General features: G+C 42.5%; 1 protein-coding gene across 8 annotated transcripts; it reads right to left on the reverse strand.

The window, feature by feature from the left end:
- Positions 1-37,278: 37,278 nt before the first annotated feature.
- celf6 (CUGBP Elav-like family member 6) lies at positions 37,279-188,941 on the reverse strand. Of its 8 annotated transcripts, none has more exons than XM_049565999.1 (13): positions 188,611-188,941; positions 177,200-177,282; positions 86,847-86,895; positions 74,546-74,674; positions 70,497-70,576; positions 60,624-60,797; positions 59,555-59,702; positions 58,051-58,200; positions 57,179-57,241; positions 56,513-56,590; positions 50,645-50,788; positions 45,282-45,431; positions 37,279-39,181 (listed from the first exon to the last, which is right to left on the reverse strand). In XM_049565999.1, exons 1-12 carry the CDS (start codon positions 188,858-188,860, stop codon positions 45,304-45,306), a joined length of 1,476 nt encoding a protein of 491 aa, XP_049421956.1. In that variant the 5' UTR covers positions 188,861-188,941; the 3' UTR covers positions 37,279-39,181; positions 45,282-45,303. The 8 variants fall into 8 exon arrangements, with proteins under 8 accessions (XP_049421956.1, XP_049421978.1, XP_049421947.1 ...); XM_049566021.1 differs by having other exon boundaries at positions 56,513-56,593; positions 60,654-60,797; positions 74,546-74,671; positions 188,611-188,940; XM_049565990.1 differs by having other exon boundaries at positions 56,513-56,593; positions 74,546-74,671; positions 188,611-188,940.
- Between the last annotated feature and the right edge of the window lie 44,165 nt (positions 188,942-233,106).

The following is a 233,106-nucleotide window of genomic DNA, read 5'->3' on the forward strand; positions in this document are numbered from 1 at the left end:
CCTTTCTAGTCATCTAGTGACCACTCAAAGCGCTTTTTACACTACGAGTCACGTTCACCCATTCACACACACATTCATACACTGGTGGCCGAGGCTACCATACAAGGTGCCACCTGCTACTCAGTTTTAACACACTCACACACCGATGGAACAGTCATCGGGAGCAATTTGGGGTTCAGTATCTTGCTCAAGGACACTTCGACATGCAGCCTGGAGGAGCCTGGGATCGAACCATAGTCGCAATCGCACATTTTTATCAAATCGTGTAGCACTAGTTACCGGGGCCCCGCCCTGGAGCCAGGCCCGGGGCTGGGGCCCGTGGGCGAGCGCCTGGTGGCCGGGCCTTTGCCCATGGGGTCTGGCCGGGCCCAGCCCGAACCGGCTACATGGGCTCGTCCCCCTGCAGGCCCACCATCCGCAGAGAGATCCGGAAGGGTTCGGTGCAGTGTGCATCAGGCAGCAGACCAAGGCGGGGGCCTTGGCGGTCTGATCCTCTTGGGACATGGAATGTCACCTCTCTGGCGGGGAAGGAGCCGGAGCTTGTGGAAGAGGTTGAGCGCTACTGGCTAGATATAGTTGGCCTCACCTTGACACATAGTTCCGGCTCTGGAACCCAAGTCCTTGAGAGGGGTTGGACTCTCAACTTTGCTGGAGTTGCTCCGGGTGAGAGATGGAGGACTGGGGTGGGCTTTCTGATAGCCCCCAGACTCTCTGCCTGTACACTGGGGTTCACCCCAGTGGATGAAATGGTTGCGTCCCTGCACCTTCGGGTCGGGGAACAGGTCCTGACTGTTGTCTGCGCGTATGCGCCAAACAGCAGTTCAGAGTACCCGCCTTTTTTGGAGTCCCTGGGACGGGTGTTGGACAGTGCCCCGACCGGGGACTCCATTGTCCTGCTGGGGGACTTCAACGCTCACATGGGCAATGACAGCAGGACCTGGAGGGGCGTGTTTGGGAGGAACAGCCTGCCTGATCTGAACCCGAGTGGTGTGCAGTTATTGGACTTCTGTGCGGGTCGCAGTTTGGCCATAACTAACACCATGTTTGAGCATAAGGATGTCCATCGGTGCACATGGCACAAGGACAGCCTAGGTTGCAGGTCAATGATTGACTTTGTAGTCGTATCATTTGACCTGCGACCACCTGGTGGTGAGTTGGATCAGGTGGCAGGGGAGGACGCCGCGCAGACCTGGCAGGCCCAAACGAGCAGTGAGGGTCTGCTGGGAACGCCTGGTGAAGAACATGTCAAGATGAACTTCAACTCCCACCTCCGGGAGAGCTTTGACTGCGTCCCGAGGGCAGAGGGGGACATTGAGTCCGAATGGGCCTTGTTCTGCTCTGCCATTGTCGAGGCGGCTGTTGTGAGCTGTGGTCACAAGGCCGTGGGGGCCAGTCATGGCGGTAAGGCTGCCGTCAGACTGAAGAAAGAGGCCTACAGGGCATGGTTGGTCTGTGGGTCTCCAGAAGCAGCTGACGGGTACTGGTGGGCCAAGCAGAGCGCAGCAGCGGCAGTTGTGGAGGCAAAAACTCAGGCGTGGGAGGAGTTTGGTGAGGCCATGGAGAAAGACTATCGATTGGCTCCAAAGAGGTTCTGGCAAACCGTCCGGCACCTCGGGGGGGGAAGGCGGCTACTTGCTCACATTGTTTACAGTGGGGGCGGGGAGCTGCTGACGTCAACTGGGGACATTGTCGGGGAGGAAGGAATACTTTGAGGAGCTCCTCAATCCCACCAACACGTATTCCAGTGAGGAAACAGAGCCGGGGGTCTTGGGGGCGGGTCGTCCAATTTCTGGGGCAGAAGTCGCGAGGTAGTGAAGGAACTACACGGCGGCGGAGCCCCGGGGGTGGACGAGATTCGCCCTGTATTTCTCAAGGCTCTGGATGTTGTAGGGCTGTCCTGGACACGCCTCTGCAACATTGCGTGGACATCGGGGGCAGTGCCTCTGGAGTGGCAGACCGGGGTGGTGGTCCCCATCTTCAAGAAAGGGGACCAGAGGGTGTGTTCCAACTACAGGGGGATCACACTCCTCAGCCTACCCGGTAAGGTCTACACCAGGGTGCTGGAGAAGAGGGTCCGGTCGATGGTTGAACCTCGGATTGAGGAGGAGCAATGTGGTTTTCGTCCCGGACACGGAACCGTGGACCAGCTCTTTACCCTCGCCAGGGTGCTGGATGGGGCATGGGAGTTCGACCAACCAGTCCACATGTGTTTTGTGGATTTGGAGAAGGCTTACGACCGTGTCCCCAGGGGCATCCTGTGGGGGGTGCTCCGGGAGTATGGGGTTGGTGGCCCTCTGCTAAGGGCCGTCCAGTCCCTGTACCGAAGAAGCACGAGTCTGGTTCGCGTGGCTGGCAGTAAGTGGGACCTGTTCCCGGTGAGGGTTGGACTCTGCCAGGGCTGCCCTTTGTCACCGGTTCTGTTCATAACTTTCATGGACAGAATTTCTAGGCGCAGCCGAGAGGTGGAGGGTGTCAGGTTTGGTGACGGGAGGATCTCGTCCCTGCTCTTTGTGGATGACGTGGTCCTCCTAGCTCCATCGAACAGTGACCTGGGTGACCCAGTGACCTCCAAATCTGAGGCCATGGTCCTCAGACGGAAAAGGGTGGATTGCCCACTCCAGGTCGGGGGGGAGGTCCTGCCTCAGGTGGAGGAGTTTAAGTATTTTGGGATCTTGTTCACGAGTGGGGGTAGGATGGAGCGGGAGATTGACAGGCGGATTGGGGCGGCGTCAGCAGTGATGCGGGCGCTTAACCAGTCCGTTGTGGTGAAAAGGGAGCTTAGCCAGAAAGCGAAGCTCTCGATTTACCGGTCGATCTACGTTCCAACCCTCACCTATGGTCACGAGCTCTGGGTAGTGACCCAAAGAACGAGATTGCGAGTATAAGCGGCCGAAATGAGTTTCCTCCGCAGGGTGGCTGGGCTCAGCCCTAGAGATGGGGTGAGGAGCTCGGACATCCGGGAGGGACTCGGAGTAGAGCCACTGCTCCTCCACATCGAGAGGAGCCAGTTGAGGTGGTTCGGGCATCTGGTAAGGATGCCTCCCGGACGCCTCCCTTGGGAGGTGTTTCGGGCATGTCCAACCGGGAGGAGACCTCCGGGCCGCCCCAGGACACGCTGGAGGGATTACATTGCCTGGCTGGCCTGGGAACACCTCAGGGTTCCCTCGGAAGAGCTGACGGAGGTGGCTGGGGAGAGGACTGTCTGGGCTTCTTTGCTGAGGCTGCTGCCCCCGCGACCCGGACCCGGATAAGCAGAGGATGACGATGACGACGACAACGATGACGACAACTACAACAAAAATACATTCAGTTAGTTATGATTAAATCACAGCTCATCCAATTTAGATATTAAAATTATTAACCATATCACTGTTAATCATGAAGTCCTACTTTATTTATATTATACACTGCTGCTTATATTGCTGATCTTTTTCCTGCATACTTTTGCATATATACTTCTTTAATCGTCAAGTATTCACTCCACTCATGGCTGCTGTGGGTATGTGTCAGTGTTTGTGCACTGTACCTTTTTCCATTCACCTGCACCTTCTTTCATCCATGTGCATTATCATGTTTGTGCCGGAGTGTGTGTTTGTGTGTGTGTATGTGTGTCTCACTGCAGCGCTGTCTGTCTGCCTTTAAAGAGGCTGTGAATGATCTTATTTAGTGTGCGCTGATTGCTGCTTTAACCTGGCGGCCACGCTGGCTGCTGCTGCATTAATAATCGCAGGGAGGCAGGAGAGCTGGCGAGGCCCGCACCTTGTTCACCGCTCGCTCGCTCGCTATCTCCACGGCACCAAGGAAAGAGCCAGCAAACAGCAGGGGAAGTGTGGCGGAAAATTACAGTCTTCACATGCCAGCCAGGAAGGCTGCTGCTGCTGCTGCTCGGTGGGGGCCAGTGCTGTGTGAAGAAGACAGAGGAATTGGGAGGACGGTTTAGTGTATAATGTCTATGTGGAGGCAGAGGGGCGGTGTGTGTGTGTGTGTGTGTGTGTGCGCGCGAGTGTGTGTGTCTTTTTCAGTAGTGTCCATTTTTGAACTGGTTTCAACTGAATATCCGACACTTCTGCCCTCTCTTCTTGAAGGAGTTTGAGATCAGGCTTCTGGTTTGAATCCAGATTCAGTTTAGTTTGCCAGTTTATATTCAGACTTGGGCTCAAAGTTACTTTTACGATTAAGAAATGGAATAAGAATGAATGTAGCCAGTGTATGTGAGCGTGTACACTGGTGTTCATGACGTTTTGCCTCTTCCATATTTGTACAAACTGATTTAGTATGCTCCTGTTTCCTCCCACAGTCCAGAGACTTGCAGGTTGTGTGAATTGGAAACTCTTGGTGTAGGTGTGAATGTGAGTATGAATGAGGAGTTCTACCAATGCTTATTAGCCCTACGATAGACAGCCCGTCCAGGGTCTACCCTGCCTTTTACCCTTCACATGCTGTGTTATACTCCACCCCCCACAACCCTGCACAGTACAAGTGAAAGTATATGGATGAACAATTTGTATGTAAGTGAGTGGGTGTGTATGTATTCATGTGTGGCATGTAAGGGGGGAAAAGGAGGGAAGGAAACACGAAAAAGCAGAACATGGCGACAAAGCGGTCCACCAACAGACCTCCTTTGTGTCAATATTAACTAGACGGGTGGAAACTGCTGCCCTTTTTAAGCATGGCCAACAATTCCCTCTTTCAGTCCGGTCCAGACGACATTTTGATTGGTTGTGTGAAGATTAAAGCTTTGCACTCTCTGCCAGGGAGAACAGTATAATTGATATTTCAGCTCTGGGCAAACTTGCTCTCGCAGGCCAGTGGCTGTTTCAGCAGAAAATTAATGTTAGCACAGCTTGGCGGCAGAACGGTCGGCATGTTTCAGGAAATATACTTTGAGTTGGGTCTCTTTGGTCCACTGGCTTCTGCTGCAACTCTCTGTGTGTGAAATGAACATCTTGTGTCAGGAAAATGCATGTACTTTTATACCTTTTTAGTGTACGTGTGTGTGCGACACCCAAGTATTTTATCGCATATTTAAAGACCTGGGGTAATGGCAAGAAAGCCTAGAGAGCCTCACTGCTATAAGTGAAACTAGAAATGCTCCTCTAATAGCTCTCACTTTTGCTCCCTGGTCTTACGATTGCAAAATGTTGCGATAAGATGTCAAGAACTCTTCAAAAATGAATACAACAAGAGTCTGAGTAGGATGTGATCAGTCCCAGTGCTCCTCAGTAATATCAAGTTGCTTAACAATGAGGAGCATCTCTTGTCTACTTCATTAACACATGTATCATGCAGCCCGTCTGAAGAACATAAAAATCGACCTAGCATGAAACAACGCCGGAGTCCTCGTTCCGATAGTACCCTCATGGTGCACTTGTCCTGAATGGGCCATTTAAGTGGACACAGGGGATTAGGCAGATGATGGCAGCCGAGGTCCTCATATTGGTGCAGTGTGACTCGGACCACATTAACAGGACATTAGTCTCATTTCCATTCCGACGGCGTGCGCTTCCACACAACACTGGAGAGCACGACCAAAATCATTGTGACCCTCACGCTCCAGCCTTTCATTTCCTGTCGCCATTCAAACCTTCCTTATCTCTCTCTCCCTCTGTTCTCCCGTTTTCCTTCTTGCCCTTTCTCTGCCGTCTGCCTTTTTCTTTTTTTTTTCCCCCGTCCTTGCCCCTGTACACCCCATTCTCTCCCCTCCGTCTCTTCTTTTTCTTTCTTTCCTTCTTGTTCCACATCAGCGGCCGGGTGAGGCCTCTCCCCGTCACGCTTGGCCGCACTCCCCTTAATTACCATGTATTCTTCTTTAGCTAATAAAAAACGCTGATGAAACCGATTACATGGCAGCGGGGCTTTGTATGGAGTTGGATTTAGGCACGGATGGAGAGTGAGAGAAGAATAGAGAAAGAGAGGGACATTGAAAAAAGAGCGATAAAAGGAGAGAGACAGTAGGGGAGTAGCAACAGAAAAAGCGGTAGACAAAGGGGTTGTGAGAGATGGAAAGAGGAGAGGGAGAGGAAGGGAGGAGTAGGAGAGAGAGACTGAAGCAGCAAGAATGGAAACGATGGATGGAAATGGGAAAAAAATAGGAATGGTTTGGGCAGTAACCCGTTTGTTGTCTTTGTTGTTGTTTGGGTCAGAGATGCTTTAGGCCCTGAGGGAACTTCCTCATCTTATCACAGTGAGCAGACGGCTGGCACATCTTTCTCATTACTAGCCTCTCAGTTATAGATTACTCCTGCCTTACTCCTCTCCCCAGCCACAGGCAGTCTCTGTTACAGTCTACAGAGCTACGCTTGCACCAAACGCAGTTTGAACTCCTGAATATAGACTTTGCCTTTTTTCTTTCCCTTTCATGAGCATTAAGTCACTCTGTCTGTTGTGGTTTCAACTGCAACCAACTGTGGCTTGGAGGAGAAAATGAATTAGGGCTTCTTACTTGATTGAAAGGACTGAGAGGAGCTGGTAGCTGCTTCATGATACTCTTTCTCTTTGCATTATATTGTGTCCCTGCTCAGCTGGATAAAGTAGTGCTTGTTCAGTTTCAAACTTGATACACTAGCACTTGTGTGTAAGACTTTAAGTTTCGACACATGCAGAAAAACAGCAGAGGAAGCTCTCACTGTTGCAGCAATTTGTCTGTTCTAGCAGTTGAGGTAGAACTTGGTAAATGTGATTTAACACAAGCGTGAAAAGTCTTCCTCGTTTTGCACTCTTTAAGGATTGCGTTCCAATAATGAAAGATTGGCTACTACAACAAAGTGACCCCCAATGTTAGAAAATGGTCACTGCTAAAATACAGATACCACATACTTGCTCTGATGACAATTTTTACTATACATATATATATATATATATATATATACATATATATATTTAATATACATATATAATCTGTGGGGGAGGAATCCCCTTTTCCTAATCAACCAGTTAGAACACAAAGTAAAACCTTTGTTCCCACCGCAAGTGCAATTTTCTGTATGCATATCTGGACCCATTAGCAGCAGAAAAGTGCTACACAACAACCGTTGATGCACACAAATGCTTCGGAACAAGCTGTGCCATTACTGGGTTGTTGTCCTATTTCATGACCCCTTTTCAGTGAATACGGAAGCCCTGTGAGGCATCCTCCACATTTACATTTTAATGTTTGCAATTTGTAAACATAAATTGAAAATGTCAGAAGCTCAATAGCTAAATGGAGATAAGTAAACACATCATTGAAACGCTGTGGCCACTTAAAGTCGGACACCCATTCCATACAAAAGCCGAAAATTATTAGGAGGAGGAGAAGGATGAGGACGAGGTAGAGGAGGAGGAAGAAGACAAAGAGGAATAAGAAAGAGAAAAAGAGGGCAGGGGCGCTTTAATTCGCACAGCACGTACTTGCCGAGGGGGTGAGACGATTAGGTTTGTGATGAGAGGCAGCAGTGTGACGGAGAGGGCATGGGGGGTGTCAGGATGAGCGAGGATGAGGGAGATGAGAAAGAGAGAAGTATTATCTTGCTGTGCTTTCAGAATCCCACACATGCACGTGCAAAAGCACCCATGTAGATACATCCGCATGCACTTACATCACTTTGTGCATGGTTATGACCACATGCATGCATGCACAGAAAATGTACACCTATGCACATAATGTACACACTTCCTATCACTTTCTTTCTTTCACACACAGGCACACACACATAGGCGTGCACACAGTCAGTGAAGAAGAGGAGTCAATGCAGTTGGCACCTGGTTCCCCTCTCTGCACACACATTCATCACTCAGTCGTGGGCTTGACAGAACCCTCTGCCCCACAGGCCATGGGTCCACACATACACACAAACATACGCACACCTTTACACTTTAACACACACGCACACACGAGGAAGGTAGAATGAGCAGACATCAGCAGTACCATCAAGAAATAAAGCTGCCCACAGGCCAGAGAGCTGCACATGAACACACATATGCTGTTGCACACTGTCAATAAAATATTTTCCAAGATGCTGTAGCATTTTTAGATTAATCACCACATTGTAAGTATGAAATGATATTGTAACTACTGAATAGGTGTACAGAAAGGTTTGTGACTTAAATGACTAGTTTGGCATTTTTGGTAATGCACTTATTAGCTTTTTGTCAAGGGTTAGATTAGAGGATTGATCCCACTCTAATATCTATTTGTTAAATACAAGGCTACAGCCAGCAGCTAGCTAGCTCAGCTGAACTCAAAGACTGGAAACAGTGGGACACAGCTAGCCTGTGTCTGTCTGAAGGCAACAGAATCCAACTACAAGAATTTCTAAAGCTCACTCGTGAAAACATTTTATTTTACTTGGGTTGGCATAGCCCCACCTTTAGCATACTGACATGAGAAGCATTTGGGTGCATTTTGAATTGAATGATTTACATGATGAATTACCTTAGCAAGACAAATTATTTTGTAGTCCAACACCCAACGTGAGTGAAGCAAAAGCCCAAGTGTGGGAGGAGGTCAGTGAGTCTATGGACATGGACTGGGGATTTTGTTGAGTGGTTGAAAGAGCACTTTGAGGAACTCCTGAAACCAATCAACATGTCCTCTGTAGAGGAGGCAGACTTTGAAGACTCAGGGGAAACCTTACCCATTCCTCTGTCAGAGGTCTCTTAGTTGATAAGAAATCTCCTCGGTGGTAGGATACCAAGTGTGGAGGAGATTCACCCTGAAATGCTGAAGGTTCTGGGCATTGTTGGGTTTTCTTTCTTTCTTTCTCAGATGGTGTTGTCCTTTGTAGGCGAACCTGTTTGTGATCTTCATGGATAGGACCTCAACACACTGCTGAGGGGAGGAGAGTGTCTGGTTTGAGGAATTTAGAATCATCTGCTTTTGCAGATGATGTGGTTCTGTTGGCTTCATCAGACCATGACCTGAGGCGAGTTGCAGTTCATTGTGAAGTTGGATGAAAATCAGCACCTTCAAGTCTTAGGCCATTGTTTTCTGACAGAAAACAATGAAGATTGCTCACTCCGGGTTGAGAGTTTGTTGCTTCCCAAAACAAAGAGTTCAAGTATCAAGTATCTCAGAGTCTCCACAAGTGAGGGTAAAATGGAGTCTGAGATCGATAGGCGGATTGGTGTGGCATTAGCAGTAATGCGGGTGTTACAACCTAACAAGGTGGAGAAGAGGGAGCTGAGTAGAAAGCCTTCAATTTACCAGTCGGTCTACATCCCAGCCCTCACCTACATTTATGAGCTTTGGGTAGTGACTGAAAGAATGAGACTGTGGATACAAGTGGCCGGAAGTAGTTTCCTTTGTAGGATCAATGGGTTCACCCTTTGAGAAAGGGTTAGGATCTCTGAGCAGAACCACTGCTCTTTTGTGTCAGTAGAAGCTAGTTTATGTGGTTTAGGGTTTGATCAGGATGCTCCCAGGGGACCTCCCTTTGGAGGTTTTTCAGAAAAGGGGTCCACCCAGAACACACTGGAGAGATTATATATGTCAACTGGATTTGGAATGCCTCAGGATCCTCCAGAAGGAGCCGGAATACAATGCTAAAGAGCGGGACGTCTGCACTACGTGTTTAACCTACTGCCACCACAACCCAGCCCCAGATAAGTGGCAGTAAATGGATCGATGGTTGAACACTCAAACACCTCTTTCAGACAACCATAGTGACCATAGGACATTTGCTGTTCATCTGAATGGGCCAACATTTGTTATCCAGCCTAAAATGAAATCAAACCCAGTCTTCAGGATGACCTGAATCATTAAAGATTGTATACTCAGGGTTTGGTAAGAAAAATGATACAGTTAGTTTGGAATCACTCACCCCGTTTGGGAGCCAGTTCATCAGATTTACTTGATTTTGCAGTCTTAAGCCTTATTTGCACAGGACTTCCTTGGAACCTTGTGGTATAGATATTAACCCCCTACATCTGTGCTTCGTGTGACTCATTCGCACGAGATAAGCAAAGTCTGTACTTTACTCGAATTTACAGACATTATCCACTGGATATGATGTGTACAGTCATTTGTAACTCTGTAATTCTAAATCTGGAAAGAGGCAGAAATGAGTGGTAGCGGAAACAAAAATCTTTAATATTACCCCAAATTGCGGAGGAGCCGATTTGCATGGGACTAATATTATCACACGACCTGTGTGTTTGGCAAAATATGGGAAGTAATTTGCAGTGGAATTTTCACTCGCATGGTATTAAGATAACAGACGACCTCCGCAGTTATTATAATTTACCAGAGGTCTCCAGGTAATACTAGTCCTATGCGAATAAGGCTGTGAATTTCCAGACGCAACATATCCTACGATGCATTGTAACATCTGTGTTGTCAATCATAAATTCTGATTTTCTCAATCTAGAATCAATTGAGTAGATTTTTCATGATTTCTAAAATGAAGAATACAAATCTCATAAAGCTGTCTCAGTTTGCCTGCACCTCCACGTTCAGCAAATGTATCTGTATGGTCCTGATGTGTGTTGAACTACACCAGCAGCCCCAAGGTCACATGTGAACAGCAGTGACCAGGGATTAACGACATCAGGTTTAATGTATTTGTTACTCTGCCCCAAACACATGGTTTATGTGTGAAAGTGGTTGCACACACTCGGCAGTCATCATGGGAGGCAAATGTCATCTCACAACAGAGGAAAGACAAGCTGTTATTACTCTGAGGAATGAAAGAATATAAGAAGGATTGTCTTTCAGAGAAAAACTGTCAAAAACCTTCAATATCTTTGAGTGCTGTGGCTTACACCATTAAAAGGCATCCAGAAAATGCCAAGAACTGTACTAGAGAAGAAAACTGGAACTGTATGTTGAAACATCTACACTGCTAGGATTAGTAAAATACATAGTTTATAGTCTGGTAGTCCTTTAAGATATTTATATATATGTGTGTAATTTACAATTCGCGAGTTGCTTGAAGTTAGGGCTTAAATACTGGATTTGACTTTATCTCAAATATTTGATGGTGAAAACCTTCTGTAGTAAACAGGTACATTGACCCTCTCTGTCTCCTAGACACACACACACAGGCACCAAACACAATTTGCTCAACACACAGCACATGTTTACTCCTGTCCTTCATCTTACAGGCAGTTGAATTTAGCTAATAACACAAGCACACATCAAATGAGTAATGGGCTGTCTTGCATGAGCTATGGCCATGTTACCTTTATAACTTGTTCCTTGCTGCTGTCTGCTTGATAAAAAATGGCAAACAACAACAAGTACTGGGTTCTCCAGCACACACGCTGGTAAGTAACTCCATTTATAGTAACAAAGTGGATTTAGAGGGAATCATTTCTCAAAACCTCCCACGTCCTCTCATAACCAGTTTTTTTTTTGTTTTGTTTGCAAGCTGAGACCACTGGATTACAAGGCAGGGAGAGAGTTACAGCTTTTTTTTTTTTTTTTTTAACTTGAAACTGCCGCATTTGCAAATTGCCTCTGATACCTGTGTTACACAGCCAAACCTCATTTAGTCTGGAATTTCAAAATTCATCATTTGATCATAGCAATAACTTCCACCATCATGTTTTCCCTCTTCTGTTTCAACTGGCCACTCTTTGGTATGTATGATGGGTAAGGTTCCCATCTCAACTAATCAAGTTTAGCAATTTTTTTATGAGCTTTGTGCTGCTTGGACCAGCAGAGATAAAAAAAAAAATAATGATAATAAAGCCCCTTGAGTTCACTTAAGTGCAGCATGATGCATTGATGTCAGTCAGCAGAATAAAATGGGTTTCCATTTGCCCCCATGGGTCCATGTAACCCACAAAATCCTTCCATTGTATTTATGTGTCAGTCCATGTGGTTTACAGCTGGTAGTTTGTCTGGAAGACAACAGTGTGTAAATGAAATGGAAAAGGCTATTACTGTTTTCTTGAATGATAAAGTCAATAGCTGTGTTTTGCAAAGTAAATGAGGGGATAAGGACGATCCCAGAGGTCTTACGGTAAATATAAAATATTGTAATAAATGTATTTAATCTTCCCTTTTTAATTCAGCACCACAGGCACTGGGAAGAATATTAAATGGTTAAGCCTGAAAGAATACAGTATTAAATGCTCTCAAAATGTCACTGGTGCTACCAGGCGTTTCATTGTCAGTGTATTAACCTCTCTTGCGATAAGTGTCAAAGAGGCACTGCACACCATACTCTTGAGTAAAATTCGCAGATTTTTGACATTTCACTGCATTCAGTCTCATCAGCTGACCTTTACTTGAGATCTTTTACTCTTCTCACAGCATGTAAATCCAGTCAGTGGTGTATATTATCCCGAAGAGTTGCTAGATCATGATGTAAAATAACACCATTAATATAAACTGTCATCATCAATAATGTAGGAGACCAATGCTTCTAAGTAATCAGGAAATTAAAGCTTTCACAAACAATGCTGTGGAAAACAGTATTTCAAATTATATGCAAATTTATATTTAAAGAAAATCATGACATTAAATAAAATCATGAGTGACTTGCCATGCCAACACTTTGCTATCAGCAGGGAAAATACATTAAAATGATGTCTCACCCTAATCATGCAGTACAAGCATAAGGAAAATTTGTCGGCTTTCTGTAATACATTAGACCTTTTCTTAAAGTGCAACTTGAGAAAATTACAAATGTGCATGTATGCGAAGCTTTGCCTAAAGAAGTGCATTTGTGTGTCTCTGAATGTGCTCATTTGAATGTGAGCACTTGTGTGCGGATTGCAGTATTAATGGACGTTCCAGTACATTTGGTCTGACGCCAATGGACCCAATTGCTTAGCATGCCTGCAGGACATTAATTGATGGCCGGGTTACGCTTCCTAATAAGTGTCATAAATAACGGTTTAGCAGGATGAGGGGAAAAATCTCAAATACATTAACCACTGCGTTGACATCTTAATGGAGATTCAACTGAGATGTGATCAAGTGGAATCCGTCAAGTAGGAATCCATTAATGCGGGGCTGAACCCTCCGCAGCGGCAAACTGGTGACAGCGATGACGGGGATGGGACAGACCAGCTTTACTGCTGCTCATGTGTCACTCGCAGCTTTAATGGACAGCCTTGTCAACATCCTCATCCCCACTCACACATGGCCCTCCACCAACACAGCTGTTGAAGATCTGTCAAACCTCCGTGTCAGAGAGCCACACACACCCTCCCAAAAGTCACTGATGGAGACAGTAAAAACCACGGGCCGTTCACTGGCAGCATCATTGATTTTATCCCCGAATTATTGTTGAGGACACACCATGCCTTGCATACCAATGGCAGGCCTTTCACAGGCAGACAGACAGGAGGGTCAAATTAGCCCCAGGTTGCCACAGTTTTTGTTGTGGGAATGGAAGTTGGAGAAGCAAGCCCTGGCAGCTTTGTGCGGCGATTTGTCGTCGAGCACAGGCATGCACACACAGGCGCACGTACACACAGTGAATTCATAAAAACGCACCCACACACAGTTTGCCAGATTCACCTCCGTATCGGGTATGCAGCCAGGAAGCTCATCAGTGGAATTGCAGGTTTAGCCAACTGAGGATTTTTCTGTGTAACCAAGCCTCAAATGAATGGTATGAAAAACCTCTGAGCTCCCACGATATACTGTAAGCGGTATGCGACTCAGCAAAGGTATGAGCATTAGTCCATTGTTACGGCTATATTACAAAGAAGGGTGTATAATCAAGTGCACATGTGGGAGAGAGCCAGAGTATGCATATATGTCTTTTGTGAGTGTGTTTTTACATGTGTGAATGGAATTCTGGACGTGTGTAAGTGCATGCTTGTTTACATGTTAGTCGTGTGTGTGTGTGTGTGTGTGTGTGTGTGTGTGTGTGTACGTACATGTATGCACTTCCTTGCAAAAGTATTCACCCCTCTAGGCATTGTTCCTATTTTGTTGCATTACAACCTGTAATTTAAATAGATTTTTTTGTGAAAGACCTTCAGAAACAGTCAAAATTGGTGAGGTGAAATGAAAATCACAAATAAAAAAAAAAAAAAGATTAATAATAACTGAAAAGTGGTGCCTGCACATGTATTCACCCCCTTTGCTAATAAGCCCCCAAGTAAGACCTGGTGCCACCAATTACCTGTGTGCAGTCTAAGTGTCATATGATCTTAGTACATACACAAGTGTTCTGAAAGGACCCAGAGTCTGCAGTGCCACTAAGCAAGGTTAAACAGCAAGAAAGTGGCAGCAGTGGAGCCAGGTCAGGCTCCGAACAGGTCAGGGATAAAGTTCTGAAGACGTACAGATCAGGGTTCGGTGCAAAAAAAAAATCTGAAAGTTTGAACATCCCACTGAGCGCCATTAAATCCATTATTACAAAATGAAAATAATATGGCACCACAACAAACCTACCAAGAGAGTGCCAGCCACCAAAACTGAAGTACCAGGCAAGGAGGGCATTAATGAGAGAGACAGCAAAGAGACCAGAGATAACCCTGGGGGAGCTGGAAAGCTCCACAGAGAAGACTGGAGTATCTGTCGATAAGACCACTTTGAGCTGTACAGTCAAAAGGGCTGGGCTTTATGGACGAGTGGCAAAAAAGCCATTGCTTAAATCAATAAATAAAAAGATCTTTGTAGTTTGCCAAAAGGCATGTGGTAGACTCCCTAAACACATGGAAGACAGTACTCTGGTCATATGAACCTGAAACTGAACTTTCTGGAGAGCTCCTTGGACTGATTTCTTTTGCTCAGTGGTATCTCTTGCTTAGGGGTGCTGCAGACTTTGGGGCCTTTCAAAACAGGTGCATATATACTAAGATCATGTGGTACTTAGATTGCACACAGGTGGAGTTTCTTTACCTAGTTGTATGCCTTTTGAAGATGATAGCAGCAGGTTTTATTGAGGGGCGCCTTGGCAGAAGAATCCGTTTTAACATCTGGAACCTCCCGTCTACAACGGGCTTGAGACGCGCCCTTGTTTTGAGGACTTGGCTCAGATCTTGGCAAAAGGGGGTGAATTCATATGCATGCACCACTTCTCAGTATTTATTTTTCAGACTTTAAAAAAAAAGTTTTTCTCTAAAACAATTTTACTTGCGTTTTTTTTTTTTGTGCGTAGGTCCTTAAAAAAAATTTCAAATAAAAATACATTTAAATTACAGGTTGTAATGCGACAAAATAGGAAAGAAGCCAAGAGGGGTCAATACTTTCGCAAGGCACTGTACGTCTGACTTAAGATTAACATTTCTTCATTTCTTTCTTTGCTGCTGTTACTGAAACAGAGATTTGTTTTTACTTGTCCCTTTTCAATGGGGTGTTTCTTGAGGGAAACATATTAATATAACATATTCGTAGTTTACCTTTTACAGAATAAGGGTGAAAAAGAGCAGGAAATCTGCAGGGTAATGATGCTGGCGTAGGACGTCTAGAATTTGTAGTTGATAGTTTTTTATACTTTTACAAGGAGTTGCCAAATACAGAAATTTTGTAATTATACACATAGAGGTAGAATTTAGGGCTGCAACTAATGATTATTTTCATTGTTGATTAATCTGTTGATTATTTCCTTGATTAAAAGATTAGTTGTTTGGTCTATAGAAATAGTGAAAATGTGTTTCCCAAAGCCAAAGATGATGTTCTTGAAAGCATTGTATAGTTTGCAATCCAAAGATATTCAGTTTACTGTCATGGAGAGGAAAAAGGAACCACAAAATATTCATATTTAATGTGCTGTAATCAGAGAATTTTGACTTTTTTTCCCTTAAAAAATTACACAAACTGTTCAGTCGATGTTCAAATTAGTTGGCGATGGAAACTGATGCAGCTCTGTTGGACAGGAGCTGCTTTTTACATTTCAGCAGTTTTTTTTAAATTTTTTTTCAGTATAGCATTACTGTTAACATAAATCAGATTCCTCAAAGTAACAGTGCGTTTATTTCAGCGAACTATTTTATTGCCTTGTTGCCAGTCTCTTTCAGTAAAGGCTAAAGAAGTGCCATGCTCAGCTCTTCCCGCAGAGTGGTGGATGTAGTCTATCATTAGCCTACATACTGTCTTGACAGGTGCTTTTGTTAAAGGAATTCCCTCAAGTTTATCAACTAGTCCTCTGAAGTTTCTATTGTAAATGTGCCAGTGTTTAGGAGGTGAGTTGAACCACTGCAGTGACAGCCACCATAGGTGCGTACGTGTGCCAGCGAGTGTGCATGCCGGTGTGCGTGTCTGTATTTGTGCTTGTATGTGCATGGAAATGTCTATTGGGGCCTGTGGGGTGACAGTTCTGCTCTCGGCAAGTAGGTAATTAGCATGCATTATTCAAATGAAAGACGGAGGGAATGAGGGTGGGGACCTGTCCACCTGGTTGTCAGCACTGGAGCCTGTCTCGTTCAGCGCCACTTACTCCGCACATTTGGAACATCAGAGCGTGTCTCTTGTCAATGTATTACCCTCCTCCCAAGCGTGGGGATAATGCTCTTTTGCAGGGCCCCATTATGAGGCGAGATATGATCGAAGTAAGCCAAAGTCAAAGACGTTTAATCTTTAAATTGGAACAAAAATGCCTGTTGTCCACATTTACATTTAAGTCAGATCAAGTCAATTTTATTTGCGCAGCACTTTCGGCAGAAAGGTCTGACAAAGTACTTCACACAGCAGCAAAGGGCATAAGTAGACAGGCATTCACATTAAAACAGAGAACACTCAACACATCCTGACCTGCAGAGCTTACAGTATGACACTGAGGTCCCATCTAAAGGTGGCGGGATACTCAAGAGGCCAGCCTGTAATCAAGCTGAGCTGCATATAAATGAGAGGTCACAATGCACAAACACCTGTATCATCTTATCCATCATAATAGCTCTGCAATAAATCCTACCTTTGTGAACCTTATATGCTTTTTTTCCCATGTCAGCTCTGTGGTAATATATGAAGCTGTAGCTTGTGGTCCTGCTGGATTACCGTTTATGCTTCTCTTCAGGTGACTCAGTTATTGTGTCTGCTCCCCTGCACTTACTCACTGAGGCTTTGTATTGTAGCTATTGTTGGTTTACTTAAAACTCCATGGCAGCAGAGATGCAGGAAGCAGAATTGGAAACGCTTTCCCACAAGGCAGCAGAAGCAAATTGTGATATTTTAGACCAATTACGGACTTTCATGCACTGGGATCTGGTGTGTGAAGAACTCTCCTCGTTCAGCCAGCAAGTTCCTGCAAAAGGCTGGAGCATCTGTATCTCCACGAGCATGTCCCTTTGTTAGTGTGATTGAGCAAAATTTTGTTTCCGCAGCAAGTACACTGGCAGCTAAAGAGGCAGAAATACTACATTGTACTGAGAGATATGAAAACCGCACTATAGAATATCATGGAAAGTGTCTGCACGCACCTAAAACATTGTTTTTTATAATAAAACTCTGTGCACATGCAGTATTCTGACACATACACACACGCAGTGCCCCATGATACTGACTTTTGGCAAGGTTTTCAACATATTACTCTGATCCCCCAGTGCTCCTATCTCACCACAGCCACGGCTGGATTATTATCTTCAGACTCATATTTTAGCCACAGATGAGTCATTAGCACCTTGCCTTATCTCCCACCCGCTCTCCATCCCCACCACGACGCCCCTCCAGGAGTGGCCTCTGTTTACTTAATTGATCAATTAGCTGCCTGAGAAGGCTCCCTCTCCTCCACACGTCCCATTTAGCCAACATTTACATGTGTCAGTTTAATTGTGTCCCTATCTGCTCTCCCAAATTATTTACCTGCTCACTCACCCACGCCGCAAAGCTCCCATTGTCCCCAGGTGACTGATCGTCTGACTGGAATGGCAATGTGTTGCCTGGATCATAATTTGACTTTTTTTTCCACTGGAAAATGATGTCAAAACCAAGGCCAACATCTAACCAGTAATCACTGCAGTATTAACCAGCACGCTCCCTCAGACTCTCTCTAACTACAACTTTGACTTGTCAACTTGTTTGTTGTACAATATTTGAGCATCACTCACCGTGTCCTTATGTTTCAGCACAATACTGAAGTAGAATTAACGGTGAGTCCTGAATGTGGACAGACGTGGCACCAAAGCCAAAAATATATCCCCAAATGAAAACTGCAGAAACAAAACATTGCAGAGGAAAGTGATTTCGTGTCGGTGGCTGACTTTATACAATACCCTTTTTTCCCAATAACTATTCAGCCATGGGTCTGCTGGCCTGAGGTCCTTTTCCAGTGGGTTGACTGGGCATGAAATCAGACTGGCATAACCCTCCTCTCCCATAGTGGATTTACACGATTTACATACAACAGTCTTTTGATTGTGCTGGACCACCAACTAATCCTTTGTTCCCAGGAGGGCTTCAGCTGTACTTTGTCCACTCTGTATCTGTCACAGACTCTTACTGCCCTCGAGTGGTGGAAGGCCATATTACATTATGGTGTGGGAAATAGGTTTTCAGTAGATTGTATTTGTTGTTGCTGATTCACACTAATGTTAGAAAACAGTCCTTTTTTAAGATCACCAGATAATAACAGGGATATTAAAGCATTCAAATTATTTCTAAAAGGCCTGAAAAATCCTGAAATTGCTTTCAGGAATCCACAATTAATGTGCACTAAATTACACTGTGTTACATTACACTGCATACAGTACACTGACATATTCATGTAATCATGTGGGGTCCTAGTTTTATCATATGAAGTCAAGACATTGTACATTGTGCTTATAATGACGTCAGGGATTCTCTGACTCACCCTTTACATAATGTCCCGTTTTTATCTATGAGGCTGTGATCATGTGTACTGGGCAATTAATATAATTTAATTGTTTTTTTTATATGTACATGCATATACTGTATATAAATATTTGAATTTCATTAATAGTAAATGTTGTTTCATCTTGTACCATTAAGCAACCACAAGGTGGCAGTAAATCACTGGGACTGATTTTTCTTCTGTGCAAATCAGACCTGTGGCTCCTGAAACGCAGGGTCAAAGATGTGTGTGTGTTTTTTTTCTTTCTTTTTTTCACTGGAAACAATAACAAATACTGTTTTAATATAGTTTTTTTTGTATCAACCCTTCCACATTTGTGTCTGGAAGTGTTGCACCCTAATTTGAATATTGTTACAATTTGAACTTGTATGCTTCATCATCTCTAATCATTCACAAGATTTGAGAGTGAGTGTTCTCTTTGCATCAGAAATGAAAAATAAACACACTGAAGAATGTTTGGCTCTGGACAGGCTCTTTACAAAAGCCCTCGCCCAACCAAGCTTGGAATTATTTTAATTTCAAAAAGCAATTTGGTTTTGTTTGTATATTTTAACTCATCCTCAGTCCTTGCAGAACAGTCTGCTCTTGTATGAAATGAACAAGAAATAAACCATTATATATTTAAACTACAAAAAAATGGCCAGTGACAGCTAAAAAGAAAACCCGCCTTCAGCCAGAATCTGAAACTGTAAGATCAGTTTGTTCCTTATGAATCATGGACTGTAGCTCAGAGGAGTTTGTCCTGTTAGTATAAGGTCATGTTTCCACTCCTGTCCAAGTGTCCTTGAGGAAGACACGGAGCCCCAACCTGCTCAGGGTTTCTCTGACTGAACTTCCTTCAGTCTCCAGGAGACAGACGAGAGTCAGTTATGATATTTGTGGAGACGTCAGTGTGAGGGAGGTTAACCACAAATATAGAATCGTATATTGGTTGAATAAAATAACACAGTACATAGCATAGAAGCACATATTATACAGTTGTATAGTCAGGGCTGGGTGGTGGCAGTGACATTGAAGTCTAATAAGTTAACTTTAATCAAAATTTGTCACATTATATCTTTGATTTCCAAACATTTTTTTCTTTAAATTAAAGATTGTGTTTTAGTAAAACATTAAAAATATCACTCTATATCACTTCAAATTGATTGATATCAATATGTGTGTATATATATATATATATATATATGTATATATAGAAGTATGTAAATATAAGTATATATGTACAGTACGCAATAGTCTAGTATAATGATGATGATATAGTATAATACATAATAATGATAATGATATGCTATGATGCATCATATCATATATTACTATATGGTACCATACTGTAATTTTAGAAAAGAATAAAACAATGAACAAAAAGAGTATGAATGAAGATAAGACTATTTTTTTCCCAGTAACATCCCCCATAGGTATAGAATCATATGGTAAGTAGTGTAGCCTAGCATAGTGTGATACAGTATAGTACAATGTAGTTAGAGTTATAGTTTGTATAAAAGAAGTTCAAAATGAAAGAGATAAAACCAAGAATAAAGAGTAAAACAGATATTTTAAATTAATTAGAAAAAAGTTAAGATAAATATGTTGATAATAACTGGAAGGATAAAAGGATATTGTTAGCTATTCACTATGAGTAAGGTATAACATTATAAATGTTGTACAATATGGGGTAAAACAGTATGTACAGCTGAAACAATTAGAAAAACAGTACAGTTAAAGAAAACATATAGTATAACATTATAATAATACTGTTGTGGTTATTATAACATAGCACAGCATGTTGACAAATACTCTATTTGACTTTACTCTGTGTGTGTGTGTGTGTGTGTGTGTGTGTGTGTGTGTGTGTGTCTGTCTGTGTGGTGATGGAGGCAGATGTGTATAGCAGTGTAGTGTATGTGTCCAGCCATAGTTAATTGCATGTCCTCTTGTAGTTACCTGAGGAGCTTCAGTAATGATCATAGCCAACACAAGACAACAGAACTTCACCTGTTTAGCATGGAGTTGAGACAGCAGTGTTGGAATGTGTGTGTGTGTGTGTGTGTGTGTGTGTGTGTACATCAGTACTCTCAGTTGAACACTGGCGTGCTAATGGTAGGGACCTCTGTCAGATTCAGGCCCCCATCACAAGCATCCAGCCATCAGGGTTCAAGCTAGATCTGCCCATTAACACGGAGGCCGGAGGATGCAGGCTATCCACACCAGGGGAGAGAGAGCGAGCCTGACACAGAGCGGGTCGCTCTCCCACAGCATGCGCACCAGCCTGCACTTTCCAAGGACATTACGGCTCCATTCCACCCGCTCTCCGGTGGCAGGCTATCATTAGTGCGCTTGCGAGAGCCCAGAGAGGTGATAGCAGGGGAATTGTGGGCTTTCATATCCACAAGCTGGTCCACAGGATGCCAGGCAGAGTGTGGTAATTTAGCTCAGAGGTGATGGAAAATAGTGGGTTAGTTTAATGACAAGTTTGTGTGGCCATGTAAAAGCACTCATCAGAGAGTGGGCGATAGAGAGAATGGGTGAGAAGCACCAAAATGAAGAGAGAGAAGGGACTGTGTCAGTGTGTTTTTGAGTGTGCATGTGTGTGCTCTTTTCTTATTAGGGCTCTGTTTTCCTTTTCCAGTAGTGTGCTAGTTTACATACCGATTTTCAGAGGGTTTACTGTTTATTTAAAAGAAAATAAATCAGTGAGATGTCAGGGGTACAATATGAACTATCCTCTTACATTTTTTTCTTTTGATTATATTAATTTACAAATTACCAATGTTGGTAATTCAGAGGAAAAGACAGAAATACAGAAAAAAATAAAAGGGTTGATACTCTTCTAAGTTATGCAATATTTTACTCTACTATTATACTTCAAGTCACAGATCAGTCTGAAAACAAAGCAGTCATGTGTATCCACGATAATGTACTCTGACTGATGTTAATGTATTAATTAGACTGACATTATTTTAAGAGCAAAATCCATTTATAGTTCCCTGTAAATATAACTTGTTAAAGCTAACAAATGACTCATGATTTGATGATTAAATGGGCTTATGGCAAGCAAAGCTCTTTTTGATTGCATTTTTAAATTGGAATAAAATGAGTAAATATCAAATTAATAATGTAAATGGGTAGTAGAGTCCATAACTGTTTACCCTTTATCCCACAGAAAGCACTTCAATTCATAAAAACAGTTTTTCTGTGCTAATCTGCCGGCTAATCTTTTCTAATCTACATCAAGATAAAGTATAAAGCTCACGGATAAAAGCGTAAATGAATAAAGTCACCATTTATAAACGTTAGTGTGCCCTGTGTTGATGCATTGTTTATTCATGCATCTCATTCACTTTGAATTTTATCCCTTAAAAAAAAAAAAAAATCAATCCTCCATCTCTGTCTCCCTTGGCAACAGGTTATAATCCATAGTTACGAGGAGCGGTTGCTAGGTGCGTTGCCGAGATACAGACCCTTCTCTCCACTGGCGCTACGTAGGAGGCCACCGGGTCCTTGATGATGGCAGAGAGATGAGGGACGGGTGAAAGGATGACAAGGGACAGGACAATGAGGATAGGAAATAGACGCACACACACCTGACAGAGGCTGTGCGAGCAGAGGCACAAAGACAGCGCAGAAGAAAGGCTGAAAATGAGAGCAGAGAATGAAAAGTAAACACAAAAAGGATAATGTAACTGTCTAAGTGGGCAATCTGCACACCTCCATTTTCCACAGCCACATTTTAGTGTGTGCCATTTCTGTGTGTGTTTGTACGCATCTGTTTCTTTGTGTGTATTTGAGCAGCGTGTAAAAGACGGGAGTGACAGTGGGAAAGAGATGGAGATGGGGAATCTCCTTTGACTCCTTGAAAAGCCTGCTATTATGTTAAAAAAGAAAGATAAAAAAGGTGCACTGATGGCTTCAATCACTGAATCCTTTGTGTGCAGGCTTTTTTCCTGGGGAGTGGAGAAAAAGTGAACAAAAAACATAACAGGAAGGAAACTTTGAGTATCTGCAACATTTTCAAGTGAAGTGTCTTCTGTTGGACATAAATGAGAAAAAAGCATTATCTTCACCATGTTGGTATTACTTGGATAACAAATAAAAAATCCAAATATATGTTTTGCCATTTTGAAACTGTAATGATGATGCCAAGAGTCTTAAAAGGACGTCGTTTTTGGACGTGTTAGGCTTTTTCACATATTCCCACAGATGTTGCTCACAGAGACAGTAACAGCTCTCTGTTTATTCAAGCTCATGGCCATATAACCACCTGAGTTACACAAGCTGTCATTTTTTTTCAAAGGCTGATCCGATTAGTATGGTGATGATAGAAACCCATGGGAGTGCTTACTCCTCACGAGTTTTCTTGTTGGTTGATAGAAAGAGTGTTCTTTGGTGCTGAAGCTGCAGGAGCCATCTGCCGCTCCCAGCGCAGATTATCCCCGGCCTCTCCCCCAGGGGGCAGTAGCACCGTGCACACGACCACTCGGCACACTTTAACTCTGCCCCTAGATCAAAGCCACAGTGCCTCTGCAAGCCAAAACAGCCACCATCACCCTCTCATCTGTCTACCTCAGGACAAGTTTTCAGCAGTTTTATATATATATATATATATATATAAAATAGGATATTAACATGATGTCATAGAATGAGACCTCAAAAGCAAAAGCTCTGAGCTCGCTTTGAGTAGGTAGTGCAGCTCTGCCATGCCCGTCGCTTCTGACAGTGTTATTAGGAAGATAATTCTCACAAGCAAATAAACAGTGTGTAACACCCCGGTGAATTTTCCTTTTAGGTTGGGTTATTGTGTGTGTATTTCACTGATATTGTGTCATCTGGTGAGGGAGCGAATATCAGGGTTAGTTAGAGGTTAGGCATTTGATCTCCTTTGAGAGTGCAACTGAGAGCGTTTATAGATGCAACTCTTTACATTCAGTTAAGAATAGAAACACCTACAATCATCGCTGACTGACAGCGGCTGAAATCTAAAAATGTAGCATCACATTTGCAGTTCATAAACACCTAATTTTGCGAGTTGGTTGAATAACCTCTCTGCACCCTCACGTCTCTGTTTCACTGAATTTCCCTCCAGACGTAGGTAATTCGAGAGTCATAAAGGCTTGTAAGAAGTACTTAAAATGTTCTGCAATTTGTTATTATTAATGAAAGTTAATGGATTTGAAATCTCAATTGTCGGCTGCCTATTGTGATTGCTTTTGGTGTCTTAATGTGCCCAAACAAAAAAAACAAAAAAAATGAAAAAAGAGAAATTAATTAAGTGCTTATTAGTTTGTGATTTGCACTTTCCTCACTGAGAGAAAAGGAATCAAATTAAGGAAAGAAACTCTGTAAAAGTCTCAGGGTGGCAAGAGACTGCTTTACTACTTTGTGGTAAATAGCTTATTCTTCTTCTTTTTTTTCTTACTTAGTGGAAATGCATTGTGAGAGGTGATGCAAATGGCTTTGGATTAAAGATGGACCTCTGGCTCAGAATCTGTCCTTCAGCTCAGCAGCCTCTTCATACTGTAGACTTTGCTTTGAGGAGAGACCCCTGTTGGTTGATTGGAATGACTTCCCTAATTGGATTCAATTCCTAATTGAAACGTAATAAAAATGCATCAGTAGACGTGGCGCCAACAATTACCTCATGCAAATCTCTTGATGAATTGACGTGAGGGGCGTAATTGCAGCTGTTAAAAAAATGCATTGATTTCTCCTGGAATAACATCAATTCAAATCAGTTCACACTCACGCTTCAACCTGCGAGCTGAAAGCATTTGTCACCGCTCAGTGTCCCTGTTTGGAGGTGTACAGAAAAAAAAATGGAAACATCTGCAACCTGTCACGTGGCTACATCAGGATGATTGTGCTTGTGCAAGACTTTGTATCAAATGCGCTACATCTATGCATATGCAATAAAGTGCTCTCAGTGCTTGGAGGAGGGAAACAAAAGGAGAAACGTCTTTGTTCTTTGTTTCTGTTTTCACTCAGATGGTGCACGGGTTATGACTTTCTTTGGTTTGTAGAGCAAACATATTCTGCTGGGGATGTAGCACAGAAATTCACACACACACACACACACACACACACACACACACACACACACACACACACGGTTGAATACAATTGAAATAAAAAAAAAAAGAAATGAAATCAGATACACACAGAAAGGAACTGTGAAGGCTTTGATTCTTCCCTCCACCAAATGTTCTGAACATTATCCGTCTGTCTGCTGATTGGGGGTGGCAGTCTAGAGAGAAAGGGTTAAAGCATCTTCTGAGTTATTGCCTGCCGCCGTAGTCATAGCAACAGGTTAATAAGTAGCTTCTCTGATCTTCCTCTCTTGCTGCACAGGTTGCTAAGATACAAATAGCATTGTGGACCCAGTGGACTGAACTGCAAACATCTTTTGATAAGAATGAACTTTAAACATTTAAAAGTAATGTGGAAGGCAAAGAGCCCTATATGCACCAAGGGATGTAAAAGGGAAAAAGTCCAGCATTACACCTACAACCAGTGTGATTGCATCTACCACATTTGACCTACCCAGGCCGAAAAAGGAGCACAGAAAAACAAAATTGAACACTTTCTAAATCCAGCTACCTCATACCTCGGAGGCTAGTGGTTGGCCCATGTCTGAAGGTAAACGGGCCAATCAGCTTTGGAACAGAGTGGCTGTTCCTAGACGCGTGTGCGAAACCAAGGGCAAATTAAAGCATTGCCTCCGAGTTGCATCATTCTCCCCTCACAGCTCTATTAGTAGGCTAGCCACAATGTCTCTTTACGAGAGCTACTCTCAGAGCAGAATTAGGCACACTTCCCTGCAGTGATATGTCTTTTTATGAACCACGCTGGCATCATGTGTGCCAGTTCCTAAAGGAGCAGTTGAATTACTGGGAGAAACACATGTCTGGATACCTCTATTCCTCGTAAGGCGACGTAATAGCAAAGCAGCAGTTAGATGTTGAACTTGTTAATGTGATTCTGGCTTGATGAATTTCTCAGACATAAAGATAAATGAAGATGTGAATCAGGATCGACGATGTGAATACTGATTTGAAGAGATGAAAAATAGGTGGTGTCCTCACCTTTCTGTTATTATCTCAACTTTTTTTTGTTCTCTGCTCGCGTCTTCCTCTCCCATGAAGTAATAGAAGCTGCAAAGTGCATCGATTCAAAAAGACAGACCATCCACACTGACACAACAAACGAACAAACAAACGGACAGCTTGACTGGAGGAAGCTGTGAGGCCGCAGTAGGGAGCACTGGAGTCGTTTTTGATGATAATGCCTGATCCCTCTGTTCTCTCTGTCACTGGGCCTCACGCTTTCACTTCAGCTCAGCTCAGCTGTCAGCCGGCAACGGCTACTCACTCAAGTGCTCGTGCGCACGTGCGAGCTCAGTCACACTCGCACAATAACCGAGGTGGCAGCATTGTGTGCATGCTTGTACATAATTATTACAAACTGTGATGGAACATATGATATGATAGACCAATGACAGTGTGTGTGTGTATCGTGTTTCAGAAATTAGTAACTATCCACGTGTGGTAATTTGGACGCTTATGAGCAGCAATAATTGTGTGTTTGTGTGATTAAGACAGTAATCAGAAAGTAATGACACTTCAGTGTGATTTATGAGAATGGATGAAATTTCACAGCTGAAAGGTGGCAGGTTAAACAACACTGACCCGCCAAATACCAAGAGAGATTTAAACAAAGGCAAGAGCTAATACATCAGCTAAACAAGGGGGGTTGGATAGAAGAGTGGGATGTGTGTGTCGCAGAGCTTTGGACAGCATGAGGTGTCTGGAGGTCATACAAAGCTTTTTAGACAAGAGCGAATGATGAGGTTACTGTACTTACTTGTAATGGGTGAAAACCAGTAAAAAAAAAAACGTGTTACGTGGAAGAAGACTATGCTCTTTGTGCTCTTGGTTTATTGAATGAATTTTTAAGAGATTTTGATGGCACAAGGGGCATGAAACTCAGTCACCACACGTAGTGGAAAAAAAGAATCACCAGATTTTTAGTTGCATGGCTTTAACTAAAACAGTTTTATTCTGCGTACATCTACAGATGAAAGCAACACTCTCCTCAATACCGATTAAAGGCTCTTCGCTCCCACCGGGCTCCATGCTGGTTTGGGTTCATTCAATCTCAGCCTTGATTACTCGATTGGACTCATTGATTGAAGGGGAACTTTAATGACCTATTATCTCAAGTGTTAATCAGGTGTCGACAGACAGCTCTGTGGGACCGGGCAGGGCTGAGGGCCAGAATGGACAGAACTTGCTGGACTCCTGCCGCTCGGATGAGTCAAGGGGTTGAACAGCACACAGCGCAGACACGCCGCTCGACAAGTTTCCCTCTGGAGCACAGTCTGTGCTCTGTGGTGACATCATCTTGAGTTTGCCCAGGTCGGCTATGACTCAGATGTTTTGGTGCCTTTTTATTTTTTTAACGCGCTCATTCTCACTCACTTTATCATCCCTTGTTACAGTTTTACAACCCTGTGAATTACATTTAAATAAGAGAGAAAGGAATTGAGATATAAAAATGGAGGGCTGTGCGTGCTCTTGATGTGTTCTCATTTTATTTTGTATCTGGAATATGTGCAGTTGGTAATATTACGTAAATTTAGAGGAACTGTGTTAACCTTGTGGGATATTAGCCATTGGAAAGGCCAGTGGTTTTACTAGGAATAAGGCCCATTACATTAAGTTAAGTTTCTGATTTTAGTTTGGAATGAAATCACGTACTTATTTGTGTATAATTCAGCCATATCCTGGATGTCATATATTTCTCAAAACTAGCTTCAACAAGAATTGAAATATTTAAATTATGGGGCATTTCAAAAATTGCAGAATCACTAAGGAACCTCTCTGTGTTTTGTTAATGCTTTGTTTGTTATGTCATGGCCATTTTCAACCAAAATTAGCATGTATATGCAGGTTTTGTAAATTTGGGAAAACATGCTAAAATAGGTGATTGACTCCTTTTCCATTGCCAGTAGACCAGAGCTGAGTTCAGGGCTCTGCAGTAGACAAGTTTGCCTCTCTGTTGTATTACTGGTGTGTCACGTTCGGCATCACAATGCACTGTAACAGGTTAGTAAACAGTAGAAAGCAGCATGGAGGCCAGTGACAATGTTATGGTTACTTCTTTATTTCTGTTACTCACTCAGTCTCTCTTTCAAACTTGGTGCTGTCTAATTTTGCATGTTGTTTAAGTACTGCGTGGACAAAGATGTATGATGTTTTGTGGTGGAGTGTCATTGCATCACACCGGGAATGTGGTGAACATCATATTTCTGTCAGTGCAGATCGGAGCTGATCAGAGCTGGAGTCGATAAATATCTGTGTGTACTGCAGAGTTATTTGTCCCAGGATTTAATGCCAGTTGTAACCTTTCCCATTGATTACAAAAGCAAGGTGTTAGTGGGTCCTGGTGAGTTTTTTTTGTCTAGTGTGAAAGTGGCTTTATATGGAAAAGTAACATGTATTTTGTTGGTATTTGTCTGCAAATCTAATTGTTGCCATATGTGGTTGTCTTTGTCAGGTTTTCTTGAAAAATAAACTGAGTTGCATTCGCAGTTGCCGTATTAAAGTATGGAAAGTAATCCTTGTAATTGAAAACCCTTGACAGTAATACGCAACTTTAATTTTACATGTAACTTAAATGTGTCCTATAAGACATTGTTTCTTCTGTAATAGTTTTTTTTCTGTTAATCTCATCAAATGCACTTCCTGCTGTTCCAATGATAAACAAAGAGACATGTCCAAGTTACACCTGTCTGCATCACCTTCCGTATCTCCAGCCCAAATCTCTTTTGTCCCTCCCTTCCCCACATCGCCCACTGCATCCCTCTCTTTAATTATCTCCCTTTTCAATCCCAGCATCAAGTCTCATCAATGCTTCTTAATTTCCATCAATACCACTGCAGCCTAAGCTCTCCACACCTGTCCAGTCACCATGGCAACCTCACCTCTGACAGCAACGAGCTCTGTAAGACATGGCATGCTGTATTCCCCTTGATTAGATATTGATTAAGCTTTTGTAATACATAATAGGATCAAAGGGATTGTGTAGCTTTGCTTACCCAGGTCGTCTTCACACTTTCATTTAGTTATAATCTTTTGTTATTTCGGAATCTGCATGTTAAGAGGGATGGGATTGAAATTTGTCACCCTTTGTCGTAGCCATCCAGAGCCTCCTTCAGGGAGCTTTTTTATATAATGATTTAAAAAAGGAGAGGAGAAGAGGAGTCATAAAGACTCTTCAATGCAAATGTGCAATTTAAAGACAGTGTTGACAGCATATTCAGGTCTCTGAGTGGCGTAGCTTATGCTTAGTGTTTGCAACATGTTTCCCATTAAAGGACATGCTAATAGGCCCGTTGGAGTGTGCAGAGGCTCCCGAATGCTTGAGTGTCCCTAATGGATGCAATGATAGATTAATGGGCGATAAAAGTCAAATGCTAAATGCATGGTAAGTGACAAGTGATAAGTCAATATGGTAAATATTTGTGTAGGACATAGTTAAGAAGTTGAAAGGCCATTATTCACGATTACCTAGAAACAAGCCATTTCTTGGTATAATGGGGCACATGGCATGAATTTAAGTGCGTATGAAAGTAATGGTCCGGAGTGCATTTTTGTCAATTATATCATTATATCATAATAGTGTCAGCTGAAGAATCAGGGAGACATGGCAGAATTGGTTCACCTCTTCATAAACCCATTGACTTGGTATTTTTAATCAAATGTTTAGTGTGAAGAAAGTAATATTGTTATGTTCACAATATTACACTTTCAGATTTAGCTGCCAGATTTAATTGAGGGTACAGTTTAGTTGGGTGTATAACGTGTAACATGGGAATTAGAAAAATAAAATCTGCTGTTTTGTTGTCACGAATGGGTAGTACTTTGGCTACCTGTGCAAAGCAGACTTTAAAACACTCAAAACATTGAACATGTTTTGATGTCACTGAGTCACACACTCACACTGCCCTTCCCACATTTGTCGATGCGAATCATGTAATTCTAAAATCCTGAAGACACTTGCTTGAGGACACTAGAAGGATTCAGATCTATCTTTTAACAACAGTTCTTTTTCTCATGTGTGTCTGTGTTATCAGCTGCAATATTTGAGCTTCATAAGACCACCCTATCCCAATCACCCATCACCAATAAAGTAAATACACAAAAGAAACACTCCAGCCAGACAGGAGCTTGTGTGTTTGTCAAATTTACACTGAAGATTTAGAGGGATATATGGCTGAGAGAAGTGAGAAAAACGATTTTTCCCTTCCCACACTGAGAGTGTAGGGGAGTCAGAATTGAGGATAAATCCGGGAACTGCAAAGAACCATGTTTGGAACAATCTGACCTTTTTTTTTTACAACTCAAACAAGGATAAAGACAACAAAATGTAATAACTTTCCCCTATCCAATCCATACTTCATGATTATCCCTCACTCCAAAACATTGGAAAAAATGGAACTGTCAAAAGAGTCTTGTTGTTCCATTTTCTTTCCCTTGGCCCCCCTCCTGGAGACAAACAAACAAACCCCTGTTAGCACATTTCATTAGCTTTAGGGGTTACAGAACAGATTGAGTATCGACAGTGGTGGCTGTCGAGGCTTATGGCTCAAAGGCAACAGTAGAGGAAAATCTCAGGGGTAGGAGATGCAATCGAAAGGACCAAAATAATTCAGCAGGACTCACTCGAGGAACAATCCAGTTTGTCATGTGGAATCATGGAGTGTCTGCCGCACAATGAGAAAGAGTCCCCAGAGACTCGGCACGGGAGTCAACATGTGAATAGCCAAGAGTTAGTGCCCCAACTGGCCACTCTTTGCCTTTTTTATCGCCTGCAAATTTAGCAACCATAAATCTGTTTCCACACCAATGCTGCTACACGGACGCACCAGAGAGGCCCATAAACAAGAAATGATGTTTGGTGTCTTGGGATGGTTTGGTCATTGATGCTCCCTCGGGTGTCATACTCTGCTCTGGGAACAATTACTGTCATGCGGTTTTGATGTTTTCCCTCTGTTGTGATGGACAGTTGCGGCTGCTGGAAATTGTTGAACCATGTTGATTTGCAACAAAACATGTTAGATTATCTTGCCCCGCTGTGCACAGGGAGGTTAGTCATGAGACACAATATTGTAAGGACTTTTCCTTCGGCTGTAATAGGTTTCGAGGTGTCTGGTGACTGCTGACCGACTCCGCAGGTTAATGAGGGAGGAGGAGACTCGGGGCCATAAAAAGGACACTGACCATAGGCTTCAATGTGACCTGACCCTCCTTATAGTAACATCTCTGTCGATAAAACGCAGCAGGAGGAAAACCTCTGATTAATCGATTGACCTCCTGCTTCTTATTCACAGAGGATAACCAGCAGCACCCATTGCACCTGATTTTGTTTCCACTGTAACACCTCTACGAGACAAGAGCTGAATATCCATTTCCCTTTAATCAATTCACAATTTATTCCCCTCCCTCTTCCAATCTCCCTTCCATTTATTATGCATTATTCGCCCTTTTTAAACGATTTTCTACTAACCGTCTCATCTAATTTGGTATTCGGATATGGTTAGCGCTGTTAGCTCAATTAATACAATGACATGTCCTAAATGCATTCTCCCCACAATTCAAGTGACAAGAGCACACCGACCACTTCACGTCTTTGCAAACGGGTCATGCATGCACACCATGATAGATCCAAACCTTCAGGAATTATTTAATCAAGCTACGTGAATAGATAAAAAAAAAAAAAAGGAAGGACAAAGCAGGCTCAATCTTCTACAGGACTGTGCTTTATTTTAGTCTAAGCAGAATATAATGAACTAGAGAACTACAGAGTTCAGGAGCACTATGGGAGATATCACCCCAAATCAGGGAAACGGACCCGAGCCGCCAACGCTATTTCAAATTACATCTCCGTTTCAAACAAAAAGAAAACAGTTTGTTCAAGTCAAATAATAAACGAAATGGTTATTCCATTCATTGTGAATATAAATACCCAAATATATTATGATTAATTAATTTTGCATGAGAACAAACAAAGAGGATGAAATCAGATAGTGAAGCTGGGAATGTAATGATTCATGATACAAAAAGATCCATGGTGCAAAATCACCTATGACTAAATGTGAATTCTTTAAAGGCTCTCATTGAATGCTTGATTGGAGCAAACTGCTCAGTTAGCTGAGTTTGTTTACATTTTGGTCCTTGTAACCAATGGAAATGGAGGTGGATGACCACGTCCTCATTTGTGTCAGAATGGGCTTGAGGCAAAACTGACTGTGGCGAAGTGTTGTCTTTACCTTTGAAGATAGAACATTTGGCATCCCTTCCTGGCAGAAGAGATATCGTATCTCAATGGGACCTTACTGGTTAAATAAAGGATCCCCAGAATACAGTGTGTCTGACCACTGCTCACAGGTAGTACTGTCAGAGAGAACAGGCTGGGTTTAAGGCAGAATTCCCTCCTCACATTAACAAATCAACCTGACTGGAGTAAAGCAACGTGGCGCTATCTAGGGTTGGTACGATGTCTTCAGTGGATGAAATCACATTAGGTAACAAACTGTTGGAAAAACTTCCCTTAGGTAAAAAACAGAGAAGATGCAAATCAGAGATATGTCAATGATTACCACCAACCCTTCAAAAGAAAGAACAAACAAACATAATTACATTGGACAGAAACAGACAAGAAGAAGAACATTACAGGAAACCATCCATGGCTTAAAGACAAGATATGACAGCATCGGTCTCAAAACCAGTCTGACTGCAAAGTTTGATTTTTTTTTTTTTTTTTTGTCTTTTTTTTTTTGGTCTTTTTTTTTCTCAAAACAACAAAAGGCCTCAAATGAGATTCTTTTTGAACATGCAATGCTGATTCATTTGAACTCAGTTGTGCAATGGACTCATTTTACGAAATCCACATGACCGGTACCATCAATCATCCTTTTACAGTGCAGTTTGTTAATTTTCGTATTGATTTAAGAGCTTTCAGTGAGCGAAAAAATCTCTTTGAGCTTGCCCATCCACAAGGGATTTCATACAGGGATTGTGCGGCCAAAAAAAAGAAAAAGAAATACAAGAAAAAGAAAAATGATCAAAGTATATCCGAATAAACCTCATGACAATGGGTCTATCCCAGCTTCAGCAGATAATAACAAAACAAAAGAGGGAAAATAAAGAGCCATTTACCAACATGAGTATAAAATCCCATTTTTTTTAACATACTTCACTATACAAGAAATAACATCATTTCATCTTCTGTTTTTGATAAATTATTTCATAGGTTCCTTCTCTTAGTTTCACTGAAATATATTAACTATTCTTTTAATTTTTTTTTTAAATGTTTGAACATGATCTATTGTACGGCCTATAAAGAAAGTTCAACAGAATTGAAAAATAAGCTATATTGTATGTACAGGAGTAACGCAGCTGTGTGGTCAGGAGAGCTGTGGCAGATTGGGTCAAGCTGGCAGGGGGTTCTGCTGGGTTCTACAATAATTGCTGTCTTGTTTCTCCCCTTCCTGCAGTCTCGGTCCTAACGATGTATATGTGGGTTCCGCCATGTGTATTAAATGTTTGATTCCAAAATGATTTATGTACATGTGTTGAACAAACTGTTACCTGGAGTTTCATTTTGTAAAACTACCATCCTTAAATGTTGTAAAGCCAAAACTTTCACTTCCAAAGAATTGGAAAAAGTGTCGTGGTGGCTGATGATTTTTTTTTTTCTCTTGTCGCACTGTCAAGCGGTAAGCATGCAGATGGATGAACTCTACTGTCACTGTCATATCTGTTCATCAGCCCCAATTGGACTAATCCAATTACCGCACAGGCGATCTTTCTTCTGTCAGAAAAATCATGACATGTCGGTGTACACAGAATCTTAATTAACGGATCACTTCGGGGCTGTGGCTTAGGTTTGACACTAAGTCAAATACTCTCTAAGCCTCGGTCCGACGCTTAGGGTTGTAGGATGCATGTTCAGAGCCCAAACTTAAGGGGCTTACAAAGAACTAAAACTCTCCTAGATCCCTGCACTGCTGTGGATACATTTTATAGTGACATCATTGTCCCACAGAGTTGGGCTTCTCAACACAAGCTGCTATACAACCTCCCTCTGTTTTTGTATTTTGTAGGCTATTTACATTAAGGAATAAAAAAAGTCTTTGTCTTCATTACAGTCAGCCATGATATTAACGGCACATCTCCAGCTATTCACTGTGCATTGTTGGGTGGAAGATGGCATCTTTTTTGTTTGTTTGTTTGTTTGTTACTTGTCGGAACTGGATGATGATACTATAAATCCAAAGCACAATTTGGATGGTTCATCAGCCCTTCTGCTGGCTCAGCACTCCCCGCAATTGGATGCGATCTCACAGCACTGACCTCATATGTGCGATTCTGCTCGACCTCCCTCAGGATCAGGGGTAAGGCAAGGCTCTGAACCTCTCCACTAATCATGACATCATAGCGCCTGATGCCCTGAGTATTGGGAGTGATTTTGTGGAGTTTCAGTTTAGCACACAGCACCCCCACCACCCAGTGCCTATTTCCACCTCCACCTTTTTCCATACCAAATCCCATTTCCACAGCGAAACCCTCTCTGCTCAAAGTGAGATGACGGAAAAGCTCTCTCCCAAAGCAGCTATTAAATGAGAGGCATTAATTTCTTCCCTCCTGTCCAACAGGTTCCTTTAATTATCTCTCCACTTTCAGTCAATTACATTTCACTTCCTTTCCTTGACAATCACTGCTATTTTAGGGTGAGTGTTATGCACCCAGGGGGTTGGAGACTTGTAGACATGCTCTAGCAGTTCTTGGCTCAGCCCACCATTGGCTGGAGCCCTCTAAGGATACATGCCCCTCTGGAGGACTGACCTTATGAGCGGTGGTGTAGTGGCAAAGGAGGAAATGGGTATATTGCGCATATACCCCCCGATTACTCATTTAGGGTTGAAGTGGGTACATGCGTCAGTAGCCAGGAAACAGATGGTCTTAATGCTAAAAGTAAGAGAACTGGCTATACTTCAAACTAAATCACTGATTGTGAGATGTTAATAAAAGCAATATGACCACAGAGAAGGGAAACTATATGCTCCTGGGGGTTTGGATATACTATTTGACATTGCCTTGTATGTTTGCCTGGCATGCTAAATGCTACACACTCACAATTAATTAAATTCATGCTAATTCCTTTAGGCTAAAATGCCAAGTTACATTTTCTCTTTGTAAATTAGAGGACAAAAATCAAATAGCATTTTGGCAGCAGCTTGGTGAGTGCCTGCTGGGTTGACATTTGTCATTGCTCTTAGAGGTGAAACATGGCCTGGACTCAAAACCAGATCAGACAGACAAAGGCTCTTGTCAATAAATGGGGAAATGGAAAGATCTGAAAGCAATCTTTTCTTGTTTCAGTAGTTCCGGAGCATGTTTCATAGCTATTTCTGTTTTTAATGCACGTCACTTCAGTAACAACCTCCCCCGGGGTGTAAAAGTAATAACAGCACCCTTGTTAAAAGTGTTGAAGTGCTGATTTCACATTGCCTAATTTAGCCCTGGCATAGCAGAGATGCTACATGAACACTGCACCGTTAGCCAAGCAGACAGCAGGATACTAGGCTAGGCTGGGTTTTGGCTCACTAGGGACTCAACCTGCCATTAGCTGTGGGAACTAGTACAGCAGCTGACATAAGACAAGGTTTATGTTCAGCCCGACAGAGCCTCACTCGCAGAACGTATTCTAAAGATGGCCGAGACAAGCACAGGAAATTTCATTGCTCATGGAACATTAGATTTCCCATCGATTAGTTCAGCTTCACATGAATAATGAGCACAAACGGTTTGCAGAACATGGCTTTGTTTTGACCTACTTCACTTCACTACAATTCATAGCTTCCTGCATTTCCACTTTATGTCCGATCAAGGGCTGAGGATAACTGGGTTTTTACTCTACTTTTATTTGAAAGCAATTTATTTCAAAAAGCTGTCGTTTTGATGGGCATCATTTTGAATCTGAACTACTGTGCTTCACAAATATTCTTTCAGTGTTGAACAATACTGTGCTTTGCAGGTGTCCCAGCAGGGATACAAGCAGGAAAAAGAAAGTGTGGAGCAAGTTATTTTGTAAAAAATTGCGGCATCTGAAGAGATGGTTGAGACACAATTACATTTTGAAAGAAAAAGCACAATGACACAGGCCTCAGTGCAGCTGCTTCTACAGAATTGAGGATTTCCAGCAAAAATTGTTGGGTTCGACCCAGTTTTAAGCAACTTTTGTTGCAACGCTTGTGCTGAAGGCAAAAGAAAATGATTTCATACATTTTATTATCCACCTTTCTCTTTTAGGTTTTGCCTAAAATGTCAATCTACTTTGCAATATTAACAGCTTGCTATGATATGGAAGGTTTTATTCCACATCCTCCATCGCCTCTTCGGGTAAATTTGACGGTATTATTGGTGCCAGGTCAGCTGTCAGCAGCCTTGCCAGGGAGTAGGCACAAACATAATTCTCTCTAATCTTCCTTCTGTCATCCATGTGCATGCAGGGGACCATCTCTCCCGTCATTTGGTCCAAGTGATTATCCCGGTGATTTTTCACTTGGTTGCTGCTAATGTATAGAGGCTGGTGATTACAGTGTGATTAGAGGGAAAGGTGAAATAGCATGTCTAATACGGTGCAGGAGATAATTGAAGGGTAGTGAGCGCCGACATTAGCCAGGTTCGAAAATGCTGTTCCAAGGGGAGAGCTGCTGAACAGTTGGGCTGAGGTTTGGAAGGGCATGGCTGCTCTTAGGACAGGAGGGGGGGCTAGGGGGGTACATGGCACGCTGTTATCAAATCAAGACCTTCTGCTTATTTAAATGACAAAGTAATACATTGAAGATTCTGGGATCTGCTGGCAGTCCCTCCTTCAGTGATTTGGAATGGATTTGGAATAGAAAGCTGGAGAAAGAGGGAGGGCAGCAAGGAGGAGAGTCTCAGTAGTAAACAGGAACTGGTTGGACTGGAGCCTAAGGTACCAGACTCCAGTCCTGTTTGAACCCTTTAATCCTGTTCTTTGAGAGCATGTAGCACCGATACAGTGTTTGTCACCAGGAGCTTGATTACAGCTTCTAATTTTCTGGATTAAGTCGCTGGGCATCCGTTTAAAGGATCTCGATGTCATGTTTGGTTGTTGACTTCCTCTCTTCACCTCCCTCTCTCCTCCTTGCCTAGCCATGCCTCTTACCACCAGCTGCCAGGGCTCAAAGGGCTGGTGTACGGATGTGAGCTGGTGTTCGACAGAGAAAATTGGGAAAGTGTTCAGAGTGACTGAAACAGCATCGCTCCTCCCTCTAGACTCATTCCAAACATATTGATCTGCTTTTAGAGAAGAGCCCACATCCAGAGCTCTAAAACAGTCAAAATAAAGGCTACGGGGCTCTAAATCAAGACCTGACGGTACTGGAGTGCTTTACTCTGTCCTGCCTGGCGTCGGTGTCAGAGAGGCTACAAGCGAGCTGAGTGATGGTTAAGAGTGACTGTTGGATCTAATTTAGATGTAGTCTGTTTAAGCAGTACCCCCCCCCCATAGGCTCTATGTATAATATATGAAGAAAGCAGGTCAGGGAACATGTTAATAGTGGAATTTACATTATATTTGACAGAGCTAAATGAGCTCTAAAAGCCTGCACTCCTTTGCCATCAATACAGTAAATCAGGTTTGTCTTCAGGGAAATGTGTCTTTGTACCTGCCAAGAGACAAGAGGCAATTTTTCTCAATCTGGAGTTTTGCAGCAGCTCCAGTGGACACACATATCCTTGGCATGTCACTCACATAAGTCCTGTTTGTTTACAGCAGGCGTACTTTGTTTTTTGACAGAATTCCATAACGCCATAAGGGCCATTTCGTTTGTATGAGTTCATTCTGCTGGCAGTTTCAGTAGCTGTCACCTCACTCCTCCCTCGCTGTTGCCCTCATGACCATCCATTTGTCCATCTCTCTTATAGTAGAACCGTCACCCTTTAACAATTTGTGGCTTCATAATTCACACTCCTTGTTGCAATACAAAAGGTCAAGAAAAAAAAGAAAGAAAGAAAAAAACAAACAAACAAAAGACACCCCATGTCCATTTTGCTTGGTCTTTACAGTGGATTGTCGCTTGAACATAAAGGCCAGTGAGAAGCCTTAAACGTCTGCACCCTGTCCAGCACAGGCATTTTAAGTTCTGTCTTTTTTTTTTCTCTCTTGTCATTCTTTTTTTTTCTTCCAGAACAGTCTGTTCATAGCTGTCAGAGAGTGCAGTGACTTATACATCATGATGAGCGAGATATCCAGTGGCTGATACCTTAACATCCAAGAAAAAACAGAATCGTTGCGTACAGGGGCAGATGAATGTTTTCCTCGTCTCCCCCCTTTTGCCCCCTTTTCTTTACGACTTCAAGTATTTTTTTAAACAACAGCAAAAGTTAGCAAATCTACATTTTTTTTTCTAATCTACTTTACTATTCTACAACCTGGTGCTAAATCAGCATCCAGAGCAAAAGATCAGCCCCTATACTACGATTCCATGTCTTTTTTTATACATTATTTCCATTTTCTTTTATTTGTACTTACAATAGGCCACTGGATATTGATTTAATGATTTTTTTGACTACGAGTAAATTGTAATACTTGCAGCTACAAGGTATGAGTTTTTAAATATATATTTATATATTTATATATTTATATTCTTTTAAAAAGCGTTTAGTCCTTTGGTCCCTATTTCCTAAGGAATGATGCATGTAAATTATCCTGGATTCTCCTCTTCTCGCCTCTTCTTCTTCTTCGTCCTCTTCTTCATCTTCTTCTCGTTTTCTTCTTTGATCCAGAGCTTGCCCTGTCACAGAGCACAACACCTGTGTAGGCACAAAAACCAAAATGGCAGCAGGCTGGTGTGTGTGTTTGTGTGTATGTGTGTGTGTGTGTGTGTGTGTGTGCGTGCACACACGTGTGTTTGCGTCAGTACTTGAGTTGGCATTTGCACGTATTTATACATGTACAAAGTAGATTTTTTTTTTTCGTTTTAGATTTTTTTTCAGTGTAGCATCTTTAAATGTGTATGTTTGGTTTGTTATCTGTGTTTATGTGTGTTTATCCATATCCTGTGTCAGTATGCATGCTTTGAGCATAATGAGTCTATAAAGGTTTTTTTTTCCCCCATCATGTCTAAAAAACAGCAGCAAAAAGTTGGTCTCTGCAAAAAATTTTCTCCCACAGATGCCAAAGCAAAACAGGGAAAAAAGAGGCATTTGCGAAGAAGGAAAACAAACAAACAAACAAAAAAAGAAAACAACTCTGGGATTCCACTCTCAGTCACCCAATCTTTTCAGCAGGTTTCCAGCAGGATCAAGGGACCACCCTTCCTTCATGATATGTAGCAGAGCAAGAAGTCTTTGTACTTTTACTGCACTTGTGGAAATAAGGTGTTGTGGCCCTTCATCCTGTGACAGAGAGAGAGGGAGAGACAGAAAGAGAGGGGAGAATAAGGAGAGTGGATTCAGTGAGGCTGCGGCAAACATGCTCAGGGTTGCTGGCTCCTGGTTATCACACAGACTGACAGGCACAGCCAACAGCATGAGAAACAGACGGGGAGGAGAAAAAAAAAAGAGGAGTGTGTCAATCAAAACCAGAAATAAGTGGGCTAGAGGTGGGGTGGGAGATTTGTGTTTTAACCATATGGAACAGACATCTACACTGTGACAGCGCTAATCCAAGGAAGGCCTAATTTAAACTGACTACATCTCTCTGCATGAAAAGAAAATACAGCTGAATGTTGCCTGTGATGTTGCTGTCATTCATCTTATTGTTAATTCATTACAAACAAACTACCAAAAGAACAAGAAGGAAACATAAAGAAAACAAGACAGTGCCAGTGTTAAAATAGTGTAATGATTATGACAGAAAAAAACTGATGGTTGTCCAATGTGAAAAAAAAATTACACATTTGAAGAAATAGCCTCTAATTAGTATCCCATGAAAAACCAACCTAGCATCTCCCTCTGCTTTTGTGTTGACTTAAAATGCTGCACTGTCACTAAATGTGTCCGTGCTGCCGAGCTTTGGATATAAAAGATCTAGTTTACAGCCTATCATCCCTAATATGTTGTGAGCTGTGATGTGGGTGAAGAAAGGCTACGAAATCACAGCAAATCACTCTCCGGGAGCGAACATGAAAGAGACTGACTTTGTGACGGGAACACGCGTGCCCAGACGCTCTTTGTTCTACCTTTCCATTCCTGTAAATGAGCTTGTTACCATTTCATAATAGATCTGCTTTTTTAGATGTGAGAGCGGAGATTCTAGCTGATTTCTTGTGTGTGCCAAAGCGAGCCCAGCCATTAGAGGCATAAAGCACTAACAGTCCCGATTACAGATGCCCTCTTTTATAAGCCACTGGCGCAATATTCATTCACCACAGAGCAAAAGAAACACACAGTGGCTTTAAAATCTATCTTTTTTTTCCCCCCCAAGTAAACAGCTTTTTTGAAAACATCACAAGTATTTCACCCTCCAACTTTGTCAGATAATAAAGAATTCATTTTCTTTTTGTCCCAGCATTATGCCCTCCTCCCTGCACACTGCCACCTACTTAGATGGCTCCATAAAAGACACCTGGCAGTTAAGAGGCATAGTTGATGCCAGAAAGACCTTATCCCTCCCGGCTTGCCTGGCTAGACACCCCCCTGAGTTCATTGGATAGACTACGGGAGGGAGAGTCGCCTGCAGGGCTTCTGAAAGAATAGGCAGTACGAGTTCGATGAAAACGACTAACTCTTATCAGTGTTTGGCCTGGGGGGATAGAAACAAACTCACTTGCAAAGAAAGGACCTTTTTCACTGTGAATCTGTTTGCTGCCTTTTCTTTTTACAGATTGACGAACAATTATCTCAGATACAAGCCACAAAAACTTAATTTATCTGGTGCGTAATCCTAGCAAAGAACAACAGGCAGCAGCACATCACTCATCTGAGGTGTTGGTAGTTTGTTCTGCATCCTGCTTATACATCTATCTGTCTGTGCACTGTATGGCTGTATGGTGGACCAATTTTGGCCATGAGGGTCTGCAGCGATGCCTGCAGCTCTGCCATCATGGCGTAATTGGTTTGCACCCTCATAAATAAATAAATGGGAAGTGATTCTCATGTTAGGCAAACAAAACAATCTTGCAGAAGTACTCCCTGTGCAGATGGAATCCACGGAGAAGTGGAGTGTCAACATTTGCCTGTGCTCTCTGCGTGAACGGTGGAGATTTAATTGGCTACACAAACATAGGGTCATCTTGGCCATCTCTCAACTAAACAGCTGTCGATCGGTGGGAGAAAAAGGTCCTTTTTGCAATGATTCAGACTTTCATTAAAAAGAAAAAAAATCATAGTTTGCTGGAGGAAAAGAAAACACTTGATGTGAATGTGAAGAAATAGAGAAATAGAAAATACAGTACATCCATACACATGAACCCCACAAGAGAAAGTAAAACATCACAAGGGCACACGGTACAATAGCACAAAGGGTTAAAGGCCACTTCCAGTTATATTCAACCAACCAGTCAGCACGTCAGTTACATTATGTACAACAGGTACCAGCCAAGAAAGGCATCGTTTTACTGCACTCCACAAACTGCCAATATACAATATACAGTATATATAAATATATATATAAAAGGAGGGCAGAATATAAAGAGATAGAGTTTAGAGATATCAACGCCACGTCATGCAACGCAGTCACAGTCCCACCACATGACGTCATCCAAAAGAAAATGACACCATGGGTTCAACTTACAGCTGTGGGAACTTGGCCCCATGACAGGTGTTGGGGGGGTGTGTGGCTATAGCGGAGAAAGGCCACCTCACACTGTGATTGGCCATGTCAGGTTGCCAGGTTGGTGGGGGTGCAAAAGAAGGAAAGAAACAGTGGGATTTTCTTTTCCTTAAGTCAGAATTCAAAGCACCCTTTCCATATTTATTCCACACTCTCACTTATTCTGCCTGACAAATCAAATGAGGTTATTATGGTTATTACCATAAAAACTGGAAGAAAAAAAGAAAAGAATCGACAAGTAAAACAGAAATAACAGAACAAATAATCTTCAACACAACACAAAAAAGGGGGCCTTTTTCTTGTGCCTCAATGCAGTGGTGAAATATTCTCAGGCTGACAACATTTGCAGGTTAAAAGGTTGAATTGATGTTTTTATATTCACAAAGATAACCCTTAAGGCAGAAATGCATATTTCAGAAACTTGTCCTGTCTACAGTAATTGGATTTGCCTTGCATTGTTTGCTATGAGGGTGGCCGTACAGTGAGTGCTTCAGCTTTTTTGCATTAAGTTTATCTTTAAGACACAGAACGCAATTTCAGAGTAGCAGGGCTCCTGAGACCAGTGGAAGAGAATGCTGTCTGATCGTGTTTTTAATTCAACTTCAAAGCGAAATCGTCAGTATTAGAGGGGAAAAAAAAGGGGGCGCCTCTGAAGTTATCTACATATTGAAGTTTTTACCTAAGGAACACACAAGAATTCATCATTCAAGTTTCATCAAAGTTTTTCATCGTTATAATGCAGTTGGATTTAGAAAATTAAACAGTTACAGGTGAACTTTACTTATTCCAGTCTTTTGCTCAAGAACTCAGTGTACTATCGTTCACAATACAAGGCAATAAATGAAAAGAAAAATAAAAGTTCTTAAAAGCAGATTGGTCAAATTTTTCAAATCCAACTTCTTTATATAAGATTCCTCACGGTTTTGAAGAATCTATAAACCAGGAGCTGGCTTCAGAAGCCCCACTAGGGTATTTTTTCTGTAATGTTTTCATGGGATTGCTCTTGGTTTTGGTCTATTGGTTTTCCTTAACTCAACAACAGAAGTGGTGTAATAACTGAAGAAAAACACAGAGATGGATTGAACCAGACCAGAGACGAAGGAGGACATGAAAACACACACACACACACACACACACTCACTTGCACCGACACGCGCACACACACACTTCCCGATAAAGTGACAGAATGTTATTGTGGGAAATGTCTGTACTTGGAGGCATTCTGAGTACATCTCAATGACTGTCCTGTCATTCAGTGTTGTTGCAGGATATTTTCCATTTGTCCCTCATTGATGTTCTAAATCAACCCCCCCCCCCCCCTTCTCAGGGTGTCTGCTTTGAAAGCCTCTCTTCAATTAGCAGGACACGGCTCTATTCAAATGCTATCAGGCGAGAGATAAAGGGAGCATCTATCATTTGTATTGCATACCACCTTCCATTAATGCCATCTTGTGGCTTTTAAAGAGTCAAATCTAAAGCAAACAAATGGTATTACCATGCTTTTATTTATGGGGGAATATAATCTGGGTTTATGTTATTGTAATGAAAAGTTGTCTAGCCAATTGGGCGACGAGAGCATGCATCTATATTATTTTTGCACTGGCAGCTGCACTTTGTAACAGATGGGTGATGATTCTTTGAATCAAGCCTGACACTGTGAAATTAGTCTTTATTGAGGGATGGTGCCACTTTAAGTAAACCATTTTTTATTATTTTGTGTGAAAGCTCTGACTTTTTACGGCCCCAAATAAGAAACTGTAAGATATTGAAGATATCTGGTGGCAGATACGTTATCAGCACAAGTAAGTAAACATTTGCAAGATCTCTGGTTTGCTCTGCTTTAGTAGTGCATAAAAACCGGTGTAATTAAAAAGTTAAAAATGGCACATAAATGTTGGCAGAGTCCACAACTATTCCATGATGGTAAGCTTGATTTCATGAGGTTATATTTTCACTTAAATTCGTTCCATATTAAATTAACTCTGGCATAGTTTGAAATTACTACTTGTGTACAGTTTTGAGAGCCGCACTGCACGTTTCCAACATGTACATTTATAATGGCATTTTGTTATGTCCCTGTTTGCATTTAAAATGTTGCTTTATATGTTATTACGCCTGGTAAAATCATGAGCAGCCAAAGCATCCTGTTCTGCTTTGCTACAAGGTCACAGTCAATTGAAATGAAATATGAGGACATGCACTCAGATAACCAGGTTAAATTACAATACTATGACATTCCTATGCTACGTTTTTACTATTTGGGAAAATTTCCCAACAGTTAGTGACAGAATACGAAAATGGATTATGCCTGTTTCAGCTGAGAGGAGATTAGTGAAGCATCACTTGAACTAACCGAACAGTCCTTACTGGGATTGGAGCTGTTCTCCACCATTATACAAGCCACTGCAGTTTGTAGGGTGAGTAAGTGCTTTTCCATTAAGCATCTTTTTGTTGATTTACTTTTGTGAGTACAAACTTTTCTTTCAAGCATCCTGCATTTACTCATCAGGCTTTTCAGTGGTCTTGTAGGAAGTTGTTATACTATAAATCCACTCTGTATTATTGTACGTCTGCTTGATGAATTTTTTGAAAGTAAAGGTTCAGCTGAAAGGGCCTGTGGATTTTGCTAAGCAGCTGACAGAAACCTAATGCAGCGCTATTGTAGGAGAAGAATTATCGCTATCTGGTTTTATGAATTTGTAGCTCAGCAACTTGCATCGATTCTCGACGCCATCCTCAGTAGACGGGTAATTATGCACAGCTGGGTATTGATGATGTCATCAATTTGCACTGGAGCGTCCTGCAGGTACAAATTAGATTTCAAACCCCAGAAGAAACAAAAACAATTCAGCGGAGCAGGGCAACCTGACAGAAATCTCAAGAGGCTGATTCTGTGAAGTGGGTCTGTGCAATCTAGAAACTAGTGCCCTGATGCTTTCACAGCTAATATGTTAAAAAAAAAAAAGAAATGAAAAAAGACCACCTGGACCTGCAAAAACACAAATTTCATGACACATCGGGGCTCATGGGGACAAAGTCAGATAATGACTACAGAATTAGAATTTTAACTGTTTCCCTAGTTGACCACATTTAATATTAAACGAGGTAATTCATGCATTTTGTAGTTTTATTAGTCTGTCATATTGATATATGTAAATTTTAACAGAGTATTTTTTATGCAAATGATGGGGGAATGGGTTTCTACTGGTTGGGAGACTAGAGAGTTGGTGTAGCTCATTTTTCTCTTTGCCTACCTCATCCTACATTAATCACCTCCCTGGATACAGCAGGCCAGACACACACAAAAAAAAGCTGCCAATTGTTTTAACTGAGGTCAAAAATATATAAAATGTCAGTAGAATTAAAATTGTATTTTTATTTTATTAACTTCTAAGTCATTAATGGTTGAATACAACTCTTGTTCATACAATTTTTTGTTATTTTTTGAATTGCAAATTGACAGTATTATTTGATGAATGCTTTAATAAAAGACCAAAAGGTCATAAAATAGTAAAAAAAGATCCCATGTAGATTTGAAGTGAAAGAATAGTCAGTGTTTTTGCATAATGATTAAATTGAGATTTGAGGTAATGCACTCAGTCATTCACATCTACTGCAGCAACAAGGACTGAACTATCCCAGTGAAGTGGACAGTTTGGTTTGAGAACAGACATGGCATGGCATAGAATGGCACGCTATATTATGGCATGGATGTTACTGTACCTGGGTATGGACAGCAGACGAGTCAGTAAGGTCGGTTGGCATCCTTTGGCCGCTTTAGCTGCACCTTCAGCCTCTTCATGCCTATCTGGAAGCCGTTCATGGCCTGGATAGCGGCTTGAGCACTGGACGGGTTATCAAAACTCACAAAGCCTGAGAGAATGGAAGAGAGATGGGGGGGGCAGAGAAAAATGGGAAAATGGGGGAAAAAAGGAACAACACACGATGGGAGAAGAATGGGGGAGAGATGAGAGAGAAATGGGAAGAAGAGAAAGGGAGAGGGAAAGAGACCGGGAGAAAAGACAGGCGAGATGAAAGAAAAAAGAGGGGGGAAGAAGACCCTTTTTAAGTCTCGACAATGACACAACAATAGCTCTTTGTTTTCTCTTTTCAGCAGATTAATTGAAAATCTTTGAATTAAAAAGATTACATAAAATACCACAAAGGCTAATAACAAAGATATTGAAAATCAAACGAAGAAGAGCTATTAGAAACTTTGAGTTTAACTTGAACAGAGAACAAAAAAACATGAAAAGGTGTTCGAAGATTAGAGAGAAAAGAGGAGACTCATGTTGTGTGTGGATTTTTAGAGCAAAGTCTGTAAATGTTACCTGAGTGTTTGAGCCGTACAAGAGTGGCAGGGCTGCGTGTGTGTGTGCATTTTCATGTACATGTGTGACTGAGCATGTATCTGAGTAAAGAGTAAAGGGCACGGGGGTCGTGACGAGATGCTAGGAGCAAGGTGTGTAGGACGGAGGTGCCTGCTGCTCTGAGTTATCACCTGGGTGTCGAGGCGGAATGAGCCCACAGCTTTCCACACCGGGACTCCTTGCCTGCTCTTATCAGACACCTCTGTGATTGACGGCCCGAATTTTCCGCCTGCCAGCTGATTTGATCACACCGCTATGGGTCCAATTTAATTTGGGGGGAGAGGGCAGGCTTTTGTCAGTGCGGGTGAGATAAGGCTGCTGCTTTTACAAACCCTTTAAACAAACTGAGCAGGGAAGGGCCTGTCAGTTGGCAGTGATCCCCCTCCCAATCCCACAAACACACACACACACACACACACACACACACACACACACACACACACTATCCCGGCTTTAACGAATCTCCATACCTCACATTTACATCCACATGCCAAAGAGGTGATAGAACGCTGGGGCTCAAGGTATGGAGGTAGAGGACAAAGACTGCACTGCACACTTTAACTGCTCAAATCCATGTACATTACAATAATCTAAAAGCAGAATAACATTTTTGAACGAGTTGCCAGTTTTAGCTGTTTTTCTCGAGACAAAGTAACTGGCTGATGTTTCATATCTTTGATGCAACACTGTGTGTGTGATGCTGTGCAGCTCAATACCCAGAGCGCTACTAGTATTTGAGGTATGGCTCTCACAGCAGCCATCCATATTAGCAGAATGTCTGTGTGCATTGTAATGTTATGCATTTTTTATAAAAACACATGCAAAGCTGCAAACATTACAAGGTGACAATGGGGAAATACAAGTTGAGGACCAGGTTGGGCAGCTGAGAATGCTGCAGTATATACAGTAGGTCTCACGTTGCCCTAGAAAGAGTTACTATGTAGTGATGCTGTGCACTAATGCTGTTTGGTGCTATGAAAAACCTTTGCTGCTCTATTGCAGGGGTGCTTAGAGGTGAGGCTCTGATTCAGATGTCTCCTTCTCTGCTGCAACTACTATTGAACTCCCTTTGAACAAGTTGGTCAACCTGCAGGTTGAAGCTACCTTGTAGCCTAGTCAGAAGCCACGCCACAGATAGAGATGTCAATGTTTAACCACAGAGAATATTTTTGATCGGTTACGCATGTTGGTCTACAGGTTATTTTTGCCAGTCTTAAGTTTACTGTACCGTGCACCAAATGGGTCAGTGGGAGCTAGCTAGCGGCACTGCTTATTCGGCGATTACCGCTAGTTAACACTGTTCTAACCCAGTGCTGCTATGGTATTATTATTCCCACCGTTCGGTCTCCCCGCAGGTTGCCCTGGTGAGTAAGCAGCTTAATTTTGAGCTGCAAACCCCCTTAAGTGTTGTTAGCTATGTTATCACCGTTAACACAATGAGCAGTGTCAGCACAGTTAGTGGTACTAACGTAGTTAACAATGCTAAAGGGGTTTTGCATCTCAAATTGAAGCTGCTTACTCATAGGTGCTACCTGGGGGACTGGAGGGTGGCTACCAAGTTTCTGCAGCAGTGCTGTCCTGCGAGCAGGATGGCACCAGTGGTAATTGTGAATGAGCAGCACCGCTAGCTAGCTCCTACCCAACACAAGTGGTGCGCAGAGCAGCCAAGGCTAAAGTTAGCTAACCAGTGGAGACTGGAGGGTGGGCAGTGGATGCTATGTTACCACACGTTAACGCAGCTAGCCAGCTGTCCGTCAGCAAAACAAACAGGAAATATAATTAAAGGCAAGACATTTAGGCTACAGCACAAAACACTAAATTTCACTACTTCCAAATGGATAGCACTGTGTGTCGCTAAAGCTCATTGAGTCAATGGAGTGCCAGACTAAAAGGAAATGCCTCTTGTATTTCACATCATTTAGCATTTTTTCTTTGAAAATGTACTGCTTATTTACTGTGTTGGACTACCGAGAGCAAAATTCTCTGAGACTGACATCCCCCAGCCACAAAACTTTACAGTTGTAATAGATGTATATTCACTTATTTATTCTGATCATTATTTATGTTAGAAAATATATGGCATTTCATGACCATTTAAAGTGTCAAATTAACTGAGGATGGAAAATCTGTGCACAGTGAATATGTAAACATACAGATGAAATGAACATGCACACTCAACTTTCCCTGTTTGAAAGAAAATAACAAAAAAGCAAAACAAATATTAAAAAAGGCATGTTTTCAGAAGCCCTTTAGATAAACCTTATCTTCTTGTGTAGATTTTTTCTATCATATCTAAAAAGCAGTGCGCTTCCTATTGATGGTATATGTGTGTTGTGTGTGTGTGTGTGTGTGTGTGTGTGTGTTATTCCATTCTCAGAAGACCTTTTGAAATTCATTTTGAAGCTAAATCCAGCTAATTCCACTTAACAAGGTAAGCTTTGATCACTTTTAAAAGTCAATATTGAGTGACTAAACGCAGAGGATTAAGACTAATGTTATATCCATAGAGTCCCAGGTTAAATTAAACACAACCATATAGCTCCTCAATAGTGAGTGTCTATGGGGTGTACAAATTTGCCTTGGATGTTCAATGCGTTTCAGTGACTCAATAAAGCATCACTCACTAATAACACGGGCTATGTTAACGCCAGCATCACTTGGGCTTTCTTGTCATCCTAATTTTTTAAATTGCGTTGAGGTGAAATGTTTTATAAATCCCCAAGACTTTTCGTCATCTCACCTGCACAAGTGTTTAATATCACACCATGTCACACGTTCATATCCATTTTATCGCAAAGCAAATAAAAATACTAAACCAAACAGACATCTGTCTGAAATGACAGTGATGCATCCCTTAAGAGTATACTCCAAATCCTACTCCAGAAATACATCCTTTATAAGAACATGCTTCGAGTGCTCCTCCGGTGACCTTTTCATCATATTCAAATTTCCAAGCTTCTCTGTAAACACTTCATCTCAAAGCGTGATGTCTGGTTATCTCCTCCCCAAATCCCAAAATGGTGTTCACCTGTGCTGCAGAGAAATCAGGCCATGTATGCATAGATGTTTCTGTTGAAACTCACAATAATTATTCTGCAGCGGCAAGCATTTCTTCAGAAATACTTCATTCAAATGTACTGATAGCATTAACTAAAAATTTAACATTGTGTACGAAGTAGGACACTGTGATATGCTGCTTTTTAAAATATAGGTAGGTATAGATAGGTTAACTTTTACACCACCAAACCTGACATTTTTGCAGAGTGCATGCTGTATTTAGATGATGAATTCGAGGTTATGCTGTTTAGATTTTAATTAGAAAGCAAAGAAAAAAGTGATTTATCTAAATTAAAATATGTTGTAATGTTGAAAGGAAAGTAGGGAAAATTAAAATGCTGGTTATGTTAATGCTGACATACAGACTGGATTGTTTGTATGTTATATTTATGAATGCTCATTTTGCCCTATTTGAATTTAGCAGTTCTTTGGAAATTATCAGCTCAACTAACATTAAGGTTATTGGCTTTTGGTTAGTTTGAATAAAATGCATGTTTTCTTTACACCAGTGTACAGATGAACCTTTTTACCTTTTACTTTTTTACAATGGACAGTTCACCTGTCCCTCCAGCTATCCATTTTCCTACATCTGTACACTGTATATAGATATGCATACAATATATGTACACCTGTATGTGAGTCTACAGTCCCCATTAACCACATAATCAAAGCTAAACTCATGCATTTTTAAGATGAAGTGTTCCAAGTTCTTAGAGGCCTAATAACTTATCCCCCTTAATGCACAGCATCTTCTGCCTAATTTGTTAATGTCTTACAAAGGAGCCCCGGGGCTTCTTCTATAAAAAGGAGGGAGAAATGAGTGAAAAAAAAATCCCCACAAAAGAATCATGGGTTAAATTGCTGTTTTTCAGCCAAGATCTTAATTACTAGCCATGGAAAATAAGCCGGTGAGACTGATGAGGTCACCGCCCCTTTGTCCTTCCCCCTTGTTGACTGACGGATAGTGATAGCGAGAGGCATATGTTTAGAGGAGAGCACACAAAGGGAGAGGGAGAGAGTCCTGAGATGGACAGAACGAGACAGGTGACGGGAGAGAGGAAGAGAAAGCCTCATAGACATGCCATGTTGAAGAGAAACTGAAAGAAAGCCAATGCTGGGAGTCTCTCCCTCTCTCTCTCTCTTTGCCTGTCTCCTGGGTGCTGCTGTCCAACTGAATCAACAGTAAGGCCCACACCAGTCTATTATTATCTCTTTAAGCCCATGGATTCCACCTGCACTGCCTCCACCCTGATGAACTGGTTTGCTGTGTGGGAGGCGAGAGAAGAGGAGGGGAGGTGTGGTGGGATGCTGCTAGGTTGCCCGGCTGGATTACTGGAGGGGGGGGGTCTGGGAAAATGCTTTTCTCTTGGGTAAAGGAGTCTGGGATGGCACAGAAGGGGAGATGGATCTTGATTGTATTAGGAATGGTGTGATAGAGAGGGTGATGAATAGATGTGTGGAGCAAATAGCAATTGTGGAAAGATGTTTGGGTCAGTAGCTGTATGAGGGTTTCACGGTGGGTTCAGCCTGTGTTATTTTAGGCGATTATAGCGTCCAACCTCTCACACCACACACAGCCCCACCATCTTGCCTGTGTGATGGAGCGAGGGAGCCAGAGTTTTTTCTCCCCCTTCTTTTCATCGTCGATTTTTGACTCACCAAAACATTTGCTCTGATTGGTCGCCCGGTCCACAAAGACTTTGGCGGAGATGACGTTGCCAAAAGGCAGGAACATTTGCATGAGCTCCGCATCTCCGAACTCCTGGGGCAGGTGATAAATAAACAGGTTGCAACCTTCTGGCCCTGGTGATGAGAGAAAGACAACAGGAGGGTTACATGGGAGCATAAACAGTGTGAGAGAGAGAGGCAGGCAGACCATGATAACACGGGTGGAAAAATGACTCAATAAAAGAATCAAGATAATAATCCAAGAAATGCAGGAGCCATGCAAACACCATGTTTTGATTGTGTTACCTGTGGCACAAATATTAGTTGTGTTAAACCTAGTTATTGTGGAGTACACACACCGTAATATCATATTTAAAATGTTATAAGGTCACACACGTTGTTTGGGCAGCTCTTTTTGTGGTTTCCATTTGAATCCCATTTCACGTCATAACTGTATCACATAGGTGGCACTTTAATAAATAATGATACACAGTTAAATTTGACTATTGTCTCAGAAAATGTGCAGGCAATTGCAGTGCGCATGTAAACAGCTGAAGAGGAGCAGAGATAGAAGTAAACGAGATAAACAGCCAGAGATAAAAACAGAGACAACAGGAGGAAGAAAAAAAACAGAGAGGTTGATTGGAAGAGAAAGATTAAGACGATTATTTTGAGAAAGAGAAACACTGAGACACAGAGGAGGAGAGAGAGGGGAGGAGGAGGTGGTGGAGGAGGGGGAGGAGGCAGAGCATAAGCCAAGTTTTTGTCCCAATTACTGTGTGACAGTAGGACTGTCTTCCAATCTCTCTCCATCCCTCCACACTCATCCACCCAGCTGCCACATATTGTACAGGCCAATCTGGATAAAGGGAGGAATGAACTGGAGAGAGACAGAGAGAGAAAGAGCGAAGCATGGACGGAGGGAGAGAGAGATGTGATGGACTCGGGGACAGTATGCTTGCAGCTGGCTGCCTGGCTAGCATTCTCTCCTGTCTCATTGCTCTGGGTGATAGCATGACGAGATGAGACTGGGGCTGGTGAGAAGGCTGATAAGAGGGCTGCAGTGGTGGCTGGCTGTACTGCTGCTATGCCTCGGCAAGATAGAGGGGACACACACACACACAGGTTGACAGACTGGGGATTTTTTTTAACCATTTAAGGCTGAATCTCAGCTCTGTCTGTTTAGGTTTATGTGTCTTAGAGAATTCATGCTTTGAAAACAAGTGGTTTGTTTGAAGGGAAGATATGTCTGCAGCTGGTGTGTAAGGATGGTTGCTAGTTTGTTTCAATACTCTTCACAAACATAACACTACTTTTTTCCCCCATTGGTTATGCATAAAAACCTTACCTCTGCCTTTTTGAGAAGAAGAAATGCAGGAGCCATGCAAACACCACAAATATTAGTTATATATACACACACACATACATGTCTGTCCATTCGGCTGTGTGGAGAACTGTGGTAATCAGTGGTAACAGTGTTGTCACGATACTGGAATTTCTAACTTCAACACAATACCATGAACAATATAGATCTTTAATACCACATTCTGTGCCACAGGGAAAAATTGACATTGAGGGCATACAAGTTTTATTAAAAGATAAATTCAAACAGGCTATACCATGACAACAACTTTGTGCTGGTACTGATGTATTGATACTCCAGTATTGAGAAAGTTGCTTTAAATATATATTATCGATATGTGTTGATATATCGATATTTTTGACACTAAGGTCTTGTTATCTTGGGAACCACTTTTACTTTTACCCAACCAAGAGTAGGCCCTATTGAAAATGCATGTTGATAAGTCGACCTGGCTGCATTATTCTATGACTTTACACACAGTTTAGGACGAGAAGGTACTTTGGTATGATTTACATATTCAGAATTTATTCTTATATATTTTGGAGAGGGGAACTCCACCACTTTTTCCATTTCAATGTCTGTTGACAGGTCTTGTGGAGTAATACTACAAGTGTGAAAAAAGCTGTACAGAGCATCAGATGAAGACAACAACTCTTAAAATAATGTGTGGAGTTAGAAAACACTGAGTTTACCAGACCTCTGTAGCCTGGTCCTCATCTCTGCTTAAGACTAGCTAGGTTCAAGGCTCCATAGAGCGCTACAGGGATGACGTTTTTTTGCAGGCCTATGCCGACGTTGGCGTCACCCAGTTTCCCCATCAAAAAGCCAATGGGATTTTCACATTGGAGTTTGGATTATTGCAGGAAATAGGCTCTGTGGCAAACTAGAGTTTCGGAAACTTCCACATTTTGTTCTGCAATACCCCTTTTCCACCAACATTAGTGTGGGTTTTCAGGGTTATTTTGGGCTGTAGTGAACCAAAGAAAATCTTGGTCGACTAAAGTCACACATAATCTTCAACTAATCAATTAGTCGTGGGGAAAAAAAAAAAAAAAAAAAATCTGCGAGTTATATTTTTACTTCTGCAGTGGTGTGTCTGTAATTCTGCAGTTACACCTCCAAAACGCTAGTCAGCGGTGGAGAACTCTGTTAAGTGCTGTAAAGTTTAGTTCAAAACACACATTAAACATGGCTTAGTAGAGACAGTTTGAAACACAAGTACGCAAATTGGCTTCACTATAAGTTGCAGAATTGACAGACAAACACTTGTCTTTATCTGGACACATTTCCCCCACCAACACAACATGCTAACGTTATTAGCACAAGCCTATGGCGTTTTACATTCTATAAATTAGCCTAGCGTCTAGTGATCTTTCCCTCTTCTCATATAAAACCAGGGACAACGGCAACATTTACAGAGGTAACGGCACACAATTTGGCTGCATTACAACTGACAACATTCACCCACAAACAACTGTCTTATACTAAACACGTTTTCCAAACACATAAAACATGCTAACGTTATTAGCGCCAGCCTATGGTATTTTACATTGTATAAATTAGCCTAGCAGCTAGCAATCTTCTCCTTGTCTCATAAAGCCAGGGACAACAGCAGCATTTAACAAAGGTAAGGGCACACAATTTGGCTCCATTACAACTCACGACATTCACCTACAAAACAACCGTCACACTAAACACGTTTTCCAAACAAATACAACATGCTAAAGTTACTAGCGCCAGCCTACGGCATTTTACATTGAATTATCCTAGCGACAAGTGGAGATTTCCTCTGCTCATATGAAGCCAGGATAAATCCCTAAGTATAAATCCCTAAAGGATAGATCACACACACAACTTAAAATGCTATTTTAGTGGAGGCTTTACTGTCTTCACCATGTATTGTTTCTTATCTGTGAAACACAAGTAAATTCAAGCTTTGTTTCCAATGAGGGAAATGGGAATGAGAATTTGGTCGGATGACAGCATAGTGACCAAATAATCGACTAGTCGACCAGGAGACTACAGTCCTAGTTTTTTTCAACATGGGAAAACTCACTAAAAAAGGCAATACACTTGTTTCCTATAGTGATCCAGGAATGACATTTTTCTGGGGGCCAACATAGAAGTTAGCGTTGCCCTGTTTCCCTTGGCAAAAAGCCAAAGACGTTTTGTTCATCAAGATACTCTTATGAACATCTCTTGTATGAGTTTTGAAGCCTAAATGCAATTGCTTGGAGTAAAAAGCTAACGTTAGGCTATAAACAAACTATACCACGGTCCCATAAATGACCATCTCCACCTTAATGAGCCTGTAAAAACTGTGTTTGCCATGATGATGTTCTGTAGCAACTGCCTTTTTTAAACAACAAAAAAATCTTAAAATTCATGAGTGGGATATTTACTAACATATTTAATGTTGTAGAACAAAACCTGAAAGTCTCTTAAGCTTGTGTTAAACACAGACCTTATTTCAGGCACTTGAGACAAGGGAATGGGGAGTGCTAAAATGCTAACTTATTCCAGGACTCATTCCTGGGGCACTTTATTGCCAGCAGACTAGAGCCATGTACAGGCTCTGCAGCAGACAAGCATGCCTTTCTGTTTTTTATTTTACTGGTGTGTTTCGTTCAGCATCATGTAGAGGCCAGAAAACTGGTAAGTAAACGGTAGAAAGTAGCATATTGGCCAGTGAAATGTTACGGTGGTTACTTCTTAAATATATATCTGCTTGGGCAGAGACGGTCAGTATTTTGTGGTGGCACTGGCACATCACTGCATCTCACTGGCAAAGGGGTTAAACTTAGAGTGCTCACCCAGGTGTTGTATTTCCATCAATGCCGATCGGAGCTGGAGCCGACAAATACAGTACTAGTTCTTTCAGTACTCTATTAGCTGTTACTAGCATAATACCCCTGAATCTCTGACCAAGCTGTCGGGAGTTAGTTGCATTATGGGTAACGTCGGCATCAGGTTTCGACAGGCAAGAAGAATCATCCTGAAATTATTCTGTTCATACAATTACAGTCTGCGGTGATGTATTCAACCAAATGATCTTCAAATGGGTGTTATTATTGCCTACACTGAGGGAAGTCATAATGTTGGCATGGAGCTGGAGCAAAATTCTCTTTGCAGGAAAAACACAGATACTGTATCTTGTTTTTACAATCCATGAGTTTGCTGCACTGACTGAAAGCCTTTTTAAAAAAACCTTTTTGGTTTATTCACAAGTATTTGACACCCCTGCATGACTTTGGGCATAACACATATTGACATTTGCTGTGTCAGTAAGTGTTGCTGTACAGTATTGAAATGTAGCACAGAGCTGTGCTGCCTGAGACGCTTCCCTGAAGTGAAAAGGACACATATTTTTAAAGAGTACAGTGAAGATTTGTTTGGTTGAAATAATATTTTTGGATTTGGGGGGATTTTCCTTTGTTGACACACATACAGACACAGACTGATAGATTGTATTGTTGCAATTGTTAGCTTTCCGAGGGAGGTTGAAGCAGAGGCTTGACTGTGCCTGTGTATTCAGGTTTAGGTGTCTCTTGTTAAATGGCAGAGCTGCAGACTGTGGCAGTGGACTGAGACAGGCTGGGAGTGTAGCCAAAACCCAGAGGAGGCCAGAACTCAGACAGGCCACTGGCTCAACCAAGAATAGCTCTGTGTGTGTGTGTGTGTGTGTGTGTGTGTGTGTGTGGGAGAGAGAGAGACAGTATGTATGTCTGTGTGTGTATGCATTTCCACGACTTCTACAATTCTTGCTAATGGTGAAAATGTTCCGCGGTAGCAGTGAGAGATGAGATGTCCTTAACAACTGTGTGTTTTTGCTATGGTGTGAAATTATGCCTACATGTAAAGGGAATAAGCTGCTGGCATTTGAGGATAACTTTGAGTCTATCTCTACTTTATTCACACACTTCTGCACTGTGACCCTGGCATGCACTCACACACTGCTGAAAAAAAATGCAAACACATACAAACTTTTCCTCTTGGCAATGTTGGAGACACTCAGTTTCAGAGTTCCTATACTGAATATTCATGCCACTCTATGCTGTCTCATACAATCATATAGATGAATAATTGAGACTGACAAATGGCGTCAGAAAGAGTGATTTACCATCACAGTATATCCTATGCTTTATTACATCTGATGCTGTGGCATAAGAACGAACACTACACTAGGAATGGTAATAAATGATTATGCATGCAGCTAATTAATCTGATGAATATTTATAACCACTTAAACACATTGTAATGGACTGATTAAGCAGTCCAACGCTGCGAGTTTGAATTAGTGCAGTTTTTGAATAATGACAGAGTAACTTTCCATCTCACTGCTAATGTTCTTCTCTTTAAATGGGGAGCCTTTTTCTCACATTTTCCCCAGCCAGCTTTTTCCCTCCCTCGCTAATTCAAAGCAGCGCAGCTACATTAGAATGGAACATGGCAATTATCACCTTTTATCTTGGGTGGGCGCGCTTGCTCGCTCTTACCTTCCCTCTGTTGCTGGGGAATGATGGTTGGTTGCTGGGGGAACGCTTGGCTGATTGGCGCATAGGCGGCAGGGTAGGCTGCTGTTGCAAAGGGAGAACCAGAGTGGAATTTTTCACATCTCCATTTTCATATTTGACACAACAAAACTCAAATCATTATTCCATTGTTCATTTGCGTCCTCTAGACATTGCATAAATAAATTGCATTATGACTGGGAGCCTGGGCTCATTTGGCTGGTGGATCACTGCACAAAGAGTATGGCAAAAGGGGAGTGGAGTGCAGTTCAACTAAGCAGACACACAAAGAAAGAGAGGGAGACTTACACCGTGTTAATGAGAGCTGATGTCAGGCAGAAAGCAGTGGTTATGAGAGGTCTATGTCATCTCTCATGTAGGAGGCTATGGCAGGTTCAGATCCTCAGCTCTCGGTGTGCTTTTGGAATTAAGATTTTTTTTGTATGTGTGTGGGCGTATAATCAAGTCAACTGAAAATCCTTTTGCAATCCAAATGTAAAGTAGCCTAATCCGGGAGGAAATTGGCTGGTCGTCCGGCTATCTCTACCTGTCATAGTGTCTACTGATGTGGCAAACAGAAAGGGAGAGGGGAGAGGGAAATGGACAGATGGAGGAAGTGAGAGAGTAGAGGAGGTAGGAGAGACGGATCACCTGCGTAGTGTTGGACGCCAGCATAAGCTTGTTGGAGAGGGTCGGTCACCGTTGGACTCTGTGCTGCAGAGAGACGAAAAGAGAGACAGAGAAAGGGGGGGTGACAAAGAGGAAAATGAAAGCAGAGGAGACAAAGAGAGGATGGAGAGTGGTCAAGACAGGAACAGAGACAGAGAGGGATATAGAGAGAATGTTAAAGAGCGAGACACAAATTGGCTCAGCTGTAGACAACCATCAGGGGGTAAGATCACACAGGGAGTGGGAGAAATTTGGGTTGTCATATCTCAGTTCTTCAAAATGCCTGTTCGCCCCAGATGTTTGCATCAAATATTAACAACATGCCAAACAAACCACTTTGTAGTTCATTACAATTGCAGCTGCCTTTGCATAATGCAGAAACGGGGGAGTGTGTGTCTGTCAATTCTTCAGGAATCGGTCCCAGACAACATTAAGAAGCCGAGGACGGGCTGAGACACATCAAATTAAGCATAATGGACTGATGGATGAACTGATGGATTCATCATGATACTAGGGCTGGCTGCTCAGAAATCTGCCAAAGACACTGTTGATTGACCCTCAAGCCTTAAACACTTCAGTTCAAATCAGAAAAAGATGTAACCAGAGTGTGACGTAAAAGAAGGACTCTTGTCAACTTTTTAACAGTACCATGAGATATAATTTAATTTGTCATGTTGAACTTGTATTGTGCCAATTAGGTGATTTTCTTATTCACATCAAGTGCAATAGTAGAATAATTCACATACCACATTTAGTACAAGCGGCTCAGTGTCAGGGTCAGAGCATCAGTCTCATGACAGCAGATGTTACAAATTTATCTCATGTTTCTTTTATGTAAACCCTGATTGGCTCACCTGGGTAAGGGTGAATACCATTGGTGTAGATGGGCTCAGAGGTGGGCTGCCCATTGCTTTGAGGCGGGAGGGCACTGAATCCGTTGACCCCGATAGGGGTGGCTATGCTGGGCACGGCTGTGGCAGAGATGCCCGGGGGTGTGCTGGTGCCTGCAAATAGATACAGAGTCATTACGGAAACTGCAGGGTGCACACTTCACATGCTACACACTCAAAAATAGAGGTACAAGAGAAGTGTATTTTTGTACATTTTTTCACAAATGTATGAGTGTATAACAGGCACGTTATGGGCCCTCATGAGCGCAAATGTGTACCTTTTGACCCACCATGATGGTACAGTGTAGTTTGGTAAAAGTGGTACCAATTCAGACTGAGCTAATGGTACAGTTGCTAAAATCAGTCAAGGTTGCACACTGATTTAGGTGAGAGGGAGGTGGAGGGGAAAAGCACTCATCCACTACTGTAATAGAACACAACATAATAAAGGTAGCACTCCGATTTCTGAATATTTTCTCATTATTATAGCCTTGTTTAAAGGTGTATTTCTGTCACTTTGGGTACATAACTGCACTTTTGAAGGTAAAAAAAGAAGTGGTGCAAAATTGACTCCAAAAAAAAGCCACTGTTAATGTACAGTGCATTGGATGTAGAGACCTATGCATGTTCTTCTAACTGCCTTTCCTCCTTGTGGTGATATCCCAAGTCTGTCACCTTGTCAGTGCCCTTTTGTGCTGATGGATTTTTATTATTTTTCTAATCCAGGTGAAGGGCATTTAAGTCATGTAGGATTATGTTTGATAGGCATTACCTGGTATATGTAGGCCTTGTGGATTACAAATGCCAGGTACAGCGTCAAGCTACTTTATTTAATACATTTGCAATGACCCTGCCTTCAGGCGGCCTGCCTACTTAGTGTCGAGCCATCAAAGCTCTCCTCATGACAAGGGCCAAAAAGATAGTTCAGACTGGGGTCCGGGATTATCTCACACAAATCTTTGCTCTTATATTGTATAAGCCAAGGACTCTGCATCCAAAGTCATCGGATTGGCTGTGTTCCCAGAAAACACACACTGTCACAGAGACACAGAGGGAGAGAGCGACAGACAGACAGACAGAGAGCGAGAGGGAGATAATGAGAGAGAGGAGGAGAGAGGGAGACTATAATGTGGCTGCCAATGAGTGTCAAGGAATGCTGTACATCTTCTCCCATCACGCCTCCTTCAATGTAAGGCTCTGCTTCCTTTAATTCAATACAGGCATTGCCTACTTCAGCCCAGAAAATGGAGCCTACATCTTAAAAAATGTAACAAGGGCAAAAGCAGAAAGGCCTTCAATGAATATATTACTAGTGCTTCTATAATTCTTGCTAATGATGAAAATGTTCCAGGGCAGCAGTGAGAAATGGAGAGAAGGCCCGCATGTGTGTGTGTTTGCACGTGCCTCTGCTCTTGCACCCGAGTCAGTTAGCGCGTGCGTGTACATGCGTGTGCCTATTAGCGTATACCTGAGGACGGTGTCATGGGAGTAGCCACCAGGCTGTTGACATTGAAAGCTGCCATTTGCTGCATTTGCGCGGCAGCGATGGCTGCCATGGGGTTCAGGTAGGACCCTTGTGTTGCTGCCATCAGGGCTGCTTGCTGTTGCATCATCTGCTGTAGGATTAAAGAGCAGTGGGGAGAGAGGCGAATGGCGGGAGGGATGGAGGGAAGGACAGAAAAGGAAAGGAGGGTGAAATAGCCGCAGGACCAGAGCATGTTTACTCTCACATCTCTGTTTGCTTGGCCCATGCCTTGTTCTTGAACAGAGTGGTCTGTGTTGCCCTGCAGCGCTGCTTCCCAGCTATACTGTAATACTGCTTTGGCCTTGTGCTCATTATACCGACACAAGATAAAGGCTGTGTGCTGAGATGAGTTTAGCAAGCTGGAGACTATGTATATCTATATGTACTGTATATGTATAACTCTGCGGCGGTGGCAGAGTTAGTGGAGAGATTGTGCGTGAGTGGGCGATTCTCACCTGTCAGGGTGAGTTGTTAGCTACTGTGTGAGTGCAAAATCTCACAGACTCCTAACTCAGGCTGTGACTTTCATGTGTGAATATGAAATGGGGGGTGGGGTGGGCTGGCAGGGAAAGGGGTAGGGGGTGAGCGGGGTTTGGGTTCTCGATAATGAAGCGCACCTCTGTCTGAGCGTAAAGGCATATGTGTAAGTAGATGAAATGTTAAAGAGGCAAGCTTGGGTAGGCAGTTTAAATTCACAGACCAAGTCAAGGAAATGTGGGACTGGAAAGTGAATATGAAATGAATGCTCACAACTATATGAAAGTGAAACACTGTAGTGCTGAGCATACATGATAAGCAGCTTCCCTGGACAAATGAAGGGATAAAAAAAGACACAATACAAAAGCAGTGCAGCATTTTCTGTAAAGCCTCTGAAAATGTGGACTCTAACAGCCATTTAATAGTGTGAATCACTTAAGGAGTTGTTTGCTGGGAGTGCCGCATGCCTGGTGGGAGAAATAGTAAGTTCAAACCTCAAATCACAACAGTTTTCGTTTTCTTTTTTAAAGCTCACCGTCTCCTCCCCCGCCGGGCTGAGACTTACAGCATGAGAGTAGGCGCCATAGGCCCCAAACTGGATGGTCATGGGACTGAAGATGCCGAGCTGGCCCGCCATCTGGTGCATCCTGCGCAGGGTCCTCTCCTTATCAGTGTCTGCGAATTTGACCACCAGACTGGACGAGGCACCCTAGGGAGGCATGTATATTTACAAGGTTAGTGAAAGATGCAACTATATAAGTTTTGTAGATAGTTTAGTTTTTCAGTTTCCAGTTTTATGTGTGTTTAAAGTGTTTAACACTTTGCAGTGAATTATCATGCTTTCGATGTCTGCAGGGAGATTAACAAAAGCAAATTAACACAAAACAAACAATCTGGAGAGAGAAAAATGGGTTGATTGGTCTGTTAAAGTTTCAATTAAGTAGCACAACTAATAATACCAACTTTTGCAACTATTGTAGTTACTTTCAATCAGCAGCATTTTGCAGATTGCACCTGCCACTTCAGCTGGCCAACCAGTTAATGAGCTGGTGTTGGTTAGCCATAACTGTCTGTGAACATCTTCAGACTGAATAAATAGTCATTCACAGGAAAAAACTGAAAGAGGATAAAAAGACAGTAACACATACTCTGAAACTACAGTAGTTTGAAAAGCTCATATGAATTTTGTAAAGCTAAAGGCAAACTGGCCAAAGTGATGCTGATCTCATCAATACTGATATCACCTATTGTCATTATTGCTCTGATTAACATACGTGATACTTAACTGGAAGCGTGCAGATATGTGAACACATTGAACACAGTGTGGCCGGAACCTAAATATAGGCCATTTAGAAACAAGGTTGCCAAATGCATGCATTACATTTGCATCTTTTATTGTGTGGTTTAAAATAGTTTGGGCTTTCCCTCGGGTAATAACCTACAGCTAAATGTTGGCTTCATAATAAAAAGATGTAGTTCCACAGCTACTGGGTGTAGTAACTGCAAAGAACTTACACTGATACTCTTTGGTAACTGGGGATAGCTACCAATAGCTACCAGGGAAAACAAAAGGGCTATCATCTTCCTATTTTGGTTGCTCAATGGTTAACACACTTCTTTTGTGCGTAAATTGAGCCTTCATTTACCCCATGGCTGACAGATTAGCATAAAGCAAGGTGTAGTGGGAACCAATGTAAATGCCAGTGGTATCATGATTCTATAACCATTACATCATGCAATCACCATTCACTTCATAATGATAAGTTAAAGCAAATGCTTCTCTCTGTCCACTTTAAAAACACGCGTAACAGCGAAGGCCAAACAGTGGTGAGCGTGTCATTCATTTCTGTCATCTCTTGTCCAGCATAGAAAACATTCCAGCCTTCAAGACTTAATATCTTTAAGCAGAGTAAGCCAGTGGACGTGAATGTGCACCTCTCAGTCATTTAGCTGCCACATTAGATGGAAGAGATAGTGAGTGATATTTGCTTTTGTGAACTTTCCAGCTCCACTGTATACACTGAGAGTGAACTGTGATCCTAACCAGATCCCACAGGAGTCCCAGTTTCCCAGTGGTGAAGCTCCACTGAATACAGTACTAGGTAATTAGGTCTGACAAAAGCCTTCGGCATGTGGAGGGCGAAGTATTGACTAATGGCTCTGCCTTATGGCAGATATAGTTCCGTATTGATGTCCGTGCTCCTGAGTTTGCATCCAATTAAATCATTTGAGAGACAGAGACCAGAGTCAGTTCCTCATGTGACATCCAGGCAAGGAGAGAGGCGGGGAGAGTGTCTGTGCGTGAGTGAGAGACAGAGAGACAGATACAGAGAGAGAGAGGATGAGGAGGCTGCCAGGCAGAGAAAGCAGCCACAGACACTGTCAAGAGGACCAGGCTCCTATTTAATTACATGCAATGCATGCTGGGAAAGAGCACGGAGCAACACCAGGACAGAAGGACACAGGCAGCCAGGGGGCAGTCAGGATATGATTAGTAAGATCATAAAAGCAAAGACATGGGGAGAAAAGGACTCCATAATCACAAGTTGGATTCATCTTTCACAAAATGTCTCATCCTGACAGGGTCAGTACAAATTCAGGCTTTGATTTAGATTTCCATATTTTCTTTGGGTTTAGAAATTGAAAATGTGAGTGCAGGGGACACAGTGACAGAGAGAGATGAGGCTGACCGGTGTGACTGATGCTGCATACACCTGTTTTTATTTGTATAAGAAAACAAAATTGACAAAGGTAGACCAAGCTGCTCTGTGCATCCATGTTTAAGCTCGAGTGCTACTTACAGGAGGCACATTACTAAAGCGGAGCTATCCAAACAGAAAATCATAGAAACAAACAAATGTATGCCCTGTGAAGCTGAATATGGTAACTGCACAGTAAGAGTGTGTGTATTCAGCCACTAAACAAACACAGTCCCACTCTCACTGTTGTGCAGCCTTACTTCATGCTATTTCATAGTAATTCATACAAAAAGTGTGTCCTATTTTCGTAAGCGCTTCATGAAATTTTAAACAGGAACAGCTAAGTGATAGTGCCATTGAGAGGGCAGTTTGCCGGGGTGGTCTTGTGCTTTGTGGTTTGGTTAGTCATGACTGCTGCAACAAACCTTACATAATAGCTAGCCATATATTTACTCTGCCGAAATCTGATATTTTTACATTGCCCGAACATCAGCCTTGTTCTTTGCTCAGGTACTGTTTTTTGTTCTCATCTATTTTTTTTGTAAGAAAGACAAATATGCATTTTCTAAATGCAAAAAAAACCAAACAAGTTCTTCTTCAGAGGTTTTTCAAGTAAGCTATTCAATGAACCCATGTGGAAAGTGTCCTACAAACATTCTATTAACACAGCCAAGAGAATGTGTTGGCCGTAGATAACTGCAAGAAAGAGGCTGGGGAATGAAGGAAAGCATCAGCATGGACCCCAGGGACAGTGCGTCTCAGATGGGATCCTATCAGAGCCAACCAGCACCCCACCTCAGGCCAGAGGAGACCCATCTGGTGTTTCTCCCTCGATGCCATTTCAATTAGCTAAATCAATACTCCGACGTGGCGGCGTTAACGGCACAGTTTTTCCCTTTCTAATTTCATTTCATCCCACCTCCTGACCTTTTTCAGTTCTTTCTCAACTTTGTGGGCCAGTTGAAGGGACTGGGCTGTTGGATTTAATGAGGCTGGCACTGAGCAAACATCTTCCTCCAGCGTTGTTGCTCAAGCCTGCCCACAGCATGGGGGCCTGGCATTTAGATCACATCCATTTTCTGCTTTGTGTATCTGTGTATTCTTACATTCATTTAAAACCTCATGAAGAATGCATTGTGAGCATCGGGACTGTGAAAGCCCGAGGCTGCCTGTACCCACTGCACCGTGACTCAAGATGAGGGGAGTCTGGCCTGGTCTGGCTTCTCCCAGCAGAGTGCTCTGCTGTAGACGACAGCGCGGGGAGGAGACCCAGTCTGCAATGTCTACACTGTACAGACTTGGCAACAGCATTAAAGCACTACAACAGCCTCTGCAGGTGTTGTCAGCAGTGCCACTCATGTCAGAGCCTAGCATTTCTGACTTTCATAGCATGAAAGCCAAAATATCCCCTCTAAAATAAAAAATAGAATTTTCTCTCATCCTCACGCCTAAGCAGGGGAATTTCATATCCTCACATCTCAAGCGGATGTATTCTGACTAGATCCAAAGCCTAATCAGGAAAGGCAGATTTCAGAGTATGATATCCCCCCCCCCTCCCCCCTCACGGATCAAGAGTAAAGAAAGAAAGAGTAATATGTGGCCAGGTAATGAAGGAACAGGTGGCGGCAGACAACAGGCACTGGATGCAAAGCAGCCACTCCTCACCGGTAGCAGAAAATCACAAGCTGACAAACAAACAGAATAATAACCTCCACCGGCATGACTCCTATACCTGGAGAGAAAATGAATTCTCTGAATTTGATAAGGGCCAACAGGGAGCCTTCACTTTTGACAGGTACAACTAAGGAATTTGTCACGGGTTCAAAAACTAATCTAATTTCTTGAACAGCACACTTGACTTGTGAAAATCTCCCATATTGGATTTTGTATAGGCCGCAAAATGTGTAGATGGAAAAATACACAACGGTAATTGAGGGATTAGAACTCAACTACACCGGTGAAATGGCATTATGCTTTTATCTCTGCATTACTGTGATACAAAGACACTGGTGTTAAGTGTGTACTAACAGGTAAACAAACACTCATCTTCCATCCTCTGCAGAGGCTTACAGCAACATAATACACACAGACACACTCAATGAAGACAAAACTGTCATTTCGAAAAGCATATTAATAATTAATAACGAGTGTTCTAAAAACCCTCTTTCTCCCTCATTCAGCAAACATGTAACAGCTACTTTTAAATGACAAGTGAAACTTCCAAAATTGTCTCAGGTTTCTGCAGATGTATAGACTCTAAAAGTGTTAATCGAGAATCTGTTAGAAATTAATTGAATACACCATAACAAGTTTGTTTGGTAATTGGATGAGCCCCCGTGGGCTTCGTATTCAACTCTCTGAACCTTGCTACATCTCTGCTAGCCTCATGGGAGGACTGTCTCTCATTAGCACCGGATGATGCTGTCTTGGTCTGGCCTTGCTGTCCACCACATACTGCTGCTGCCGCCGAGCACACTGCACATCGAGCCAAAAGACACAGAAGAACAATACTGCCATTCATAATGGTATTTTCACTTGGTGTGTACACTGCATTTTGTCAATAACAGTTTCCGCCACAATATGTGAGAAACGCAAAAACACAAAGCTCCGTGTCGTGTGTCAGCTACAAGCCTGCTGAGGTTCTACAATAGTTTCATGTGACATTTGATGAATCTTGTGTTACAGTGACAATGCTTTCTGGCTTGGACTTATCGTTCATTAATCCGGAACTATAGTATCACACACATGCACGCTCTTGTTGCTGCCAACACCGGCGAGCTCCGCAGGCCCTGTCAGCCACGCTGTGACACCGAACATGACAATGTCTGCAATTTGCTGGGTGCTGTCGGCCTGCCCCCGGCTCTGCCATTTGAAGTTTTGCCACCTGTGCCTCTGCAGCCTTACTGTAATTCAACAGATGAACCAGTGAGAGTGCCTGTTCTCTGCCCAATCACCTTTTAAGTTAATTTTGGAAGCACCTGCAATCTGCAATAAACATCAATTAAAGCTATGACCCGATCTATCAGCGCATGCCCTTCGGTGGCATCCCTTGCCCTTAAGCTTCATTAAAGCCTTTCATTTTGGGCCAGCGTATTTTGGTGCAGGTATTATTTATGGCATGTGTGCGTGTGCCAGGTAACACAGATGCTGTTGAGAGAACATTAAGAGGGAGAGAGAGACAGAGAGGGAGTGAGAGACAACTCTTTGTTCAAGGTTCATCCAGACCTCACAGCTGGCAGCAGGCAGTGAGCAGAGCAGCCCACTCTCTGAATCCTGCCTCCTGTTAGACTGTTGTTGACGACATGTGGCAGTGATATTATCCAAATTAACTGCATCCCCCATCGGTACCAAAGCCTTAGTTGGATACTAATGGCCACCTTGCCTATTAATCTGAGAGAAAGTTGGATTTGGGGAGAGGAGGATAACAGGTGCAGGGATAGACGGAGAGAGATATGGATAATATAGATTATTAATGAACTTTTGGATGGCTCTTGATCCGCCCCAGGTCTGTTTGGGGCTCCATATGTTGCCTTGGACAGTTCATCTGCAGCAGACCTACGGTGGCTCAGTGGCCCAATCTAATGCAACTGTTCCTGAGCTACATCAACACAAAGAAAGTGCGCAAAAGTAGTCCACACGAGCCAAGTTTTGATCCATAAAAGAAAGCAAAAACCAGCAAAGGAGTCCAATTATGTAAATCTTCCGAATGTAAACATATTCTGTTGATTGAGTCAACAAGATATTTTGAGTACAAGGTAAATATCTTGATTACAATTAAATTTCAGTAAGAGGCCTGTCATAATTGTGCACCATCAGTGTGAAACATGATTATTCTTTGGCTCGTGGCCCATTGCTTATTAAATTTTGACCCTTGCGGTTTACACGCCAAAAAGTTTGGTCTTTACTGAGCACAACAACCACACGCAAAGTTAAACCCACTCTACCACTTATTTCCCTCCCTCACTACTTCAATGTAATGCAAAATGAGGCGGCATCAAAAAGATGTGTAAATTACATCTGGCTTCCAGGACACTATCTGGCTGCCAGGAAGCGCCCGTAAATATTTATTGCGGAACATCAGTGAAGTGTGTGAAGGTGCGGATGTCTGCCAGAAAGAGTGTGTGCTCATGTGTGTGTCCAGCTGTGCAGCACTCAACACACACCAAGCACTGGCAGGGAGATGCTTTGTAATTCATCATTTCTTTTACTTAAGCCCTTTTGGTGGCCTTGTTCAAGCCTGACAGAAGTATATCCAATTCGTAATTAACTGTAGCTTGACAAGAGTTACAGGTTTGGTGGCCTCATTCTTCAACTGAACAAATAAACATCAACTAATGCTATTTCGTGCAGCTCATGCGTACTGTGTATCAAACACCTTTTACTCCACAGTTCATTGTATACTTAGCTAAACTACAGTATGTCACAATGCACATTTACATCAGCATTGATTGTGTGGTGCAATACAGTCCACTGACCACAGTGATTGTGGCACCATTCTCTTGCATTGCATGTGAGGTCTTCTCCTCTCATTACATGCCAACATGTTGTGTGATTGGTCAGTGTGTGTTGTCACAATACCTGTGTTTGTGTCCTAAGTCAGTTGGACTGAGCGGCGATACAACCACTATTGATAGCATATTCCTTAACATATCAAGATGAATACCCCAGCCTTGGGTAGATGATACCCAGGTTATGAAGAATAAATATATTAGGCTAGAAGTTAATGGGAGGCTGATAAACTGCAAGTGTCCCACAATATTATGAAGGACTTAATGCTGAAATGTCAGGAAGCAGTTAAGGAAGCAAAAGCGGCTTATTAATCTGACCTCATTTTGAAGATCCATCCTAACTCTAGGGTGCTTTTCAATATTATTGACTTACTTGTTAACCTCCCTTCTAGTCACTGTAATGAAGCCTCCCTTGATAAGTGGTTTCAAGTGTTTAAAGTGTTTAATATTCTTTAACAAAAAGTAGACCCCTGACAGGGGCCAAACTGTCACTGTTAATGCAATGCGATGAGCTGTTTTCAAGTCAATTCTCCCATGTTGCCAGAGGATGCAGTAACTTGTATGAAGTCCTTTACCTGTCCCCATCCATATTCAAATATATTCAGTCTGTATGTTATCTATTATCTATGGCACTCTGTAGTTTTTTAAACATGCAGTTAGTCTCAGAGAAAGTTTTAACTTGCCTTTCCTCCTTCTTAGAAAATCTTTACAACAATATCCACCCTTCATCTTTTTCCTCAGTTAAACTGAGACTCTAAGTTTTCAATCCAGTCTAATTTTTTAACATTTACTGTATTCATGCATGAATCTACTTGGATATATCAAAAGCAAACAAAAAAGTTTTATTATTATGCTGATGACACACATTTATATGTAGGTGTACAGAATTTGAACACTACCTGTCTCACCAGACATATAAATTGCCTAGACAGCATACAAAGTGTCAAAAGTTAATTACACCAATTCTGAGATAATCTTTTTTTGGCCTACTACCTCAATTAAATTCCTTCACCATGAAGATGACACACTGTCTCCCGATGTAAAGCCACTAATTTCACACTAATTTTAATTTTCAGGAACAGGTTAAGAGAGCTGTTCAAATTATTAACTTTTGACAGCGTACTATTTCCCCATGAAAAGAGAAGCATTGTAATCTATAAGTAATAAGAAAATAGTCGTCCGTGCTTTAGTTTGTTTTTCTTAAGCTCAAAAAGTTTTGTCTAGCACGTCTCCCTCTTCCACAACATCATCCTGTTTTACACTTTTACAATGAGCTGTCATTGTCAGAGGTGAATTTTCCTCAGCTGTATCACTTATATCAACGACATTTTATCTCATGTTGCATCCAGAGTTCTTGTGGCAGCTTGCCTTAAGCTTATTCACAGTCTGCTTAAAGTTGAGAGCTAGATTTGTACTTTTGTAATTCTTTTATTCATATGTCTTATTACCTCCACCAAGGAGGTTATGTTTTCGCCGGCGTTGGTCTGTTTGTTTGTCTGCAAAATAACTCAAAAAGTTATGAACGGATTTTGATGAAATTTTCAGGAAAGGTGGATAATGGGACAAGGAACAGATGATAAAGCTTTGGTGGTGATTGGTTGAAGCAAAGTGGATAAAATAATAAATAAAGTCTATCATCTGACAGCCTCAGTAGCAATTCCAATTTCTAGAGATGGTGAAAATAGCGCCATCTGGTGGCCGGAAAGCACATCTTGTTCTACTTGCTAAGCATTGTTGTAATTCTAAAGTTGAAATGAATGTTCTGTGTTGGAAAAAAAGAAAGTGAAAAATACAAAAAAAACCCCATTATATTCTGTGTTAGTACAAAATAAAAACAAAATAAATACACCACAGTGTCTCCATGGTGAAGGCATATATAACCTAATAATGATAGTGATGCAAATAACCTAATTGTGATGCAGGCTGCAAAATCTGATGCGGGGGGGGGGGGGGGGTCACCTACTTGGCGGAGGTCTGGACTCTCCATGTGCTTTTCTAGTTTTGCTTTTGTTTCTCTTTCTGGTATTTTCTCTCTAGTTGGTGGACCAATCCAGGACTAAAATACCAATGAATGCTGAATTATAGCCAGAAAAGTTCTTCATTCGGATGCTCTGGTCTGGGCATGTAAGTAGCGCAATTGTTAGCTACCACATTAGCTATGATAACCTGAAAAGCTGAAGGCTCTTTGTGAGTTTGTTTTTGGGTCTTACTATACTCCTACTATATTCTAAAATCTTGTATAGCCTTTTATATGGCATGTAACAATGAAAATGAACCAAAGAACAAACTCCCACCTACAGTATCATACTTTAACTGTACAGTATATACGTAGGTCTTTCATTTCTATGTCCATCATTCCACAACTTCAGTTTCAACTTTATACATAACTGACATTTTATTTGTATATACAGTACAATGTCATCTGAGGACACATTGGAGGATTCATGTGCAATGCACAGTAATCATATCTTTATAAGCGTGTGAATGTAAACACTCTCTATCAGTCTGCTGAAAAGGTAGTCTGAATAGCAGGAGAAGGAAATGGATATTGAGTGAAAAGACAGATACAGAGTATGCAGCTGTGCACTGTAAGGTGGCGGATGCTGACAGTGGGAATCTTGTGTGCGATAACACACAGCGAGGATGTATGTGAGTCTGTGGAATGTTGATGTGCTTTGAAAAGATTCACTGTGGTGACTGTATATATATATTCACGTATATATGGACTTACTACGTGGTAGAAGAGAGCAGATGAAGAAATAGATAGCAGACTGATAATAGGTATTCTGGTTTCTTTTGTGTGCATGCTTTAGTCTTAAATGTATGAGATATTTTCCAGACGCATAAAAAAGACATTCAGTATTGAATTTTTAAAAGGGGCATGCACCCTCCAGTGGGTGTATGCATATGGAATAGAAAACTTTAAAGCAAGGCTTGGTCAGTGTCTGTCTCTTGGAAAGGCAGAAAAACAGAATCCAAAAACTCTACCGATCTTTGTTGTAAACTTTATCCCAGTCTATCTCAAACATTTCATAGAAGCGGAACCACAGGCAAAACAGCTGGCATAAGTGACATCATATCTCTTGCAAAACTTTCTCTTTGTCTGTCCACATCAACAGTAAGAGCAATTGTTTGCAACTGCGTTGCAATAAACTTGACACTTAATTCTGTTGTAACATTTGTTATGAGCGTTTTACTTACAGGCATAGTCTGTCCACCATGCAAGCTGTTTATGGCGGCCTGCGCTTCTGCGTGGCTGGAGAACTTGACAAAGGCGCAGCCTGTATACACAGAAAACGAGAGAAATAGAAAGGAGGGGCACAACATCAGGGAGATGGCCTTGAATATGGGGGAAAAACACCATTCATTACCATTGTTTTCATGTTATCTGGTTTGTAAATATATTCTGCCATTTGTGTGTTCAGCGCATAACTCTGAATAAATCAGTCTAATTGTAGTGAAGGCATTAGCTGCGTGGAACATCCTGTCCCTCGCCCATTTCTAATTCCACCCCCTCCACTTCAGAGCGTAGAGCCAAGGCATTTACTATCCTGACTTGTTTGTGATTATTAATCTGTTTAATATTTACACATTGTGATTTGTGTGCAGTCACTCATAAAAGAGATTATGATGACAAAGGCATAGTATTATAATCTGCCTATCTAACCGAATCTTTGCTTGCATGTAATTTCAGATGGTAGGGGGGTGTGGGGGGGGCTTTGCTCAAGGGGCATTCAAATCATCTTAAATCTGTTGTGTAGTTAATTCACAAAAGGAAAAGTCAACATAAAAAGTTGGCCGGAAGACAAGGGAACGGGTGTTGGCAGCAGTGTTCTGGAGCCTCATTGCATTAACATTTCAAATGATGTTAAAAATGATTCAAGTAGATAATAATAATGCACAATATGTTTTTAGGAAGGTTACATATCCTAACTACATGATTAATTAGTGTATCAGTGTGTAGGTAAGGACAGGCACTGAACTACTACAACATAAAGAGAAGTGAAATACAGTGGAACTGAAATGTGGTAATTTTCCAAAAGCCATTAAATTAAACAGGAGCTATTTCTCTAAGCTTTATGGTCGTCATAGACTGCACAAGGTATTCTGTTATGTCCTATTCTTATCCTTGCCTTCAGGTAGCTCATGTGTTAAGTCAAGAGATACCTAATTAACAAACTCGTGGATTAATTCTGCCCCCTTTTCATTAATCGAGCAGCACCAGTGTCTTAGAACCAGACAGGCTCTTCCGGAGTTCAATCCCTGGGTTCTTTACATCTGCTGATACCTATTTAAAACGGTTATATACGTTCATATACATTTATCCACTCTACTTTCCCAAAGGAGTCATGATGATTCATTTAAATTACAAACACTGATAGGTAGGCTCAGGGGATGTTTTGTATCTGGCAGTGACCCATTCACTTATGCATCTCAGGAGTCAGCTTTGCTTCCCAGGCAAACAAATTAATAATTTCCTGACAAAATCAAGAAGATTGAACTGAGGGACATGCAGTATGTGCACAATCAATGGAAGACAATTTCCACCTTTACCTGAGGCTTTCCATCCACATTCCAGACACACAATAAATGGTAAGCAGTTGAAACTGTTGTGTGCGGAAATGTTATGAATAGTAAAGGCCATGTGTTTCCTGTACGGTCAAATGTTCTCAAAGCTGTATAGATCTACAGAGGCGCACAGATAAGTCAAAAAAGCCTTTGATTCTGTCACAGCGCTCTAGCACCCTTTTACTTCACTTGAACGCCCCTCCGGGTAGAGGCAGGAAAGGTCTTCATTTGTCCAACTGAAATGCATCAGCCTACTGTGTGCCATTTGACTGCAAGTCTGTCTTTGAAGGAACAAACGCATTTAACCTTTGTAGTTGAAATAATAAGGGGTAGTTTGCTCGTGCAAAAGCCTTTTGGTTTTGTGAGGCAAGATAACTTGCTGTTGGTTCCCTAACAAGGCTATCAGATATTGTGCCAGAATCCAAGTGACCTCAGCAGCTCAGCCCAACCAGAAAGACGCTCAAAACCGCAGGGCTTGGCGAACGCCATCAATGGCAAAGTCATGTCAAACATACAGTGTCCTCAGATTTCTCCGCCAAAAAGCCAATGCTGTAGCCTTGCTTTTCCTGACCTAGAAAAAAAAAGTTAAGGGACACAGAGCACAACATCTCAAAAGAATTGGAAGTGCTACAGCCTCATAAATTATAGTGCACATTTGAGTTTTTGAATTTGATGGCTCAGAATGAGTTGGGGGAAAAGGAAAAAGAGAGATTGTATTGCTTTCAAGCGAGAGGATCTGCACTGCCTTTTGAATTCCCGGGGTAATAATATGTATGCATGAATTCCATCCCGCTGGATGGGTGACATTTATAACACAACTTAATTATAGACCTAAAAGCCATCTCTCTATTTTTCCTGACAATTCAGGGCTCTATTCAACTCTGGCAGCAAGTGTTGCACTTTGAAAGTACTTTGAGGAGCAGAGCCATAGAGAGATGGATGTTAAACTTCTCGGCCTTTTTATTGGGTGAAGAGGGGTGCTGAAAAGCTTCTGAGTAGCATAAATTTACATCAACAGGGGACAAAGCCTCCATCATGGAACAGATAGCACTGTCAATTTCAAGGTCTGTCTCATTCAAATTACGGGAACCTCATCCCAAGCGAGGCGGCTGGCAAAATAATTTGCCGTAACATCCCGTAATGATTGCGTGGGACTGTTGCACAGTGAGTGATAGGACCAGATACCTATATATGAGACCTTTGTCTGGTGGTAGCATACATAGTTAATGTTGCTCTATAGTCTTCCATTTCATAGCAATGAGAACATGAGGAAAAGGCAATGATCAAGCCGGTGATAATAAAGACAAATACCAACACAGGGGACATATGGCATGTGAAGAGAGGAGAAGGAAAAAAAGAGATGAAGTGGGGGGTGCAGGAGGGTGAAAAGGAGTGAAAGTGAGAATGAGGGAGAAAACTAGCTCCTGTCTGACACGGCAGCACCGGCCTTATTTCATTTTATGTGCTGTCAATCAGCTTGAGGCATCTGAGCAGACAGGAAGAGAGGGAGCCAGAGAGGGAGGCAGAGACAGTGAAAGAGGAAACAAGCCAGGGAGAAAGAAAGGTAGTGGGCCGGTGGGGCGACGCAGAGCAATAGACCCGGGATTAACAGTGAGAGGAACAGATGTAGACACAGATAGGTGTGTGGTTCGGTATAGCCAGCCTTTCTTTTTGATATACTCAGAAGACTTGCGCATTATCAACCCCTCTCCCTTTCCTTCCCACACGTCCTTTTCACACATCCAGGTGCTTCATATAGGAGAATAAATCACAGTCAACAAAGAGAAAGGAAGGTAGAGGTTCCGAGCAATATCACCGGCGTTATCGCTCCAAATACGGCTGTGAGACAGAGACCCATCAAAGGATGATGGGGAGGGGGGCTCTCGCTCTCTCAGAACAATCCCACCTGCATCGCACATTTCACAGCCATCTTTAATTTGACCACGCTCTACTAACTAAATAGCACATAAGCCACAGACATGAATGCATAAGCTGTTCCTGAATGCTGGCAAATCTGCCGCACAGTGAGTGACAGCAGCAAAACCCAGAGCCTGGCTGCTTTATTTACAGTAGGACATTATCGTCCAATGGGGTCTCTGGGGAGGGATGACGGGAATGTGGGAAACAAACATGATTACACCCCTCCACTTTTCAGATAACAGGAAGAGAGGGAGGGAAGGAGGGAGGAGGAGGGGTGAGCTGAAAGACGAGGTGTTGTGTGATGGATTTGTTGAGTACAAGCCCAGGGTGAGAGGAACTGCCGGGATGAAGAGACAACATGAGACAAAGTTCGGAAGGGAAAGAAAAAAGGAGTGAGGAAGGAGAGGTAGAGTGAGAACAAAAAAGGAAAGGGAAATACAGAGAGTAGTGAGAAAAGGAAAGTGGGAAGGGAGGAGGTGTCGGAGCACAGTGACAATGAGGTATGAAAGAAACGCAAGCGAGACACATAAGAGGTGGTGAAAAAACAGAATAGCTGAAGGGGAGGATGAGTTATTCAGAAGTGTATAGTGGATCGCAGACGATGTCAATGAGTGCACAGCAGGTGAAGCGTGGTTCTATAAATGTGAGGAGCAGAAAGAGAAAGAGAGACAGCACACGAACATACAGACAGACAGACAGAGGGATTAAAAGGAGGAACAGACAGGGGAAAACAAAAGAGTGGGAGGTGTGTGGGCTCTGACCCTTACTGGCCCCATCAGGCCCTCGCAGGACGGTGCACTCCTCGATCTGGCCGAAGGTCTCGAACAGCCGCCGGACGTCATCCTCGCTCTGCTGCTTGCCGAGCATTCCCACAAACAGCTTCCTGTCTTCTGGATAGGAAGAGAGGAAGGGGGAGGAAGAGGGGGAGGGAAAGGAGGCAGGGTGGAAGAGAGGAAAGAACAGACAAATGCTACAGCTGATGGCACCGTTCTGCTGAGCTGAGAGGAACTTGTGCAACTCAAACCCCCCCTTTTATCAGCAGTCTGCTGTGTTGAGCCTATGCTGCTGCTGCTGCTGCTGCTGCTGCTGCTGTTGCTGCGGCGGCGGCTGTTGTTGTTGTTATTGTTGTTGATCTTACTGTTGTGTGGTGTGCCACCCCACCCTGGTATGAGGGAGATATATTCCTGTTTCCAGTGAGCTATTCAAGTCTGCCACGGTGACGTTTGATACAGATGATGTTTGGAGCTCTGTGGGTTTCAGGTAAAGGTAGAAAGAGAGCGGGAATATTTTGCACAGGTAGACAAACTCTTAGATCGTCTGGATGCTTAAGTCACTGAGTTGAAAGAGAACATGGAACAAGAACATGGTATTACACTTTCTCATCACCAAAGGAGTAGGAATTATAATAAGCAAGAGTAAACTCTGCAGCACAATCCATCCCGTTATAAACTCGGAAAAAGTAAGAAAACTAAGCATGCACTGGTTTCCCATTCAAGACTATACTCTCCGCTCCACTTTGCGCTGACTATAATATGTCCAATATGTTGTATGGAGACAAATTTAAGGCTCTCACATTTCCTCAGTGTGAATGCCCATAGGACACTCAAGGAACAAATGCTTTGGAAAAGGAGTCAAGTGGAATTAAAAAATTAACACGATTCTGCGCACTGCCCAGTGTTGGCCGCCCAGAAATAACAGATGAAGCTTTTCAGTGTAAAGTTGTTTGTGGATAATTATCAGCCAAAGGTTTGCAGATTTGTCATTTTTCAACTCCAGCAAATACAAGTGAAATTAAGCGTGACTCTAATTCACAATTCAAAGGATGAATTTGTCTTCCTACTATTTTGTGCACACACTGCATAATTCTATATATATGTATATAATTCTACACAATTCTATGTATACAGGTTATAACCATGACCGTGACCTATTGCTTTCACAGCCCACTGAAGGAGGAGGGTGTTTGCAGAAAGCATTGCAAAACATTTTAACTATGAAAGCCAAAAGGTCTAGTTCTCGTGCCTTGAAACAAACAAAAAATTGCAAAGCATTGCAGCAGGTAGTTTTTATTGTGATATAGGAACTTCTCACAATATATTTCTGTTGAACCTGTGGTTTAATTAGCAAGTTTTCTGTCCACTATGATGAGTAGGTTACCTTATTTTTTGTGCCAACAATAGAAAAATGTTGCCAAGACACTTGTGAGATGCTTGGAGCAGATCTATTCTTTAATGGTCATATATTGGTGACTAATTCTGTACAATAAGGTGTGTGAACTTAAAAAGCAATGTTAGGTATAAATCATGGAAATAGCAGGGCTACATTCTGTCCGTCAAACTGACATCTGTTGTAAACTTTATCAGTAGGAAAAGGTCATGGGCAAAGTTCCCTTTGTACAGTCTAAATGTTAGCAGAGTCTGGTGTGATTTAACATTAAGTACTGATTTTTCCAAATTTCCCAACTGATATTAAACTGAAGTGAAATTTGCAGTGTTGTTCCTCATTACCGTTGAAGGGCAGCTCCACCCACGCCAATGTCTTCCCTGCCACTACATGTCAAAGTTGGTTCCTGAGCTCCAGATGGGGGCACTCTGGCTCAGATGTATGGGCTCTATACCACTACACTTTGGCTAGCCAGAAAGCGGGATTTTTCTAATTAATCTTCCCAGTGCCCTGGCATTAGACAGTGCATTCATCTTCTTTACATCTTTTACATTATGCATCCCCTATTCCGCTGTGTTGTGGAATGAAATGGCTACTAGCAAGAACCCATCGCCAGAACTGATGGAAAGTGGCAGGAAGAGGAAGAAGAGTTTATTGGAAATGACACTGTTGATCTTCAGTGTGAGTCATTTGACTGGTAGGGAGCGGGCGAGGAGTGGAGGGCGAGAGCATCACCTGGGCCTCGACAGATGTGACGCCTCCTGTACCTGCCAGGCCCCATTACACGCAGCTGTTCTAAAAATAAAGCACCAGGGCTTCCTTTTTGCAGCGGGGAAATCGGATCCTGTTCCATTCCTGTAAAGTTCAAATGAGACACGTGCCTGCTACCCGCTTGGCCACACAAATGAGCACCTGCATAATCAATAAGGCCATGCTGCCTGGTCTCTACTGCCGGTGTTGTAGCTGTGGTGTCAGTCCATGTTCCTGTAGTCACGCCTCACACAGCAGGGATTCTCAAACCCGCCAGCTGAGCCTGGTACTACTGCTCATTACTGTCCCTCCTCCCTTGGAGCTCCAGGGTTGGAAGTGAGCGAGAACCCAGAGGAGATAACCACAGAGACAGCCACTTATGATGTTGACTAGGATTTAGCAAAGACCGACAGGCAGACAGACATGTTGCTGGATATTGGGCATCAGCAGAGGAGCTGCGTAGCTGTAAAGTCAGCCTTGAACAGGTGTTGGGGAGAAATGAGCTTGACCCCTGTCCATGGCAGCAAAGGTGAAACATGAAATGAGGCAACAGTCTGTCTAGAGAACACATGACTTTGCCTCCATTGTCCCTCCATCTTTCAGATTTTCACTGAGGTGTCACTGTTACAACTTAAACGGGCAGAGTGCAGTTTTACAGGCCTCCTGCAGTGTGTTAATGTTTTGGGACAAAAGTCTCATCTCGGTCCTGGCCCGAGGAGATCTAATGGCGGCTTTACAAGGCTAATTAACAAGCCATGAGCGAAGTAATGAACTTTCCAAATGTGCTGGCAAACGCAAAAATAAATTACACCCCAGTGAAGGCATTAAAGGAAGTGCGAGTGTACTTGGGAGCCTTCCTTTGGGAGAGCCACGGTGAGAAAATGAATTTGGAGCTGCTATCTTTTCATTGCCTGACCTAAGAGTATCTCAGTCGGCCCACTGCATGCCCTGGCCAGAGTATAGATTGCTATTAATTAGTCCACTTTGCACCTGTCTCCAAAGCAGCTCTTATTGGATTTTGCATGTTCTCGCTCATCTCCTATGGCCACTTGCAAGCTTTAAATTGGCATTTTATGAATATGAATAAATATCTTGTAATGCACCCTTTCCACAAGGAGATGACTCCATGACTCCAAAGAGTTATCCATTAAAAGTGGGGAGAAGAGGGAAAAAAAGAATACTTTTCTCAAGCACAGTCGTGTATTTGCATTAAGAGGGGTGAAGACCTTCCTATGGAACTGTCTGAGGATACAGAAGTGTGACAGAACTCATTGAGCTGACTGTTTGACCTCTTGGTACTTATCTCTCATTGAGAGGGGCTCATCTTATCCCTCTAACAGAGCTGAGCCACACAGCTGGAGAACATTTGAGCTCTACAGCACTCGGCTCTACTCTGAAGAGACCTTTGTAATCTGCACTTTCAAACGTTGTCGCTACTTTAAAATAATAATGTGTGTGTGCCTGTGTGTGTGTGGTAGTTATAAAGGCTGACTACATCGTTTTGATGTTTTCTGTATTATTGTGTCCTCAAACACCACTAATTAATCCTGGAACATTTCTACTGTATACATTAAAATATAATGAGTGGATCCACGGATACAGAGGCTAAAAATGGACTTGTGTGTATGGAGAAAGATATTTTCATTTTATATATAGTATATGTATGTGTATACAGCAGAGGTGTGACAATGTCGTTGTTTTGCAAGTCACAAGTAAGTCTCAAGTCTTTCAGTCAAGTCCCAAGTAGAGCTTAGATCGGGCCCAAAAAATCCAGCCCAACCCCACCCGAGCCCGTGCATGTTCTGTCCAAGCCTGGCCCAGCCCGTCCCTTTAACTGTAATTACGAGCCCGAGCCCGGTTTTAACCCGACATTTTTTTAAGGATAGGAACATGGACATTGAAGGCTGACTCAAGTCTTTCTTTCAAGTGTCGAGGTCCCTGTCTTTTTGCTGTCATATACCAGCATCGCGCTGCACTTGGTACACTCGACGAAGCCGATACACACGTCACTGTCAACAACCCGCATGTGCGCGGCCACTGGTGTACATGAATGAAATTGTCTTTGCTCAGTGTAGGTAATGTTAATCCTTATGGTTCTTGCCTGCAATTTGACTGGATGCTGTCAGATTAGTTCAAACAAAGTTTATCTGGGAAATTAGATGTCATCAACTGGCTGGGAATGAGTAGTGTTAATGTTAATTTATTCAGGAAATGACAGGAAATTAATTGACACTTGGCACTCTTTTTAAATAGCATACTTTTTGACCTGTGGACTCGGGGGGGGGGGGGGGGGGGGTTAAATTACTTAGAAGTCAAATGGCTCAGGTCCAAGTGAAGTCACTAGTCACTGGTGTTTAAGTTCAAGTTGAGTTGCAAGTGCTTTTGATTTTGTCATGTAACGAGTCCACATCCTGGTATACAGTATTTAAATGCCTATGACCGTGTGTGAAGACATATAACATTATTTTCAGGCCTCGGCCATTGCACACTCACATCCTCTCACACACAGAGTTATCCACATGTCCTTTTTGTTTCCTCATCTGCTGACTGAATGTGGGAGCAATTGTGTGGAAAATAGTTCGATGTCAGTCTCCAGCCATGTCCAAACCGAGTTGACATGTGGACAGCCCCGTTTTATGAATGCAAATAAAAAAGGAGATCAAAAAAGTTATCAAAACACTACTGACATCTGACAATTGCTTGTCTCAGGAAGCCTTTTCATTTCAGGGCCCGGTATATTAAAAATTAATGGATTTTGCACAGACGCCATATGCTGTCAAGATTGATGCTTCTCTCCCTGGAATAAAGTGCTACTTGTGTTGTAGGCTGCAGTATATGCATATAGATTGTGCTTTTCCTTTCCTCTCATCTCCTTTTGTCTCTCCATTGCCCTCTCTGTATCTCTCTCTTTACCCTTTATTGTCATCCCTCACCCTCTTTCTCTTCAGGCAAAGAATCAGTTGCTGTGAAGTCTACTTTTCAGAAGTTTCTGCTTTTGTTTGCCAATAATGGGAATATTCTCTTTAAAGCATTACTCTCCTGCTCCTGTGTCGTGGTAAATATTTCTTTTTTTTTTCTTCTTCTTCTTTTTTTCATGATTCTATCACTTATTGCCCGCTGGCAGCAGTCAGGGAAGCTTGGTAGTAGTAAGTGTTCAGAAAGCATGGACAGCTGCATCCAACGATAAAAGATGCCTGCTAGGCCGCTGGGTGCATTTCAAATGCAGAGTAATGTTCCAGGCAGCACAACAGAGAAGTTGTGCTTCTTATGGTCTCATTAGAAAAGCCTGATGCTGGTGCGCTACTGCCTGGGAGGCCCGCCACCAGACACGCTTGCACATGTAGGCGTACAGACCCGGTGTACAAAATGTTGGGAACGACTTCTTAATATTGAGTTAGACTTTATTTTTCATCATCTACTGTATGTCCCAGTTGTGTTAAGGCAGGAGTCTGTTTGGAATCAAAAGGTGCCATTTGCTTGCAGAATAGGCTTTTTAGATAATGAGCATTACACATTTGCACATCATGAGAGAGAGAAAAAATCCTAGAATAGCCACTTTTGGGATACATTCTATGTTGTCAAAGACTCTTTTGTAAGCTAGCATTGTTATGTCTGTTTAAATCTGGTGCTACCAGTCCTCTGGCCATGAGAGGTTCGCAGCCTTAGTAGACTTAATTTCCCTTCCCTCAAATAACCTAAGGGGATAATTCACCTCTTACAAGCCTCATTAACTTAAGAAACTTTACCTCCATGCCACGTTTTTGTGATACATTGACAGATTATCATTATTTTTCATGTGAAAGAAATAGTGCTTAAAACAGTTTATCAATTGATTAATTATTAGATGTTAGACAGGCAATCACTGGCAGTCAATTATATTTAATCATCGGTAAACTTAAACTAATTTATCAGGTCGTTTTTTTAATTTAAAAAATGCTTTTTGGAGGCTTAAAAGGAAATAAAGTGAAGGTTGAGGGGAGTGAAAAGTTCTGTATCAAGTACAGTAAAAGTACTCAGACAACAGAAGGCGTTGCTACATATCCACAAATTGACTTTCTCCTTAGGGATCACTAAATTGTTATATTTACATGGCAGCATATGCTACACTCTTTTTAAAGTTAATATTAGATCAGACACATCAAGAAACAAAAGTCACCAAATAATATTTTTGATCATAAAACTTGCCAGATTACAGATTGTATTTCATACAATCTTTGAAGTTTATTCATTTGTGTGTGTGTTTCGTTAATATGGTGATGATGCACAGTAAGTGAGGGCCAATTACTTGCCATAATAGCATTGAGTGAAAAGGATGACTGAAAACTGACTACATTAAAGCCATTGGGAATAAATGGCTTTCAGAATGGACCAGAGATAAACAACAAAGACAGATGGAAGCATTTTAACAAACTAAAAAATAAAGTCTTTGATGTAAAAGACATGTACAGTATCTCACATTATGCAATCGCTGGTTTACATCAACAGTAATCCTACAATCTTGCCTGAGCATTGGAGTCATCATACTTAGAGAGCTGGTACAGTTTTCCAAAGTGATGTTGAAGTTTTTCAGATTTTTTAAAGTAGGCACTGTAGCATTTCCCATACTAACAAAGTCAGCTAAGACAACCATTTGATACTCAGCAGTGCATTCAGGAAAGCAACTTAGGATCTCTGCACCTTATGTTGTACATTGTGATGTGCACCAGGGAAGTTGCCAGACCTGGGTAACGTAATCAGCTGGGTTTACTTATGTTCTGATGTTGTTTCAGTGTCATAAATTTACAGTACGAATGTTAGCTGTTAGCATACATTTATGCTAGCATGCTAACATAAGAGAAGGGATCAACAGGCTGCAAAAGCAAAAGGCTGCATAGTGGGATATTTAGTTGCACTATCAGCAGTATGAGCAACTCTTAAAGTTCAGGGAATCATTAAATTTGATATTACAATTACTTATAACAAGTATTGCATGATGGAGATTTAAGCACAGCATTTATATACAATACTGAATAATTTCATAGCTTTGCTCCCACTCATTTTTCAGGGTGAGACTGTTTATACGATAGTTTTCCTGTAAGCAACAGCACAGTGTTTTATTCCCATCTTACGTAATGTTAGAATTAAAAAATGCTCAGACTTGATGCATAATTCAGTGTCAATATGCACAGTTCAAGTGCAGTGTCGAAGGAGATGTAGAAATAGTAAAGTAATGTAGTGAGGTAATTAGAAAACGACCTGCATGATATATGAATCTGTTTAGCTGCATTTCTCAACCGCCACAAGCTTTCTCCCTTTGCCTTTTCCCATCATCTTCGACTACCTAATAAGCCCCATTCTACTTCTAAGTCATGTTTAGTTCTCACCCAGCTAACAGAAGTAATTAGACCCCATCCCAGTGAAAATGATGTGCAACCACACACTAAACCTTTCTGCTGCTGGTCCCAATCTGATGTATGCAAGTGGATTATCCAGTATAGTGAGGTGGTAAATGGAATAATCAGAGGAGAACAAACATTCAAATTGTCAGTGTATCAGGCACGATGAGAGGATACAGACTTCGTGTTTGTAAATGCATTACTTATACCACTCGAGCTGTCACATCCATTTACCCGGGGGAGTGGGAGGGAGGTTTTAAACCTTCTGGTATGCATGATCAAAAACTAGCACAGAACAATTGAGGAAACTTGTGAGCCTGTTGCGGCTTCTGTCCAAATATTTTAATTCCTTCTTTTCCTGCATTAGAAACTTCTCTAATGGCGAGGCCTGACCATGGAGCTCTGCAAAAAAAAAAGCTGTTTAAATAAATGCTTTAAAACCTTAATTGACTACCCTTCAATGGTCACTGTTGAAATCCTGTGAACTCTTTTGCCTGTCCAAGTGTCCCCATGTCTGTGTGTATTTCTCGGCACACACATATCAACCGCTGCCAGGGTTCTTCTTGACTTTTCAGAGTTTTGCACGATCGTGTCCAGAGGCACAGAGGGATCTTTTGGCTTCATTTGCATGTAAAGTGGAGCGCGCTCTTTCTGTGGGCGTGAGGTGCCTCCAGACAGCCCCTCCCCTGTGGCCTGCCAGACTGAGCCAGCCAGCAGTCCTCACTCTTCCCCTACCTGCTGGGGTGGGGCATGACAGCACAGTGCGCAACATCTTAAGGTCCTGTCAATCTCTTCAGTGCCCTGACTGGGGTCAACCTTCTGAAGAGCAGCAGGTTGGCAAGGACAAACATGACCCATTCACAAAGACTCCCCTCAGCCAGACAGACAAAAGGCATGGATAAGATATTAAAAAGGCTCACACAGGGCCGCTGAGTATCAAATGCAGGGATTGCAATGCTCCTGGCACTGTATAAGTATCCAATAAAACAAAAGTATGGGGAGCTAATAAACAAGTAGGGTAAAGAGACTGTGTGTAGACAAATGCACTGAGAGTGGCACTTTGTGAAAAAGTCGATGTTGATGGAAGTTGCTGGGCATTTCGGGAGAGTGTTGAAACCATCTTATCGGAGTTAATAAAAGGAGAGGGTGTTGCTGGCTGACCCATCATCTCTCTTCTCATCAGTGTGGTCTCCAGTCTCACAGCAGTGGCTAGAGGAGTGGGACCTGGCTCCAAGATTGTGTTTAGATAATGGCCATCTCCAATCATAGATAATCTGGCCCCATCTTTTCTTCACAGACACAGCGGCAGACAAGGTCAGGGGGAAAAAGATTCCTGGCGAGGCGAGGAGGAGATAGGGATGGGGCGGCTCTGAGATGATTTACTGCTGAGATTCACTCAGCTGCCTCCATCACCCTCCGTTAACTTTCTCATCCTGTCGTCTCTTCCCCTCTCGCTCTTTTTATCTTCCATCTCTCGCTCCCTCGCATTCCTCCATGGGCCTTGTACTGAATCCCCACCTCTCTCACTATCACTTGCTTCATCTCTCCCTTTGCACTGCAGTACCAATGAGACAGAGAGAGGAAGAATGGGAAAGAAAAGAAACAATATATACAGAGAGAGCAAGAGATGTCTACTTTCCCTCATGTTTGTCCCTTTTGGATTGAAGCAAATTTTTTTGGTTTCAAGTGGAGATATACTGTAGCGTGTCTGTTCCTGCTCAGACCACAGAGCGAATAGGCAGAGGACCCATGCCTTCGATTGTGTCGCTGTATCTCTGAATTTAAATCACGGTTTGATAGAATTGGGCAGAAAAAAAAGAATGGTGTTAAGCGCATCAGATAAATGCGGACTTTGTGGGGAAGAGGTCGGCTGACTCAAGGAACAGAAATAGATTTAAGGACTGTGAAGCGCCCCTCCTATGCTCCATTCTTTCTTGATAATCCAAGGAAAAAATAAAATAAGACATGAGTCACTGTAATAGACAGCCAGAGAATCAGCTCTGTGATCCACAATGGCAGCCGAGCGGCAGGATTGTGCGCCCTCCCTCCACCCCCAGTCATTTTCTGAGCTCTGGTTTTACTTCCACTCCTGACACTCCCATATCCCCAGAGAAAAGACGTCTCTCAGGGACACCGTGAACAAAAGAGGGGCTACTGGAGTCTCCAAATGGAGTAATGGGCCCTAATGCCTGCACAGGCACGTAATCGAGACCCCTGCACAAGTTCCCATGACAGATAATTGCTGATGTCTTGGTTGTGATAAATGTGACTCCATTCTAGAGGTACAAATGTCCTGGTGCAGCCCTGGGTTTGACAATCTGGAGGCCCCACTGGGATTGGTGAACCTGACTGCTCCTCAGCCTTACACAGATGAATCCCTTGCTACTTTCTCTCCTTTAGTCAGCCCTAGCTGGGCTGTCTATTTTCCTTTAACCACAGGCCTTCATAGTAAATCTCATTTCATTGTCAGCCGCGACTGTGGTTTACTTCCCTGGCCTGTCTGCTGACTTCCTGTTGCCATTAACGCTCAATATCTCTGTTGGGGCCTGTCTGCTTGGTCTTATTTCATTCTGTGCTGTGTCCTATCCTGTCCTCCCATATAGAAAGTTCATCTGACAGACTAGCAGGGGCTGTGCCAGCCTAAGAGCTCTCTGTATTTCATTCACACTGCCTGTTCATCTCCCTTTTCTTTCTGCTGAAAAAAAGGGTAGTAATTGATATTGGGGCCCATCCATCCTCCCCTCTTAAGTCCAGAGATCCAATTTATCTTGGTGAGAATGCCGATTGGCTCTCGCCCAGACCTTGTCGGTCAGACTTTGCCTGTTTTTAGATGGCCGTTAATTAAAGTGCCGCCATGACAAAAATAAGATCTACACGGGGGTGTGTGTGGCAATAGAAATGGGCCATCTGATTCACACTTGACCACATAAATCAGCGAAGTGGCTCAGTCTAATCTGACCTAGGCAGTCTAAATCACCACTCTGAAATGCAAGCACAGGGCAGACACAGACCGGTCCAATTAGATCCAATTCCACCCATGTAAATCTTTAACAGGCTTAATCTGCATTAACCTCAGCGATGTTAGTCACAAATGGCTTCAGAATGATCTAGTCAATCACCATGTCAGTCAGACTAAAGATGGAGGGTGGAGGCTGCGCAAGGGAATCAGTGCAATGTCAAAGCACGATTGCACATTTAAATGTCATGACGCATGCTTTGAACATGCAGGTTTGCTTTTTAAAGAAGAATATTCTTTAAGCAAGTGATCTCACACATTGACTACGTTTACATGCACATATGACAATATTCTGTATTTGATATGGGTCATGTCAACAGCATATTCCGTTTAGATATTCTGAATCAGGCCTTATGCCGAATGTAATATTTCCAGGTAAGATGTGGGATATCCTGATGTTATTCGGGTTTTAGGACCATTCTTTGAACATGTGTGCAGCACATTCGGAATACGCATCTGAATTGGGGTCTTTACCACAGTTTGCAACGCGCAGCCTCTTGCCTGGTTGGCTCTGTGCATTGTCATGGATGCATTGTACACAAACCAACTAGCCAAAAGTTTGCAAGGATGGTGTTAAGATGCATGCCCCTGAAAAACCCCACATTTCTGGTCGGAAAAAGAAAAACACCTACTTTTAAACATTCTGAAAGACTTGAATATCAACAGGTTTTTGGATATGAGCAAATTTTGCAATGCTGACCTTTTCAAGAAGATGCTTGGAAGTGTGAAAGAGGCAGGCTGTGTTCACGCAGTTGAACAAGTTTGCCACTGGTAGGAAACTTGATGCAAAGAAAGAAAATGGCACAAGCGGCTCCAGCTTCTCTACTATTCCGTATTTTGATGTGATAAACTTAAGGTCAGGGCATGTTAATCAGAGTATGCATAGCTGCATGTAAATGGGAATATAAGTGAAATATTCAATTGCAATAGCCATGTAAACAGCTCAGTAGGAATATTGTCTTTTTTGGAGTAAGGGCTGAAAGAAGAATATATATAGACATGTACACGTAGTCTTTGAATCACACTAAATCTGACTTTGGTAACTGATGGGTCTTCAATCTACCATCTAATCTATACATTTATAGTGAGTATTGTACATATGTATGTTGTTTTTATAGAAGTGAAACAGGGTCTGTATATAACCGTCAATTAGTTGCGCTCTCCGTCTTCTAGACATAAACAGATACTGTGCATACCACAAAAAGCTTCCAAACTCCTTAAATAATGATACTGTGTGTCCCACTCTGGAAGACTTATGCTGCCTCTTCCCTTTATTCAGTGACTAATAAATTAATACATTCAGTCAAATTGATACTGTATCACTCCTAAGTAGTAGCTCTGTGGTGTTTCTGTAAGTTTGTGTGTTTGTGCCCGCCTGTGTATGTCTGGGGTGTATTCCACTGCCTCTTCTCTGTACGCAGACTTTACTATCACTCTATGGAGATCAAGGGATGGAGATCCTCCACTCCCCATTCTTTCCCTCTCTTTTATTTGTCTCTCTCTTTCTCTCCATGTCTCGCTGTCTTGTCTTTGAACCGCTCCCAGTGACTGTGAACCTGAGACAGCCCCTCTGCTGGCACAGATGGGAAGTCAATAGAAGCAAGTGACCTATATTACGGGCTACTCTACTAACTCCCAGTGTGTCTCAAGTGAGAGCAGAATATTAAGGATTGCGTGTGCGCTGTTCCAGTGTATTTGTGCGTTTGTGTGTGTTTTTTAAGGGGGGTGTGCAACGGAGACCAGGAGAAGGTTAATTACCTCCTCGTCCTTCGCTGTCGGCTGGCTTCACCTGGATGGGCCGGTTCATCTGGAGAGAGAGAGAGAGAGAGAAAGAGAGGGAGGGAAGAGAAGGGAAATCCCAGGTTAGCATGAAATGATAGGAGCAACGGCTTCAATATGTGAAGTGGGTGAGAACAAGTGAAATGTGGCAGTGTTCCTGGCATTAATGTCCTGAGTTTGTCCTGCTCTGTGAGCTAAACGCAAAAATCAAACAGTGGCGATGCCGTAAAAGAGATAAATCTGTGCAGTGCTCCATGCCAACGTGTTTAATTAATCCAGGGCACTGCCTCTAGAGATGCCTGAATTCCCCTCACAGTTCAGCAGAATTAGCACTTTTCAATGACGGAGCCACACTGGGTGTCAGATGGCACTTGGAGATTAATGCCATTACATCAGCCACTCCCAGCCCCACAGGGAGAGGTCCTTTCAGGCTGGCCCTTGCTCTTCCTGTCCCCTCCTGGCTCCAGACTCCCAGTCACCAGCTATATCCTGCTCATCCCTGACCCTCAGCAATCCCTCTTTCTCTGCCTCCATCCCTTCCTGCTCTCTTTCCTCTCTACCCACAAGGCCTTTTGTGACTCACAACCAATATGCCACTGGTCTGGACAGCCAACCCCACCCTGCCCCAGCCTGCTCCTCCTGGAAGCCATTGAGAGCCACCGAACAGCGTAGCTGTGAAACAGCTTGTGAAAGGTTAACAGTAGGGAATCGATAAACAACCTTTGAAGATCCATTTTATAGTGAGGTGAAAGCAAAACGTCGCCAAGCTAACATAAAAAAAACCCTTTTAAAAACTGCACGCCGTGAATAAAAACTCCCCTGGCTCTTTTTGCTCCCCTGTCTGTGGTTTCATTTTTTTCTCACTCCCTGGAGTTTGAATATGAAAACAGAAAAACACTCGATCTTGTGCCGTCTCTGAAACAGGAATAATATCCCCTCTTTCCTTTGTGAAAAGGGTGGGTGTTAAGAGCCACCCTCGAAGACCCTTGCTTATTGAGGCTACCCACGCATGTCATATTTGGCATTGTGTTTTATATTTGGCGTGGTGTTTTTTTCTGGCTTCAGTCAGCAGTGGGCCTATCTTTCTAACTAGGCCATGCAGACAGGTCCAACATGTGAGTGCCAGTGAATGGCACACGGTACTGCCCCCTCAGATCAGTCAGCTAGGGCAGCACAGTGGGTGTTGGGCCCTCAGGCAACGCAGCACTTGACAGCAGTTGACCACGGCCAAATATAGACCTAAGACTTTGGACATGTATAGACAAGCATATACATGGTGACACCCCTGGGGACATAATGTACTTGCCGAGCAATATGCTGTGACACTAGAACAAAGCTTAGGGAGATGACGGTCGCATCACAAAGACAGGCGAATGAAGTCACACACACAGAGACTGAGATGGAGTCACACTCATACAAATGAACTTCCCCACATGCAGATGTTCAGTAAGTGCAGAGTGTAATTTCCCTTGCTAATATGTGAGGAAAAGAGGTAAAGAGGTAAATATACATCATCTACTCTTGTTTTTTGAAAGTGAACAACACTGATAGTTGTTTGACTTTGTGTATGTCATCATTAAATTTTCTTATATTCTCAAGTTTGTTTAAGCTACAGCCATTATGTGTCAGGGGCTGACTTACTGAGGCTCTGGGAGTCCTGTTGGTTTGTGTTTAGGGCTGAAGGGTTCCTTACCATCATTATTATCATCCTTGTATGGCCTTAAACAACCAGACAGGGACACTATCATTCTCTCTGGCTGGATAGCAGCCATCAATATTCCCCTTAATATGTTTACATGTGAGTCTGAGGTGAAGTGCAGGTAGGGTAAAGCACTGATGTATGTGGGTATGGAGTAGAGAGAATTAAGGTCAGTTGGATCAGTTAGTTAAGGTGGGTTCTGTGTATATATCGCAAGTGTGTGTGTGTGTGAGTGTGAGAGTGTCTTGACAGCAGCTGAGGTTGGGGGCAGAATTTGTCTCACATAAGAGGTTTAGAGTAGCCTGAAGTCCCAAGATCCCTGTCCAGTGATCAGTCAGCTTCCAGGTCTTAAACGGCAGCGATTGGTCAGGAGGCTTCATTAGTAGCCCCTGAGCCACTGTAGCAACAAGAGTCATTAGACAACCCAAAAGTACACTTGGGGTTGCTAGGCAACCAAGCGGAGGTGGCCGGCAGGCAGGCAAAGCAAGCTGGCCGTTGGTCTGTGGGCTGTTAGCCAACCAATTGGCACTCCTTTCTTTCCTCTTTTTTCTCTTCTTCTTTTTTTCTTTACTTGGTCCAAGGAGGTCATAGTGAGAGAGGAGGGAAAAAAAAGATTTCTCAACTCCCACCTTCCAGCATGTCCCACTTTCATGTCCCTTTTTAGTGACTGTGACAATGAGTTTTCAGAGCGAGTCTGCTGCAACGTCTGCTCCAGCTTCCTGCCAAATTATGGAGTTCAGCTAGATGCCAAACTATGGAGTTGTGAGTAGCGCTCACATGCATATGGCAGCAGTTAAGATGTCTGCTTCTTTGAGCTACTTTTAGTGTCCTCTACATACATTTTTTTGTGCAAATAGAGAGAATGTTTCTCATGCATGCGCTTACTGCACAGAAATCTTGAAGTTCACTTTACTTTTATCCTTTCTCTCTCTCCCTCTCTCTCTCTCTGTCACACTCACACACGGAGGCACAAAAAGTCTAGGGGCTCAATAACAGCAGGTGGCTTAGGTGACATTTTAATCCCTTATTACTGAGTGCAGGATTAGCCAACAGATCAAGGCAGAGTTAATTATATGAATTCATCAGAGGCTGGGCGAAGAGGCAGCCTGCTTTCCCCTAGGGCCAGGACCCACCCCCACACCCACCACCCACCCTTTGCCTACTCACACACACATACACACACACATTAAGAAAGAGGACAAGTGACATTCTGTCTGTCTGAGAAGCTAGCTGCTTCCTTATTAGCATTGCAGCGGCAGAAAGCTAAGATAACGCATACAGTGGAGCCTCCAGAGATGCTGTAAGACAAATGACATCAACTACCTTCCCGTTGGGCCCTGCAAAATGAACTGCATAGACATTGGAGAGGAGGACTACAGGGTTTTTCATCCTATAGACGTGTGGCTGCCGAGGCTGAAAGGTGTTCAACACCCCCCCCCCCCCCCCCCGTCTTGCTTTATCTTTGTCTCTCTCTGCCCCTTTGGCCTCCAAAACCAATATGCTTCCCACCACAGCCCCTTAATGGGTTGATCAATGCTGACAAATAGGCAGCTCATGCTGTCTTGCCTGGGAACTCACAGCTCTGTGCCTGTGTGCTGCTGCACTTAGAGAGGCCATCTCTCTTTTTCCTCATCTCTCCCTTTTTCTGTCTTTCTCTTTCTTTTCACTCACTTTTCTCCCTCTCCATATTTCCCCCTCCTTCATGCTCTATTTCCTTTATGTCTATACATTCATTTTTTTTCTTTGCTCTAATCTCTAGAGGCAAATCTATATTTTTCATTCTGTTATGATGAATAAAAGTCCACTGAAGTCACGGAGGGGTAGGAAACCAACAGTGTGAAAGAGAGGAACTTGCTTACATTTTCCAGTAAAGGACTTTGTGTAAGTTTCAGAGTATGTGTGTGTGTGTGTGTGTGCGCGCATGCATGCATTTCAGTCATCTATCTTGCTAGTCTGTCTGATTGATAACAGTGCAGTGGAGAGAAAGAGAGACAAGGACACCGCTGGCCTTTGACCGTGTTTGACCATGCTTTGTGAATACCACTGCTCACAGAACAAGCAAGGAGAAATGCTATCAACCAGAAACTCTAAATACAGAAAAATGTTCTTCCTGAATCACGAGAAAGGTGTGTGCACTTGTACTCTTCATACACTGTCAGGTTTCTTTAGCTGTCACTCTTTTCTTTTTTAGTTGACTAGCAATATCCAGTGTGAAGATGGACTTTTTAGTGATCCAAAGTTCAATTGGACAGATCCTGATTTTCAAATTTGAATCTATGTATTTGCTGTCACCTTGAATCTCATCTACTAAACAACACTGGAACAGTTAGTACTTCTCAATTTCTTCTCAACACCCTAATCACCTATATGATCACTTAATATTTATGTTGTAATAATTTGTCATCAGACAGAACGAACCAACAGAGACACACAAATAATTATGATGTAGAATGAGCACTGGGCTGAACCCACAAAAATCCCTTTAAGTGCTGCTTGTGCAATTAAAAGACAAGTCACTCAGAAAAAGACAGTGAGCTAAATGCACACGATATAAAATGAAATATATTTCCAAACAGTGGTTTAACAAAGCTGTAATGAAAATCATCTTTGCCATGTTGGGCCGTATCTTATCGACACATTTATAACAGTCTGCAAAGTTTTGTGTCTCGCGCACACGATGCACAATGAAGGCACATCCTGGCGCACCTGCTATTTTTGTTCCTCAGTGAGCATCCACGCTCGACAGGCATGTTGGGTGAAGTGGGATATTAATAGGAGGGTGTGGTGATGAATCATTACCCTCTCAGCCAGTCACATTACTCATCTCATAACTTTTAAACAGTTGTGCCAATCACAGTGGCACATGACGAATAAGGCTCACCAAATGAAAGGAAGAGTGTAGACTAATTTGTTTAAACAGAAAAATATGCTTGTCCAGGAGGTGCAAAGTGACAAAGGGACATATACACAGCATGTCTCCACAAATTGGGTGCCATAGGCTGGTGATGAAGTTCTCTACGATGAATTTACATTTGTGGAGATGCAGTTTTTCAGTCTTAATTCATGCAGTTTTATTGTGAAAGACCGTTTGTGCAGTGTAACAATGCAGCACAGTAAAACTAGAAGAAAACTAAAATAAAAGTAAGAAAAATAAAGTAAAGAAAGTGTCACATTGCCATTCTGGTTCCATTTAGTTTAGTTTGTACTGGGAAATTAATAAAGTTAGACTTACTTAGTTTTGGCTGCATCTACATGCAACAACAAAGTCACTACTGCCAAAACTGTGATTGAGCAATACTCTGTTTGAGCCCTGCATAAACTCACAATTCCCCCAAATAATCCTGTTTACATGACTTTCCCCAGAGAATTGTGGAAATGATTTTTTTCCCTTCCAAAACAAATAACTTGTTTCCTGAATTGCCACTCTCAAATTTAACTGAAACAGTTACGCTACAGATTGAGGTCTGCTGCAATTTGAAATGCATTGAAACACAGAATACAGTGTCATGCAGACAAGACCAAGTTATTGTTTTTCAGGACACAAATAAGTCACTAATCAAGTCCCAAGTTAAGACTGACAAGTCCCAAGTCCTGAAGTTTGAGTTTTGAGTCCTAAACAAGTCATAATGTGCTCTTTCTCAAGTTTGTTTGAAGTGCCTCCATCTCCTTCACATTTTACATACTCCAGTTGTTATTTTGGTGACCACCCCACAGTTTTGTGTGCAAACAGAATTATCTTTGGTGTCATTTTTTCTGGCACTCAATAACGTAATATTAGTTCTTCATGGTTCCCTCCTGCAACTTGACAGGATGCCAGATTGGTTCAGACAAAGTGGAGGCTCTGGAGGATTAAGCATTGAATTGCTGGGAGTGTATAGCATTAATGAAATGAATTGATTCGTGTCACACTTTTTAAATTGCAAACTTTTTAATCTTTGGGCTAGGGGACAGGTATCAAGTATTTTCAAGCCAAAGAGCTCAAGTCCAAGTCAAGTCACAAATCATTGGTGTTAAAGTCCAGTTTTTTGATTGTGTCAAGTCAAGTCAAGTCTAAAGTCATCACATTTGTGACTTAAGTCAGACTCAAGTCCAAGTTGTGTCACTCAAGCCCACACCTCTGGCACCACCTTCACAAGACCCTTTGAAAGGGAGGCACTGCTACATGCTGCTACTGCCTGAAAATTCATGCCATTAAGGACTTTTCTAATGTAGTGAAAATAATGAACTTGCAACAATCTTAAGATTTTTCATGAAAGCTAATCTAGCTGGACACACTGTGACCTTTTCACAGCAAATTGTTACAAACAAATACACAATAGAAAAAATAATAATGGTACTGTGTATTAATTTCTCTTTGCTCACATTTTATTTCTGCTCCTTTCTTTTAATCTCACACATCAGATACCGTTTAGTTTTCAAGTCATCAGGTACCATTCTCTTGATAAGCCCTCCATTGTTTGATGCCTCTCATTATCATTCTGCAGTTTTGCCGTCAGTGAATTTATTGGAGCTGTTGATGCCATTTACAGCCTTTTAAGCTCAATTAAAGATGTTTAATGCAGACTGACTTTTCTTAAAGAGCCAACAAAGAGCTGGTAGCGGTGGCTGAGACCGAGAAGCCTCAATCCAAAAGCAGATTTAAGGATGCCAAGGTCCCTGACCTATAAAGTCACTGTAAATGCCTCTGTCATTATTACCAGTGCCTTGGAGGTTTAGGAAATTCAGAGAATTCTGCTGCTTCAGTGAGTGGAATTGGCATTTCTGTCAATACTCACTTTACAGTGTCATGGTAAGGTTGTAGTTGATTTACCTTTTTTTTTTTTCATATTTGTCATTTGTGTCGGAAAAGATATTTTTTCCTCGCACCAGCCCAAATGAAAGGAAAACAGTACATGTAAACAGAGACCAACATTCCTTGATAAAATGACCCTCCTCCAGATTGGATCTGTTATATATTGAGGATCCATTCAGGTAATACAGCACAAAAAAACCCAGCATCTTGAAATACAACTATCTCACTGTAGGCCCATCTCACCGGCAAGCGAGCGCCCATATCCTGCACAGCCTGTACTGTACCAGCCCAAATTACTCCTTCTATCACCCATCGCTCACACGTCAGGACATCCTTCCCCTCATTTCTGTGTGGAAGAGAAACAGGGCCGGCACAGCGGGAATGAGTCTTTCTCTCAAATTGGTGTGCGAGTTCACAGCAGCCTCCCTGTGAGGCCAGTGAGTCAGGAGAGGTTGGGCCTGCTCTGCGTGTTGGAGGAGATGGGTTAGAGCCGGAGTGATCACACACTGCCTGTCTCCCTCGAAAACACATGAAGGAGGGCTGTGTCTGCCTCACTGTGAAGAAGAGGGAGAAGGGGCGCTGACAGCTCAGCAGAGGGTGGCTGGCGGTGAAATGCGGCCTATTTTTAGCTCTGAGCCCGAGCTCCTATTTAAAGACTAGGTACTGGGGGTCGGTTAAGAAAGGGGGAGGGGGTGGCAATAGCAAAGAAAACAAAGTGTTGCTTGTAACCAGCTAACAGTTTTCCCTGGTGTGATGCTTCAGCGTCATAAGGGAGCATCTCTGTGTTTGTGTTTCTTCTCTGTAATCTCTGTCCCGCTCTCCATAATTACCTGGCAATTGATTCCCCCTGGAGCGGGATTTTGGCTTTTAATTTATCTCTATGAATCCAATATTGGCTCTTTGGTCCTCTGAGAGGCCCAGTTGGGCATCTGAACCAGTCTGCACCACCCCACACTGCTTGGTCCAGTCCAACCCAATCCAGTCTTAGGGACTGTAGCCCAGTCTATGTTCAGAAAAGTCCTTTTCTCCCTTCCTATTTTTATTTATACTCCACTGGTGCCCAGCAGGCCTCCTCTCGAGGTGGGACAGAGGCGGACAGAGACAGAAAGTGGATGAGAAATCGAGCCATCATGTTATCCTCTGCTCCATAAAGCCTCTGTTCTTCCTCTGACTGTAGATGGATTGCTGTGTAGATCACTGCAACCAATGGCCAGTGCACTATATTACATTTATTGCCCCCTTTTTTTCCCTCCCTATCTCCCTCCCTCCTCTTCCCGTGGATGTGAGTGGGGGGGTGGAAAGAAGGACAGGGGGAGTTGGGGTAGAGGTGCATCAGGGGGAAGAGGGGGGTGACGATTCGACACAGTGAGACAAGACTAACAAATTAGTCAAAGTGACAGGGAGTTTTATGAGGTCTGCTCTTGTGAGGCGACTGCTGCTCTCTCCTCCCTCTCTCCCCGTCTCTCTTTCTCTGGGCCACAGGGACACCATGCCGGGACGTGTGTATATGTGTGTGTGTGTGTGTGTGTGTGTGTGTGTGTGTGTGTGTGTGTGTGTGTGTGGTACATATTTGTGCATTTGAAAAGGAGAAGAGCGGCGTAAGTGGCGGAATAAGGAAGGAGAAAGGAGCAGCGAGGAAGTGTAAGGTAGAGAAAGAGAGAAGGGGGAAGTAATGGATATAAGAGGCTCAGGGATTAGGGAGAAAGAAGGCAGAGGTTTAGCTTTGCTCTGACGTCTGCTTTTCATTTTGCATGTCATGGTATAACAGCCACTCTTACACATTTAGTTGTCTTTAGTCATATTGACGGGGGAGGAGAAGTATTTATGATGTGATTATTTCACTTCCATGCTAACGGGCAGAGGCTGTAATCTACAAGTACCTGGATGTCTCATGTGTATCTGTATATTAATTGCTCTAAATTGCAAGCATTTAACCAACCTGGACCTCTGGGAAGTAGTTTTTAAATGGCATGTATGTTGAGCTGTTTTATGCACGGAGAGATTAAGTGGAACTCCGTCTATGTCAGGAGACAGGGAACATGTATGTGTATGTATATGAGATCTGCGCAAAAACAAAGCAGTTCAAGTTGATAATAGTGTACACATGCTGCTGCAAATGCATACGCCCAAACGCAGAAGGTTAAATGCCCAGACTCGAGCACTGCACACAAACAACAAAAAAAGCCAGAGCAGGAATCGCAACAATAACCCGGTGCCTCCCCAGGAGCATCTATCACTCTGCAAGGCCACAGTACAAATGTTTCTGAGCCGGGCCGGGAAAACAGCTAAAGTGGCTCACGGTATAAAGAGGAGTGGGAGAATAATAATAAGTGGAAGGTAATGACACACCATGCATCTGTCAGATTTATGAGTGTATATCCTGCTCTGCTCCTCTCATATACCTGCCGGTGCCGGGCCTGCGCTCCAGCCCCGTACACACCACAGTGCTGATGAGAGGAGTCAGCGGTGAGCAATCACGGGGCACAGAGCGAAGGGGAGAATGGAGCTGGACTCGTTCTGCTATGGGCAATGACAACATCCAACAATTGAGCACTAAAGGCCCAGAGGACACTAACACACACAAACACACACATCAAAACAGCCTGCAAAAATGCACAGAATCACAGACAGGCGTGTGACAAACAGGCAGCCAGGATGGGGCTCAGAGGAAACAGCCTGCGATACATAGATTTAAATATATAGATATACAAAGCTATATATTTATTTAATTACCATTATGCTTCAAAACAGATGGCAGCAGTGTACAGTGTTAACTAAACTGCTAATTCTGTTCTTGGAAGATGCAACAGTGCTTCCGATTCAATTATGCCCTTTTTTTTTTTCCATCAGGCTACATGTTCTGCCTCACTTTTACTTTTGCTTCTGTTCTCTACCAGTGTGCTCTAAGAGGTAGCATCACACCACGGAGGAGAACCAAAACACTGCAATGTAAACAATGCAAATTTTATAATGTTTTATGAAACAGGCAGGAAATGCATTTTCAAAGTGTTTGTTTGGCCTTTAGGATACACATAATCAACCCAGTTTGGGTGAGAAGTGTTAAATGTAAACAAAGCTATATTTGTTTACAATGGAAATTCCACAGAGTTTGTCTCATGTAGCCAAAGGCTGATGAGTGGTTCTTAAACAGCATATTGTTTATAAAAAGTTTATCTGGGGTCAGATTCAAACGTTTGCGGCTGTTTTTGTTATAGATATCGAGAATAGATATCTTTGTCTGTCCAAGGTGGGTTTCACATTTGGTGATGACACATCATTGCCAGGGGCTGGATGAGTTTAAGACACTAATAAAAAAGAAATGCATTGTGGCAATACATTGTAAGAATGTACAAAGCGAAATATCTTGATTAACTAGCTAGCCCCAATCATCTAGCTTATTACCATAAACACACTTACACATTCACAGAAATGCAGTGGCAGCCCGCTGACAGTAAGTAATGTATGACGAGGGTCGTGCAGTGTGTATACACACACACACACACACACACACACATACATTTCAGACTCAACAAAGCACACACACTCAAAAACAAGACAGTATGATCACACGCTTGCTCAATACATACATTCACACACACAGATAAACACATACCTAACTACACAAAGCTGTATGCCGGTACATTAGCCAACCTGCGCCTCAGATCTGATCAGATCAGATCAACCCTGTATGATCTTAACAGAATTCCCAGCAAAAAGTGCCTTAGAGTAAATGTACAAGCATTACACACGTGTCAGACACACATTGCATAGGTAGTGTTGGGTTAATAATGTAGACATGCTTGTGTGTTTACCTCAGAGAGGATGTCACCAGCTATCTCTTTTGTAGCAGGTGCGTGTGCAAATAGCCTTAAAATAGCAGAACCAGGTGGTACTCCATGTAAAGCTAGTCAAACAGGTGCCATAATTAGAGGTTATTAAAATAAAAAATAAAAAAGAGCAGAAATCCTCAAGAGCAGAAAGAAATCTCCGATGAGCATGCACCCGTTTGTGCACCCTTTTTTCCACAGACAAAGGTACTTTTGGTCAGTGCCAGTGGCCAGAGTGGGATGCACTTTGCTTAAAAATAAAATATGTAATATTTTTTTATTTCTATAATGACAATATTTGCCTATTCTTGTTTGTATTTGTGTTTTTTTGCACAAAGAACACAAATTACACAAATAAAGTTTGAGATAACAGCGTTTTGTTTGTTTTGTGTTGCATTTTAGCTTTGACACTCATTTTCCCATAAATATGATTAGGTTGTTTTTGGAGAAGATTTTTGTCTTTGCTGTTTTTCCTATAGCCACTGATTAGGTCTTAGTTCTAGATATCTCCAGGGGACCAAAACATTTTACGTGTTTGGCTATTGATTCTATTAGGCTTAAGATAAAATCTCATGCCATACTCACACGCACGCGCACATGCACACACACACACGCACACACACACGCACACACACACACACACACAGGCTGCTGATAATATGAAGTGCTCATTACATGCACGTCATGCACATGACAACACGCAGAAAGGAGCAATGGATTCATAAACACACACTCACCGGCTGCTGATAGTAATGGAAGGCCCGAGAATGAAGATGCTCATCAAACAAACACCATCATAGTTAAATGGTCTCATAAATACACACAGCCGAACAAACACAGGAATAAAATAATAATAATGGAACAGAAGATGCATTGTCGTAATGAGCAATAGAGGACTGTTATTACACAAACAAATGCAAGCATGTGGATAACCAAGCACATGGAGTCATACCCTCTAATGCATACTTTCTCAGTTGCAAGCAAATGCACAGACACACACACACACACACACACACACACACACACTCACAAATGCCGGCAAACTTGTGCAGAGATTCCTTCAGACGCTAGCACACACAGCACAGCACACACAGCCCTGCAAGTGTGTTCCAAGACGCCGTTAGCACAGAAGGCTGTTTGTGAAAATGATCACATCAATCGAAGTGATAGATAAAAGACTGGGAGCAATTGATAAAGTGCCACAATTATTTGGAAGATGAATGGCTGAATTTGCTTTTGAAATTGGACTGGATCTCAGTGCAATGGAACAGAACTCATCATCATCAATGAGCCTGCCATTAGATTGCTTTCTGTCACAGCCCAATATCAGCCCGGACAATTGGATCCATCTGCCGAATGGGATCAAATAGACCTACTCACACAACGTCAGAGGTGATGTATAGTGACCATGTGTAAAACATATTACATTGCAAATGCACAATACATCATTGTGTACGTTTTTGTGTGTGCTTGAGTATAACGCTTGCCGTCACGGTGTATGAGTATGCTCAATAGAAATGATTTGAGATACATTAAGGGAACACAAGTACGACATGGAGGGAAATGATAGTGCAAGTGCAAGGAGGGGGAAAAAAAACATGATGCTTAAATGCCACAAATGAACCCATCAATTCATATAATGTGCGTGAGACGATTGTAAAGAAAAGGTACAGTGTGAATAGCTCGAGATAGATGTGCAGTTAAAGGCGGGCTTTAACAGTAGGGAGAGGAGGAATCATTTCCTCACATCTTCCAACAACACTAGGATATTTTTCTTTTATTATTATTATTTAAAAGAATATTTGCAAAGTTGCAACTCATAAAACTTGCACTATCGTATCACATAATTTATTTAAGCCTATAAATCCTTTGGCTTTCGCAGTTATACGCCTCATAATGATGCATTGGTTAACACGGCCTGAATATTTGAGCCACATAAAAATGGTAATAGATTAAACCAGGGGAGTGCATGGAGCTGCAGTGTGTATGTGTGTGATGTTGTGAGTGTGAGCGGAGCTATCAGTAAAGAAGTATTACTGCAGCTTACACAGGCCTTAGCAAACAGAAGGGAGCATCAGAATGCACTGTATCTTCCTCTGCATACACATGCACAAAGCAACAGAAGAGGGACAAACGCAGCAGGGGGTTGGAGGGAAACACACTAAGTAATGTATTGTGCTGGGAGAGAGGTGACAGGGGTCTTACGATTCAGAGGAAGCGTGTAAATGGGCTTCTATTAAGGGAGAGGAAGGCTGAATGATTGTTTATGGCCACAGATCTGCCCAGAGAAAACATCTTTGCACCTAAAATTAGTTATTTACCTTTTTCTGCCTTTAGAGTCTGCCATCTACTACATCTTATTCCCATGCACCATAAATCACACACACACATCTGCTTCAGCCTGTAAATCTGTCAGGGAGGATGACACTGTAGTTTTGTCTTTGCTGTATTCTTTTCAATATGTTTCCTATGTGCTCTGACACAGTCGTATTATCTCCTCACTCTTCAGTACTCTCTGTTCACATACTGTGTGTCCTTTATTTTGTTCCATAATGACCTAATTGCAAAGAAATTAGATTCTGTTGTGTTGTATGCTTTTGTATTTTGTTCTGTTGTGTTATAGTCTAGTGTCTGGGGTAGTCAAGGTGAATGCTGACTATCATTGTCTAAAACAGTGACAGGCAAAACTTAACTGGAGTGTAATTAAAGTTTTCCAAATGTAGACACACATTCATACAGATGTCTACACTGTACCTTTTTCTACCCACATTTGCAATAAAATGAGCTTCTCTGCTCATCTGTGGGGGAGTATGTGTACACTGCATCCTGATACACCCTTCACCATCCCATCTTTTTTTAAACTCTCATTGTCTCTGTCAAACTCAAGCACACAATAATCCCCCCCCCCAGCACACACACACACACAGGGAGACATGTATGCATGCGCACATGCACTCAGAGCCCCACACACACACAGGTACACACGTCGTTCCAGCGCGGTCAGTGTCTGGGGGAGCTCTGCGGGGACCTGTGCTGTCAGAGAGCAGACCACAGAGTGTCCCTGGTCCCTGCTCCACCTGCTGTGACAGCTAATTAGGCCTGGCCACAAAGGCTGGCCTGTCTGGGTGCTGGAGTGGGTGTCGTGGCATGGCATGGCAGGGCATGGCATGGGATGGCATGGGGATAACGTGGTCAGCTGATGAGGTGCCCTGCCATGTTGTCCGGGGACACGCTTAACCCGGGAACACCCACGACCGCAGTGGTGTGTTCTCGTCTTCGTTAGGCTCCCCTTCAGTCATTAATTACGCTCACGCACTTCTATTAGTCCTCCATTTAGGCTAATCAACAAGCAGGGCCCTCCGCTGACATCATTAGCTCTCATAACAAGCAGCAGCATTTGGGGAGGGGCCCTTCAGAGTCGTTTGTGAACATTAACCCTTCCTCAGCAGTAATGAGCCACCCTTATCTTGTGGTGCACCTCAGGGTCTTTTGTCCTTCTCCTCTTGTCCAACGCCCCCCCCCCCCCCAGCACGTTCTTCTTGCAGCGCTGTTATTAGGAGACAGCAGCAGCTAGCGCCAAAGCCGCGGTCGCTCCAGGCAGACAAGGAAGCTTAAATAGCATGGCAGGAAGTTAACACTGCAAGGGGGGCGATGTATTTTTGGGAGGGTTGGGGATCAAAGGCGCTGAGGAAATGGGATGAGACAGGGCAGTCTAAGCCCTTTGGGTGCGTGTGTTTCTTTGAGTGTGTGTGACTCATATTAGATATGAGGAAAGGGAAGAAACACAGGTTGGAGATGGTGACAGGGAGCTCAGCCACTTGCCTGGACCAGCAGGGAGCATGGGAAGGGAGAGCTGCCCCCTGAGCGACTGCACAACCTCCTGGGGTTTGAGCTGCTGTTTGGGCGCAAAATTAAACACACTCACACACACGCACACGCACACACGCACACGCACACAAACTCACAGACTGAGCTCAGATTTGCCAGTTGTCCTCAAGGAATAAACATGCCAAACTTAAAAGTGTGCATTATCACTTTTTGATTGTCACACTCACACCAACACACACCTGGTCCTAACTTTCATGCTGCTGCACACATATGTGACCCTTGTATCATAAATAGAAATGTTTGTGTGCACATATGTACGTGTCTGTGACATGTACATGTCTGTGCACACATTTGCTTCTACACAACTGTGGGGTAGCTGGTACTAGTCACCCTCCACATATAGTAGTGCCACCTGTGTCACACAGATTCACACCTGAACGCACATCAAACTTGTGTTAACATCTGAATGTATATATGTGTGTAATTAACGCCACCTCCCACACAGATTTGCGTTAACCCTTATGTGTCTCATGTCTGATAAGTCATGCAAGAGTCACAAATGTGTGCATGTGTGAAAGGTGGAAGAAATCTGCACCTCGGATGTGTTTGTGACGTTGACTGTTATGAGGCAGAAGTATCCACGTCGTAGGCACAATTTAGCTTCCATACAGAAACACTGTTCACACAGTGTGTCCCTTTTGCTTGCTGCAGCTGCATCACATTGTCTAATACATTGTTTGCAGTAACTAGCTTGTATAAAAGCTGGGAACAGCATTGCTCTGTGTGGCAATTTGGATGTTGTGGTCAAAGTTCTAACTTTCCAGATCATCACACACATTCAAAACCACAGGCAGCCGTATCAAGATTTTTTTTTGTTTTTAATGCGAGTCGTGTGGGCGAGTTGTTGGCCAGGCAGAGCCAAATAAAGACACCGATGCATATGCATCATGGGCACAGAAGCGGGAAGCAAGACAAACTGTTCTGTACTATATGTGCTTGGCAAGCAGCTTTCATTAGAATGAATGAGGCACCATGCTTGCATAGCTCATTCATTGTTTAATACATCCATGGTAACTAATCACCTGTGGAGTATAGCTGGGAGCAAAGAACTTAGCAATCGTAGCCAGCTTTAAGGACCAAAGACCACGTTCAATAATGTACCAGATGAGAGCCGTGGACCACAATAAAGTAAGCAGAATGTACAACAAAGTCAGAGAGACTGTCATTAGGCTCATGTGTGCGGCTTCTAGTTGACTCTGAAGGCACAATCCTAGCCAATTACTGCATCCCCAAACTTGTGCTCAGGGCAATGTGTAGCCCTCTCTGTTCTTTACTTATTAATCCCTGCCAGGCCTGGTGTATGGTGTCCTGATTGGCTGTTCATGGTAAAAAATTCATGTCATCTCATTGTCTTCCACTGTCTCGCTCACCTCCCTTGTAACCATTGCTGACCAGTAACTGAATTTTCCTGACTTCTAAGCTGTAATTTAGAAGGGTATGCATGCGCCGCTGCTCTCTGTGGGCTATTGAGGCAGAACCGTGAAAAACAAGGCTTTAAAGTTGTCTGTGAATAATGTAGCCGTGTTGCTGAATGCTATGTGACACATAAGCTGCGGTGCAACTTTGAAGTGCAAGACATTTTAAAGATGTTGGTAATGGCAAAAGCAGAACTTTTCCTCCTACAACCAGAATGCTCTCAGAGTAAACACACAAACTGCAGGGCAATTTTCAGAAAAAGAAACTGTGGTGGACTGTGGTGTGCAATACTAAAATATCTTAACACACCTATGTTTGTTTGTTTGCTTTTTTGATTCATTTGTTGGTTCATTTTGCTCATTTGCAAACCCACAACAAACAAGCATATGCACACATTCAATCATGCATACACACATGTAATTTGTGTCAAGAGAGGTTTGGTATGAAAAGGGTTAACACCCTATTTTCTAGCTCTTATCGGCACTTGTAAAAGGATAAGGAGAGGAAAAGTGAGAGATAGAGGGAGGGGGGGAGCGAGAAAATGCCATTTGGGGGGAGAGCCAAGTGGGTCTGCTAAACGAGTGGATTCTTATGCAAATACATGCTAATTTATGCGCACAAGGCAGTGGCAGCGCCCGAGGCTGCTTTGATTGGCAGTTGCAGGTCTGTGTGTGCTGAGGAGGGACGCTTGGCTCCGGGTGTTTCTGTAAAGTTGGGCACGGCTGCCTCTCCATGTTCTACATGCTCTGGATCCACCGACTGCACACGTCTGTAGCCTAGCCTCTCCACCGGACTAGTCCCAGCAACCAACAGGGCTCCCATCCAAAAAACTCTCCACACACCAAGAGCTCAGCTCAGCCAGCTTCAATTCCTCCATGGCTGGAAGCAGCCAGGGCATCATTATAAAATCAATGCCCCAGCTTCATCTTTGCCTGGCTCTGTGTGTGTGTGTATGTGTGTGTGTGTGTGTGTGTGTGTGTGCGTGTGTGAGCAGGAGGGGTAGCGTTCTGGGCTTGTTTGTGTTGATTCTAGGGGGTGTTTGTGAGTGGCAGAACAGCAGAGGCGCCGATGCAATGCTCTCCACGCTCACTAATGGGCTGACAGAGAGGCTCTAGGTCAGGGCCTCCCATTACTTCAGGAGGCAAACTGGCTAAATGAATAGGAACCTGCACCTAGCTACCACCCAGAGGAAATGTAAATGCCATTTGTTTCTGTGGCAAGGTGTTGTCATGCAGAGCAGTGGTACATCTTGATAATGTAAACATAAATTCCTGAATACGGTGATGCCAGAGTAATTGGGTGGCTGTTATTTATCATTTTTTTGGCAGTTTTTTTGTATTTGCAAGGCAGGAGGAAGAAAAACAAATTTAGCCGGGCGAGGATGAAGCCATTACTCTGTCTATTACTCATTCACACAGGCCCCCAGGCCAATAGAAAAACACTTGGAAATCACCAACATAAAATAGAATATGTTCCCTAAAATATAGTGCATTTTACGCTACCTCATAAATATACTCTGCCATGATGAGGTTTCTTGGAATGAAACAATGGAGGCATTTTTTTCCCCGACCATTCCTCTGCAATAATATATATGTATTGTAGTACTCATGCATATGTGTTAGAAACATCTCATTCTAATGTGCAACCACGCTTGTCCCACACATGTACACACACACACATACACACACACACACGCACACACACCACATGTTCGTGTACCCGCATGACCAACAATTCCCGCCTTTCCCCCCCAGCTTTTCACACGTGCCAAAGCAGAATGGGTATTTTTAAGGTCTGCAATTATACTCTCTGCAGTGTGTAGGCAACGAAATTACTCGGTTGGCACCCCCAGCACCCCAATCCCACACTCCCCGCGCACCCTATCTCAGTGGGAAATAAAGCAAAACCATTTAGACAGATCTGGAACAAACACATCCAAACCTTTTGTTTGTCACACCTGGGGACCGCAAATGGATGCTCATCATACAGTAGATTGAAAATTTATGCTTATTTACACCAGCATCCCTCTCTTTCCAAATATTACAGTGATTTTGCCAGCCATGGAGTGGCCCTGTATCTGCCCATGTTGTCCTCACTCAACTAATCTCCCCTCTCCAGCTTTTGATGACACCAGAGACACAATGTGATGCTCCCTCATCACCCGTCACATGTCGCCCGGCGTTGGCTTTTTGAAATGGCACACGCGCCATATGCATATTTCACCCCCCCGCCCTCCCCGCCACTGTAGAAGCAATGAATAATACATCTTTTATTATATTATTGCAAGAGATTTGTAACACTTGAAACAGAATGCAATATGCAGTTTATCTCCATGCATGGCGAACACAAGGTGCTTCCGTAGCGTCTGTCTGTGTCACCAGGCAAGAGGGGAAGAAAAGAGGAGAACAGAGGAAACAAGCTCGTGCTACTCCTGACAGTCCATCAGGTTCCCGGGGCAATTATTCTCCCGGCTGAGGGGTTGGATGCTGAAGCTGGTGATGGCCTTCGTGTGTGTCTACACACTTTAACAAACGATGTGTCATTTTTAACATGTCTCCCTGCTTTGTGCTACTTTTCAGCCCGGCATATGTTAATAGCTGCTCATGTTGGCATATATTTGGTATTAGTGTCAGTGGCCAAAATCCTTGTAAGCTGTTGTGACAGTTCGCCTGTAATAGCCTAGCAGCCGTATCACTCTCCAGCATCTTGTCAATACTCATACATAACAACAAAACATCAGGAGATATTAGACCATAGCAGTGGCTCCAATAACTCCATTAAAAATGCAATATATTATCACTGAAAAAGTTTGTGCGCCGTACTTTTTCAGGCTTTTTGTTCAATCCCCTAACCTTTCAGGACCTGAAAATTATTACATTCATTTCCCATATTCTGCGGACCCGTGTCGAAAATCTGGCATTATTAAAATCCCCCCTTAATCATCAAGCGCCTTTGTTTTGCTGCCGTTACTGTGGTCCATTTTGAAATTTAATTTCCTGAAGTAGAGGGTCGAGAGCTGATGCCATTTTAAATGGAATAATTGAAGTGTGTGTTTTTTTTTTCCTGCATGTGTGAGCAGCGGTGTTTGTCGTCGGCCTGCCTTGTCCTCTTAGAGATGGAAGGGTGAAAGCACGCTGAAGGCCCGCAGAAATCCCTCCAGCCTCTATCGTTTAATTTGACGAGGAGACGTGAGGTGAGCTGGAGGAGGAAATACGTCTCGCTGTTGCTGTATACCACTTGAGAGCTCATTCACTGCCCGGGGCTATTGACCACACCATGTCAGGTTCTATGCTAGAAACGCGTCCCCACACAACACTTAAATTGCATTTGGACCTTGGCTGGGGTGAGCAAATGCCTGGCCAGAAATCAATGGGAGGATACAAGCCTCGGTGGACACGGGAAGGCGTTAGCTTTCATTCCAGCTATTGATGAATGCCAGGTACATTTCATCAAACTACTGTAGCTCAGTGAGTTTTTGTTGACTGTACTCATGCAGAATTTTAGATAGGGTAGTCGATTAGAGAGATATTTATTGTCAGAAAGTTGGGATGTGACTTCAGTGTTTTTTCACTTATATCCAGGAGCTGATAAGCCCACAAATGTCTTGAGGGAGATGGGTTAAATGTTTAAAAAAGAATAAGTAGATGGATAAATAAACATTGTATCCCAGCTTTGCTTCGCTGATCTGTGACTAACTGGATAGCCATTAAGGTTTAAAAATCCCAGAGTGTGAAACAGACTGGAACACATTGAGCTTCGGCTCAGCATAATAGATTTTCATTTCCTTAATCAACTTCCTTATTCATCCTTTTTTTTTTTCCAAGGAATTAATATAGATCAGTGTAAATGGGAGCCAAATACGTGAGTGGCAGCATGTGGGGAGCAGGCTCAGTGGAGGAGAGAGGGCTTTTCTCCTTCACCAGGAGCAGCATCTGTTGCTCCCCTGCTCCAACGCTATTTACAGATAGCTGCCATTATTTACGCCTGATGAGATTCTATCCAATTTGCCAGTCCACACTGTTCACAGAGACACGGACAACACAAGCGCTTAACAAGGAAGTATCACAGCAAGGCTTGTCAGTCCGGCGCATGCGGTTTCCGATTCAGCGCTGGCCGAAACAAATACTAAAACCATTTGTTGCTATGGAACAAACACAAAAGAGTGATTAATATTTGTTTTTGTGAAGGCACATGGTGGTGCAAACACACACTTTTGCCCTTACACACACACTTGCAGGTTAGGATAAGTTAAATAGCAATTTCAATTTCTAATATTAGTGGCTATACCAAAAACATACACCCTGAATTACCCACTGCTTAGTCACTGTCAGCATTCTGGAGAGGCCGGCAAACCGAGGCGCCCCAGTAAAGAGACAATATGTATACTGAGATAAGGATTACACAAAGCTCTTAGGATAAAATTCGCTCCTCACCATGTAACAGCCCCCCTTCACAGAGCCACCAGAGCCACATATTATGTACACCTCTGCCTAAATACTGTGCCTAAACCTCAGATGAATCCTTGGGAAGTTTGATGTGCAAGCTTTCAGCTCTAGGCTAGGTGGGCGAGTGTTATTTTTCAAGTGAAATAATGCACTGTGAATATTATGTGTGAGTGACTTTTTTGTGGATTTTGGAAATCATATTCTCTCTCCGACTTCAGGGACTTCACAGAAAGGGGATTTATTTATGTCTGTGTGTGTGTGTGTGTGTGTGTGTGTGTGTGTGTGTGTGTGTGTGTGAGACGGTGTGCAAAAAGACAAGAACCAAGAAAGAAATGACAAAAAAAAAACTGCAAAAAGAGGAAGTGACAACGAAACAAAAGAACAAGAGAAGACCAAGACAGAGAAGGAGAAAGTGACAAAGGCAACGATAATAAAATGAGGCGACGGAGAGAAAGAGAGGAATAAAAAAAAAACCCGAAGCATGTCGAAAGTAAAATAATAGAGGAAAGGAGAGGGAAAAAAAGGAGGGAAGGGAGGACACACAGTACGAGACAGAGAGTGAAACTTTAAAGGGGATTGGCTGCGGCAATAAAAACGATTTCTCTATGATTGCAGTTCTCTTTGCAAATAACATATAGTGTCAGTTTTAGTCTGCTCCAAGCGTCAGATGGATGTTTTTCTCCACATAAGGACAATTCAGATGCCAGAAGAAGAAGAAAAAAAATATACTAAATTGTCAACTGTAAAGAAATAAGTTGACTTTTCAAACACTCTAAACTGTCATGTGTCAACCCATCAGACTGCAAGGAGATTAAAACAAAACAAATATTTGGCTTTTAAAGGTAGAGATTCGGGTGCGTGTTGCCGCACTGTCAACCATCAGTATTGCCTGAAGAGATGTCAACAAAATCTTCCTCTAAGATTACACCTACAGTGCCCCCACAACTTTTTCAGTTGCTAATAAAGTTGCGCTTTGTAACATCTAGACTTTGCTGTGACTAGCTGAGAAAACACAAGTCTGTGACTGCTCCTTCAGCACAAACTCACCATTACTAAAAGGGAAAGATGACTGCCAATGATCCTATGTGTTCACACAACTAATTGATTCCTCCAGATTGAAGAACACACACAGAGGAAAAGAAAAATGTACAGATTCCCCCCACTTTGCTATTCAAAGAAGACAAAAGAGAAAGAAAAGTTCTATGAAGTTGTGACATTTTCCTTTCCTTTTATTCCTCCTCTTCCCAGATGCCTGTCACTGTCCGCTGTCTACTGTTCACGTCACTGCAATAGGAACAAAACACACACACTACACATCCCTCCCCTTTTTGCCAGAGGATAACCCTGTGATGTTATACCCTTGCAGGGTGCAGCATCTATAAGCTCCTTTTTTGTCTATTGAAGAAAAGCGTTCCACTCCGGTAGATTACGGTCAGGGGCGATTAAGATCTTTGCCTCACTGAAGCAGGGAAAAGGGAAAAAGGGGGACGTGCTCTGTGTAACCTAAAAAAAGAAGACAGAGAAGATAAAACAGATGAAATCCTTCCTTCACTTCAGAGCCCCAGGCTGCTCAGTGGGCGTGGCGATCCCGATGCATGAGCAGCATCATTGGCTTCTCTCTCTTTGAATGACTCTGTCTTTCTCCTTGCCTCTTTTTTTTTGTTACTCTCCCCCCGACCGAATCTCCTTGTCTCTTTTCTCACCTTCCTTCTTTAAAAAAAAAAAAAAAAAAAAAGGAAAAAAAGATAAAAGGTCCCTTGTGTGTCTGTCCTTCACTCTGATCATTCTACAGTCAGAATATTATCAGTGAACAGTGGCATCAGATGTTGCATTTCATGATGCTGGATGCTTGACTTTTTCTGGAGATCTAACATGAACTCAGTCTGTTGTTGCACTTGTTAAAGTCAGTCTGGGTAAGTGGATGAGCAATATCCCTAAAATGTCTGTTTGAAATGTTCCTTGTCTTTCTCTCAACCACAGAAGTAGACATAAAGAATCAGAAACTCGTACAGTTTAAAGGCCCAATCAGTGATCGTTGACTACGTGTTACATATGTTTTCATGTTGATGGTGGTTTATTTATATTAAAGTCCACCTACAGACATGGTTTATAGTAAGTAAAAAAATATGTAATATCTACTGTTTCTCCCTCATTGACAAATTCTGACTCTGGCCTCTACTCCGCCCATTATCGCTGCTTGTAAAAAGTGTCACTTCGCTTTCTCCAGGGCTGCTCAAGCTAGGTTGACTGGTGAAAAAGCAGTGCACATTAAGATGGCTACTATTAGCGTTGGAGGAAATTGTAGAGATTCAGCCATACATGTTTGAGCCTCAGACCCAGACTCAGATGAAGTCTGTTGTGCACCAAAATCGATGACCAGCAGTTGGTTGCATTTGGCACCTTTTATTTATGTTGTTGGTTAGCTTGTAGGCCAATTGGCAGTGGCTGACACTGCGGTAATGTTTGTGAAGCATACAATAATATCTACTACGATGGGGGTTTAGGTAGATAGTGAAAGGAAGTTCAAAGGTCCGGTTTATATCCAAAAACTGCACCCTCTGCCATATTTGTCGCCAAAATTTTCTAAATGCTAATGCAAACTCTGTCTGCCTGCACTAAGAAGTTTACTCTGTGCTGGAGGTTTCAGGTTTTTTTGCCGGCGTTGGGCCAAAGTCTGTTCCCCTGTCAATATGTGTTTCCCATATTAGACAGCGGTTGGTTTTCATATTAGTGGCACAGTGGTGCAGTGGTTAGCATTGTCAAGTCACTGCAAGAGGGTTCCTGGTTCAAACCCAGGTTGGGGGCTTTCAAATCCAGGGTGGGAGAGCCTGTGGAGCTTGGGTGTCAGCTTGGGTTCTCTCTGGGTACCACGGCTTCCTCCCACAGTCCAAAGACATGCCATCTAGGTTAATTGGTGACTTAATTGGCCGTAGGTGTGAATGTGAGCATGAATGGTTGTCTGTCTCTATGTGTCAGCCCTGTGATAGTCTGGTAGCCTGTCCAGGGTGTATCCTGCCTCTTGTCCAATGTCAGCTGGGATAGGCTCCAGTCGCCCCTGCGACCCCTAACAGGATAAGCAGTTAAGGCAAATGAATAAATGATTGAATGGCTTTCGTATAAGTGACGTACTAAATCTATCTCGCCTGAGTTATGTTTGAATCTCAGATTTTATGGAAATGCAGATATCTCCCCCTTCAGTAGATGAATTTGAAAATACCTCCCTTGTGACAAACTTTGCACAGAAGTCAATATAGTAACGGTCAGACATTTTGACGAACATAAAGATAAGAAAAACACATTTTTGAGGGGAGGGGGACTTAAAGCTCTTAGATTAATACCTTTAATACAATTACCCATACATTGTTTATAACAGTCTTCTTATGTAAAGGCAAACTCACAACACAGTAACTCAGCATCACTACTACATCATAATCACTTAGTTTGCTACTTGGATCTGGAATATATTTTATCATTTATCCTGTATCATTTTAAAAGAAGTGCAATAAGTGATATTGTATATGAACACATACTGCATATTGGACTATTCTGTCATTTTCAAGATACAGAAGTAATGGAGCACATTTTTATTGAGTAGGCTGCACCTCAAAAACTTTCATGAATACCCATCTCATGATAAAAATTGTCGAATACGTTTAGATTAAAATTTGGATTTTACGAGGATATCAGCTGTCAGCAAAATGTGCCGACACTGATCGAAATGAAGCCTAATGAGTGAGAAGCAACTGCTAGTTTTTTTTCAAAGTTAAGGCAAACATTAAGATAAATAGTGCAGCCCACCCTGCACATGAAAGTGTCTCTGTGCTGATTTCATTGATCCAGAGCTGTGCAGACCCCGCTGCAGCTGCAGTGACTGATTTAAGTTATCTGATGACTGAATGTCAATTATTTAAAGTCGTGAGCCTCATCAAGTGATGGAATCAGCTGCTTTGCTGTCACAGCAAATTCCCTTGCAACATCAACAGAGAACGAGCCCCTTTAACAACCTCATCATCTCGCTGAGGATGCTGAAATTTTCAAATCAAGAGGCAGTTGATTTTCAGCCCTTCCTAACAGCCCATCATCACTATTTTGAAATGAGTTCTTCAAGTCCCATGATACTTTTTATCCCTGCCCTGTAATTTCTTGTTAAGTTGATTCAAATGATGAAATATGTCACTCCAAAAAAATGAACTCTGACCATAAATACTGTGCACCATACAACATGAGTATAAAAATGGCTGCTTTGGTGTCTTGCTCTGACTCTGGTGGTTAATAATTGAAATGAGAAGCCAAAACATTTTAAGCTGAACTGCCTAATGTCATCATGGGTAAGGGCATTATTCTGCTCTGCTGTGACTGGTAAAAGAGTTCATGCTGCGAACTCTAAGCACCACTGAATGAAGTTTTAATGTGTCATAGCAGAGTCCATCGACATCTGAACTCACCATGCCCACTATTGTAGCAGCACTGTCTGTTACCATTGTTTGGATTCATTCCAAGGACAGCCCTTTCTCCTCCAAATTGAAACAATCCTCTGCAAAATGATTTCACCAGTTGTATGTTCTACTGGTGAATAGATCAAGGGAGTCCTCCCGAAACCCTTGTTAAGCTTGAAGTCATTCCTTCATCTGGGAGTCATTCCTTCATCACAGACCTTTCCTTGGCTGCCAGTCCTGTCTCTTCTCTATTACCCAGTCACTGTTTTATTTCTATTCTGTCCACCTCTCCCTGTTCTTACTCATTTTTGTCACAAATATTGCCTCATCTTAAATTTTTAGTGTGTAGGATTTAGTGGCATCAAGCAGTGACGTTGCAGATTACATCCAACTGAAACATCTCCCATGTGCCATTAACTGCAGTGGTTGATGCGAAAACACGAATGCTTCTACAGCCAGTGTTTGGTTTGTCTGCTTTGGGCAACTGTAGAAACAACATGGCAGACTTCATGGAAAAGGATCTGCTCTGTATGTAGATATCAGTCTAAGGCAAAGGTGTGGACTCGAGTCAGACTTGAGTGCAAGTCGTACATTAGACTTGCTTGAGAAAATCAAAAAAGATTTGCAACTTGACTTGAACTTTAACACCAATGACTCGTGACTCCACTTGGAATTCAGCCTTTTGACTGAAGTATGTAAAACGTGCAGGTCACTTATTACAGACAGTAACACTTGACCTCCAACTTGGTTCCACATTTTAAGTTGCACAAAGAACAGTACGTTTAAGCTAATGATAACATCAAGCAGCAAGCTAATGTTAGCTTACCGACTAAGTAACTTTTTAGCAAACTTGTTTTGACAAATGCAACATTACACTTTAAAAATCCTTCATGATTTTTGCAAATTTATTATTGGCATTACTTTTACTGAGGAATGCATTATAACTTGTTTGGGAGTTGAAACTTAAAGTTTAGGACTTGACAGTCCTGACTTGGGACTTAATTTGGCACTTGCATACAAAGACTTGAGACATACTTGTGACTTGCAAAACAATGACTTGGTCCCATCTCTGTTCTAAGGTAAGGAAAACACAATGATTCTTGGTACCAGGTGAAAAACAGAAAGTCACCAACTGCCAAGCAAGTGATTGTAAGTTTTGACTCTGAACAAGTACTTTGTGTTTTCCATCACCTATGTCAGCAGTTCATCATTCATCATTTTTTAGGTTTCTTTATTGTCGAAAAAACAAAATATTAGTCACTGTGCACTGGTTGTATTCCTGTCCAGTATCACACAAAAAACCTCCACATGTTTAAAAAGTAAAAATCTACTCCGTCCCCTTTCTCAAAGCTCCAGTGCTTTACTGTTGGCCTACATAGAGAGGCAGGGTTTTGGTAGGCATTACATCTTCCAGGCACGTTCCTGAAGAGAGGGAGAGATGGCAAGATAAAAGGTCTTTTTGTGGCTCCCACCCTCTGCTTGCCTCTCCTGCCCACGCTGCAAAATATAATCATATTAACAGTTCAATTTAACTGGGCTTCCATCTTTAAGAAGAATTATCGCTGGTTATTCACCCATTGATTGTCTTTCAGTTGTTTACCAATTGGTTTAATTTCATTGCAAGAACTTGCGGGAGCTCATATTAGTACATATTGAAATGTGGCAGGATAATGTCAGCTTATTCAGAGAAAAGATGTCAGATTGCACTGAAATCAAGTTAGATCATCTCACAACAATGGTAGTTTTTCTCTCGAATTTAAGGAAATAAGATCAATGCTAGATTAAATGACTTGTAAAAAAAAAACAGGCATTTTTCACAGTGCTTTCTCACTTGTCTCTAGTGCTTACACTCTCTTTGCTCCTCTCGCTCAACCCGAGCAGGGAATCGGCCATATGGCAAAGCATCTCCTTACTCCCGCGTGCTCTCCATCCCACCTCCCATCTCTGCTCCTCTCCAACAACGCACACACTCATGCATGCAGAAAAAGAGTAAAGTAAACCACAGGGATGTTATGGATCCCGGTACAATAGGGCATAGCAGGGTGGGTGACCAGAGCAGATGTCTCTCCCTTTCCCTCCGTCTCTCTCGTACCAAACCCTCCTGGCGGTGTGTGGTGTCAACCCATGCCAGGGCACTAGTCTGGGCACCGTGGCGCTCCACATTGACTAAAATGTATTCATACAGAAGTTGTCCGTGGAGATTAAGTGTCTCTGCGGTGTCGGCAGGATGGGGTCAGAGTTGGTTGGTAACGAGGAGCGGCAGCACAAGCACAGGGCAGACAATAAATCTTTCCTGTGTGCCAGCAGACCCGTGGACCTACAACTCACTGAATGCTTTGTTTTTTAAATGAGCCGAGTTGACCTTAGCGGTGCATTAATGCACATTTTAGATGCAAAGACATTCTCGCCCAGCAAAAAAAAAAAAAAAAAGGGAGAGGAGGAAAAAAAAACACTGCTCCTGGCTATATAAAAGGGAAAAACAGAGAGAGAGAGAAGAGCGAGAGAGGGTTTACTGTTATGACTGTTCACCTTTTTACCCTGGCTGCAGAATTAATTTCAGCATTTGAATGGTAACGCTGGTGTTTGGCTGAAAGATACTGCCAGTGCAATGATCCTCAATAAAGAGCTATGAGTGCTTTACATGGGAAGAGACATTTGCCATTTGCAGTGGGAGGCCCATTGGATCACTTGCTGAGGGCTTAGAGGGGAAAAAACAGTGGGGCTTTCATAGGAAGCTGATAGAATAGCCTCAGCACATAAAAGCTCTGTCATACTAGGGCAGAAAAAAACCCACTATTCTCTGTACTCAGATTATGGGTTGTTTATGCTCCATTTGGAATTCAAATGGTATTTCACACTGACAAAGAAACAAAGCTGCAGAGATAAAGGCAGCTGGTGTTAGAGTTGTCATTGTGGTGGCGATGTTGCTAATGTCTATGGCAGGTCCAGCCGTCATGGGCAGATGGCTGCTGTACAGAAAACCCAGCACAGCGCCCCCTTCAGGCAAAATCCTTCATGCAGTTCCTCTAGAGAAGTAGAGATGGAGTAGGGAAAGTGTTTGCTAGGCCGAGCCAAGTTGTCGTTTTGTCATAAACAGCTTATGATTGACAGTGATATAATTTCCTCTACCATGCTGCCTCCTACCCCAACACCTCCCACTGCCCATCTTGGCCACCTCTGAGATGTATGTCCATCCTCTGATCAGCCGTGCCGACACAGCCTCATCAGGGCTCCCTGGAAAGACCGGGTAGCTCATATAGCCTTTTGAAACAGAATGCCAAGATGAAACGAGGGATGAAGGGGACACCAAAGGAGCACTAGCTGGGGCCAGATTAGCCATTATTTGCCACACAAACCCTCATGATGCGAGGCCAAGGTCAGACAAGCAGGCAGGCACAGCTGGGCGCAAAGACTAAGGCATCCCAGCGGCAAACGGCCAGCCTTTGATCAGGCGTGTCATTTCTGTCACGAAGGTGACCCACACGATCAGACTATGTCGACTGGCCAAAGCCTGCGGCCGTGGAAACGAATGATGGCTAGCATTCATACTCTCTGTCCACACTCCCAAGTAAAACTGGAGGATGTCTTTATTTTGTGGCCATGTGATCCTCATAACATGAGGTCACGCTCTGAGAGGGATCTGCTGTTTTTGTGTCTTACCAAAGCCTATTATATTACATCTTTCCCTCTTCCATACCCTAACCTCTGCATTATGAGGGCTCATCACAGAGACAGACAGAAACAAACTGAGAGGCAGGGTGAGCTGAACAGGGGGACAGCTGATGGAAGCATAGGAGCAGTATCAGCCACACTAATGGTGCCCCCTACAGTAGACTGGCGAGCATCCCATGATCCCATGTACCACAATCCCCTCTCCCCCTTAAACTCCCCTTCTTTGCCTTTTCAACTACAAGAAGGCAGACTGACACTCAAGTTAATTAAGATTTTAATCCAGGGTGAGAGTGTCAGTGGAATACCACACAACAAAGGCAAACTCAGGCCTATCAAGACAGGCCTGAAAAGAAAAAGAAGATTTGGATGTGCGCTCTACAACATTACAATATTCACCCTTCCTCCCAGAGGTCGGGCGGACTCAGTCACATTGTAGAGCGATCAAAAGTGCTCGACATATAGGTCCATTTCTCCAAGCTAAGGGCTCTATGTCATCTAAGTTCTATGCCATCTACAGCTGAAATGATGAGTTCATTTCCAACCACAGAATGCATAATCAAAAGCCATGTCTGATGTTGTAAACATGAGGAAACAAATTACCCACGATGGTAGGGGAGCGACAATCCATGACTGACTAGAGGAGAAGGAGGATGAAATTGACTTGGAGACAGTTGAATGCCTCTTCTTCTTAAGAATTCTCTTGCAACTCGACTTCAAAACAGGACAGCTTGCGACAGTTGACGTGTTTGGAGATGAAATATGAGCTCGCACAAAGGCTGATTCATTCCTCGTGTTTTTCCACTTAGTTCCGAATCAGATTTGAGGCCCCTTTCTCTATCAACGTGCCCCCGGGTTCAGTATAGCCAAGAGTAAGACCTTCTGGGAAATGTAGTTGGAGTGAAAATGCGAGCAAACCTTCCCACTGGCCTGATATCAGATCAGGCAGCAGGCTGCAGGAGAGGCAGGGGCCTATCCCATATTAGGAGGGTTCACCTACGTGGCAGGGTGTGTATGGTGGAATAAGTGGGACAACTCCCGGCAGGCTGTGAGAGCACTGGCCAATAAATGATAAAAGAGCAGGACTAGTCCCCACGCTGCCTTATTGAAGTTTACCTTTGTACATTTACACCAAATCCCAATTTGCCCTCCCTGCATTTTTTTCAACTCACCATCTTCCCTCCGGAAGTCTGGGGACCGTCAGACACATCCCAAACCGTTCTACCTGACTGGCCTTTGTCACAGGGAAGATAAAGGAGATCAAACTAAGCTGCATGATAACTATAGCTACCCAGAAGCTGTTGTTGATAGAAAAACTGTACTGCATTTCCCTGAAGACATAGGAGTATTTGTTTTTCAGGCACAAGATTAAGTTCTTAACATGTCTTGTTCTTACATTGTTTTGAATCTCTTTAGACACAGAATGAGCATTTTGATTGAGTGAAAACCAGTATTTGAGCCAGGCACACATTTTCAAAGTATTTGAAAAGAGAGAGGTGAGAAATTGATGCCATAGTTTTCCCATTGGAGGCCAGTTTGAGCTGCTAAGTGCCGCTACACAGTCTCTTAACCAAAGATTAAAGGAACCGGATCCTGTTTAATTACTGTAGATCGCCCAAACGAGTGACATACCTTCTTGCCTATGTAAGAACTTTTCCATTTTGCACTGATGAGCAAAATGTGTAATTATGGTGTATTAAGCTATTTATTCCCCCTTGACTTGGGAATGGGTGTGAGCAGCAGCCATATGATGGGGGGACTTTTTTTTTTTTTTTTTTTTTAAAGCTTCTGTTTAGACAAAGTGTCACTGTGCACTGTGACATGAAGCAAAACAAAATATATACATACATATTCCGATTCATCAGAGGATATTTCAGTGTCACTTCTCGACCCAATGAACCTCTCCTAGTTAGGGTTCATTGTTAAGGAGATTTTTACCAGGAGCAGAATTATCTGTAGAGGTCCCTTCCTCTCCAAGACAAACAGACCAAGTGATAAACAAAGGGAAAAACGCTGAATAGAGTTTCATGTTACAAATCCGGTGTTGTTTGGCACGTTGCAGTTGGACTGCTAGCCCAGCACCTGCTAAGTTGTGTTCACCTTTCTTTTCTGATAACTTAAAATCCAGACTTTCAGGAGGTTTTTACAAGGAGCTGAGTTATCCTCAGCAAAACAAATGGACCTGTTGATTTAAACCGGTAAAACACTGAATAAAGCACTTTCACATTACAAATCAGTGTTTTTCCTATGCTACGTGTCAGGGAGAGGCTGCTAACTACGTGCTACCCGCTGAACGTGAAATAGTGAATGGCTCTGTCTAGGTCTAGTGTTTGGTTTGTCCGTCCTGGGCTACTGTAGAAACATGGCAGTGCAATGTGGCGATTTCTGTGGATGAGGAACCGCTCCCTATGTAGACATAAACAGCTCATTCTAAAGTATACAATTCTTATTTTAAGGTGATTATACACTAAAGAAAACATGCTTATTATATTCCATTTCTACCAGTATGTCCCCCTTAATCCTACATGCTGGACCTTTAATGCAGTGGATGGATATTTACTTAAATTTATAATCATGTTTGTAACCAAGTATGTATTAGCCCATATACCCTTTAAATAAGTTTAATTAAATCTGTTTTTAAGTTTTTTTTAATCCTAACAAATGTTTTAAAGAAATACAAGATGTGTTTAATTATGCTGTTGAACGTGTGAAATGGGCAAACTCTGTGCAAATGTGAGCACACATACACTCAGCTTCATTAGACCTGAACAGACATAAGCCTGATAATACTCTGACCCACTCAGCTGACCCGACAAACTCTAATCATATTTGCAGTGATTCCCAAACATAAGCACTTTAACTTTACCAGGATATGCAAATACGGCTTCATACCAGCATCTACAAGACACACTCTTGGTGATGTGTTTTTTTTTTTTTTTTTGCTGTTCCAGCCGGCTCAATACCTTTCCACTTAATATGCTGCCAAGTTAATCAACGTTGGTTGAAATCCGAAAGATCACAGGCACTTTAGCTGCTGACGCGCCTGACGTTCCTCAAAGGCAATGGCTGATGGATCTCCTGTGTTCATTATGGAGCGAAAGAGTTCTCTTTAATCAGCCTGGGAGTCACTTATCATAAGGACGCCTTGCCACACGCTCGCACACGAGACACACACTCACACACAAAACACACACGGAAGAACCTCCATGTAGAAAAGCACACGTGGAAATACGCATACATCAGGATGCCTCACCACACACATACAGTAGGTTATCAAGACACATCCACCCAGGCATAGAAAGGAGGCAAAGTGGCCTGGTATGATCACAGAGCATAAATGTACAGATACAGAATATGTATCACTTACTGTCATGCATACACAAGCTAACATCTTTGAGATCCTCCAACCAGAAACACAGAAGTCGAGGAAGATATATGGACAGATCTTACAGGATTCTATATGGACATGCTTAATTACAGCGCTGTGTACACACACACACACACACACACGGCTGCAAGTATAGCAAGTTAGCTGCCATACTCAGTGTCGACATGACAGGCTGAGAGAATGTGATCTCGTGGCAGACCATGTTTAAGACCGAATAAATATTTGAGATTTTGTGTTCAAATGCTTGTCAGCGGGATGTAGGTAAATATATATTTGGGTCTGTACTGTGTCACTGTGTGTAACTGCATGTCTGTTTAGGTGACTGCGCGGGTGTTTGTGGTGTGTATGTGTTTGTGTGTGTGTATGCCAATCTCTTTGGATTGTGGACAGGCATACACTGATTTAATCACTCCCCAGGCAGAGTGTGGGGGAGGCAGAGGAGGCTGTGAGGCAGATAGGAACAGACAAATGCGACAAGGCGAAAGAAGGAGAGAGCATGCTCGCCCCGCGGGCCGGCTCTGCTGCACAGTATATACAGACTTGTACACTACTACACTGAAGGTATGCCTACATTAACACATAATTACATACATGCATGTATGTGCTTCAACCATATATATTAAAGTACAGGTGTGTGTATATACTTGGTTGCATGAGTTTGATATTCGTGCCTGGTAATGCAAGTCTTTGTGTGCACACGTAAGTGGTTTATTACATGTAACCTTGCCATTTGTAAGTGTGGATGCATATCTTTGTGCAGTGGGGATGCACGTACTGTATACATTTAGTCCCAGGCAGAGGTCACTAATGGAGGACAGGGTGGTAATGGGCCTGGCAGTTCAGGTTGTTCTGTAATCGCATCACGCTTAACTCAATAAGGTAAAGGTCAGTCTGCCCCCTGGTAGACGCCCTGTCCCTGCTTTGACCTGCTGAGAGATAGAAGGCATGGCATCGCAACCTCAGGGGCCTCTGATGGGGGCTGCAACAAGACTTATTCAGTCACACACTCCCTTCAAAGCTCTCTCTTTTTCCCTGGGCTTTAAAGCTGCACAAAGCAGTTTAAATGCAGGTGAATGAAATTTGATACCAATTAATCAAATAACAATTAGCGTAGCATGGTGTCAGTATACTGCATAGAGTGAGTCTATAGAAAAGGATGATAGGCAAAGGAACAAGAGCAAATATGTGATGCTGGTGACTCTAGTTTTCTCTTCTGCGCTGCTTTTTAGGATACACTTTTCTGTTCATTTGTTCTGTAAAGAGAAATTTCATTTGGGCATTGACACTCACTGCAACACAGATGCTCCTATTTGTTTCAGCCCCGCTTTGTAATTTAGACTTTTAAATCAGGATTATTATTATTATTACATTAAAATAACTTGATCTAGTGCAGCTTTAAGGTTAAACTGCACAGTGGTGATTAAAAATCATATTGTTCCACAATATGTTTTGCTAAAATTAGACAATCCTTCTTTTTTCATGCTTGAATTATCTGTTCAGTAAAGGAGATCTTGCAAAAGGCCCCTTCGGTTCGCCTTTTTGTAGCTACTAAAGTCGCGCCTGTTTGTGTTTGCTCGGTTGAAAGATGTCGACAATACGGAACAACTTGTTCTGAGAACTTTTCAATCAGAAATGCCAAGAGACTGTTTCTGTGCCTTCCTTGTTCTGTTCCCCAACCCCCCTCCCTCGCCTCATCTCTCACCCATAGCTCATCCCTGTTTCTCACACACGTCATATCAACACTATCCTCCCGCTCTGCTTTCTCTCTATAGATTTAATTTAGCCTGTGAAACATAAAATAGACTTCCAAAAACTGCTTTGAAAAATAGGAAATTCTTCCAGAAGTGAGCACATTTGATCCATACAACACAGATTTGATGATAAGTGTAAAATTACAAAAACACTGTTACATCAATGGAAATGGATTATTCTTCCCCCTTCTCTCACCGTCTTCCTTTCTCTCTCACAGCAGTGAGTGGGTTGGTACTGGTGTTGACAGAATCAGACCATGTGATCAATCAGAGCACAGCGGTGACAATGAGGACCGACGGGTGAAAGATTACACACTCACACACACATACACACATAGAGTTGAAACCTGAGACGAACAGCAGTAATTAATTCTGAACTTTCTGTAACGCACACACACACACAAACACACATACGCCACGAAAGAGCTGAAAACAGGAGTAACTGAAAAGTAACAGCAGCAAAAATATGTCATTTTCTTCAGGAGTCATCTCCCTGAGTCTCGGGTGTCTGACATGGCAGGCTTGCAGGAGGGGGAAGGAGCTTAAAGAGTGACCTGGGAGTCTCCCAGTGAAATGCCTCTAATCAGCCCCGGGGGATAACATCCTCTCTGGGCTCTGGCTGAGCTGGGAGCCGGGGGCAGGCACACGGCAAGTCTGACAGACTCTCTTCCCAGAGATCAATACCCAGACTCCTTTTTAAAGTGTGACATGTTGAGAGGCAGACAAGGAATTCTACTTCTGAATTCCCAGGGAGGAGAGATTTTTATTTGTTTTGTTTTTTTTTTATTGTATTTTATTATTTTATTTTCTGGTGAAATTGCCTGACATATAGTAGGTGAGTGAACATCACTGTGTGGTTATGGGTGTTGTGTTGCTTTGGATTACATCAGCCTTATCTTCATTAGGGAGTGTGAATGGGAGGGACTGTTCATGTTCGATATGTGCACAAATAATGCGACTTGCGTGTCATTACTTGAGTTGAATCTTCAACAAAACAGTGTAAATCTTTAAAAAAACACTCTAAAATTTGTCTTCATGTCTTTGAAAGCAGCATTGAGTAGTCAAGGTTGTTTTTCCAGAGTTAATGCAATTTCAAGCACTTTGGTACTCTTAAAATTGTCAAATGTCAATACCTGTATTTTTTAAAATGAGCATCTTAAACATGAGGGATAAAAAAAAAAGTGCTGTCCTTAATGTGCTGTAGCTGATATGACAGAAGAACTGTAGCTGGACCATTCTTATCTAAACAACCGCACACTGTCACACCTTATGATGATTGGTCGATGCTTTGATGTTTTGGATTTCACTTCCCCGTGATCACATTAAAACAGAGTTGGCAGTACTTTGACGTCACAGGACTGACAGCAGTTCCCAAAACCCTGAACAAACAAGAACAGGCTGTCCTACTAAGACAAGTGAAAAAACTACAAAGAACAGAACAGCGGAATTCCAGCCAGCGCTTCAGAGCGACCGTGTCTACAGAGATGGTATTATCTGCATTACATGCATATAGACTGTTGAGATACATGATTACTGCCAGTCGATGATAGCCAATAGCAACAGCTTGGTCAGCTCACAACTAAACAGGAATGATGACAAAGTCAGCATTGACAGCAGTTACTGCACTCCACTAATAGACGATGGTACAACTAAACAGTTCAAAAGCAACATTGGCAACTCCTCTGCACTGTTTTTAAAACTTGGAATGGACCTCGTGTTTATCTTTTAGAGTAACTCTGATGTTTTTCCAGGTTTTTGTTGGGAGATGTCTACATTATCTGTTAGCATGCCTGCTTGTGTCTGATTATCCTGTTATTTATATAGATAATTATATTTTCTAATTCAAATTCTTGGTTCAGGCATGGTGTCTACCACTGATCATACCACCTTGCAGTCCATCTTGCTGCTTCTGTAACTGTGAACCACATCAGCTCCTGGGTGGCAGAGGGTTTTACTATTAAAGTGCAAACTGGGACTGGGTGTTTGGAAGACAATAGCAAGCATTAATGAACTCATAAGTAAATTTCATTGTTGGCTTATGTTTAATTATAGTAAAACGTATCAGGCATTTACATGTCTTTAATTTTCTTGTCTTTATATATATATATATATATATATATATATATATGTGTGTGTATATGAGATGATTCATAGATGATTAATAGAGTAGGAGGGAAGAAAGGTTCACATGCACAAATTCATATTCACTTCTTATTTTTGTTCTTAAATCTTTGTGCTTTTGTGGAACTCAGATAGTTATGTAGGGGGCGGCACGGTGGTGTGGTGGTTAGCACTCTCGCCTCACAGCAAGCGGGTTGCCGGTTCGATCCCGGGCGTGGGAGCCCTTCTGTGCGGAGTTTGCATGTTCTCCCCGTGTCAGCGTGGGTTCTCTCCGGGCACTCCGGCTTCCTCCCACAGTCCAAAGACATGCAGATTGGGGACTAGGTTAATTGGTGACTCTAAATTGTCCGTAGGTGTGAATGTGAGTGTGAATGGTTGTCTGTCTCTATGTGTCAGCCCTGCGATAGTCTGGCGACCTGTCCAGGGTGTACCCTGCCTCTCGCCCGATGTCAGCTGGGATAGGCTCCAGCCCCCCCGAGACCCTCAAGAGGATGAAGCGGTTAGAAGATGAAAGAATGAATGAATGAAATAGTTATTTAAATGAAACCATAAAATGCATTTAGAGGGTATATTATATAGAGGGATCTCTCATTGGTGGAACTGCTAGGAGTGTCCATAAAATCCGGGATAGACAGTAAAGCAGCAACAGTAAGGACACTAGTGCCTTTCTGAAAAGTTCAGAGATTTTCAACTAGTAGCGTTTGGAGAAGCGGCACAAATAAGTCAGGGTGCTTGGAGTACAAATACATCATAACTGTACTTAAAGACAGTAAATGTGCTTAGTTGCATTCCACCACCAGTGGTGATTTATCATCCAAATTAAAAATTAAAATGCTTTTCAACATTCTGATACTCATTTTTGTTGTCTTATGTGGCAAACAAGCAACACCCATCTGGCTCCTCAGTGGGCAAACTGTAAAAAACTATATTTGCCAATACTACCTGATCCAGGCCTGCTTGTTCCTCTGCATAACTATCTCTGCCATCCATCCCATCTGACATCTGGCACCGGCTGACTGGGCACAGCTCAGCCCAGCTCGGCTCCATAGCTTTAGGGGAGGTCAGTGACTGGGGGCTGAGCACTGGGGCCGTCAGGGAGGTTGTTCTGCATACTGAGCAGCCTGATTAGGCAGAGGAGCACAGAGGGGCTCCAGCCCGAGAGGGCCAGTGGGGAGACAGGCGTGACGGCACACAGCCCTACAGCTTCCTGCCACCACTGACCAGGTAACCGATGACAACTCACAGACCATATTCTCTTTCACAGAAGATGAATCAGTCAAAACTTTCCCGGGTTTTCAGGTACCACCACTGTCATTGTGGAAAAAAGTACAGTTAACATCCTGAGAAAAAAACACGTTGATGGGGTTGAGTTTTGTGAAAGACAACTTTGTAGTCTGCACCAGATTGGTCGCTATGATGCATGTGTGGTTGTTGTGTCTGTGCGGAGGGCAAGACAATATCAAAGAGTTAATGTATACATTTGCATAGTAATGAAGGGCCCACAGTATTTTGCTTGTGAGTGATTTGTCTTCTAAAACACTGTCTACTCACCACTGTCCCCATGGTAAGAGCAAATTGATAAAGATAATGAGCCCATGACAAGCTGGCTCACATCGAGCCCAGCACAGCTGACTGCCCAGAGCAATGCTTCCCCTGCTCTGCCTCCGTGGACACGTTGCCAGTGTGACGGATAATTTGCGTAATACCTCTCCATTCCACCTCACCCTACCACTCCATCTAATCGCACCACCCTGCACCAAAATCATCAGCATCTGCATGGAACATGCCCAGGTGCATTATGGTAACTGATGAGTGTTATCACGGTAAAAAATAAAATCCGAGAGACGTAAATCAGCCGATGATTGGGGAAATCGTTGCTGCAACACAGGCACAGGGTTTATGAAGCGTCCCTGACGTACACTGATTACTTTTGATTCTCTCTGCTGTGTCGTCTTTTCCCAATGAGATGAACAATGGGGGAGGGGGGACCGGAGATAAGGACTTGTATATCATGGCCGATGTGAAAAATAGGTGTGCAGGGGACAACTCAGTGGTTTTCGCACATCATTTCCCATGGCTCATTGTTGTTTGCACTTTGTCAGGAGGGCTTGTCATGCACAAGCATGCACACAAACATGCCAACATCAGCAAACACACATGTATGTTTACGCACAACCATATACCTGAACACCCACGCGTTAGGGAGAAGAGGGAGCACAACACTGCCAAGAGCAAGGGAAGGAGAGCAACAGAGTGAGAGCAAGAGAGGTAGAGGGGTCAGCCATCCGCTGAGATGATAATGAAAGAATAATAATAGAGTACAGGATGAAATTACTGAGCTTTACCCACAATATCTTCTCTCATTAGCTCCAGCACTAATGTTGCCGTTTATGCTTGTGTTCTACACCAGCTCCCCCTAATTAGGCGTGGGCTTCTAAAAATAAACAGCAAACTAAATAGTGGCGTGAAAGTACATGCAAATCTGTTGATGTACAGGAATAATGGTGGCGGGGTAGAGGAGGGGTGGGGTGGGGATTAGTGGTGCGCTGCAGACTAAAGTAATTGAGTTGGGTAGTGTTGACACCCAGGCGCAGTCAGAGTGCCCATGTTGTGGAACGTGCTGCGTGCGTGTGTGCTACAAGGCTCAGCCGGCGTTTGTTTTGTGTGGCTGGTGTCATGCTAAAGGTGTTAGCTCTGGATAAAAGGCTGGAGAGGATGCACAGATACTAATCCCTGCATTACTTTGAAAGAGAGGAGCAGGGTGGAGTCTTCCTCCTGTGAAACAGTGAGGACAATCTGTTGCAACACCTGAGCAGGGCAGAGCTAGGGCACAGGGCTTGGCACAGCAAGGATGAGTCGCTGTCAGCCATCACTCAGATCCAAGACCAGAAAGCACTGTTGAGAACATGTTAAAAAAGAGACACTAGTAATACTGCTGTTTCAATTCAGGGTCTCAGGAGAATAAATCATATCCAAAAATCCAGGAAAACACACAGCCGGTCCAAACCACAGGCATATTTCCATGTCTTTGGCCTGTTGGAAGCAAAAGCACCCTGAGGTGCCATTGCAATCACAACTTACAAGTGCCACAGAGAAAGGAACAGGGCACCTTTTTTTACTGTGAGGTGACAGTGCTAACCACTGAGCCACTGTGCTGCCCTCCTGTGTAATTTCACTGAGATGAATTTACCATAACAAAGACTTTGAGCCCTTACAGAACAAAATTCAAATTCAGTAGCTCTCAAATAAAATCCAATATAAATGAAAATGGGTAGAATGTTGACAGTTTTATGATATGTGGGAGATAAGGTAGAAAATACAGTGGCTTAGAGCAATTTTCACAGCAAAGTGCCTGTTTAAGCACGACAGGGGCGAAGTAGGGCCAGGCTCATCTTGATAATTCCTTTCTTAGCCTTGTCACTCCAGCTTTACGACTTAAAGGAATTCCTTGATCTCTCGACATTGACTTGGTTATTTTTTTCTTTCCCTAGCATTTATCATATGTTTTTCACCTTCACTGAAATTGAGTTTTTACCATAGAATATTTTCACAAATGTCGCTGACTTATGCAGGGTATAGATGTTACAGAAGTGAAATTGCTATTTCACACTGCAGTGTACTGCAGCGTTCAGACAACAGTTACTAAATAGATAAAGCAATGCCATCAAGTTTTGTACGATATACACTACATTTAGAGAGTTATCACCTAGTATTGTGCTCACAGATGCTCGCAGTATGTAAAGCTCAAACTATTTACCATCTCCTCCATGTAGACAGCCAATATAATAAAGTATGAGTATGAATGTATAATACAATATAATGTATAATAGAATGTAATATAAGTACAATAAATATGACTACAACCCAGGTACAATACATGGCAGGTTCCACAACTGAATGCTTAAAAATATATTTTATTTCCACCTCCAAAGCTGTATGGCAGTCCAATGGTAGCTATAATAAAATCCACGAGAACATAATATCCATTTTAATTCAAAGTGACTGACAATCAAAAATAGGGCGAGGTTAAACAGAAAAACGAGTGACAGAAAAAAGTTGGGTACTCAGCATTACTTGTATTCATAGGAACTTGTCTGTGCAGGTGAATTATTATTACATTTATTTAAGTTTTGTTAACATTGCGCGGTAGGATATTTGGCCTTGTAATGAAGGCCATGTATTTTATAATTCAGTTGATTGTAGTGAAGTCTAATAGTGACAAAATATAGCCAGCGGTAGAAATTCAATGACTCATATCGCAATTCACATTCACAGGTAACACTAATCCTCTGGAGTAGCCTTACATGTAGCTGCTAAAACTTCATACAGGGAGCAGCAGTCCTTAAGGACGTTGGTTTCACAGGAGAATTGGTACGATTGTAACACCATGTATGTTAATAGTAAATCACTACATCATATTTGTTTGTGTAATAATGTTTTTTTTCTTTATGCAAACTCAAATTTGACTCAAGTCTTCCTTGTGAACGTGCAGTTTTTGTAACTTTTTTCTATAACAAGCTGCTGAGTTCATGGTGTTTTCATCTAAGCATATCATTAGATGAGATGATGCTACAGGTCGCGCAACTGTATATTCTAACAGTTTGGGGAATAAATCCAGACACATCTAGTGGTTGCTGCAAATATGCATATCATGGAAGACTGGACAGTTGGCTCTGATGGCCAATAGTGCTCATTCTCTAAATGCCTTTCTTGTCAGTTCACAGTTTACTATTGATGGGATGTCCACACAGAAAGTTCTACAACACTAACAAGCCACTTTGGAAAACCTATGAAACAGAAAACACACACTGTCACAGATTTCTACAGAGGGAGAGACTAGGCTAACTGGAATTACACGGTGAAGCATTTGTCACCACTCTGCTTCTCTGGTGCTTTATGAAAATAGCTCTAATCCAGTGTATTTTCTACCTTATCTGCTGCATATCATAAAGCTGTCAACATCCACCACAATTCTCATTTATATTAGATGTTATTTGAGAGCTATTGAGTTTGATTTTGTTCTGTGAGCAATGTCACCGGAGGACACCAAATCTTTGTTATGGTAATTACAGCTCACTGACATTATGTAGATGAAACAAATGAATGGGCCAAAGTTTCAGCGAGCAATGCACTTGGGAAAATGCTGTATTTTCTAGTTACTAATCTTAGAGGAGTGAATACAGCTTGGTCTGAATTCAAATCAAAGCAAAGCATTATGACAAAAAATCTAATTGACTTAAAACTGTTGTGAACTTCCTCCCAGGGAAATCTTTAACATCCCAGGTGGGGAAAGATGGAGAAAGTATCACTCAGGTGTGTGATGATAAGTGAAAAGCCCTCTCACCTATCAGGAACAGCCTGTACATTTCCACTGCTTTCCTCCAGTATCCAAACAAACATCTTTTTTTTTTTTTTACAAATCCTGCCTGGGTCAATAGGTAGTTGAAACCTCAAATGGATCAACTGTACTTTGCAGATTTACCACCGGCATTACTCATTTCTCTCTGCAAAAGTAGTAGCACCATTGTGGTGTGTTCAAAGGGAGAGATGTGTGGTGACTAATTTCTGCCTTGAATGCAGTCCATTTGGCCTCGCTTCGAGCCCAGCTCTGTCCATTACTGCAACTCTGAGTCACAAACCTCCACCCCGAGGCTGTCAGCGAGAGTCACCCTAGCGGGTGGGGTGCTCGAACACACGGACAAGTGGGCATACATGTACTTGCATGCGCACACACATACAAACACTTTTTGTCTACTTCTCACACCATCACGCACAATCTCTCTCCCTTTTCTTTCTTTCCTTGTTTCTGCCTCTCTCTCCCTCACACACACACACACACACACACACACACACGGCCTTACTTCCCCAGGAATCCAATCTTTTTATAGAGCGGCTGTGTGTTGGCGTGGGCGGCGGTATGGCCGTGCTGTTTCACCCAGCTCAGACTGGATCTCAGATCAATATCCTGTCCCCCGCCGGCCAGCTAGTTCAGGCTGGACAGACTGCCTCTGAAAACCTGTCCTTGTGGTTTCACGTCTGCCGTCTCTCATAAAAGAAGTCTAGTGGTTGTTTACTCGGCTCTAATACGTGCCTATTGAACTGACACAAATTTATCACATCTATTGTTTTTGAAATATTGTTGCCGTGATTACAAACCACTTCGAATCTAAGAAATAGTGACTGTCTAAAGTGTAGCACTCTTTCACATGTATGAACAACATACTATTAACAGAAACAAGCGCTTTTCGTTCTTTTCCTCCGTTGATAATATTGTAGCATGTACATGAAACCTTTCAGGGAAATGGTTGGATGATTTGGTAATTCTAGGCTTTTTAGCAGCTCTGAATAAATTCTCTTAGATATGACATTCCTCATAAGCTGTGGGTCTTTGGCAGACCATTTACACAGACTTTATACATGTTTAAAACCAAATCTGTCCTGGTCCATAATTCTGTGAAAAGATCGTTAGCTAAGAAAATCCCAGAGCTGAAATAGGACTGATTTCAGTGTCAAACAAAGCAGGTGCAAATGCCAAGGTAACCATGATAGCCATTGCTTGCAAAGAAAACCAATCATCAGCTGGCCATGAAGGCAGCTTTGTACACCTGAGGCATAGTGCATAATATTTTCACAGGTAGGCTGCATGTCGATCATTCGCTGTGTCCAGGGGCCAAAATAAAACTTGCGTCACCTTCTGTATGTGGAGCAATTTTTAAAGATTTATTTTTTTCTCTTTTATTCATATTTTGCAAAATTCATGTGACAAGTTCTCCACACATTAAAAATAGATTTAAAACCTTTAAAATGTTAAAAGAATATAAGCAACTGTTGTTTATACATTTCTTTTATAATTACTTAAGCAACTTTTCAGAAGTTCATAAACTGAAAACTTAAGTGAAATGCACAAAAGCAGTTGGATAACTTAGGACAATAAAAAATAGCCTGCTTGTAAGACAGCCCCACCAACTCCTTTTGCAGCAAATCTTCAAAATGTATTTGAAATCTTCAAAAAGTATTATCTCACATAAACAAAAACCTGCAGATCAAAATCAAGGATAATAGTTGATGATACACAAGACGAGATCAGCAACAAAGGATCTGGTAAACTTAGATGAAATTTTCATTCACAAACTACTACTACTGCAACTCTTCAAAAACAAATAATAAACTTCAGTGCAGAGCCTCAGCTTGATCACCCTGGAAAATACAAAACACACCAAATCAAGCCTCTTTACCAAAACCACATTTCAGCTCATATGAAGTCCATATCTGTCCATGAGGCCTTTAAGGTTGCCAACATGGCCTCTGAGGCTCTAAAATCTCAACCCCCTAGGGTTGGGTAGATTGTGCAGCTAAGCTGTGTTGAGCTGCAGAGATCTCTAAGGGCAGTTGGGCCCTTTCACAACCCTGTCAGCCCCTGACGGCCCTTCATGATCAAGGTGACTTATGGGGGAGCGTCTGGCGCTGTGACGTTGTGGTCGGGATCTCATTCCCTGACAGATTACAGTGTTGGACAAGCTGCCACTCGGAGCAGCGTGGCTGTGATGGCTCTGATAATTGAAGTGCTCAAAGGTGGATGGGTTGGACAGATGAAGCACAGCGAGTCAATGGATCAATAGTGTAATCGTGAGCTCCAGGTGCTGGAGCTAAATGCGCCAGTTGGACTGGGCCTGAGCAGAAGCAAACTCGAAAAGGTCACAGGGCCTCTTGTGGCCATATGTTGTCCTTTTTATTTTAAATCTATTTGTCACCCACCAAAGTTTGCCATTATGGGAGTGAGCTGCTAGGCACTAATAAATCCCATCAAGCTGCATGTGCCTCAGGCAATCTAAATGATGTACAGAAACTGACAGCAGGAAAAATATACCTTTACAAATTATATGACAGCCAATATCTTCTGGACAGTATGTGGCATTTATAGGAGTATTGGTCGGGGTTTAGCCTTTAGATTCTGCTATTATTGTTTTATCTTCCCCAGTCCCATTTCACTGACATAACCATCTATTTGCCTATCTGCTTCCTGGCAAATAGACAAACAGACTGCTCAGCATTCATTGTGTGGCGGCAAACAGATTTCATAATCGTCACTTGCGTTGCTCACAAGTCAATAGCTATGACTTTATCAGCAGGAAAACACACAGAAGGTTTGTTCATGGACTTAATTGAATAGGAATAGCTGAGCCTAGGCGTCATGCAAGCAAAGTCATTTTCATATCGCTCAAATGTCACCAGCCGATGGGGTGACAGGCTGGTCTGGCCACCTGTCAAGCCTCCCTCTGACAAGTACCACTAAAGAAAACACTCTGAGCCCAGCATTAAAAACAGACTTCTGCACAGAAATGAGCTTCAGAATCTCTGTATTCACCTACCACAAAAGTGTTTTTCTCCATGGCACTGAGAAAGTGTTATCAATTCACACAGTTACAAATGCGTTTGTCAGATGTTGTACAGGAACAACAGCACCAAACATTCAGTGCAAATGGACAGTGCAGGACAAACAATACATCGCAGACTATAAATATCACTTTACAAACATGTCATTCAATCAGTAGGTGCATTCAGGCAGCACGGCATACAGAGAAAAATGAGAAATACTAGCTGTGTGGTTTGCCAAATGGAGGTGTGCATAGAGAGAGTTGCCGCAAGGATCCATGGGGATGAGGACAGAGAGATGGCTGAATGTGAGAGAGACAGGGATGATGATTTCTAATCTATGGAGGTCTCTGGAGAATGAGAGGATCAGTCACCAGTAGGAGATGGGCCTAACCAACTAACCGTAGCCCTAATACACACCCCCACTGGTAATTTACACTCATCCATGCCATGACTGAGCCTGAATGAAGGTGAAATGCACAGCGATGTGTATGAGAGGATGATTTATCCTTGTCTTCAGATGTTAAGAGGATGCTTGGGTAGAAGGACAAAGGATTACATTTAACCTTTTACATTTACCCGATGCTCTAAGCCACGGCCACCTATCAGAATAGGCTTAAATTGTTATATCACCAACATGACAAGCAACCGATAATAAGTACAGTACACGTACGTGCAAGGATCAGATCCGTAGTGGCAGGGCCCTAGGATGACGATATAAAAGAGTTGCACAAGAAAAATGAAATAAAGAGGTAGAGGAAGAAGGAACTGACAGGGTCAGATGAAGATAAATGCCAGATGCTGGAGGCCAGAGTTGTAGTCGGGCTCTACAAGAAGAAAGAGCCCAGAGTGTATATAAAAGAGAGAGCCAGAAGGAGTTAAAGAAAGGAAGCAACAGAGAGTGAGAGTGAGAAACTGTATCCACAGTGGATGGCAAGCAATACAGAGGTAAAGAAAGAGAGGCAATCCAGGGAGGGGGTAAAAAGTTAAAGCAGAAACAGGGAAGTAGTGCGAAAGAGAAATAGCCAATTAGCAGGAAGCCAGCAGGTGTGCTTTCTCTCTGGAGCCCCCCTTCCTTTACCCCCCATCCTTGGTATGGGGTAGGGGGGTGGGCTAATGCTGTGCGGGCCTTAAAGAGCAGGGAGTTGCTATGGTAACCGCCTGGCACGCTCTGTCTCCAGGGAAACGGAAATGTCACAGCTTAAGAGGTCTCACAGAAAGCAAGTGAGGAAGAGAGAGGCAGAGAGAAAGGCAGGAAAAAAAGGTACAGGTATGTGTGAGGAAACGCAGCAGCAGGATCGATGCCTTGCTCCTTATCTTTGTGGCAAGGCTGTCACATTATCTATGTGTTCTGTGCAATCAAATTAATCATTTGGCATCGCCCTCAAATCCTCCCACTCACCCTGTAACTTAGTTTACAGCCTGAACAGATGACAAAGCAGACGATGGTTAGTTTAGAGGCAGTCCCTTAGTAAGAAACTGAAACCAAAGTCACCTGCACCTGAACACAACGCAGTCTATTGCCAGGCCTTTGAGAGCCAATCAACCCTCATTTGTTTAATCAAATATTTACTGTCATAAGCAGCCGAGGAGCCTGAGGGTGTGGTGGGAAAGCTATAGCCTGCACTGGCAGCGTGTGGCGAGGCCGCGAGGGTGAATGTGACTGGTGTTTGCTGCTGAGCTATGGGCTGACCCTCCAAATCACACATTAGCCAGGACCGACCAGCTGAAAGCCCATTAACCTGAATGGCCGCTGATTGCTCCACTATTAACACAGTCTGACTCCTCTCCTCCAGGGCTGTACCCACTTATACAGGTGCTTCAGCACCCCTCAAGGTCTTGGATTAATCAGGGTAAACAAATGTTGTTTCTTTGTCATGGCGGTGCCACTTTGTTTGATGTATGCCACACATTACAGCTCGAGCCACTCCCACTTTTCTCCTCAAATCTTTTTGAAAATTAATTCACTAATTGTGCCCATCTGGCATAATTGACCTTTTGTGTGTAGCCTGTCGTGATTCGAAAAGGTTGTTTCAATTGTACTGGAAAGTCACAGAAGAAATGAAAGGTGCATGTGTGTATGTGTGTGCGTGTGTTATGTGTGTGGGTTTGTGTTAGCATGAGGACAGTGGGTTCTCAGGGAAAGGAGATGGCCAGCTAAATGGAGCATTTCTCCAGCATGCTGCTGCGTGCCTGAGAGTGTGGCCTGGCCATGCCTAATTTATTTCCTCTTTTGTCGTTGTTGTCTCCATTCCTCGGTTGATTAAACCAACCTCATGCAGCTATGCTCAACAAATAGCCTAATTGAGTACGACCTTGGCAAATGATATATCAGCCCTATCCTCCAAAAACACCACCTGCACCAGACGCCCATCTCCCCAGCCCATCGCTCTGCGGGCCGCCGCACCAAGCACAACAAATATAAACAGGGGATTCGCCTCCTCAGCCAAAGTCATTTCTTGCACGACCTTTCCCACAAATCACTGAGATGACACAGGGCTGGATGGATCACTGAAATGGGACACATTTGTATCACTTAGACCTTTCATCAGATGCAAGCAGATACTCATCTATTATTCCCCCTTCCATTTGCAACTTTCACCCCACAGCCTGCACACGGAGGGCAAAATAAGTGAACAAAACATTCCTATCTCTGCTCCATGCAGCAGCTGCAGCAGGCTTAAGCAGCACAGAATTCTCATTAAATTTCCATCCTGTCTCTGTGTTTAGATGGGAGCTGGAATGAGGGAAGGAAGGGGGGGCTGGTAGTTTGTGTTCAAAGGGGCCTGCTGTAGAAGATCTGATGGCTCTCTCAGTGCAGTCTCTGGTGGGATCTCTCACAGGATACAGATGCCTGCTCCGAGATGGCTTCATACCTAATGAGTCTGAGCTCCAGCAGGGCTGCACACAAAGCAGCGCTGCCCTCGATTCTCTGTTTGTTTGCCACCACCAGCCCCACCCTCGCTGCCTCGCTCACTCGCTCACTCAGCACTGAGCGATGTGCCTGCCCACAGCTAGTGTGTGACACTGATGTGTTTCTCAGGAGGGATGCGTATCCTGCAGGTAAACACCTGGAGGCTGAAAAATCACCCTCCAAAAGCAGGCGACAGGGGCTGTGCTGTAGCCAGGGACTGTTAACAAAGTGAGACTCATCCCTCTGCCTGTCTCCGTGCCGGCTTCAGTCTCGGCACTGAAGCACTGGACCACAGGACCGCTCTGTGTGGTGGGAGAGGATGAGGGACCGAATGCTTCAGATGCTCACGTCTGAACATTTTTCTTTCAACATTTGTTTGAATGTCTTGTTCGTTGATCAGTAAGTCTTACAAATCTTTTACAAATTGGGGAATGCGTAACCACAAATTATCAAGACGTGTTGGGAATAGATAAATAAGTTAAGCATGTAGAAAGGGAAATCATTTGAATAACCTGAACATGGGATGGGAGGGCGTACATCACATGGGTTGTTTCCTCATTTAGAGATCAGTTGCGGCCCCAGAAATTTCACACAGAGGTGGCCAGATCGGGCCAATGACAATCTTGAGGTGATACACCAAAACCAAAAGCCATAACTGAAGTTCAGGAATTCCATAATGCTAGGGTTAGGAGGGTTGTAGTATATAGTCTAGATGAACACTATGCCAATGAAAGTTAAGGAATTGTATACTGACATACTTTGGTTTCTTATTTTACAGTTAAAGGGAAATTTCAGTTTATTTAAACCTGTCTTCTATCATCCTAAATTTGTTTCAAGTGACTGGTGACATAAAAATAATAGTTAGCCATTAGCCTAGATACAGCCGGGGCGCATAGTAGCGTCAGACCTGTTAAAATGAAGTGAAAGGGCATACTTCAAGTGCAAAGTTAGTCCACTAAACAAGCTTTTTTTCCACAAAGACCACCTCATATCGTTAGGATAAATGTCAGATAGAAAACGACATGTAAACATGTTGTCTTACCTTACCGGTGTGGTGCCATGTTTGTTTGTTTACCATATAGCTCTGCTTTCCAAAGTGCGGCCGAAATATCGCGAGAACAAGCAGCGATCTCATACTGTGCCTGAAATATCGCGAGAACAAGCAGCAGCAGCTGCAAGGCAGAACCGGACAGTAGCCTGAAAGGTTCATTCATTTATTTTATGAAAGATTTATAGAATAATGGCTGACTTTTTGCCAGACTTAGATTTTGTGGAGGAGGAATTTGATTTTGCAGAGTTTGATGGCCGCCCTTATTTATTTGAGCCAGAATACACTGGCGAAGAGCTTCGTGAAATTGAAGAACGGAGGAGGAGAGAGAGAGAGGCGCATCAGGTAGAGGACGAGAGAGGACGAATGGCTGCTGCAAGACTGCGTAGCTCTGGAGATTGGTGGTGTACCTGTGATTGCTGTACCCCAATGCCCACAGAAGAGGAATGCCTCTGTTGCAAGGAATGGGACCGGTTGCAGCCTTATTTTCAAGGTCTGGATGTGACCGAGGACGAGACACCTCCACCTGGAGTAACGTTAGTATCCAGCTGGGCTTTATCTAGAGCTCGCGAGATTTCAGGCACGCTATGAGATCGCTGCTTGTTCTCGCGATATGTCAGCCGCGCTTTGGAAAGCAGAGCTATATGGTAAACAAACATGGCACCACACCGGTAACACATTTACATGTCGTTTTCTATATGTTATCTGACATTTATCCTAACGATATGAGGCGGTCTTTGTGGGAAAAAAGCTTGTTTAGTGGACTAACTTTGCACTTGAAGTATGCCCGTTTACTTACGTTTTAACAGGTCTGACGCTACTATGCGCCCCGGCTGTATCTAGGCTAACAGCTAACATGCTAACAATTATTTTTATGTCACTTGTCACTTGAAACAAATTTAGGACGATAGGAGACAGGTTGAAATAAACCGAAATTTCCCTTTAATATTACTTGTAATGTGATGTGCATTGACTAATACTGGTACAGTTAACATTTTGAGTTTCACAACAATCCTATTTTAATGTGTTGTGTTTCTATACATGTCTTTTTCCCTCAGATAGGTAGTTATATAGCTTTAGTTTGATGGAATACATTGATTGTAATAAACAAAACATTTACTGGGAAGATTTCTTCTCAGGTTTAGGGGGAGACTCGTGGGGACCCATACAACCCATTTTCATTCAGAAAGCTTGAGATGATAGTTTAAAGGACCCCTCTGAAAATGGCCATGCCGTTTGTTCCCTTGGTAAAATTTAACCTAAATTTTAAGTGTTATTCAGCGCCCTTACCAAAAAGCTATGCTGACATGGTTGGTCGGGGTGGGCGATATGGCCCTTAAAATAATATCATGATATGTCAGGGTAATTTTGCGATAACAATATTCTTGACGATATGACAAATTATTAAAAAACCTTAAGAACATATATTTGCAACAAAATATGTGATGTGTGAGTTTCAGTATCTTTACACAATATTAATAGTATAACAAAATAAAATCAGTCACAAATTACACATTTAAACAACTCTCAAATAAAAACAAAAATGCACCCTGGGATCAATATGTATAAATCAACAGATGATTTCCTTCTCTTTAAGCAAAATCCTAAATGACTGAGTTGGTTTTTTTTTCCACCTGGACCTTTATGCTCTGCCATTTCTCCTCTAATCATCACGCCGTAACCTGTGACAGGCTATTATGCTACAGCCGCGAGCATCACGTAGGTTTACATTTCCAAAGTTTTATCAAAAAATCACTTGACGACACCTACTCCGGGGTGCGCACATCAAGAGAGGAGAGGGAGAGGCACTGTGCTGCTGCCGGAGGAGCCGCTGAATGAGTTCCCTCTGAGTGGTACCTTGCTAAAAGAGCTTGAGAAGTCTGGGGCTGTTCATAAAACATTAAGGACGCCCAGACCTAATGATGCCACCACAAAGTCGCTTTCAGCCATGCTTGTTGCCATGGGTAACAGTATGACGTCAATATGTCAACAAGTCGAAATGTTGCGAGTATCACAATATGAATTTTTCACGTCATATTAAAAATTATACCAGTATTATCGTGAAAGAGATAATGTCACACCCCAATGATTGGTACCAGTTGATGCCTTATGTTGTTTCACAAGATACCAGCTAAAAACAAGGGTGCATCACAGTTTCTTACAGACAATGATGAATAAATGTGTCCTTGTGTGTGTGTTTGTGTGCTAGAAAGACAGAGCTCATGCTGTGGTGACCTCTACTAAAGACATGGAGGGGACGGAGGCTTGGTAAACAGCAGATCTTCCTTCCACGTCCCTCAGAGCCATGCCGCATCTGGCCTGGAGGTGGGATAGGGACGTGTTGATAAAAATAGGTCACACTGCCAATATACAGCCCGAGAGGACAGCGGGGAGGTTACCACAGCGAGGAGAGGAAACGGACGGACGTGTCTGTCTGTCCATCATCTTTGTCCTGCTGGGAGATTAGAGGAGAGTCGTAGGGAAGAATGGGAAAAACAAACGAATTCTGGTCCACTCCTGCCTTTACACAGAGGTCAGGCGCTGTTTTGAACACTTGAGCTCTCTGCACTGCTGATAATTTCAATGACAGCATCCACAGGCATCCACTTTTAAAATCAAATAGAAAAATCACACTGGGGGGTAATGCATACTGTAGCTCATTAAAATTTCACTTTAGAGCTCTTTGACGAGCTTCGAGCTCCAAGACAGCATGCCATCGAGGGCATGGGAGAATAAGTCCCTCAAGGCCACTCGCACAAGACAAACTGCAGGGGGTGTCTATGTTCTCTTCTCATCAGGGCGATTAATGCATACTACACTGAGGGTCCCATACAGACCGCTGTCCTCGTGCCCGTATAAGACTGCCTAGAATGAGCTGTCATCATATAGGCGCTGGCTGTCCCAAGGCAGAATGGCTTTAATCAAAGTCTGTGAGGAGCCAACAGTCACTGGGGATGAGTTTCACTGGGAGTTAAGTTATAAGAAGGAGCCATGCAATCTCGGCTCCTCCCAGATGGGATATAGGGATTAAACCATGAAGAAGTGGCAAAGATGGATGTAGAGAAAAGGAGGTTTCTACATGCTTCTCCCCATCTTCAACTCAGAGAGCTGTCATGATAGCTGGCCCAGCCTGCTTATTTATTGAGAGCTTTCATTCATGAGCCGACTGACTGGGAGCTTTTAAACAGACCTGGGTTTCTGCCCCTCGGCATGCCTTTGCTTTCTTTTTGAGCAGGCCCTCCTCATAATCATCAATCAGTTGATAATTTCATCAAGCACCCCACGTCACTGACAGTCCACACAAGACAATACAAGACCCAAATAGTGTATCCCTTTCACCACTTCCCTGCAAAATGTGCCAGGGGATTTATTAAAAACGCTTCCCGTGGTTAACAATTTACATATGGCCAATATCACAAGACTTCATTAAATAAATAATCTGGGATCACATCTCTCCTCAGATGTTTGTAAATCCAATTATTGCTTTATCAAATTGGATTTCGCTGTTATTATTTTTATTTTTTTCAGGGTGTGGTGCCGGGCAGCAGGATGATGAAATTGGTGCAGTTTAATATCAGCGCTGCTGATAAATGTGTTTGGTTTCATCACTGCAGCTGTAGACAGTCCAAAGGGCAGGCACAGTGCTCCAGAGCATGGGCCACTGCTGGGACGACTTCTGCGTTAATCATATTACAGCGCAGCTCCAAGGTGTGCAGAGGACATTTGCACACAAGGAAATGTGTGTAGGACAAAACTGATAGGCAAGACAGTATCCCGAGCCACTGCAGGGAGGCTAGCTTACAGCGCGGCACAGACAGGATACTTGTGTTTACTGTTTAAAGACACGGAGAGACTATAACTTTCTACAGGGAGCGTAATTAGCTGTGAAGCGTCAAATAGACAACAAAGAACGCAACATGAAACTGCCTCTGATGTATATCCTTGAACTCTCTGCGAGGAGATGGTATCTTTACAAAACAAAAAGATCCCACATCTCTGTCTCACATGTCCTCTGATCTCCTCTCTTTACACTACCATCTACATGTTTTCAAAATAAAAACAAAGGCAATAGAAAAGGACGGATTCTCCATGGGGCCAGTCTGATAAAATAGTTCTTCACAAGTTTTCCCTGGAAGTAGCGGAAGAGAGTCCCCAGAGTTCCTGTGTCCACTCTGAATGACACTCCAGTAGCCCTGCTCTCTGGGGAGGCACTATTCACAAGGCACAGAAAAAAAAGAAGAGGAGGGAAAAAAAAACACACAAAAAAAGTAAAAACACCCTCCTGTTTTCTTTTCTTCTCTCATCTTTGATGCTCCTCTGGTACAAACCTGGGTTTTCTCTTTCTCTTTGTAGCACCACGCAAATGAAAACATGTGAGGAGAAGCAGAGAAAAATGAGGCACCCTAAGGTGGAAAGAGAGAGTGAACAGGGGAGCGCTGGGGCTGTTTTCATACAAACAGCTAAGCCAGAGAGAGGGAGGTGGAACATCTTGTTAATGTGCTGCCTACAGTACAACCTTGCCCTTATACCTAATATTCCCCAAAGTGTGAATGTGTGTAAGTCTTGCATATATATGAGTGCATAAGAGGGACCTATCTAGTGACCTGTGCTGACCTATGAATGTACAAGTGTTTTTTTCCAAGTGGATGGGAGTGGTGGAAACTAAAGCAAGTCCCTGTGTGTGAAGGCAGTTGGCAAGAGGACACACTAAATAGACATGGAGCATGGTGGGTCCTTCCTGGCTAATTAGCCAGACATGCTAACAGCTCTCAATTGTTGATTCTTACCACAGAATGTTCTGTCCCTTGACTGCAGAAAACATAAAGTCTATGAAACATTTTTATTCAAAGACAAGACAGAAATTAGATAATTCAACAGAGAATAAGGCCGTAACCCTCTAATGTCTTTTTTTCAAATTATCTACACCCCACCTCTCTGCGTGTATCTGTCATTGATGATTGTACTCTTTACCCCTATGAACACAAAAAAACAGGGTTCTGCTAATGCAGATAGCAGCTTAACGACTCCAAATCAGGGGAGATGCAGTGCATCAGCCCGGGAGGTCGATAGTGTAGTCAGACCAAGCCATAGCGGCATCAACATCAATTGGATAGACCACTAAAACAGTGTCGTAAAGGATCTAGGCTGGGAATTAAACAGGGAAAACAAGGCAACTGACATGACAGGGAAGAGACTCTCTCACACTTCAAGACTGCATGTGCTGCCATGAACTCAAACACACAAAAAATGAAAATAAAACATAAAAGTGTCATGGTAGCTGCCCTCATACTCATTCCTTGCTCTTGGATTTGGATCACCAAATTTAAAGATTAAAATTGTTGACAGTTAAGACAGCAAAATGCAAAAGTTAACATCATGCAAAATATACACAAACAACAAAAGGACAAGAGTTAATTATGCTGTGAAGCTGACAGGCATAAATATAAACTTGTTACAGTGCTAACACGTTACCACGACCCAAATAGACAGCAGCTCTATGCCAGCCCGTGCCACCTCCTGAGGCCAGAGGGTGTTATGATATAGGCCCTTCAGGCTATATGTGTCCTCTCCTGCCTCGGAGAGGAAGCTGTGAAAATGGGGCTGGGGGGTATAACTGGTGGTGGCAAACAACAGGAAACAGAGGTCTACGTTGTATGGTCCACAGATGCCTCTACTCCCAGGCCTTCCTCCATGTCCTCCTCCTGCCTGCCTGCCTGCCAGACACCCACACAGCTCAGGGGCCTTATCCAAAGAGAGGCTCACAATGTTATCTGTGTCCTCTGCCTTCCCTGTGCCTGGTCCACCATTGTCTATTTATTTATCCCGATCCTGAAAATAAAGAGGGAAATGAAAACACACCTTTTTCATTATTTTTTTCTTCATTCAAGTGCTTTCCACCTGACTAAAATTCATATTTATGCTAATATATTTTTCCGCCTCTACCTCACATGGGAGATGGGAGCCAGGCTAGAATTAATGACATTGCATCGGCGGTAATGTTTGCCGCGTTTCATTAGCTGGTATATCTTTAATTTCCAATAAACACAGTAATTAGGGGAGGTATCCGAGGAGACAGGCCCTGGCAGGCTGCTGCCGTGGTAACAGCTGTAACCGAATCTGCACCGAGGTAACAGCAGTCAAGGAGGACTTTCAGCTTAACCAAATCCTGCCTCGCAGTGGGAAGGGCCTCGATTCAATTATATGAAAATGAAGCCCACCACAGATATCAGCCCGGCAGTTCACAGAAAAGTGAGAGGAAAGAAAAAAGCATATGCAAGAGCATCTGCAGAAAAGATGGACCCATCCATATGTATATCCTTATATGGAATTCAAATAAAAAAATACATCCATATTTCAAAACTGATTTTTTTTTTCATTTATTTAAAAATCAAACGCCCACATAGATGTAGACTTTCATTCCACCTTTTTTTTCTTTAAAACCCCTTTCAAAGCAGTATCTCCCTTTGCTTCAGCTTTCAAAAGCCCACTCTTTCAAAAAGGCACTTAAGAGGGAGGGGAAAACATTCACAGAATGTTCCAAAAATCAGCCCCTCACATATTACACTGTCTCTTGCTCACTGTGAGCACAAAGGGCAATAGAATGGATTAATCCTACACATTATAGTCAAAGGACTAGTGAGACTCATGTACAGAGAGGCAATTTACCATCCTGACCTTTCAATCTTTAAAACGTTCCACATCCCCTCCCCCTCCCCGTACATGCGTACTTTTGAATGCTCTCCTCCAACGCAATTGCCGCAATCATCTGAGGATTTCTTCATCTCAACATGACTTGATGAACAGAGTGAGATAAAACTGGGAGGAAGAAAGGACGTCAGAAAGAGTAAAGCGAGGGACTAGATAGGAGAGAGATATAATGATAGAGACAAAGAAGTGAGAATTTCTCCCCGAGAAAGGATACGGGCCAGGTAACCGAGTGGCTGCGCAGCAGAGGAGAGGAGAACTGTAATGGAAGCTGACACTGCCTGCATTCCCAGTTCTGACCTCCCAGTCAGAGTGTCCTGTTTATTTAGAGACAAACAAATGATGAACCACAAAGAGCTAATAGGCTGTGCTAGGTGCTCAAACTCAGTCACCCCAGTGTAAAGTGGGGATGCTGAACACAAGCTGAGTGGCACTGTCTCACAAGGGTTGGGGTTTGTTGATGGACAAACACAGACATGACTACGCCTCAGATTTAAAGAACAGATTTTAGATTAGATAATTTAATAACTGCATTTAGATTTGAGGTTGAAATGCTGCATAGTGCTTCCATTGATCCATGCATTTAATCTATTGTGCATTTTGACATCCTGCCATTGGAAATACACACAAGAGCACTAAATGTGTATTAATCCATGGCTGCAAGTAGTCCCCAACAAATACATTGTTTATTCATATTTGAGCAACCTTTTATAACAACCACGGGCCAAGCTTTTTTTTAGGATATTAGAAAGTATATATTTTTTAAATGACACCAAAAATCGGTGACCCATTTTTAAAGATCACATCACCAGAATGAATGCTGTCTGGGCTGAGAGACACAGACAGGGTAGGAAAGTCGGAACAGACTAATGCTTTATTGGTTTTTGTCTTTTCTTGGGGTTTGGCTTACAATAGGAAACATTTAGAATAAGGCCAGCATCATCCTTTAAATTGTCATCACATAATAAAATTTTCCAGGAATGAAAGACGTCTGTTTAAATATTCAACTTTTTTTTTTTTTTGTCTTTTACACTACAGCTACTGCTACGTTGCACAGTTGTTTCTTTTTTCTGGGTCTGGCGTCCTCTTGTCAGTTCCCGTGCCATCTCTGTGTGTACCTGTGTCCCTCCCCTCCTGTGTTCCTCCTCCAAGGGCTGTACACTTCACCAGTATACCAGATCAGACAAAGGCTACGGAAAGGTCACAGCTCCATGGTGGGTCCCTGGCAGCCTCTCCGGTTGCCCTCCATAGGATCAGGCTCTCTGGTTATGGGGGCTCCAGAGCAGCCTTGCCTCCCAGTAGGCTCCTTGAAGCCCCGAGCCCAGTCTGGTCTCCCAGCATGCGGGATCCATAATGTCAGACATCTCCATATCCCCAGTAATCACCAGATCAACTTGGGACCATGTGCTGCGCTGTGATTAGCGACAGTGGCTTACCAGTCCTGTTCAGACTTCGCACAGGAGAACAATAAGAGTTGACGTCCCCATCTGCTGCCATGAATTACTGCCGTCGCCTTCCTTCACTCCCCTCACTGAGAGCGATTCACAAGGAATGGAAGAAGAGCTCACTCACTTTGGAGAAAGCTTGCACCCTAAGTCAGAAAGCAGCGGGCTCAAGCTGTGTCTCTTCACCCTCCCATCTCAGTTGATCTTTGGGTGAGCATATGGCCTGAGAGTCGAGAAAGTGCGGCATCTCGGCAGGCTGGATTAGGGATAGAGTAACAGGCTGCGAGGGAGTGGTGATGGGCACTTTGGCTGGAGCACGCCGTAATCTACCCAGCAAGGCAGAGCACAGATGCTGGGCCAGGCAGGGAGGCTTACTCCTCGTTAAGGGTCCATTACAGAAAAGTCCTCGTTAAAGAAACACCACTGTGAGGAGAGACCGTCCGATAGATGAGCAGCAACAGAGAGGAGATTTGATTAAATAATTAATTAAATCGGCCAACCATTTTCAGCGCGATCATGTCTATATTTCCCTCTATTAAAGATACCGCAACCTGGGTGGGAGGACATGCTCAAATCCAAGCTCATAAAGGTGTTTTCACAAAAACCTGATGTTTTGGGTTTTTTTCCACTTCTTTTGCAAACTTTTCCACATCCAGGTCTCTGTCCACTTTTTGTCTGACTAAATTTCACCTACTTTTTCCATCCGTGCTTCCTGACAGGCCTATTTGAGAAACGCTTTTGGTTAGCAAAGCAAGGAGATGTGGCGAGGAAGGGAGAGAGAGGCCTGAGGAATTCTGCTCAATTGAGCACTGGGGAGGATGTGAACACGGGGCCCTGGCACCTCTGCCAAAATGAGTTAGCCTTACTTGATGTTTCAGTGTCGATTAAGAGACAGGGATGGGAATAGGTTTCAGCTCTGTTTAGTAAGGGAGCAGCAGGTGCAGGTTGGGACAAGCCAAAATGATGACGGTGTTGACTAGCATCAGTTTGTACACTGCAAAAAAATGTCTTCACTAACAAGTGATTAATCACAGCAGTATTACCACAGCATGAGCAAAGGGCAGAAGAATTGTTCATCATGCTTTTGTGCATACTGGTATTCAGTGGGCATTAGCTCCTATCACTAGTAAAATTTGAAGCTTCATAGAGTGTGTAAACTGGAACTGATGGCATTAGATGACCGTAGAAAAATTTGACTCTTTATTGCACTTCGATCAGTTTGCACAAGTTGTGAATAAATAGATAAATTAATGGCAGCCATACTTGTATTTTGACATTAATAATGATTGAAAAAAGCAGAGCCTTTATCAACCTAAATATAAAAATGTAAAGAAATTCTATTATGATTAACTAGCAACCCAGACAGCCCCCTTTTGCATGGCTGTTTGGCCTATAGAGGAGATGAAGTGGGTACATTGAGCAATCATTCTGCTTCCAAATAAACTCATTACAAGGTTATGTCCATGAATAAGTAAAGAAACTTCACAGAACCATTTTAAACTTTATCAAATAAAAGTATTCTGCAAGGGCAGAAAGAAAGTTTGACTCCATTCCTGTGTAATAATCATTCTGATGCTGATCAGCCTGTCAGTTTTTAACAGAATAAAATTCTTGGACTTATTGAATTGAGGTGATTGCAGCAGAAGTTTAAAGTTATGTCACCCTACAATCCAAATGGTTCATTCATTTTAACAACAATGAGATTTAATGATCAAATGCAATTCAATAACTTTTCATACAGACATTTTCTGCAGTGTAGACGCTGAAAGAGATTCTCTAGAGGAGCACGTAGGCCGAACTGATGTAAGGAAGATTTTTCCTCTCCCTCTTTCTCACTGTAACAACCTCCCTGAGCATTTCATAGCTGCATATGCTGCTGCTTAAAGCACCGCTGAGATTTATGCCGTTGTCAGCTCACAAGGGTGCAATCAGGAATAAAGATCCCATAAACCCCTCTGATGTGTCCACAGGTACACCACTACTAGGTTATTGCTGATGGCGGATAAAAACCACGTAACTGTATGTTTGGTATGTTCTTTCCTTTCTCTTATTTGAAGTGAAAGCTTGCAAACTTGCATTGTAGTTACAAGTTTTGAGTGAGTTTCATGACCTCGTAGACTTTTGAATCCTGATTAAACCTCATGGCACTATTTCACGAATACATTGCCGTCAACAAGAAAACAAGTTTAGCTCTTCCCTCCTTCATCCGACAACAGCACTCCGCTAGTTGAAAACAAGGCAGGGAAGGGAAGAGAGGAAGGAGCCATAAAGATTGCAGACTGCCAGAGAAAGAGAAAGAGATTAGGATGGACGAGAAAACATGCACGTCACGTCAAAGCTTTAGGCCCCTTTGTTTTAATCCTAAGTAATGCTGATTTCCTCTGGGTTGCTGAGGTTGCCAAGAGTGCTAGTGTGTGTGTGTGTGTGTGTCTATGTGTGTGTGTGTGTGTGTGTGTGTGTGTGTATGTGTATGCGTGTGTAGTGTATGAATGTGTATACAGTACGTGTGTGTGTACAGTATGTGTGTGTGTATGTGTTTAGATTGTTTGTCCACTCATGAAGTCAAGCCAGGTTGGCATCTGCTGCATTGTGTATGCTACTATTGTGAGTAACGCTTGGACCCCACAGATTATCCAATGTGTCCTGTGTGTGCGTGTGTGTGTGTGTCTGTCTGTCTGTCTGTGTGCTTGTTTGCATATATGTGTGTTTGTGTGTGCCCACCTGGCTATCTCTCAACGGGTTACATAAGTATGTGCGAACCCTTCAGGGGACTCCCTAGCTCTGGGTCCAGCTGGCACACAGCTCCAGCTCCTAGCGCCTTTTCTTTTAACTCTATCAAACAACTGACTTTATATTATCTCTAGCTTCACCTGTACCAAGAGTTGTTGTTTATTTGTGTGTTTGTTTTTGTCTTAGTTTAATTGATTTATTTGCTCTCCAGATAGTCTCAACTGGGGTGACGAACAGGGCTTAGCTGATACAAGCCCACATCCAGACAATTCACTTTTTCATTCTGTTCCGTCATGGTGAGGTTGTCTGTTGTTACGGCTGGCTAGATAGCATCTAGTCAATCCAGCCTGGCTCAAATGTGTGGTCAACACTGTACAAAAAATAAATAAAAATACGAAAATATCTGTAACTGTCCGTACACCTGTGCAGTTTGATGACTGATGGGAAAAGTATTTGCGTGAAGGCCCGAGGTATGAGAGGTGTCTTGGTGCTGTCTGTGTGAGATTGCAGGGTAGTAATCAAAGAGGTGGCACGTCTTGGGCTGAGCTGAGGTTGCACTGCAAACACCCCCCCAAACCCCCCTCTGGGCCTCTCAAGGGCCGTCTATCCCACTCCATCGCATCACTGTAGCGACAGCTCTCCCTCGCCTCCCCATCAATCCCCTGGCCAGTCGCAGCTTCCCGATCTCACTGCCAGCTCCTCAGCCAGTCAGCAGCTGCCCAACAACGCCAGGCCTGACAATCGCTTACCCTGCCGGCTTCAAGTCTGTCAACCCCGGGCCTGTCAAATTACTGTCAGCATAAACAGTGGGGGAGGGAGGGACGGGGGGGAAAGAAAAGAGGAAGGGGTGAAAGTGGATAGGAAAGGAATGGAGAGAGCAGGGTGGGGCATGTTGGGTGGGATGAGATGGTGAGAGTGTCACACACAGTCACACATATGCACACACACACACACACACACACACACACACACACATGCACACAACTCTGACATATATATCACTCTCGCCCCATCTTCTTCAGATGCTGGCACTCGCTCACTCCCATCAATGTCCCCCTCCCTTCTCTTTTCCCCCATCTTTCTTTCAGGTAATTCCCTCGGTCACATCAGTCCTACTCATCTCTCTGCGCTTTTTCCTCCCCCCCATTCCTCCCTCTGCCCCTCCGCCACACATGTTCCATCTCTATCCCCCCATCTCAAAGCACCAGCTCAACATCTCTTTGATTCAAAAAAAAAAAAAAAAAAAAAAAAAAAAAAAAAAGCAAAAGAAGACGAAGAAGGAAAAAGTAATGGGCAGAAAAATGAAATGACTTTCTGGGCCCTCACGTAAAAGCGTGGCTCGCTCTTCAAGACAGGCAATATTCCCTCAATTATTGCCACTCACAGAACCCTCTTCGCCAGTGGATGAAGTTTTAATTCCAGGCCTCCAATAAAATGGATGCCCTAGATATAATGTGGAAATAACTCCTCAGTGTTTCAGGATTTGCATGACAGTGCACTGTACACGAGAGTGCTGCACACATGCACTGCACATACGAGTGGGTGTGTTCTCACATACTATAAGTGAGTAGGAGATGATGGGGAAGCTTCATACTGATCTGACAAGTAGCCATGGGCCCTCAGCTGTGAACTCCAGCCTGTTTTTTCCTCACAACTTAAGTCTTTCAACTCTGAGTCGTATTACGTAATGTATCCAACACCACCACTGGTCTGAACATACATTGGCTAGTACACCAATAAGGCCTCAGTCAATCATGTGGCTGCTTTCTATGACACTTGGTGTATGTGGTATGAACAAATCTATATTGCCAGTAGCCTAGATTCACACTAAATAATGGCATTCAACTGAACATGTAGGCAACATTTTACTGTAATTATAATATAATTATATAATATAATTATTGTAATTTTATATCTTAAAATTGACTTCTAGTTTTATTTTAGTTCTACAATGGATGGGGCAATTTATGACCCTGGCCCACATTGATTTTAAGTAGCAGATTGCCGTATTGCGCTTGGAGTGATCCCGTCACAAAATGGTTTTTAGTTATTCTTCCTCTTTAGTTTGTGTTCTAGGTCTGAGTCTAGTTCAAAATCTGGTCCTGGCTGTAGTTTTATGTTGCCTCTAAGCTTGAATAATATTTCCAGCTTTAGTTCTCACTCTTATTCTGGCTCCAGCTCTAGTATTAATACAGGTTCTAGTTATTTTCCTAGTCTTGTTTTATTTATATTTCCATTTACTTCTAGCTGTAAATGTTGGTGTAGGGTGTAGTTTTAGTTTAAGTTTGACTTTTATTTGTAGTAATGTTTTTAGCACTTTTAGTTATTACTACATTTCCAGTTCAAGTTTAGTTCATGTTCCAGCTTGAGTTGTAGTTTACGATTAGTCCCAGTTTGAGTTTCATTTCCAGTCCTACCTCTTGCACTATTTTACTTTTACTTTTAGTTTCAGTTCTACAGCGTAGTACTATATCTGGTAATATCCATTTTGTTTTGATTCTAGTGTTACTACTACTTCTTATTTTAGATTATTTAAATTTCTAGTTTGCTCAGGTCCAAGCTTAATATCTCTCCTCTACCTAGATGTATTTCAAGTGTATTTTCAGTGCTAGTTCTAGCTCTAGTTCTAGTAACAAAGTTCAGCCTCTTTACTCTACTGGAATGCCTTTGACTTTGTATTGAGACGCTGGTCTAATTTGCCACAGTGACTAACCTCAGGCACTCGGGTTTCTGATTGGTCAAGGGAGGGGAGTGGCCCCCGCTGTGCATAGATGAGTGCTCAGATAATTGGTTGAGAGAATTGGGAGTCGTCAGCGGCCACTCTAACAGAAATGGGTCTAGCCAGCTGAGCTCCCTGCTCCTTAAGTGCCATTTTAACACAGTCATTCCCCCCGCCTTTTAATTGCAACCCGACTTTGAGGGCACAGACGTGGCCCTGGCCTTCCATCATAAACTGACGCACACGTTTCACACGCATGTGCACGTAAGCAAACATATGCATGCAGGAAGGATATGTGACAGACTTTTACTGATGATCCACAAACACAACATACACACACTCACATGCTGACAACAGAACAGAAATCTTTCAGATCCACACTGCTGACACACCAGAGGGAATAAACATGGTAGAAAATTCAGCTTTGTCTCTGACTCAGGGAGAGAGAGAGAGAGAGAGCAGGGAGGAGAGAGGCTTTGTCTTGGGTGTAGTTGTGTGGCTGTGGGGATCGATAGGTTTAACCAGCAGGGGCTTGGGTCTGTGGAGCAGGAAGAGACACAGGCAGGAGGTTAGCGCCGGGCAGAACAGCCTGGAAATGCTTTATCACCACTACCAGCAAGGCACTGTCTCCCATCAGGGGCGCAAGAAGCTTAGGGGCTTGAGAGGCTGCGTGTATGTGTGTGTGTGTGTGTGCGCGTGTGTGCTGTGCAGGGGTATGTCTGTGTGAATGCATGAACTGTGCGTGACAAATATTACATTATTGTCGAGGGTGTTTCACTTGCATGCTGATATTGTTTGATTCAACCTGGCATCTGTGAAAGACCTCAGGATAGCCCTCTGCTGTTGTTTCTGTTTTGCCCTCCCATACGCAATCGGGTTCAGATGGAGCTATCAGAGAGAAATGAATCTAAACTGTCTGGTGGAGGAGGAGAAGGAGAGGAGAAGAGAGGAGAGGAGAAACCAGGTGAAAACAGTAATATCAGGCAAGGTGTGCTGCTTCTCCATGCTGACATTAGCCCAAAGACCAAAAAGTGATATTATTCCCCTGTCTTTCTTTCTCCACTGTTTGGATCAAAGAAGGAAGTTGCTTGAGAAGAGGAGAGAAGCGCAGAGTGGAACAAAATGAATTTGAGGCAAGCTGACATGCAGAGAAAGGTGGATTAGACATCTATGCAGGAGGGGAGAGAAGAGGCAAAGACAGTGGAGTTGTAGAAGCAAGAAGAGGCTGACGCAACATGCTGACCCGTCACACTTTAGCGCACAGGACCCATTGGTGACAATGACATCACCCCGCTAAGGGCAAAAGGGTGCAGCTTGGTACAAATGCACTATTAGTACTGCAGTGGTGCCATGCTGTTGCACCACAACAGTGCAGAGCCTGATCACAGATTACCTTCTGATGTCACATCTCTGCATTTTGTTTATTTTTTTATTATGCTGGTGACAGCTGTGGCTGGAGGCATTACATTTTTGGTTTGTACATCTGACCCATTCTCAGGAACGCAATATCTAAGAGGGAATTTCCTCAAATTTGGCACAAACATTCACTTGGATTTAAAGAAGAACTGATTCGATTTTGATGGTGACGTCACAAAACACATTTTTGGCCATAACTCAAGAACTGATGCGCTAATTATGACAGAATTTCACATAAATGTCCACTAGGACAAAATGATAAGGTGAAGACATTTTGGGCTCTAGTTTCGCAGACCGGACGAGGCGGGGGCGCAGCGCACCTGCGCTTCACTAACTGGGTGTGGCCAGGCGGATTTTGCAAATTTGGCACACCGTGCGCCTGGTGCAGCTACTCCTCTTTCCCACCTCCGTCCCTCCTACCTGCACAAGTCGGAAAGAAGGAGGAGAGAAGGCGTGGAGTGGGTTTTACACACATCACACCAATCAAATGAGCCCCTCTCCTCGCCCTTAAATGCGCCGCGCGAAGGCGTAATGAGAGTTTACTCAATTTGCCGTGGCGGAAGAGAGCAGCAGCGTCAGACGGCCAAACTTCTCCCAGGAGGAAACTGATGCTTTGGTCCGGGAGGTCCAAGCTCGCAGTGTCCGAATATACGGAACTGCGAGCAGACCTCCATGGGCTGATGATGCAAAGGTAGCCTGGGAGGAGGTCACCACAATTGTAAATCAATGTTGCGTTTCTCTTGTGCACGCGCGCTCTCTCTTTCTCTCTCGCAGTCTCACTCGGTTTCTTTTCTTTTGACTTTTCTAAGATGACAGATGCTGAATATATACTCCCTATCTGATGCTGTGGCTGTTTGTGGTTGGCTGAGAGGGATGTGAACTCATTAGTTTGCAACTGTGTTAATCAAATCAGGCTGGGTTTCCATTACGCGTGCCAAACATGTCAAACGTGCCAAACGTGTCAATCCCCTTTGATCTGACATCAGATGTGATGGGACAGTCGATACAGAGATACATTTATGTGCTGATTGCAGATAGTTGCATTGAATAGTGTTTTTTGGGGTATTTATTGCATTGTTAATGTGCCTGACATTCTGGAAACCTGCCTGTGAGGTTTGGTGACGTGTGCTCACTGTCCGCCGGTCAGCCAAACTTCAGCTTACACTGGCTGCGCTCCGCCTGCGCTGACAGTAGACCTGGTTTCAGATAGCGAGCTTTTAGCGCACCTTCGGCGAAGCCTTTTGGCAGGAAACTGTCACTGCACCAAGCTGGATCTATCGACACCTCCCCCTGCTGCGTCGCCACACCCATCTCAGTGCACCTCAGTCTGCCAAACTGCCAAACTGAGCGCGCCTCGGGTCGCGCTGCTCGAAACTAGCTCTGCGCGGGGTTTGTCCCCCTGCGTTGCACCGGGAAACTAGAGCCCTTTATGTCCAAAAGGTCAAAGTGCAGCTTGACTGTGACATCATTATCATTAACATTATTCAACAGCATAACTCGGGGACAGAAGGGGAGACATTTGGTCAGATACTGAATTGGTGACACGAATCTTGGGTGCCCATCTTGAAAACATGCTGGTTGTATAAATCTCCTGTGCTGCCAGATTGCAGATATGTGTTAAGCTTCTATGTTTTAGAATATATAACATCTTTGCAGCAACATCCATGTTTGCCACATTGCCATGTGGCTTGGTTACATATGAGTCTGGAGAGACATGGATGTAAACTGTAACTACAACTTGACTGGTTGGTGGAGGCATGCAACTGCACAGCGGTATCTCTAGTTTATGTTTGGAATAAATACTCTCAATAAATATAATTGTGCATGCTGAGTTTTATTTAGACAAGAAGATCACTGCATGTTAAAGAACCTCAAAATGACAAATTAATCCCATGTGAGTTATTCCTCTCAAATACCGACAGTTTTGGTCTCTGACAATTTCATTCATTAAGCAAGACAAGTCATACAGTAATTGAGCTGAATAAGTTGGCCTAATGTCTTAGTCCTCCAAAACAAACAGTGCTGTCATAATTTGTTTTTAATCGGATTGCATTGTTTTGGCTGATAAAATATGCTATCTGGCATTATTATGAGTAATGAGAGGAGCAGAACTTACTGAGCGGCGTTCCTCTCTCCCCAAACAGCCAAAGAGACCGATCGTGTTTGTACAGTAGATGCAAATCAGCCCGTCTTGCTGTTTATTGATTTAGAGGACACCGTCTGATGTGGATGTTGCCGTCTTTCACTGTGATTTTTACCTTTCACCTGAATCAGACTGTGATCCCAGTGTTTTAATTAAAATGCGCTTCTCAGCTCAATATTTGGATTAGCGGAGGTTTAAGCACAGACTGTGAAATTTAATTTGATGATATTTTCAGCTATAACAAATGAACAGGTAAACAACTACAAACCTTTCATATAATCCTCTCTATTTCCAAGTGGCATTTGCGTTGTTCAAATGCCTTCAAAAAATTTTCATTGTATATGTGCGATGTTGTGTATTCTCCGATGTGTGGTGTACATCAGTGGACTGAGTTCTCATTCACTGAGTTTCTGTATGTACTATGGAAACAAGCTTGGTGATATGCAGAGATTAAAATTAGTCTAATATGTAATAAATCACACTGTAACTGTTGCATTTATTTATTAAATTTCAAATCAAACATCATGCACTTAATTCTTGTTCTAATTGTGCTGAGAAAGACAAACATTATCCTGTAATATGTAAGTGTATTAATAATAGCAGGCATAGTTTAATTTCTGAACACCCAAAATAAAGCTGGGAGATGGCAACGGTAGCTGTGAAGCTGGGTCAAGTAATTGCTTTATCCAATTTACTGTCAGTATTGCAGTCTATGTACTCTCTATTTACAAGTAATAGTCTGTCAATTTTTGTTTAAAGGGGTGTTTGGGATGGGGATATGAAGGTGCATAAAAACAGGTCATGCTATATAAAACAGGAAATAAGGAAATTAGTTTAACTTAATTTCAACTGTGCAAGAATACCATAAATTAAATGTACAATTTAAGACTCAGGTTCTTGTTTCACTTTACCAAATCAGCCCACGCTGTGCTGGAAACAACTAAACAGTTGACTAAATGAGTGCAAATCAACAAGTGTCTGAGCTGTCAAATCTGCCTTAAAACACCAGGACCCTACTCAAACTCTGACATAAATGACTTAAACAGTTTGCGCTCTGCTCTAATTTTCCTATTTAACTCTGTGGGTAAAATGAGAGAACACCATCAGCTGGCAAGTGTTGTTCTGCCTATCTTGAAAATGGCACTATGTACAAAACTACATTCACAGATGTGTTTCTTTTTAAAAAAAAAAAAAATTAGCATAAGCTTATGATTTGTAAATGGTTTAAAGATCTGGCTCCATCTAAATAATTTTGGCAGTTGTAAAGAAAAAAAAAAGACGTGCTGTGCGTTGAGGGGGTGTTATTGTACAGCTGTTCCAATTCAGGACTAATCCAACAAGTGTTCACATCACAAAATTGCAAACTGAACATAAACGTAGACAACATATTCCTGCGCATGCACACATGCTCTGAAAGTAATGGATTAAATGTATGGGGGTTTACAATCATTTGACCACAAATAAAGCCTGTCAATCTTTGATTTTTTTTTCCTTTGAAGGAATACATCAGCTGAAAAAATCCAACACCTACAGTACTGCACAAAGCCACTGAAAGATGTAAATGGAAGGAAACCCAGACACTCCAAAATAAGGATGACCTGTTTTGAAGCAAAATACAATTCTACTCCCAAGCACAAAGTGAGCTGGATCATCTGTGCACTACTTTTGCAACCATCCATGAAATTTAGTTTAAAACCTCCAAAACAGGATAGCTTTTAATGTTTTTGACAGTACGTGTCTTATCCTCATACCACTTACTATTAGTATATGCTCTGAGACCTATACCTCAGAACTGAGCCTGCACATTACATACATTTCGCCTTTTAAATGAAAATTAAACTATCAGCTAATTAATCAGCTGCAAAAAGAAATGAGATGATAATAAGACCTTTCCCATGCCTGAATATGTGAAGCCAGAGTGGATCCAAATAACCCAGAGGTACGGCAGAGATAGGACCCGGGCAGCTCAGAACACTGATAAAGGTTTTACCTCCATTACAGGGGCTAAGACGAGGCTCAGGCCATGGCAGCTCTGGATTCCAAGCACGCCTCTGATTTGTCAGCTCTGGGAGAATGCTGTAATAGTGGACGTAATGGCACAAGGAGGGTTGTTGTTGGAGTGTGTGTGTGTGTGTGTGTGTGTGTGTGTGTGTGTGTGTGTGTGCGTGTGTGCTGAGAGGTGGGATGAGGTGTGTTGTTGGGAGACAGGGGGAGTGAATGACGGTAGAAAAATGTCTGCAGATGGATGTTGAAACAGCCATACATCCTCGTTAGACCCCCTGTCTTCCAGCGGCCAGAACGGTCCCCTCATCTCCCACACACACACACACACACACACACACGAACACATAGTCACACATTCCTACAAACACAAACACGCACAATCCACAATCATTCTGCCATCACTTAGAATACATACTGGATTGTTTTCAAAATTTCTAACTCTGTAAGGAAGAATTACACTAAAGCTCACACAGGGAGACACACACACACACACACACTGCTGTACGGCTGGATATCAAACTTTCTTTCACACTTACTTTCTGTGTTCTGACTGAAAAGTGTCTTCAGATGGATAGTCTTATTTTCCCTTTTCTTTGATTAAATATTTCCTGATGTAAATAACAACTTTTGCTGTATTCTGTATTACTGTATTTTAATCAGGCAAAGCTCTTGTGCATTTGAGATTTTAGCTTATGTCCCTAACTAGACCACAGGACTACCAGTCTGCAGCCATGCTAGCAGCTCTCTGAGGCTATACTTAGGCAAAGTGGTGCTTTAAGCTTAATGCTAAGGTCAGCGTGCTAACATGCACACAACATGACAGTGTTAACATACTGATGTTTAGCAGGTATAACGTTACAAATGTTCACCATCTTAGTTAAGTGTTTAGTTTGCTGAGTGCAGCTGAGGCTGATGGAAATGTCACTAGTTTTGCAGGTATTTGGTCACCAACCAAAGGATTTGGCAATTTAAAAAAGTGAGTAGGATTCATTTTGAAAGCAGAATGAATGTGTGTACAAAGTTCCATGGCAATCATTTGATAGACATTTTACAAAAAAATCAAAAATGTCAGTCCAGTGCGAACCTGGTGGCACTGGAAGAAAAATCAGGGGTTCATTAAAGTCAGTAGGATTGGTGCTATCCTACAAAGAAGGGAACTTGCTGTGTTTGTTTGCACACACACATCGTTTGTGGCAGAAAAGATACTATAGTAACGATAATCAAAAGGAACTGTATGGATCTCTTAAGCCAAACTTACCGAAGACAAATACTCAGGGAGAGATAACTTTCTATAGCTGGTCTCCACCCTCTGCCACCTTACAAATGGGCAATAGGTGACACTCACACACTGTATCACATGAAATTGGCTAAGTGCTACAACGGCTGATTTGGTGTGAAAGCAGCCTTAGGAGCATCTGTTATTGGTGTTGGAAGAAAAGCTCTGTCAATTAGACCTGAATTTTGGCTTGCTATATGTACATATATATGTATATGGAACAGATATTGCACACTGAAAGTCTAACAAATGTCTTTCACTACTCAAATCAGCACCATTACAACTGCCTGTAAATGATCTGCTTTTATCCTCTCACATCCTCTATCCTGGCCTCAAGGATACCAATCTGTCCACTGTGAAACAAAGACAGGGAAAAAAGTGGCTCTGACACCAACTGCCACCCTCCCTCTAGCCGGAGAGACACCACCCACCCACCCGCCACCCCACAGTATCCACTGGCAAATTTCCCCTCAGCATCCCCAGCAGCCCACCGAGTCATGTCCTTTCCCATGTTGTCACCCCCTCCTCCGTCCACCCACAGCACAAGTCACTTGCCCTAAAGACAGCTGGCAGAACTACAGTGAGGCAAACAAAGATACAAATGGCCGCCCCAGACAGCTCGCACTGGCATCTGCATTCATTACCTCTCATTTTTGCGACACAAAAACGTCTCACGGAGCTGCCGTCGTGCGCTCATGACGGGCTTCACGGTGCCGTCACACCGGCCTTCAGGGCTCACAGCTTCCACGGTTGAGACAGTCAGAGGTCAGTAATGAATATACATGTGTGGTCTGCAGCCGGGACGATACTGGGAGAAATAGAGCGAGGGAGGAAGATGAATATTGAGTTAACGTGCTGAGCAGAGTAGGGCTACATTCCCAGTTCCCCAGTCACAATGTCCTCTGCTGTTAGTCTCAGTCTGGCTTGTGAACATAAATATTTACACGGCTGTCACGATCAGGATTTATAGGACATCCTCTGCTCTTCCCGTAAGAGAAATATAAACTATGCTTTATTCCCTCTTTTCTTTTGCAGAGGTAAGTTTCCTTTTGCACAATGGCAATGAAATTCTTGTTTGCTCTGGGATGTCTATGCAACCCTGTTTTCTCTGTATTGTATAGTGAGTGCACAGGGTATGAATATTGTCTCATTATATTGACAGTTCTGGTCCTTGCCAGTTTCAATAACCAACATTCAGCAAAAGAAGTGCTGTAATATAAACAGTTTGGATATTTCCAACTGATGGGCTGCTGAAGTGAGGGAGAGGCAACAGAGGCAATAAAACACAGACAATATACTTATTGTCTTTCTTTGTAATACTGGATGCAATAACAATACTGCAGGCTAACCTGCCTGATGTTTATTTTTCTGTGGATGTGCGTGTGTGTCCAGACAAACTCTAAATGTTTGTGACCATTACTGGAATAGTCTCAATTGAAGCGGCACCAATACAAACACCTCTCTCTCTCTCTCTCTCTCTCTCTCTCTCTCCCTCTCTCCCTATTTTTCTCTCGCCTACTCTTCTTCCTCCTGATTCCATCCTAATCTGCCAATGCCAAATCTATTTTGTCATGTAACTCCTCTGATAGGTTGGCATGTAATTAACTCCTTGGCATGCACTGTGGGTTGTCATTTGCATGGTAATAAATCTCTGCTCCTTACTGTAGGTGGGGGAAGCATACAGAACTGTGTGCTTAGCTTCGGCAAACATCCCTGTCTAACCCTTATCAACTCCCCCGACTCCAACATGTTTGGTCCGAGAGGAGTAATCGTCATTTCCAGGTGGCGGACCATATTGATTAAACACTGCGGTTAGTTTTTTATGAATGTATTTAAGGGAGAGCTCTGGCAAATGAAGCTTTTGGACAACTGACTGCTATTAATCCAATGGTGCATTCGGAGCCTTGTATTTATTTGTTCCTACGAGCCTTCTGCCATCCATTACAGAGTCATTTCCTTTTGTCCACTTTATCAATTTTGAGGCTCATCTTTCCTTGAGATCCCTGGCGCGCACCCAACTATTGCTTAAATACAGTGTATCTGCCAAAGCCACAAAGACAAGGCTCAGCCAAAGTGTGTGTGTGATGTGTAAGAATGTGTATATTTGTGTCCCTGAGTGCACATACACAAGCACAAATAATAGGGTGAAGAGATGAGGCATTTGGGGCAAGGGAGGAGGAGGAGGAATTGGGGGGGGGGTTGTGTGAAGGGGTGTGAGGTGATTATATGTGTGTGTTTTGAGAGATGGATGAACGGAGTAAAGATTGCACTCATCTGTCGTGGTACAGTGCTCCCATCAGGTCTAATGAGTGTGCCGGGGTGACCTCAGTCTCGTAGGTTCACAGGCCTGATTAAACATCGTCTCCGAGTCGGCTCAGGGGATGCCGGGCAGACCAGCACCGGCTCCCTGCTCTCCTCTTCTCTCCCCCCTCTTTGCTCCCCTCCATCGTCCTAATGGCTCCTTCTGATCTAACCCCATTTATCTCTATCACCCCCCCTCACACACACACACACACACACCCACCCCTCCTCACCCCTTGCTATACCCCCTGCTTCAGTGATACTTTCTTTGTTTGACTGTCATCTGTCTTTATGTAATTTTTGTAGCGCATATATTCGACAGTTACAAGTTATCTTATGACTGTCATCAGCAAATGTGTGTGTGCCGACTCTCACTTTTTACTCGACTACCATCTTTCTGTGTTTATTCAGGGCTAGTAAGCCATAATGAGATTGAGGTTGAGGGATGATGATTAACTGCAACAGGATCCAGGAACTGGCGTAACTCACGATAAGACAGCTTTCTGTGGAGACTTTGATTTATTTGGCTGTAAGGTGCAGAATATCGGCCGTTCCTCTGAGCCGGAGGCCATGTGGGGTCACGAGTCGGAGACATGCAGTTAAGACGCAGCCAGCCAGTGCGTTTTAATCTTTCTCTCTTCACTTTGATCTCAGTAACTTCAGTCGAAGCTTGCTCAAACCATCACCAAGACATTTTAAAGGGTTGCAATTAGGGCCAAATAGCCCGCCATTTATCAAGCTCCTTTCATGTCCACCATTTTATTTTATGAAAGCAATCGATTGTCTCTGTGGCATGGAGGCACAGCCCGACCCGTGCTTGTGCTCCTAGGTGAAAGAGATGAGCGCAGTCAGGCCATCGCTCCAGCAGTGAGTGAGGGAGAGAGATAGAGGGTGATTTGGCCGGCTGGAACACCAAGACCGACACTTCTCTCGCATTTGCACCGGAGTAATCAGACAGCCCGGTCTGGTAAAATATATAGCAGCTAGTCAAAATGCCAGAGGCTCCGGGCATCTGTATTTGCTTTCAGGGTGGGGCTCGGCAGTTTGAAGGGAGACTGAAGAGAGGGAGAAAAACAGACAGAGGTCAAAAGAAAGGAGAGTAAAGGATAGTAAAGGAGCACACAAAAGCTAGTGAGCGCTACAGTTGTGTGTTTCTTTAGAGTTTTGTGTTATTTACATCACTGCTCCAGAGGAGTGTTCAGCTTCTTTGCAGACAGACGGTGAGGCAAAGACATGTGGCCGACACAGACTTAGACAAAGAGAGAGAGAGGCTACACACACACACACACACATACACACACCAACACACAGGCTACTGGGATTTGTTCATCAAAATCCTATTCAGAAAATGTTGTACAAAATGAGCAGCGTTCATCAATATTAAAATCCTCAAACTCTGAAATAAAACGTATTGAATACTTAAAATATGCATGCATTCTTTAAAGATTTCTTTTTTCATGACAGGTAATATTACAGTCTTTTACATGCATATTTATTAGCAGCCTTTATTAATGGATTAATGAGAGGAAGACCTGCATGCATACACAATATGTCCACACACATACAGAAACAAGCAAATTATCTTATATCCACATATTGTGCACTTCCATCCACACACACACACACACACGCACACACACACACACAGTGAGACACACAGAAGCAGAGCAGAGCTCCAGCAGTGCGGGGCAGGAGAGGAGGCTGCAGGGCCCTGACCACATAATCATCTCCTAGAGAGTGATCATCAAGGCCTCCAACATCACTGCACAAATACACCAACCTTGGACCCCCTGGCATGAGGGGAGGGAGGAGGGGTGAAGACAAGAGTGTTTACAGGAAAAAAGGAAGGGAGAGAGAAAATAAAAAAGAGAGTGGAAAGGGGGGGGAGAAAAAGGAAATTAAAAAGCGGAAAGCTGAAAGAGAGAGGAAAGATGGGGTGCGTGTTTACAGGGGGGTGGATGGGAGGAGGGCAGAAAATTAAGGAGACAGGAGGAGAGAATATAAAGCATGAGAAAGAGTGAAAGATAGGGAGGGAGAAGGAGGAATGGATAGATGTTATGATGACAGGGACGGAGAAAGGAGAAAGAAAATGAGGAGGAGAGAGATATATGGGTCTATTTTGACGGGTTAGGTGGAGCGGAGGGAAAAAAATTGGGAATGGTGAGAGGCAGGAGGAGAAAGTGAGAGGGCACGAAGGGGGTCTGTGTTTACAGGAGAGGAGAAAGGAAAAAAGGAAAAAAAAAAGGTGAGAAAGAGAGGGGAAGGAAAGAATTAGAGGTGAAAATGGGGCTGTGTTGACAGGAAATGGCCAAGGAGGAAAGAAAGAGCAAAGAGGAACGAGAGAGAGGTGGGAAACAAACATAAAGAGAGAGACAGAAAATAAGGGAGAGAGTGTATCTGTTTGCCACGCATGAATGTACAGCAGCGTTGCCCTGGAAACGGCAGCCGCTTGGATTATGAGCTGATTAGTTGGCCTCCTCCTTGAACCCCCACCCCCCCACCCCCCCCTACTCAACAGGGTGTGTGCGTGCTACCTGGGACACGGTCTGATGAACAATCGCATACGCGCGCGCACACACACACACACACACACACACACACACACACGCAGAGTCTTCATTCTGACACATACATACAATAAACTCAGCCTTTTCTCCTGGTTGCCCATTGTATTCACTGTAGCCAATATCTTTCCACGTCAACATCTCAATCTTTCACCCTAGGCTGGACTCTGCCTTGCTGTCTCTCTGTGTGTGACGTGGCAGGGTGCTAATCTTGGCCCTTATCTTTGCCCGCAGCTCTGCTCACATTCCCTTCTCCACAAGCACCTTATCTGCCATCACTGTCAATCAGAGCAGATCAGGCTACCTACAGTACAGCTGAGTCCGCTCGACCACCCCCCTCCCCATGCCCCCACCAGCCAACATCCCTTCATGTCCATTACCAGCCCTCGCACCTCTCACCCCCCCAGCCTGCAGCATCTTTCACACATCTCACACACGCACACAAGCACACATGCAAACTTGAGATCCATTATTAGAACCATCAGCACTGGCATCTGCTGTGCAAGTTCACCTTAAATGGACTCCCTTTGTCAGACGTCCATTAGCATGTTTGACCACTAAACTCTGCATCCTTACCAGCTAATTACCAGATCGGTTCTTGTACCAGCTCAGAGCAAAAACAAGGGTGAAATTTGATTGTGATTAGAATTTTCCTCACGGGAATAGAGCCAAAGTGCAGCAGTAATTCAGTAGTAAGAGATGCAGCAAACAGAAGCTCTTTTGCAATCACCAATTACCGTACGTATATTTCAGGGTCACTTTCGAAAACAAGTTTGCTTTTTATCAATTTTATACACAAAGAAAGAAGAAAATGTTACCAAGAAAAAGTAAAATATGTTTAGGTATTTTAGACGTGTGGGTGGATACAACAAATACCTTAGCAACATGTCACCTTACTATTATTGTGTGTTGAGTGTTTGGCTAAGTGTTTTTTTATGCAAAGTATTTCTAGTTTAGATTATGTTCTGTGTAATAGAGGTTTTAGTCTGTACCTAACTTGCATCATCAGAATGTTAAGCTTGTTGCTGTAATATTGTTAACATTACATTTTCCTTACTAATACTCATTTTGCACAAAGCATGCTCAAGCTGATGCTCAGCTATCTCACCCAGTGACAAAGCCAGTATACACAGAGGATGGATATGACTGGGTGGGGTTGATACTGTACAAAGTGGACTCCCACAGAAAGAAATCCCTGAAGGAACACTACGTAATGTTTTGTCGTAGCTGCGCATTTATGTGTGTGTACACAGTCAGCAATGATAGACATGCAAATGAGCCCGCACACTCCAGCCCACCGGCATCCTCCTCCAATCAGGCAGGGCCAGTGACCTCCCACCTGTGAGCATGCTGGGAAACCGACCCATCTAAATACCGTGCACACAGCCCACATTCACACACCCACCCACTCATCAGGAGCACTAATCCAGACTGCCAGCATTTTTGGTTCACAAGCCTCACCATGAGGGCAGCCACGCCGCAGGTACAACAAAAGGAGAGAAAAATAAAATAGCACAAATCCCTTCTGGGCAGGTTTAATATTTTTAGGCGAGGGCACTTTTATGTGGGGGCAGGTGTGCTCTGGCTCCCTAATGCTGAAGTAATTGTAGATAATGGAGTTTTAAGGACAGCTGCTGATGCGGGTTTAAGTAGGATTTGGGTAGAGATTTATGGTGGAGGGAAAATGGGCGGACGGGTGGAAAAGTTGGAGAGGTGCGAGCGCGAGGGAGTGAAAGAGGAGGTGGAAGAGGAGATGTGGAGGTTTGGGGAGGGGGGGGTCTGACTGGGCTTAACCCAGTAAAGGTGAGAAGGAGGAGGTAAGGGAGGGAGGAGAGTGAAAAAAAAGGTATGGCTCTATCTTCTTGCAGAAAAAGCTGTGGGAGTTAGAGGGTAAAAAAAAAAAAAAAATTAACTCATCCATAGTTTAGTGTGAAACGAGAGCCCGTCTGGCCCGGTGCTTCTCGAGAAAAGGGGGTTATAGAGGGCACAAGCTGGATGACTAATTGGGGAGGATACGAAATGAGGCTTGACTCAATCTACACCCTTGAATCAACTCTGCCCTACAGTATGCATCAAATGGGCTCCCTAAGTGGTGCTTTTCCATTGATTATACCCTTTCAATGTTACGCTCCAACTCCTTGTTGGAAAAATTTGACAGAAAAAAAAGAGAGAGGGATCTAAAGGGGGCAGTTGAAATACCGGTCAATACTTAGCAGGGGCAAACCGGAAAAGTAGGAAAGCAGGGAGTGAGTAATATCATATAAACAGATAGCTATGAAAGCGATTTGAGAGAAAGAGAGAGAGAGAGGACAAGGTGTGTAAAAAAAAGTGCGTTTGGCTTGCCGTAAACGCAGCGGTGCGTGGCACTTCGCCTGGCATGGCACTCACACTTTATGAGCTGTGGAGGGGCCGTCTCCCACGCCTGTCTGCCCGTTTTAATGATACAGTTTAAATGGAAAAGCTGGAGCTTCAGTCGGCACCAAGGACTCCACTCCTGGGCCACACACACACAAACCTGGATGGGCACGCATAAATATATACTCACACATACACATACAAGTTTACCTGTGCATTCACATCCGCATGCTGTCAGAAAATGTTTACTTATTTGTGCAAATGAAGAATTGTAATTTCTTAGGGAATTAGACTTTGTTGATTGAAAAATAAACAAAACCTAAACTTTACATTAACTTTAACCAAAAAAATTTACTCTAGTCTTAATTAAAATCAGTCTAACCCTAAATTAAAAAAAGAAACAGAAGAAAAAATTCATAGTTTCTAATGGACAAAAGGGGCTTTGTCTTTCCATATTCAGTTGTAGTTTTCACAGGACATGCAGGAACAGGAGTTAAAAGCCAAAAAAGGAGAGAGTATTTCTCACATTCTGAACCAGAAACTACAGACACACACTCTATTCACCCTACACATGCTGTATAGATGATCATAGGCCCGAGGCAGAGCCTTGGATGAGAGCGGGGAGCGACAGCGATGAAGCCAGGAGGTGAAACTGGCTGTCAGGGCTGTGAAGTCTCCTCAGATCTGCCCCGTGTGCCTGGCCACTGTACAGACAGAAGAGAAGGTTTTTACCCACACCCCTCACCTATCACTGTAACCTCTCAGTGGAGAACATACCGCAGTAATGCAATATTGATCTGACAACGTAGTGTGTGTGTGTGTGTGTGTGTGTGTGTGTGTGTGTGTGTCCCCGCACAGGTGTGTGTGTGTGTTTGGGTGAGATGTGTGCTCACCAGCCTTGTGTACAAGTGATTGAGCTGTGCATTGTTTGTGTGACTGCTGTGTGTGCGTGTGCTTGTGTGTGTGATAGGGAGGCGGCTAGGAGAACAATACATTAATAAGCAAGAGTTGAGGTGTTAGCCTTGGTGCTATTTCTGACACCTCACTGTCAGAGCTTTCCTCTGCCGTGGCAGACCTGACTGAGTGGAAAGGGGGCTTGTGCACCCCCGTTTCACCTTTCACTCCTCTGCATTGCCATCTTGTTCTTTCTCATTTTCCGTCTGTCTCGCTATCTACATGTCTGTGATGAGAACGTGTTATTTATGGTTACAATTACACATAAAGCATTATTAAGTCAGAAAAACGTGAACTTTTCAGTATTCAAAACTGTATATCTAGGACATGAATGCCATTTGCACATGTGAAATTAACTCAAGGCACAGTTGCTCTTTATTATGTTTGCTGTGTTTTTTTTTAGTCTAGAATGTTGAAATGAATCGATCACAAAAATTAATTACTGAAACCACTGAATAATAATAAAAAATAATTACAGTAATTTGCTTTTTCATCGCCATGGGTAATTTTGTGTCTTGAATGACTGTCAATCTTCCCAAAAAAATAATTCAGCATGGCCAAAAAGGAAATTTCATGCTCACAAAATGTGTGTAGCACTGTACATCGATGTTAAAAAGGCATAAACCAGCATTTTGTGTTTTATTTTTAAATATATTTGTGTCTTTGATGTTGTCAATAGAGAACCCAGGCATTAAATGGTAAAAGTGAGGTTGATGCAATACTTGTTCCTTTCAGGCAAATGCTCCCTCTCTACTGCTGCAATTCAAATAGTCCCCAGCAGGTGTCCAGTAAGCCTTGTAGAAATGTAGGACACACACAGAGTGAGAAAGAAAAGGATATAAACTACTTGATTCATATTCTGTATGTTCATAATGTTACTTCACAGATTTTTTTTCCTCACCCAGATAACTTTCTTTTCCTGTCTGTGTGAGTCAGAGCCTGTGTGAGTCAGAGTCTGCGGAGGATAAAGGACCAATATTGTAGTGACACGAGGAAAAGAGACATGAACGCAATAAGGACTGAGCAATGAGAGAGAGGGAGAAAGAAAGAAAACAAACTGCAAAGAATATTAAGATGGTCTTACTATACTTGTGAGGACATTAAAGGATATGCTCACAGTTTTTCAAGTCCGTCTTAAAACAACACTCTCATGCCTGTATGTACATTGAAACAGTTTTTACTTGCTGTAATAATTTCTTATTTTGAAACCGGCCATTAAGGAAGAGATGGGTGAGAAAATCCAGAATCATTGTTCAGTGCATTTCAAAGTTCAGCTGAAGCTAATGTGAGACTTCAGAAGTCTGAGTTAAAAGTGTGTATCATCCAACTTGCAATGTTTTCAGTACAAAATCCCCTCTTTGCAGTGTTATTTTGCTGAGCTGTGGTGGGGAAATGGTAACACAAAGGGGGAATTTTCTCACAAAACAACAACAACAAAACTAGAACTTTATAAGATGCCAGTTTGGAGGAATAATCACAGCAAGCAAAACCTGCTTCAGTATCCACATATGGGCGCCTGACTGCTGTCTTAAGAAAGACTTGCTAAAATTTGAGTGTATTCATTAAATTTACTAATGCCTACCATACATTAACCATGACCCTTCTGTTTTAAGTGTTATCACTTGATTAAATGGGTGTTATCAGTGGTTATCAGTGTTATAGATGTGGGTAGGAGGGTCCTGTTACACCAACTAGTATGTTCAGAATGCTGGTATCTGCACATTAAAGGATGTAGTGGCATGTAGTGGTGTGGTTGCAGAACTGAAACTTCTCCCATCAGTGTGTAGAAGAACTACGGTGGCTGATGCGAAAATGCAAATGGCCCTGTCTAGAGCCAGTGTTTGTTTTGTCTGTTCTGGGCTACTGTAGAAACAACATAGCGGACTCTGCGGAAGATGACCCGCTCCTGATGTAGATATAAACAGCTCATTCTAAGGTTACAAAAACACAATGATTCTTTTTTTCAGGTGATGGTACAATAATGAAAAGATAGTTATGAATATTATATTCAATTTCTGCCAGTAGATGCCCCTAAATCCTACACACTGGACCTTTACATGCCAGAAAAAAACTGCATGTTTAGCTTTGGAAAAAAACATTGTCGTTTGGCCTAAATTAAGAATGATGTGTGTCAATAGTATTTCATGTGACATAAATCACATACGTTACGTGACACACTTCACATGACATTTGTCACACACTTGAAATAACTCAAGTGTGACTTTTGGTTTCACACAGGAAACAAACCCCAGTCTCCTGGGTGACAGTCCTGTGTTTGACCCATCTACTGGACTTTCTTGCTCTTTATACTAACGCTACGTCAGCTGACTTCCTCCATCACCATACAACTGTAAACATGTCAATTTAATGCACTGATAAAGGCATTCTAAACATGCTAGTCGGTGTACCAGGTCCCTTCCAATTAATATCTATGACACTGATAACCACTAATAACGCATTTAATCGAGTGATAACACAAACTGGGTGGACCCTTTCTACTGCCTGAATAAAAGGAAATTTGATAAAAAAAATATCACCAAAGTCTCATGTTAATCCTGCTGCATGCTGTTTTTAACATCAATTTATCTTGATGATTGATTATTGCCAAAAATACTGACACCCTTTAATGCCCCTGTGCTGCATTTCACATCGAGTCTCAACAACTGAGATTTCGTGGGTACTCTGATTGCACTGCTTTACTGCACAAAGGATTCAGTAGCTCAAAGAGGAGCAGCTATTCCAGTGCTAAATGATAAAACAAAGTTATCCCCTGCAGTAAAGCAAAAGAGACAACTTTCAAGGGAAAAGGAAAAAGCAGGAGGGAGGGGTTAGGGAAAATGTGGCCTTCGTGTTGGGGAACACTAACCACCGCAGTACCTCTGGCTGGAGAAAGAGAGACCTGCGAGTCTCAATCACAGTTTCAGCGCTTCATTGTGGTTTTCCCAACAAATGACATTCGTAGAAAATAGCAAACATAGCTCCCTTAATCCCAAGCCAAAGAACCCTAAACTGCCCTGTTCAAGAAGCCACAATGACTCTGCACAAATATTTCAAAGGTCTAAAATTCAAACTGGTTTTAACAAGAAAAGAAATACAAGAGTACTCACATGCACATTTCATACACAAGCATGACACACTCTCTCTCTCGCACACACACACACACACACACACACACACACAGATAGTATAGTATATAGACTGACTCATAGGAGCCCAGAAACAGCAGTTATTCCCAGTGCAATAAAACAGGCAGGCTAACTAATGGAACCACCCACACACCAAACATACTTTTTATCACACACCACCTTCACAAACAAACACACGCGTGCACACACTCCTTTTTGTCCCAGCCCACTCATTGCTCGTTAGCTGCTACATCGGGTGGTTGTCTGCGTGCTGCTGCTGTGACACAGTCTGGCTGCGGCTCGCTCTATCTGCTGAGAACGCACCACCAAAAATACTTCACTTAACAAACTCTTCTGATTACAGTTTGACTTTCTCGCTGTCTCCTTCTCTCCCTCCTGTCTTTAATCAGCATGTAAACAAGCGCAAGGTCATTTTCTTTCTTAAACGAAATGGGGGAGATAAGAGGAGCGTGGCGTAGTTAATCCTTTGGACACGCTGATGGAGGAGTTTGTCCTGGTGATGCTCGGGTGTTAATTATGCAAGAATGCATCTCTCCCTCTCTTTCTCTTTCTCTCTCTCCCTCTCTCTCCCATGATGACTAATCAGTTCATCGCTTTCCTCGTTTGCTCTATTTTCCTTGTGCCCTGGCTCTTTCTCCCCCCCCCCCTTCCCTCCCCTTCTGTGTCCCCTCCCAAATATGTCAGATGTCCAATCACATATTTTCACAAGTCATAAGAGGTGCCTCCAATGTCCTCTGTGTGTGTACGCATATGTGTGTGTCACTGTCTGTGGAGATCATTTTCAAATCAGCACAGGGTTTACACTAGTCCACGTGATTAACTACAGTGTTTGATAACTGGGGCTGCCAGAGTGATTTGCTGAGCTCAGCAGCATCATGTTGTCTTTACCCCTTGTTTTGTCTTTGAACAAATACGTGCAGATTGCCTGGATGTCTTCAGTGATTGCCAGAATGAGTTGTGAATTGCAATGAAAGGCTACTGACTTGTTTGACAGGGAAGAGAGAAAAGGGAAAGAAAGGAAAGGGGTGGGGGGACTAGCAGGGGTAAAGGGAAGAAAAGTAAGGACTCAAAAAAATGTTCAATTTTCAACACAGCTGTCTTCGTAAAAGACAACACCTTTTCTCATTACCAACTCAATGTGGGGTGCCAGCACCTGTTTCTATTGAGACATCACATTGTCTGAAACTAGATGGAAGCATCCTTTGAATATCACACAACTTTAAAGGTAGATTTACACCTTGATCTTCTCAAATTGATCTCCTCAAATTGAATGGGATGGGAAGTTAATTAGCCAAATCCACAGCATTTTTGATGATTCTGAGGTAAAGATCTAGCCTCAAGTCTTTGTTTTTGGTTTGTTTTTGATTTTTCTCTTTCCAATTGTTATTGCCAGACAGCCTGATCTTGATGCAACGGAAAGTTTGATGTTTAATTGGTTTAGGAAATGTCATATTCCAGCGTGCAGCCTAACTAAGAGACAGCGATCCAGCCCGGGTAAAAAAAGAAGACTAAAAGCATCATTCTTGGAGGTATGACAGCACCCGGGCCTCATTTCCATCCTTCTCCACTATTTGTCAGCCTTCTCCTCTTCCCCAGTGAAGCAGCAATGTTAACAATGCTGTCCCCACATTTACCAGTTCTGCCTCATTACAGCTAAAGAAGTGGATAAATTAGCACAGGAGAGCATGCATGGCGGAGTCTGACTCCACCTGTCAGCGAGGAGAAAGATAGTGAATGTGTCGGCGTGGAGGAAGGGTGTGAAGGAACCGCTCTGCTTACAAGCTTTCAACACATTAAAACAAAACCCATCCAGTGAGACTGATGCTCATCTTTCCTAAATCACTGCCTGTGGTACACCTTTCAATATTTTAGTATACAGGCAATCACACTCCGTTAAGGCTTTCTCAGTTTGTACATCAACGATTCCTGTTACTCTATCATATTACAGAGTTAAAGTTACACATTATCAGCTTTTTATTTAATAGAATGAAAGTTTTTTTTAATTCACAATATATGCCTACTCCCACACTTCCTCCCTAAAATAACCCCCATACATGTAACTCCTACTGTATATAATATACATACCCTACAGTTTATGTGACCGTGATGTTGCATCAGACCTCCTCTACTACTGATGAAGGGATGGATGACCAGTACTGGGGTTCTGGTGGTGTGATGAAGGATTCCATGTGTCACAAATTAAGCAGGTTGACTGAAAGCTGAGGCTATGGTTTGGTAAATAGTCCAGGGTTGGCCACAAAGTCATTATCTTGTCTGTATTTAAGTACTACCAGAGCTGCTTTGATGACCATGGCCACTAGATTTCACTGTCAATTAAGAAGACCGTAATTGTCTCCACTTAAACTATATGGTGTATCACTGGGTGATTGTCTAGACTCCCATACGTATAGGAGAAACAGAAATGAGACCTGCTTTTTGGTTTTGGCTTCTCTTGTTTAGCAGATTACCCATTTCGAAACCAAAACAGGAAAGCACACAGTCATTTTTTTAATGCCCACAACACTGAATGAATGAGTGGTACACAGAAACATGGAAACACTGCTTCTGCTGTGAAGAAAAAGCAGCCCAGTGTCCAGTTGCCAGAAGAATATCTTGGCATTGCACGGTTCTGCAAACCACAGATACATCACATTTCTACGTTTCATAAATATCATATCAGTATTTCTCAAGTGACGTAGTATACAAGCTGACTTTGTCACTGGGAGGTGGAGGGGATGGTGGATGATGTGTCACCTAAACAAGATGCCTGCCAAGCTGCAGACCACTGTTCAAGACAAATAAATAACAAAACCTGTTGTTTTTTTTTTAGGGAGTCATCACTGCATTTCCAGAAGCTTTTTAACCAACAAACCTGGGTGTTTTTTAGCAACTCATTGCTGTGTTTCACCAGGGATAGTGCCACAAAAAGAGGCTGTGTTTTTTTACCAAGTCATAGCTGCACTGTCTGCTGGGATAGTGCCACAAAAAGTGGTTGTTTTTTACCCAGACATTGCTGAGCTTCCTGCTGGTACAGTGCCACCAAAAGGGGGTATTTTAAGTCAAAACATCATCTTGTCCTATCCATGACTGTGGATTTTGTGCTATAGCATAACCACACTGTTGTTGAAACATAAAAAAAGAAAAGTTTCAAAGTATTTCCTACATATAAGCATACAAACGTTAGACATTTGTCTGCAGACATGTCCAATGCCAACATTTATTCTGGCAACTGGTTTGAGTAAAGGTAGGATTCTTTCCACCTGAACAACCTGGGCACTGGCCTGTTATACTGTATTGCAGTATATGTTCAAGATCAAGAGGACAAATGGGCCTGGTTGTTGCCATCCTCTGAACACCCAAACTCTCCTGCCCTGCGGCCTTTGAAAAGCACTATCTCTCCTGCTCATTTGTCCGGCGCCTCTGGCCTGCCATCTTTATGGGCTGGTTAAGGGCTCTCTCACAATCAACTATGTTTTCGCCCCGTCCACATTCGCCAGTAAAAAAGCCAGGCGTTCCGCGATGTCCACCCGCCTGCCTGCCAGGATTAACATTTCGCACTCTCCAAGGTTGAAAATCCCATCAGATGGAACGAAATTAATTTTTGCACAATATTCAGGGCCACCAGCCACATAATAGGAGACAATGCCGAGTGCATCCCTCGATTGTGATTCCATTCACTCCCTAATCGGCAGGATGGCCGTGCACGGTGCAGCAGCGTAGTAAATGCTTTCATCCCAGGGGGATTAGAAAAACAATGGCCCTTTTTAATTTCTTTTCTAAAGCGGGCAGCAGAAAGAAAATGATATAGACGTAATTGATGATGAGGAGAGCAGGGGGAGCCTTAGCAGAGGTCTCACGTCCAGTGCCCAGGCCTTTTTTTTTTTTTTTTTTTTTTTGCTTCATAATGGCAACTGCTCAGGGGCACTGGAGGTTGACAAATCTGGCACGGAGGACAAATTGATCGGCAACAGAACGCAATTTGTCCCTTAAAAGAATGGGTAAAGGCCCTGTGTGGCCTGAGTAATTAGTTTAAACTGCAGCATGTCTGTCCAGGAGTGGACCCGCTGGACAGGTGCTCAGTGTGTCCTCTGATAAGACGCCCTGATGCTGCAACATACACACACACACACACACACACACACACACACATGCACACAAAACTTTCACCTAGAATACCCTTACTACTGAATATATCAATTAACACATTTCTAGATATATGGTGATAACGTACCAGAGTGAGGAATGTTAGTGCATTTAAAAGTGTGAATGTTATTGTGTTTATTTATGAGTGTGAACTTGCATCTCTTACCACCTCATCATAAGTTCCCCTGAGAGGTGACGTTAGAGAAGTCACTTTTCCGTGAACAAAATTTTGCTTTATTAAAGACTAAAATCAAGCAACAGACTTGGACAGGGTATGAAATTAACAAAATATTTGGGGGGCAATTTTGGCCCCCACCGTCTAAAAAATGGGGGCATTTTCAAAATGTTTGGGGGCCATCAAAAAACTGTAATTATGTTCTAACAATAAGCACATGAAAAGCAAAACCAACTAAGATAGTGTCTTCACTCTTCAGTAGAAACCACTATAAATGAAATAAATAATGGGTTACATAAAGTTATGGTTGCAAAATATCACTCAGATTTCCTATAATTCAACCAGTTTAAATGTGACGATTTAACCATTAATCTACTGATAGCAGTACTAATGTTTCACCACATTACAGTTACTTTTACTGTTAAAAAGGCCAAATTACTATAAATTCCTCAGATGCAATCCTGGAAGTAAGTTAATTTAAAATTTAACATTCATTCTACCTTAATTTTTCATTCATTTGTCATTGTGTAGACACAGATCACCAAAGAAATGGTTAATTTATACTTATGGTACAGCAAAGCCCCCTCCCCTTCTCTGTCAGATTACTCTCACGTAATCAGTGCAATCTCGTTGATTATGTCTGGAAAATGAGTTGTAGACGTGACGGTAAATTAATTTAATGAAAATAAAATTATACTTTAATGTCAGATTGTAATACTGTTAAAAATATAAATACATATAGTTGTTTCGAAAACTTGGGGGCAATTTTGGCCCCCGGAACATGGCTTTTGGGGGCATTCTTGGATAAATTGCGGGCCAAATGGCCCGTGGCTCTTGCTAATTTCTGACACTGGACTTGGATAACTTTGACTCAAATTAAACTTTTTTTGTTATGCATTCATACTCACTGCCTATCCAAGGCATCTGTGTGATTTTCGGAGAGTAAAAATGTCAAGGGGAAAAATGCTGGTTGCTTATTCTCAGCGTGCACAGAGACACAGACAAAGACATATGGCAGGTCTACGGTGGCCGCATCTGTGGTGTGATGCGGGGAGAGAGTGTCAAGAACATGAATGCACTGGTCCATGGCAGTGTGCTTAGTGACACATAATACTGGTATTGCACAATCTTCCCCCTGACCCATTTTTGTGTGACACACACAGAAGTCAATTTTCTGCACTTTTCATGCACTGACGACGCAGAAAAAAAATCTGAGAAACCCAAACATTTTGCTACTCACTTTGGTGGAAGCTGATACCTTCAAGCTTACCCTTTCAGATTTGAAGAGAAACACTTCAGAAAGTAGGAGTTGGTAACTTTTTTCTCTCTCATATCGTCTTCACTGTTGCGCTTGGCTGCCTCGTCATCAATACAGGGGTCAGATGCTGCTGGTACTAAAACTCAAAAACCCAAAAATGTGGATCCCTCCACAGAAACCTTGACGTAAATGACAAGTATAAGGTTGGGGCGCCACCCCACACTCAGCACATTCCACAGATAAAGGGTGGAAAAAAGTGGGGGAATTAAAATGGTAGAAATGTGACTAGGCAGGAGAAGGCTTGGGGGAGGGTAGGAAGAGAGCACGAGTGAATGGGAGACAAAGAGAAGCTGGATCTTTTTTCCTAGAAAATTTTAATTGGCTTTTGGGTTTCAGTAGCGCCCAATTAGCATGCTTGTTACATGCGAACACCAGGAGCTAATTGGCCTGAGAGGAGAAAGCGGCGTGGCCCTGAAAGGACAGAGCAGGATTCATTTGAAGGTTTGCCGCTTCAATAGCAGCAGGTTGGGAGGCTATTTGGCAACTAGTTGTATAAAACATCTCAGTGCTGCTATTGCAAATTTTATGTATACTTTCTTGCTGTTTTTATGGTGTTACAAGAAAAGTATCATGATTGCATTAAAGTTTCTAGATAAACAACAGCCTGTAGCGACATAAACTGTCTTGATGTATGAAGGAAATGATAATGCATGTTCATATTTGGCTCAAGTCAGTGTGTGAACATCCTAGGAGTTAATCAGATCCGCTAAGAAATCATTCACAGGCATGACCTAACCTGTCCACACACAGTGCCACGCTGCCCTACATCGGGGGATATGCTGAATGCGCACGTAAACACAACAGCACTATGAGCTCCCCAAGGGCAAGAGGCTGAATCTCTGATTACATTTACTGTACAAACTGTAGCAGCAGGATCGGATGCACAGGACATCAAGAGCTCATTATGCTCTTTACATGCAATTAATCAAACAATGTAAACACAGCTCGCCTCAGCCACAACAGACAGAGCTGGATCCTCTGGTGGCAATTCACAGGCAGCGCGCACCACGGTACAAGACTTGGTAAATAAGGGAATGTGATGGAAAATTTAGGATTCACAGCCAATCTGGAGATGATGTAAGACTGGTAAGCTTCCTGCTGAGACCACACACGCAAATATATCTGCCTCCTCTCTGTCGCTCTGTTAAGCCTTTAGTCTCCTCCTTTTGTGAAATGCACACAATGTGTTAATATGAAAATATCCACACTGTGCAGGGAAAGTGGCGCTTTGAAACAATGAAAGTATTACATGAGGGATGCAGAAGAGGAAATACAGCATTCTGACTGAGATACTTATGATCTGATCATGAACTTGAGTAAGAATGTGTTGCTTAAACATGTAACACTACATTTTTCAAGGCAAAATCAATAAACCCAGTATAAAGAATGTAAGCCTTCAGGAATGTTCCATTAGCTAATTGTAATTGCCATCTTTATGCAGGTGGCCACACTAAAAGAGAAATTAACTAGTAATTTATTATTAGTAGTAAATTTCTATATTGGTTGTGCTAACTAGCTGCCTAGATCTGCTATGCTAGCTGCTTTTTAGCAACCACAGAAAGAAACATACTGTTTTATTCTATCACTGGTCATGGACAAAATGTACAGTGCAAGGCCGCAGCCATTAAGTTGGGAGAGACGGAGGATCTGGGGGTACATCTAACAAACACATTTATACTGTATACTTTATGAATATAAAATAATTGAAAGCATCTACTGTCTGCACATGCAGGGCAACAAATGACTTTACTCAGACCTCTTAGGCGCTATCTGACAAATTTAACACAATAAGAATGTTATTTGTTTGTTTATTTGTTATTTGCCATTTGCTCAGGTACAAGTGTACAAAGCCACTGGAAATATTGGGTGAGTTCTTGTGTGCCTTGTTGGTTGCTGAATGAATGTGAGGCTAATTAACTGCAGGCAACTTAGCTATGATAGCTAATATTAACAATGGTCCATTGATCAGCACTCATGAGTTGGCCAGTTGGCTGTTTTCACCAAAGTACGAGAAAACCACTCTACAACAAATGTTAGTCAACCAGAAAGGTCATTAGTCGGCAAGATTTCATTGGTCGCTTAGTCGCAGAGAAAACAAAATAAAAAAATAAAAAACAAAAAGTTCAATTTTATTAGGAGCTGCGCCTTGTCAAAATAAATTAAAACCAATATGACAGGACCATGTGGGAATTTAATTTGAAAGGACAGACACGTTAATTTCCAGGGCTGGTACCTGCAGTTATTTCACATGCTAGTTAATAACATGTTGGACAGGAATTTCAAAGTGTGGGATCATTTTGAGAAGGTGAAGGACGAACCCAAGGTGATATGTAAACTCATCTTCATTCATCGACTACAAACATGATGTATCATCTGAAACATGGAAGTAGGTACATGCCCATTAGCCACTTAGCACAGTCATTACTACTTTGCTGACAACATCATTAACAGGTGGCTTGCTCAGTGTGTGATGTGCTCTTATAGATGAAATATAGGCCACCTGTCCAAAGATTCAAACCGCTTAAGCCAAGACCACAAGCCTTTGCTATATGCAGACCTTATTTTTGGGGGGTAAATAATACTTTAGACATTATCACAGTACTATAACTTGGTCCTGATGTCTCTGTCTCTAAACCAACCAAGCTGCACCAGACTCTACTGTGGCGGACAGACAACAAAAATGAAGACATGGGACAAGAATTGGGACGCTCTTATCACCTCTGCACTCTGCCCAGTAGAAAGTACTTTCTTTTAGATAGATGTCAGAAGGAGAATGAGGCAGGACATGCTCACAATGCTCTGGCTTTTTCTGTCGCAGGCCAAAGCTGAATGGCCACCGAGAAAACCGTTCATCAAACTCATATGCACACTCTTCCTCATCCCCTTGATTTTCCCCGTTGGTATGTTTTCAAGCGGCAGCCACGTCTGCCGGCTCTATTTGAAGAAACCTTTGCAAAGTGTTATAGTCTGGATCAAACGCGGAAGTTAAATGAGTGAAATCCAGCGTTCTCTTTGCTCCAGAGCTTTGTGGAAAAGTACATTGACTTTTAGGTCTAAGTGAGGGGGCCATACAGGGACTTCATGCTGGATAAACATGATGAAATAGGCTGAGACTGCCAGAGCTGTTTTAAAGCTAACACATACTCCAATTTGCATTTAACCTCATATGACATAACTGTGCCGCCGCTACTGCGAATGTGATTTACCTGCCGTCAAATACATTTCTTAGACAGTGTTTGTATTATTTTGTTCGTCCAACATTTTATTTTAATTTTGTTTCATGTATCATCTTGACAGGAAAAGACTTGGTATTTTTATTAAATGCCAGATGTCTCATTGGAACAAAATTTGCATTTAGGTTGCCTGACAGTCACACCGCCACAATCGGACTGCACAATCATGTCTGCAACCCTGTGTGGAGAAGCCACTGAAAGGGCAGCATTATACGACAGAGCACCTCAAAGCATCAGGCCATGACAATGACAATGAGGCTTGTCCAGAAGTGTCACCTCTCTCGGTCTTTGTCTGTCTCTGTCTCCCTCCAACTCTCCTTGTTTTCTCTCTTTCACTCTCTCTCGGCCTGTCTCATACACGCATCAACACCCCCACCCCCCCCACCCACACACACACACACACACACACACACACACACACACACACAGTAAGACAGAACATCTTTATTAGCCCTCTGTATGCAGTCTGTGCTCTGCCTGAGATTGCAGGACTGACCCCTTGCTGTGAGCTGTACAGAGGAAATGTTTACCCAAACCCCACAGAACATGCCATTAACCTCTTTCCAGATAAAGACAAACAAGAATCTCCCTCCATGAGGGCAATAAAGACAGGAACACCTATCCAGGACCATCATGACAATCATCTCATTATGAAGCTGCGGGAGGCGGTAACGAGCCAGGGAGTCTGGTCTCCCAGGGGCTCTTTCGCCGCAGTGTACCTGTGTGCCTAACGTTCAGTGAAGTACCTATGAAATGCAGTGAAGTGCAAACAGCTGATTAACCCAACAGTGAGGAACAATATACAGCCCCCACAAGTCCATCAACCACCTTTGTCCCCATGCCCCCCCTTTTAACCAATCCCTACCCATACGTTCTTCCTCTCCTACTTCCTGTCTCATGCCTCCTATCTTCTTCTGTCTCTCTGTACCTCTCTTCCTCCCTGGAGATTTAGATGGATATCCCGAGGCTCTGATTAAAGCCCCAACCTGGGAGGGTGTCTTGGTTTGTGGTGAAAGGAAATGGGGGGGTGGAGGGGGCAGTGAGGAGTCTGGGCACTATGAGCAGCTTCTCGTTCTTAGGGACCCGCGGGCGTAATTCAATCACACCTCGATAATTCCCCTGATGTGAGAGTCGAATCCCCCTCACACACATCAAGTACAGATAGAGACCACAAGCTCACGCTGATCCCAGATTGAGGGTCTCCTCCTGGGTGGGCTTAAGAGCCCACTACTGGGTACGTTTTACCTGTGTCGTTTGAAGAGGCCATTATTTTAATTGAAAAAGTTACCCACCCGCCAAAGGCAAACGATAGAAGACGGGGGGAAAAAAGGGAAAAAAAACAGGGGAGAGAATTAAAACAAAAACACCAGATGGTGATATACATGGTAAAAATGATTGTTTATACTTACTGTTTGATTATATGTGATAATGAGAGCGGGATTCCTCAAGGCAATTAGTGTCTGCGGCAGCCATATTGTGAGAGGACAGGGGAAGGACGGCACAGGCTGTTATGAAGGAGCGCTTATCAAATATCTCCGCCGGGGTGATTAGTGTAATAAGACACTGCAAGGTGAGATAGGCCACTCACACTCTTTTAGTATGTCGGCGTGTGTGTGCATGTGTGTGTGTGTGTGTGTCAGTGAGTGAGCAAGAAAGAATGTGTGTGAGAGCGAACGAGAGAAAGTAGCTGTGAGGGAGTCTGAGAAAGTATGAGTGACTCTTTCCATCTGTTTCCATATCTGTGTGTGTGTCTGTGTCTGTGTGTGTGTGTGCCTGAATGTGTGCCTTAATGTATACTGTGTCCTCATGTGCCTCGGCATGTGCGCGTTTGTGTGTGCGCAAGTGTGATATAATCCCTATGTTAATGTAGGTTCCCATGCCAGGCTGGCTGCCCCGGGGGCTTTAGCCTATGACAGAGGGCAGATCGGGGGCACTTACCCCTGGCAGAGTCTTCTGTTCATGGAGGGCGCTCTGGGCCTTCAGTGCTGACTCTCTGGCACAGTATGTTAGAAAGGCACATCCTAGAGAATCAGGGAGACAGCAGAGAGATAAGCTTATTCCACAATGAACCACCATTTGTAACAAAAAGATCGAAACAGTTTTTACAGTGACCAGTGCGGGACTTAGCACATTCGGCGCCTTAGGCAAGCTTCCCCTTGTCCCCCAACCCTACCCTCATCGAAAATAAATAAATAAACTAAACAAATGTAAAACTAAAGTAAAATAATAACATGATGAGAAATAAACACATAAAAACAACTTGACAAACAATAATAATACATAACAAACCAATAAGAGAATGCAAATTTGCAAATTTCATCTTCCTGTTTTTTTGTACTGCACCCTGGATGCCTTATGCCCTTATGTGAATTTTTGGGTTCCAAATAGTCTTAAGCACTATATCAGAGGCCACAAATCATGAACTCCAAAACATATAAAGCCATATCTATGTCATTATGTGGATCTAGGGATTTCAGCATTATTAGACATCAAACAAAATGTCTAACATTTAAAAATACTGACTCCAAACGCTAAGAGCATAGATTAAAAAAAGATAAACTAAAGCTTTCTCCATCATCTTTATGTAAGCCTATTTAGACTGAACTCTCAAACACAGATCTTGATTTTCATTGGATGACTATACAGTGAAAGTCCATTCTAAATGCGCTATGTAAAGCCAGTCTAACATCTCTCCATTGATGTCTGTTCAGAGATTAAGCATTCCTACAGTCCACTTCCCCCCAAAAACCACATAGTAACCTCCAGAATGGACCCGCAGAATTGTGATTTCACCGAAGTAATTCCACGCAAGCGGTAATATAAGACTTACTGGAGTTTTACAAGCTATTGCCAAAAACATGTATTATATTAAAATGGAATTCATATACTGCGCCGACAATTGGAATGTGGCTTTCTGAAGTTAATAGCTCTATACCCTCAGAGAAAATAGCATGCTGGTTGAGAAATAAGATTAAAATTTTTACACATTTCAGAATATGACAACCCCTTCAGATTAGATTTACGGAGCTCATGCATATGCTAACTGTTTGTGAGGGTAAAATGTTTGCTGCATTGTTTGTATTTTTGTTGCTGTCTTCTCCCTGTTCAGTTTAATCTGAGGTGAGCACAAGCAAACAGCAGGAATAGTCAACGTACAGGTGTAAAAACAGGTGTGTTCCTGGAGGTTAAGTTTAAATCAGGATGTGATGGAAACTGCTTAGTCACCCCAAAAAGGTTGTTATCGTTTTCTTTTCATTACTATAAAAATATGCACGCTGCTTTCTGATGAATGATCACTTTCATAGTTATTGAACCGGGCACAGGAGGAAAAAGTCAAACAGTATGCACATTCTTTTTTTGCTGCCAAGTAATTAAAATCCTTTGGTGATGAGCTGAAACTCTACCCCCACACATCTCTGGAGACTTCCCTTTAAGTTGGAAAATTCAGAAAAACAGAATGAATATGCATCGATAAATACGTCCCTAACAAAAATGTGACAGCTTTCATTAAAGGGTGAGTGGTTGCTCTGTTACGTGCTTGGCAGAGCTGACAGTGGGTGACCCCGTTCAGAAGAGGTTTTGCACTGTGCAGCATAATTTCCCATTACTACATGTCACACCTGCTGCCAAGGATTCCCACGGGAGAAACGAGACACACAAGCACACTCATATACACACACACACACACACTCACACATACAGATGATACCCGGCATGCAACACATAGCACCCATCAGCCCCAAAACCCAGCAACACACTCTGGCGCCTGGCCAAGAGAGCTCCCTTTCACGACAACCTTCACCCACCTCCACAACTAGGCAGTTACTCAAGAGGAAAAATCACCTAAACGACACTGATGAAACAGCATGCCACACAGCAAAGCAGAAAAGTTTGGGCGCCTGGGGAAACACTCTTCATCCTTTGTGACATTACAAAACTGTGGGACATGAGCCGAGGCCTCCCCAGGGGGCATGTCTCAGCAAAGGGTTATGGGAATCGTAGGCTGTTGTTGACACCCTTCTGCAACTGCTATAACCTTTTTTTTGTTTGTTTTTTGTTTTTGTTTTTTTTTTTGGTATTTTTAACTGTGCTACTTTGAAACATGCTGCCAAGAAGTTTAGTAAACATCTTGACAAGATTTCATCACATGATTTACAATCAGTGTATAAACTCATGCAGCAGTGATGGTGCTTTTTCTTGGCAAAGTTTACCAGCAAAGTTTTATTTGACCATTGTCCTTCTGGGAAAGTAGCTTTGGTCCTCTCCAGTGAAACATAAACTGCAAAAGTGTCACTTTTAACATGGCATTGAAACTCTCACACTATGGGGTGAAACTATGCTGTAACTGGAAAAAAAAAACCTCAGAGTTTCTTGAAACTTTTTTGCATCACTTCAAAATGTGTTTGGTTACATGAGGAAATGTTTATTTGCTCAAGTACAAGTTTGATGTACTTGAATTTTTACCATTGTAAAGGGACAATTCACCCCCTAAACAAAAAATACATACTTGTCTTTTTACCTGTAGGGGTATTTATCAGTCTACATTGTTTTGGTGTGAGTTGCAGAGTGTTGGACATATAAGCCATAGAGATGTCTGCCTTCTCTTGAATATAATGGAACTAGACGGCACTCAGCTTGTGGTGCTCAAAGTGCAAAAAAGAGACCTTGTTGCGAGCAGTTTCATGTTGGAACTATTTTCTTTCTACCAAACTACACCTGCATACTGTATCACTTCGCAGATGGACGCGTGCATCTACTCAAGGATGAGAGGCTCAGGTGTAAACATTAATGGCAACCCCTTGGCAAAGCTGTAAGTTAGTTAGCTCAGTGGTGCTAGGTGAGCTAGCTGTAGATGCCTTCTGCACAGTGGTGGATACGGTTTAAAAGAAAGAAAACAGTTCCTACATGAAACTGCTCACAACGACGTCTGTGGATTACCTTGAGTAACTTGGTTGAGCTTGTTGAGGTTTTTAATGTTTTGTTTTGCTTTGATTTTTGCACTTTGCCAAGTGCCATCTAGTTCTATTATATTGGAGAGAAGGCAGATATCTCTACAGCTGATATCTCCTACACTCAGCATCTCGCATTAGAACAATCTAGACTGATAAATAGTGCTACAGGTAAAAGGAAAAATATGTGTTTTTGATTTGGGGGTGAACTGTCCCTTTAAGCTACTTTACACTTCTATTTAACTAAATTTATTTTGCAACAGTAGTTACTAGTTATTTCAGGTTCGGACTTGACACACAAATAGGATGTATACATTACCCAGTAGCTTATGAAGAAATTGAAATCAACTCCACCTCCACCAGCAACAACTTTGCGCTTACATATTAATGCACTAATAATTTTTTTTATATTTCTTATATTAAAATATTTTAATTCACATAGTGTACTTTAACTTATACCATTGTACAGTAATGGAGTTTTTTTTATAGTGTAGTGCTTGATTAAGTAATGTGAATGCTTCAGATCCAAAGACTGGACCACTGTTCATTTTTTCCAGGAGCGCGCTCAAAGCAAGTATAAGTGCATCTGAAACAAGTGGAGCGATCTCTCCCCACAGCAGATTTGCTTCAAGAAAAATTGCATGTGATACTATTAGTTCAAATGATTTGTTAAACTGGACTTTATGTGGAGTGAAGCCTTTAATATTCAGGCCAGCTGCGTGGCTGCCTTGGCTTCCTCGCTGTGGTAAGAAACCAGCGGGACTTTAGGAAAGCTTCATATCCAACAGTGCTGGCTCAGGGGACAGCTTAAGCCCAAAGGACTCAGTGGCTGAGAAAGCCAGTTGTGGAACAGATGAGCATTCAGCTTGGAGAACATGAGGAGAGGCACAATGATACAGTTTGAGGGGAGGTAACAAGGATGTAGCAGCTGGTAGCAGGTTAAGGCTGTCAGCTTAAAATGTAAAGTTGACTAATTGGCGTGGGGTTACATTCATACTGCAAGTTATCCCGCATTGTTGTCCGCTTGGTATTATGTGCGATCCTACAAATGGAGCTTTCAAAAACATACCATTTTCACTGGTCTGTAGCAGTGGCTTAAGGTCGCTATGATGGGCCCTAGTGCGCTAATGTGCACATATCGTCTCGTCACATGATCAGAGACTTGACAGTGGATAACATCAGCATACATATTACCCAGCAATCATCACTGTGTATCTGTATATAACAAAAATACCAAGGAAAATGCGAAATTATTAATTTAATTTAATGATTTTAACGGTAGATTTATATTTATAGAATGTTTGATTTATAGAATAATTGATTTGCAGTCATAGAATAAGCATATAATTTTGTTAAAGATGCTATTAACTGTTTTTTTTCCACTTCACGGGCCCCATTGCACTGTCTATATTCACGCCCCTGGTCTGCAGTAATGCAGCAGAAAGTGCTATCTGTCTGCACAACAGTAACACAAAAAAATGCTGACAACAAAAGCAGACAAGATGCTCACTCTGATGCATTACATAACTTTGGGAATTGAAGCAAGTCTTTTTAGTTTTGAAAGAATTAAGCAGTAATATAAAGTACAGATTATTTGTAATAAAACGGATAATGTGAGGAGAAAAAAACAGTGGTTTGTTCCTTTAATGTTCAGTGGTGGTTCTTGAGATGTACAGTATTAATTTTCAGCAAATAACCCAGATTACATTTAAATCTCCCTTTGTGAATTAAAGTTTGAATTAACCAAAGACTGGAGGAAATAAGTCGCATGCATTAAACAGGAAGAAGAAGAGTAGAATAACATGGCTGTGATGGTGGTTCAACAGAAGGACTGGTGGCTTCCTGTGATGAGCAGGTTAAGTGGGGTGAAAATAATACTTTGGTAATCAAAGACAATTTACCACACTATAATTTCAGCGAGGCACAAAAGTTCAACAAATTATATTTAAGGCAAATGAAAAAGTAAACCCAGCAAACTAGTTCAAAGAGAAAGCAGGAAATGTGAAATGTGCCTTTGCGCTTGCAAGACACGTTTTGCGTAATTACTTAAAGAACCACCCCCCCACCCCCCCCCACCCCCACCCCCCACCCCCCATGCACACACACCTCCAGCCCCTGTAACGCTTCTTCTTACAGTTTGTTTTAGCATGGAAATTAGTATGTGCTCACAATTGCATGCATCCAGGCATTAAGAGTAAATTGTGCTTTTTTAAGGCATCAGGTACCTGTAATTGAAATAACTCCAGAACAAATTTGTATAAAATTTCAATTCATTAGCAGTGAATTCATGAATAATGAGCAATTTGCTCTCCTCCAGTCTCCTCACACATGTCTGATCCAAGAATGTTCATTAAAGTGGGAAAAGAATGCAAATTAATTTCCAAAAAAGATCTAGACGCAAAAAAAAAAAAAAAAATTACGTAAAACAACTGGATGCTGCTGAATGTGACAGCCTGACCCTCTCATGGGTACTGAGACAAATAGGATGTGAGGATTCATCAAGCGCTTCATGTTTCTGTGTTAACCACACTATTACCTGCCGTGCATCTTTCCATCTTTCAGTCCATCTACATTCGGAGCGGGCTGTTCAGAGCCGTTAGCTGTCTGGTTCACACACAGCCCCCTTTCTAATGATCAAAGAGGTCACCTGTAGACTTCAGCTACACCTGTCACTCAACTTACACAAACTGTCAATCACCGTCCAACACTTCCTCTACAACACTCACATCGTAGATAAAGCCCAATACAAGCATGGATTTGTAACTCCTTGTGGCTGTTAATAAAAGTCTCAAACTATTTTTTTTTCTTTGGAGAAACAGAATTGAATTTCACAGAAAACCACAAAACTGTCTACAAATGGAAAAGACACTTTCAATGATTTGTTGTTACATTGTATGACTCATTTGCAATTAGATATTAGTGCCCTACTGTGGTTTACTTTTGACATTTCACCGCCTAAGAGGGTTTTTTATGTCAATTTGGCAGGCTATTTATAGCCAATTACACTGCATGGACCTACCGAGGAGCGGAGAATGGATGAGGATATTTAACAACTCTTTGTATCTCTTCCTTCTGGCTGCGTGGTGCAGCTCAGAGTCCCTCCTCTCAGCATCAGAGACGGATTGATAGATAACGCTACTCAAGCAAAAGATTTGCCCCCCACTAACATTCAGCATGTCTGAACAATGCATGCGTTCTGGCACTGACACTAAGTATTATGATAATGTAGTGCTCAGCGAAATGATGGATGTTAAACAGCACGACCTGGCTGCACCGCACACTGACGAGCACCGTGCCCGCCAATAGTGTCAAGTCATCCCACGCGCTGCATAAGGCTCCCTGACGACACACAAACTATCAAACGGACATTAAAGGCAACAGTGTCTAACAACTACGAGGCAGGATGTAATCATCTGTTATAAGAAACAGATGAGAAAACGCCTTCTGAATAGACATCAGCAAACAGCTACACTAATCCTCTGAAGTGTACAGGAAAATATAAAATACAAAATTCCCCAGATATTGCGACGAGTCCCTGGAGATACCCCAAATGCCCAAAGTAAGAATTCACAAAGCACAAAACATCTGTTCAGACTGATGCAGTACAATCCACATGAATTAGTCATGAGCAAACATGACATATTTTGATCTGCCCTTAAATCCATAATTATGGTGTAATTCTGTGTCACAGGACTCGGGCTGTGAAAAAAGGTAGTGCTGCAAATCATCCATTAGGTACGGTTTACTAACTGATGCCAACAGCCATATACATCATCTCTCCGAAACAAATCAAATCTCTCTCAACCACAAACTAAGCTCAAAGAGGGATTTCAAAGTAGTAGTCAAACTAAATTTATGGCACTGCACTAAATCTTTATGAACTTTATGTTTTGGGGATCATGGAGCCAAGCTGATTATATCCTCCCCCACTCTTCTGTCGCTCTGCTGTGAAAAATGTTTGTGTTGCTGTTTATGATAAAAAATTTGGATTGAATTTGTGACAGTGTTACAACATTGGGTGCCTCCAGGGCCTCTGACATAATAGGTAGCCAATATCCATTGGAATATTATGCATTTATGTGAACCAAACAGAACATAAACTACTTTTTAAACCACTGTGCAATACATATACTGCGGACAAAAGATAATAGCAGAACCTTATATTATATGGAGGTGGAGGAATTGACTCAGGCGCTATACCACTCTACTCTTTATTTTAGTTTCATAGCTACAACACTCGTCTGTGTAGTTTAATCCCATTTATCCAGGCAGTGCAACGTCAGGCTGAAATGAAACTATACACTGGACTGTTAGAGTGTGTGAAGTTGTGAAGATGTTTCAGCAGTCATCTGAGGGATTTCTACTGGGTGTCAGGTGACCCTAACATCTGTCCCTCATATGACATCACGATGTGAACAACTGAGAGAGCCTCACCACCAACCATTAGAAATGATTAAACCATTTGGACAAGTAGCATAAGGTCTTAAGCTATGATACTACAGTCCTATGGATCATTTAATTTCATCTTAATGCTAATGCTAACACTTTTTTACCATTTGGTGTTTTGGACAAATATGAATATAACTGTATTAGAGGGATCTGAAAACCATTTCAGTGTTTGGAGATGTTCTTTAAACCTGCAGTTTGGCCCTTGGCAGTATCAGGAAACAATTTGTGAACACAAAATATCATCACCCTTTAAGTTGATCTGGCAAACTTGTTAGCAAGTTTATTTACACATCTAGCACATTAGCATTAGCGTTTAATTGGAGTTTCTGGCCACCTGATGAATGTAAGTCAAATTAGTCTCCACTATCTCCTAAGGAAAATGTATGGAAGCTCCAGTACATTCTTAGCTAGTCACTAACTTTGTCTGTAGGTTGCCTTCTACTGGGCAGGTAGGGTATAGTTGGTTTTTAACGTTTTTTTCTCTAAAGACAGCTGCCGACTGATGCCAAAATATCACTATGGACACAGTAAAAATGAAGCTAAACCATAAAGTCGCAGACTGGAAAACCATTACAATACTGCAGGATGCTAACAGGTATCGCATAGTCAGGTGATCTGTGATCCATCCTTAAAGGTATACTATGCAGGACATTTGTAAAGAACATTGTATAGACTTATACGAAAGTAATTCCTCTCATTCATCACTGATGACCCACTAGAAGTGTATGGCAGTGTATTTATCAGCAGCAATCCCGCACTCTGCCCGTATTCTCGTATTTTCTTCTTGTTTTGCTGTGTTTGGGACGTTCCTTGGCACAGCACGCAGGTGAAGTCAGGACTTAACGAAAAGGAAGCTACGAAAATCGCAAATATAGTGAGGCGAAACACCAAGAAGACAAAGCTTGTTCCAAAACGAGAGTGAATATAGGATTGTCAGTAACTGACATCTCCTGCATAGTATACCTTTAATATAAAAAATATTTTTAATCGCTTTAAATTGCATATTAAATTGACATCCCAGAATGCTGAAGCAGCTAAGTAGCTTTGAATTGCGTTCTATCTCTGTCTGTATTTACATGCTGGATAAACTTAGCAGAATCTTAAACCCAGGTGGATCAGATGATTTTGAGTATCAAGCATTGATCCAGCTCAAATTGTTAAGCTCTGTGCTCTTAAATGAAAAACTTGAACACAAGACAAGCTTCACTATGAAGTTTAAGTTTTATATTCCAGCCGATATCATTAGGTAAATGAGGACTAAAATGTTTAACAGTATAGCAAGAAAGGGTTTTCTCTATTATTATTTTCATTATTATTATTATTATTATTATCATCATTATTATTATTATAATTGTTGCCTTTTGTTCACTTGCCTTTTTCAAGAGGATTAATACAGCGTGGCACTTTATTGTACAATAATTACCTTTCACATTGATGAAGTCTGTGTGGCACAGACAATAACTGGGCCTTGGGATGGGAGTGCTTGTCAAATTAAATCACAATTAATTTAAAAGTTAGAAGTGAACCGATATAGAAGACTGCTGTGTTGACCTTGATGTGTTGTTTACAACAGAATTCAGTTTGGAGAAACAGCAGAACTTTCACAGTTAAGCGAGTAATTAATTTTACCTTCAATTCCCCTACAAAAGCTTTTCTCTGTTTCAGAATGGCCCTTCATTCAGTGTTTTAAGCTGTTCTCCTTGACTGACACAGCACATGATACACTATACCTCCTTCTGTTTTGTTAACAACGCTAATCCCATTTTCTTGTTCTTGTGCTTTCTTGCTCCGGTCTACAGGTATCACACGTCGACGCAGCAGGAGGCATGAACATGGTTTAGGTGAGTGGCCAATAAGAAAAACTCATCCATATAATGCATTGGTGAAATCTTATTAAAAGTGCACGCTTGTGCTCCCAAAGTGACTTTGAATGTCATGCGGGATGAAGTGGGCATAATGCATACATCAGAGTGGCCTTGGTGGAGGATGATTTGAACGGGCATACAGTCTGGCTTTGGAACAGGATTATCCATCCCGAGGCAACCACCCTCCAGAGTGTTGACATTCAGCGATGGTCGAGGACAGGCGTAAACAACGTGAACATCAGAAATATTGTTTTAATCGATCATCGGGGCTCCAAAGAGGAACACCAGAAAAGAGGAGGAGCAGGTTGAGCACCAGCGACTGATGGCTGGAGGAACAGGTGGTGCACGGAGACCTCCAGGGCTGCACACACAAGGAAGCACTGCTGAGCCCACACACTCATTTCTCCCTCAAGAGCGCTTGGCTTGCGCTGATCAATAAGATCATGAACTGTAGCCACTGACTAACATATCATACATAATTTGCCTGCCTTGTGAATAGATTATTTTTACTGGGAGTGAAGTGATTATGAATTCAATGCCACATGTGTGCTTACAGCATGTGTCGGATTTAAAATCATCATCTAAAATTACACAATATTACCAATTATGTAGTATCAGTTACAAACAGCAGGTGCAGTGCCTTAATAATAATACTGCCATTTAGCAGATAATAAGCTGCAGGACAGTCTGCTATGATGACACCGATGGTACTGGAAGTCTGACCTTATTTTGGATTTTCATTCCAATAAAATAAATGTTTAAAACACAACAAAATAAAGGGTTAAACAGCCAGAAATTATGATAATAATAGTAATATCACTAACTTTTTAGCATTATATTTTAATGATGATTAGATTTACTTTAGCTACAATAGTATAAGATCAAACACTGATAGAAACACTGGTGCTATTCAAGAGTTTTTAATAATAGTAGATAGAAATCTAGATCCAAATATGAATAAAGCTATTCCCTTTTAATATTTGGTTGTCATAATTTCACTAAAATGCTTTTAATCTTATAGTATTTTTTCTGTATAAATGTGCAAATATAATGGGACGAGTGCATGAAGCAGTAAGTTGTGTTTAAATCAGACTTGGACTTTAAATTCTGGACTTGGATAGGTTTTTTTTTTTTTTTTGGAACTAAAAGTCCCTCCAACCCAAACCGCACTCATGGCCTTCACCATTATAACTATCATTAGAACTGATCGATCTCTGACTAATTACTAAGTGAATACTGATCCCGCTCATTTGGAAGAGGGGACAGCGGGGGTTGAGAGCAGAACAGGCAGAACAGGCGAGAAGACGACGCATGCTGGATCTCAGCGTCTACTATTATCATGCTTTGTACTTCCTGACTGCAACCCGCCCACGGAGCAGCATTACAATACAGCTGCCATGTAAATAGTATTTTCCACCAGCTATCGACGTCCGAAAAAGTAGGCTGCACATCAGCCCGCTGAAAGGTCAAAGCAGCATGCCAGCACCACCTTAATCACGGATGCTGATTGCTTGATAATGGTTTGCACTTTCCGCTCCCTCTGAAAGCATTTTATTTCTCTCTGACAATATGCTGCAAATGGACTCTGTGATGCAGAACAGAGGGATTTTTTTTTTTTTTTTTTTTTTTTTGGGTTGTGGAGAAATGTTGTGCAGCTGCAGGAATAACACAGCATCGAGCGCTTGCCTGTCCCGCCCCCTTAAACTGGGATGCTCAGCACATGAGAGTCAATGTAAACACACAAAGGCGTTTTCAGCTGTAGTATTCACGTGGATTGGCTGGACGCGGTAACAATTAACCCTGCACTCGCAAGCCGTTCACTTCCACGTGTTCACCCCCCTTATATATATATTTATATATATGTGTGTGGGTGTATGTGTGCCTGTGTGTGTGTGCAGGCTCAACGGGACTCCCACTCTGTCCCAAAACATCTGCAAATTAACACACTTTCCATGCTCTCTGCCCCCCCTCCCCTCCTAAACTGAATTGGGACGCTGTTTGATGTCTCCCCCCCCCCCCCCTCCCGCCTCGCTCTCCCCTGTCATCTGCAAAGGATCACAAAAGTAGAGATACCAAAATAACCAACCTTTATGCATTCCCGTAAACCTGTCTTTCAGTACAGTGAGTTCGTATATCTTTCCGAATTCCTCAAACAGGGGTTTCAGGTCTTTTTCCTCCAGGTTTCTGGGAATCTGCCCGATGAAAAGCTTGATGGCGTCGTGGTCCTTCATTGGAATGGTGTTCTGGCCGATGGTAAGCCCGTTCATCCTGCCGGCGCTGTTCGTGGTGCTGAATCCATTCTCTTGCTGCACTCCGTTTGCAGTGACTGTAGCCATCTTTCCTCAATGGGCCGGCGAGCTGCTCTCTCTCTCTCTCTCTCTCCCCCTCCCTCTCTCTCTCTCTCTCTCTCTCTCTGTAGTCAACTGCACAGTGCACACTCACCCCCCCAACCCCCCTCCCCTTCTTATATCTTCCTTGCTCCTCACTACCCCTCCGCTCTTCCCTCCCTACTCTCTCCTCTCTCCTCTTCCTTTACAGCCCCCTTGTTTGGAATCAGCCTTATTTATTTTTCCTTATGCTTTATGTGTTTTCATTTTTTAAGTCCCCCCCTCCTCCCGCGCACCCCCCCAACCCCCCCTCTGCTGCCACTCCGTACGTGACGTCAGCTCGTACTCCTGTGCAAAGGCCACGCCCACCGTCTCATTTGCATAATGAGCGCACGGCCCAGGCCAATGGGAGAGCAGGATGACTGAGAGTCCCACAGGGCAGAGTAAGAATGCAAACATTTGTGTAGAGTGGAAAGCTCGGGACATTTAAACAGTGCAAAGGCAGCATTTGTGCGACTCCTCCTGCTTATGTCAGGTCATTTAGTTTTGTTTCAGCAACGAGGCAAAATTTGGGGGCTGGTTTGAGGGGGGAATAGTCGCTTTGTAAAGTCATTGCAATGCTGTGCATCAGTAGTTTTAAATGTTTGAATAAACTGGTGAATCATTTATTTCTTGTGATTTCCACTCACCGGCCACTTTGTTAGGTACACCTGTTCAACTGTCCATTAACACAAATACCTAATCAGCCAATCACGTGGCAGCAACTCAATGTATTTAGGCATGTAGACATGGTCTAGACGACCTGCTGAAGTTCAAACCTAGCATCAGAATGTGGAGGTAAGGTGATTTAAGTGACTTTGAATGTGGCATGGCTCTTGGTGCCAGATTCACTAGGCTGAGTATTTCAGAAACTGCTGATCTACTGGGATTTTCACACACAACCATCTCTAGGGTTTACAGAGGATGGTTGCTTTATAATGTACCCCGGGTTTTAACAGATCTAGGGAAAACTACATTTTCCCGCTGTGCTCTATGGACATGGGACAATCTTCAAAAAGATCTAAAATTAGAAACACTTATGGCTATCAATGAATTTAAGGGCATCATAAAGAATGTGCTGACAGAGACATGCTTGTTTTTCTTAAGAGGCCACTGTGTTTGAACAGTTGTTGTTTTATTGTGGATTTTTGTATTATATGTTGTATTTGTTGCATTTTAAATGTCTTTTGATTGGCTACTACTTTGGCCAAGTCTCTCATGTAAAAAAAAATTCAATTTCAATAGGACATCCTGGTTAAATAGATAAAAAAAATATTCAGTAAGCTGAACTTCTCTGGGTGAAAATGCCTTGTTGATGCCAGAGGTCAGAGGAGAATGACCAGACTGGTTCAAGATGATAGAAAAGCAACAGTAACTGAAATAACCACTCATTACAACCAAGATATGCAGAAGACCATCTCTGAATGGACAACACCTCGACCCTTGAAGCAGATGGGCTACAGCAGCAGAAGACCATATCAGGTGCCACTCCTGTCAGCTAACAACAGGAAACTGAGGCTACAATTCACACAGGCTCACCAAAACTGGACAATAGAAGATTGGAAAAACGTTGTCTTGTCAGATGAGGCCTGATTTCTGCTGCGACATTCAGATGGTAGAGTCAATTTGGCTTAAACTACATGAAAGCATGGATCCATCCTGCCTTGTATCAACAGTTCAGGCAGGTGGTGGTGGTGTAATGGTGTGGGACATATTTATTTGGCACTTTACTTTTGGCCCCTTAGTACCAACTGAGCACTATTTAAACACCACAGCCTATCTGAGTATTGTTGCTGACCGTGTCCACCCCTTTATGACCGCAGTTTACCCATCTTGTGATGGCTACTTCCAGCAGGATAACACACCATATCACAAAGCTCACATCCTCTCAAACTGGTTTCTGGAAAATGACAATGAGTTCATTGTACTCTAGTGGCCTCCACAGTCACCAGATCTCAATCCAACAGAGCACCTTTGGGATGTGGTGGAACGGGAGATTCACATCATGGATGTGCAGCTGACAAATCTGCAGCAGCTGCGTGATGCTGTCATGTCAACATGGACCAAAATCACTGAGGAATGTTTCCAGCACATTGTTTAATCTATGTCGTGAAGAATTAAGGCAATTCTGAAGGCAAAAGGGGGTTCTTTAGATGTATAAAACCCAGTCAAATTATGTGTCCATTTCTCAGTTGCCCTGTAAGTTATTCATATTCCTTTAGTCAGTAAGGGTCCTCAGATCAAAAGAATCAAACAGGTTTATCATAAAAATTAATCCAAGTTGTGAGTATTGTTTTAACAGGATAAGGTGGTGTTGTGTCAGTATGCTGGGTGCTGTAATCCTCGAGTGCCATAGCTCTTTCTCTCTGTGATGCGCTGTCTATCGGGCTAGATCAAATAAATGATTCATAATTAATATATTGTCTGAAGCCTAATTTTTATACAAGTAATATTTATACTAGTTTAAATGAACATTTTAATTGTATTTCCCATCTTTGCTGAGCAACGGTTTTGTGTCAAGGAATTAAAGGCCTGTCCCAAATATAGACCCGTTGATTTAAATGATTTAAGGAAATAATAGCCCGGGCTATTAATTGAAGTTTTATGTTATTATTCTTATAAATTCTAGTTCTTTACAATGGGGATTCACAATATGTAGACCATAATACCAAAGAGCCCTGTCCTCATAACACTTCAGCTCTGCCGGACCCAGGTGTGCTGCTAAATAATTGCATTCATCTGGCATACTGGGCATAAAAAAGTCCCTGTCAGATGTTTATAAAGAAAACCAGCAGGACTGTAGGTCCCGAGGACTATTCACAAAAGACACTGCTGTGAAGCCTTGTAGAAATGTTCTCTACAGCAGTGTTTCTCAATCCTGGACCTCGGGAGCCAGGGCCCTGCTGGTTTTCATTCTAACCATCTAACAGGGACTATTTACACCTGAGACACCAAGTGAATGCTATTAACTACCTGGGAGGGTAGAAAACCAGCATAGCTGTAATTCCTTAGGACTGAGAAGCACTGCTCTGTGGTGCTCTGCTCAACTGGTCTACTGTGCTATATATTCTTCATGGTACAGTTAAGAGCCCTTTCAGCTTAAATACCAAATTGAATTTTAAATATTACATGCCTTTAAATAAAGCAGTAGTTGTGAGTTATTGTAGTCTTAAATCACTTTCTGATTTTGTATTTCTCAAAGATACCTCAGCAGATTAAGCTGTTCCCGACATGGAGTTTAAACACAGATCCTCTTGTTGAGGCAGGTTTCTACCCTGATAAGAATTCCATATCAAAACTCAATAAGGTAAAAATTGCTTCAGTATGGAAGATTCAGTCCGTTGTTTCAAAATGAATATCATCTGTTTTCACATATGCTCCACGTCTTCATATGTGTTGTGATCCTTCTTTGTATTTTTCTCCAGCATAGCAGTGGGAATTCTGTTAGCTCACTGGTACTTTTAAGACACTCATCAATGGTTTCAAACCTCAGCCACTTTCATTTAGAAGGGCGGTTTGGAAAGAAAATGGAAGCTTGGTCAGGTGCTCGGATCAAAGGCATATTTGGGTGAATAATTAAAAACATAGCAGTGTGCTGGAATGCAACATGCAGCAGCCTTTGGAGTGCAGCACGGTTTAAAAACAAACGTGCCACTCTTTCTCCACTTCACGAAGACAATGTGAACAGATAGAGAGAGAACAGAGGAGAGGATAAAAACACTGTAGTCTGAAGTGATGTCAGCTCAGACCTCAGGATTCAGAGCTGCCTTGCGTCACTGTCCGTGGTGCTGAATCAACGCTGCCATTCAGAGACCGTGAAATAGATTGTTGGAGCTACAATTTTAACAGAACATGTTTGCACTACAAATTTTTCCACACGCCTCCCCATCTCTCTGCTGTGCACAGTTTCCAAACTGGTCTGTCCTTTACTTCATGCAGGGAATGATGCATTCAACGCCACTCTTCAGAATAGTTTTGTTATTCATGCAAGTGAGCGTGTGCACAGACAGTGTTGCATTACTCGCACACAGGAAGGTCTAATTAGTGCAGATGGGAATAAAACATCAATACAACAGCAGTCCAGCTCACACTGATATGAGTAATTATGCTTGATATGATGGCATTAATGTGGATCATATCATGTATCAGTAATCGATTGTATGTGGCAAATTTATCACGAGGATTGTTAATAAGGTCTGCACGCTAGCATATAGAGAAACAAGATCTGGCCTGTTTCAGGGTCTATGAGTAAGACATGGAGTCCCTGACACCTCCAGAGGTGTTGTTATGTAACTGAGCATGACCTCTGATCCCCTTGTGGATTTGGGCAAGAAAAGGTCGGCTCAGAAACGGATCACAAAAAACTGCGTGTCCAGTATGAAATGCATTCAACCGACATGCTTAACCTCTGTTAGGTCAGAATTAATTGGCTGGTAAAAAAGATGTAATTAAATAGCGGTGATTATTTTCTTCTGTCGCTTCTGCTAATTAGTAGAATACAGCTGCCTCAAAATAATATTCAACATTTGGTGCCACATGAGTGCATCTATCTATCGTCCATCTGTCCATCCGTCCATCCACACATCTACCTAGACCGATCTATGTATCTGTCTAGTCATCCATCTATTTAGACATCCATACAGCTATCTATACATCTATCTGGGAATCTACACACCTCTCTATCTCGACATTTGTCTATACATCTATGCATCTATCTATACATCTGTCTATCTAGACATCTATACGTCTATCTCTACATCTATACTTCCATACATCTATCTATACATCTGTCTTTCAAGACATCTATAAATCTATACATCTGTCCAGACATCTATACGTCTTTCTATACATCTGTTTATCTAAACATCATACATCTTTCTATGCATCTATACATCTGTCTATGTATACATCTATCTATACATCGACACATCTATCTAGACAACTATACATGTATCAGTACAACTATATACCTGTCTATCTAACTGAACTTCATTTAATGGATTGTATTCAACTGCTTGAAAACATCTTTGTCATTAAAAAATTCAACAAAAACAGCCTCCCCCATGAGTCGGTAATTGAGCTGACCAGTTTCTTCCCCCCTGATACCAATGCAAATTTGACATTTGAATGCTTTCAGTGAGTTACTTAGTGTTTTATGTTATCAGAGGAATCTTATCTATTATAAATAGACAACGGGTTGGCCACCTTTTACAAAAAGTATCTCACTGTACGATAAGAACATACATTTGTAGCGGGTCACCTCAGTGGGAAGAGTCACAAGGTGCCCAATGAGCATTTTTGGTCACAAGGTAGTTGAGAAGTCAGCTTTGATGGATTATGTGATGTTCTCTTTGCAGGCCTTTTTGTGTGTATGTGTGTGTTTTCACCCCTGATGCCTGTCAGACTGAATGATCTTTGGGGATAGTAGTATTCTGAGAGCAACTAACAGTAACATCTGGCACTGCATTGGCTTTGTTATGAATATTTATTTATTTTCTATTTAATCATGTCTGTGTAGACCATCTCCAAAAAAATCCTGCAGAGTTTTCGGCTCTGAATGGGGATCAAAAACACAACGGGTCTCCCTTGTCAATACCATCAGGGCCATTCTTTCCCACAAAGACGTAGCTAATTTAGCTTCAGTGCTGCTTATTGGCTTTGTGTTTTTTGTTTCCTTGTTTTTGTCATTTCTCCGCGGGATAGTTTGCCTGCACAGCTGTGAAGACATGGAAAGTGCCTGGCAGGAGGATATGCAGGTACTGCATGATCTCTTCAATTATGCCTGTCTGTAAGCATCCTCTTTGTTCGAACACAGGCAAGCGTATCAGAAAGGTTGACAGGGTTCTTCTTCTTGTCTGTGCCAAGCTCAGCACCTGGATGGTTGAACAGGGCACCTCTGCCGATTGCTCTCCTTTCAGACAAAAGAGCAGTCAGAATAGTTCCAGCTGTGTTTGTGAAGTGGGTATGAACTTGCAAGAAGAACAAAACAGAGGAAAAGAAGTCCCTCAAGGATCTTGCACACCTAGAGACACATTTCCCTCAAATTATTTTCTTATTATTTCTGGATGGAAACTGTATTTGCCCATTAGCAATGAGCAAGGATTTTTCCCTCAGTAGGCCAACTAAAATTGGAAACGGGAGGGGGTGTGAACATGGCAAATGTGTCAGCAAAATCATTTCCAGACTAATGCAAAAAATATTTACCCTGAGTATTTCACACAGTACAACTGCTGTATTCCAGTCCTGAGCGAGTGCCATTTCTGTTTTTTATTACCAAAATTATTCACACCACTGTCAAGGTGACTTGTTGGAATGTCACAGACACACCACTTGAAACAGCTACCAAAAATATAGTCCCTTGAAGGAGCAAAATCAGTGACATAAGTCATGCATTGTGCGTAACAGCTTGGTGTCATGCACAATTCCTTTATGCTGTGTGTTCATTATCCCATTAAACTGGATATATGGAGTGGGCCAGGTGGAACGTAGTCATGCATGAACATTTTTCACTGTCTGTTTTGTAGAGTGAGTCCAAAAGGAGAGCAACCATTGATATTCATGGCACAGCCAGTATGAGGTGTGACAGTATTTTTTTGTGAATCTGTGAGTGTATATGGTAATACCAGAGCAGCCTCAAACCTCAACTGCAGTCTCTGCCTGAGGGAGGGGTGCACTGTCCCCCCCCCCCCAACACACACAGGCTCTGCAAGATAAAGAACCACTCAGTCAGAAGCCATAATTTTCTCTTAAAACACAATTTCTTGCCAGTTCATTTGCTTCTGTGCTGTAGGGAAAATGCAGGAGTGATCGTTGGCCTAGCTCTGAACAATGTTTTTTTTTATAAATTAAGTTTTGCTCGTTATTATTTTTGAAAAGGTGGATTACATCTCTATTTTCCCTTTATTGGTGATGTTTCGTCTGTGCTGCTGTTGATGTTCTGTTGAATGATAAGCAGGCAACTCGCTGCATGTTTAAGTTCACTAGTGATGCAACGTAGTGAATAAATGAGAGAAAAACAAAGAAGAGGTCAGGGAGACCACAATGAGTCATCCGCTTTCTGGCAGCTAATGAATCCCAGAATACTCTGTGCAGACCTCCCCTGAGTACAGTCACATAGGCATTACTTCCACTGCTATTGCATGTTTATGCAGTATTTTCCTTTTGATTAGGTGTTAACTGTAGATCAGCATGTATGACTCTGCAGCTTTGTACAGTAGTTACTGAGTTGAAATGATCTTATCAATTACTCAACATCTACATCTACATTACAGTACATGTTTTTAAAAAGGGTTATCCAGCAGTAGTCTTTAGCCTTAAAGACTGAATTTTCAAAATGGGGGTAGTTTCTCTTAAAGTTTAAGGGAAACGGAAAGGGAAAAGGGAAAATTCATACTTGTTATTTATATGGTTTAAAACAGTCCAAAAATAATAGTAAACATGAACAAGTCTCCCATATCTAAAAACTAAAGTGCTACAATTTGAAGTTATGATGTCATCAAGCACAAATTCTGGAGCTGCTACATAGACAATGAATTGGGAAAGATGTTATAGATGTCACTGGGAGTACCCAGGGGACAACCCGGTCTCCCAACTGGTCAAATACCAATGCTTTTTCACTGGCCCTCTGTGTCAGATACTGATACACAGAAGCCACCTTTAGGACTGATATGAGATGCACAGGGTGGCAGGATTGTTTAATGATCCTAGCAAATGCCATATAGTTTAAAGAGCAAGAGAGTCTGCATAGGATGGGAAGGTGGGGAGATGGATGGGTCAAACAAACCCCAGACTTTAACCTGCAAGACGACTGTTCATGTCCACTAATAACAACATAGTTTGCAACATGGTATGTGTCATATGCTGTGCCAGTGACGTATATCAAGTGATGTATCTGATGTGTATCACATGACTTTAGATTACATTAGTAACATACATAGCTATTTTAAGCCAAACTACCAATTTTTTTCTTTCTTTCTTTCTTTTTCTTCTTAGTCTAACCACATGCTTTTCTGGCCTTCATCTAAGGAAGTCAAGGAAATTTTTTTTAACCTATGTTTGAAGTTTATGTTGAAAAGAAACTGTGTGCATTTAATGAGCAGAAACGGTACAATTTTTCTGAAAACAGAAGTGTATTTTGAAAAGACACAATGATGAGCATAAAGTGAGACACTGTCCAAAACTGATGTTGGAGCTGTACCTAGAGCATCACAGTTTGATGTTTAGGGCCACTGACCAAGCGTTGGTATTTGACAAGTTGGGAGTGAGAATGTGCTGCAGGTGGGAACATCTTCTGTGTCAGAGCTGAGAACATTGCAACAGAATAAACTCATTTGGGTATAAAAAAGAAAACAAACATACTGTGTGTCCACAAAATCAGGCTCCCATTCACTGTCTATGGAGCAGTTCCAGACTTTATACTCAATGACATCATAAGTTTAAGACTTACTTCTCTGGGTTCTGGCTTTGAGAGGGAGAGTAGCTCATGTTCACAAATATTGATTTAACTGTCCTAGGGGATAGAAATAACATATTGGGATTCTTAATTTAGGGGATATTCCCCTCAAAAAAGAATCAGTGTGTAGGATTTAGGGGCATCTACTGGAAGAAATGCTATATTATATTTATAATTATGTTTTCATTAGTTTATGATCACACGAAAAAAAGAATTGTGTTTTCATTACCTTAGATGAGCCGTGTTTGCATATGGAGTGGGTCCTCCTCCACAGAGTCCACTATGTTCTTCTAAATAAATATGGCTATTCGCATTTTTGTGTCGGCCACCGTAGTTCTCCTACAGTACGCACCAGGCACACCGGAGATGTTTCACTTCTGCAATGTTTAAGTGTTGTGTGGGAAAATGTTGTGTACATACATGCGCACACACCATCTCCTCCCACTTCCCTTCCCTTAGGCTGTTGTTGCAAAACTGATGTCACTTTTCTGTCAGCCTAGATTTCTCTGATAAGGATTAAAAAAGCACCTACGGCTGTTTGAGCACACCATCTCTAACAGCATTTCATACAACTTTTTAAAACTTTAAAAAGTTACAGTGTACTGTGTAATAGCATTTAAACAAAACAAACAAACAAAAGTTAAAAAATAGTCATTTATAACTTCAGTGGAAGTTGCCGTAGTGTGTCAGGGGCTTAGTATATCATTGTAGTGTATCTTTTTGATGTAAAATGTATCAAAGCTTTTTTTCTAAGCCACTCAGAACTAGTATTGTTTCATGGCCTTACTTTGATAAGTTGACCTACTTATTTATCTTGCAAATGTTTTAAAAAGTTTAACACCCAGTTAACAAAAAGCACATACATCCACACACAAAAATGGTGTATGTGTACAGAAAGTTGAAACACACGCTTCAGTACTAGGGAGATAGTTGCAGGACAATTACATTTCAGTGAACTAGCACAGAGCATGTCTCAGCAGAATGTGGTGAAAAGCTTCAGTGCAATATGAACTGGCGAAAGAAACTGACCGGTGAGTGGAGGTGATGAGGTCGATGGATGATGGAATCTGGTGGAGGGGTGAGACTCAGGGTGCCGGCAACATCTCAGCTTGCAGTCTTCAGGCTACCACTAATGTTCCTCAGGAGAGAAGACTTTGGAGAGAGAGTCAAGAAAAGAAGGAGGGAGGCCGGGGGAGATTTGTAAGAACTTGAAAAATCAAAAAAGCCTGGTCTCTGTTCTTAAACTTGCATTAAAGGAATAGTTAAACATTTTGGGGAAAATGCGCTTAGTTGCTTTCTTCTTCTGTCGTGAGTTTGATGGGAAAATCGATACCACAAGCAGCCAATTATCTTAGCTTAGCACAAAGACTGGGAATAAGGAAACAGCTAGCCTGGCTCTGTCCGAAGGTAACAAATTCTGCCTACCACCATCTCTAAAGCCACTAATTAGCCTAACATCTGTGTTTTAATGGGCACAAAAAGTGTATAAAACACGTTACGGGGTTTTCTCTGAACGGGAACAGTAATTTCCTGGAGTGTTGTCGTTTTGGTGAGGTTGCACGTAACCCCGCTTAAAGCCACAACTTTTAGTTTTTACACTGTTTTTTGTGCAGGATTAAACTAACAAGATGCTTTAAAGCATATGGATTAGTCAGAGGTGCTGGTAGACAGATTTTGTTACCTTTGGGCAGAGCCAGGCTAGCTGTTTCCAGTCTTTGTGCTAAGCTAACTGGCTGCTGGCTCCAGCTTCATGTTTACCGTAAAGGCATGAAAGTGGTGTTATGCTTTTCATCTAACTCAGCAAGAAAAAAAACATATTTTCAAAAAAGTCCAACTTACTTAAAGTATGGAATATTAGTTGATTTTGGAGATAGTGCAAGTTATAAACACCAGGTTAAAGAGCCATACAGTACATCATGAAAAGTATTCTGCACAAAAGACGCATGTAATACTTTTTTTAAAATCATGCCAAAATGTTCATGATTTCAAAAACCTTTTACAGAATAAATGCATCACTGTGGAGCAGACATGTCTCCAACAATTCAGGGCACAGAATAAACCCCATTCTTTCCAAAAAAAAAGTTTCTTAATTACCTGTCAGTACATGTTCAACTCTGTGACATTTGTGCAGATATGAATCAAGACCTCATTCACATATGACACAGTGACTACAATGACAGGGCCTAAGGGAGTGCCAAAGGAAGGATTGTATGGGTACTGCATGTATGTGTTACACATCCTTATTAATGGAACAGGATAACTATTCTGTAACCATGCTGTGAATGACCTTTATTTGACTAGATAGACACTTGAGGGTTAAAAATGTCTTCATTTTATAGACCAGGCAAAGACAGCATAATGACTACCGCCTATAAAAGTTATTGGTATTTCAACAGCTTGGAAAGAGAAGACTTTTCAAAGCTGTAGTCATAAGTGCCTTTAAAATAAACACCCCTCTGAGCTTGTCATTACCAACAGTAACATCAGCGCAATGTCATCAGCGTCTGAAAACATCAGAATGAAATTGCTGTTTCAATTTGCAGTAGCATGGTTTGACAGATGTTTTTCTGTATATATAAAATTAGAGCAGACTGAAATGTAGATGGACCGCAGTGTCCTTGGATTTCAAATCAACATTTTTTAATACCTAGCTAAGGAAGGGCCCCTGAAAGCATGGAAACCATTAACATTATGGAAATTAGTATCCGTTATCTGTTCATAATCATCATGACACAATAAAAAATCTAATTGTGAGGAAGCATGATTGAAAGATTAGCTTAGTAAAATGCCAATAAAGAGTCTGCCCTCGTGCTTTAATGGTAAAAAAAAATGTCATGTTCTCACCAGTGGCAGTGTTTTATATATTTTTTTTTTTTTAGAATTGCAGTAGACATAGACTGCAAATAAATGTCGGGGATTTGTCTTAGTGACATTGGTGCAGAGACATTGACAACTTGCAGAGTTCCACGGTGCATACTAAGGCAACATTCGCACAAGGACAGCTGGACTTTATGCACTGTGCAATGCAAAATACAATGAAATATTAGAGAAGCATACAAATCTCTTAGCATAGGTTGCTTGCAAAGTAAAGAAATTAACCAGGAGACCAAAATTATGTCAAAAACAATATACTTCATACTTCATTCTAAGTCAAATCTGCAAATGACAGAGTTAAAGGGGCTCTATGTGAAGTTAAGAGCGTATGAGTTGTCTGGACGTAGTTCTCAACATGGAGTGGCTAAGCCGGTGGCTAGCAGCTAACAGTGCGCACGCCATAAACAGCACGAAACAATGGCAACAGTGCTGACAGAGCTAACAGTGTTAATCAGTGCGTAACTGAAGGGTGGGCGCTACACTTTGGCGATGACACCGTCCTGATATCAGCAGGACCACTGTATGAGTGCAGTGCAAAGCGGCCAGTGGGACACACACATGCACAAACATACATGCCACCACAACAAACCAGCTCGGATTACATCACACACAGAGGTAGCAAGACTTCATTCTCTGACAGGACACCATTACTCCACTCTATCTTACATAGCAAATAGGGGTTGGATGCTATATTAATGCTCTACATGTCGCATATAGAACCTTAAACAGAAAGTCAACACAAAATGAAAACTCTTGTGTATTCAGAGGAAGTAAGAAAACAACTATGTAGGGTCACAGTACACAAATTTCAAATTTAAATGACTCAGCAATAAAAAAAAAAAAAAATACCTTCTGGGTACATCTTCTCACTAACCCATCTGCCACCTATGCCACCACTACATGTCATGATGCCCCTTAATTCCCACCAAGAGGTGCCCACGAAGACACAAACATATGCACATAAATACGAGTCGTTCCTATATTTCTGCGTGTCAGACGAGGACATGTTGGACCCCCGTGCTGTGCAGCTCGACAAAAAGAGCACAGTGGAGCTTACACAGCACTCAGCTATTGTCAGGCTGGATGCCATGCCTTGCACCAACAGCTTGCACTCTGTTTCCATCAGATGTAACACACAGTCTGGCACTGCAGCCAGTCAAACCTTGTTAGTTGCTTTAGCCTCTGTTTACAAAGACTGGGCATTTTGTCATGTTGGATTTTGTTTATCTTATATGCGGTAGGGATTGTTTGATCAAGGAGGGTAGTTGTTGTTTTGTTTTTGTTTTTTTGTTTTTTTCGCTGTAGGCTGTTTCAACAGCTTGAGGTGAGCTGATCTGGATCTCCCCTCGGCAACACCAGAAACACACATTGTTAATGGGCGTCTTTATGGCACCACAGAGTTGTCATCACAGTCTGTTTTTACTTTGGTTGAGGCCCGGCAGGATCAGCAGTGTGGCATTTGAAGCTCACGCCGTTGACTCACAAACAACGCTGCTTCACAGAGCCTACACAACTAGTTCACAAGCTGTTCTGTCGCACATGTTGCCTTCCATCACGCCACTTTGGAGAGACTGAAATAAAGTAACGTGTTCCCTACTAAATCTATTTTTCATTAGCTTTTAGCACTGTGTTGTGCAAGCTGTTTGATTTCAGCAGTGCTGCCTTTAGAGCTTTGGCTCAACACATCAAAAACTCCTACATCTCCTTGCAACTCCTAAAAACCTTTGGAGGATCCTTTCTTGTGTTTGAGTCCAGAAATAGGAAACACTGAGTAGACACAGGCAAACACATATGCCAAAGAGGCAGTTTGCTAAAGCATGCATGCGTTAGCTCACAGCTTCGACAAAAATAAAGAAAATGAGTGTATGTGTTTTGATAATATGTGAACATACACTGCAATTACATTTACATAAGAAGAAAAAGCAAAAGAATGACAATGACATTATATTATTTCCCTTTTTCTGCACCTGTAACTGTTCTCGCTCTTTTGCTTGTGCTGAATCCTTTTCAATTTCCCCACTGGGCTACGTATGTTGAAGGCACAGTGTGCATCTAAGTGTGTGTGTGTGTGTGTGTGTGTCTCTATATGATTCACACACCAGCCTGAGTATGTGGCAGAATCGAAGCCCACCTCTCTTAAGATGTCTGAGGACCTCAGGGGCTCAATATAATATTGTTGTTTTCTACTTATTTTCTAAGAATGTTTCATTCCCAGTAGTGTGCTTCCATCCAGTATAATGCTGTTTATTGTGCTGGAAGGACAGGATATATTTGTTTTGCAGTCTAAAGGATGTATTTTGTGTCTCCAAGCACTCAAGGTTGTACATTGAATACTGTATAACTGCACTGACACAGAGTACAAATAAAGGTCCAACTGCTAGATGTTTCAGTTCATAAATTCTTTATATATTTTCCTTCTTATGAAACATTTTCTTTTTAGCATTCTGTAACCCTGATTAAGACTACTGAACGAAAAACATACTGCTTTATTATTTAACTCTATTTGTCACTCAAGCGTTGCTGAATTACTTATTGCTGTTACAGTTCTCATATCCAAGCACCAATCTCAGAGACAATTTGTTTCATTGAGTGTTTCATAAACCGATCAGCTAATGCTGACCTCGGGCTAAAACTACATTAGAAATAACATTTAGTTACAATTATGCTTCTGGAGTGGGCACAGTTAACAGTTGTTATTTTGTTGAGCGAGCTATCTGTAAACAGCAAACTGCGGTGTAGTCTTTCACACAGTCTGTAGCTGCCTTGAACTTTTGCAGTGCAATTAATTTAACATGTATTTTACCTGTTCATCCTCTCAAAGACGTGTTTTTATTTATTTATTTACCCATATGTCTTAGCATATTAAAGATGAGAGTGCGTAATTAAAAGCAAATCAAAGGAATGGGCAGGGACAAAGGTTTTGGATTACTCTCCTTTTGTTTAGTAGCCTATTTAAAGGATGTTATGAAAGTTATAAAGATAATTATATTGTCAGAAAGAGTGATAGTGTTACAGCACTATATATAATGCTGACGGTGTGTATAGAAGAGAGTACGGCAGATGACCTAAACTAACTTTCAAAAAAATGTCTCACATAAAACTCTCCTTTTGTTATCTAGTCGCGTACTTACAGAGCTACTTCAAAGGCATTAGGTGAAACTGTCAACCAGTGAGCTGGATTGCATCCATTGTTCTCCTCTGATGGATCATTTGCAACAATCCAGAGATAAATCTGCTTTCTATTTTTGGGCTCTGACAGCCTCTACCTGTATCCAGCCGCCTGCTAGCCCCCACCCAGACAGTGACTGGCCTAATGTCTGGTCGCAGTGGCTTCCTTGAAGTGCTCCTGCAAGTTAATAAATTCTGGGCCATCTGTTTCCATACAGCCCCTTTCCATTACCAGGTGCCCCCCCCCTCTCCTTGGACCTCTATCTAATTAACTTTCCTCTCTCTGCCTCTCTTTGTGCCCACATTCAGACTGGGGAAAGAGAGGTAGGGAGAGAGAGGGAGGACAGAGAGAGTGAAAGAGGGGAAAGGAAAATTTGTTTAACCTGATGTTTTGAGGCAAAGTAAACAGTGCGGTAACCTAGTTAGCCGCAATGCTTTTTTGTGTGATTTAGCAATGATGTTATTAATAACCATGTGAGTCTGAAGGGTACTTAACCATGCAATAAAGAGATGGGGCATTGAGTGCCACTGTTCTGCCTTAGCTTTGGAGAGGAACACTAATTGCTAGTCGGGGAATCTAATGAAAACCCTCCAAACAAATAACAAAGCAGACAGTGAAGAGTGTATGAAGTAGAACAAAGGGAGGAGAGCAATGCAAGGGGTGAATATATGAAATAATGAAAATAATAAACACTGTTGGTATAGCTGTTAAAGGCAGTTAATGCTTCACAGACAGTGAACCAACAGTAATTCAAAGTCACAAGGAGAAACAATAAAAATGCCAGCCATGAATTGAAAAAGGTATTAGAGATCAATAAAACAAGTATTTATAGTAAGGATAAGGTAGGTAAAAACAAATAATATAAAAAGCCTTTCTGTGAAACATGTTTTAGGAAGAGATTTAAAAGCTGACCCAAAGGGACAAGAAATGATCTTATTTCATCATTGGATGGCTTTTTATCAAATAAACATGAGCAACAAGTTCTGCTCCCGCAGATTTTGTGTCCTTTCTTTGGATGAATGCTGTTGTTGAGAACAGAAATGGCAGCGGGAAGAAAAACAGCTCTCCAACGCTGAAAAGACTAGCAATGCCCACAGCATATAACGCTTTTAACTACTTTTTGCTGTCACAATCTAACTGAAAGCATCAACCATCAAAGCCATTAGAGTGCCAGAGTGCCCCTGTGGTTTTGCCATTAGCCCATAATATATTGGCAACAACATGCCACGACAGCACTACAGTATCAACATACATATGCTGAAGAAAAAAGGTGGCACATAAATAGCATAGCCAAAAGAGGACAAGACTCCGCACAAGGTTAGGATTCCCCATTGTGGAGGAAATGTAAGTTATGTGTCTACATTAAGCTGTAATGTTCTTGGAGAAGATGATGCCACTTTTTATGGTAAGGCTGTTGACTATTCATGAAAATCATGAAGGTGGCTGTAGGAGATTAGATTCCTGCTGTTGCAGGAAAACCCTCGTAAGTCCAACTAGTAATTTCCATGTTTCTACCTGAGCTGAAGGTTTATGTGGTTCTTTATAGGAAGTGCCAGCTGTGTGACCCCAAGGCCCACAAAATCTATTCATAAACTACAATAAGGATGCATGCTTGTCAGTGCGAAAATAAGGCTGCTTTTCAAAGATACAAGGTTTCTGCCCAGTGGCAGCGATATTTCTGACACATGTTTGAGGCATTCCCATTTGCATGAATCCTATGCATATTACATTGCTCCGACCTGTTGGCTACCACGGGAATTGTCATCATCGGTTGCAGGCAATAACAGTAAGTTACTGCCGCTTGTCATATGCCATCCTGCTTCTGCCATAATTTATGTGCATAGGACCATTGTCTTATGGCCCAGGGGGCATTTTGTGTGCCTCCGATTTCAGCTTTATGACGCAAGGAGCGGAGAGCCTCCACCAATGCCAAGTGAACCAAAACCTGGCGAATGCCGAGGAGCTCCTCTCCAAATGAATGTTTCATTCCCCTTCCCAAATCGAATCTGCGAGAGGCAGGGGGAAATGCATGGCCTTCCTGTTGACAGAGTTGGAGAGGTGCTACGTATGAACAAAACGGAAGGAGAGTGATCAGGATGGTTTACATCTCTGAGGAGCTCATCTGGAAGGGCATGTCCCTCATTACAGCTGTTTGGAGAGAGGTCTCGTTTTGCCAGCACGTTCTCTGCGTCCTCCACCTGCAGCGGGTCAGGGAGGGAGGGAGAAGTCTCTGACATGACCTCCAGTGAAGTGAGCATGTCGGGAACCACTGGAGATTGGAGGCGGAACCAATGCCGAAGAGGGAGAAACACGTGCCTCGCAATCAGCCATGAAATGCAACCTGGCACCAATTGGACTGGGCCTGCGGGGAGCCTCAATAGACCTAAGCCTGCAGAACAACAGGGAGGGAGGGACGGGTAGAGGGTGAGGGATGTGGAGGGTATGGAGAGGGTTGTGGGGTGCGAGGTCATTCCACCTCACAGAGTGTTTTATTAATGTAATTAAACACGGGCGAGCTCTCTGGCTCTGCATCATACCTGACCTCCACAGCAGAGGGAAGGGAGAGAGGGAGTAAAACGAGGGAGAGACAGACAGGGAGAGGGAGGGCGAGGGAGGAAGCGGGAGAGAGGGAGGGAGCGTGCAGGGGATAGAGGTAGGGATAACAAGGACATGAGATTGGCAGGATAAGGCAAGATGAAACAAGGGAGGACAGGGCTAAGCAAGAGGGATAAAAAGAGATAGATGCAGCATGATGCATGAGTGGGAGGGGAAGATGTGAATTTAGTCAGAGAATTAGTGCATGGGACAAGGCAAGTGAGCCATGGAGGAGTCAAGGCCAGGGCATTTGAGGAAAGAGGTCAACATGAGGGCAAACAAAGGCCTCTGGGCCTGGTGCGAAATGTGAGGAATGTCATGTAATCATATTAGACACAGCTCACTGCTCTGTCTAAACACAGGGCTGTGCTCTCTCTCAGCATAATAATATTGTTGTAGAATATATAATTTTAATCGTGCTTGTGCTTAGTTTTGCATTTTTAAAAAAGGTATCCCTTTTGTTCTTATCACATGTCTATTTAATTCCAACTAAATAAACTATACAGGGGCAGGGTCATTACAACACTGTTTAAATAGGGACTTTAAACCCCCTTAAAACTGGATATTAAATTTTAAGTATATCTTACTAACACTGAATATTGACGACTAAATAAGCCACAATCAAACTGATTTTTAAAAAACTATAGTGATTACAAGTTTAACTCTCAAAAACGGCTTCATTAGGGTTGTATGGGTTTGGTTTGATCAGTTTTGATAGACAGGGTCCTGGCAACCGAAGAAAACAGCACCACAGCTGTCTTTGATTAAAATGATGTAAAATCAACTCCAAGTATATGACATCAACTTTTTGCACCCACTGCACCAACAAAAAGGGCAGAAACACAACTGCTGAAATCTCTGATGTGAAATACTCCACACTGTTTTTGCAGAAAATGTTGTGTTTGTGTAAGATGTTGTTTCCCATAGCAAGAAGCTAATTGAGAGAATATGTTATAGGCACCTTGGCTGCTTTTAATACGTTTGGTGGTGATGGAAATTACGGCTTTGTTTTGGTGCAAAAAAACTGAACACAGTGAAAACGGGAAAAACCAGAAAGGGATATTAAAGGAATTAAAGGAAGAATGAATGCCACCCTAGCTGCTGTGCAAGTTTGTATTTTGTTCTTTGGGTCTGATTTGTCACTTTCTGATTTCTCCTTCCAGTGGAACATGTTAGCTGCCTCACATCAAAAAACTAGTAATCTAAAAAGTAGAGCCAATCTGTTATCTCATTTAAGGTACGACGCTGAATGCTGTTCAGGTCTGAGAAATAGCTTATTGCGAAATCACAAACCTGCTCTAAAGTCTTGGACCTGTTATCAATAAAAGAAGAAGTTCAAATAAGTCTTTCATGCTTTTTCTTATCCAGAGTTGGCTCAGAAACATAAAGGCCACAAGCCTTCAAACCGCTGTGTTGCTGCTTTATTGTTTTGTTTGTTTGGCTGGTTCTTGATTCTGTGTTTCTCTTCTTTTGCACTGCTGTAGCCATGTAGCTTTAACCATACCTCACTTGGAACATAATGATATCATACAGTGTTACCTTGTTTTGAAGTAAATGACACACTGTATACTGCAGGAAAATGTTAATTCCAATGCCAAAGCCCTGTTACTCTTCATTTATGTCTCTTCTGTTACTCCACTGTAGATGAACACAGTCACATAGTATACAGGCAGGCAGAGGAACATATGCCTCAAAATACAGAGTAGAATGGAGCTCTGTAATAGGTCAGGGCTTCGCAAAGCGGTGCTGTAAGGAAGGGTCGGTGAGAATTCACCACTGTTTGTGACAGCTTGAAGCACACCCCGTCACAATACATTTCTCATCTCTGCGGCCCCGCATTAGACACCTTGTCACAATAATTACATTTCTCTGTATTAATTGATGACTTATAATGGAAATAAGAGCTGTCGGGGAATGTATCAAACTACAGCAACAATAATAGCAAAGGCAATAACCAAACAAATATCAAATGGACAAATGAGGGAGAGTGTTGGCCGTGATTGATGAGGGGAGCAGGCCCAGCCACACACTGTGTATGTGGTAAGGAACTTTTGCAGCTCTGCATTTGACAGGCTTGTTTGTGTATGCCCGTGTGTGTGTGCGTGTGTGTGTGTGTCCATGCATGCATCTAGAATTCACTTTTAGTATGGGCTAGAGACTCTGCTCGGAGGGAAATTATAACAACTAATAAAGCAGGAATGAGGAATTTGTAATCCGTGTCAGAATTGAATTACTATCCAATAATGCTTATTTCAATACACAAAAAGCCATAATCCCATTCATCTGTAAGCTTTCCTATTGTCATCAGCGTTCACACAGCAGAATATCAATGCAGAAACACACAATCATTACATTATTGATATGAAAGCTCATTCGTCCTTTGCCCTCTGAGTTCAACACAGCTTAATGAGGTATATCTGTTTTTTTTCAGGTATAAATATTTACAACTGCTGCATAATGGTTATGCGCAGAGTGTCATTAGAATGTACGCTTTCCTCAAGTGTAATGGACTGAGCAACCATCACACACAGTTAACGATGCAAGCACAAAGTGTGTCCACGTACACAATTAGTAATGCTACGATGTACTGTAATCGTCTGTTTTGACTTTTGCCATTTATCTTATTCTGTCTTTGTGAGAAATGTCATGCTACTGATATGAACAGGAGGAAGAGAGGCGGTCAGGTGGCCCACAAGACTGAGAATGAAAGTGGAACCTTGACCTTGGGTCACTTAAGCCCCCCACCGTCCTCCCATATACTCTGTATTATTCTCTTGCCATGCTGTATTTTCTGAGGAAGCTTGAGGCTGCAGTCTTTGTCAGAAGGCTATGGCAGACGGCATTATAAGAATGATTACAGCTTGCTGACATCTTGCAATCATCATGTCAACTGATTAGTGTTCACTCAAGTCGGTGCCAGTGTTTCTGTTTTTTCTTTTTTTCTTGCATTTATTAAACTTTTTTGAATGTATTTCAAAGAAGCATGCACAATTTATTCAATTTCATTTAGTTCTAAGTGATTCTAAGTACTGTAACTTGGAAAAATGACTATGTTTACAATTTTACTGCCCCTAAAACTGTGTTGATCATCATTTTATGAAATTATATCCACAATCAAATTAAAAAGTCCATTGATTTTAGCCTTGATTCAGGAATGTCCCATTCTCTGGCATCTAGCAGCATTTAGTCTCTGAATGACTGGTGCTTGGTAAAAGGAGTAAAACATCCAGGATCCTGGGATGGTCCAATAGATGTGCAGGTATGGTAGTTGGTGCTTATATACTGCAGGCTGACTGTGGTTTTCCTCCAGTGAATGATAAAAGTGATGCGATGTTCAAATAATGATAACAGCGCCAACCCCCAGGGAGCTTATTATTGTTTTAGTTCTAAACAATCAGAAACCAGAACCGATTTAAGACATGTTTTTGATAAAGAAACTGATACCTGAGGAAACCATAAGTGATCTCTGAGACAATAAAAATGAAGTGAATCAATTGAAGGCAGTCTCAGAAGTACCCATCCACTGCCTAAATCTGTTGATTAGGGTGGCCAGCACGTTCTGACCCCAAGTTGTCACATATTGCCACTTTGTCTGTGGCTTTTTATGTCTACATATTATGTGCTGGGTATCCTTCTGTATTTGCTGTTGATGTTCCAGGATGCGCAACCAGCACCAGGACATCAACAAAAGCACCTGGTTGGGTTTAGGCAAGAAAAGCATGTGGTTAAGTTTAGAAAACAACATCTTGGTTTGGCATTCAGGAAGCGCACACAGGGCTTCTTGGTGAAAGTCCGGGGTTTGTTGGACCCATTGACCACCTCTCCCACCTGCCCTGCAGGGACTTTCCAGCTTCTTTAACTAAGCTGTTATCAGCAGCATTTCAACCTGAGAGTGTTTAGTGGCGTATAATACCGCTACGACAGGTGGACTGATGGCATATCATAGCAATGCGAAAGGTTACATCTGTCCACTTTACATACTGATGCTGCCTGGCTGCGTGTGATACCACTGCGAGCGATGGCTTTTGGCGTCAGGAAATCACTGACAAAACGGCGGTATTCGATGACTGGAATGAGAATGGAATGGAGTGGCATGATTAATAGTGTCATAGGTTGTGCTAAGGTCATTTAAGACCAATATGGTGCTCTCCCCTGAATCAAAAACCACCAATAAATCATTGATAACTCCCAGAACAACATGTGCGTGCAAAAACAACTACAACTTCTCAAAATGTAAGTAATTTTCAGTTCTCCTTAAAGTTGTTAAAAACAAGTTTTTGCCAGGGATTGGAGGAATATAAGGTCATTTTAAAATTGATATAATTTTTCTTTTTACTTTCTCTAAGTACCAAGGCCAGCACCCCATCCTAAAATATCTGGAACACATCCAGATGAAAGAGGGCTGTTTTGAATAGAAAGCAAACCAGGGCCTACAGCCCTCATAACCTCTCTGAATAAATTTGTGGGAATAGTATCAAGGGGGACTAGAGGAGGGCCTCGTATGTGACACAATCTCTGTGAGAGTATGCAAAGAAATCGGCCCAAAGCGATTCAACACATTAGGGAATGGGCAAGGGAGGTCCGCAGCAGAAATTAGGGGAGTTGGAGGAGTGATATTAGACCTTCCTCAGATTGAGTACACCTGGGGAAGATATTTCAAGACTCTTTTCATGTCCATCAGATAATGCAAACATTTGGAAGCCATTTCAGGGTCCCAATGATATCACCAATATTCTGCACTCTCCCTTCCAGGAAATTAATCTCTATGTGTCATATGTTAGCAGGGACAGCTTCCTCTTGGTGTGAATCTCTACCTCCTATCAAACTTAAAGGGATAGTTTTCTGGCATAAGACGGTGGTATGAGTTGCTCGCTGGCAGTGATATCAATGCATGGATATTAGCTTAGGTGTGATATTATATTAGGTATATTCTGTGGAGAGATATTTATCTCAGCAGGCCAACAGCTTGTAAGAAACAAATGAACTTCTTCAGAAGTACAGGTTTAACATCTGAAGTCCCTTTCCCGACATGTTTCAAAGTTAGGCTATACTAATATTAATATTTAGTTTAACATGTTGTTTCCATTTAATAGTTTTTAAGGAAAAAACTTTGAATAGGGACTCTTTTCTATTTAACAGAACATACAGAGCACAAACATGGCTCCAGGACCCCACCCCACTTTTGAAGCTCCTTCCATCAACAGCACATACACTTCTGAAATGAACCCAGGTGCATTTCCTTCATGAAGCAGCTTTTTTATATCACTGAGCACAGGTAAAGTCATTTTAGGTCCCAAAGTTGCTCTAAGAAAGGATCATAGTTGAAGATAACAAAAAAGTGTCTAATGTCCTCAAAAGACATTAGAGATCCATTGTCAAACCAGTCCTCCAAATAGTGAATCCCTTTCTGATGCCACACTTCAAGAGTCCTGTTATCCAGAGTCATGGGTATAAGTTCATTCTGTCTCAATGGTGTTTTGAGTGAGAGTGTAATTTCTAATCCAAGACATTTGTGGACCTCATGCCATACTTTAATATAGTGTATTAAAATAGGATTATCAATTGTAGTGGTTATTGTCCCTGGGGTCCATTTGTAAAGGAAATCATCAGGCACTGTCTCTTGGAGAGCATACATTACAATTAAAACCCAGGAGGAAACAATTTGCTTCTCAAAAAAGAAGACACAAGTCGCATTTGGGCAGCCGAAAAACACTTTTTAAAACTAGGTAGTCGGAGGCCTCAGCCAGAGGCTCAATGGCTAGGATGAAGCTCTTTCTCCCTCACTGAGAAATTTGCTTGTGGTAGGTTTTACTTTCCACTTTCTCCAGCACGGTTAGTATTAGGGTGACCGGTGAAAGAGCAAGATGGCTAACGTTAGCGTGAAACATCGGTGAGATTCAGCCATACATGTTTTAGCCTCAGTGAGACTCATGCTGTGTCTCAAATCGCGTACTTCTGTACTTACTAGGGTTGGGCGATAATACGTAATTAGGTATCCCGCGGTATCTAAAAATAGCAACGGTATCAGTTTCATTACCGTCATTAGAAATATCTGCCCTGCATGTAGGCCTATAGGGGCCTAATATAATATTAAATATAATTTATTTAATGCCTAAATAATTAGTGTTTGTCCAGCACCTATGTATGTGTGGTTGAGTTTTCAATTTAATACTATTACAATTTAAAACTAATAGTAGGCTATAATGTTTCTTTTATAACTGCCCTTAACTGTTGTCAGGAGATGGCATTTGATGAAGTTTTTGGATGTGACGTTGTCACGTGACAGCTTGACGTGACGTAAGAAAGAGAAGAAAAGATGGCAAGCCGCGAGTTGGTTCCAAAAAAGCACAACTTCTGCAAGCAGCAGCAGCAGGTCCAGTGGCCATCAGAGTGGAGGAGGGAGAAGCCCAACCCGAAACACTGAAAAGAAGATGACTGTAGGCCGCCTCCTTCAAAGAAGAGCCGGTCGGTAACATACAGGAGCAAGTAGGAGCAGAGATAACTGCCTGTTGTCGTGAGCCTGTTATTCAGGGAGACTAGACCTCATTCTCAGGTAGAAACGTGTTGGAGCCAGGTGTTTTCCTCTGATGTTGAGGGCTGCCCGAAATTACCTGTGCGTTTGTGCCACAAGCTCTCCATCAGAGTGGTGCATAAGCACCGCGGTCGAAGTTGTCAATCCACTGCGTGCCCTGCTCCAGCTGGAAAAAGTAAACATGCTGATTTTTCTGGCAAAAAACCTTGAATAGTTTTGAAGCATAGGATGCTGCTATAATTATCGTTATACTTAAACTTTGTTTTTATTTCATTTTCAATGAGGAGTAGCCTGTTCTGACGGACAGAAAAGCTCGGACTTTGAGAGGGTGAACTTTTCAAACTAAAGGTAGGTTCTAAAAATAAACGAGCGAACAGTATTTCCCGTCGCGGTCTGAGGATACGCTGTAGGCCTATAGCATGCATTTTCGTTACTGCCTTTGTTATTTATTGTTACTTTTTACTACTTGATAAGCCTATAAATACTGGATGCTATAGGGCTGTGTTTTAATTTAACTGATTTGTGTCGATTACTGTACTGGAAGTGGACTGTAGCCCACAGACAATTTGTTGTTATTTCATTCCGTTTGGTTGGCTGTATTTGCACTTTTCTTTTTTTTTTTCTTTTTTTAAAATATTTTTTAATTAAAGTTGTTAATGTTGTACATGCAAAATTTGGATATCCCCAACTACTTACACTTAATATTTTGAGTGCATAAGTGCGTTCACACTGAGAAGTATGGATAAATGCAGTGCACTATGAGTCCCCGGATGATGCGCTCAAAACGGTCAAGAAGTCGAGTGTGGAACTATGGACACTTCTCGCCCTCAGTGGTTGCCATCTTGGCTACGTAGCAGAAGGGGAGGGACCACTTTTCAAACTAGCTGCCGAGGACTGTGCGACTGTGAACATTGCTGCATTGTACAAATACATGAGTTTTTTCGCAACAAGCACCACTATACTGTTGTCAGGTATAAGCAGAGTTGGGTAAGGGTTACTTTAAAAGTAATCAATGTACTTTACTGCGTTACTTTTTTAAAAAGTAACCAGTTACTTTACTGCATTACTCCCTGAGAAAAGTAACTCAAGCACTTTTAAAGTACTTTTGAGTATTCTACATTTCCTATTGGGCAATGGACCACAGGGCGCTAAGCCTACATTTTTGTCTCCAAAATTAAAGTTATGGACCATTTGCCCTTCACTGAGATCCAATTCTCCCATCACAGCTGTCACTTTGACCAGTAGAAACACACAACGATCTGCTGCCGTAGACAACTGTATGACAACAACACCCCAGCGTTTTTAATATTTCCTCTAGGGATGTTACCACACAGAGTAAAAGGGGGAAACGATGGTGTGAAACAGCAAACGGCACTTTGTCAACCCGCTGAGTTAACGTTACTGTCATTAGCATCAAGCTAGCAGACAATGGTACATCCTCACGGTCGGACATAAAGTAATAACATTAACAAATAGCGGCTTTTACTCACCACAACTGCAGAGGCTCCCAGCTTCATTTGAAACAAACTACATTATAGACAGTCCGTTATTTATTAATCCCTCCGTGTGTTTATATATTTACTTTTTATCGGCTCCGTTGTCTTTGTAAAGTTAACATATTGCGCTGTTATGTTCTATTATTGGGCAGCAAATATTCACAAAATAATTATTTGGTTACAACATCTGGATATAAACTGGTGTCGTATGGAGGCTGACTCGTCTTCGTCCTCCCTTCGAGCTCTAGTTTGCGCTCCCTTGCCATCCTCCCCCTCCCGACACACCTCGTCCTGTTGTTACCTCCACACTTAAAATTTGGATACAGTTTCGTAAATATTTTAATTTTCGAGGTCTCTCTCTGTCTGAGTCGGTATGTAATAATCATTTATTTCTTCCTCCAAAGTTGGATAATGTCTTTGGGCAGTGGAACAGAAGGGGACTAAAATATTTCAAAGACTTTTATATTGATGGTACCTTTGCAAGTTTTCAAACTTTATCTGTGAAATTTAACCTGCCTAGTTCAAACTTGTTTCGATATCTTCAAATTTGTCGATTTTTAAAAACTCATAATCCTTTGTTTCCGTCACTACCACCCAAATCCAGTATAGACACACTCCTTGAAACTCCTCCCATACCTAGAGGACTTATCTCCTGGTTATACAATAGTATTCTTTCTTTTAAGGACCATACACTTAACAATATTAAGGGCGCATGGGAGAAAGAGCTGGGTAAGGAGTTTGATGATGACTGGTGGGAGAGGGCTACTACTTGTGTTAACTCCTCTTCTTCCTGTGCTCGTCTAAACTTAATCCAGTTTAAAGTATTGCATCGAATGCATATTTGTAAAGTTAAACTGTCAAAATTTTATACTGAAATAAATGATAAATGTGATCGATGTGCGCAATCTCCAGCTGATCTAACACATATGTTCTGGTCATGCCCTGCATTGTTAAATTTCTGGTCCTTTTATTTTAAAATGATCTCTGAGATTATTGGGGTGGAGGTTCAGCCCGGTGCAGAAACCGCTATCTTTGGAGTTCCTGATACGAGTAATAATTTTACACCAAACAATTAAACATTATTTCATTTAGCTCCCTCCTTGCTCGCAGAAGGATATTATTACTTTAGAAGTCCTCTGCCCCTCCTTCATTCTCATCACTGTTGGAGGACCTGATGACATTTCTTAAACTAGAAAAAATCAAATTTGTCATTCGAGGGTCGGCCCAGAAATTCTATCCCACATGGCAGCCTCTTTTATCTTATTTTGATCAATTAGTTGTCCTTCCATAAGGCCATTTGTATGTATATGTACATGTAGCCTGTGTGTATATACGTTTGTATGTATGCATGTATGTATGTGTGTACATGCATGTATATGTAGGTATGTATGTATGTATGTATGTATGTGTATGTGTGTGTGTATGTATATGTATATATGTGTGTGTGTGTGTGTGTATGTATATATATATATATATATATATATATATTTTATTTTTTTAATTTTACCTTTTTTTTTTGTGCGTGTGTAACCGTAAGCTTAATTCTACTTGGGTGCTGTGTCTCAAAAATATATAGGCTTACCTGGGTATGTAAAAGGGCTTTACTTACATGTACATGCAGGTACATGCATTTAAATGTACTTAAATGTGTGCATGGTGCACATGTATTTAGAGAAGTCAATTTTTATTATTTATTTATTTATTTTTTATTTGTTTTTGCATCGGCAGTGGGTGGGGATTGGGTGGGTGGGATCAAAATCAAAAAATGGAGGAATACTCTGAAACAAATCTATGTATGTATTTATCTGTATAATTATTCCTGCCAATAATAATAATAAAAAAAACATATCGCGCTGTCATTTCAAACTCAACACTTCCTGAATTTCTTTCAAATTAAAAGCCCTTATAACCTTGGCTGAGAGAATCCTCCATTTTCTAAATAGGCTTTTATTCTGAAACATTTGTAGGAACTTGGTTGTGGAGGATACAGTAGCTTGAATGTTTGCCTACGGTACAAATTGAGCTCCAATAATAAAAGTAATAAAAATAGGACAAGAATAACCCAATGACATCACACACGCCGTGAAAGACGACCAGGGATAATTGGTGAGTACCATCGTGTAGTGTGTCATGTCTGTCGGCCAACTCACGGCACGATTTTATGACTCCACAATCGTGTAATGTAACATAGTGATTTTCAGAACAGGCAGAAAAGTCGTGTAGTGTGTACCAGGCATAATGCAAGTCCTGAGTCTGACCTGTCTGTCAGCGAGTCCTACTCCACTTTTTTTTAGACTCCACCGTAGACAACCACGTAGTGAGCCACAAGCTTCATGGCTTCTTTCAGACTGATAGGTTTAACGATATCTCCGTTATTAGAACCAAAAGACAGTCGTTGCTGTTTTGGAGCTGAAGGACAAGTGTCATTAAAGTAATGGAAGTAACTGATGGCTTGTAGAAAATGTACTCAAGTATTTGATTACTCAAACAGCAAACTAACGCGTTAGGTTACTCGTTATTGCATAAAGTAATCAAAGTACTCTAACGCGTTACTTTGTAACGCATTATACCCAACTCTGGGTATAAGCCAGCAGTATGTTGATTGGGTTAGTTTAACAGTCTGTAATGATTTGGTACCGCGAACGATAACGCAAAAGCTAATGCTAGATCGCTAATTAGCTAATTTGCAGTCGTCATTTCCGGTGAGTGCACAGTGGCAGTGTTTGGTTTGAGACAACACTACCCTGTCGAAATTTGTGCACTACGCCAGTGAGTACATAGTGCACATAGTATACTACATAGAAGTGTACTAATGGAAGTATATGATTTGAGACACACCATCAGACTCAGTTGAGGAGTCTGTTGTGGACCAAAGTTGGCTACTGCCAGAGTATCATTCCGGATTTCCACTGCGGAACGGCAACGCTGGTTATCTGCTGCGTGCTCCGCCGTCCGTCCGTCAATACCCACCGGCTGCGTTTGCTGTGCAGTGCGGTGCAGCTCCACCGGAAGACATCTCGGTGCACTGCCATGATTAATATCTCCTCGTCCATGGTGTTAACGTGGTGAAATGACGTCTGAAAACCTCTGACCTGTTGACTTCAGGCCTGCCTCTGCCCATTATGTAGTTTTCAAGGTGTAGTGCAGGGAAATATGATCCGCCATGAACACTGTGTATTTTATTTTGAAAATTAACCACATGTTTTATTGTGTTACAGCCAAAACACACACATTGACTAGAATTGAATCCTATCGGCTCCGCTGCCATGCCGGAGTGGAGACGCAACCAACACGCATCTGGTGGAAATAAGCCGCCAAAGTGGTAATAAGAATGTTTTATTTATGTTGTTTGTTAGCTTGTTAGCTTGTAGGGTAAGTAGCAGTGACTGACACTGTGTTAGTGTTTGTGAAACATACAAGAATGTCTGCTACAATGTTACAGTGTGTTCACATTGGTCCGGTTTACATCCAAAAACTGTTCACTCTACCATGTTTGCTATCAAAACATTTTACTATGCTAACGCTAACTCTTCTCTCTATAGAGCTGCCGACAAGTCTGCTCTGTGCTGGAGGTTTCAGGTTTCTTTTCTGGTGTATTAAAGTCTGTTCCCCAATTGCTAAGTGTCTCTGTTTCTACTTCTGTGTACGAGGATTTACTGTAAGTTCATACTGGATGAATCTGCGGCACACAATTTACACCCAGTGCCAGTGTTCAGTGCCATTGTCTACAGGTCCTCAAAATCACCTACATCTGACTTGGATAAAACAAAATGTGTCTTCACTCGATTCAGTAGCATGAGTCAGCACATCTTCAACAGAGACACTATCATGGTTACTAACAGCAGTGCAAATTGCATTACTGTTACCAGGATACACAGAGGTGATTGCCTTTCTGTACTCAATAAGGGTACGGGAAGTTTTTACAGGTCTTCATTTGATAATACAACTTTTCTTCCATGTGCAACATTTTTAATGTGAGGCAGCTTTTACCTCATACACTGAAAAATGAAAGTCGTGCAGAGGAAAAAAAAGTTAAAACTGTTTTGGAGTGATAGACTGAAGTACACAGCACACAGAGTGCAGGGCATTGACCACCTACATAGGTCAAGTTTTAGTTTTCCTCACAGCACTCCTGGTGTGTGTACAGCATCAAGTACGTTCAGTGAATGCCAAACACAGTTTTGACATCTTGAGGAGCACAAACCTATCACAATGCTGTTAACATATTTAAACTTGATAATGGGTCATTTGTCAGTGCTAATTTGATATGTAATATTTTTCTCATCATGCTTAGTAGCAAGATTAGCTTGATGGAAGCAAAGCACAGTGTAAACCACTATGCAAAGTTGTGCTTTAGCTCCTTTTCTTTCTCAGAGGAGATCAATATGTCATCGGGCTCATTTGAACACAGAGGTGGGACACTCCTTGATGGTAAATATAGTTTTCTATACCTGTTATTGTAATTAAGTCTTTATGCCACAGTGTGCGAAACATAAGTCAAAGCTTTAAAGGGTGCCAAACTGGCAATGCATGAAACCCCTGCTCCCCTCCCTGCAGGTGGTGAGCTTCATAATGATGAAACCTGCATTGCATAATGTATATTGCTCCATTATTTAATCATCTTTCCTACCTTCATCACCCCATGTTGTTTTTTAAAATTGTTACAATGCAGCTAAGCAATAAGGCTGCTTCACTGCATAAATATAGATGTTGTTACCAAGTTGTTGAATGCTTAGATTACCATGCATGTAGTGGCTTTTAAAAGCCAATGACTTATTGCAAAGGTGATGAACCCATCACCCTTTATTACTAGAATTCTGCTGTTACAAATGTTGGTAAGTGAATGGTACATGGGGGTAGCTTTTTCCACTCAAAAATAAGCCATTAAGCCACCACTTCCAAGTTTTGTGAGTCACTGTTTAGTAGTTTTTGCCCCCACCTAATTTTCCAGAAGGTAAAGTCCCAGGGAGGGTCCTTTGTGATTAATTAAAAAGCAACCAAAGGAAACAGGGCAAACTTTGCTGGCAGAGCATCTAAATCCGCACTTAAATCTGGGCTTAAAACTTGGCAACCCAAGTTTTTCTTTTATCTATTTTATTAAAAAAAAAAAGCTTGACACTAAAGCATAAATAAAGGATTCATGAAGCATCAGTGAAGTCAGTGATGGTAGCTTTTTAAACCCTGTGTGACTGACTTTTTTGTAGCCATGAATACATTTGATGCATCATTTACAACACGATCCTCAATGTACAGTGTATTATAAGATGTGTGGCCATCAAATGTTTGATTTTTGCACAGTTTCAGATACCTGAGATTACAGGTCATCAGGTTACCGACATTAAAAATTAAGCAGCACAAAACCCCACTGTACAATTGGGAGACTGCTAGAATCGATATTTACATCATGAAAATCAATTCAAAAAGAAAGCAAGATGTTCACAGTGGGTACAAATCGCTCAACTTGTAGCTGGCTAAAATTACAGTACACCACAATACATACAAGATTTTTTATTACAAGATGCTTATTTATATTTCCTTTCTAAATATGAAACCATGCATACTGTATGTTTGGCTCCAGCGTTAACTCTGGCCTTGTTTTCTGTCCTCCCAGGTGTATCTGCACGTTGCTGTTATTGCTGGAATATGAGTTAAAATAACACATTTGCATTGGGTGCATGAATATTCTCTTGAGACTGTGGGCCAGTGCTGCACATAAAAATGGGAGATGACATGATGAACATCTGGAAGGAGGAAGGTGACAAGGGGACAAGTTAGGAGTTATAGGGGCATCTGTTTGGCTCTCCTTCCTTCCACAGCCTCTCTTGGAGCAGAATCTCTCCTTCTTCCTTGTTCCTGGCATCTTTATCCGAGAAAGACAGATGGATTTGCTTCTCCCTGGATACACACTCAGTCACACACACGAGCACACACACACATACCCATGCATGCATGTACTGTATAGACACACATATAGAGAGTGATACACAACCAAAGGCACAAATAACGTACAGAGCGCAGGCACAGTGACTCTGACAAACAAACAGACTCCAGCGGGCACACGCTCATATGTACACTCAGGGCTTGGGAGACGGACAGCTGCGCAAATATGCCCGGCCCTCATTCTTGGGATCTGAGTGGCGCTCCAACCACAACAGCAAATATTTCCCCTGCTGTCATCTTCTCTATTTTCTCTCCCTTATTCATCGGAAGTGTGCCCAGGAAGTGGCAGGAGAGGTTTCAGGAGCCTTCTTGGTACGGCCAGGAACCACAGCATCCCTCTCTTTCCCATTTCCCTCTTCTTCCTCCAGGAGCCAGATGCTGATTGGGGGGAAAAGTGGTGGCGAGGTGGGACCCTACCTGTCCCCTGGGGAAGATGAAATGTAAATTTTGCGACGTGGGCTCATTTGCTGCAGTCTGGAGCTGTCTGATAGGACCTGACTGGAGGCTTATTTGATTAGCTTAATTCCATCCTCGTGTGGACCACCGCAGCAATATTCCTGGAACATTTGTTAGAGCATTAGGCCCACAGTTAATGAACAATTTGTTCCGTTGAGCAACGAACCACACGAGCCATCGCGAGCCGTCCGCATGCTCTGTGAAAAGGTTTTCATAGTTGTGACACCTGCCCAAGAAATTAGATTGGAGAACTTGCGACTGTAAAAAGTACAGCCTTATTAATTTTTCTGTGTTCAGATGACGGAGAAAAAAAACTGCTTTGTTAATTTCTCTGTGCTTGGATGATGTCTTAATTTGATGGCTAGTACAGGTTTTGTATTGTGAATATGTGAAAGAGCCCTACTGTGAATATTGTTAACTTGTGAAGGTATTACATGTTGCACTGCTGTGCATACAAGCTGAGTTTCCTCCTGGGACAATGTATAGTATTTATCTTTCTGTATATGTTGCATATAAAGAGGTTTGTTGAAAGGTGCAAAGCTTCTCAGCATGAGCTCAGACATTACTTGTGCCGAAGTCATTACACACTCACCTTACATGGTGCATGTTTCACACCCTCACACCCATATGTTACATTTTAGCATACAGCTCCATGTGAGAAATAGCATGAGTCACAATATTACAGTATATAAACAGCAGCAGGAGCAACCACATGGCTGAGGGAACAGAGCATGTCAAGTAGATAAAATACAGCGATTTGGCACACATAGCGAGTTTTGTGTTGAGTTTTAAACCTTGTTTAATTTTATCCACAAACAATTGCAATTACAAACAAGCAGGAGAATACTTTTTGTCAAAAGGAAATTACAACCTTTATATGGAAAGTTCATCATAAAATCAAAAATGTCTATATTTTTTACTATGTTAAATCTTAAGCTGAAGTAACTAGTAACTATTATTGTAAAATAAATGCAAAGTAAAAACTGTAAAATAGCTTAAGGGACAGTTCACGCCCCCCAGTTTGCTTATAGTGTTATTTTCTTTATCTAGATTGTTTTAGTGTGAGTGGCCGAGTGTTGGAGATGTCTACCTTCTCTCAAATATAATGGAAGTAGACTGCACTCAGCTTGTGGTGCCCAAAACTTAAAGAAAAAAAGAAACTCTAACAGCAATGTCTCTTTCCAGAAGTCATGACCCGGTAACAAGATGATCCACAGACCTTGTTTTAGTTTCATGTAGGAACTATTTTCTCTCAACTGAACTACACCTTCCAACCATATCACCACGCAGAAGGAAGCGTGCAACTATTGCTAGCACTACTGAGCTACTTAGCATTACACTTGAGCCAAGGAGGACACCATTAATATTTCTCCTGCTGACACAAGCATGAGCCCTTTGTCCTTTACGCTACCTTTTGGGTGGTTATTTGATTGGTGGGTGTAGTTCATCAGAAAGAAAATAGTTCCTACATGAAACTGCTCACAACAAGGTCTGTGGATTATCTTGTAACCAGGTCATGATTTCTGGAAAGAGTCATTGCCGTTAAGGTTTTCATATGTAATTTTTGGCGCTGACAGCAACACGAGCTGAGTGCTATCCAGTTCCATTATATTCGAGAGAAGGCAGACATCTCTACAGCTGATATGTACACGCTTGTTAACTCACAATAAAAACAATCTAGACAGATAAACAGCACCACAGGTAGACAAAAAAAATGTGTATTTTTGATTTTCGCATGAACTGTGCCTTTAATGTAAATGTAGTGTTACTATTAAGAACAGTTTACACCAATGTTAAGTGGTATAGGACCATTTTTATATATTTACAGCTATTGTGAGTGTTATAGTAATGGCATCTTTTCAAGGGTGAATACACAAAACAAAACAATCTGTGTTGTGAACAAAAGGCTTATATTCACACCTTTGTGGTGTTGCATCATGTCCTATTGATGCCAAATTCATCATGTTACCACGTAACGTATCTAAATTCCCGATTAACAGATGGAAGTTTCGCTGGAGACTAACAACAATGGGCTGAAACCGCTTCACACAATGACACTTTGCTAATGTTTGAGAATGTGGAAGATTATGGATTGCAGAGAGAAAGCTAACATCCTGTGGCATCAGAATGCACTGCTGAGATACAACAGGTGTGATTTATGTCACAGAACAAAACATGAAACTCCTGCAGATGTGTTAACAGGTGTGATGACTGCAGTCCTTGTTTTCTGCATAAATCAAAAAGGCACAAAAGCATCTGGTGAGGGGGCCAATGGATCAAATAGTTATACTCTATTACTGTAATTTAAATGACGTGTAGGATTTAGGGGGATTTATTGGCAAAAATGGAATATAATATTCATAATTATGTTCTCATTAGTTTAGAATCAGGTGCAACTAAGAATTCTTGTGTTTTTGTTGACTTGGTATGAGCTGTTTATAGCTATATAGGGAAACACTGGTTCTAGGGAGGGCCTGTGGCGTCTGTACCTTATCTGAGGGCCATCGTTGGTTCTCTGACACACTTGGAAAGAGAGGGGTGAGGGAGGGTGCATTCAGTTAGTTGCAATCTGCAATCTCATCACTAGATGCCACCAAATCCTTCACACTAGTCCTTTAATAGGATTTTTTTTTAAGTTTAAAATTGAGGCATATATGAAACCTGGTAATTGCTGTTGTTTTGTCTTGATTCTACTTTGATGGCCCTTAAAATAAATATCAAGGAAGCTTTGCAAGGAAAAGAAGTCCAATGATATAATAAAGATTCATTAATATTGCATATGAATTATTTGAACTCAGATAATGAATGAAATATGATTCAGAAAGTCCAGGTTGAATTATACATTAATGAATTTGAAGGTTTATGAGAAGCCTAAACACTAAGGAACTATGGGATGTTATAATGGCGACAATTACTTGTTATCATCTGTCTTAATGATGGTTTTTAGGCAAACAGCACAATTACTTCATTCACGCAACAAAGTCTTTCAGAGATCTGCCACCACAGTGCATTGCTGGAGGACACTGCATTGTGTTGGGGCAACATTTGAGCCCAGTTAAACCATCTTGCCAGCATCCTCTACACTGGCACCCCCACTGTGTCAACAGTACAGTCGTATTGCATGAATGTGGCGGCTGTGTGTGCGTTTTTTGATGGAATGCTAAAGTCAGTTTGAGAGCGTTCTGAGTCAGGTCCACTAGCTATTATGTTACACATTATGTAAGATCATAATCATAATCCGTACTGTATAGGCCTTTTTTCTGGCAATTCTATTTTGCACATTGTGTGAAACAGTAAAGTGAGCTGTGTTTGCCATGTGGCTACATCAGTAATGCAAGCTTGTCAAACTGTAAACAGTTGTGGCAGAGACTCATGTTTGAGACAGCCAGCAATTCACTGAACGTAAGCCAGTGAAAGCAAACTTCAGTTCCTAGACTGTTAGTTGCAAGATTTTCACCACTGAAACCATACCCAAACTTAAAGGAAAAGTTACACATTTGGGTAAATGCACTTATTTGCTTTCTTATCAAGAGTTATATAAGATGACAATTCACATGCTTCCCCCTGCTTCCAGTCTTTATGCTATGCTAAGCTAAGCTAATATTCTGTTGGTTGTAGCTTAATATTTAGAGTGGTAACAATCTTCTCATCTAACTCTCGACAAGAACATGGATAAATTTACTTTAAGCATCTCCTACCTACAACCTGAAATTAATAATTTAAGTGTAAAAATAATATTTCTTCATCCTAGAATTTAACTTAACTTATATCACTTCGATTTTAAACACTCAGCATTTGCATTTTCTCACAAAATCAGAAGTCAAAAGTGTTTCCATATCATACCTTGCCTGCTTGTCCACACAAGCATTCAGTCATATTTATCAACCTTGCCATACCATACCACCATAGGATCTAGCGCTAACTAAAAATAGATCTGTCTCTCTCCCTCCTGTGCCTGTCTTTCTTCTCATCTCTCTCTCTCTCCAATCTCTGCAACTCCTCCTCCATTCTTCCAATCCATGTGTGTGCTGCTCTCTCCCTCTCTCCTCTTTCTCTCCCTGCCCTTCCTCCTCCGGCCTGCCACGCTCTCATTTGTCACATTTACAATGGAAACATCCAAATTTACAGATGCTATCAATTAATCACCTCCGCTCTAATTACAATCCAATTAACCTCTGTTTCCATGCGCCATGCTGCAGGACGGCCAGCACCCTCCCTACTCAATCACACTGCTCAGAGAGAGACAGACAGAGAGACGGAGCGGGAGAGAAAGCAGAGTGAGATTTAATGGAAGAAAAACTAAGTGAGAAGGCGAGAGAGATACTGTAGATGGACGGATAGATATACTATGTGGCCAAAAGTATGCAGACACCCAGCATACCTCTTGAGCTATTTTCATGGCTAGGTCTCTATTTTATACAATTCTTAAGGGTAAGGAAAGTCTTAAAGGTCCATGGCAGAAGTTAAAAGTATGTTTTCTTTACTGTATAATAACCTGAAAATAAGAATCGTGTTCTTGTTACTTTAGAATGAGCTGTTTCTTTCTACATCGCGGCACCTCGTCCACTGAGTCTGCCATGTTGCACTGGCATGTTTCTACAGTTGCACAGAATGGGTAAACCAGACACTGGCTCTAGATAGGGTGGTTTGTGTTTTTGCATTTTTGCACCATAGTTAGCAGCCCCTCCGCGACAAGCTGAGCAGCATCAGAGAAACACTGATTTTTAAAATCTAATTGCTTTATTCAGTGTTTTCACCAATTTAAATCAGCATGTCAAGTTGTTTTGGGGAGGAAAACATCTCTGTGGATATTTCGGCTCCAGGGATAAATGTCTTAAACGTCTGGATGTTCAGTTATAAAAGAAAAAAAAGACCACACAATAGTAGTTGCTGGGCTAGCAGCCCTTCGGCGACAAGCCAAACAGCGTCAGAGAAACACTGATTTGTGAACTCTGAGGGAATCCTAACCAGGAGTTCACACTTGATACTCCGGAGAAGTCTCAATCTGTAATCCTTAACATGAGATGCCACTAAATCCTACACACTGCTCTCTTAATGCAACAGCATATAAAGATATTTTAGACAATAGTGTGCCTTTAACTTGGACATAACAATTTGGGGAAGCATCTTTCTTTTTTACATAATAATGCCCTTAGTGTATAAAGCAAGAGCCACGAAGAAATGATGTTGCAAGTTGTTGGAGAGGCTGACTGGCCTGCACAGACCCCTGACCTCAACTCCATCATACACCTCTGGCATGAGCTGGAACACCAACTGTGAGGCCTAGATACACACATACATACATGCACGAGGACCAAAAAATGAGAGAAAGGGAGATAAGAGAGGAGACAGACACTCATGGAAAAAAATGAGAAATGATGGGAGGGGAAGTGAAAAAATGAAGCTCAGCTCAAGAGCTGATGTCTCAGCGGAGGATCACAGGTGTGACTTGTGCGGAGACAAAGGAAGAAGAGAAAGCTAGAGAGACGGAGGGAGGAGAAGGGAGGGAGGGATGAAGAGCCGTTGCTGCTGCTGTCAGGAGGATTGAAGAAAGACGAAGGATGTGTCCATTACAGGCGAGACTGTTCTCCTTGTGCCATGGGAGACCAGACTGTCACCATGAACCACCTGCGTATGAGTGTGTGTAAGAGCGTGTCTGGTGTCTATATGCACAGAAACAGACACACACAGTAGGCCAATGTATCTGCTGGAACGTGCACACACATTTAATGCATGTGATTACATAAACACATACAGTATCCATAGAAAAACAGCACATGCCTGTAAAAACACACAGTTCAACTGTGTGCAAACACATACACACATTACGATGCACCCACACGTACCATGCATGCATGTACACATCATGTATGTGTGTGCACACATACAATATAAGCACACACACATTGGACACACATACAGTCATCCAGCTCTAACACAGATGGATATACACCACCACTATTAGCAGCTCTGGATTTACAGTGGCCCGTCAGCCTTCAGCTTTTAATGCCACGTGGGGCCTGTTTTACAGCTCTGCCCCAGGGCCCCAATCGGCTTTCAATTAGCAGGTGAGCTGCAGCCCTGTTCCCAATCAATAGCCCAGTACAGGCAGGCTGCAGGCACCCTGGGGCCCCCAGCTTGGAGGGAGGAGAGAGGAAGGTGGAGGAGGAGGGGGAGCGAGGGGAGCTGGCAAGAAAGGCTGAGGTGGAATCATGCCATGCTACTGGGCCAGAGAGCTGTTTGAAGGGGATGGACCTGTCACTTCCTCTCTTCCTACACAGATACACACATAAACAAACACACACACACACAGCAAGAAGTGCACCAAGGCGCAATTTCAATCTCCAAATGTTACTTTTCTTAAACAGGGAAAATCAGGCTAATAAAATCGACACACTAAGTGAAGAGTGTTAATGCTCTGTTGGCAACCTTGGAGGAAGATGCTGCCCTCCAGCTTCAACTTCGGAAATAAAAGCATGTTTCTGTGTGACTGAGGAAAGGGGGATTTGAATAGAGAAGACTCACAAGTTAAATTCCATAACATAGATTACATAAGTTGTACAAACAGATGTTGAACTGAATTCCTTCATTTAACAAAACCACTTTCAAAATCAGCAGTTTGACAAATGCGTGCAATAATCGCTCTATACAGAGATAGTTTCACGTTTCTTATGCGGTTTTAGTTTTCCTCGAAACAAGTGACAGTATCTTCAAAGATGGCGATTACTCTGCGCTTTTCAAGAAAATGTCAGTTCATTTAAGAAGGCACTTGAAAGTGACTGGGTTGTATTAGACATAAGTGAGTTTGTCTCACAAAAGCTAGACTGTTTTACTGTATGAGACGGCGGATTTAAAGACAGATAATGCGATGAAACAATACAAGATGGACATTTTTGGCAGTATATCTTTCATCAAGGGGTCTGGGAAATCAGTCTCATCCTTCTTTCCAGGAACATCAATAAAACCAACATGAGTCAAGTCAAACTCAGCTGATAAACTGCCTGACAAGAGTGCCACGATTTCTACACTTTGTGCTCGGGACATTTTAATGCCCCTGTATTGGAAGTTACATTATTTATGACTATAGGTCTGAATACAAATTAAGTGACTTATTAAATTTTTTTGCAGCGCACACACAGACATGTAGACACACACACACACACACACACACACACACACACGCAAATACGCATCCGCATGCATGCACAGCTGTCAAATCCACACTCTCATCAAGGCTCAGCTCAGTCCAACTCCACAGAGAGGAAGAACCGGGCGAAACAAAATTAAGTGTTTCAATTCTCATCCACCTCTCAGAGACACCATCGCATGGCAAAATAGCCAAGTCATTTTAATTAGACTCACAGAGCACCACATGCTTTGGTTCCTACCTCCAACACATGAAAAAGAAAAATCCCATTCCCCTTAGTGACAGCAGAGAGAGAGGGGGAATCTGCCAAAGCAGGCAGCTTGGCACAGAACCGGCATTCACTGAATAACGGAACAGAGCGCCATTTTTACATCATGCTGTACTGATTGTCACAAGAGCAACCCCCATCAAGCAATTTTCTGTCTCTGTTTCTCTTTTATTTATTTATTTTTTTCTCCTCTGTGTTTTGTAACCTTGTGAGAAGCTGGCAACAAAGGGAGTGTGGTGCACGGCGGAGAGGTTAGAGAAGATTAGAATGCGTTGAGGAAGAGGAGGAGGACGAGGAGAAGAGCTACAGGGCTACTGGAGTGACATGGGTGTCTTTGAAGGCCTCACAGCAGGGGGGGGGCGGCGAGGTGGAGGGGGCTTGGTAGATAGGGGAGAGGTGGGAGAGATAACCGGGTCCCCTCCAACACTCTGCTCCTATCCCTGTGCCAGTTTTATCGGAGGGGGGCAATGAGGGTCTTTGAAGGCACCCCAGCAGGAGGTGTATGATTGTGTGTGTGTGTATGTGTGTTTTTTTCACATTAATGTGCATAGATTCACATATACAGATGTATGCATGTGAGAACACTGATGTGTGCAGTTAATGAGGATGAGCAAATGAGTTCAGGTGTGTAGGCTTTACACATACAAGCCTATTCATGTGTTTGCGCATGTGTTTGTGCGCCTGCAATGTGTGATGGGAGAGCAGCCCGCTACAGTACATCTCACTCTCAGCGGTGGAGAGGCAGAGCTAGAGCTGCTGGAAGGCGGAGAGACAGGCAGCTCTTCCCTCCACACATCTCTGTTCAAAGGCGCCATCAAAGTCTGGCAGAAATGTCAGTGCTGCAGGCAGGGGACCGGCCTCTGAATGTCAGTCCTTCTCAGGTCAACACCGAGAGAGCCAGCCTGCCTCGTACAGACAGAAAGAGAGAGTGTGTGTGTGTGTGGGGGTGGGGGGGGGGGGGACACAGGGAGTAGATGAAGATAAAAAGGGAAAACACGGGGACAGTGATTAGGGGAACATGATAAAAAATGATGGAGAAAGAGAGAGCGAGGTGAAGTTATGGAGGGAAGAGGGCGATAAGGAACAAGAGGTAGATTGCAGGGCAAAATAATAACAGAGAGCATAAGAGAGCAAAATGTGGCTTTGGCTGTTCATGGCAAGACTTAGTTTCTTTCATTCTGTCAGTGTGTGTTTCTGCGGGTGCAGCAGGATGTCAAGTGACTTCAAGGCAGAGATCTAGGGGAGACTTTGAGTGAGAGAAGTAATAAGGAAAGAAACAGAAAAGAAGAGCAAAGCAGACAATGCAAAAACATCCTCGCGTCTGTGTCTGAAATGCAGGAATACACTCGCAGACAGAGGCAGATATAATAGCAGAAAGACACACAGAAATAGACAGAGAGAGAGAGGTGCACTCATACAGCAGAGACATGCATACACACACACACACACATACACACACACACTAGTGATTGTCCCAGTGCAGGCCATGAGGAGCCTGTCAGATTACAGGAGGGTAATTGAATGGTAAGGGAGCAGACAACACATCTAGCACAGCCGGACTCCAGAGGCAGCCGCCACCATACCAGAGCTCAGGGGAAATTCAGGGCCCACTTAATAGTGAATTGGAGATGGGACATTGCATTTGTGTGTGTGTGTGTGTGTGTGTGTGTGTGTGGGTATGAGTTTGTGCGTAGTAGGTGTGGGACAAAGGAGAGCGCTCATGGCAGCAGCGAAAATGGTCACTAAAAATCTGAAGAAGGCTGATTTGAGAAACTACATGACACAAGCAGGGGGAGAAAAACACCCTGAGAAGCATCACAAAGCAGACAGAAGGAGACGGGGAAAGAAAGGAGAATGGAAGATAGCCAGAAAAACAAAGAGAGACAGAAAGAAAGGCGATGCAGATGAATGGAAAAGCATAGAGGGAGATGCAGAGGGGAGAAAGATAAGGCAAAAGGGAAGACGCTGAGTGAAATGCAGAGGCAGAAAAACATGAAGGGGAGTGAGGGACGGCGGGTGGGAAAAGAGAGCGCGGGAGAGAAAAAGAAAGTAAAAGATAGAGAAGCAAGAAATGAAGGTTGAAGGAGAGCTGCTATATGATGAGCCTGAGTGTCCATCTGCCAATGAACATCTCTAATAGCAGAGGAAATTGACAAGTGAGGGAGTCAAAGAAAAGCACTGTGGCGCGCTACATGAGGAGAGGAAGACAAGTGACAAATGAATGTAGATTCTTTTTTTTCAGTGGCACTTTAATGGCAATGAACACTCATTTTATTCCCATATGAATAGGGAGAGACGAGCAGACGTGGCGTGCACAGTGCATACACACACACATATTATGATATTGATTGAAGGAGGTGGGAAGGCGTGTGTGTGTGTGTGTGTGTGTGTGTGTGTGTGTGTGTGTGTGTGTGTGAGACAGGCAGCCGACTTCTGTTGGGTAGACGGGAGCCCAGCGGCTGGGTAGAAACTAACAAGTAACTTCACTCTGGTGAGAAAGAGAGAGCAGGGAGGATGTAGAGAAACGGAAAGAAAGAGAGAAGAAGGAGTGGGAGAGAGCCGTAGGAATGATACAGAGAAAGAGGGAAGGGAGGGTGTGAGTGAGAAAGGAGGAGAGAGACGGGGGGAAAGAGAGGAGAAAACAAGAAGGTCTGCTGGGTGTAAAGTTTCCCCTGGATATGATATGTGGATATGGGGATGTCATCAAGCCTGTGAAGTGGAAATAATAAAGAATTAGGATTGTCTCTGAAGACAGGGGAATTAATCCAAAATGAATTACGAAGGGGGGAGAGGAGGAGACGAGAGGGGAAAAAAATCAACATCAGCTATTTCCTTTTCCTCTGCTTCGAGGCAGATAGGGGGCGGTTTGTGCGAGTACTGTGAATCCCATAAAAATTAAATTAATAACAAAGGGAAAACACACACACACACACACACACACACACACACACACACAAAAAGAAGCGGAAAAAATTTGTAGTACGGGGGTGGAGAGAGATAGTCGTACAGAGAGCAAGGGTACAGATGGAAAAAAAACAGACAAGAGAGAGATTTGAGGGAACTGAGGGTGGGCACTGTTGCTGCCAGATTGCACTGCTCTTTTGTTCCCCCCTCGTCTTTCTGGAAAGGGCTGCCGGTGTTAAAGAGGAGATGCCGCGGAGGCCATTGTAATAAATGCCACTTGTAAATTGCGGAGTGGAATTATACAGCGTGCAGATGGATCCATACGCCTGAGCAAAACGTGGCCAAAAAACCGGGAGCGATAATTAAGACTTAGGGGGTGAATGACAGAGCCATTTGTGACGACGGAATATGGCGTCTCCTAGCTCTCTGGGAAACAGAAGGGCTCGGAGAGGCTCGGTGTCACAAAACATTACCCACACAGCTGTTGGCTTTATGAGCAGCAATGGTGTACTCCCTTCCTCCCTCCCTCTCCCTCTCATCCTACTCTCTATCTCTTTCTACCCTCCCCCCCCCCCCACCATAACACACACACACACACACACACACACACACACACACACACACCTCACCTTGGTCACCACACAGTGGTGCTGTTCTTTCCCAGTTTGTGCCACTTTAAAACAACCCCCCCCCCCCAAACACCGCCACCACCGGCCCTTCCATCCATATCGCCACCCCCTTCTTTTTTCTCCTCACACCACCATCCTCCCCATCTCTGAGGGACTAGACAAGGACTTGTACTCCATCATTCATATCCAGGGAGGAGAAGTAGGAGGAGGCACTCGGCATGCACACAAATATAGAGTAACACCCAGGCTGAAAATTCAATAAAAGGCACCGACACTGACAGTGCTTGGTACTGTTTTGAATGGGAGTTGGGCTTACTGGGGCTCTGGGCTGACTGTAAAGTAGGAAAATCGAATTCTGTTGTTTTTCTTCTTCTCTCACTCTCTCTCTCTCTCTCTCTTACTTTCTCTCTTTGTTAAAAAAACATTTTTGTATGCCATCCCTGCGCTCACAATGTCCACACAAGTCCTTCCACGCTAGGCTTTCACTGCTTTTAAGGTTCAGGAATCATGTCTGTGCTTTGTTCATACTGTAGCTTATTGCCAGCATTTCTGTAAAAAAAAAAACAAAAAACAAAAAAAGAAGCAGACACTGGTTCCATTGCTCTCCTGGGAATTCACCACACCTCCAGCTGAATAGTGCAACCACCATGTACCTGACTACCTCTTTTGCTTTGTCACTGCACAAAATTGTCGCCGTACGTCTGCGCAAACACCAAGAGAAACTCCTGCACATTTATCCTACTTGGAGAATAAAGTGATTCTGATTCTGATGTGCCCCCCCCCAAAACTCTGCCCTCTAGTCTCCGTCTCTTTGCTAAGTCCATCTATCTCTCTGCCTGGCTGGCCAGCCTGTCTTCTGGTCTCGTCTACCTCTTTGTCTCTGTCCCCGGGGCCTCCGCAGCGTGCAGAGTAGCCTGCGAAGTCTTAACTCAAACGAGACCCCTTCGCGCCCCGTTAAACCACCGACCTTCTCTGTCACTCCTGTCGCCCGCTGCTGCCGGCGACGACGACGACGGGGGCCTGAGCTGCAAGCCAAGAGACCCCGAGCTCAATAAAAGTGTGGGTGATTAAACAACTCCCTGTAATTGCTCCTTTTGTGCAGAAATCAAACGGTCACACTTATTACGGAGGCAGGAGAGAGGGAGGTTGGGAGCAGCCGTTTCCGCCGAGGGCCAGACACCCTCGGTGACCTTTTGCCCTCCCGTCACTACTCCTTTATCTAACTAAACAACCACTGTGTAGTGTGTGTGTTTACCTGCATATGTGTGCTAATGCCCTGTGTGTGCACCAGTGTGTGTGTGTGTGTGTTAAGTATGCAAAGAAAGCAGTTGAAACCAGACAAAGTAGAATAACACCAGAGCTCCCCTCAGTGGTGGAAGCTTGAACTACACAAGAAGCAGCCCCCGACTGGATCTAAGCGATGTGCAGTTGTGTGCCACCAGCCAGCTGGCTTTGGTAATGGGGGACAAAGCCAAACCAGGGGACCGTGTCCAACACAAGGGCCGGGTTTCAGAGATCATAGTAACACGTGAACCATACACATCATCTGCTAGTCACACACACATACGCAGATATCAGTACCAGGGCCCGGCCACAGGACCCTGTCAAATGGGTCAGCTTACAGAGGGAGGGGCCCAATTACCGTAGCCGCAAATACACACATAAAGTGCCTTTCAAGGGCCCATGAGTGCTTCAGCTTCCCCATGATTAGGCCCACTCTCTACACACCCAGCACTTGTCATACACATACAGGG

The sequence above is a fragment of the Epinephelus fuscoguttatus genome, linkage group LG2 (assembly GCF_011397635.1).
Source record: "Epinephelus fuscoguttatus linkage group LG2, E.fuscoguttatus.final_Chr_v1".
Lineage (NCBI taxonomy): Eukaryota > Metazoa > Chordata > Actinopteri > Perciformes > Serranidae > Epinephelus > Epinephelus fuscoguttatus.

Excerpts from the sequence above, each read along its gene's own strand:
- celf6 (XM_049565972.1), bottom strand. The coding sequence starts at position 188,860 with ATGGCTACAGTCACTGCAAACGGAGTGCAGCAAGAGAATGGATTCAGC. Across the intron at positions 86,896-177,199 it reads AACAGAAGACTCTGCCAGGG|ATGAACCGGCCCATCCAGGT; the intron begins GTAAGTGCCCCC and ends CTCTCTCTCCAG. Across the intron at positions 57,242-58,050 it reads TGGTATTCACCCTTACCCAG|CACAGAGTCCAACGGTGACC; the intron begins GTGAGCCAATCA and ends GTCTCTCTGCAG.